Source organism: Leopardus geoffroyi, chromosome B1 (assembly GCF_018350155.1).
Source record: "Leopardus geoffroyi isolate Oge1 chromosome B1, O.geoffroyi_Oge1_pat1.0, whole genome shotgun sequence".
In the NCBI taxonomy this organism is placed as follows: domain Eukaryota; kingdom Metazoa; phylum Chordata; class Mammalia; order Carnivora; family Felidae; genus Leopardus; species Leopardus geoffroyi.
The window spans coordinates 144319974-144608331 of record NC_059327.1 but is presented as its reverse complement, the minus strand read 5'-3'; the positions used below and the strand labels follow the sequence as shown (position 1 = coordinate 144608331).

General features: G+C 39.6%; 4 protein-coding genes and 1 long non-coding RNA gene across 11 annotated transcripts; 2 read left to right on the top strand and 3 right to left on the bottom strand.

Moving 5' to 3' along the window:
• Positions 1-157939: 157939 nt before the first annotated feature.
• On the bottom strand, positions 157940-179530 carry RCHY1 (ring finger and CHY zinc finger domain containing 1). 3 transcript variants are annotated; one of them, XR_006711398.1, is made up of 10 exons: positions 179263-179525; positions 173646-173765; positions 173306-173421; positions 163661-163739; positions 162043-162087; positions 161878-161936; positions 161762-161788; positions 160780-160900; positions 160334-160428; positions 158511-158609 (listed from the first exon to the last, which is right to left on the bottom strand). XR_006711398.1 is itself a non-coding variant. In XM_045473736.1 (9 exons), exons 1-9 carry the CDS (start codon positions 179359-179361, stop codon positions 158481-158483), a joined length of 795 nt encoding a protein of 264 aa, XP_045329692.1. In that variant the 5' UTR covers positions 179362-179522; the 3' UTR covers positions 157940-158480. The 3 variants fall into 3 exon arrangements, 2 of the variants coding, with proteins under 2 accessions (XP_045329692.1, XP_045329693.1); XM_045473736.1 differs by lacking the exon at positions 160334-160428 and having other exon boundaries at positions 157940-158609; positions 179263-179522; XM_045473737.1 differs by lacking the exons at positions 160334-160428; positions 173646-173765 and having other exon boundaries at positions 157940-158609; positions 179263-179530.
• THAP6 (THAP domain containing 6) lies at positions 179476-196058 on the top strand. Of its 4 annotated transcripts, none has more exons than XM_045473738.1 (5): positions 179476-179585; positions 180435-180537; positions 181689-181896; positions 186976-187101; positions 193336-196058. In XM_045473738.1, the coding sequence occupies exons 2-5, from the start codon at positions 180458-180460 to the stop codon at positions 193588-193590; spliced, it is 669 nt and encodes a 222-aa protein (XP_045329694.1). In that variant the 5' UTR covers positions 179476-179585; positions 180435-180457; the 3' UTR covers positions 193591-196058. The 4 variants fall into 4 exon arrangements, with proteins under 4 accessions (XP_045329694.1, XP_045329697.1, XP_045329696.1 ...); XM_045473740.1 differs by lacking the exon at positions 179476-179585 and adding an exon at positions 179769-179917; XM_045473739.1 differs by lacking the exon at positions 179476-179585 and adding an exon at positions 179769-179966.
• Positions 196059-210770: 14712 nt separating this feature from the next.
• Positions 210771-225381, bottom strand: LOC123595842. The gene is made up of 5 exons (XR_006711397.1): positions 224998-225381; positions 222528-222624; positions 220899-221018; positions 214013-214107; positions 210771-211882 (listed from the first exon to the last, which is right to left on the bottom strand). It is a non-coding gene; the product is annotated as an uncharacterized LOC123595842 (long non-coding RNA).
• Positions 212890-222104, top strand: ODAPH (odontogenesis associated phosphoprotein). The gene is made up of 2 exons (XM_045473735.1): positions 212890-212977; positions 220701-222104. The coding sequence occupies exons 1-2, from the start codon at positions 212911-212913 to the stop codon at positions 221093-221095; spliced, it is 462 nt and encodes a 153-aa protein (XP_045329691.1). The 5' UTR covers positions 212890-212910; the 3' UTR covers positions 221096-222104.
• Positions 225382-234580: 9199 nt separating the features above from the next.
• CDKL2 (cyclin dependent kinase like 2) lies at positions 234581-287826 on the bottom strand. 2 transcript variants are annotated; one of them, XM_045473734.1, is made up of 15 exons: positions 287337-287826; positions 286903-286975; positions 284701-284900; positions 268048-268242; positions 265931-266109; positions 263896-264008; positions 262498-262637; positions 252879-252967; positions 250062-250197; positions 248894-249192; positions 248200-248293; positions 245671-245794; positions 244951-245057; positions 238787-238875; positions 234581-236724 (listed from the first exon to the last, which is right to left on the bottom strand). In XM_045473734.1, the coding sequence occupies exons 3-14, from the start codon at positions 284866-284868 to the stop codon at positions 238810-238812; spliced, it is 1710 nt and encodes a 569-aa protein (XP_045329690.1). In that variant the 5' UTR covers positions 284869-284900; positions 286903-286975; positions 287337-287826; the 3' UTR covers positions 234581-236724; positions 238787-238809. The 2 variants fall into 2 exon arrangements, with proteins under 2 accessions (XP_045329690.1, XP_045329689.1); XM_045473733.1 differs by lacking the exon at positions 286903-286975.
• Positions 287827-288358: the final 532 nt, after the last annotated feature.

The window sequence follows — 288358 nt, the reverse complement described above, 5'->3', positions numbered from 1 at the left end:
TTACAACCAGCATACATGCGGTGACAGGAACGTATGTGGTTGCTTTAAAAGATTCCTCAGAAGCAAGTGGCAATTTCTACCTGTCCAAGATAAAATTTGCTACTGTAGCATTTCTCTGTAAGGAAGAAATTAGAGTAGAAAGAGTTTGGTGTTGAGTTCTGCTAGGAAACTTTCCCAAGGCTATGGCTCCCATCTCCACTCAACAGTCATTGCTTAAAAAGAACAGAGAAGAAAAAGCCATGTGGTTCTATGAATTAGACACAAGGAAAATTAGGTACAGTTTTTGCTGAGAGAGTAAAAAGAAAACAATTCACTTAAGAGGTGGGGATTTCTTAATTTCAAATGATATTTACAGTTTAAGAAAGAAGACATAACTACGAATTACTTCTCCATGAAAGGAAACGTAGAAGAAGCTAGTAATTCAGATCTATTGATTGAATTTAAAGTTACTTTTGTACAGAATTCTCAATAAAGGGTCACAATGACCACAGATCATCTGCAGTGTGGTTTATCTGTCATGTGAGTCCCGGCATACTCATGATCATGCATATGCATATGGGTACAAAATTTTTAGGCAGCAGCTGATGGAAAAACAGTTGTCAGTAGTGTTTTTGAAATATACAATTCTATCTCGGATGACAAGCTCGATGTGCATTTGACAGTGCTGTCTATAAATGTAGGTCTGGAAGGCTTAGTGGCAAGGGTATGGGTGAAAATTTGATTTTGGCTCAGTGAAACCATTTAAGCATATGTCCATTTGTCTCTTGCTGTACTGGTGTCATATCCTAGTCAACAGATGGGACAGGGTGTGGGGCTGAGAACCAAAGAACGAGCATAGCTCCTGTTGTCTGTGCTACAAACACCTCTCCAAAAACGTGTTAGCACTCATTTCTCAGAGCATGAGCATGGCTCCTGTTGTCTGTCCTACAAACACCTCTCTGAAAAAGTTTTAGCACTCATTTCTCAGAGCACTTTAATGTTTTGCATTTGGTTTAAGGTTACTTTTGTTTTTGAAACAGGCTGTAAAAGGTTCAATTCTTCGGAACACAGGACTATGTAAGGAAGAGAATTCCGAGCTTTGATGTTCTTGTCTGAAACCATCAGGTTGCATAATATTAAATTTGGATTAGTACATTTACAAATTTCAGCCTTATACAAGTTTCAGAACTTATACAGTAATTTAAAAGTTTCTCAAATCAAGGTTGAGTTGGGGAGCTTTTCAATCACTAAGTCTGGTAAATACTCACATGCACACACACACACAGTCACTCAATATCAACCATGGACTAATAAGTTCTCTCCAGGCCAGGTTCCCTGTCAGAAAGAAAGAGAAAAATAATGGGCAGAAGGGAAGGAAGAAGGGAGGGAGGATGGGATAGAAAAAGGGAGGGAAGGGGCGTCTGGGTGGTTCGGTCGGTTAAGCTTCCAACTTCAGCTCAGGTCATGATCTCACGGCCCGTGAGTTCGAGCCCCGCGTCAGGCTCTGTGCTGACTGCTCAGAGCCTGGAGCCTGTTTCAGATTCTGTGTCTCCCTCTCTCTCTGCCCCTCCCCTGTTCATGCTCTGTCTCTCTCTGTCTCAAAAATAAATAAATGTTAAAAAATTAAAAAAAAAAAGAAAGAAAGAAAAAGGGAGGGAAGGAGAGAGGGATGGAGAAAAAAAGTATGCAAATAAGAGGTTTACACATGAAAACCTAAACTTCCAAGCAGATAGAATTCTTGAAAAATTAAATACAAATCAAATTTTAGGAAATCACTTCATATTTTTCCATAGATTTACATCATTATTTCAGGAATGCTTTATCCAGTTTCTGATTAGATGTCAATGTCTCAAAGCTCTTATTGCATTAACTCTTAATTTTTTGTAAATGTTCTACAGCAACTATATTTCAAAGACAGTGCAGCATAGTGGTTAAGACAGGTCCCTGTTAGAATCCTGGCTCTCTTACATACTCAGTGTGCCTTAAAAAAGTCATCTAACCACTCATACAGTTGGCGTTGTAGTATCTGCTCCTTCCAGACTCAAGCGAGGATAAAGCAAGTCCCTGCATGTTCAGTGCCTAGTACAGTGCCTTGTCCAGAGTAAGAAATGTTAACTACATGCTAAACCCCAGCTCTCAACCTTGGCTACATATCTGAACCTGGGTAGCTTTTTAAAATACTGATAACTAGGGGCACCTGAGTGGCTCAATCAGGTAAGCATCCAACTTCAGCTCAGGTCATGATCTCACGGTTCATGAGTTTGAGCCTCACATCAGGCTCTGCACTGCTGGTACAGAGCCTGCTTGGGATTCTCTCTCTGCCCACCCCCCACCCCCGCCCCTTCCCATTTGCACACTCTCTCTCAAAATAAATAAGTAAACTTTCATTTAAAAATGTAAAAAATAAAATAGTGATACCTAGGTCCTCTCCCATTCTGATGGAACCAAAATCTCTTGGGTAGGCCCAAGCACCTACATTTTTTTAATGCTCTCTTGGTTATTTTAATATGCAATCTGAGTTAAAAGCCACGTAAAGCATTTTGTGGGCAAAGGTTATGCCTATTTTTTTCACCACTGCATACCTAGGACCTAGTCCAGTACTCATTATAGGGAAGGCACTCAATGTACGTGCTGAATGAATGAATAAAACAAGGTCTATATGTTTAACATATTCCAAGGTAAATTAACAGTAAATACCAATATTTGAGTGTTTATAAGCCAGGAAAAATCCAGTGTCTCAACAGAAATTTGAGAATCCCAACGCTTCCATATTTAACTTCCAAGCAAAGAAGCAAGAGCCTTTGCAGGCACCTTTGTACTATTTTGGGTAAAACAGAAGTAGATCATTCTCTTTATCAGTAAAGCAACTAAGAACAGCTTATTGCAACAACTTATAAACACTTTACACATGAGGAATAATGCTCAACTTTATGTCCTTGCAGCACACTTATGAGTACAAAATTTTCTATCCACATGCAAGAAGGAATTAAAAGCCTCAAAACAACACCAAACAAGTCAGAAACAATTACAACACAATCATTACTATGACTGAAAAATATCTCACAAGATTTATAAAAACTCACTCACTTATCCATTTACTCTGTCTTATAGCAGAGCATCTTTCCTCTAGAAGTATTCTTTGTTGCCTTTAATTTGCTTCCCTATAAACCATGGTACAAAGTTCTCACACATTCCAGGAAGCATTCAATGTCTTTCCAAAGCCATTTTACCTCTTGCTAACAGCAAACCGCACTCCCTTCTTTACGTACCCTACAACCCTCTCAGTTCAAGGTTACATCTGATGGATATCTTTAAGATGGTAAGTTGCAGAAAAAAAAATTACCACTTGTACTAGTCAGCTGCTTCTAGCTAGTCACCCCAAAATTCAGCAGTTTACAATAACAAGCATTTATTCTCTTCCTCTTGTAGCTGTGAACTAGTTTGGCTAATATAGGCTGGATTCAGCTGAGCAGCCCTGTTTCATGTTCCAGGGCAACTGGGCATGGCTCCAGGCTATGAGCTACAGAACTTTTCTACGTGTCATATTTCAGAGCCCGGGCAAAAGGGGCATTTCTTCTTTTTTAAGAAAATTTTTTATGTTTATTTTATTTTTGAAACAGAGAGACAGAGAAAGAGCGTGAGTAGGGGAGGGGCAGAGAGAGAGGGAGACACAGGATTCAAAGCAGGCTCCAGGCTCCGAGCAGTCAGCCCAGAGCCCGATCCGGGGCTTGAACTCACAGACTCCAAGATCATGACCTGAGCCAAAGTCAGTGCTCAACGTACTGAGCCACCCAGGCGCCCTGTAGGGCATTTCTTCTAGTGGGGTACTCACCACAATGCACAAAGAACAAGCCAACAACAGAGGCACATTTCAAGTATCTGTTCATGTCACATCTGACTACAACTCAATGACCAAAATGAGGCATATGGTCAATCCCGACGCTCAAGGTAAGGGAGAAGAAAGAAGTATACTCCACCTAGTATGAAGCCATGGCAATATACAGTTGTATAATTCTGCTAGCGAGAAGTACAGAATTTAATCTACCACACAGCAAAATATGGTGGCATCTAAATTGAGAATCCCTGCCCGAGGAGGCCAGAGAATATGATCACTTTATTCACCATACTCAGACCAGGTAGGTAGATACCTTTCCAATTGTTTTCCCAACATAAAAACAAATTTCTGCCTGCTGGAATTTAAATTTTTATTCTTAGAATCTTGCATTAGCTAAACAATTAAGACCAGAGAATCAGTCCTGGAAGACTCCAATAAAACAGAATTTTCACTGGCAAAAATGGAATGAACCCGGCATGCGTAGGCTTGAATCCTGGCTTCTACACTCACTAGCAGCATCACTTTAAATATACTGTTTAAATCTCTGCATCCTCCTGGGTTTTGTTTGCTAGATTGTTTTTTGGTTCTTGTCACTTTGTTTCATTTATAGCTATAAATTAGAAACAGTACTGATCTCATAGAATGGCAGAAAGGATTAAATAAGCAAATGTCAGCAAAGCACCTGACACATGATTGGTGCTCAATTTATGTTAGTTCCCTTTCACCACTGGCAGTAAGGCCCACTCGTGAGATTGGCTGTTTATTTTCTTAATAGCAGGGGAAAGGGAAGAGGGATGGTGACCATACATCCTGGATTTCCTGGCACAGTCCTTATCTTGCTAAGTATATTTATACCTATTACACAATGCACCCTTATTTCTTATTTAGAAAACACCATCATTCTTAGATGGTTTGACCTGGCAGTTTCATGTGAGAAAGAAAATATTCGCCACCTCTCCCCTCTACCCCCTTCCATAACTCCCTCTTGTCTAACTCTAGCACTTACTTTACAGAAATATCCTTTACTCTGTAAAGGCATCCCCGACCCTACTGTGCTTTCAGCTGGGCTGTATGCCCCTCTTATTAGCATGCTGTAATTTGCCACTTTAACACTCATCATGCCATGTTGCAATTGCACATGTTGTGGAACATCCCCACTACGTCGTAAACTCCTGTTTGTCTTGTTCGTAGTGTTTGTGGGGCATGTAAGAGACACTGATAGGTGTCTATTAACTGGCCAGCACCCAATTCTTCTTCTTGTGATACCTCTCTAGTGACATTGTTTTTATCCTTGGACTTAGCCTTAAGTGAAAATGTACCCATGGGCTTTAACTAAAATAAAACAACAAATTCCCCCTTTTGCCTACAATCTGAGTTAGGTTTGGAACTTCCAACTGAAACAATTCTAACATACAGAGATAACTGGTTCCTAGCAGTGGGGTATTGCCAATTGTGGACCTGAAATATAGAATTTGGTGAGTTAAGGTAGGGTAGACTCTTTCTCTTCTGCCCCCAAGTGGGAGCCAAGATGGAGTTCATTAATGTAAGGATGAGGGACATGGGCAGGGCACTGGCCCTGCTGTTCTTAGAAGCCTGCAACAATAGTCCTGGGGTCCAGGGGCTTGAAGGACACCAACACAGGAAGTGGGAAATGCAGAAGCCACTGGAAGCAAACCTCCTCAGCCTCATCACTTGGTGCGGGAATCACCATGTCCTTCTGACAAAACATAGCCCCCTGATGATGATGGGAGAAGAGGATCAAATGGTTCAGCTTCAGGAAGAAGCTGGCATGTATTTTTAGGAGTGAATGGAACTCATTAGTACCGTGACATTCCCAATGAGGCCTGGTCATGGAACTGCCTGTGTGCCTTTGATGCTGACGTGATACAGCTGCTCCTGCATGTTTGCTCTGAAGTAAAATCAGACACCTAATCCTCTCCCACAAGCCATTACACGTTAGAAATGTCTACATCTCCCCGGGCTGCCTAGAATCTTCAGGCCTGTCATTTTTTTTCCACTCACATCAGTGGGGATTTTCTTTCTTCCTTACATTTCCATAGCATCATAAAACTACATTATTAAGGGATTTCCAACAGCAGTGATGTATTGCATGACTTATTAAGTAATTTGATAGTCTAAACCTCATTTTACATTCAAAGAAATGGGGTGAGCAGAAAGCAAATGGACCCTCCTGGATCCCCTTATGGCCACTGTGGTTGCTGACAGCTTTCCAAGGGAACACCTGTGCCAAAGTCACTGATGCACATTGATTATAGCCAGAATGTGACAGAAACAAGCATCTGAGCCCTTGGGCTTTGCACATATAAAACACGGTCTTGCCGAATATAAAAATACAATCCTTTCCAATTGCTTTCTGTGTATAGGCAGAGGGGTGAGCAAAGCAGGGGCAAAATTAAGTCCCTGAAATCAAGGGCTGCCAATTTCTTTTATTTTTATTTTTATTTTTAACGTTTATTCACCTTTGAGAGACAGAGCATGAGTGGGGAAGGGGCAGAGAGAGAGGGAGACACAGAATCTGAAGCAGGCTCCAGGCTCTGAGCTGTCAGCACAGAGCCCGATGCGGGGCTCGAACTCATGAACTGTGAGATCATGACCTGAGCCGAAGTCGGACGCTCAACTGACTGAACCACCCAGGCGCCCCAAGAGCTGCCAATTTCTGACCAGGACCAAATCCAGGAGTGCTATGATTTTCAAATCATGTTCTTCAATCTTTCTTCCCTCCAGTACAGGTCTGGCAGGAGTCTACTGGGGGCTCCATTGTGGTTAACTGGTTATCCTTACCACCACCAATATTTTTCCTGAGGATGATAATTTCTTCTTGCTCATTTCTCATTTTTCATGAGAACTAAGATTTTTAGGGGAGTATACTGGACAAAAGTTTCAGTGAATTATTATTTTTAACATGAGTTATGTATGATTCGACATTATCTCAAAGAGTTCTACGGTTTTAAGAAGTCTGGTGGTGGCTCCAAAGTATTTCTCAGTCCTATAACTTCTGGCTTCAAGGGGATCCCTAAGAGCTAGAACAAATTCTACCTAAATGGTGTGGGCTTCCTTTTCATTTCATTGTTTCATCCCGTTACCTCCTACATGGGTACTAAACCCACAAAAACTATACTAACTGAAACTCAAAATACGTCCATGATATAAATTAAAAAGTATGTACTCCTCTGTTCTAACCCAAGTTTTATGATGGCCAATGACAGAAACTAGTCAAACCAGGTTAGGCAAAAGCAGAATAGATCAGCAAACTTGGGCACTCAAAAGCTGGGCAGCCAGGAAGCCAGGCTGAGGGCTGAGCAGAAAATGGACAACCTGGCAGTGGGATCACAGGGATACATCTAAGGCCGTTCCTTTCTCTGTCTCTCTGTCCCTCTCTCTTTCAGTCAGCTCAGATTTCTATAACAAAAAAAACATAGACTGGATGTCTCATCCAATGGGCATTTATTTTCTCACAGTTTTTGAGGCCAGAAGTTCAAGTTCAGAGTGCCAGAATGATTGGGTTCTAGTGAGAGCTCTCTTCCTGGCCTGCAGGTGGCCATGGCCACGTTCTCACTGTGTGTGCTCACATGGTCTTTCCTCAGTGTATGTATGTGGAAAGAAAGACCATTCTCTCTTGATTTTTCTTCTTATAAGGACTCTAATCCCATAATGAGGGCCCTCATCTAAATCTAAGTATCTCCCAAAGGCCCTATATCCAATACTATCACTTAGTGGCTTAGGAGTTCATAAAGAACTTGAGCAGATACAAATATTCCATCTGCAACTCATTCTCTCTCTCTCTCTCTCTCTCTCTCTCTCTCTCTCTCTCTCCCCACACACACACACATACACACACACACACACACACACACACACACACACACACACACACACACTCCTGTCAATGCCTATCTTTCAGCCTCCTTTTCTCCTCCCCCAGCTTGGTAAGAGCTGACCCCTTGGTAACTGCTGACCCCTGCCTACCCCCCAAAGTCTCCTCCTACTTCTATTCCCAGACTGCAAATTCTAGCTCATCTCACTGGTCCCACATTCAAAAACTCTGGAAAAAAGCATTTTGTTTCAGCTTGGCTCTGATGTTCATCCCTAGAAAAATCAGCAGTGGCCAATAAGTGGACGTACAAAAAGATGGAATGAGTCATTCAGCGAAAAGGTTAGACAGAGGAAGGAGTGCCTACAAGAAACCATATGCAGTTGTTACAACCGATGTTACAAAGACTATAAGCACCTTGGTGATGAATATCAAGTTAAAATGGCAGGATATTAAATCTATCTATAGTATGATAACAATGTTATAAAAACGTAAACTTGATATACACTTGAATAGAGCAGAAACCCCTCCACCTTATTCACTGCTGTATCTGAGCATAGTGCTTGGTACATCACAGATGCTCAATGAATACTTGTTAAATGAATGAATGCAATAGAGTGGGCAGAGAACTATGACAGAAACTGTATACACCAAATATTAAAAGCAATGATCTCTCAATGTGAGATGACAGAAAATTTTAATTTTTTTCCTTAAGACACTTTCTCGAATTTTAGAACATTCTATAGATAGTTTGTGTTCTCATGACTTGGAGCCCCACATCGGGCTCTGCACTGGTACTGGAGGTGCCAGTGCAGAGCCCGCTTGAGATTCTCTGTCTCCCTCTCTCTCTTCCTCTCCCCTGCTCGCGCTCTCTCTCTCTCAAAATAAATAAATAAACATTTTTAAAAATCTGAAAAGCAATGTTACTTTTAAATTGTTTTTTAATGTTTATTATTTTTGAGAAAGAGACAGAGTATGAATGGGGGAGGGGCAGAGAGAGGGAGACACAGAATCCGAAGCAGGCTCCAGGCTCTGAGCTGTCAGCACAGAGCCCGATGTGGGGCTCGAACTCATGAGCTGTGAGACCATGACCTGAGACAATGTCTGACACTTAACCGACTGAGCCACCAGGCACCCAAAGCAACATTACGTTTAAAGAAGCTTTATGAGAAAATGAGTATTCTAGGTTTTCATGGAAAGAAAAGTCAGGATGTTGTCAAGTCCCCTGACAGCGATCAGCAGTTTTCCATGAGAGGTCCTGGAGAGGGTAACAAGCAGGGTCTGCCTCCTCCAGCCCCTATCAAGTCAGCTGGGGGGTGCAGGACCTCCTAGGAAGAAAGAGCTTGTTCAGACCTGTTCTCCCCCTGACACTGGGACAACAGAGGCGGGGCTCTGGCTCCCAGGCCTGCTGTGATGGAACACCTCTCTAACTCAAAGCCTCAGGATTCTTTTCAGCACCTCCCATGGCAGCCACCGGTGAGCACTGGACTGAAAATCACCCAGGCCCAACCGATGCAAAGCTGCTGTCCTAACCAGTATGAAAAGAAGTCAGCTTGTTCTCCCCTGAAGACCTGAGAGCATGAAGAAATCATGGAGATTGCCTGGTCCATCTCTCATGTTACAGGGAAAGAAACTGAAAGGCAGAGGGATGAAGTGACTTTCGGAACCCTACTTACACCATCGGAACCTTGGTTTCCTATCTGTCCAAAACCCAAATGAGACAGGCCTCCATGTGCCCATTTTCATGCTCATTCATCTCAGCATCTCAAAGAGACACAAATCCAAAGGTCTTAAAGAAGAATGTCGATCTTAACGTGACAGAGGGCAAGGGGAAAGGGGTGTGCCACAGGCAGAGAGCATCCAGACAGATTTCCTCGAACTCTCTCTTGTACCTCTCTCCTTGAAGCCCTCTGCCTCCCTGAATTTGTTACAGTTCACCTTTTGCCCACCTCAAAATCCCCACCCCATCTGGCTTTCCTCCACCCTGGCCAGCTTCTCTTCCCCACTAGGCTGTTTCCCCAGGAAAGTTCTGTCCTGCAACTCACCGAGGCCTCTTCAGATTCTCCCTCCACATCCCAACGCATCCGCAAAACCAAGGGCCAGTTGCCGACCAAGCAACCAAATCAAACCAAACGATTTTAAACATGTATAATTTATAGGTTTTTTTCTTCTCTCTTATCCTTCACATATGTAATAGGTGCTAAGGATACCTACTTCACAGAGTTGTCTGTGAGGAGTAAGGTAACTTGTGCCAAGTGCAGGGCTTAGCACATCGGGGGTGCTCAATAATGGCAGCCTGCTTCCCTCTTCCCTAGAGACACAAGAGGCTTGGCCAGCATGTCCAACTATAGAAAAAGTAACTGAATGCTGGCAACACTAAAGGCAGTTGTATTTCCCTTAAGGAGGGGTCCTAAGCAAAAGTGCAATGTAATTTGAGCATTCTTACAACCAAACACCTCACCAGCCTGTCTTTATCCATTTACTTCCTCCCTGGCCCTTCCCCATTTTCCCAATCTTTTATCCTATTTTCTTAAGGCCTCTGCAGAATAGTCAGCAAGTAGGACTGATGAGGTGTTCACAGAGACCACCTCAGTGCTCAACCCCTGACTTTAACCCAGCTTCCCTGTCTATAAACTCTCATACACCCATATACTTCTTCACAGCACTCACCATAACCATAACCCACTTTTTCTATAATCACTTGTCTCTTTTGACAGAGTATTAACTCCAGGAAGACAAGAACCATGGTGTCTTACTGTTTGCTATATTCCATGATTATGTGCTATCACAGCATCTGGTGAAGGAAGGAAGAAAGGAAGGGAAGAAAGGAAGAAAGGAGGAAAGAAGAGAGGGAGGGAGAATGCACAGTAATCTCACAAAGAGACCATTCCATCCCCCAAAATATTCAAACCCACTTTGCCTTATGTCCTGCTCTTGACCTTCTAAGACACGTCCTGGACAATCAAAGGCCCATTGATACCAGCCTACTATATCTATTCCACCGTCCCACCTTGATATCCTCCAACTGCTTCCACCATTTTTTTCCCTTGGTGATGCCCTGCTATCTTTCCAGATACATGAGTGCAGGAGGCAGGGGGGCATTATAGCAAACAGATTTAGAATCAATTTGAGGCATCCTGTATTTGAGTCCTTTGGCTGCACTGCCTTGGTGCTTAGGCAAATGTTCTAATGGCTCTGCCTTCCTCTATGAACTTCCCTTTTAGAATTTCTTACCCACCTCCCACTCTCCCCCCAAATCCATCTCTTTATCTTCTTTTAAGTTTATTTATTTATTTTGAGGGAGAGCAAGCACGAGTGGGGGTTGAGGCAGAGAGAGGGAGAGAGAGAATCCCAAGCAGGCTCCATGCCCCGTGCTGAGCCCATCATGGGGCTCCATTCTCATCACTGTCAAATCATGATCTGAGCTGAAATCGAGAGCCAGACGCTTAACTGACTGAGCTACCCAGGCACCCCCTCCCCATCTCTTTCTTTACACAAAAGAATTCATCTCTCCTCAGTCTCTGGGGCCTAAACTTTTATTGAGGGAGAATGGAGAGGTCACACATCCAAGAATATGCCAAAGCTTTGAAATCACAGCTTGAAAGGGCTTAAAGCAATGAGGAGGCCAAGAGAGCATCGATGTTTCCAGTCTTGGTTATTCATCTCTTCTTTCAAGAACACCTATTATGTGAGTATCCTTCCCTCTAATGAGATTCAGAACCATTTTTAAAAATTATCCTTTTACCTATACACAAATGTTGTCCATAGTGCATAGATGTGAGCATACTAGGGTTGTATCTCTAGTGCAGTGTTTTAAATTTTTCTTCTCCTATTTTGCTTGATTTTCTTTCTCCCTCCCTCCCTCATTGTTATTCATCTTAACTGCCTAGGATATTTATCTTTCTACATTTGCCTTCATGCCTATATAATTGTATTGAACAACTGTATATACACATATAGCAGGGAACACATTTTTGTTTTATGAAAATGAGATCGTATTTCACAGACTTTTGTGTGTCTTGCTCTCCTCATGCAATAATAACTCATGGAAATTCCTTCTAATCACCTGGCTTGGGTCCAATTTTTTTTTTGATGAGAGGAATGTTCTGTCATTTATTCACCATTCCCCTGGTGGAGAACGGTGCATCCATTTTCTCCCAGTTCTTCCCCAGTTGATGCTGTAATAAACATCCTTGAACATTTACTAACTTCCTGCTGCTTTTCCTTCAAACAGTTTCTCAGAAATAAGATTTGGTAGGTCAAGGAATATTTGTATTTTTACTTTTGATACATATTTCCAGCTTATTTTCAAAAAAGGAAACAGCCTATAACAATACACATTTCCCTCAAAGGAATATGTAAATACTTTTTTTCCCACGTGCCCATGGGCAATGGATGGAACTCAAAGTTCCTGCATTCTGTGAGGTGTAAGGCCAGCCCCCTGTTACCTCAGCCAGCATTTCCTTGGACTCGAGTCAGTTTGAGCATCTTTATTTTTCATGAATTGCCTCTGAATATCTTTTTCCCATTTTCCCATTGAGCCTTTATCTCCTTGTCAATTGGTAAGAGTTCTTTTCACAGTAGCGGTCTATTCACCCTCTACATTACAAATATTTTTCCAAATCTACTTTTTATCTATTTGTTTATAGTATCTTTTTCCATGCAAAACCTTTTCCTTTTGCAATTTTCTATAGTCTTTTTTTCCTTTTTTATAAAACTTCTGAATGTTCGGTCTTGTTTAAAATCTCCTCACCTCTGGAATATACATGTAGTTATCTCTTGGATTTTTTCACAGGTACTTTTTTAAATTGCTTTATTATTTAAATTTAAAACTTTAATCTATATGATATTAAGATATGTACCAGTTTTGATTTGCTATTTACTATTGATGGACCCAGACTCTATGACTTTTCATGTTGACTTATAGTTTTTTTTTTTTTCCTGAGATGCAAATTTTTTCTGTCCAATAGAAAAAATAAGGCACAGTTTTATTTCCCTATAGGACCTGAACCAGTTTTGTCTCTAACTTAGTAAGCTTGTTCCAGCCTGCCTCTCCTGACTAACCATATAAATCTCTGTTCTCCATATGTTCTTTGAACTGGTTTTACCATCCTACCAGTTCCCTCATTAATGAGTTAAATAAATTGTTGACTTGTGTTCAATCTATATTTGCATGAGAGTCATGTTTTTAACTTTTTAAAAATTATACTTTGACACTAGAATACATTTTTGTATATAATGTGAGAGAGGTTTCATTTTGTTTTCCTCTACATGAAAGATCAAGTTTTGCCATCTCTAAAAAAAAACAAAACAAACTATCCTTTTCCTCCTCTAAATAGCAATATGTTCTTAATTTTCCCATGCCTAGAATAAAACTTAGTATGTGTATAAGGTTCTACTTCTTGATTTTCCATTCAGATCTTCTGGGCTATTAGCCTATTCTTTTGTCAATAACTTTGATTTACTTTCTATGGTGTGATAGTATGTTCTGATACTTGAGAAGACAGCCGCTTGGCATTTTCTTTTTCAAAATTCCTACTCTATTCATGAGTATTTATCCTTCCATATAAACAACAAAATCATTTTATCCAACTCTAAAAAGAAAAACCTTTTTGGAATTTTACTGAGAATTGTAGATTTATCTATTAATTTTGATAAAATTGGTACTTTGTTATTTTAAGCCCTTCTATCCTAGAACATGGTTTATCCCTCTATTTATTCAGCTCTTGCTTTGTCTTCCAATTACAATTTTATGATTTTCTTTAGATAGGTCCTGTATCTTGTTATCTTTATTGCTAAGTACTTTTTTAGATACTGTTGCTCTGTCAAACATGGGACCATTCTTTCCCATTTCCATGTTTAGGCAGTTTTTGCTAGAACAGAGAAAAACTACTGATTTTTACATTTTTATCTTGTGTACAAATGCCTTGCTAAATTCTCATTATTTTTAATAGTTCATCTGATTTCACATTGATTTGATCTTTCTCTGGCCCCAAAGGGCTTTCAGAGTAAAAACAAAGAGCCCACATGATTTCTATCTATAAGCATATACTTCACCTGTCAACTTTCAACAGACTCTTTATTTTTTTCGCGGTGCTCTAAAACATGCTGTGAACATGCTGTATGCATATCTCTTGTCTCTGTTTAAATTCTGCTCAATAGAAAAAGAAGAGTCCTACAGGAATGTCATTCATGAGGAAACTAAACACAAAGACTCTCTAAAGATACACTAGGTTTAGAAAAAATAAAATCCAAAGAGACATGAGGCAGTGAAAAAATACAGTTAGAATCAGGTAAGGGGAAATGCTAGTCATCAGGACTAAGGGATAATATAGAATTGAAAAAAAAAAAGTAGTAACAAAATAAGAGGAGGTCTGGGAGCAAATCAGGATGGAAAATAAGAAATACATCAGGAAAAGATTTCTAGGACTAAGCTGTGACCCTGGCAAGGATACCTATGGGCGCAGTTTAACTAGTATTGGTTATGATGTTGGAAATCTGTACAAAACCAAGGATCCAAGCACTCTCTGAGACATTGCACACATTATTTTTTTTAAAGAAAAGTGGCTCTATGTATAGACACTTTCCGAGGAGCATACTCAAATTAGTAAATGCCTTTTTTTTTTAGCATTCCTTGCTTAATCTAGACACCTCATTTGTAATATTCCTGGCTGTTAATTCTAGAGGTTTTTTGGGTAGTTTTTTTTTATCCCTCTGGCTTTTAAAATAAAATGAAAAGGGAAATCTGGTTATCATCTTTTTCATGAATAATATATCAGTACTTGGTTTATTTAATTTATTCACAGCATTTTTTAGTCTATAAAATCAATCACCTTCTGAATTCAAAATAAATGTCTTTTATGTAGGAAAAAGATCCACCAAGGGCACATATGTTTTTCAAATCCATTTGTTCTTCATGTTAAAATGTTAAAAGAGGTATTTCCAGCTAGCCCATACTTGTCCTAAATCTCATGAGTGACAGGCTTTTACCTTAGAGGAAATATCTTCATTTGCCATCATCTGAGTCAATATTGTTGCAAGGTACATTTGATCAGACTAATGTAACACCAGACTCCTTCAGTCTGGATAAATAGAAGACCAGTGAAAAATACGCTGATATCATTTTTCATTGGGCCAAGAAAAGAAATTCTGCAGACAGAACGGCTGTATTCTTTATGCTTTAAAAAAAAAAAAAAAAAAAGAACACACAAAGGGAACAGTCACTACTTTCCAGACTTAAACCCATGGTTATCTGACTTCACTTCCCATCGCCCCTCACCACTTCACTCCAAAAGACTGCCATGCCTCCTTGTGTTGTCATAGGTGCAGACATCTCCCCCCAAAGCCACTGTCTCCTTGGTATTGCTCTACACTCTTCTTTTCATTCTCTTACCCTTCATTTATCAAACCAGCTATTGGGACACAGTGTTTTCTGCTCTCCACATCCTGGGCTGCTCCACAGGCAAGTACCTTTCAAATTATTCTGAGAGGGGCCCACAGAAAAAAACATTTTTTTCATTTACAAACCAGGATCTAGATAAACACAAAATAACTAAAATAAAAATGCTAAGGAACAATATTCACCTTGACAAGGTGTGATGCACTCTAATATTTTCTCTTCTATTTTATACTATTTCTGTTTTTTTAAAGTTTATTTATTTTTGGGAGAGAGAGAGAGAGTTGGGGAGGGGCAGAGAGAAAGGGAAACAGTGGATCTGAAGCCGGGCTTTCCAGTGACAGCACAGAGTCCAACGCAGGGCTCAAACTCACAAACCATGAGATCATGACCTGAACCAAAGCTGGACACTTAACCAACTGAGCCCCCTATTTCCATTTTTTAAAATGCTGGTCAAGACCCACCAAATCAAAATTTCAGAATCCAACAGTGAGCCAAAGACTTCCATTTGAAGATAACTGCCTTCATCTGTGCATGAGGAGTAACTTGGCCATGGCACCCACATGTTTCTAAAGAGAGCAGGAAGGTGACACCCCAACTTGAAGAATCATTAATGATAGTAATACCCAGCTTAGATCTACCTTCCTCTCAAGGTCTAAAGTCCTAGGTGGGAAGTCATGCTTTCATTTGTTTATCATGTAGTCATTAAAAAAATATATTAATTGAGCACTTACTGTAAGCCAGGAAATAGAAACTAACAGGTCACTATCATATTCTGTCCTCTTTATAGTAACACCTATAGAACCGCTGAACCCTATCATGTACCAGGAACTATTCTAGATAGTGGAGGTGAAGTGGTAAATAAGAAATGTCCCCTGGTATGTTGTTTCTGCAGGAAGACATGTTCCATACAAACATACATATTTTCTTAGCCCAACATTTGTTGACTGGGGTTTGATTTTGCCCTCCACAGGACACTTGGCAATATCTGGAGATAATCTTGGTTGATATAACTGGGGGTTTTTACTGGCATGTAGTAGATAGAGGCTTGAGATGCTGGTAAACATTCTACAGTACACAGAAAACACACACACACACACACACACACACACACACACACACACCAAAGAACTATTCAGCCCAAAATGTCAGTAGTGGTAAGGCTGAAAATTTGTTTAGCCTTTTCTTCATGATCAATGCATACATTATGAGATCTTGAGATAAGAATCAGGTCAGTCAGTGGCCATAAACAACATTTTCCTCCTTGTGATGCTAAGTGGCTTAGTACAAGTACAGATTACAGACAAATCAAAAATTTTGAAGTGATGGGAAGTGATGAGGAGTAAAGCAAAAATGACCTGAGCATTGCCTGTATGCTAAGGACTGCACTGGAAGATGGGTGTTCAAGCATGTAGGTGTAGACCAGGGGCTGGAGGAAGGGCAGTAACACACAGAGATAAGCCAGACAAGCCAGCATGTTTCTTACTCTGACCTTCTTAAACTATCTGCGATCTAATCCACAATCAGATCTCATTAAACAAAAGATTTAACTAGTACTACATAGTGGAAGTCTAGCTACATTTACATTTTTCAGGAAGGAACTGAATTCTTAAATAAACACATTAAACTTTAAAAACAAATCAAAGAAAATGAGTTCATGCACACTTAAAGTAGCATTTCAAGCCAATAAAAGCAAGACACCAATGTTTGTAATGTCCAACACGCTGTAGGAGGGAAAAAATTACCATAAGTAATAATAAACAGCAGTAGGTCTAGACCAGGACCATATAAATGGCTAGACTTTACTTTTCTCAAGGTATTCAGATTCTGGGGGAAAAAATACAAAAATTCAATTATTTAGAACTGCTGAAATGTGTGCAGAAAAAGACGTTCTGTTCAAGAGTTACACACAAAATCTATCTGGAATAACTCTCCTGATCAGTCTTCCCAGGAAACCAGATTTTCAGTTTCATTTTTAAAAATCGTGTCTCTGACTTTTAGGTATGGCATTTTTTCTCTCTGTTTTTTAATCCTTTGGTTCTAAGGAGGTAAAAATAGGGGGTTAAAGCATGTGAGGCTAGAGGTGTCTCCGAAAGTGCCCTGTCAACCCTCAGATTCTACTATTCTTGAATAAAAAATAAAAAACTTTTTAATACAGAAAAATTTCAACAGCTCTCTCTTCCTCTGCATTTCCTCCTATTTGAGCAACACTAGTTATACCTCTGAAAAATGACCCAACTTTTGGAATGCCTCTGTGCTTGTAAAGTATATCAAACTCTCCCTTAATTCCCACCATTTAGAAAGGCATGCATTACATTTAAACCTGAAGTACATCACTTGGCACCAGAAATACACAATGAAGTATTCTGAATATGAGACTGGTCTATGGCATTTCTTCTCTGAGAACAAGTCGTGAAATTAGTGACAATTACTATTCCTCTTCTGGCTTCAGGGTCTCTGACAAAGGAGCACAGAGCAGGAAGCAATTACAAAAAGCAGGCAGAGTGTCAGCAAAGAGGCATAATGTGGCACCTTGCAGATCACCAAGAGAAGGATTAAGGAAAATCATCCAAAGTAATTATCCCAAAGACCAGTAGGGACAAGGCAAATCTCCTACAACTTCTCAAGATGCATCATAATGTCACTGAACCCAGGAGGACTAAAGGAATGTTTGCCTGAATGATTTGACAGAATAAAGATTACAGCTCAGAAAATAAGCAATTAGATGTGCACCTGTAAATTCACTCTACCTGCAGTGCTGTCTTACTTCCTTGCTAATCTGCATGATTTCCCCCTCTCCCTCTCTTTTCCCCTCCCCCTTCGCTCTCTCTGCATATATCCACATGTATGTTTGTGTACGCACATAAAAAGCTATAATTTTTTAATAAGAAGCATTTTAATCTTTTTTAACCCAATCTCATTTCTAAGACATTCATTTGACATTTGAAGCCAAAATTGTGTGAATAAGCTTCCTACTGAATTAACCTTCCTTAAGATTGTATTTTTTATTTAGCTCAATATATAGTAGATAGATCTTATTTGTCATCCAATTTTAAGACAAATTTCAAAGTTAGCCAAACTACATAGTGGTGATATCATTTGATTTTTATTAGTTTCCCAAAACTACACTGTTAGGAGCATCAAATAATTTCCTAGCATCAGAAACTATAGTTTAGAGTTCGGATAGCTGCTTAACCTGAAAGTTGGCGTTATTTTCATGTCCATTAGGATTCTGATGAGATTTTTCATCTGAAGGCATTTGACAAACTTATAGAAATTCCATTTCTTAAAAGTTTGGCTTTATATAAAAAAGAATGAAATCTTGCCATCTGCAACAACATGGATGGAGCTAGAGCGTATAATGCTAAGTGAGATAAATCAGTCATAGAAAGACAAATACCATAGGGTTTTACTCATGTGGAATTTAAGAAACAAAACAAATGAGCAAAGGGGTGGAAAGAGGGAGAGAAACCAAGAAACAGACTCTTTAACTACAGGGGACAAACTAATGCTTACCAGAGGGGAGGTGTGAGGGGGGATGGGAGAAACAGGTGATGGGGATTAAGGAGTGCACTTGTTGTGATGAGTACCAATTGATTAAAAGAAAAACTTTTTAAAAAAGGTCAGTACTAGAAATGTAATGTACAACATAATGACTGTAGCTAAATACCGCTGTGTAATACATAGGAAATTTGTTAAAAGATTTAAGTCCTAAGAGTTCTCATCACAAGGAAATTTTTTTTCTTTTTTTATTTATTTTCTTTGTATTTTATCTATATGAGAAGACAGGTGTTAGCTAAATTTATTGTGGTGATCATTTCACGGTGTGTGTAAATAAAACCATGCTGTATACCTTAAACTTGTACAGTGATGTATGTCAATTATTTCTCAATAAAACTGGAATAAAAATGTTATTCCAGACCTTGAAAAAAAAAAGTTTAACTTTAAAGGAGAGATTGTGAAGAAACAGTGTTAAAAGCCACAGTACGACTTAGTATATAGCTCAGGCTGCTAAACATATTCCTATTTTAAATCTAGAACTCATTTTTAACTTTGTGTTCTGAAACTAATTCCATCAAGGAAGCTCCTTTAAGCACAGCAGAATGTCTGGGCTCAAGAAAGTTCTAAAAGAGATAATCAAAAAAAAATTATTTAAGAAGATGGCATTTTAGAATAAAATCAGGAGTTTTTCACTTAAAAAACTCAGGACTGGCCACTCACTTTTAAGAAAATGTACCCCGTGTTCACTCCTATCTGTCAATTCCAAGCTATACAACATTTTAGAGACATTTAGGAAGTTGGTCCTTGTCCTCACAGCTAAGACTGCCAATAATCAGGGCCTGAAGGCTCAGGGCCCCCATCCAATTGTTTAACCAATCCCAACAGACTCTTTGTTTTGCATATCTGGTGGGTCTCGGAGTTCATTCAATTCATATTCCCAGATGCTAAAATAATTTCTGGGCTTCCATGAAGACACTCACTTAAAGCAACCACCCATGGCACTGATCCTACAGAACCGGTTTAGGAATTTCAAAACTAAATTACTCACCTGTCATCATTATTGATAATAAGATACTCAAAATGATCGATTTGGCTGGACCATAGTCTGGGCACACTGTGTACCCTAGCTATCAGCTCAGTTCCTGGTTCTTGAGATCTATGTGACCTCCCCTTACACACTCTGTAGCCACACTTGGATGATCCCACCCATGATCAGGTTTCAGATCATCTGCCTATGGATTTTCCATGTTGTGGAATCTCTACAGCAAAATTAAAACATTAGCCCCAGTTGGCTTCTCATCATTACCCAGAGAGCTGCACTACCTTTTTCTCAATCCACATAGGTGTGCTTAGACAAAGCAAGTTTATTTTAATAGCAGGCTGAGGGAAACCTAATTAGAAATATAAATATACAAGGAAAAAATGGCGCATATCAAAGTCAAGAAAAACATCTGACGTATATATCTGTCGTGTGCGTGTGTATGTAATATATATATATGTGTATATATATATATAGTATATATATACTACATATACACGCTCCCAGGTCAGCAATTCCCATTGTTCAGACAAGACAGGGTCACAACTCTGATGCAGAGCCCCCACAGTACTCCTCCCAGCAATTTTTTAAGAACAGACTAGCCTGTCCGAAGAATAACTCTCAATAAAAAGCCAGAAGCTTCTCATGAGTGTTAAGGTCATTTTTTCCAATAGCCCCACTATATATCCTGAGTGAGTTTCTCACTTCACAGACCATTTTTATCCTCATATTTCTGTGGCTAGGTGAATGGCAGCCTCCCAGGAAGGCATTAATATACTGTTAGTCTGTTGCACTGTGCACAGCTTGAAACACAACTAATAAATTTCCTGTAAGTTTTTCTCATCCCCTTTAAGCCTTAACTTTCTCAGGGTGTGTGTAGTGCTGCTGAGCTGTCAAAGAAGCTGTCCCTGGAAAGCCTCTCATTTTTCTTTTAGTGCTAGTTCTTAAAAAGTCACAAAGCAAAACAAATTACCCCCATAAAATTATAATGGCCAACAGGAAAATTCATGACAGCCCTCCTCCAGGACCGCAGCTGCCACAACTCAGGCTCACCAGCGCTCATTAACTACCCATCTCCCCCACACCTAGTGGGGTGCAGGCCGTGGGGAATGGGCTCTCCCACACCTAGTGGGGTGCCAGCGTGTCCACCCTACCAGTTACTCAACTCTCTCCCCCAAACTGCTTCTGTCTCACCACCACCAAAACTGCTCTTGCCCAGGTCACTGTTGCCCTAGAGGCTGTATAATCCAATGGGCAACTTTCAACCATTGGTTTTTTCTCACCTCTCCGGGGGATGTAACACTTGATTTTTCCTTTCTGTGAGAAAAGTACTCTCATCAGGTGGATTCCAGAATATCTCCCCCCACAACTAGTTTTCACTGCAGTCTCTTTTGCTGTTCCACTCCTCTGCCTTCTTAACCTATCAGCCCTTCTTCCTCCCAAACCATTTATACACCTTATTCAACACCCTCTTACCAGGCTGACACACCCTGCTTCAGATTCAGTTACTATCAATAGAGCAATAACTCCTATATATTTTTCTTCATCTATAGATCCAATAAGCTCCTAGACATTCCACTGGCATGTTGGTAATAAAATTTAGAGTCCAGAACTGTATTCTTAACCATCCTTCCAAACTCTCTCTTCTTCCCCATCTCAGTAGATGACCCCAGGTCTGCTCAATTGCAAGAGTCAGGGATGAACCCTCTCCCCCCATATTTCTCTCTCCAGGCGTCACTCAATCCAGTCTAGCACAGATCCCATCTTAACGCATCCAATCTCACCTCCCCACACTGCTCTGCCCCAGGTCTGCAGCACACCTCTGCTGGGCTACTACAACATCCGCTCACCGTGTCCCTTCCGATCAATTCATCACAGTGCAGCACAGCAAACTGTCTCCACACATCTGACCACATCATACTCCTCTTCACATCCTCCTGTGGATTCCCATCACCTCTCAGGAGGACGAAAAAAAACACTAGCATGGCCTTCTAGGCTCTGCATTACCTGGCCACAGTTACTCCCACACTCTTTTTGTTTCACTCCTGTCACCCTGTCACCCTGTCCCACACCCTTGTCTCTGCTCCAGTCAACTGGACTTCCTTCTCTCCCTCAGTCTGTCTGCCCTGCTCCTCTCTGGTTCCAGCCTTCCCTCAAATGTGCTCCCACCACTGTGACCCCTCTCCTTTTCCATCTGGCTAACTCCTACTTAATCTCCAAATTTCAACTAAAATAACATTGCTTCCAGGAGACCCTCCCTGACCCCTGAGACAAGGTTTATTATTCTTGCTCCACACTCTTACAGTGCACTGAGCATGCCCTGCTTTAATAGCTTCTGCTTTTGTATTCATGGATTTAATGCCAGTGGATTTGTATTCTTGGCACCAGTCTATCTCATTCACAGCAGTGCCCCGAGTGCCCACTACAGTGCCTGGAACATAAATCATGGCCACTAAACTTTGCACAATTGAAGTGAATTGGATTTTTTTAACCTCTTGGGAAACCAGGAGTTAAGTTTTCCTTTCCTGTTTCTGGTATACACCTTGTATCTTTGTCTACATCCAGAAGGCTGTTTAAGCCTGTTCTTCTACCATTCCCTCTCTTGTGCCCACACATTGCCTCACACATTATAGGTGCTTGGTAAATGTTTCGTGATTGAACAACAGGAGCTAGCCTCTGAGGCAGCATAGAAGAATCACGAAGCACAGGCTCGGTGTCAACAGACCGAGGATCGGGTTCAGTTATGCCACTTATTATCTTCAGAGTTTTAGTTAAGTTACTAAACCTCTCCTAGCTTCATTTTCCTCAGCTGTAAAATGGGGATAATAATAACACATATCAAACTGGGATGTTGGGAAGATAAAATAAAATAATGTGTATAAAGCACAGCAATGAATGCTTATAACAGCAAGCATTCAATAAACAACGGTCATCACGACTATGATTAACATCATTAGACCATTATAAAAGCTTCACTGTGCCTCTAATGAGCAAGGAATTATTGTTTTTTTATTTGTTTTTGTGTTTTCTTAATTTTTTAATTTTTTAATTTTCTTAATAGGATTTATTGTTAAATTGGCTAACATACAGTGTGTACAGTGTGCTCTTGGTTTTGCGAATAGATTCCCATGGTTCATCACTTACATACAACACCCAGTACTCATCCCAACAAGTGCCCTCCTCAATGCCCATCACCCATTTTCCCCTTCCCCAACAAGGAATTATTAAATAAATGGCAGTATACATATGCCAAAAAACACTATGAAGTCATTAAAATACCTTTAAATAATATTAATGACATGGGAGAAACGCTCACCCTATAATGTTAGCAAAAACATACTATTTTAATAAATATAGTTGAAGTATTTAATATGTGCAAGTCACAGTGTTAATGCTCAGGATTTAACAGTCAATAAGAGCATGATCACTGGCCTCATGGAACTCTATTCTGGTGTGCACAAAGTAACAAGAAACACATTAACCGAAGAAGGTAATATCCCATACAAGATATTTACATATAGCTTCACACACAGCAGCCTCTAAGTTGTATTAAAAGTGTATGAATAAATAAATTATTGTAAGGCAATCCAACAAAATACATTAATGTAACAATAATACAATAATGTATTATGGGACTGTCATTTTTATATACTGCGTTTGTATGATATTTACAAAAACAGACTAATTTTTTTTCATTAGTTATTTCAAGTGGTTTATTTTATGACTCTATGCTTTCAGAATGACTACAAATAGGCTCCTCAATAATAATTTAGATTGGGATCTTTCAAAGGATCTTGTAAAACATTTTCTTTTTGTCCTATATTCTTTTTTCTTTAATTTACATCCAAATTAGTTAGCATATAGTGCAACAATGATTTCACGAGTAGATTCCTTAGTGCCCTTATCCATTTAGCCCATCCCCCCTTCCACAACCCCTCCAGTAACGCTCAGTTTGTTCTCTATATTTATGAGTCTCTTCTGTTTTGCCCCCCTCCCTGTTTTTATATTATTTTTGTTTCCCTTCCCTTATGTTCATCTATTTTCTCTCTTAAAGTCCTCATATGAGTGAAGTCATATGATTTTTGTCTTTCTCTGACTAATTTCACTTAGCATAATACCCTCCAGTTCCATCCACGTTGTTGCAAATGGCAAGATTTCATTCTTTTTGATTGCTGAGTAATACTCCATTGTATATATATATACATATATACCACATCTTCTTTAGCCATTCATCCATTGATGGACATTTGGGCTCTTTCCATACTTTGGCTATTGTTGATAGTGCTGCTATAAACATGGGGGCTCATGTGTCCCTTCGAAACAGCACACCTGTATCCCTTGGATAAATGCCTAGTAGTGCAATTGCTGGGTCATAGGGTAGTTCTATTTTTAGTTTTTTGAGGAACGTCCATACTGTTTTCCAGAGTGGCTACACCAGCTTGCATTCCCAAGAACAGACTACTTTTTTAAGTGTAAATCTATTGTACAGTTCTTTGAATCTGCCTTTTTTAGGGATGCTTAGACAGAAGTTCTAAATTCCCCACCTGGAATCCACTTTCTATTTTGTCTTCCTTGGTTATCATAAGGAAGTAGTAAATAGGTCAGACATGACTACCTCGGCTTCCCACAGTCTCCACACCTGCCTCCCTTCCCTGTAAGGCCAAGCAGGAGATGCCAGACAACCAGGTCAAAGGCTGCCCTTATTTCCTCCCACTCTCCCCCAGGCTAATCCCCTGCTTTACCATCTCCCTAGTCTGCATCTATACCCTCTTCCTGTCTAGCCCAGTATCCTGCTCAGGTCTCTCCACCCTTCACAAGTCTCCTAGACCTTGTGGACCACCTCTATCTCCTGTCCTCTCTCCTTCCACTCACACCTAACATTTCTTAGAATGGTCTACACACATCTCTCTTCTTCCTCTCATCCCATTCATTCTTTCAACATCAATAAATTTGCTTCTACCCATAGCACTCCACTAAAACTGCTCTTACAAATATTACCCAGAGCAGGGAGAGGGAGAGAGAGAGAGAGAGAGAGAGAGAGAGAGAGAGAGAGAGAGAGAATCTTAAGCAGGCTCCACGTTCACACTCCATGACCCTCGGATCATGACCTGAACTGAAATCAAGAGTCAGACACTCAACGAACTGCACCACACAGGCGCCCCTGCATCCTTATTTTTAGAAGCCTCTTGGGCTGACTTTTGCACATGCTTATCCTAGAATGCTCCCAACATAGCCTGTTTGCCTGACTAACTCCTCCTCTCTAACAAGTTTTAGCTTAAATAGCTCTAGGCCAAAAATGTCTTCCCTACTTCTCTTTGCACCTTCTTTAAAGATTAGCTCCCTTCATTATGCAGTGGGGTCCTCATACATTGCTGGTGGAAACAAGAAGTTTCTTATAAACATATATTTATTATATGGCCCAGCAAGCTCATTTCTAGGTATTTATCCAAGAGAAATGAAAACATATGTCTACACAAAGACCTGGTCACAACTGTTATAAACACCTGTTATAAGCACCTTTATTTATAATTGCAAAAAAACTGGAAATAACACAAATTTCCTTCAACTGCTGAATATAATGATAATGGTATATGCACGCAATGGAACACTACTCAGCAATAAAAAGGAACAAACTACTGACATGTGCAACAACACAGGATGAATCTCAAAAGCATTATGGTGAATAAAAGAGGCCAGACACAAAAAACTACACACTCTATGATTCCCTTTATAGGACACTTTACAAAAGGTAAAACTACATGGCTAGAAATCAGATCAGGGGTTGCCAGGGGCTGAGTATGGAGGAAAAGGGAGTGACCACAACGACGCTTAAAAGAACATTTTAGGCAGATGGAGATATTCTGTATCTTGAATGGGACAGTGGTTATTTAACATTATGCTTTTGCTAAAATTCCTACAACTGTACACATAAGAAGGATAAATCTTACTCTATGTAAATTCCACCTCAATAAACCTCACTTTTGAGAAAAAAGAAACTAAAACTCAGGTCAGGCTCATCTCTACAGGAAGCCTTCTGTGACTCCATCCAACTCACAGACTGGGTTGAATGACCTGCCAGTTCCCATAGCACCTGGTACCTCTGTGTTCCCTTGTTGTAACTATATGGAAATTATCTGCTTATGATAAGATATATAGCGAGGTTGTTAAAATCAGAAACGATATCGTATTTGTCTCACACCCACACATCTCATCCTCCCACCCCCATGACTAGCAACTTGTTCAACCAGTGATCAATGAAATCTTTCCTCCAATTCAATTAGCAGGAAATCTATTGAGGCATCCTGCTAAGTTCAGAAACTTCCCTCATAACTCTGCCTCACCAAAATTCTCAGGCTTTTTGTTTTCCTTCCAAGCCAATGTAAATAAATACTTCTTAATAAGGTATTAATGACTGCTGATAAGTTGCCTTCTTAAAAAATATATTAAACTTGAGTATAGATGTTCAATATCTTGTTTTCAAGATAGGATCCCAATGATAGAAATATTTGAGGTAAACTAACAAATTTGTAGAGAAGTCATTTCAGATGGAAGCTGATCATTGTCTCTTGAATCTATTTAAGAATTACTAACAATTATATACTAACAAATATAAAGTAGGGAACTGTTCTATTATAATATAATAAGAAATATATATTTGATCTTTACCCTCAATTCCTGGCACAGAGCTCCTAAAACCCTTGTAATCTCCTGATTGATAAGGATGAGAGGAGCATCTGTTGTTATTTATAATAAGCCCTTTTCAACCACACTTGAGGTTATGCTCCTGAAGTGACTCTTGGTGGGCCCCTAGATAGCTTCAGAATGGAGGCTGGTTTCCAGAGGAATCAGGCTTGTAATTAGAGGGTTGGAACTTTCAGTCTGAACCCCAGTGGGAGGGAGAAGGGCTGGAGACTGAGTTAATCTCCAAGGCTAATGATTTAATCATCTGCATCTACATCATGAAACCTCCATAAAAATGCAACCAACAGGATTCAGAGAGCTTCTGAACTGGAGAACACAACCACATGCCATGTGGGTGGTGCACCTCAAACTCTACCAGGACAGAAGCTCCAAGGACCCTTCTGGACTTCACTCTGTGTACCTCTTCATCTTACTGTTCATTTGTATCCTTTATAATAAACCAACAACAAGGGTAAAATGTTTCCTTCAGTTCTGAGCCATTATACCAAAATTCCAAATCTGAGGAGGGGGTCATGAAAACCCCCAGTTCATACCCAAATGGAACAGAAGTCTGGGTAACCTAGAAACCCATACGTGTGATTGGAGTCTGAAGGGGGGGGGGGGGGCACTCTCATACAACTGAGCCCTTAACCTGTGGGGTCTGTGCTAACTCCAGGTAGTTAGCGTCAGAACTGAATTAAACCGTAGGACATCCAGTCAGTGTCTGCAGCAAACTGGAAAATTGCATGGTGTGGAAAACCCGCACATTTGGTGCCAGAAGTTTTGTGAATAAAAAACAGACCCATAATAGGAGCTGTGATGTATTTGAAGCTTTTTGGTTCCTAATGATCAATTTCCAGGAAACCCATTATTCTATAGGGAAGAATAGATAAGTTTGGAAGGGCAGGCATGACAGTTACTTATATGGCTCCTCTGGTATCACTAGGATCTCTTTTGCACTTGAACTATAGATCAAAACCAAACCCTTTATCTTAACTGCTTTCTACTGAGAATCCTTCAATTAAAGAAAGAGTAGGGAAATATTTCAAGGGAGGCGTCATGAAAGAATGACATGCTGCTATTATTTTATCCATTCAGCCCATTAAGAAAGTCCTCTTTCCATATAAGTAGTCTTTTCCAGTTAACAACCAAAGAATTCAAGGCTGTATGATTTATTATGTGGTTCCCACCTAGCAGTCAGGCCTTTCACAAGTAGCCTAGGAGGGAAGCAGGAATTTCACATCAATTACTAAGAATTCACTTGTCTTCCATTTTATTCCCCTCCTGTAAGGGCAGTATGCTGGATCCAACCAAACCCTCTCTACCCCAAATTATTCACTCCTTGGCCTGCCCACTGTATACCATACTTACAGTGGCCAGATAGAAGTGTACCCAGAAGGATTCTGCAAAGGAAGCTATTTGCTTAGTTTTGCCCAACCGAAGCATCAGTGACAGTAAAGTAGGGATAACCCTGCCCAGGTATTTTTCTGGGAAAAGGGCCAACAGTTTTTATCCCATTCTGAAGTCCTTATCCTTGAAGTTATTTTTAAAAACTTTATAATGGGATATTATGAAGAAAAATTAATATGAATAAGCAAAAATGCAAATATTAGAAGGTATCCTATTTTGGAACTTCAGAGTAGCCAGCCAATAAGCCCCTTTCAGGATCTACCATAGTGTAGTAGGGAGTGGGGAGTGGGGAGTGGGGAGTCCTTCCTCTAGCCATCAAAATATGTGGTTCACCAAAGGAATGTTCACCTACACCCTGTGTATTAGTCCTGTGAGAGAATATCACCAAGTTCCATTATAACCATCTTTTCTTTTTTTTTTTTTTAAGTTTATTTTTGAGAGAGAGAGAGACAGAGTAGGGGAGGAGCATTGAGAGAAAAAGAGACAGAATCTGAAGCAGGCTCCAGACTCAGCTATCAGCACAGAGTCCGACGCAGGGCTCGAACTCATGAGCCACAAGATCATGACCTAAGCCAAATTCTGGTGCCCCAATAACCATCTTTTTTATTGTTTACAAAATGCTTTCACCTTATGATTCCACTTAAATTTCATTCCCAATATAAGATGTAGGAAGAATTTGTATCTCTGTTTCACAAATAAGGAACTGAGGCTTGAAGAAGAAAAGAATTTGGACCAAGAACACAAGGCTACATTCCACTTCCCTGCCATGAAAATTGACTCACTCTCTTTTGTCTGTAATTTGACCTTAAACTGACTCTCTGTCTTTTCCTGCTAAGGCTTTCCTTTGCCTTCTTTCAGTCAGTACTCCCAGATTCCTCAGATCTTGATTGGTTTTTACTCCACTTTCTGACTCTCTCATCTGAAATCTAACTGCCATGTACATGGCAGGACCAGGCTAGGCCATCCCAGGCCCTGCCTCAATAACTTCAAAGCTCCTGAATCTTCAACATTTAGTACCTAGATCCTTTTTACATGCTTCCACTTGAACCCCTCTTGAGCCTCCTCAATACTTTGCCAGTCACCCTACAACACCCCACTATCTGTATCTTTCTCCACTCTGACATAGTGATCCACCTAATTCCTTTTTTTTTAATGTTTTTTTTTTTTTTTATTTTTGAGAGAGAGACAGAGCACAAGTGGGGGAGGAGCAGAGACAGAGGGAGACACAGAATCTGAAGCAGGCTCCAGGCTCTGAGCTGTCAGCACAGAGCCCAACGCGGGGCTCGAACTCACAAACTATGAGATCTTGACGTGAGCCAGAGTCTGATGCTTAACTGACTAAGCTACCCAGGCACCCCCCAACCTTATTTCTTTAAGCTCAGCCCTAGAACTTGATCACAGAAGTCTCAGGATACCCATAAGGGATACAATTAGTTGAAGAGAGACCCATTAGATTACAGAAACCCTGGAGTGTGGACCCCATTCTTCAAATTCCAACACTTTCCATACAAAGGTCCCTTTCCTACAAATGACCACCTTCCCCTTTCCACCCCACTTGAGTCTTTAAGGCAACAATCTGAGTAGATCAAAATTAGTTATGATCTCCCTGAAATACAGGTTGATTATTTGACCAACAGTAGTCCCTTCTACCCCCTAGTGCTTGTGATAAAAATGATATTCTGCAGTAAGAGACAAGCCACATGACCTCTGAATATTCTTCCATTAGCAACCAGTTTAAAATTCATTTACTACTATGAAAGCCAGGAAAGAAAAGAAAACAGGCTAAGAATGAGACTTGCCTAGAATTAATGTGTGCAGATTTGATGCTATTTTCGTCACAGAATTAGCATATATTCTGACTTGTCCAAATAGCTTTCTCTTTCTCCTCTCTGTCCTCTTCCAGAACTCCCAGCGTTGGCTGGAATATAGGACAGAATTTCCCACAACACACAGACATCACGCATATGTCTCTAATTTCACAAAATGACAAACTGGAATGGCCCTAAGAGCCAAAAACTCTATTTTATTCTTCTCTCTGATATACAAGTTAGGCCAGTGGATTTTCTTTTCCCTTTAGTACAAATCAGGCACTTAAGGTAGACTTCAGAAAGGAGAGAGCAGACCCCACATATCTCACTGCTATGCTACTGATGGGAATTTACAAGAAGCTGGATAACGCACACCCAGTCAAATTGCAATCAGCCCAGGAGTTTAGCATGTTTTCAACAGTGGGGAAACTACTGCATTTCTCCTGCAAAATATAAATGGAAAGACGCCATTTGAAACCTAGAGCATCTCTCTAAACTGGAGAAGGATGTGTTAAAAATGTGTCACTACACTGCTGAGTCTTATTCTGAAATGGCAGGCAATGACCTTGAGTCTCAGTACATGGACTTTGTGGTGAAAGCCAGCACATCTGAAACAAGATGATTTCCGGATTCTCTTGTTTAGAGTTCTCCAAAACATAGTGCTGTGTTTCATGTATAGATAACTCCAAAACATTAGGAATGGGGACCAGATAGTGTTTTCAAATGCTTCATGTTTGACTGGATTATTCCTATACGGAAATGACATTTGATAAAAGATGCTGAATAAAACTCAGGGAATGGTATGCAGAATTAGTCACTCCCTTGAGGAGAAGTATGATATCCCAAAATAGAGCAGTACAGAAGGTATTTAATTTGAAATCAGAAATCCTGAGCTTTTATCATGGGCTTTTTTTTTTTTAGTGTTTTATTTATTGTTGAAAGAGCAGAAGATGGGGAGGCGCAGAAAGAGATGGGGACAGAGGATCTGAAGCAGGCTCCATGCTGACAAGCAGTGAGCCTGATTCGGGTTTGAACTCACGAACCACAAGACCATGATCTGAGCCAAAGTCAGACACTCAACTGACTGAGCCATCCAGGTGCCCCCTGGACTTCTCTTGAGGTGAGCTCAGCCTTAGCTTCACCTACCTACAAAAATGGGAGGGCTCAGTGGAGCATTCCTTAGAGAAAGTGGCCTTACAGTTACTTGAGGAACACAGCTATGATACAGCACTTGATAAAGAGAAGACCCAATCAAAAGTTGAGGAAAGTTTCACTTAACTTTATTTAGGTGGCCGACTGTCTTAAGTTGGGGCTGCCTCAAAGGAAAGATGAGACCTTGGCCACAGGTGTCTTACCTGGCCTATGATCGCAGGAAGCAGGCGACAGAGACTGGGGATAGTCATAAAAGGAGAGAGAGCCAACACAATGGTTCATTATCAAGGTCACCGATGTAAGCAACCTGGGCTCAGTTGGACCAGGATTCCTAAGAAGGGTAAAGAATGCCTTCTGGAAAGGGTCAGCTGGATTGTGGCACACATTCCAGTCCCCAGTGGCTGAGGCCTGGCCCCAGGGACACCAACTCTAGCAAGCTCCTGCTGCACCTGGACCCAGAGATGGACCTCGGGTAGAAAAAGGAGAAACCCAAGTTGAGAGCAGGGAGTCCAGCAGTCCACAGTGCATGTGCATTCCCATGGAGCAGCTACCACAGCTGAGGCTAAAATCAGTGGGGTCTGGTGAACATGGATGTGGGCGTCTGAGTGTTTCCTGTACCAACCTAAGACTCTCTCACAGTACACCCTCGCTTACTGCATCCTCAAAGGTGTTAAACAACACCTGAGCGTCACTTTCCTTATAAACTATAATGCCAGGGATGATTTTTCCCTGAAGAATCAAGTCCTTTCACAGAACTCCAGGCCTTGGCACATGTTACTTCTGATGTTTAAAATACTCTCCCTCCCTGCTCTTCCCCCCTCCTACTTTGCTGTCTGGACACAGCGTAGTAATTTTGCGCTCCAAGAAGCTTGCCCTCACCTCTAGGGGAGGTCATCTGCCCAAGATATGTGTACCTAAGGAACACTGTATGGCTTATTTTTGCTATTTATTACATTTTTTAAAACATCTGTTCCTCTAATCACACTCATACATATATATGCAAACACACACATGCACATATGCACATGTGCACGCACGATTCACTCTATCAGCACTGAGAGGTCAAGAAATTTGCTTTTTTGCTAGGAAATATATTCCCCAAACCTACCATAGTGCCTGGCATAAAAGTTAACGAATACATTTTTGTTAAATGAACTAATGAGTGAACGAATGAATAAATGAATCAAGGGAAGTAAAAACATATGCTGTTGCTAAAATCTGCCTGAAAGCCTACTTTTTCTCAGAGGTCCTAGTCCCTTCTCCCTGCTGTGTTTCCTTCAGGGTGATTATTCCAAAGCTTGCTCTCCAGCATCTCCTGCCTGGGCTTTTCTGGGAAGAAAAATGTACAAGTCAAATGCACAGAGTGTCCTCGGGATTTCTGTCCTCTGTATCTGTGCGCTAGTTCCAGCGGGCTGTGCCCAGTGTCATTTTGTTTGTTTTGTAGGGAGTACACACAGGAGGAGGCAGCACTGGTAGTTTAATTGTGGCCTTTCAGTTTCCTTCTTTAGCTTCTGACAATAACCCTTTTTTTTTGCTGTGAAAGGTAGAGATGCTCTCTGTCACCTACATGTCCTCCTTGCCTCTCGCTCCTCTTGACCTCATCACTCTCCAAGGAAGATGACCCTGCCCAAGAGCAGAGATGAGAGGAGGCCAATGGAAACCAGCTCTTAACAAGCTGTGTTCTTCCCACAGCAAGGAGCCAAGGAAAACGTCCTCTGGGGTGCAATCAGAGCCAGAGCCCCTCTGACTCAGCCCCCAGATGACCTAATAATAGCAAGAAGAGGACAGAACACCCCAGGAGTCAGAAAACCTCCCCCTAAGTGTATGGAGGAAGAGCAATGTAGGGTCTGGAGACCACAGCAGAAGACAGGCCACTGTGCTCCAGTAAGTGGGCAGAACACTTTGCTGGGGACACCAGAGCAGGTTCCCAGGGGCGCGGAGTCTGTGCTAGAAACATCTGCAGGGATAAGAGGACCCGAGTTCAGGGGTACAACTGCTGCCTAAGAAGAACAACAGAAGTCCAAATCCTGCATGACAGACATGTGGCAAGGATCTGGTCATGCTAAGATTTCTTCACACACACCATTGCTACTTCTTATCTCCTCGGTTCCTGCCATCATTTCTGCCTGAATGCTCTTACCCAAGTCGCTACCCAGTACCTCTCACCTTGTCCCCTGTGCTTCTCTTCTAGCAAGGCTTCCTTGAACCCTAAAGACTATTCTCCCTGTCACCGCACTTACCATAATGCCTGCCTCCCTGCTACTCTGAAAGGACCCAGAGGAGGGACCCATGGAGGAACCCATCTTATTTCTCTTTATATACTTCCAGGCCCTAAGACAGTGCCTTGCTTGAGGAAGTCCCTCAATAAAAAACAAATCAATGAAGTGAATGAATGAATGAATGCACTTACAAGAGTTGTTTGGAACCAGATCTTCAAGAGAAGGCAGAAGATATTTATCAGAGTAGGCATAAAACTAGAGCTGAACTATCAATGGATAGTTATGTCAAAGTCCTGGGCAATTGTTCCTTAAGACTCTGCTACCAGAAGTCAACACTGGTCTAAGGTTTTGAGAGGAAATTGAGTTTATAGATCGAAGTCCCACAGCCTCGACCCTGGGTGGCAGAGACAGAAGCCAAGCAGGCTGACAGCATTTGCAGTGGGCTGATTCTTTTGTTTCCCTGGGTTGGCAGGGGTCGGGGAAAATTTGGAAGTGGCAGATGGACAGAAGAAGAGCAAAGTGGCATTTGTTACTGGGGGTGGAATTAGTGCAAGTACCATTGATCTAATGAAATCCTGTCAACCTAATTTTTTTTCCTTCCTCAGTGCATTCCAGACCCCTCGGCCTTTTCTCAGTTTTGTTGAATATGCCAAGATCTCTCCTGCCTCTGGGCCTCAGGATATGCTATTTTTTCTACCCTGAATATACTTCTACCCATACATTAAAAGATATACCCTTTTCTTCGAGTTTTAGTTTAAATATTAATCTTCATGAAGCTTTTTTTGGCCACTGTATTACAAGTAGGTGCCCCCCCCCCCCCCCCCCCCCCGCCCATCACACACTGTTTTAGTCTGTTTGGGCTACTATAAGAAAGTACCACAGACTAGATAGCTTAGAAACAACAGAAATTTATTTCTCACAATTGAGGCTAGAAGTCCAAGATCAAGGTGCTGGCAGACTCAGTGTCCAGTGAAGGCTTGCTTCCTGGTTCATAGATGGGCATCTTCTGGCTGTGTCCTCACATGGTGGAAGGGGCAAGGGAAGTTGCTGGGTCTCTTTTATAAGGGTGCTAATCCCATTCATGAGGGCTCCACCCTTTCAACCTAATCACCTCCAAATAGCATCACACTGGAGATTAGGCTTCAACATTTGAATCTGAGGGGGACCCAAACAGTCTATAGCACAGCCAATTAATCTCAACCTTTTTTCCTTTTTTGCTTTCATCATAGTATGTATACAATTTGCAATTACTTCAATTGTTTATCAATTTACTAGTGTGTATGTCGGGGGTGGGGGGCGGTGATCTCTCATACTGAAACATAATTTCCTGAGGTCAGGGACCTTGCCTAGTATGTTCACTGTTTTGTCATAGCACCTAACACATTACCTGGCACCTAGTAGGAGGTAACTGTCCATCCCATTGTCGAATTCACTGCTATTGTCAGAAGGATTTCTTTAGCATATATAAAACTGAATTGATAGGTCAGATTATGATCTCAGGCATAAGTGTCTCCATTTTTCCACATACTTTGTGTATCTTGTATCAGAAAGCATTTCTTAATGCTTGAAGAACCGTGTCAGCATTCAGTAATGTGTATTAAAGGATGCTGTGTAGGTCTGAGTTAGCCTTGTGAATAAATCCCTCCTAATAAAAGAAAATGAGATTTCATGATTAAGGGGTTTAGAAATAATCATGAGAGGGTTAAAAATAAAACTTGCGGAGGCAGAGCAGCCCAAAGAATAGCTACTGGCATGCCTTCCAAAATGATGTCCCAGATTATGATTTTATGAGAAAAAAAATAAAATAATTGCTTGCCAAGCCATCTAAAAAGGATGATTTTTTGGAGAGCTCAAAAACAAAACACTGACAGGCCTACAGGGTCTAGCTTCTCTCAACAACCTAGAACTTTCCCAGAACTCATTTCCCTGCCATTCTGAGTGTTCCCTAGTCTGATTTCCCATCATTCTGGTGATGTGGTCTTCATTTCATAAACCAGACCTGCTAAATTTAAAAACAACAACAACAACAAACAAATAAACAAAACTTGCCTTAAGGAAATGGAAAATGAACTCTTCCTCCGGGCACCTGAGTGGCTCAGTTGGTTGATTATCAGACTTCAGCTCAGGTCACGCTCTCTTGGTTCGTGGGTTCAAGCCCCGCGTGGGGCTCTGTGCTGACAGCTTGGAGTCTGGAGCCTGCTTCGGATTCTGTGTCTCCCTCTCTCTCTCTGCCCCTCCCCCCCCATGCTCTGTCTCTCCCAAAAATAAATAAATAAACATATTAAAAAAAGAAAAGGAACTCTTCCTCATTTGCGTATGTTTGAGATAGTCTTGGTTCAGGCCCTAGGCAATTTAAGCCTTAGCCTCTTTTTCTTCGGTTTTGTTTGTCTCATCACAGCACGTAAACCATGCCCTACCTTTTTTCAGCCAGATTTCAAAACTAATGAGTTATAAACAAAACATTCCTTCCTACGGGAATGCTCAGGGCTTTGTCTTCATCTATGAGAAAGCTCAAAAATGAACATACCTTTCAAAGTCAGAGAACACACTTCCCCAGTCAGCCCCGCCCAATCTGCAAGGTTCCATCTGGTTTCTGCGCCCCTCCCCCCGGAAGTCAGCCATTGCTCCAGCTCACAATAATCATCCTGAACTCTCTTGGATGAACCTATGCAGTTCAATTTTGTACTGTTTTATGACTGTGTAAGGTAAAAGGAGGAACAAAGTAGAAGGGAGCCTCAGAAGCAGGAGATAAAGTGAGTAAATTATGCCCAGGGACTAGGGCATACGTGTAGATTACATAAGCAATCTCATTTAATCCTCGCCACAGCACTGTAAGAATTATTCTTCACCTTTTTCCAGATGAGGAAACTGAGGTTCATGAGAGACTAAGAAACTTACCAACAGTTCAGAGCCAGGAAAACATAAAATCAATTCGGACCCAGGTCTCTGACTACACAACTCTTGCTCTTTCCTGTACATTGCCGAATCAGTTTTATCTCCTCTCTTGCACAGGTCATGCAAGAAATGAGATCAGGAAGATGAAAGATATGAAAACCATGGCATGTTTCAAGAATAAACATCATATCAGGCATCTATTAGTTATAGAACAGAGCACTCAGAGCTTTGGAGACACCAAAGGGGGGATTACAGTATGGTGAGAGAAAGAGCCATTTATACACCTCTGGGCATGTGGTAGAGATGCTCCTGACAAAGCACATGCAACATAGAGGTTTGAGATCCAGAACAAAGGAGATAATTAGGCCTCCACAGACTCTCTGATCAAACCACACCTGTAGTGTTTGTTGCAGTTTTAGTCAACAGAGGTTGTGTACTGTGGGATCCACAAGAACAGCATGAGGGTATTTTGTCCAAAAAAGAGAACCCTTTAAGGATCATAGTTAAATCTTCAAAGACGTAAAGGGCTATCTTTTATGAACAAGATAATTAGATGATCTCTGTACAATTCTAGAAAACAAAATCAAAATAAAGAAGTTATGCTATAAGAAAGCTCATTTATGCTTTTGCTGTACAGAAGAACTTTGACAGTTCAAACCATCCAAAATTGGAACAAACCATTTCTGGAAATTGCCAATTCTCATTGTTGACAGGTTCACACAGCCTGGAAGACCATTTATCAAATATATGGTAGAGGAAATTCACATGTGGGGAATTAGGTATGGGCTAAAGTCCTCCGAAGTCCCATTTAACCCTGATCTTCAATTCCAACTGCATGTAAGAGAGTTTTCTCTCATTGCAAGGAAATCTGTACTCATTACCTGTCACTGCCCTAACAAATTACCACAAACTTAGTGGCTTAAAACAATACAAATTTATCATCTCACCATTCTGCAGGTTAGAAGTCTGACAGAGGACTCCTTGGGCTAAAACCAAGGTCTCAGCAGGACTGCCTTCCTTTATGTAGGCTCTAGGGAAGAATCTATTTCCTTGCTTTTTCCAGCTTCTTGGTTCATGGCCCCCTTCCTCCATCTTCAAAGCCACAATGGTAGGCTGAGTCCCTCTCATACCACATCATCCCAACCCCTTCATTTGCTCCTTCTCCATTTTAAGATCCCTTGAGATCACATTGGGCCCACCCAGATAACCCAAAGTAGTCTATGTTAATTATTAACAATCTTAATTCCATGTGCACTCTTAATTCCCCTTTGCAATGTAACATAACATATCCACAGGTCCCAGGGATTAGAACATGGATGTCTTGGGGAGATGAGGGAAACTTATTCTTACTGCTCCAGTGAGCTTCTAACAAAAGCTGCCAGTACATTCCACCAGTTCAAGCTGGCATGTGACTCTTTGCCTCCCCCAAAGATCAGAGTGGAGAAGAAAAGGATTTGGCAAGTAACCAGGCCACCACTGGTCACTTGAGACTCAGTCTATATCAAATTCAAGCCAACCAAATAAAATGACAGAAAATATTTTGCTGGCAGGGAGCCTGAGTGGCTCAGTCGGTTAAGGTTCAGCTCTTGATCTCGGCTCAGATCATGATCTCATCTCTTCGTGGGATCAAACCCCATGTTGGGCTCTGTGCTGACAGCATACAGCCTGCTTCAGATTCTCCTTCTCTCCCTCTTCTCTCTCTGCCCCGCCTGTGTGCTCAATCTCACTCTTTCTCTCTCTCTCAAAATAAATAAATCAACTTTTTTTCAACGTTTTTTTTTTTTTTTTTTTTTTTTTTTTTGGGACAGAGAGAGACAGAGCATGAACGGGGGAGGGGCAGAGAGAGAGGGAGACACAGAATCGGAAACAGGCTCCAGGCTCTGAGCCATCAGCCCAGAGCCTGACGCGGGGCTCGAACTCACGGACCGCGAGATCGTGACCTGACTGAAGTCGGACGCTTAACCGACTGCGCCACCCAGGCGCCCCAATAAATCAACTTTTAAAGAACATATTTCTGTTTGGTATATTTTACCTCTTGATATGGGATACCAAATCACCCAAGTGACCTCCAAATATTCACCTTGGGACTTCAGGCTTAGGTAAGTTAGCAAAGAAATTAACTATAATTAACAAGGAAGCCTCCAAAATTGGTAGGGTAGAAGTAAGAAAGGAAAAATAAAAAGGCAGCTCTCCTCTATCTTCTTTTGTCATCACCACATATATGAGAGACCCAGGGCCGCTTCCATGCACCCTCCCCTCACCCACAGCAGACCCTACCATTCCTTCCTCCTTTCCCACAGCCTATGAGAGGCTTCACGAGGTTTCTTCAGTCTGTGCCCCAAGCAGGCACTAGCAATTATCAGAGCTGGAACATGAGAAAAACCCTATTTGCCTTCTCTTCAGGAAAGACTCCGTTCAGTGACTTCGGTGTTCCGGTTGTTGTTATTGCTTTAGTAATTACTATGTATAGGGCAATGAACCAGAAATCTTGCATTCAGAAATAAAGTGTACAATTCATAATCTCAGCTGGCTAAGGAATATGATCTAGCAGCACTTATTGCTATTTTGTTTCTAATTGATAGAATTCCTGATCTCACATCACACTTGTCTATACAGTTGATAACACAAGAGTTAGGGGTGCCACCCCCCCACACACACAGTCAAAAATCCACACATAACTTTTGACTCCCCCAAAGTTGAATAATAATAGCTTACTGATGACCAGAAGCCTTACTGATAATATAAAGTTGATTAACATAAATTTTACATATTATATATATTACATGCTATAACCCTTACAACAAAGCATGCCAGGGGAAAGGAAATGTTATCAAGAAAATCATAGAGAAAAGAATACATTTACAGTACCATACTGTATTTATTGAAAAAAAATCTGCAAGTAAATGGACCTGTACAGTTCAAACCCCTATTGTTCAAGGGTCAACCCTACATACCTGAAGTTTTATCATTACACAACCTTAGGATCTCCATTGTTTGAATCACAGTGGAATTGTGAATTATTGTAATTTCTTTTCATAGGCTTATTTATGTGAGGTGTCTTTCTGAGAGTCCTTTTGGTCACCATAAATGGTCTATCAGTCAGGATTCTTTCCATTGCAGTTGATAGAAAAGTCTATTAGAACTAGTTAAAAAAAAAAAAAAAAAAAAAGGAATTTATTGACTAACATCCTGAAAAATCCAGGGGCAGATCTGGCATTGGCCCTTTCCAGAGTCCCAAATGATGCTATGGGACCACTTCGCCCCCAGCACCACTTCCCCTCTGTTTCCCCTTCTTGACCTTATTCTCCTGCATGCTCTTGCCTTACACAGACAAGACGGCTCCCAATTGTGCCAGGCTTACCTCACATCTTCTCAGAAACTCCTAGACTGAGGGTGCCTGGGTGGCTCAGTGGGTTAAGTGTCTGACTCCTGATTTCGGCTCAGGTCATGACCTCAGAGTCATGAGATCAAGCCCCACATCAGGCTCTGTGCTGACAGCCTGGAGCCTGCTTGAGATTCTCTCTCTCCCTCTCTCTCTGCCCCTCCCCTACTCACACTCTCTCTCAAAATAAAATAAATATTTTATTCTTTTTTAAAGAAAAAAGTCCCAGACTGAAATTTAGAGGTTTATCATTGACTTAGCTCAGATCACGTGCCCATCTGTGAACCAATCACCATAACAAGAGAAATACCAACCTCTGATTACCCAGCCCTCAACACCTGCCAAATCCTCAAGTAGGGATTGCATTCAGCACCATTTGAAATAAAAGAAATGGATTCCCCAAAGAAAATTGGGATTCTGATACCAGATGTGAAAATGGATGCTAGGTAGGCAGAAATATCAGGCAATCACTATACTTGGATGAACGTGAGTTATGTTATTAGCTGCTCTCTGGTTCAGTATTAGCTGAGAGCAGGACAGGGAAAAGAATGTCATCATTTGAATAGGAGAAGGGAGGCACCTGGGTGGCTCAGTCTGTTAAGCATCCTCCTTCAGTTTGGGTCATGATCTCGCAGTCCATGGGTTCGAGCCCATCATCAGGCTCTGTGCTGACAGCTCAAAGCCTGGAGTCTGGTTTGGATTCTGTCTCCCTCTCTCTCTGCCCCTCCCCCACTCACATTCTGTCTCTGTCTCTCAAAAATGAATAAACGTTTAAAAAAATTGAATAGGAGGGAGAAGATGGCGGCGTAGGAGGACACCAGGCCCACCTCGTCCTGCTGATCACTTACATTCCACCCACATCTGCCTAAATAACCCAGAAAACCGCCAGAAGACTAGCAGAACGGACTCTCCGGAACCAAGCATAGACAAGAGGCCCACAGAAGAGGGTAGGAAGGGCAGAGAGGCAGTGCATGCTACATGGACTGGCGGGAGGGAGCCAGGGCGGTGGAGAGGCGGCCCGCCCGGCAAGGCAGAGCCTCTGAATCTGGCTTGCAAAAGCAGAGGGGCTAGACTCCATGAGTTTGGACAGCCAGTGGGACTTAACATCTGCAATCTTAAAAGTCAACAGCTCTGCTCTCATAGAGCAGGGAGGGCGAGAGGACTCTGGGAGGGAGAGGTGTTGAGCCCCGAAAGACAGAGCTGAGCTCAGCAGGGAACAAAGGCACTGGCCAGAACCATCTCCGTCTCCCATCCCCCAGCCGAAATCCCAAAGGGAACCAGTTCCCATCACCGAACTTGCTTGTACTGTACAAACACCCAACCCAACGCTGTGCTTCTGTGGATCCATCCCTCCGCCGGGTCTGCCTGCCTCCCTCCCGGGGCTGCAGGTCCCCTCCTGCAGGGGACCACCGACGGCAAAGCAAGCTAAGCCTGCCCTTCCCACCCCTGTGCACCTTGTGGATCCACCCTGGCTAATACTCCAGATCCCACAGAAGCAACACCACAAGCCTGGCAGTGTGCAAGTAGCCCAGACAGGGGCCACACCACTCCACAGTGAGTCCTGCCTCTGGGAGAGGGGAAGAGAAGGTACACACCAGTCTGACTGTGGCCCCAGCGGTGGGCTGGGGGCAGACATCAGGTCTGACTGTGGCCCCACCCACCAACGCAAGTTACTTCAGACAGCACAGAGGAAGAGCCCTGAAGTTCTGCGCCACTCCAGAAACTATCCAAAATGATGAAACGCAAGAATTCTCCTCAAAAGAAACTCCAGGAAGTAGCGACAGCTAATGAACTGATCAAAAACGATTTAATCAATGTAACAGAAAATGAATTTAAAATAATAGTCATAAAATTAATCGCTGGGCTTGAAAAAAGTATAGAGGACAGCAGAGAATCTATTGCTACAGAGATCAAGGGACTAAGAAAGAGTCATGAAGAGCTAAAAAATGCTATAAATGAGGTGCAAAATAAAATGGAGGTGACCACAGCTTGGATTGAAGAGGCAGAGGAGAGAATAGGTGAATTAGAAGATAAAACTATGGAAAAGAGGAAGCTGAGAAAAAGATAAAAAAAATCCAGGAGTATGAGGGGAGAATTAGAGAACTAAGTGATGCAACGAAATGGAACAATAACTGTATAATAGGAATTCCAGTAGAGGAAGAGAGAGAAAGGACTGAGGGTGTACTTGAACAAATCATAGCTGACAACTTCCCTGATCTGGGCAAGAAAAAAGGCATTGAAAGCCAAAAGGCACAGAGAACTCCCTTCAGATGTAACTTAATCTTCTGCACAACATATCATAGTGAAACTGACAAAATACAAGGATAAAGACAAAATTCTGAAAGCAGCTAGGGATAAACACGCTCTAACATATAAAGGGAGACCGATAATACTAGTGGCACCTATCTAATGAAACTTCGCAGGCCAGAAAGGACTGGCAGGAAATCTTCAATGTGATGAACAGAAAAAATATGCAGCCGAGAATCCTTTATCCAGCAATCTGTCATTTAGAATAGAAGGAGAGATAAAGGTCTTCCCAAACAAACAAAAACTGAAGGAATTCATCACCACTAAACCAGCCCTACAAGAGATACTAATGAGGATTCTGTGAGTAAAATGTTGCAAGGACCACAAAGTACCAGAGACATCACTACAAGCATGAAACCTACAGACATAACAATGACTCTAAACCCGTATCTTTCTATAATAACACTGAATGTAAATGGGCTAAATGCTCCAACCAAAAGACATAGGGTATCAGAATGGATAAAAAACAAGACCCATCTATTTTCTGTCTACAAGAGACTCATTTTAGATCTGAGGACACCTTCAGATTGAAAGTGAGGGGATGGAGAACTATCATGCTACTGGAAGTCAAAAGAAAGCTGGAGTAGCCATACTTCCATCAGGCAAACTAGACTTTATTTTATTTATTTTTTTTTTAATTTTTTTTTTCAACGTTTATTTATTTTTGGGACAGAGAGAGACAGAGCATGAACGGGGGAGGGGCAAAGAGAGAGTGAGACACAGAATCGGAAACAGGCTCCAGGCTCTGAGCCATCAGCCCAGAGCCCGACGCGGGGCTCGAACTCACGGACCGCGAGATCGTGACCTGGCTGAAGTCGGATGCTTAACCGACTGCGCCACCCAGGCGCCCCAGACAAACTAGGCTTTAAATTAAAGGCTGTAACAAGAGATGAAGAAGGGCATTATATAATAATTACAGGGTCTATCCATCAAGAAGAGCTAACAATTATAAATGTCTATGCACCGAATACGGGAACCCCCAAGTATATAAAACAATCACAAACATAAGCAACCTTATTGATAATACTGTGGTAAGTGCAGGGGACTTTAATACTCCACTTACAACAATGGTTACATCATCTAGACACAGGATCAATAAAGAAACAAGGACCCTGAATGATATATTGGATCAGATGGACTTGACAGATATATTTGGAACTCTGCATCCCAAAGCAACAGAATATACTTTCTTCTCAAGTGCACATGGAACATTCTCCAAGAGACACCACATACTGGGTCACAAAACAGCCCTTCATAAGTATGCAAGAATTGAGATCATACCACGCATACTTTCAGACCACAATGCTATGAAGCTTGAAATCAACCACAGGAAAACGTCTGGAAACCTTCCAAAAGCACGGATGTTAAAGAACACCCTACTAAAGAATGAATGGGTCAACCAGTCAATTAGAGAAGAAATTTAAAATATATGGAAACAAATGAAAATGAAAATACAATAATCCAAATGCTCTGGGATGCAGCGAAGGCAGTCCTGAGAAGAAAATACATTGCAATCCAGGCCTATCTCAAGAAACAAGAAAAATCCCAAACACAAACTCTAACAGCACACCTAAAGGAACTAGAAGCAGAATAGCAACCTCAAACCCAGCAGAAGAAGAGAAATAATAAAGATCAGAGCAGAAATAAACAATACAGAATCTAAAAAAAACTGTAGAGCAGATCAACGAAACCAAGAGTTGGTTTCTTGAAAAAATAAACAAAATTGACAAACCTCTAGCCAGGCTTCTCAAAAAGAAAAGGGAGATGACCCAAATAGATAAAATCATGAATGAAAATGGAATTATTACAACCAATCCCTCAGACATACAAGCAATTATCAGGGAATACTATGAAAAATTATATGCCAACAAACTGGACAACCTGGAAGAAATGGACAAATTCCGAAGCACCCACATACTTTCAAAACTCAAACAAGAAGAAATAGAAAACTTGAACAGACCCATAACCAGTGAAGAAATTGAATCAGTTATCAAAAATCTCCCAACAAATAAAAGTCCAGGACCAGATGGCTTCCCAGGGGAATTCTACCAGACATTAAAGCAGAGATAATACCTATCCTTCTCAAGCTATTCCAAAAATAGAAAGGGAAGGAAAACTTCCAGACTCATTCTATGAAGCCAGCATTACTCTGATTCCTAAACCAGACAGAGACCCAGCATAAAAAGAGAACTACAGGCCAATATCCCTGATGAATATGGATGCAAAAATTCTCAAGAAGACACTAGCAAATCGAATTCAACAGCATATAAAAAGAATTATACACCATGATCAAGTGGGATTCATTCCTGGCATGCAGGGCTGGTTCAACATTCACAAATCAATCAACATTATACATCACATTAATAAAAGAAAAGATAAGAACCATATGATCCTGTCAATCGATGCAGAAAAGGCCTGTGACAAAATTCAGCATCCTTTCTTAATAAAAACCCTCGAGAAAGTCGGGATAGTAGGAACATACTTAAACATCATAAAAGCCATTTATGAAAAGCCCACAGCTAATATCATCCTCAATGGGGAAAAACTGAGAGCTTTTTCCCTGAGATCAGGAACACGACAGGGATGTCCACTCTCACCGCTGTTGTTTAACATACTGTTGGAAGTGCTAGCATCAGCAATAGGGAAACAAAAGGAAATCAAAGGCATCAAAATTGTCAAAGATGAAGTCAAGCTTTCACTTTTTGCAGATGACATGATATTATACATAGAAACCCGATAGACTCCACCAAAAGTTTGCTACAACTGATACATGAATTCAGCAAAGTTGCAGGATACAAAATCAATGTACAGAAATCAGTTGCATTCTTATACACTAATAATGAAGCAACAGAAAGACAAATAAAGAAACTGATCCCATTCACAATTGCACCAAGAAGCATAAAATACCTAGGGATAAATCTAACCAAAGATGTAAAAGATCTGTATGCTGAAAACTAGAGAAAGCTTAGGAAGGAAATTGAAGATATAAAGAAATGGAAAAACATTCCGTGCTCATGGATTGGAAGAATAAATATTGTTAAAATGTCAATACTACCCAAAGCTATCTACACATTCAATGCAATCCCAATCAAAATTGCACCAGCATTTTTCTTGAAGCTAGAACAAGCAATCCTAAAATTTGTATGGAACCACAAAACCCTGAATAGCCAAAGTAATTTTGAATAAGAAGACCAAAGCAGGAGGCATCACAATCCCAGACTTTAGCCTCTACTACAAAGCTGTAATCATCAAGACAGCATAGTACTGGCACAAAAACAGACACATAGACCAATGGAATAGAATAGAAACCCCAGAACTAGACCCACAAACGTATGGCCAACTAATCTTTGACAAAGCAGGAAAGAGTATCCAATGGAAAAAAGACAGTCTCTTTAACAAATGGTGCTGGGAGAAGTGGACAACAGCATGCAGAAAGATGAAACTAGACCACTTTCTTATACCATTCACAAGAATAAACTCAAAATGGATAAAGGACCTGAATGTGAGACAGGAAACCATCAAAACCCTAGAGGAGAAAGCAGGAAAAGACCTCTCTGACCTCAGCCGCAGCAATTTCTTACTTGACACATTCCCAAAGGTGAGGGAATTAAAAGCAAAAATGAACTATTGGGACCTCATGAAGATAAAAAGCTTCTGTACTGCAAAGGAAACAATCAACAAAACTAAAAGGCAACCAATGGAATGGGAAAAGATATTTGCAAATGACATATCAGACAAAGGGCTAGTATCCAAAATCTATAAAGAGCTCACCAAACTCCACACCCGAAAAACAAGTAATCCAGTGAAGAAATGGGCAGAAAACATGAACAGACACGTCTCTAAAGAAGACATCCAGATGGCCAACAGGCACATGAAAAGATGCTCAACATCACTCCTCATCAAGGAAATACAAATCAAAACCACACTCAGATACCACCTCACGCCAGTCAGAGTGGCTAAAATGAACAAATTAGGAGACTATAGATGCTGGAGAGGATGTGGAGAAACAGGAACCCTCTTGCACTGTTGGTGAGAATGCAAACTGGTGCAGCCACTCTGGAAAACAGTGTGGAGGTTGCTCAAAAATTAAAAACAGGGGCGCCTGGGTGGCGCAGTCGGTTAAGCGTCCGACTTCAGCCAGGTCACGATCTCGCGGTCCGTGAGTTTGAGCCCCGCGTCGGGCTCTGGGCTGATAGCTCAGAGCCTGGAGCCTGTTTCCGATTCTGTGTCTCCCTCTCTCTCTGCCCCTCCCCCGTTCATGCTCTGTCTCTCTCTGTCCCCAAAATAAATAAACGTTGAAAAAAAAAAAAAATTAAAAAAAAAAAAAAAAATTAAAAACAGATCTACCCTATGACCCAGCAATAGCACTGCTAGGAATTTACCCAAGGGATACAGGAGTGCTGATGCATAGGGGCACTTGTACCCCAATGTTTATAGCAGCACTCTCAACAATAGCCAAATTATGGAAAGAGCCTAAATGTCCATCAACTGATGAATGGATAAAGAAATTGTGGTTTATATACACAATGGAGTACTACGTGGCAATGAGAAAGAATGAAATGGCCTTTTGTAGCAACGTATATGGAACTGGAGAGTGTGATGCTAAGTGAAATAAGCCATACAGAGAAAGACAGATACCATACGTTTTCACTCTTATGTGGATCCTGAGAAACTTAACAGAAACCCATGGGGGAGGGGAAGGAAAAAAAAAAAACAAAAGAGGTTAGAGAGGGAGGGAGCCAAAATATAAGAGACTCTTAAAAACTGAGAACAAACTGAGAGTTGATGGGGGGTGGGAGGGAGGGGAGGGTGGGTAATGGGTATTGAGGAGGGCACCTTTTGGGATGAGCACTGGATGTTGTATGGAAACCAATTTGACAATAAATTTCATATTTTAAAAAAAAGAAAAGAAAAGAAAGAAAAAGAAATTAGCAATTTGAAAGTTAAATAAATAAATAAATAAATAAATTGAATAGAAGAAGGTATTGAGGAATATTCAAAGCTTAAACTACAGTCTGAGGAAATGAGACTTAGATGAGATACTACAGTACAGGGACCATGGGCAATCTGCATGACCTTTGAAAGTCCAGAAGACATTCAACAATCACCAAAAGGAGAAGACTTACCAAATTCACAAGCCTCATTCATTTTGCCTAACACTGAAATAACTTCTAAGTTAAGAAAATAAAAAATAAGACAAAAGGATTAAAAAAATAAAATAAAATAAAATAAAATAAAATAAAATAAAATAAAATAAAACGGGGCACCTGGGTGGCTCAGTCGGTTAAGCATCCAACTTCGGCTCAGGCCATGATCTCGCAGTTTGTGAGTTCGGGCCCCTCATCGGGCTCTGTGCTGACAGCTCGGAGCCTGGAGCCTGCTTCGGATTCTGTGTCTCCCTATTTCTCTGCTCCTCCCCTGTTCACTCTCTCTCTCTCTCAAAAATAAACACACAAAAATTTTTTTTTAATTTAAAAAAAAAGAAGACAAAAGGATTTAGGATCAGGCAAGCTGGCTTTGAGCTCCATCACTTAACAGTGGCCTGATCTTAGGCATGTCACTTAACCCCACAAAACCTCAGTTCCATCTTCTATAAAATGGGATTAATAATAATTCCTACCTCACACGGAATTAAATGTAATCATTTGCATAAGGATCATTTCTTAATATGCTGCAACAAACCCTCCCATCCAGGTAGCTGTTGCAATGAGACTTTGCTTCTCCTCTTCTCTATTTACCCTTCCCTTTTGAATCCCGGCTGGCCCTGGGAGTTGCTTTGTCCAACAGAATGAGGCAGAAGTGATGGGTGATTTCCAAGGTTAGACTGTAAGAAGTCTTGTAGCTTCCATTTTTGCACTTTTGGAAAACTCCCTCTTGAAAGCCAGCCACCGTGCCATAAAGAAGCTCTGGCTAGACTACAGAAAAAGAAGCCACATACCGACAGACCCTGGAGAATGGAAGCCATCTTGAATGTTCTAAGACTGACTGTGCCCTCAGCTGAAGACAGCTCCACAAATGTCCTCAGCTGCACCACATGAAGCAGAGGAACACCCCAGCTGAGCCCAGTCAACCCACAGAATCATGAGAAATAACAACCATTTTTGTTTTAATCCTCTAAGTTTCAGGGCAGTTTATAACACAGCATTAGTAACTGAGACAACGTGTACCCAGAGAGTTCCGGTGGCCCTTACATTTTTCCTGCGGTGTTTCTCAAAAAGGAGTGTTATTTGCACTTAGGCAGCACAGTTCCTCACTTGTGGGACTGTCTCATGTCGTGCAGGACTTTCAGAATCCCTGGCCCTTACGAGTCATTGAGAGACCTCCAGTCCCAAACACCCCACTGCTATGAACCAACTCCAAGAGGAACACTTACTTCTGGGAGCATGAGGACTTCAGAGGTTAGCTTCACTAATCATAAGGCAGAAAATTCTTCCTGTGTTTCCTGATCCTCATTATAAGTTGAAACACCTTCTTCCCTGGCATTTCATGCTATCTTCAAAGAAATGGACTGCATCAGGCCATGCCAAAACTGAGTTTATAATGCCTATAAAATTGTATGATACTATTTGATGTAAATAATGCAACCAGATGTGATAAATCTGCATAGTTTGGCCTTAAAGGGGCTCCAAAGAAAACTGTCATCTACCCTCAAGTGCAGTTAATGTGTAAATCATCAACATTCTTTCACCAATTTATCCCATTTATTAGCATTTTGGGATCTGGAGAAAATAAGTAAATGAACATTATTCTTGGCTGCATGATTATCCTTGTCATTTTTTCTTGATGGATCTTTGTAACAAAAACTCCTAATTTAACAGATGGACAACACAAGACAGGATATTGTGGAGATTAAACTTGTCTAAGATAAATATTACTTTCTTGGAGGCAGACAAGTGACTTCCTAAAAAAGAACTGTCATTAACCATGAATATCTGTTCTTTGTAAACACCAAGGAGGACCAAAACTTTATCTGTTAATTTCAACACAGTGAGATTCCAGGGTTTATATTTTCTTTTCTGGAGAGCTTCAAATTTCCAAGGCCAGTTTCAAGGGCAAGCTTTTCATTCAGGCACTGAATCATCCATACTCCTATCTTAATAAGATATAAAATATTCCTTCTACCCCATCCTTCTATCCACACCCATTTCCCCTTTCATATTTCCATTAATTTATCATTTCATTTTCCTACTAACACATTAGTTGAAACAGGGATGGTAATTTATTTGAGCACATCTCTTGTCAACTTGGCTCTGAATGAAACTTGCTAGTATGGCACAAAAACAGACACATAGACCAATGGAATAGAATAGAAACCCCAGAACTAGACCCACAAACGTATGGCCAACTCATCTTTGACAAAGCAGGAAAGAACATCCAATGGAAAAAAGACAGCCTCTTTAACAAATGGTGCTGGGAGAACTGGACAGCAACATGCAGAAGGTTGAAACTAGACCACTTCCTCACACCATTCACAAAAATAAACTCGAAATGGACAAAGGACCTGAATGTGAGACAGGAAACCATCAAAACCTTAGAGGAGAAAGCAGGAAAAGACCTCTCTGACCTCAGCCGTAGCAATCTCTTACTCGACACATCCCCAAAGGCAAGGGAATTAAAAGCAAAAGTGAATTACTGGGACCTTATGAAGATAAAAAGCTTCTGCACAGCAAAGGAAACAACCAACAAAACTAAAAGGCAACCAACGGAATGGGAAAAGATATTTGCAAATGACATATCGGACAAAGGGCTAGTATCCAAAATCTATAAAGAGCTCACCAAACTCCACACCCGAAAAACAAATAACCCAGTGAAGAAATGGGCAGAAAACATGAATAGACACTTCTCTAAAGAAGACATCCGGATGGCCAACAGGCACATGAAAAGATGTTCAGCGTCGCTCCTTATCAGGGAAATACAAATCAAAACCACACTCAGGTATCACCTCACGCCAGTCAGAGTGGCCAAAATGAACAAATCAGGAGACTATAGATGCTGGAGAGGATGTGGAGAAACGGGAACCCTCTTGCACTGTTGGTGGGAATGCAAATTGGTGCAGCCGCTCTGGAAAGCAGTGTGGAGGTTCCTCAGAAAATTAAAAATAGACCTACCCTATGACCCAGCAATAGCACTGCTAGGAATTTATCCAAGGGATACAGGAGTACTGATGCATAGGGGCACTTGTACCCCAATGTTCATAGCAGCACTCTCAACAATAGCCAAATTATGGAAAGAGCCTAAATGTCCATCAACTGATGAATGGATAAAGAAATTGTGGTTTATATACACAATGGAATACTACGTGGCAATGAGAAAAAATGAAATATGGCCTTTTGTAGCAACGTGGATGGAACTGGAGAGTGTGATGCTAAGTGAAATAAGCCGTACAGAGAAAGACAGATACCATATGGTTTCACTCTTATGTGGATCCTGAGAAACTTGGCAGGAACCCATGGGGGAGGGGGAGGAAAAAAGAAAAAAAAGAGGTTAGAGTGGGAGAGAGCCAAAGCTTAAGAGACTGTTAAAAACTGAGAACAAACTGAGGGTTGATGGGGGGTGGGAGGGAGGAGAGGGTGGGTGATGGGTATTGAGGAGGGCACCTTTTGGGATGAGCACTGGGTGTTGTATGGAAACCAATTTGACAATAAACTTCATATAATAAAAAAAATAAAATAAAATAAAATAAAATAAAAATTAAAAAAAAAAAAAAAAAAAAAGAAACTTGATAGTATTGTGGACTGGGACACATCACCCAAAGGAGATACTGGATACTGAGTGAGAATTTGGAATTAAGCTTCCCAAAATAACAAAATTATACTTTAAATCCTTGTATATTACTGACTCTAGATTGTACAAATTCTCCAGTGATCTTAGGGGAGTAGAAGGGAGAAATAATTAGATTATTAGGAAAAAAATAAGATATTACGTAAGAATATAATGACATCTGTGTTTCTTGTACAGCTCTCTGAACATGGTACTACATGTACAGGTTGTACAAGTGAAAGAAGCAAAATGTAGAAGTTCTCAGCTTTGAAAACTAACTGCTATATTAAGGAAAAACCAAGAGAGAGAGAGACAGAGAGAGAGAGAGAAACCTAAATACTCAATCTGCTAAAATTTAAACCTAAAATATATTCCTTAGAGAAATACGTATGTTAGGATTCAAGTAGGTGAAAATATGCTACTTTTTACTCTGGTCTATTTTAGAAAAACCTGCTCCTTCATAAGTGAATAAGACGTTTATACTTCAAGGATATTTTTAATAGTTAACATTTCAAAGCCCAGGTAATATTTATTTTAATATAATTTGATATTTTAAAAAAAGGAAAAGAACACATTTCATTTTACAAAAGGTTTCACAACCAGGTTTCATTATGTGCTAATACCCTTTGGGAAATTCTAATGTGATTACACTTATTAAAAGTTAATGCATATACAAATTTTCATAAATTGATCTTTTGTGTAAATTGAGATACACATCTCTGGCAAGGGCTATATTCATTTCCAACTCCTGAAACGTTAATCTCTCAAAAGCCCTCTCCTCCTCCCTGCCCTAAATCCTTTGTTATTAATCTTCAGTGACCTCTCCCCAAAGTCTCCTACATCAAAACCATACTCTTTTTCTTAGTGTCAACCAAAGAAATACCAAAGAATAGACATTTACTTAATTAGGTAATGTGGTGCTATCAGCTAATCCAGAGAATTGGACAATTCAAATTTCAAAATGATTCAAAGTACCTGAAACATTTGACAGCCCATAATATTTACCTATTGGGACTTCAGATAAAGGATCTACAGTGATCTTTTCTTTTAATGAAAAAATGAACTCTTCCGTCTACTGTGGAATATAAAGAGCATCAGGGCAACTGTGCAGCTTAGACAAAATATAGATCTACTGACTAACCAAAAGGAAAAAAAGAGGTCAGCTTACATTAATTAATCACAGTCCCTCAACGTGCCCGTTTCCACAGTTATCAAGTGGTAGAGAGAGACTAAAGTGCAAGTCTATATTAATCTGAAGCCAAGTTCTCTCAACACTGCCACACTGCCTCCTGATTTGCCTCTATGAGCTTTCTGAATCCTGTACATGATAAGTAAATGTGCTTTATGGCTGAATCCTGGCAGGACTGTTGTGTTGTTTTGTTTTGAGGGATGTGCTAATAATGCTTGTGGTTTCCACCAAGCTCATTTCTGTTTGTCTTGATCATGAAACATGCTATAATTTTAATTGAAATACAAAGACAGGGGGAAAGGAGGGGCCATCAGAGAAGCTGAAAGAAATGAAGCCAACAGGAAGAAAGAAGCAAAGAGTAAAGTGAAGCTTGGTGCAGAAGAGATATGAGAGAAGGGAAAAGGAAGAGGAGATAAATTGGAAAGATCTAGAGGATGCAAGTAAAAGAAGATCTGGGGACTTCCTCCCAGGGGTGGTACACTAAGTAATTTGGGCCAACTCTCCTGCTGAAGAAAACTAAAATACCCAGAGAGAATATAAAAAATCATGTTATTTAAAGTATCAAGCTAAAAAGACAGTATGAAATTACTGGGCCAGGATCTATAAGAAAATAGAAAGCCAAAGATGAGAGTCTGGAATTTTGCCAAAAGCACAATGGCCAATCAACAAGAGGCAGCTCAGAGGCTGAGCAGTGCTTCTGACATCTTCAAAGGGCCACAGGGAAAAAATGTGTGGTACCTCTGATAGGAAAGTTATAAAGCTTTACTAAAAGACAGTAGAAGTGACCTAAATGGAGAGAAATGTCACTGTTCATGGCTTGGAAGACTCAATACCGTATCAATACCCCAAAAAACAAAGAAGCCTATGGAACGGAATAGAGTGACTAGACATAGGCTAAGTCACAAATGGCACTTGATATAGAGGTGACACCCACGGGATTGGGGGGAAAATGGTTGAGACAACTGGACATCTGCATGAAGAAAATGAAACTTGACTTCCAACCTCACACTCCATCATTACCCATGCCCACCCCCCTCCATTTACACACACACACACACACACACACACACACACACACACACACACATATCAGAAAAACCCTTGCATTTATGCATTGGCACACATGACGTAAGCATATTCATGAAATACTGTGTGAAAGAGTAAAATTTTAAAAAATCAAAACAACACATATACATAAAGAGTAGAATGAATGAATAAACATGTAGAACATTCACATCATGAAATACAATAGTGCCATGAATATTACAACATGGACATACATTACAACATTACAATAGTGCCAAAATGAATATTACAACATGGACATAATGTTTAAAAACATTAAAAATTTTGTTATAGAAAAACTACAAATATATTAAAAATATAGTATTCAACAATGCAAGCGTGCAGGCCATGAATCTGTAAATAAAAGTAAGGAACTGATAGATGCAAAATTCAGAAGAGTGGGATACTTCTAGGGAAAAAGGATGGACTTGGGGAAGGCACACAAGGTACTTAACAATAACAGTGTGTTGTTCTTTTTCTTAAATCAAGGAGTAGGTAAGTGATGCTTTGTATTTTGTTATTTTGTATCTACTTAAAATTTAATAGAAATGTAACAAATATATGAATTGGCCCAATAGTGAAGGGTCAAGTTTGAACTCAACATTCAAATGAGGCCAAAACCAATGCTGAAGCTCACTACCATTGGATGAAATTCTTGAGACAGGATAAATCTGAAAATTTTCCCAGAAAATAAACTGAATCATCAGTTTGATCTGATTATTTAATATATTATTTCTCAAATATTAAAGTTGACATTATAGTGCAGGAATAATCATTTCTCAGCTTCATTAACCGCCAGTGATTCACCTTCCATGCATGGTCAATGTACCACGTATTTACAAAATCCAATAGACCCTTCCTTTCAACTGAAGTTAGCAAAAGGAACTTTTTTTTTTTTTTTGCCAAATCTAGTCAAAAGAGACTACTGCTGATAGTAATGCTGCCCTTCCACTCTAGCAGCAACTGGCTTAAAGGAATTTTGCCTACTCTTCTCTTTCAGGACTTAAGCTCTAGTCAATAGTGATTGTGCAATTTCACTGAAGCAACCTAACAAATGGAATCTCTGTGCATTGCTGGAAGAAGCTGTTTTCAGAATATTTTCAGGAGCAAATGCAGTTTTTTGCCCTCATTTATATATTTTTTTAATATTATGCAAAAACGTACTATTTTAACTTGTCCTTAATCCTTAGATCTACAAACATGACAATAGGGCACCTAAATGACTTCCAAGAGAGAAAAACAGTCTGAATTTCTATTTGCATCTTAGCTTTCATTAGATGCACAATGATTTCACTATCTTTCCTGGAGCAGTGTAAGAAATGAATCCTTCTAGGAGATATCATGCACCTTCAAGTTCATCAGTTAAGGTACTTTTTCAGCAAGTTCCAGCAAATGAACTATTTTATCTTCAAGAGGCCCACAGATTCTCAGTCCTGGCTTGTAGGTATTACTAAGTATTCAGGAAGACTTTAAACATGTAGTAGCTACTCCTTCATCCTATTTGAATATTTTGTATGACTATTTGACAAGGCAATTTTAAAACCTCTTGGATATTATGGTGCTTGTCTTTGGCTGAGGAACAATAATAAGTGGTCTGATACCTTACAGCCAGTAATCTTACCATGGTACCTCAGGCTGCAATTCCTTTCTGAACCTACAAGTAAAGGGTGTGAACATAATATCATATCTTTCAAGCCTGAAGTTATTGATACCCTTCACAATGTTGGGGTGTTGTTGTTGTTGTTGTTGTTGTTGTTGTTGTTGTTGTTTTGCAATGGCAATGATAATACATGATATTGCACTGATTTTCCTTTTTAAGTTTAAAATATTTCTTTAAATCGATTTACTGTTATTGGCTGTTTTGAGATCCAGACATCTCTCAGAAAGAGGAGTTCAGATAGAGAGGAGTAGGGGGGACTCTAAGCTTACCTCATCCCTTGAACACAGATGTATATATATCAATTCATTCTGAACACGCAAGAAATCAATCTGAGTACTGAGAGAACAAAACTGCACATCTACAAATAGAAAACGACCACCTCTTAGAAGCTAGAGCTGCAGAGTTGATTTGGGGGAGAAAAGAGGTACAGACACTTGGAGGGGAGAGACCCCTGATCATGGAGATAGGAGCGAGAGAGAGAGAAAGAGTGCAAATATGTGCAGGGGATTCCACAAGAAAATCTGTTCCCCAAAACCACTGGGAAAAGGAGAGGGGCTGAATACCACAAGTTTTTATAAGCAATGGAGCACAAAGTCTGGAGTTTTAGAGGTCTGTGCCATGACTAGGGTCATGCCTGGTGCACTTCATGGTGCTCCATTGGGGAAGGAGCATGGCGACCCAGGAGCAGGCAACATGGTTTGAGGCTACCCTAGGTTGCACAAGGAGAAACAGTTCCCCTTCTTGGAATGCATTTGGGAATGCCAGCATGACCTCTCCAGGGACAAAAGACCCGGTGGGCACTACTGAGCTGCCTTGTTCACTGGCATAGGAACAAAGACACCGACTGAGGGCAGCAAGCCTTGGTGCCGGCTACTGCTGCACTCTACCATAAACTCCAAGCTGCTGCACGGTCCTGTGACTGTTTTCTGGGACAAACCGGCTCCAGGCCACAGCACAGTGAGACCCTCCCCCAGAGGATCAGCACAGGTCTGCGCCCCAGGTATGTCTTAAGTTTGGAGTCTCAAAACCCAGGTGCACCTGAGATAAAACACAAGAGTGCTGTGCTGCCTGGCAGGCGACAGCTCAAACACTGAGTGAAGGCCAGGATCTAATGGAACAGGAAGGGTGACTGCTCTTCTGCAAGGGTTTCCTGAGGAGTCGCAGGCATAAACTCCCTGCTCTGGAGAGAGCTGGGCAATGCTATTTCCTTTCCCACCCCCCACCCCCTGCTCCTCAACACTTACTGACTTTAGTGAGCATAACAGCGCCACCAAGTGGAGGCCAGAGCCACTCACACCAAACCCCACCCGTCTGTGACTTGCAGGTACATCTCCACTGGGGCAAGTCTGCAGGAGAATCAGTGCAGCAGGCCCCACCCCCAGAAGGCCAGCACAGACCTGTCATATGCGCCAAGTCTACTGATCACAGAGTGTTGCAAATCTTCAGCTTTAAGGAAAATAGGATCTAGCTTCCTTTGTTTTCTGTAGGGGGAGGGGTGGGGTGGATACAGAAAAAGCTACTATTTACTTATTTCTTTATTTAGTTTGGCTCCTGCCTTTATTATTATTATTATTTTTGAGAAGAGACAGAGCATGAGCAGGGGAGGGGCAGAGAGAGAGGGAGACACAGAATCTCAAGGAGGCTCCATGCTGTGAGCTGTTGGTACAGAGCCCAACACAGGCCTGCAACCCATGATCCATGAGATCATGACCTGAACTGAAGTCAGACACCCAACTAACTGAGCCACCCAGGCACCCCGGCTCTAGCTTCTTTTAACAAGCAGACCAAAACACATCTAAGATCTAGCTTCCTTTTATTTCTTTTTGGACCTCTTCTTAATATAGCCATTACTCTCAGGAATAGCAATATAACAGCTTTTCCTAACAATCACACACAAAAAACAGTTACCTTGACAAAATGACAAGACAGAGGAATTCATTCCAAAACAAAGAACAGGAAGAAGTAATGGCCAGGGATTTAGTCAATACAGATATAAGTAACATGTCTGAACTAGAATTTAAAACAATTATAAGGATACTAGCTGGGCTTGAAACAAAAAGCACAGAAGACACTAGAGAATCCCTTACTGCAGAGATAAAAGAACTAAGAACTAGTCAGGCCGAAATTTAAAATGCTACAACCAAGATGAAACCCAAATGGATGCCATGACAATGAAGATGGACAAAGCAGAGAAACGAATCAGTGATACAGAAGATAAAATCATGGAAAGTAATGAAGCTGAAAAGAAAAGGGAAAGAAAGGCAATGGATCACAAATGTAGACTTAGAGAACTCTGCAACTCCTTAAAGCATAATCACAGGAGTCCCAGAAGATGAAGAGAGAGAAAAAGGGGCAAGTTTATTTGAGCAAGTTATAGCTGAAAACTTCCCCAATCTGGGAAATCCAAGAAGCACAGAGAATTCTCATTATATTCAACAAAAGATGACCATCACCAAGACATACCATAGTCACATTCACAAAATACACAGACAAGGAAGGAATCCTGAAAGCAGCAAAGGAAAAAAATTCCTTAACCCACAAGGGAAGAGAGATCAGGTTTGCAGCAGATCTATCCACAGAAACTTGGCAGGCTAGAAAGGAGTGGCAGGATATATTGAAAGTGCTGAATGGGAAAAACCTGCAGCCAAGAATATTCTATGAAGCAAGGCTGTCATTCAGAATAGTAGAAAAGATAAAGAGTTTCTCAGACAAACAAAAACTAAAGTAGTTTGTGACCACTGAACCAGCCCTGCAAGAAATATTAAAGGGGACTCCTTGAGTGGGAAAGAAAGACCAAAAGCAACAAAGACTAGAAAGGAACAGAGAACATCACCAGAAACACCAATTTTACAGGCAACACAAAAGCACTAAATTCATATCTATCAATAATCACTCAGATATCTCTCAACAGGCTAGGAAACCAGAAGCAGTCAGTTTAGGGACTCCAGAAATGACACTAGAGTAGGCATTTGGTGATTTGGTCTTCTAAAACTTGAAAACAAAGCCACAGCTTGAATGGCACATTTTTAGGTAAAGAGTGAGGCCAAAGCTAAACTTTGGAGCATCAGTCAACTTTAATAAAATAATCAAAAAAATAAAGAGACAAAGTTTAAACTAAAGGGATTAATATATCCATTTAACAAATTCGTATTGAGTATTTACTACATGCCATACATTATGTCAGGAACTGAGGATAAAGTAATGAACCAAACAGATACAAGTTCCTGTCCTCACAGAATTTACATTTTAGTTTAGAGAGGTGGGAAGGAACAAACAATAATAATAAATATACAAACAAGTATCAGGTGGTGATAAATGCCCTATGGAGAAATAAAGCTAGGAAGAAGAATCAGGAAGAGTAGGTGAAGTGGAGGAGGAAAGTACTATTTTTTAAAGCATGCTTAGGGAATTCCTCATGGTTAAGGAAACATTTGGACAGAAAACTTTTAAAAAAAACATACTTTCAAAAGCACTATTTTTCAAATGAATGGGCAAAGGTATATCAGGTTCATGAAAAATAAAGAACAGAATTTCACAAAACTGTATCAGATAAAAAGAGAATTCAAGACCTAAAACTGCATATAAGAGCAAAAACCACTAATTCAAAGACTTATTAAAAAGAAGAATTGTTAAATAAATTATGGTAAATTTATACAATTAAGTAATGGGTAGCCATTAAAAGATGACACAGCTATCCATATCATATTATTGAATTTCAAGAGTAGATTACATATCTAAAATTACATACACACACACACACACACACACACACACACACACACACACATACAGAGAGAGAGAGAGATTTTTTTTAAGTCTGGAAGACTATACACCAAACTTTTAATAATGGTACAGAGTGGGAATGAAATTCTTGGAAGAGACCAAGAAGACCTTGGCTTTTACTTATGCAAGTTTATATTATTTTAGAATTTTACAACAAATACTTATTATAATAAAAAATCTGCACAAGTGTTTTTAAATAATTCAAGGGAAAGTAGAATTATTTCACATTGATGAAGAATATAATTCAAATTAGGGATATTATTTCCATGAACTTCTTTATATACAGCAAAAACATCTAATAAGGCAAGAATAAAGTCATATAAGTATAATAGTAGTGGAAGGATTTCACTCACCATTCTAATCTTCAACAGATTAACTGGTCAAAAACAATGGTAAGGAGACTCTGAATCCTGTCATTAGTAAGTCTGATTTAAGTGCTAGTAGCTAACTCTCAACTCTACAGAAAACAGAACTTATCTTCCAAAACCTATAAAAAATATAAACATTTGTCACATATTATGCTACAAAGAGAGTCTATAAATTCCAAAAAGCAGAAATTGTGTAAGTTACCCTCTCTGTTCGCAAAGCAATAAACTGATAAAGATTTGAAATTAAAAGAAACAAAAGTTAAACACTTAGAAATTAAAGGCCAGTCTAAGTAATTCTTAGATCAAAGAGAAAAATTAACTCTTATATAATGTTTAATACTAAATAATAATAATACCATTATATCCTAAAATGTACAAAAACAGTCAAAGCTGTTATCTAAAAGAAATTTATACCACTAAAGTTTCATACTGATAAAGGAAAACTGCTTATAATAAATTAAGTATTAAAGCAAAGAAAAACCAAAATCAATGTAAAATAAAGAAAGTAATTCATAAGAGTAGAAATTAATGAATTGAATTAGTAAAACAGTGGAAACAATCAAGAGCTACTTCTTTGAAAATACAAATAACATAGAAAATAAAACGATATGCTCCAGTACTACATGAGATGTTTCTAGGTTTTAAACTAGTTTAGTAATTTTCTTAAAAATAACAAACAACTTATGAAGAGTTCTGAAAATGCTAGATTATTTTTAACCATCAGGTTCTAAGTGAAAAATATTCCTTGCCCCCTGCATCAATACTATTACCCATCCACCCAAACATAAGTGAAATCTATTATTAACTGCTCCATTAAAAAGTGCTTTATGCTTTCCAAAGAGTTTTGAGTGTGAGTCTTGTCCCTGACTTGAATCCACTATTGACTTAGAAATGGACAGAAGTAGTAAGCTATTCAGTTTAATCTGTGCATGGAGGGGTGACTGGGTGGCTCAGTCGGTTAAGCATCCGACTTCAGCTCAGGTCACGATCTCACGGTCCGTGAGTTCGAGCCCCGCGTAGGGCTCTGGGCTGATGGCTCAGAGCCTGGAGCCTGCTTCCGGTTCTGTGTCTCCCTCTCTCTCTGCCCCTCCCCCATTCGTGCTCTGTCTCTCTCTGTCTCAAAAATAAATAAACGTTAAAAAAAAAAAAATTTAATCTGTGCATGGAGAGTCCCAGCCATTGCTTCCAACCCTGTGGGATGGATGCCCCCTTTCTGGTGCCTAATGACATCTTGGTCAGATTCCACATGCTTCCAAATATTTTCATTTGTTAACTCAGTCCAGTCCCAACTGAAAGTGTCAATTTCATCTATAACTTAAAGTTTTCTCTTTCCCCAAAACATGTTGTACTGTGGCTCCAGGCACTTGGAACAGGGAAGGGACATGGTCTGTTCTTTACACATCTCCTGTCTACCCTTTTAAACCTTCTACCTCCTCCAGGGCTGAGGCAAGAAAGAACACCAGGGGGAACAAAGAATGTCTCCTGACCTGATTGGAAGAGGTTACTATTCTTTCTTGTTACAACTCCTCTGACCCACTATGCCCTCAGAAAGCAAACATTTAAATGCTAACCAAGGCCTCCCCACCCTACTATTGTTCCCTGCTGTGGGAAATCAAGCTCAGCCTCAAAATCTGTCACAAGACCCTTTCCTTGGCTCTAAACACCAGCAACCCACCCCATGACCTCTGCTGCTGGGATTCTGGAAGGTCTAGCTTGTAGCCTCTTGGGTGACTAAAAACCAGCAAATAGCTCAAGGACCCTCCTCAGAAGTCCAGATGACCCACAGGTACCTCACTAGCCTGCCGTGCAGCCACTCCCCACCCCACCTGGTCCTGTCATGTCTTTATAATTCTCTTCTCCTCCACTGGACTAAGAATATGGGCAGGTCATCAGTTCCACTGCCCAAGCAGGTGTCCAAACAGGAAATGAAAAGCTAGCCTCCTCCACTAACAGGCACCTTCCAATCTTCAAGAAAGACTGTCTTATTACTGTCCCTACCCCTGGGCTTCTAGAAGATGCTAAACTTTTTACCACAAATACTACATCCTCCAAAAGACCCAATTCTCAGATGACTCCCTCCCTCTCCCAGTCCTCTTCTTACACAGGCTGAGACAGGACAGTGGGGTGGCAGTTGGTAATTGTGCAAGATATGCCATGTTTAGGACACCCTACAGAGGTGGCCCTTTTTCTAATGTTCTCCATTTTGTGCTTTGGCTAAAATTCTAACCCAAGGGGAAAAGTCCCATTTAACATCCTGTTACAAATATATAATGGTTTCTCCATTAAGTTCTGCATCATCTCCCTAAACAATGGAGTTCACTCTGATTCTCTCCCTAAATTCAAAGCTCATTAAACCTTGAACAAAGAAATAGACCTGAGATCCAGTTTCCCTGTTTCTCCAGAATTTTAAGTCTTACTAATCCTTGTCTATGGTCAACCCTCACAGTCGGCGCATTCCTTGCGTCTGCCTGGCAGTGTCCCTGAGAGAGAAGAGAGGGAAGCACGAATACTCTTGCTAAAACAGGTTCTTTAGTCAGGAATGGTTTCATCTTCCTGTCCCATAGCATGGTTACCACCACACTAGCCACACTGTTAGGTCAGAAATGCCGGTTCCATCTACTAAGGGATCTAAACCTCCTGGGGCTAGGGGTTAAAAATAACTCAATAAGTATTTAGGGTCTGGAAAGGAAATCAGACCCTGCCAAGTGGTCTGAACACACCAAACCAAATCTCCAGTTCCCTGAGGGGGCTTCACATGTCCCTAAGGTTTTCTGTCACACCTTATCCCCATCATCTCACTCCTTCTACCTGCAAGTTACCCCAGAGAAAAAAAGCACCTCGCGAAATGGTATATGAGGAAAGCCGATAATCCAGGCCACTTAAAAGAAATGTTCACGGGAGGATTCTGACTGCCTCTTACAAAAGAAAGAAATGGGGGTGCCTGGGTGGCTCAGTCAGTTAAGTGTCCCACTTTGGCTCACGTCAAGATCTCACAGTTCATGGGTTCAAGCCCCACATTGGGCTCTATGTTGACAGCTCAGAACCTGGAGCCTGCTTTGGATTCTGTCTCCCTGTCTCTCTCTGCCCCTCCCCTACTTGTATTCTGTCTCTCTCAAAATTGAATAAATGTTAAAAATTTTTTTACAAAGAAAGAAATGACCCCCAAGCAGAGTTAAGCCAAAGCCTCAGAGAACCTAATGCCTAGAGAATCAACTGCTGGGAAAAGAATGGCAGCTTGGCATTATCCACTGTGATTTTACCTCAAGAATTTGAAATGCTTTACTTGTAACTGAGTCACCTGCATTGCAAAGGTCCAACTCGGGTTCACTATTATTTAATTTATTTTATGGATTTCACCCTAGCCTCACAAAAGAAAACCATGTGTGAGATTATGGAGTGAATACTGGTGCAGGACTTAGGAAAAGAATAGGTGGTTTGATTACTATTATCTATTCTTCTCAGGACATAAGGGTACAGCAAATACTGGCAGTTAAAGACTTCTGGTGAGTACACTTTTCTTTTGCTTTTTTGTAAGCCTCCCCTACAGATAAGGTAGCAAAGGGGAAGAAATTGGAGAAAAGTTTAAAAGAATCTGTGGGAGCAGATATGCATTATATAATGTATAACAGTAATGTTTACCTACTCCACAAGATACCAAATGCTGCAATTTATAACACCAGAATATTTCTAAATGTGACTTCCAGATGTTCTGCTTGGTTGAATGGTGGCCCCCAAAAGTTATGTCCACATGCTAACACCCCAACCTTTTAAATATGACATTATTGGGAAAATGGATCTTTGCAGCTAGGTTAAGGATCTTAAGATAAGATCATCCCAGTTAACCAGGTGGGCCCTAAATCCAATGACAAGTGTCCCTATAAGAGACAGGAGAGGGAAACACACAGACACCCAAAGACAAAGAGCAGAAGTCCATGTGAAGATGGATGCAGAGATTGCAGGGATGTGGCCACAAGCCAAGGAATACCTGGAGCCACCAGAAGTTGGAAGAGGCAAAGAAGGATTCTTCCAAAAAGCCTTTGGAGGGAACATAATGTGATTTCAGACCTCTGGACTCCAGAACTGTGAGAAAATAAAGTTCTGCTGTTTCAAGCCACCGAGTTTGAGGCCATTTGTTATATCATCCAAAGGAAATAAATACACCCCACAGGACATCAGCGTTTTATTTAGTCGATTATTACTGACCTATTTATTACTACATAGATTATTTAGTTTATTATATAGTAGAGAATTATATTGGAGGATTGGATTAAGAAGGTGGGCACATATGAAGCTGAGTACATAAGAAGCTGAGTACGTATGCAGGCCTGCCCCCAAATCCCTAGAAATGACAGAAAACTTTTGTGTTTTTTATCAAGCATAGAGATACTCTCAGGAAACCACAAATTACCTATATATTACCTGTGTGTAAAAGTAAAATTAGATTGGATTTAAAATGAAAACTAGGGGCGCCTAGGTGGCTCAGTCAGTTAAGCGTCCGACTTCAGCTCAGGTCATGATTTCACAGTTCATAGGTTCAAGCCCCATGTCGGGCTCTTGTGCTGACAGCTCGGAGCCTGGAGCCTGCTTCAAATTCTGTCTCCCTCTGTCTCTGCCCCTCCCCCACCCTCACTCGGTCTCTCTGTCCCTCAAAAATAAACATTAAAAAAAATTATAGGGGCGCCTGGGTGGCGCAGTCGGTTAAGCGTCCGACTTCAGCCAGGTCATGATCTCGCGGTCTGTGAGTTCGAGCCCCGCATCAGGCTCTGGGCTGATGGCTCAGAGCCTGGAGCCTGTTTCCGATTCTGTGTCTCCCCCTCTCTCTGCCCCTCCCCCGTTCATGCTCTGTCTCTCTCTGTCCCAAAAATAAATAAACGTTAAAAAAAATTATAAAAAAAATAAAATAGAATGAAAACTAAAGCCCCAAGAGGAGTGACATCACCAAAATGACAACCCACATAGGAGATCCTAGCCTCTGTCCCACAAAGCTCAGTAATAGACAGCTATCCATGAACAAAAAGAGCTCTGAGAGAGAGCTTCTGGAGTCCACTTAAGAAACATTAGCAAAACAGTGGAACAAAAATCCTGAGAATAACCACACAAGAAGAGAAGAAAGACACTTTCATTTTGCCTCCTTCATCAATCCCACTGCTCACTGCCAACAGGGAACTTCCCAGCTGGAAAGAGTTCCTTTCACCAGGAAAGAGTAGGGTGAGCCACCGGCTTCTCCATTGTTTGGGGCACTACACAAAGGTCTTGCTTTGATCTCACCCCACCCAGGGGGCAAAGCTGAGACAAACAGAGAGGGTTAGGAACAAGAAGGTGAAGGCAGAGACTACCAAGAACAGCCAGTGGGAGTGACCACAGTTCACAGTGACCTGCTCTGTCAACAACCTGCATATTCCCCCAGCTTTTGCCCCACAGGTATTCATGTTTGTTGATGCCAGCAGCTGCCTGGGTCCTTCCCTTATTCCTACTCCGCCTTCCCCCCAATCCCCAATGAAGCTGGGATCTGGACTGCCCAGGACTCTGTGTCTACGTGAGTACCAGACTCCAGCCTAGACCCCCACAGCTGACACCTACTGCCATGTGCACACTCAGAGCTAGATCCTCTAGCTAAGTACCTGCACACCCCTGGTGCAACCCCCAACACCAGCCTCTCACAGTATGAATGTCCAGGGGGATACCGTACAGCCAAAGGATAGCACACTGACAGCCAGAGCCCCGTAGGCTGCCAGTGAGCCCATAGCTGGCCTTGGCCCTTGCTGCTTGTCCTGGCCCCATCAAAACATGTCTGTCTGCATCTGGCCTCTGTCACTACGTAGGCACCTACAGCTGGTCCCTGCAACTGAATGTGTGCACACCACTGGCTCCAGCCATTACCAATGCCTGATCTGGTCCCTAGCCACCGGACCTGGAGATGCTACCGAGGACCCCAACAGCTCTTGCAGCCACTGCAGCATGCCCATTCCCACAACAGTCACAAAGGACCACACAGTTGTTTAAGTTGTGGATCCCAGCGGCCTGAGCCAAAGAGGTAACACACTCCTCCAGACCCGGTGCCATCACATGCTCCTGCACTTGCTGCTCTGCGCCACGTGACCCAAGTCACAGCAAGCTTCAGCATGTCTGCACCCACAGGTGAAAGTCTCCCCTTACAGAAGTTAGTTCTTAAAGTCTGGAAGAGGTGACTGCTTCTTCAAATGTGCACTTACACAAAGCTACAGGGATCATGACAAATCAAGGAAATATGACTCCACCAAAGGAATACAGTAAAACTCCATTAACTGGCCCCAAAGAAACAAAGATCCAGGAATTACCCAACAAAAAATTCAAAATAATTTTTCCAAAGATGCTCAGAGAGCTACCAGAGAACACAAGTAAACAATTTAAAAATATCAAGTAAACAATACAAGAGCAAAAGGAGTAATTCAACAACGAGATAGTTGCATTTGTACATACTAACAACAAATTATCTGAAAAAGAAACAATAAAACAATGCCATTCACAACAGCATAAAAAAGAATAAAATGCTTAAGAATAAATTTGACCAAGGAGATAAAAGATCTGTACCCTGAAAACCACAGATTTTAACGAAACAATGAGGAAGGCATAAACAAATGGAAAGATAATCTATCTTCATGAATTAGAAGAATATTGTTAAAACATCCATACCACCCAAAGCCATCTATCAATTCAATGCAATTGTTATCAAAATTCCAATGTCACTTTTCGCAGAAATAGAAAATACTATCCTAAAATTTGTATGGAACCCTAAAAGACCCCAAATAGCCGAAGCAATCTTGAGAAAGAGTAAAGCTGGAGACATCATGCTTCCAGATTCAAACTGTACTGTGTAAAGCTATAGTGATCAAAACAGTATTGTAATGTCATAAAAACACTCACATAGACCAATGGAACAGAATCAAGAGACCAGAAATAAACCCTTGCATATATGGTCAACTAATAGCTGAAAAGGGAGCCAAGAGGGGCGCCTGGGTGGCTCAGTCCATTAAGCGTCTGACTTCAGCTCGGGTCATGATCTAGCAGTTGGGGAGTTCGAGCCCTGCATTGGGCTCTGTGCTGACAGCTCGGAGCCTGGAGCCTCTTCAGATTCTGTGTGTGTGTGTGTGTGTGTGTGTGTGTGTGTGTGTGTGTGCCTGCCCCTCCCCTGCTTGCACTCTGTCTCTATCTCTCTCAAAAATAAACATTTAAAAAAAACTTTTCTTAAAGAAAGCAAGAAAAGGGAACCAAGAATACTCAATCAGAAAAGGACAGTCTCTTTAATAAGTGGTGTTGGCAAATCTGGAAAACCACATGCAGAAGACTGAAACTGAACCTCTATTTTATACTATTCACAAAAAATAAATCAAAATGGAATAAAGACTTAAACATAAAACTTAAACCATAAACCTTCAAGAAGAAAGCATAAGGTCTTGACATGGGTCTTGGCAACAATTGTTTGCATATGACACCAAAGTACAAGCAACAAAAGCAAAACATTAATAGTAGGAGTATATCAAATGAAAAAGCTTCTGCATAACAAAGCAAACAATCAACAAAATGAAAAGGCAACCTATGGAATGAGAGAAAACATTTGTAATTGTATCTAAGATAAAGAGTTAATATCTAAAATGCATGAAGAATTCATACAACTCAATAGAGGGGGGAAAATCTGACTTGAAAAATGAGCCGTGGAATCAAAAGACATTTTTCCAAAGAAAACATACATACGGCCAACAAGTATATAAAAGGGTACTCAACTTCACTAATCATCAAGAAACTGCAAATCAAAATCACAATGGGATATCACCTCACACCTGTCAGAATGGGTATTATCCAAAAGACAAGAGATAACAAGTGTTGGAGAGGATGTGGAGACAGGAAATTCTGTGCACCTGATTGGAATGTAAATTGCACAGTCACCATAGAGGTTCCTCAAAAAATTAAAACTAGAGGGGTACCTGTGTGGCTCAGTCAGTTAAGCGTCTGACTCTTGACTTGGGCTCAGGTCATGATCTCATGGTTCATGGGTTCAAGTCCCCAGTCGGGCTCTGCACTGACAGCTCCAAGCCTGGAGCCTGCTTCAGATTCTGTCTCTCTCTCTCTCTCTCTCTCTCTGTCTCTCTCTTTCTCTCTCTGCCCCTCCCCTACTTGTGCTCTTTCTTGCTCTTAAAAATAAACAAACATTTTTTTTAAATAATTAAAACTAGAACATGTGATCCAGCAATTCCACTTCTAGATATATATTCAAATATAATTAAAACAGGATCTTGAAGAGATATCTTCAATCTTCTCACCACAAAAAGGAAATGGTAATTATGGGACATGATGGAAGTGTTAGCCAAACACTGTGATCATAATCATTTTTGCAATTTAAGTGTATCAAATCAACATACTATGTACCTTAAGCTTACACAATGTTATTTGTCAATTGTATTCCAATAAAGGTTAAATAAATACATATAGAGGTGCTTGGGTGGGTCCACAGGTTGAGTGCCATACTCTTAATTTCCGCTCATGTCATGATCCCAGGGTGGTGAGATCAGAGCTGGCACTGAGTTCTACACTGAGCATGGAGCCTGCTTAAGATTCCCTCTCTCCCCCTGCCCCTCTCCCCTACTTGTACTCTCTCTCTAAAAAACAAAAACAAAAATACAAATAAATCCATATGTACATACATACATACATACATACATCCAAAGCCCCAAGTCTGTTCATCAGAAAACTTCTGCAAAAAGCGGCAGGTGCTCCTGGGATGCTCTCAGTTCTCAGTTAGCGAATAAGGAGAACCCTAAAGGGACCGGAAGACGAACTCTTGGGGTAATTTGTCAAGGCCCTCCAAAGGACCATCCAAGAGATCTGTCCTTCCCTCTAAGCAGGTAGTAAAATCGTGAAGTCATTAGCCCCAGGAAGCGCAGTGAGTGTGGGTTCTTGGGCAGGACGCTGGTTAGAAGATGAAGTCTCCACACTCAGAAGACCAGGCTACTCTCTGCCTTACCGGAACCCTCTCAACCTCCTCGCAGTCGCTGGAGGCAGTCTGTGATAAGCAGATGCAACATTCAGGAACAGGAACCCGCACATTTAGAAACCAGCACCCCCTACTGTAAGAGGAGGGGGTCATGTGGGCTCAGGCCGGAATGCCGCAACCACCAGTGGTGCTCCCGGGAAGTGCGGTGGACGTCGGACAAGACGAGGCAGACAAGGTGCCCAATCCCCCCCCCCACCCCCCCCACCCCCCCACACACACATACCCCGCAGCGGGGCAAGCCCGACTGCCCGACGTCCGAGCCCGAGGGATAGAAACTGGAAAGAAAACTGCCCTCGCTTCAACAATGCATAGGTGGCGAGGCAGTTTCTCTGAAGAAAAGAATATGGCGCTTTCTGACCCCATGGCGTCCTCACGCCTCAGCAAGCTGGCCGACGACACGAACCTGAGCCCAGCGGTCATGGAGCACGATGAGGACAACACGAGACGCGAGGCTGAGAGACCGCACATGCGCATCTTCACCGGCGGCTCCCTGTCCCGCCTCCAGCACGTTCTCGCGTGATCTTCTTCTTGCGTGTGACGTGGATTGCGGCGGTTGCTAAAGCCCTGTGTTCCCGTGCTGCGCTTGTGTGAGTGACCGTCACCAGTCCCCCGTTGTGGCCTCTTTGCTTTGAGGCAGCGATGTCAGGGACCTGTCCATGTCAGAGACCTGCAGGCTCTCCGGGGTCTGCCGCACTGAGACCGCAGGGCAGCTGGAGCGGACTCCGACCAACCGCAAGGGCAGCCTCCTCGCGGACCTGGTGTGAGCTCCGTGAAGTCGGACCACGTGAGGCAGGCGGGCGAAGACGATTGCATCTGGCAAGAGGGACTCTCCTGTAACCGCATCTGCGGAAGTACCGGGGGTATGCATCCGGAGGGGCGGCCGAGAGCTTTCGCTGGCGCTCTCACCATTCGCGAGCCTGCTGCCTTTTGCCAAGATCCTCCTACAGCCTGGAAGCACCTGGGCATCTTCACTGAACGAAGGCACCCACGCCAGTGACTTGCTCAGCCCCAGACCCCGGCTTGCCACATACCCCCAGACCAGCCTCTGGGCCTCCAGAGGCCTCCGTCCCACCCATGTTAACCACACAGATCTGCTTTCCACCGCTCTGTTGCGTCTGGTTTAGCCTCTGAATATACCTCAGCGCCTGCTCCACTTGCTTCTTTACTACCTTAGTCTCGATATAATGATGATTATTCAGATGTTATGGTCTGCCAAGTGTCACCTGGAGGCATTCTGTCTGAAAGAATTCAAACAATGCAGATGAGCGAGAGTCCCCTAGACTTGGCCACCCTGCCTGTGTCCTTGCTGTGTCCCCTGGCCACCCTGGGGGCCTTTCCCTGTGCCCCCACATCCAGCCTGTGGCCTTTGCCGGCTGTGGTATGGCCATCTAAACAGTGTCACCTCGTTCTTCCTGTACCGTTCTGTGACATTTCTTTCACCTAAGGAGTCTGGAAGTTATCCTTGGAGTAATTGCCACCACCACCACCACCAAAAACAACAAAAAGATTAAAAAAAAAAAGAGGCGGGATCGTATAACCAGGTATCACTAATAATTTAAGGAAAACAAATACCATGAAAGAAGCATCACCGTTTAAATTGAAAAACTTATACACAAGTGCGACTGACTTGCTAGTTGCCTACCCAAGATCCATTCTCCTTTTCTTCCTTACTACCAGAATTTTGATGAATGATTTAACAAAACTCTACCTCTCAATCATGTAAGAGGAAAAACAGATCTGGCCACTGAGATAGAAGTCTGTTGGGTATTTAAGGGTAAGTTTTGCTTTCCTAATTGTAACAGAGCTGGCCAGTTGTCTCCTAATATTCATTCTTCTTTTCTTTAGTCTTGTTATGAGCTCTGATTTTAGCCCAGTCTATGGCTTCCTAAGGGGTAGGGGGAGACTCCACTGGGAAATTCAGTGGCATCTTCCTAGCAGCTAAGTGTGGTCACATGACTAAGTTCTGGCCAGGAAATGTAAGTTCATGTCCTCCTTGTTCCATTTTCTTGCTAGCTGGAATAAAGAAATGATGGCTGAATCTTGAGCAATCATGTTGGATCACATTAAAGAAGCCGCATATTTTCAATGACAGAACAAAAAGAAAAGCTGCCTAGGTTCCTGACACCGTGTGGTAGAATATCAGCTCTGGACCTCCAGATTTAATTAATATAAGAGATCGATAAACTTCATCTTTAAATCACTATAATTTTGGATTTTGTCAAATGCATCTGTCATACTAACATGGATACCAATCCTTCCTTCCTCTTTACTATGTCTTTCCTCTTCTGGTCTGTAATATATACCCAATGCTTCGTAGTCATCTTACATCCACAAGGGTGAAGCCACATGCTGAAAATGGCAGGATAAAAAGAAGAAAAAAAATAAAATTTAATTAAAAAAAAAAAACATACAGAAGGAGCCTAGTCCCTAGATGACAACTCTGCATGTTCATTTCTGGACTTTTTAATTCATGGGAAAAATAAACTCACTACTTGTGTAAATTATAGTTTGCTATGATTTCTATTACTTGAAATTTAATACAATCCTATCTAGTACATCTCAAAGGAAATAAAGCTGATACAGAAAAACAAAATTTGTTTGTTGTATCCGTGAAAGAAGAACAGGCTGTTAATGAAAATGAACCAATTTTAGATCCTTATAATGAAAATATAAATGGTTTAAAAACAAATCAAATGGACATAGCTACAGAACAAATTAATGATCTATGAGAGGATGTTGAGAAATTCTTCTTGACTATGGAATACAATGTCTGAAATGACAAAACAAATGGAGAGTATGAACAGAGTTGTGTTAGTTTCCTAGGGCTGTAGTAACAAAGTACCACAAACTAGATGTCTGAAAGAACAGGAATTTATTGTTTCAGTTCTGGAAGCTAGAAGTCCAAGATCAAAGTTTTGGCAAAGATTGTTTATTCTGAGGGTTATGGGGAATAATATATTCTATGCTTCTCTCCTAGCTTCTGTTGGTTTATTGGCAACTTTTGGCCTGTTTTTGGCTTACAGATGCATCACCACAATCTCTACCTTCATGTTCACATGGCATTCTCCCTGTGTGTCTGTGTCCAGATCTCCACTTTTTATAAAAACACTAGTAATACTGTTTACAGGTGAGAAGAGACAGAATTGAGGAATGCAGTATTTTTTTTTAATAATGGCAGAAAAATTTCCTGAGCTGAACAATGATATGAGTCTGTATGTAGAAAGACTCCACTGAGTACTGGGAAAGATAAATGAAAAAAAAACCTAGTCCTCAAATCATGATAAAATTTGGCAAGAATAAAGACAAAATTTTTAAGTGTCCAAAATAAAAAGTAAAAATTATACTTCAAAACAACAAAAATTAGATAGACATTGACTTCATATCAATATGACCAGAGGCAAGAAAACACTGGAGCAATATGCTCAAAGTTTTAAGGGAAATTTTTTTTCTTTTCTTTTTTTAGAGTGAGAAAGAGAGAAAGTGTAAGCCAGGAAGAGAGGGAGAGAGAGAGAGAGAGAGAGAACCTTAAGCAGGTTCCCTGCTCAGCACAGAGCCTATCATGAGGCTGGATCCCATGACCCTGGGATCATGACCTGAGCTGAAATCAAGAACTGGACACTCAACCTACTGAGCCACCCAGGTGCCCAAGGGAAAATTATTTTTGAACTGAGAAAAACTATAATTCAAGTGAGAGGGCAAATTAAAAATATCAGCAGCACAGTAACTGTTGATGCAACTGCTGCAGAACCTGATTAGTTCCAGGCCAGTTAGAAAAACCCTATTCTTTTGCTAGGGCTTGGATCAGAAATGAATAGTGACACATTCCAGCTGAGACACCAGAGAAATTTGTTGGGCCTCTGGAGAAGTCCCTTCTTACTCTCCTTGGGCTGGATCTCTTCTTCCTACTAGAGTGAACATGTGAAAATATTGTCCATAGCTATAGCAGTTACCCCACAGCTACAAAAAGAACCAGATTTAAGATGAAACTAACACCTACAGTGCCTTTCTTAACTGGGATTCTGCAGAAGAATTAAGGCCTACTGAGAATAACTTGTGTGACTATTTCTCAGTTCTCCCAAGGACGATTCAGAGCTAGATACCATGCTAGATGCATAGAGTGTAAACTTATTTATTACATTCAATGGATGCCTTATGTCATTAGAGCTTAATTTCTAGAGTGGGGGTCAACACACTATGATCTACAGGCCAAATCCAACTTGCTACCTGTTTTATTGGAACCCCAGGTTTATTTGTTTACATATTGCCTATGGCTACTTTCACACTACAAAGGCAGAGCTCAGTAGCTGTGACAGAGATGGTCCAAAAAAATCTAAAATATTTACTATCTGGACCTTTACAGGAAATGTTAGTCAACACCACTCTAAAGGAACCTCATTAAGAAGAGACTTGGCTTTGTCTATCTTGACCTTTGCCCCATTTTCAGCAAGCAGGGAGAGGAGATCAGGCTGATGAGTTTGGCTGAGATGTTACTTCTGCTTGTCACTTCCTTCACTTATAACCTTATCACAAAGTTGTTATGAGAGTTGAGTCAATAACTGTAAAGCACTTAGAGTGCTGCCTGGCACATAGTAAGCACTTAGTAAATGTTAGCTCTTATTCCAAACCTGATACCAACTACCATTTACTTAGCACACTGTTGTGCAGATAGGCAATTTGGTCTGAGTTCAGCAGGATGTGTCTTCTGATATTGGCCAGAATTTATCTTGCAGCTCCAAATAGCCATAGCTAAATAAATTTAGGCTATTCTACTTCAGGTTTCCTGGTCCAGGATGGTCCCATTCACATGTCTAGCAGTTGGCCAGCTGTCACCAGGACAACTGCCCATGTGGCAGTTAGTCTCTTATTCCCCAGCGAACTAGCCTGGCTTTTCACATAGTGATAAGAGGGTTCCAAAGAGACTAAAGTGAGGAAGGCTTCTTAAGGCTTAAGCCTGGAGCTGGAACAGCACCACCTCCACTATATTTTATTGGTCAGACAAATCACAAGACCAGCTCATATTCAAAGGATGGGGAAATAAATTTCACTTCTGATGGGAGGACTCACAGAGTCACTTTGCAAGGGGGCATGCACACAGGGAAGAAAAATTGCAGTCATTTATGTAAACAATCTACAACATCAGGTTAATATATCTTAGGGGCACTTGGGTGGCTCAGTCACCTAAGAATCGGCTCTTGACTTTGGCTCAGATCATGACCTCATGGTTGGTGAGATAGAGCACCAAGTTGAGCTCTGCACTGAAAATCCTGCTTGGGATTCTCTCTCCCTCTCTCTTTGCCCCTCCCCACCCTTCATGCTCTCTAAATAAACTTAAGATATATATATTTTTTAATATATATATGTATAAGGTATATATATATAAGCTTAAGATATACATGTTTTAATATATATTAATAAATATACACCTTACATACTAATACACATTATATATATTAATATATATTAACTAATATCTAATTCGTTAATTGTTATAATTAACTAACATATGATATATGTACACCTTAACATAAATTCAAATATCAAACAAATATTTAAGTACTTGCTAAATGCCAATACTATATGAAATGGCTTTGCTTTTCTCTTTCCTTTTGAAATTCAAAACTTTATTTGAACAGCAGCCTTTTAGAAAGAAAAAAATAAATTATTTTGCTCTTAGTAATTGTGTGTTTGTGGGAGCACATCTGAATGCATGTAATATAATAAACCATCAAATTTAGTTGATTGACCCTCAGTCTTTTCCAACTACAGCAAAATGCTGGGTTAATTCTTGAATTTTAATTCCTCTTTAAATAAAACTAGAAATAAAATTCTAATTTTGTTTTAAATGCATAAAGTAAAAGGCAATTTGATCTCCTAATTTTTTAACTTTTCATGAACATCTCACAAAGTACTAAACCAAACACTGCAACATACCAATAACATCATCTTTAAAAATAAGAGTAATTTGACTTTTCTCCTCTGCTTGAAAATAGAAACAATAAATAATGATGAGAATTAGAGAAGAATCTATCAGTGTTCTGGGACCTCCCAGCCTTCCTTTCTCCAAATGTGTAAATCATCAAGTATTTAATGACTAATATAGTGATGATCAAGCTTATAAGAATAAATTACTTATATGTCTACCCTTGGCTATCTAGATTCATTAGTGCTCTTAAGCAAATTAATATGTCTTCACATTCCCAGGCCTAACAAAGTGTTATAGTCTCTCCTATTACTTTACATACTGACTTGCCAATGCTTTTTCTTTCTTTTTTTTTGGGGGGGGGGGGTGACCTATATATTTATTAATGTTGTTTTTTGTTTTTTTGTTTTTTTTAAATATATGAAATTTATTGTCAAATTGGTTTCCATACAATACCCAGTGCTCATCTCAAAAGATGCCCTCTTCACACCTTTTGGGATAAGCACTGGGTGTTGTATGGAAACCAATTTGACAATAAATTTCAAAAAAAAAATGCCCTCTTCAATACCCATCACCCACACTCCCCACCCTCCCACCCCCCATCAGCCCTCAGTTTGTTCTCAGTTTTTAGGAGTCTCTTATGCTTTGGCTCTCTCCCACTCTAACCTCTCTTTTTTTTTTTCCTTCCCCTCCCGGATGGGTTCCTGTTAAGTTTCTCAGGATCCACATAAGAGTGAAAACACATGGTATCTGTCTTTCTCTGTATGGCTTATTTCACTTAGCATAACACTCTCTAGTTCCATCCACGTTGCTACAAAGGGCCATATTTCATTCTTTCTCATTGCCACGTAGTATTCCATTGTGTATATAAACCACAATTTCTTTATCCATTCATCAGTTGATGGACATTTAGGCTCTTTCAATAATTTTTGCCAATACTTTTTCTATTAAGTGGATTTGTTTCTCTCCTCCACCCCCAATTTTGAGCAGAGTATATATTCCCCTGCTTTCTTTTTCTTTTTTTAGGTTTATATATTTTGAGAGAGAAAGAGAGCATGCTCAAGCAGAGTAGGGGCAGAGAGAAAGGGAGAGAGAGAATCCATGCTCAGCATGGAGCCCAATGTGGGACTCAATCTCACAACCATGAGATCATGACCTGAGGCAAAATTAAGAGTCTAATGTTCAACCAACTGAGCCACTCATGCGCACCTGCTTTCTAAACACTGACTCCATACCATGTGGGCTGGGAGAAGAGGATCTTCTGAAATGCAACTGGAAAAACAGAAAGGACATATTAGCTATTAGCATAATATAATAAGATATGGGAGCAAATACTTATAAGTCACTTAGGATGTGCCAGGCACTCTTCTGAGTAGTTTACACACATAAATTTATTAATGCTCATACAATTCTATAAATATGGGTGTGTTATTTTCCTCATTTTATAGATGAGAAGACTGAGGAGCAGAGGTTAAAGGCTTACCTCAGGTCACAGAACTAAATGGTGGATCTGGGATTTGGACCCAGGTGATCTGGTTCCAGAACTCATCAATTTCATCACTACATTGTACTGTCTCTCCATAAAACACCCAGGCACCATGTTGAGATTTTGAAAACTCCAATGATAGAATAGATGCTTGATCCTGAGGATGGACCAATGAGTAGCATTTCCAGCCCTCCTTTCTTATTCCAGCTTCATCCTGGAGAATACTAAATGTAGCTCAATGACTAATACTCAGGGCCAAAACAAAAACAAAAACAAAAAAAAAAACTGTAGGGATTAAGAATTGGGATTATGGGACAAGGGCTTTGGGGAAATAGGGTGGATCAAAGTAAGAGGGTGAACCCACAAGACAGATGCTCATGGACTGGATGGGAAGAGGGTGGTAGCATTCAGGATCACACAGTATCTAGTGAAGGAGTACTGTACACATTCAGGATGGGGTGGAATAAGCTGAACAAAGTAAACATACCACTCCTAGTTCTTTCTCATCCTAAGGGGAATCTTAACATGGATGGCCACTGACTTTAGCCTGCTGTAAAGATCAGCCTACACATCACCTGGATCAAAGACTTACCCCCAAGTAATGCTCTCTATCACCATGGCCTTCCAAGGTTAAGAGCAATGTAAAAGATGTTATATCTTAAGCTAGAAAACATCTCTTCCCTTTTTCTCTTTCCCAGTCCCCTCTCCCCTTTTCTGTTTGTGTTGACATGCAAATATATTGTTTCCTCCAAATGAAATGTATATGTTAATTTATTTGATGACCTTAACTAAATTGATCTAAAATAAAGTGCCAGCACCCTATAAATAGTTACCAATAAAAGGCCCTGGACTTTTCCAATAATTACAATAATGTTATACAGGATGATGACATGTTCAAAGGAGCAAGCCAGTTATAAACACAATTAAGATAAATTGAAGAGGGATGAAAAAACCAGGACACTGAAGTACAAATCACTACTGCCTTAGAGCAAGACTATGACCTCTAGCAGAGAATTGCTCTCTGTTTGAAAACCAACTCTTGACATTCTACTGACTAGGGGGAATGTGTGACCCACTGAGTCACAATTCAGCAGTACTTGGGGAATAGGCATAGGCAGGTCCAGAAGGTGTGAGTAACTCACATGAACAGGAAACTCAGATTCCTGTTGGTATTGGATGCCTTTCCCTTCATCCACATATACAGCTTCACAAGGAGGTCTCTATGAACACTGTGAGACCCAGCTCACAGATAAGTCTGCATGATACGTTGGTGCTAGCTGGAAACATACTGCTGCCACATTGCAGCACTACTCAGGGGTATCCCAGAAAACACTGGAGAAGGGAAATCATGCCAGTGGGTGGATTTCCAAGCAGTATGCTTGATTGGAGAATTGGCCTGAGATATGGATATAAACAGTCACTTGAACATTAACAAATGGTTTGGTTAATTGTTCAGAGCCCTGACAGCAATAGGTCTGAAAGATCACATACAGTGAGGTCTGTGAAAAGTTCTACAGATAGACTGATGGGAGTGAACTCAAAATGTGGATGCCTGTGTCTCATATGAATGTTCACTGGAAATTATCTACCTCAGAGAAGGAGCTCAAAGACCAGATGGACAAGATGATGAACCTATGGATGTCAGCCAATCTCTGTTTCTCAATCAGCCTCTGGGGAATACCTCAATGGGCCCATGAACCAAGAGTGGCTTTGGTCTCAGGGATGGAAGCTCTGCATGGGCCCAACAACACAGACTGTCTCCCACCACAGCTAATCTAGCTACTGTCATTTCTGAGTGCTTACCACCCCCCTCCAGATGCACAGACCAATGCTGAATCCTCTGTATGGCACCATTCATCATTAAACACCATCTACCTTAAAAAGACAACAATTCATCTTTATCAGAATGAATATCTACTCCAGATCACCTTCCCTGACTGCATTGTCTCTGCCAGTTCCAGCATCTGGGGGTTTATAGGATGCCTAATCCATCAACATGGTACTTCACACTATATTATCTTGAATGAAAGAATCCATTTTAAGGCAAAGGAGGTGTGACAATGGGCCTATGACCCCAGGATACACTAGTTCTTTTTTTTTATGAAATTTATTGTCAAAATGGTTTCCATACAACACCCAGTGCTCATCCCAACAGGTGCCCTCCTCGATGCACATCACCCACTTTCCCCTTCCTCCCAGCCCCCATCAACCCTCAGTTTCTTCTCAGTTTTTAAGAGTCTCTTATGGTTTGCCTCCCTCCCTCTCTAACTTTTTTTTTCCTTCCCCTCCCCCATGGTCTTCTGTTAAGTTTCTCAGGATCCACATAAGAACGAAAACATACAGTATCTGTCTTTCTCCATATGACTTATTTTACTAAGCATAACACTCTCCAGTTCCATCCATGTTGCTACAAAAGGTCATATTTCATTCTTTCTCATTTCCAAGTAGTATTCCATTGAAGGATACACTAGTTCTATTCCATATCCCTTTACCAGAAGAAAGGGACTTGAAAGAATAATGGCAGAGCCTACTGAAGACTCACTTTAAGAGTCTGCTTGGGGGGCGCCTGGGTGGCTCAGTCGGTTAAGCGTCCGACTTCGGCTCAGGTCACGATCTCACAGTCTGTGAGTTCGAGCCCCGCGTCGGGCTCTGTGCTGACAGCTCAGAGCCTGGAGCCTGCTTCAGATTCTGTGTCTCCCTCTCTCTCTGCCCCTTCCCCGCTCATGCTCTGTCTCTCTCTGTCTCAAAAATAAATAAAAACATTAAAAAAATAAAAAAAATAAAAAAGAGTCTGCTTGGGATGCACTGTTGGGGCACTGTTCTCCAGGATTCAATATGGATGGTGCTGCATCTCCACAGCTAGGCTACATGGATCTAGGAGCCATGTAGAAACAGCGGTAGTTCTTCTAACCCTTACTTTCCCTAGCATGATTTATATTTCCTGTCTTGAAAAGGTAAGCTAAACCAAGTTAGAGTTTCTATATCTCATTGGGGGTGGGAAGTCAGGGGAAGTATAGAAAACTCCCACCAAGTGACACAGTAAGGATCCCACTGAATTGGAGAGCTATGATTGTTACTGCCTGGCCACTCTGGGGTCCTTAGGCTCATGAACCAGCAGGCAAAGAAAAAGTCACTTCCTGCTGAGGTAATCAACAGTGATTATCATGAGGAGTTCTGGTTGCTACTACACAGTAAGACAGTAAAGATTCTTTATAGAATCTTTTTACATTGGTCATCTTTTAACACTGGCATTGCTTAGTTATAACTGTTCATGGACAGTTACAGTAACTTTTACAGACCAGAAAGACAAAGTAACTGGGCACCTGGATGGCTCAGTTGGTTAAGCATCCGACTTCGCCTCAGATCATGATCTCATCAAGCCCCTCATCAGGATCTGTGTTCTCAGCTCAGAGCTTGCTTCAGACCATTGTCTCCCTATCTCTCTGCCCCTCCCTTGCTCTTGCATGCATGCTTTCTCTCTCTCAAAAATAAATAAACATTAAAAAAAAAAAAGACCTGGGTGGCTCAGTTGGTTGAGCGACTGACTTCAGCTCAGGTCATGATCTCATGGCTCATGTTCAAAACCCGTGTTGGGCTCTGTGCTGACAGCTGGGAGCCTGGAGTCTGCTTTGGATTTTGTGTCTCCTTCTCTCTCTGCCCCTCCCCACTCACACTCTGTCTCTCCCCCTCTCTCTCGAAAATAGGTAAACATTAAAAAAAAATAAGCGAAAAAGACAGACAAAGCAACTACATGCTCAGACCACTTAGGGTGGAAGGTCTAGAATTCCTACCAGAGTAGCAACCAAAAGAAGCCAATGCACTTGCCCAGGGAAAAGGAAATCTAAAATTAGTGGTAAAAAAGGCTGGTGGTGAATATCAGTTATGTCCTTGGGATCAGTTATAGCAGTAGGGACTGCACCTTAATTCACTAACCCACTTAAAGGGTTTTTAGCAGATTTCAAGTAAAGTGGATTCTGTGATGCACTGATTTTGTACCTCCCTTCTCAACAAAATGAGGGCATCTTGGTCTTATAAGACCAAAAGCCCACAACCATAGCCTGAGAGCCAGATCTCCAAGGATGGTCTGAGCAATGTGTCAGACACAGCTTATGCAGCTCTCCAGATCTGTTCATCTTTGTCTGCCTCTTGGGTCCATGACCACTTAATCTTCTAGCTCTTCGAGCTACCTTGCCCATCCCCCTTGTACCCCCTTCTGTCAGGTGAAGGCCAGACTCTGGTAGAAGCCACAGCAGCTCAGGCACCCAGACCTAACACAACCAGATCCACAGAAGCTCTGGCTTCTCCAGCAGCTGTCCTCAAAAGCCAGGGGACAAACCCAAAACTGCAAGGGAGTTGATGCCCTATGGAACAAATGTTATATGGCAAGAGACAGAAAACGGGAAAGAGCTATCAGAAAGATTCTTCTCCCTTCCTTTCTCTGAGGTGCTATGGTCCTGTATGGGTTAGCTGGAAGTATGCCACATAAGTGAGCACCTGGGTGTGTTTTTTCATGAAGCCGTGGCTGCTTCACCTCCTGCCACACCTACATCTCTTTTTCCCTCTTAACATCCTTCAACTACACCCCCAATAATGCATTACTAGCACATAAGCTTTGCCTAACTTTCTGTTTTCTAGGAAATATGGGTCGAAAAAGATGGTGTATATCAAATTCACTTAGGGAACTGTTTCAAATGACAAGTATGCCACGATAAATACCCCTTTGATAAGGGGTATTGTGGGCTTCAAGTTTACAAGGATGAGAAAAGTAGAACACTACTTCATTAAACTTAGAAATATTTGGCCTATGTTTGATCCTAACTCTGCTATTTACAGTGTGATCTTGAGTAACTCACTGAACCTTTCTGAGCCTCATTTCCTCATCTGGATCCACCAAGGATCAGCACGATACATACACACGGGCTCTACACACGGGCTGTTGGGAAACTGTCCCAGGTGCCTGTGAACCTTCAGGCAATTGACATAACAACTCCTAAGCTTCAGTCTCCCCTGCATAAAATGAAGATAGTAACCCACTTGATTCATGGGTATAGTTTTAAAAGAGATTATCATTCATGCAAAGCACTTGTAAAGTCTCTTATCAATTATTATCACCTCTGGAAAGAGGTACAAACTCCCTGCCTTGAAAGGTTGGTGTGAAAGTTAGCTGCCTTCTCGAGGCAGCTGTTGGAGTTGATTGGATTAGGTTTGCATGCCTGAGCTGTGGTAAAGCATGACATAAATGTAAAATAATTTCTTTTTCCGGTAAAAAAGATATTGCTTATAATTTTTTCCAGTTTTACTGAGAAATAATTGACATCATCACTGTAAAAGTTAAAGGCCTACAGCACGATGGTTTGACTTACATATATTGTGAAATGATTACAGTAAGTTCAGCAAAGATCCATCTTCTTGTATAGATACAATAAAAAGAAAAGAATAAAGAAAAAAATTCCCCTTGTGATGAGAGCTTTTAGGATTTACCCTCTTAACAACTTTCCTATATCACATACAGCAGCAATAGCTATAGTCATTATGCTATACATTACATCCCTAGGACTTATTTATCTTATAACTAAGTTTGTACTTTTTGACTACCTACCTCTAGTTCGTCCTCCCGCCAACCCCTGCCTCTGGTAAGCACAAGCCTGATCTCTTTCTCTATAATTGTGGTTACATGAGGTTTTGTTTTTTGTTTTTTTTTTAAGATTCCATATACAAGTGAGATCATATAGTGTTTGTCTTTCTCTGTCTGACTTATTTCACTTAGCACAATGCCCTCACATTCCATCCATGTTGTTAAAAATGCCAGGATTTCCTGTTCATGGATGAATAATATTCCATTGTGTGTGTTTATTCCATTGTGTGGTATATATATCACATCTTCTTTATCCATTCATCCACTGATGGACATTAGGTTGTTTCCATGTCTTGCCTATTATAAACAATGTTGCCATGAACATAGGGGTGCAGATATCTTTTCAAGTTAGTGTTTTCATTACTTTCGGGTATATTCCCAGAAATAGAACTGCTGGATCATATAATAGTTCTATTTTTATTTGGGGGGGGGGATACTCCATACTGTTTTCCACGATGGCTGTGCCAATGTACATTCTTACCAACAGGGCACAAGGGTTCCCTTTTCCCCACATCCTCACTAGCATTTGTTATGTCTTATCTTTTTGATGACAGGCATTCTAGCAGCTGTGAAGAGATATCTCATTGCAGTTTTAATTTGCATTTCCCTAACAAGTAATGTTGATATCTTTTCATGTACCTGTTGACCTTTCATATATCTTCTTTGGAGAAAAGTCTATCCAAGTCCTTTGCTCATTTTTAATTGGAATTTTTATTGTTTGTTTTGGTTTGGTTTTGCTTTTGAGTTGTATGAATTCTTCATATGTTTTGGATATTAACCTTGTGTTATGATTTGGGTCTGGTCATTCTTCCCTTTCCTATGGATAGAAGCCTGGACCTTTTTACATTGGCTTCTCAGCTCAGTGAGTTGAGTCCATGCCAACACAAAGTTCAGCACATATCTCTCTGTCCTCCCAAAAAACTGATTATTTCCCACTTCTTCAATCTTTACCCCTCATTTTCTCTAGACATGGCTACCCCCACAGAAGGTAGGTATAGCAAATAATAACAATATTGATAATGATTCACATCTTCATTCAAGTCTTCATTTGAAATAAATACTCCAAAGGCCCACCTCTGAGGAGAGTGGGTTCTTGCCTAAGACTTAGAAAGACAGATTCATATCAAGTGGCTTTGGTTTGCTTGACATATGATTTAAAGTAGACCCCTCTGCTCTGCACTGACAGTTCAGAAATTGCTTGGGATTCTCTCTCTCCCTCTCTCTCTCTCTGCCCCTCCCTCACTTGTGCTTTCTCTGTCTCTCTCAAAATAAACTTTTAAAATAAATAAATACATAAGTAATAAAGTAACGCCCTCTGCAAAGTAGAGTATAAAGAAACCGAGCTTAGCAAAAATGTCATGTCAGGATATATTGTATAAAATTTTATAAATTTGTGAATAAAATCTGAGTCTATTAGGCTTGCCAAATATTATATTACCCTAGCAATCTGAGAAACAAGCAATAAATAATTATTTGAGATGGGAAAAAATGAGCACCAGGTTTTGCAACGGATCCAGGTTCTTGAACAACATTATTACAGTAACTACTCTTCCTTTGCACTTGACTCACAATCCTGGTACAAATTACCCATGGCCTCAAAGTAACTAACAACAACAACAATACATAGAACCACTGGTATCCAAAGCCATCATAATTCTGCAAAGATACAGCTAATGGCTGCTGAGTCAAACACCAAAGTCCACTATGACCCTGTCCAGTTCTCATTACCATGTTGACCTCACCTGAAAATCCTCCAAAAATATTCATCCCATAGGTACCTCTTCAGAGATTTATAATTACCATGAAAAAACTGTAATGCATACAATTAATGGTTTATTCCAGACATCCAGCTACTGCTGATTTCCACTGTTTGCCTGGATTAAAGGCTGCCTGTTACCAAGAGACTTCGCAAGAGACTTCGCAGCAATCCCTCCAGTTAATTAATGTTTTCACGCACTTGTCTAGAAGACAACAACAAAAGTTGCTATGTAATTGCCATTGTTTACCACAAATTTCAAGGTACCATGGTTACTTCATCTTTGTCACTGTGATCACTATTATCATCATCATCATTATCAATATACATTGCAACTGATTTTTACATTTTTTATGTTTATTTATTTTTTGAGAGAAAGAGTGTGAGCAGGGGAGGGGCATAGAGAGAGAGACACACACACACAGAATCTGAAGCAGGCTCCAGGCTCTGAGCTGTCAGCACAGAGCCTGGTGCAGGGCTTGAACCCACGAACTATGAGATCATGACCTGAGCCAAAGTTGGATGCTTTACCAACTGAGCCACCCAGGCACCCTTTTTGCAACTGATTTCAACGTGGCTGGATCTCTCAGCACAGCAGCCAAGAGACCTGGGTTCTGGTCTTAGCTGTATGATCTAAAGCAAGTAATTTCTCTTTATTACATCTCAATTTCTTTATTGTAACATGAGAAGCTTGAATAAGAGTCACACTTCAGTTCTAATTACTCTACTGAGGTCTGGTTGAAAGCCCTCCTCAGATTCTGAGGTTAGGAGCTAAATATGGCAATCCTGGGAAAAGCCAAACAAGACTTAGAGCTTCATATCTCTGAAAACACTTATCTTTCTATTACTTCTTCCAGTAACTGCTCCTACATTGTATAGAAAAGAGAAAACTGGAAACTTCTCAAGCACAAAAGATCTTGCAGTATGCCTGGATTCTATAAGCTAGCTCTTTGGATATTTATTATTTGGCTAATCTTTCTTCTATTGAAGATTCACCTTTTCCCAATCTATAATAACCTTGTTCAGTCTATGCACTTGCAGTTCAAATGCAAGTAACTACACCCCATAATGGACACATGATATAAGCCTTACACTTGCAGGATTCTTAATTCTCACAGCAGTATTGTGAGAGGGACAGGATAGGTATAACTCTTCTTCCCATTATAAATGTAAGAAAACAAAATTGATTAGGCTTCTTGACTTGATTAAAATTATACATATAGGAACTGCTATGACACAAACCCTAGGGTTTTTTTGCATTTCAAATCTGGTCTTCTTTTCATTTCCCCACAAGATTATGAACCTCATGACATTGCCATTATATCCCCTGTACATAAAAAGAGAACCTACCCAAGATTCTGAGAATAAGATTAATATAACCAACCAATGTAAAAGAATAGAGCAGACATTAGCAGAAGTCATTACAAAGATGCAGAATGTCTACCAGGTTAAAGGTAGGACTGTAACCTAATAATAGTGATTTAAGAGACAGAAATGTCACAAAAGAGGGTTTTTACATAAAAATATTTTAAAGGGTTCAAGAGGAAAAATATGATAATGCTTATCCAATAATGTCTATGTGAAAGAAACATGCAATCAGGGGGACAAAAGAATTTTAGTCAGTAGAAAGATAGTCTATGATGAGGGGCAAGGCTGGCTCATCAAAATTCACCCTAGCCTAATAAAAAATATTTCCCAAGATCATCCTTTTCACTTTACTCAGTATCTGTGTACTAATCCATGACATTCAATACCTAATCACACTAATTTTTTTCGTTCGACAAACATGTTTTGAGTGTCTTCTGTGTACCAGACATTGTGCCAGGAACTGGTAATAAAAAGATGAGTAAGAAATAGTCCCTATATTCACGAAGACAGGTGAACAAGAGAAAGGAGTTGAAAAAGATCCCTGAGATTCTGACTTGGGCAACTGGATGGATACCATTAACTTGGGAATATAAGAAGAGGAACAGAATGGGAGAGGAGACGAGACAGAAGGAGTTTGTTTGGTTATTTTTTTTTAAGTTTATTTATTTTGAGAGAGTGCACAGCAGAGGTGGGGGGTGTACAGAGAGAGAGGCAGAGAGAGAATTCCAAGTAGGCTCTGAGCTGTCAGCACAGAGCCCCACACAGGGCTCAAACTCAGGAACCGTAAGATCAAAATCAAGACCAAAATCAAGAACCTGAGCCAAAATCAAGAGTCAGACGCTTGGCCGACTGAGCCATCCAGGTGCCCCAAGGAGTTTGGTTTGAGATAATCAGGTCAGTTAAGAATGACTTCGGCTGTAAGAAACAACCTCAACCAGCAGAATTTAAGTAATAGACATTTAATTACCACAACATGAAATCTGGAAAAATGCAGTCCAGGCCAGTGCAGTGGTTCAACAATACCATCAAGGATGCAGGCTCATTCCATCTCTTATTCCACCATTCTTGGCATGTGAGCATTTTGTTCTTGTGCTTGTTACCTCCTGTTATTCCAGGATATATGTCAGCTATTTTATTAAAATGTCATTTGTCATCCCTCTTTAATCACTGTAATGAGTCTCCAAAATCCCAATCTAACAAAAATCAACAATTCTATGAAATGCGTTAATCCAACGAGGAAAGTAAGTACCAAAAATATATAAGGCCATTCTCCCTCTAATCTCCATCCAGCTATTACAGAGGTTAGGAAAAAGAATAAAAATACAGTGTTGATTGCTAGCTGGATGTAAACCATTTCTTAATTCTAGAAAATCAATCAAACAGTCATTAAACAGGTAAAAAAAATCTAAAAACTAATTTGTAAATGGCATTTTCTTTAGAAGCCATGGGTGGTCCAGGAAGCAGTAAAGGAATGGCATTCTACAGATTATCTCCACTGTATCTTTCACATCCATTAGAGTCATGGTTCACCTGTTGAATGTAAATTGCTTTATGAACAGCTGGTCCTTCCCCCAAAGTAAACAGGCTAGATATTGAAATAGCCATCTAGTCTGGGGCTTGCTGATATCACAGCATCCTGATTTCCCCAGATGAAAGATATTTTATTTATGCGTATTAAATGTAAGAGAGTGGGGTTTTTCCTAGATAACAAGGTTACCCCTTAAATGTTTCCCACCATCCCCTGTAAATCCAGGAATGAGATTTGAATATTTATTATTAATGATTCATTAACATTCAACCCCCTGAGGAAATTACTATATTAATGTACATAAATGTTCATTGGGATGTGTAAACAAGTTGAGAAACCTGACTCCTCTCATTCCAGGAAGTTATTATTCTCGTTATCAAAGTTAAGAATTTCAAGAACAGTATTTCTGTTTGAGGTAGGAAGGCAAGAAGCAATAAAATAAAATACATCTTCCATAGGCCAGAATGTTTAGTCCTCTGAAAAGGACACCATACTCCAGAGACAGTAACATGGTTTTTAAAAAGCCCTGACTGCATCCCACCATCCTTTTTTGGCACCTGCTTACTCAAAAGGCATGCAAACACACACACGTACATGCACACATGTACACACACACACACACACACACACATTCCAACATTCTCTGGGCAGCCTTTTTTGGATAAACCCCTGTTCCCAAGAAATCAACTTACTTTCATTTACCATTTCTTCTAAACTCTTAGTGTCCTCAGAATCTGATCTATCCAGAAGCCAGGAAAAAAAGCTAATTATACTATTTACACCTTCTCCAAGGGGTAGTTGCACTTTAAAATTACGCCAGACATATGGAAATCTATTAGTAGACCTTCAGGCAAAATACGCTGTATCAGAGGGCCTTTCTGGTCTCTAATCATAGCTTTCTCTACTTACTAAAAAAAAAAAAAAAAAAAAGAGCTTTGTCAAATGTTTTTACCGTTCTCTAACTAAGGCACTTGACCAAAACAAAAACATTCCACAATGCATCCCCAAAATGTCATAAGCCCAAAACAAAATAGAGATTTTTTTTTTCCTTAACTGCTGAGCAAAATCAGTTAATGCCTGCATGAACTTTGACAGCTCTCCCTGGTGTGTAACTTTGTAAGGCCTATGCTATGAGAGGATCATAAAACTAAATGGAACTTTCAAATACCCCTAGTAGATCCTCAAAAAGAAAGTGCCTGTGGGTTTGCCCTTTGGAAACAGGACGTACAAAGAAGCTAATCTGGGGAATTCTTGACTAACCCATCCATTAGAGAAGAGCATCAGAGTAGATACATTGAAACTATGAAGCCAGAGGGGTACCTGGGGGACTCAGTCAGTTAAGAGTCTGACTTTGGCTCAGGTAATGATATCAAGGTTCGTGAGTTCAAGCCCCAAGTCAGGCTCTCTGTTGTCAGTGATTCTCTGTCTCCCTCTCTCTCTGCCCCTCCCCCATCACTCTCTCAAAAATAAAGTAAACATTAAAAAGAAAGAAACTGTGAAGCCAGACATCCGGTTGGTTTAGGAACGAGGTCCCTATATAGATCCGGTAAAGCTTTCTAAGAAGAGAAGACAACAGTGAATATGCTTCGCACTGCGTATGAGTTTGACTTCTCATCAAACTCATACAACAAAAAGAAGATTAATGGACAGACAAGGAAAGAGCAAGATGGAAAGTTATGGGTGAGGAAATAAGAGTGCTAGAAAATAGCCAGACAATGCAGACTCTACAAGCTGATCACCTAACATCTAGAGTTCTCAGAACCCAACATACAAAATCATCAGTCAAGATCCTCTTAAGAAATTAGAAACCGCTCTGGATCTTAAAAATACAGGGAACTGAATTTGACTCAAGTTGAAGGAATGAGTAAACAGGTAATCGAAGAGCCCAGAAAGCAAAGAAAATATGGCGAGGCCACAGCAGGAATTCACTGCCACCTGGGGCAGGAGGAATTGTACAAGGAAGTGGCATCATCAGTGTCCAGAAACACAGGGCGTTAGAAGAGTTAGGACCAGGGCAGGGGCCCCCATGCAGAAGCTGGGCATTGTGAAGAAATCTGTCTCATGAGAGAGGAGTCTTACCCTAGACAGAGCAAAAGAAAAAGAAATACAGATTTCTCCTGCTAGAGCATTCTTACCAAATCTTACATAAGTCAAAATGCTATAAAGTAAAGAAGCAATTCCCATCACTTTCTATGGAAAAATTTGTGAGTATTCCCAGACCCGAAAAATAACCTCTCTTGGGCTTTTCTGATATCTTAGGACACATGTTGCTAATGGATGCACAAAACAAATCCAGTTAAAGCCCAGATGCTCATAGACACAGTTCACAGCTATGGTGGCTGGATGCTGAGAGGCTGAGATGCTTCCCAGAGAAGGAGCTTGGCAGGGCCCCTCTCCCTGCTTGGGGTGTTCTGTCTCTATAATAGCTTGCTGCAAAACAAATGTTGAATGCTATTTTCACTTCCTTTTCTTCATAACAGTGAAAATTCTCTTTAGATTTCCTTCAGTTAGCAAAAAAACTTCAGTTAGCTTTCCTTCAGAAAGCAAAAGTTTGCTTTCATAAAAGCAAAGTGGCATAATGCAAAATTTTGAAAAGCAGGGAAATACCTGAACCCGACTTCCCCCCTCTTCCTGTCCTGCAGTCTTCTGCCAGTGCCTTCCACTGGCCAAACCTGCCTAGAATGCAACTGGTCAAACCTACCTAGAAATATAATTCCCTGTGATATAGAGCAGAGCAAGGGAAGGGTGCAAATTACATCTGAGAGAAAACAGGTAAATGGCAGGCATATAGGTCAACTCTAAGAGGAATGGGAAATTCCCCCTGCCTGCATCTAGTCTAACCATTCAATTCTCCGGCAAGTTGTGGTTTGTTTGTTTGTTTGTCTATCTGATTCCATCTGTGTGGACATACGACTCCGGGACACAACCAGAGGGCAGGGTCCCTAACTGTTGTCACTGTGATGGATTTTTCATAGAAGCTACAAGTCTCTTCTAGAACCAGACAACAACCAATTCTTACTGATGGAGATGATAGTGATTGCAGATTTGGAAGGAAGTCAAACTTCAAAACAAGTCTACCCAACACCCAAACAAATGTTGGGAATTTTCTAAATTCATTAAATGCACCAATTGGTTCTTTTAATCTCATAATATCAAACTAATTTCATTGTTCTTCAGTGATAGCATTATCATCCAGTTAATTTAGCCAGAAACTTGGGAGGGTGGGGGGTCATACTTGACTCTTCTTTCTCTTTTCCTCCAACCAATCCCCCTGATGGCCCAGCCCTCAAAAGATATTCCAAATCCACACATCCTTCATCCAAACTCCTCTCCATCTCCACCCCTAGTCTTACTCACTTTCATCTCTTCCCCAAACCACAACAAATGGCCTCTCAACCCCTGACCTGCTCCCATCCTCCCATCTACCCCTCACTCCCAGCCTCCTCTACCCACAAGGCTTATATGGCCACTCTTTTTTTTTTTTTATGTTTGTCTATTTTTTAGGTGAGACAGAAAGAGAGAGAATGAGTGGGGGAGGGGCAGAGAGAGGGAGACAGAATCTGAAGCAGACTCCAGGCTCTGAGCTGTCAGCGCAGAGCCTGACATGGGACTCGAACTCAAGAACTGTGAGATCATGACCTGAGCCGAACTCCGAGGCTTAACCAACTGAGCCACCCAGGTGCCCCATGGCAGCTCTTTCATTATCTATCTCTCAGTGCCAATGGCATGTCCTCAGAGAAGCCTTTCCTGGCCACCATTGAAAACTAGCTCCTGGGGTGCCTGGATGGCTCAGCCAGTTAAGTGTCCACTTTGGCTCAGGTCACGATCTTGCGGTCTGTGAGTTCAAGCCCTGTGTTGGACTCTGTGCTGGCAGCTCAGAGCCTGGAGCCTGTTTCAGATTCTGTGTCTCCCTCTCTCTCTGACCCTCCCCTGTTCATGCTCTGTCTCTCTCTGTCTCAAAAATAAATAACGTTAAAAAAAAAAAAAAAAAAAAAAACTAGCTCCTACCCCTGCCATGTGACCCAGTTTTACTGTTTTCATGGTATTTGCAGTACCTGAAATTCCCTTGTTCTTGTCTTTTTCTTCTTACCTTCTCCATTAGGAAGTAAGCTACATGGGGGCAGTGGCTAGTCTGTCCTAGTCACCACTGAAACTCCAGCACTATAAAAAGTGCCTAGCATTAAACAGGCACTTGATAAATATTTATCAAATAAATGAAAGAATTCATTCTTCTACTCTCTCCATGAGATTGCTTGACTCGGTCAACAATTTAGACAGCAGAGAGGCTCATTACCTAAAATAAATTTATATTTAGAGTTCTGCATCAGTTTTGAGAGGGTTTTGAAAAGTGAAGGTTACCCTAAGAAAGATTTTAAGCCAACTGATCTGTCTTAGTCTGCTTGAGCTACCCTAACAAAATACCATCAGCTATTTGGCTTAAAAAACAGAAGTTTATATTCTCATAATTCTGGAGGCTGGAAGTCTGAAATCAGGGTACCAACATGGTTGGTTTCTGGCGAGAGCTCTCTCTTCCTGACTTTTGGAAGATTGCCTTCTCACTGTATCCTCACATGGAAAAGGACAATGTCCCTCTCTCTCTCTCTTTCTCTCTTCCCTTTATTATAAAGGCACTAATCTCATCATGGCTCCACCTTCATGACCTCATCTAATCCTAATTGCATCCCAAAAATCTGTTTCCAAATACCATTACATTGGGTCGGGGGTTATGGCTTCAATATATAAATTTTTAGGAGAACACAGCATGACCATTACAATAAAATTCACATACATCAACATGATACTAAGAAAGGGTTGTCCCTCAGCCATGTCCATAATTTTCCTGGATTTCAACCAAACCAAACTCTCTAAAAAATGACAGGCTTTTTCCATACCTCTGCCTTTCCAAATTTCTTTCCTTCTGCCTGGAACATCGTTCTCTTTTTGTCTCCCTGATACCCTTCAAGATTCAGCTCAAGAGTCCCCTTCTCCTAGAAGTTCCCCTCCCCTCCCCACCCACTCCATCTTAGATGGAGTTAGGCATTTCTCTCCCTCTCCCTCTCTCTTTGGCATTTCTCTTTTTATACTCTTAAGGTATTTTGCCCAGACCTTTACCCTAGGCTTACCTAAATTTGCATACCTCATCACTATTATTAATGCACGTATCTGTCTCTTCAAGTGGATTGTATGCTCTTTAAGGTCAGAAGTCATATTATATTCACCTCTGCATTCCTGGCACCCAGCTTTTAAATGCTTAACCAGTGTTTGGTGAACAAATAAATGAGCCCTAGATTTGGGGCTCTGAATTCTGGGTTCTAATATCCAGAAAGTGGGGTATATCAAGACTATGGTGTTTAAAACACCTGGAATCATGAGAGAACATTGTCACGTACACCTCTCAACCCTGAATATCAGTTACAAACCTAAGGAAATTCCTTTTTAAGAAAATTCCTTTTCTTCAGTGCTCTTCTGTGATGGGATGTTTTTCATCACCATATCCAGCTATACAGATTTTTATTATATGAGGAAGACACTGCAGAATCTTTTTTTTTTTTTACATAAAACTCTCAAATTGTAGGCCTGTCACCATGCTATGCATTTGCTCTTCTGTTGCCTTTTGTAAGTGGATTCTCTGATGAAATGTCCATGGAGAAATTTTTCTTTGCCTTGGACAGTCAGAGGGAAAGAAAGCAAAAGCAACTTTGTGAGAGTGATGTTTCCCAGGACCCGCATCTCCATCTCCTTCTTAATAAGTCAGTAGCCATGACAACCTCCAGGGAGCCTCAGACAGCTTGGAGGCTACCTGTATGTGCCATCTGCTTTGCTCCATGGGCCTCCACACAGAGGATTCAGGTCTGTATCTGGCTGAGCCACAGGCAAGAATACAAGCGTTTCCTGAAGCCAATCTTTCCTCAACATGGTCACTCTTACTCAGAGACTACCATGGCTGCTACAGATTTGTCTTTGACCCAGGTTTGTCAGGCTTATCGGCTTCTATTTCTTCTTTGGCTTCTGACTATGGCTCCCACTTGCCCTTCATTGTTCTCTGACTTCACACTAAGCCCTTACCCAGAATGCCCTATCCTAGGTTCCCAGGGTCTGCCATGATACTCTTGGTCCTGGCTCCAGCCTACCTCCTCTGACTTATGGCTGCCCAGGCCATTTTGCCCATATCCCTCTCACCCTCAACTCCCTCCAGCCCCCATTCATTCCTTGTCTCTGCCAATTACCTACTTCTGCTAGGGCCATGATAATGGGTAAGTGAAGAAGTTCACACCACCCCATGGATGGAATAAGTATGCTGCTGAGATATTTCCCTCAGCTGAGATTAGATTTGGCCAACCTTATCAAGAGTACCATCTCATATGCAAATACATATGTGCTTGGTTCTAGACTTGATTCTAGACTTTTGGAGATAACCCTTGGTAAATGACAATAAAATGTATGACTAAAAAGATGCTTGATCTCATAATTCCTTCAGTGAAGTTTTCTCTGCTTTATTAATGGATGATTATTTAAAGCTTAAGATTGTAAGAGAGAAAGACTGATTATCACTCATTTTTGTCTTTCTAAAAATGGCATATTTCCAGGCACACATTGAGCACCAAATATTTTAAGGGAGAGGGGAGAGAAGGAGGAAGGGAGGGAGGGAGGAAGGAAGGAAGGAAGGAAGGAAGGAAGGAAAGAGGAATGGGAGAGGAAGGGAAGGAAGGAAGGAGGGAGGGATGGGGGAGGAAGGGAAGGAAGGAAGGAAGGAAGGAAAGAAGAAAGGAAGGAAGGAAGGAAGGAAGGAAGGAAGGAAGGAAGGAAGGAAGGAGGGGGGAGAGAGGAAGGAAGGAAAGGGATGGAGGAAGGGAGATTAGTTCTTACAAAGGCAGATTTTTGGCACATAACAGAATCAGGTGGAGGTAGAGGTAGCACTGTAGAAGTGAAAAATCGGTGAACTAGGAGTCAGGAAGCAGGAACTATAAACCTGACTCCACCACCAACTTGCCACATGACTTTAAGACATTCTGGGACACCTGGGTGGCTCAGTTGGTTAAGTGTCCAACTCTTGATTTCAGCTCAGGTCATGATCTCACAGTTTGTGAATTTGAGCCCCAGGTCGGGCTCCACACTGATGGTGCACAGCCTGCTTGGGCTTCTCTCTCCCTCTCTCTCTGCACTTCCCCTTTGCTCTCTCAAAATAAATAAATAAATAAATAAATAAATAAATAAACAAATGTAAAAAAAAAAAAAAAAAAAAAGACATTCTGCCCCAAGTCTCTTAGTAGATCTCAAGGTCTGAGAAATGGAATCCAGATTTCATCAGGGTCAGCTGTACCCTCTTGTCTTATGAGTTTTCTAGAGCTTAACTGATTTTAGATAATGGTTTTTTTTCTCTCTGGACAGATCTGTGTCGATCAACTCCAGAGTATCCCTGAGATTTGGGGCTTCTACCCAAGCTTTCCTATAGCACCTGGGTCTCAGAAATGTAACCGCAACTTGCCAAAGGCCAGTCAAATCTCCTTGCCAGCTCCTTGCCAAAAGAATCTAGCTCCTTATTCAGATACTCTTCTGTCCCCCTAGTATCCCAGAGGGTTTTGAAAAACAACCCTAGAAACCTCAAAATAGATGGCCTCAGACCTGAATAAAAGGAAATATCAGGTTCTGGGATTTGGGCTCCCATTCTCTAAACTGCCAAAAGATCTATAATTTCCATATATATATATATACATATATATATATATATATATATTAATCTATTTTAGAAAGAGAGAGGAAGAGCAAGTATGAGTAGGGGAGAGGGACAGAGGGAGAGAGAGAATCTCAAGTAGGCTCCACAGCTAACATAAAGCTGGCTACAGGGCTTGATCCCAGAACCCTGGTATCATGACCTGAGCAGAAATCAAGAGTCAGATGCTTCACCACCTGAACCACCCAGGCACCCCTATAATTTCCCTTTAAATTTAAACTTCTATTTAGTGTTTTCTCGTCTTATGTTAAAATGACCTGTTGGTTTTGGGGGTTCTCTCCACAGCTTGATGTAAGTCACAGGCAGCAGGAGGGATAAAAAACTCACTAAGAGTAGCTTGAGCCCATCGCAGTGGCATGAGGTTGTATTTCAGACATTCACGTTTTCACCTATCCCAGAGGTTTTCATGTTGGGCCTCAGTGGAGGATCTGCTTTTTGAACACATTTTCAAAAGGAAATAATTCATAAACCTTAAGTACAAAGAAAACAATAATTCTTAAGCTTTTGTTTCTCCTCATTCAACCATTTTTGCCATCTCTGGCTATCCTAGGCAATGACCCTCCCAGGCACACAACAGGGTGGGCAGTACTAACTTTTTTACTTAGCAGCAAGCATTCCCCTTACCCTCAGCCTTGGAAGAAGTCATTGAGTGTGAATGACTTTAGGCTGTAAGATTCTTGGTTGCTCCACAGCACTAGGGCCCACAGAGTCCTCAGAAAAATATGAAAAAGAAAAAGTGCCAAAAGACTAAAATCCCAATGGCACAGGCATATATGGTATACAATGAGTGGTGCACATGTTTACTTGAACTATTCAGGATTTTTAAATTAAGTTTTAGGAAGATAAATTACTTTGAATCCTTGTCAAAAGTAGTTCTGAAGCCCATCTTTGATAAGATCCCCATCCTCAATGAGATAGAGAAAGAGGGTGCAACAGACCCATGGTATAGGCACCCAAGGCTGCTAACTCACATTGTGTTCAAGATCCCAAGCAAAACTCTAGGGTAAGAAGTTCAACCCCCATCCCTCCAAAGCCATGGCCTTCTCCAGACCCCCTGGGCCCTTGCATCTCCTTCCCTGCCCACAATCAAGACCACAGGATCCCATAAAGCCTTTCTCTTTATATCTCAAAATCTAGCTTCTGCCTCTGTCCCCACTTTCAGACCCTAGTCCAGTCTTGTCTGACTTCAGCTGAAGACCCTTTGCTACAGACTCTGCCCTTGATTCATTGCCAACTCTATTTAGACTTTGAATTCTGGACAGTTCCTGTGGACCTTGGACTGTCCTTCACCCAAGACATGATCTCCATTCCCTTTTGCTCCCCAACTGCTACCATGTATCAGTCCCACTTCACATCCACACCCAGCTCCAGAATACCCATCTGCACCAGAACCCCAGAACTCCCTACCAGCTGCACAGGGATGTTCACACTGGCTATGCCCAGACACCAAATGTGTCATGTTACTTCTCAAGACCTGGAGGCTATTGAACAAATCCAATGGGCTTGGGATTCAAGGAAAACATGCTCTCCAACCCATGGTCAAACTGGAATCCTCAGAACTCCAGGGATGCCACAAAGGTCCCACAGTGGTCACTCCAGACTCAAGGAAGGGTGACAAATAAGATGGGTTCTGGTCCATCTAGCCTCCCTTCACCCAGAGCAGCTCCTATTTGATCTGTCTTGCATGTTTGGTATTCCCATGTGATTTTACTTAAAGGAAAGGTTCCATTTTTTTTATTTCCAATCCACTGCTTAAACTTCTCCATGTAAATAATTACAACCAATTTGAATTCAGTTTTTTTAACTCTATGGTTGCTTTTTATTCTTTTTAATATCTCAAAACTACTACTAAGTGAACTTGGGTGGAATCTTCTTCTACACACCTCGAGTGCAAAACCAGTTGTTTGAAACTATTTCTGAGTGGGATCAGTCACCCCTATTTTCTCCTCATTATGAGAAAAAAAAAGCCCATTTTTCCTCAGCAGGATCTCTTTAGAGTGTCCATATTTATAACAACATAATTATAACCCGTGAGAGAGAAATAAAAATGTTAATGGCTATTTTTCCTGAGAAACTGAAAGTCACTCAATGTTTGTGAATAAAATGCTATGGAAATGATCTAAAAAAAATGCATTTAAATTTGGCATTGACCTTTGTAGCAGCCAGCCCTAGCTTTCTCTCATCTGGGAACAGTATGCATAGATATCTACAGCTTTCAACAGCAAATCTGTAAACCTCCTTCATTATGTGCTGCCCCTCAGCTGCCAGTATAATCCTCATAAAAAGAAGCCACCTCCTCCTCCTCGCTAGTTAACACATCTTCACAGAAGCAAGTGATAGAAATGAATGTTCTTTTTTTCCCCTCTACAAACACAATAGACATGCTTCTCTGAAGGAGATTCAGTGGGAAAAACAGGCCCCGTTTCCCCAGAGTTGACAGCTGGCAGGAAGGAAAAGAAATTCTTCAGTCCTCCAAGGCTACCTTGCCCCTGTCCCGTGTTTCCCAGACCACACACCTCATCAAGGGCCATTGTGAGGTAAAGGATTACAACTCTACACCATTACACGTTGGTTCACTTTATGAAGTTCACAGTACATGATACAGAGTGACCTACTTACAAGAAACTAGGACCCCTTTTCACTACATATAAGTCCACAAAAACAAGCTCAGGCTTAGCTTGGCTTTATTCGCTGCAGCTGGCCACAAAGCCTTCCTCAGCATGGGAAGAGTGGCTTCTCTCCTCTCTGCCCAGTGTCCTGGCTGATCTCCTCCCAGTTCTTTTCCAAATCTACCACCTCTACAAACAGCTGACTCTCTGAGCCCGCTGAGTGTATAGACCCCTTTAGTGGCTGCAGTTCCTTTTGATAAGGCAAAAATAACAAAATTTTCTCATTGTACTTATCTTTACCAAAGCATCAAATGCATATAAGATAATCCTTGCCTTCTAGCCCATGTCCTCCCTCTTCTGGGATTCTTCAAGGGATAGCGTTATAATTCACCTCATCTTCCAGCAACCACAACAAAAGCCCTAATACTTTTTTCTAGAAGTCATCTTTTTTTAATGTCAACTTGGACCATGGGATTATGACTTTATCCTTTAGGTGTTCAAACTATATTTCTCAGAGTCCTAGGATTCTGCAGAGTGGTTGGGTGGGGATATGGCGGTGTCTTCCATTCCCACACCAAAGCAGCCCTACTTTTCTCTGTGTAATGCACTAGGGTTATTTAGCTATGCCCTTATTTCCTGGAAGGCAATGAGGTACAACCACTTCTAAATTCCCAAACAGAATCCGTACTATTAGATAATCACTCACACACTAAGACTCAGCCTGGGCAAAAACAGCTCTTTAGTTATGCCTTGAATCCTAAGCCCACCAAAAGGTGGGTGTCAGAGAACCCAGCCTCTCTGATCTTCCCCCTTAATCTTCTTCTCCCCTCATTGCCCGCCTCCATCTATCTCTTCAACCCTCTACTTAGAATTGTTCAACTTCCCTCTACTTAGAAGTCTACCTCTTCTTCTCCTCACCTCTGGAGAAAGGGGTGGGGGTGTGAAGGGGGCATTGCACATCCAGTCCTTCTGGAGATAGAGCATAGTAAGAGCAAAGCACTCTATGCTTCCAGACTCCAAGTGAAATGTCCACAAGATAAACCTTGTTCTGCAAGAGTTATTCACTTCTATAGCAAAAATAAAGGCAGTATTCTGCCAACAGGAGCTCTAAATCTTTTCACCTTTGGCAAATACCCTTTTCCATTATCCTAACCTGATATAGGCCAATGTTGCAGTATGAAGATCTCAAAAGAAAAGAAGATAAAAGAAGAGAACTGTGCCCTACCACACTTTAGACAAAGAGTTTTATTCCAAAGAGGAAAAAAAAAAGAGTAAGTTTGAGGTTCTTTTCTCTCTGCCAAAAGAAAGGCTATTCCTTCAGCCTGGAAGCCAGAATGAAGACACTTGAACAGAGTCACAGAGCTGCCTTTGACCCAGAGCTGGCATACTGGCACAGCTAGTATGTAGCAAGAACTAGAGATTTGCTGTTGTAACCCAGAAGACATGGGGGTTGTTTCCACTGTAGTATAACTTAGAAAAGGCTGACAAATAGATAGGAATGATGAAAAACTTAAATTATGTGGCATTTTCTTTGAGTGGAAAGAAAATATTTTTGAAGTGATATGTGCCACCTCTAAGTAGAAACTATAAAGTCATTGCATGGATTCATCTATCATTGCTTTTTTTTACTCCACCATAAGACCAAGATTGGAGCAGCTCTTCAGCCTAGATTCCAGAACGAGGAAGACACATGGGACCAACCACAGAGCCATGGCCATGACATGGACTGAGGAATGCACATTTGTTGTTTTAGGTACCCCCAAAAAGTTTGAAATGATACATTTATACATCTTCATATCTGCAGGAGAAAAGGAGGAAGGGAGAGAGAGGAAGAGAGGGCAAGAGGAAAAACATATTCCGAATGTCAAGGACATGAGAAATTTTAAAAAAAGAAGGATGTTTGGCACATTGTCTGTCACCAATCAGACTCAAACAAGACCTAGATGAAGTGAGAAAATGCAAGAATTTCAATAGAAACAAGCAGCTGCTGCCCCAAGCCCAATTGGTTATAGTTCTGAAGGAGACATCCAGTGAACAAGTGAAAAATCATCACACTTACAAGCCTTTTGTCAGCAATACCCCCAAGCAACCTCTTCCCTCCCCTTGCCACACCACCAAAAGCTCACCCTAATAATCTGTATGTCAGCATAAAGACTCTCTAGAAAACTTGATTCTTTTCCCATAGCATAAATGCATTACGAAAACCTTTCTAAATGTGAAATCCTTGGGAACAGTGGCATTAAAAAGTGTCACGGTACACCAGAAAACCAGAATACCTCTTTGTATATAGCCACGATGATAAATGACAAAGATTTGTACACCATCATCACAATAGGTGTCGGGGCTGGGGGGGAGAGGGGAGCAGAACAAAGCCCAATGAAGGGGATGCGTGTAAGATTATTTGTTCAGCCAATAGAGGCCAGTAGCCCTGAGAAACAAGTGGAATTGGACAACCCCAGATGAGAAAAGACAGAAAAGTCATTCTTTTTAAAAAAAAAAATTTTTTTAACGTTTATTTATTTTTGAGACAGAGAGAGACAGAGCATGAACGGGGGAGGGGCAGAGAGAGAGGGAGACACAGAATCGGAAACAGGCTCCAGGCTCTGAGCCATCAGCCCAGAGCCTGACGGGGGGCTCGAACTCACGGACCGTGAGATCGTGACCTGAGCTGAAGTCGGATGCTTAACCGACTGCGCCACCCAGGCGCCCCTGAAAAGTCATTCTTGATTCTTCTTTCCTGTTAAGGCCTTATATTCAGTTACTAATTTCTACTAATTTAACTCCACAGCATTCATTTCTAATGCCTCTTCATTTCCCTGATGCTACTGAGTATAGCAATAGCTCTACCTGGACCATTGCAATATTTACAAGCCATGTCCCTGCTCCCCCACCCTCGCCCATCCACTCTACACAATGCCAATGGATTAACCTTCCTAAAACACTGCTGTGATATCACTCACTTACTCCCTCATGCAATGGACTAAAGTCCCAGATCCCCACCTTAGCGTTGAGACTCCTCCCCAATCTGGCCCACTGTTCCCTTCAGACACTTAGAACTCTGACCAAAATAAAGGATTCATTCTTTTCACAACTACCATTTCTTCCTTTCTGTACCTTGTTTGAGCTGTTGCCTTCTCCCTTTATTTCCAATGTTTCAATCTTACAAATCCTTCGAAGGAGCCTCTTTGCCACGTCCTCCTTGAAGCTCTCCACAACTCTTCCAATGCACATTGTTCCTCACTTCGAACTCACAGGTCCCATTAAGTGAGTCTCTGATACTTATTACTCCCGGTTGGGGTCATTTGTGTGTATGCCTCTCTCCCTCTTACAGCTTACCTCAAGGCAAGATCTGTCTTCTTCCTTACACTATGGAAGGAAGGAAGGAGGTGAGCAAGAGAGGGAAAGAATGAGCTTTGCTAGTAACCTGACCTGACAGCTAAACAGCCCAAATGCCCTGAGTAGTCCTCCCGACAAATTTAGTTCCTGCTTTACTGCCTCCCTAGACTTTCCTCATCTTTCTAAAGTGTGGCGCAGTTATGTCCTCTACTTTCTTCTTCTCCCCTGATTAACTACCTAAAAACCTTCCCAGATTAGGTTGCCAGATCCCTGAGCCTTCAGCAGAGGGCCCACAATTTCTTGGTGGCCAGGAAGGGGAAGCCAGGAACAGGGCAGAACATTTAGGAGGAGTCAAGCCAGTCTGGGGAAGGGAGGGGGAAGTCTCACAACAGAGAGTGCTGTGCAGAACTGTGAAGTAGAGGCATCAAATCAATTCACACGGCTGCCTCTGAGCTACAACCTCAAATGCAAAACAACCAGGTGTCCCAACACCTTCCGGAGACAGTAGCACACGGCTCTGAAGTAAAGAGTCATCCCATAACTCGACAGGCATGCTGTCCTAGGAGCATCCATAGGGAATGAAAACAGTTTGCTATGTTCCAGGCCCTCTGCCAAGTGCTGCACATGAATGATTTAATTTAATCCTCAAAATCCCTGCCATTTTATAGGGGAAGAAGCTGGGGCTCTGCTCTGTGGCCCTCTCACAGAGATCTGGTTAGCTGGAGTTGCCCATTCCACTCCTGCAGCTTTGATGTGATGTGTAAACAGCTCAGATGGCAGGAGGGCCCCCTGCCTCCCACCACCACCACCACCCCCTTCTCATATTTCCCTGGGAGGGTCCTCCTGGGAGGTGACTCTGTTTCAGCACAGCCACTTGCATGCAATCTTTTATTCCATCACCTGTTGTGCTCTGCCAACCAGCGCTTCCAAAGCCCCAGAACTGACTGTAAAGCCCCTGTGTGACTTAATACGTTTGATGAGTTTTGAGTGTGGGGACAATAGATGCTGCCTATCTCCTATCAGATGTCATCTTTTCTTCTGGACCCACAACCTTCCTGAAACAGCAGTGGTAACTTCAGTCAGTGAGAATAGTCAGCGAATTCAGTGCTGGCTTTGGGCAGCTGTCATTCCATGAGGGCTGTCCTTTAAACCAAAGTCTGAGTCCAGCTGGCCACACCATCCCAGAAGAAGTCTTTCTTTCCTCCCAGAGCCAGGGTCTCTCCACTCTCCACTCACTTTTCATCCAGTTCCCAAATGCATCTTACTCGATAACTTTCAGTGGCTCCTCATTGTCTCAATCGTTACGGAAAAGGGTTCTTGTCTCACATTTACAGACCTTCTTATTCTGCTCCAAGCAGTTTTCCAGCCTCATCTCCAGCCCTCAAGACCAGCTGAGTCCACTCCTCCAGACCTGAAATGCTGGCAGTGTTTTCCTTCTCCATTTCCGTCCACAGAAGTTCCACCACCACCTCAAGACTCAGCTCAAAGGCTGAATCTTTTCAGAACTGCCTTCATGAGTTCTCTCCTGATTCCCCATCCTGGACAGGATTTTTCCAATTGCTGTGACTCCATGCACAACAGAGGTTGTGCCTCTGTTACTGCCCTCGTAGCATTCACAGCACTAGAGTCACCTATGCTGTCTTCTGACTTCCTTTATTAACACTCAGTTCAAAGTCAGATTTTCCTGCATGTTCTTCCCCCCTCCCCCATCCCACCCACCACCCACCACCACCACAACAGCAAGCAGGGCTTCTCACATCCTCTATATTGAGTGACATTATAATGTAGGTAACTGCGTTGACAGAGTCATTGGGCTTACTCCTTTATCCTGAGGTTTTATGTTGAGATTTGTCGCCTTCCTTTTCCTCATTGTTCATGCTATCAAGTGGTGATTGTCCATATTAATCTGGTAACAACCCAGAAGTTTTCTAAATATCACTTATGAACAAGTGATCTGAATACACTAGGAAATTCTCCATGTTGTGAGGATAAAATGGGAAGGATACTGAGAAATGTTTTGGGTTTTTTCCCCCTGCCGTGTCCCTTCCCAGCCTGGAAGGCCTATGCCAAGCACCAGCCTGGGATGATTTTTATTCCACAGTTTGTCCTATAGGTTTTACACTTTTCCTGAGTTAAAAAAAAATGATTAAGTATTTTTTGGTTTAAAGGCTTGACTCTAGACTCCAAGGGTAGAAAAATATACTAAAAAAAGATGAAACCAAGGACATTAAGACCTATTCTGCTTAATTATACCATTAAGAACTGGAAAATACAGGACATCATCAAGTGAAAAGTCAACACACAAAATGGGAGAAAATATTTGCAAATCATATATCTGATAAGGAACGTGTATCCAGAATATATAAAGAATCCTTACAACTCAATAATAAAAAATACAAATATCTCAATTTTTAAATGGACAAGTGGTCTGAATAGACATTTCTCTAAGGAAGAGATACAAATATCCAGTAAGCACATGAAAAAATGCTCAACATCCTAGTGATTAAAAAAAATGCAAATCAAAACCACAGTGAAATACCACTTCATACCTACTAGAATAGCTAGAATCAAAAAAAGTCAGATAACAATGAGTATTGGCAAGCATGTGGAGTAATTAAAACTCATACACTGCAGGATAAGAATGTAAAATGATGCAGCCATTTGGAAAACAATTGGGCTAGCATTTACTCAAATGATTAGATTTAGAATTACCACATGAAGCAGTAATTCCTCTCTAAGGTGCAAACCTATGAGAAATGAAAACATATGCCAAGCAAAAACCTTGTAAACAAATATCTATGGCAACATTATTCATAGTAGCCAAAAGGTGGAAACAACCCAAATATCCATCAACACATGAATGGGCAAATAAAATGTGCTATATCCATACCACAGAATATTATTCAGTTATGAAAAGGAATGAAGTACTGATACATGCTACAACATGGATGAACCTTGAAAATATTTTGCTAAGTGAAAGGAGTGAGTCACGAAAGACCACATACTGTATGGTTCCTTTCATATAAAAGTCCAGAATAAGGAAATCTATAGACAAAAAGTAGATTAGTAGGTTGCTTAGGGCTGAGGAGGGGAATAAGAGACATGAGCGATGATATGTAAAGAAGTTTCTTTCTGAGGTGATTAAAATGCTCTAAAATTGATTATAGTGATAGTTGCATGTATCTGTGAATACTAAAAATCATTTATACTTTAATAGGTGAATTGTATGGTATATGAATTATAACTCGATAAAGCTATTTTTAAAAGAGAAAAAGACCTCCTTTGCTTCATTCTGCTAATAAAACTGGAAAAAAATATATACCCTTAAAAAAATATGGATTGTTAATCAGATGGACAAATTAGATAAAAAGAAAAAATTAATTACTAGCTCCCCCCACCTGCTACTTCCTCATCTGAAAGGATCTTGTGCAGCCAAGGACTCAGACAAATCCAGCTACAATGATCAGAGTTCTTTACATTGTGAATTACAGAAACTAAATTCAAATGGCTTAAGACAAAAAGGGAAAACATTGGTCCACAGAATGAGGAAGAATAGGGTTGGCTCTGGGCCTCAGACTCAACTGGGCCCAGGGATTCAAATGAGATTGTCAAAACTCTCTTCCTTTTCCTTCCCTTCCCATCCCTTCCCTTCCTTTCCCTTCATTTCCCTCCTCTCCCCTGTGAGCACCCCCCCACACACACACACACTCTATCCATCAAGAGTAAATGCCACAGAGAGTCTTTATCAGTTTGCCAGGACATTGTTGCCAACACTCTAGACCCTGTGAAGCTCATGGTCCAAGAGCAGAGAGAGAGCATGTGTTCATCAATCCTACTTTCATGGATGAAATTCCTAGTTCCTGGGAAAGACTTTGGTTGGCCTGGCTTAAATACATGTCCATCTTGGGCAAACTTCCATGGCCAGAGAATGAAGTGTTATGTGTGGTTGGCCGGACCCGGGTTACATGCCAAGGGGGTGTGGACGCTAAAGGGACTAAAATAGCAAATGTTCATATACTGGACTTAAGGAATGTTAGGGAAATTTTTTTACTCATCAGAAAATGTCATCTAGGTCTGTTCCGTAAATCAGTCAATGCACTTATTTGAACAGAACAGAATTAAGGAGATTGATTTGAGGGGAAATAATGTTAGAAAACTAACAGCATTCCAGGAAAACCAGAGAATAAGGCTCAGAACCAAAGCTGACGTCATGCAATAAAGCCATTGCCAAATGCTGAATACTACAGCTGGTGTTTCTGCACTGGACCCTGAATGTCGCTACTGTTGCCACTGGCACTCTGTGCCCAGAAACTGGATGGCTCAATTGCCAACCCACTAGAAAGAGTCTTCCTGGTGGCCATGTGTTCAGCTGAAAAGTGAGGACTCTACTCCTAAGAATGAGGAGAGAGTGAACTTGGAATAATCTGACTGGTTGGCCTGGAATTCTCCCAGGCGGTGTCCACTGCCCATTAGTTCTTGTGTTCCTAACACTTTAATATTTGGCCTGGATTTTCATTTTCATGAAATTTAATTATCAAATGTATTAAAATAAGCTGGGAAGGGTTTGGTAGACCTGCACTTTTCATTTCTGTGCTATGGACCTGTCTGGTAATGTGTGAGATACACATGAATTCTCACATAAACACATCGTAAAACCCAGAAGACAACTAGTAATCATAACACTTCTCTCTTTTCTTCACCTTTCCAGATGCAACAGAGCTAACACCTCCCTGTAAGTGTCTAGATACAGGGAACTCAGTGATAACACAAAGTGTGTTCAGACAAAAGCAGCTCTGACAACCAACTCCTCTTGGTCTTGGGTGATGTGGGCAAAGTATTTGGTGATGCTGTCCCTGTCAGGCACTTGGTGGATCAACCAGTTGTGTTGTGACCTGTGCCATAGGCCACCAGTCAGTGGAGTCCATAGGAAATGATAGGATGGATGCACATGAAATAAATGTGCAGAAATGGAGGCTGAGCGGTCTTGATGTGGGGTATACCACTTCCTATAGCCGTTTTGTCATTTAATGTCTGGGGTAAATATGCAACTATTGATTTTATCATCTGGTAATGATTTTTTTATTTTGAATTAATTGTAATTGCACAGGCTAATTGTTTTGAGAATTCCCTTTCACCCTCAGAAGTGTCCCAGCTTAGACTATAAATGATATAGGCCCTGTAACAATGGGAGGAAACTAGCAATATCTGTCAGTCTGCCCTTCACCATCCAAATTTCTAGGAGTACTGAGCACCTCAAAGGAGATAATCACAAAATCTGACTGAGTTATCATCCAGCTCACACTCCAGGATCTCTGAGTGCTATGCAATCTTCTCAATCATATTTAAATGGTCTGGCAACCTCCAAACCAGAAATCAAGTTAGCTACTTCCAACGTGCCCAGTGCACAGTGTTGGAGAATGAGACAGCAATTGTTATCCCTGCCCTGGAGGTGGAGTGATGTCCTTGGTTAGTGGGATGGGTAATTTTACATCAGCTTGACTGGACTAAGGGATCCCTGGATAACTGGGAAAACATTACTTGTGGATGTGTCTATGAGGCTGTTTCTGGAAGAGATTAGTATTTGAATGGGTAGACTGAGTAAAAGAAGATCCTTCTTACCAATGCAAGTGGGCATCACTCTCTCTGATGAGATCCTGAATAGAACAAAAAGATGAAGGAAAGGTGAGTTTACTCTCTGCTTGAGCTGGACATCCATCTTCTCCTGCCCTTAAACAATGGTGCTCCTGATCCTCAAACCTTTGGACTCAGGCTGATTCTTTTTTTTTTTTTTTTTTAATTTTTTTTTCTTTTTTTTTTTTTTTTTTTTTATTAAATTTTTTTTTCAACGTTTATTTATTTTTGGGACAGAGAGAGACAGAGCATGAACGGGGGAGGGGCAGAGAGAGAGGGAGACACAGAATCAGAAACAGGCTCCAGGCTCTGAGCCATCAGCCCAGAGCCCGACGCGGGGCTCGAACTCACGGACTGCAAGATCGTGACCTGGCTGAAGTCGGACGCTTAACCGACTGCGCCACCCAGGCGCCCCTGGGCTGATTCTTTAAATATCCCTGCTACTGGGTTTTTGGACTTGGACTGGAACTTTGGCCATTGGCTTCCCTAGTTCTCAGGTCTTTGAGTTTGGACTGGAACTATACCACCAGCTTTCCTGGGCCTCCAGCTTGTAGATGACAAATTGTGGGACTTCTCAGGATCCATAACTCCATGAGCCAATCCTTCAATAATAAATCTCTTTCTATATATCTATATCTATCCTATAGGTTCTGTTTCTCTGGAGAGCCCTGACACCTGACGGTTCATCTAGTCTAGCAGTCCTCTTGCTCTGCTCTCTGAAAATAATGTTCTTGTCTGCTGTCCTCAATGCTACTGGCTTTATGTTCTCGGAGAGTTTTCTTTGTCCATGATCGTCCACAGAGACATCTAAGATGGGTATTAAAAAGTATAAAATAGAACTGCCCGGGTGGCTCAGTCAGTTAAGCATCTGACGTTGGCTCAGGTCATGATCTCACAGTTTGTGAGCTCAAGCCCTGTGTCGGGCTCTTTGCTGACAGCTCAAAGCCTGGAGCCTGATTCTGTGTCTCCTCTCTCTCTGCCCCTCCCTCACTCATGCTCTGTCTCTCTCTCTCTCAAAAATAAACATTAAAAAAAAAATTTTTAAATAAAAAATAGGCAGTGAAGGGTGATATAGAAAGGGAAGGCCCAATATGGGCAATTTAAAGTCTCCTGTAATTTCCAGGCAGCCTGGAAGATGTACAGACGTTCCCATACGCTCCATGGAGGGTAGCACTGGTGGGTGCCAACTGGCCAGCCTTCCAAGGAGGTTACTATGACAAAGGCAGAGTGATCCTGGCCTGAGGGCTACCGGGCAAATGGTTTGAGCCAGTTACTGGGTAGGACTCATAGCTGGGAGGACCTCTGGTCCCAACAAAGCTGATACCGACAAATGAATGACATCAGAAGCAGAAATTGGCAGGATGCCCAGAGATGGGATCGGGCCCACCAGCCAGAGCACAGCAAGGACCACCCTGAGTCACCAACATGAGGAAATCACCTTAGCTTCCATCTTGGAGAGGAACAGGTGGATGAAGAAAATCTGAAAGCCTGAATCATCCATAGAGACCGAGCTAATTTAAAGAGACTGTTTCCGTTATAGGATAAGCCTGACTGTACCCTATTGACCTAAAATTTTGTTTTCACCCTCTACCCAATAAGGTGGAGAACTGATGAGAGCCATCAGATCAGTTCTATGTTTACTTTACACACATCTGTAGTGTAAACGAATTTCCAACCACATTACAAGCAAAAAGTTTCTATGTTTATAGGCATTTTATCATTATAGTTTCATTTACAGTGAATTTTTAAAAATGCAAACAGCTGTAGCAGTGTTTGCAGGAGTAAAGTTCATCATTATGCCATATCAAAGATACATTCTAGCAGCAGGGAAATGGGAAATTCTGAGAAAGTAAAATCTGGAGTGTCATATAAACTACTTCTACAAAGTGTGTGTGCATGTGCACACACACCATTTGTTGAGAAGAGAACTATTGCCAGAAACTACATCTTGTGAGATAGAGAAGATAGCTGGAAGAGAGATCAGGAGCAGGGCAGGGGGATGGGGGGAGCCTGTGAACTTGTGCTAACCTGTTAGGGCTCCTTGAAGCTGATGCTCCTAGTGCCCACGCATTCCCCGGGGGCCTACCCTGGAGGTCACCTGCACCTTCATGGTGAGTTCCTGAGCACTCTCCTGCTGGCTCCCTTCCTCAAACACCTCCACCTCTCTGCCTGAAGTTTTTCTCTGGAAATGTGCTCAGCATACATGCTGGGCAGGCAAGAAAGTGGAGAGTTAACACCCCCAGACCCAACTCTTAACAGTGACTGATGGGAGCTGGTGGATAAACATCCCATCTTCCTCTCTTTCCGGTAGGACAGTTCTGAGGCATGCTCTACATGGTCTTAGAGCGCCCCTGTGGGATTAAACCCTGGTTGTCTGCTGTAGCAACCCACTCCTTAACTCGGCTTCCCTCTCATGCCCGCCTCGCTTCTCCACCCTCTCACTGCTTCGTGGGGTAACCTCCCAAATAAAATCAAACACAGAGCTATGATGCAGGGTCTGCTTTGGGGGAAACTCAAGACAGCTAGGCAGTGAGTGGATGGCAACAGGACTGATAAGCTCTAGCAACGAGCAAATTATGGAAAAGACAGAAACCTCTATTTATAAGATAACTTATAAAGGTTTGTGTATCTCTAACATATAAACTTGTCAAGTCACTATGCTGTACACTGAAACAAATAAAACACTGCGCCAACTAGACTTCAACTTGTTAAAGAAGGTTTATGTATTTCTTTGCTCTTTTAAACCTTTTAATAAGTTCCAGACTACCTTGGCCATGCTGGGGGAAACCAAGGGAAGGAACTTTTGCTTAGGTCTGAATGAGACCCTAAAAGCTGACCCAGAACTGCTGCAGAGACAGGTCTCGGCTGCATGGTGTGACAGTGGGAGCCTTTCAGAGGCAGAAAGAGGTTTACTTGATCCAGGCGCCTCCTGACAAGCAAATAATCTATTGGGGGCTAAGTCTTAAGAGTTTGCAGGTTTTACCTTTATAACGGAGACATCTCCCAGATGTTGTTTCCCCTAACCCACGACTTTCCTTCTTCTCAGGCTATCGGAGTCATAAAATGTATACACAATAAGGTTGAGTGCAATTCAGTTTTTGAGTTGACAGAAATGCTTAAAATGATGAAATAGAATACAGCTATAGGATGAAAAACGTTTCTTCTGCTGTGAACATATATTTAATCCAGCTGCTTCTGTATTCTTTAGTACTTTGTTCCAACAGCGTTGGGCACCCACTGAGAATGTTGTGCTAATACAATATTCTTCTGAGATGGTTTACTGTGGCATTAATATTTTAGCTCACTTGTTGCAGCTTTCCCGTTGAGCCAAAATGGGCGTACAACTGACAGGTTGTGTTGTTATTGTTCACCTTTCTTCAGATAATTATTCACCTTGAGAATGGCCGGCTCTGCTTTCCTGCTGGGTTCAGTCATGTCTAATGCTTTGATCCACTTCTTCCATTGATGTTGCCCTTTCTTAAAACACTCACTAATTGAATTTAGATCAGTGCCTACAGTATCTCTGAAGAAAAGAGCTCAGGGGAAGACTTAAGAAGATAATCATATTTTTCTCCCCACGTGGCATTCATTATGGTGTTCTCAATGACTTGCCAAATTCACAGAGACATTAGCTTGTAAGGCCTGGGTCTGGGTGTAGGGCCTCAGGAGTGCAGCAAGATTTGGTGAGTTGTTTATCCAGAAAACAATGCCCAAAAACAATGTCATTAAGAATACAAAGTAAAAATTGTGATCAAGAAGAAAACTAGAAACCAGAGCTGGACAGGTAGTTGCAAGCCTTAAGTTTCAGGGGAGATACAACTCTGAGGATGTAAATAACTTAAGAGTCAAAAGTTGAGGCTATCAGAAACAGGTCTAGGGGCTCCTGGGTAGCTCAGTTGGTTAAGTGTCCAAATTCAGCTCAGGTCATGATCTCAGGATTCGTGGGTTCAGGTCCCGCATCAGGCTATGCGCTGACAGTTCAGAACCTGGAGCCTGCTTCGAATTGTGTCTCCCTCTCACTCTGACCCTTCCCTGCCCACACACTGTCTCTCTCTCTCTCTCTCTCTCTCTCAAAAATAAATAAACATTAAAAATTAAAAAAAAAAACAGGTCTAGAAGCAGATTGTTAGGTTGGGTGAGGTCTTTTGGACTAAGGCCACAAACAATACAAAGGTGAAAGGGACTCATTTCATGATAGACTAGATTCATGGCTATCGTTAATAATTATTTCACCAATTATATGCCAATTACTTCTAGGTTTCCTTATTCCTGGGAATAGTGCTGTATTGGACTTTCTGCCTCCCTTATGGTTGGATAGAGCCATTTTACTGGTTCTGAGCCCTGAGTTTTAAGCAAATGCCATAGTTTCCCTTCCAGGTCAAAGCATTTAATTGCCATTGCAAGACTCACCAGAGCCCTCTTTTTCCTCTGGAATGAGGGTTGGCAACCTTCAAGACGGTGATTGCAACATCAGCCTGGTTCCTCAGGTAAGAAACTACGGAGCATGTTGCAATAGTAATGGGATAGATGGCAGCTACACTTGCAGCAAACATAGCATAATGTATAAGCTTTTCTAATCACAAAGTTGTACACCTGAAACTAATGTAACATTGTGTGTCAACAATATTGTAAAAAGAAAAGGAAGGAAAGGAAAGGAAAGGAAAGGAAAGGAAAGGAAAGGAAAGGAAAGGAGGAGCAAAGCACCTAGATGACCTGTAATAGATATGTAATAGCAAGAAATAAACCTTTATTTTGTAAGGCCATTGAGATTTTGGAGTTATTTGTCACCATAGGGGAATCTTACCTAACCTGTCTAATACAGTGACAAAGAGGTAATTCTGCTGGGTTCAAAGAGATGAATTTGCTGAATAGTACCTACATTTACACAAGTATCATGATGTAGTGAAAAGAACACTGGACTAGGACGGTTGGATGTGAGAATAGGTGGATGGATAGATACAAAGGTATACAAGATAGATACTGATGGTCGTAGCACAGAACTAGGGATTCTGGCTTTAATCTGTTCTATTAACTGTGTGCTCTTGAACACCAGTTCATTTAACCTCTCTCATAGAACATCAGTGTCTCCATCTGTACAACAGAGGAAAGAACATCTCCCCAGCCTTCTCAAGGACTATGTTGACAACTGTGGCCAACAGACTCCAGGTATCCCATTATGATCCCTACTTCTGGTGCCAAATCCCCTCCCCTTGAGTGTGGGCAGGACAAGTGACTTACTTCTAACCCATAGAATATGGTGAAAGTTACAACTCATTCTATGATTATGTTATTTTGTGTAAGACTCTATGTTGTTAGTGGACTCTCTCTGGAAACTTTTTGCCAGACTTATTAGAATTCAGTGTGCAAGCTGAGAAAGCCCACATACCAAGAAACAATAGGGAGCCTCCAGGAGCTAATGGTGGCCTCCAAGAGCTGAGTGTCCAGTAGCTGAGGATCCAGCAAGAAACCAGAGTTCTCAGTCGTACAACCACAGGAAATTAATTCTTCCAATAACTTAAGTGATCTTGAAAGCAAATTCCCTTCCAGCTGGTCCTCTAGGTGGGAATGCAGCCTAGCTGATGCCTTAATCACAGCCTTGTGAGACTCTAAGCGGAGGACCCAGCTAAACTGTGCCCAGACTTGTGACCCACAGAAACCATGAGAAAATAAATGTGTGCTGTTTAAGCTGTTACATTTGTAGTAATTCATTATGCAGCAATAGAAAGTGAATACAATATGGTGCTTGAGTGGCTCAGTCTTTAAGCATCTGACTTTGGCTCAGGTCATGATCTCATGGTTTGTCAGTTTGAGTTCCACATCAGATGAGCTGGAGCCTGCTTAGGGTGAGCTGGAGCTCTGCATCAGATGAGCTCATGCCCCACTTCAGGTGAGCCCCGCTTTCTTTCTCTGTCCTTCCTGGGATTCTCTCTCTCCCTGCCCCTCACTCACTTGCACCCTCTTTCTGTCCAAAAAAGAAAGAAAGAAAGAAAGAAAGAAAGAAAGAAAGAAAAGACAAAGAGAAAGGAAAAAGAAAAGAAAGAGAAAAGAAAAGAAAAGAAAAGAAAAGAAAAGAAAAAGAAAATGAATACAATAATCAACAGAGTTATGTCAAAGCATTTATAATAAACTGAAAAGTGCTAACTATCTGTTAGGTAGTAGCCTCAAAGTTCACCAAAAGCTTCATGAACACTCTACATGACACAAAAGTTTAAAAAGTTACTCATATGTTTTAGGGATGAGGGGGTCCATAGGTCATTTTTTAACCAAGTCTTCACATAAATTTTTCCAATTTTCCTTAAAATTACAGCATCTTTTATTCTGACCTTGAAGTTCTGACAACTGTGTCGCTAATCACTTTCGGTCTGAACTTCTATTACTGTCAATAATGACAAAATCTGGGATTTAACTGTTCCTCCTCAGAGAACGATGAAAGCCCAGGCTATTTTAACTACAGATCCCATTTAATAGGTATGCATCAGCCCACATTTCAGTGGAATTGCCACTTTCATCATTTTTACTATGACCCTACTTGTTGCCGTGAGTATTAAGAGCATCAAAAGTGCTTATACTTTGTGTCTAAGTTTTTCTTCCGGAGACTTTTAAAATGGATGTTGGGGGGACATTGTCCATGTCGATATGTCAAATTTCATCACAATTACAGGGGTATAAATGATATGCCATCAATCTCTGTTACCAGTAATAACATTCCTTGCCTTCTGTGGCAAATCTCCTTCCAAGAACCCCTGACCCATGTATAAGCAGCTCTGTGGCTCTGGGAGAGGACAACACAGAGCTTTTCCCCAATCATTCCAAATCTGCAGTACACTGATTATAATAATGCCCAAGAACGAGTATCCACTAAGTGTCAGGCTCTTTGCAAACATCTTACCTAATTCTAAAACGACCCTGCAAAGTAGGTATTTTCATTTCCATTTTATAGATCTGGAAACTCTGACTTAGGAGGAATAATTTCCCAAGCTGAGGTCACAAATCCATAAGTCACTCAACCAAGATTTTAAATCAGGTATGTTAGATTATACCCCACCTCCTTTTCTCCACATCCTAACAATCCCTCTAACACTGAAAATTAAGAACACATCACAGCACTGATTTAAGAGTATTTCCCAGTCTTCTTCCATTCATTCACATTCTTTTAACGTTCTATCCCTTTTTGGTGGTATTTATCTAATCACCAGTTTATAAATAGAATGATGCCTAACTCTGTAAAGGGATCTTATATTAGTTAGGAGTACACTTGGCTGTGAGTGATAAAAAATGTAAAATAACATTTGCTTAAACAAGATATGAGTTTACTTCTCTTTCAGTAGGCCCTGTATGGATTTGGACATGATTAAATCCAGGACCCAGCCCTCAGGAAATTTACAATCTAAAGGAAAAAATAAACAACTGCTGATAATGTGAAATAGAATGCACACTTTGCTATAATAAAAATTGGAGAAAAGGGCTGAGGAGCAAAGAGGAAGTTCGTTCTAATCGGTAAATCCAAAAAGATTCCTTTGAGGAAGTAACATTGAATTAAGCTTTGAAGGTGAGAAAATTTTCAGTAGACAACAAAGGAGTCAGGGAAATATTTAAGATGCAAGAGGGAAAAAAGGACACTCTGTACTGAATAAATAACGTGAATAAAATCAAAGGGTCATAAAAGTGCTAGTCCATTTCCTGTTTATAGAGAGGGGCTTACGTCTGGAAAAGGCTCCTTTTTTTGTTGTTGTTCCCCCAATATCCATCCTTCCTTTCTTCTATAGAAATAGATTCTTTAGAGGCACCTGGGTGGTTCTGTCAGTTAAGTGTCAGACTTTGACTCGGGTTATGATCTTGCAGTTCATGAGTTTGAGCCCCACGTCCGGAGCCTGCTTCAGATTCTGTGTCTCCCTCTCTTTCTGCCCCTCTCCCGCTCACACTATGTCTCTCTCTCTCTCTCTCCCAAAAATAAAATAAACATTACCAAAAAAAATTATTTAACAAAAATAGAATCTTTAGCAAAGGACATGGCCACTCAAAATAAAGACTACATTTCCAGACTCCCATATAGCTAGTCTGACCACCTGACTAAATTCTGAATGATGGGATGTATACACATGTATCATGAAATAGCAACTGAGAGGCACCTGGGTGGTTCAGTCAGTTAAGCAACCAACTCTTGGTTCTGGCTCAGGTCATGATCTCATGGTTTGTGGATTCGAGCCCCATGTCAGGGTCTGTGCTGATAGCATGGAGCCTGCTTGGGATTCTCTCTCTCTCTCTCTCTCTCTCTCTCTCTCTTTCTCTCTGCCCCTCCCCTGCTCACTCTCTCTCTCTCAAAATAAATAAATAAACTTAAAAATTTTTTTAAAAGAAATAGCAACTGAGAATCATCTTCTTTTTACGTTTATGTATTTATTTTTGAAAGAAAGACAGAATGATCAGAGAAGGGGTGGGAGAGGGGAGGGAGACAGAGGATCCAAAGTGGGCTCCTTGCTGACAGCAGAGAGCCCTTGCAGGGCTCAAACTCATGAACCATGAGGTCATGACCTGAGCCTAAGTCAGAAATCCAACTGAATGAGCCACCCAGGTGCCTTGCAACTGAGAATCATCCTTAAGAAACCAGTCAGAAATGTCCCTGGCCTCTTCCACTTTCCTTTGTTTCCTTCTTGCATGTAAGAACGTGAGGTAGTAGGGAACTCTTGAGCAGCCATCTTGAAATTTGAGATGAGCTTAGGCATCATGTTGGAGGTCCCAACATCCTATAATTTCCATGGAAACCTCTCACTGGTCTAGATTGGCTCTTCAATTGGGAATGAGGTCAGTAGAGAGAATACTATGCCTGCTCCTTGAGATCTACAATGAGACTGTGCCATACCGAGCGATGTTCAAGAGAGACATGGGCCACCAAACAGACATCAATTCTAGATGAACACATATTCTTAGCTGTGTTTTTTGAATACCTGAAAGGGATGGGTACCTGCTCACAGCAACACATGTTTAAATCCTCCTTCCCCTCATATCTACTGCCCTCCCTACACTTTTTCTCTCTTTCGATCTCTAAATTTCCCTGAAAGTTTCCTTGAAACAGCTCTTCCAGTAACTTTAGCTATGCCACTTCTCCTTGTATCCCTCTGAAGACCCCAGGCACGCAGCAGTATGGCGGGGACACATGCCATCACATGGGAGCTGAGCTCCAGACAGGAAAACTTCCATTTCATGAAGAACCCAAACAGCAAGACACATAACTTGTCTCACAAAATATTTTCATCCTTCTGCAGAATCTATTAAAAGGTAATGTTTCCAATGCTAGTCTTTGATTCTAACCCCCGAATGTGTCTCTCTTTCAATAAGCAAAACCTCTAAAGAAACAATAGAAAATATGTGCAGATCAGGAAACATTGCTTGCCCTCCCAAAAGCCATTTCCCTTTTGTCCTTACTAATAAACACTTATTTTGTTCAGATTTGAGGAAGCAATGTGCTCAAGGAAGTTTGGACTCTACCCCAGCCCTAGAAGATTAAACATAATTAGCCAAGCCAGCCATGCTGATTCCATTTCCTTTACCAATGATTGGTGTGAGTGCAGGCATATGACCCACTTCTGTTCAAAAGGGCCTGAGAGGAGCTTACTGGGAACTTCTCGGAATGACTTTTCTCCATGATGAAGAAGGAGAAGGGGGGGGATGGGGGATGAGAGGGAGCAGGATGAGAAGGAGAAGGGAGAAGAAGGTGGAGGACGAAGGGGGGAAGAAGGAGAAGAAGCAGCAGCATAAAGGAAGCACTCTCCTTCCTGTTTGAGTTCAGTTATGTGAGGACATGATGCTTGGAGCTATGACAGTCATTTTGTGACCATGAAATGAAAACCAGAAGAATCACAGAGAAGCTGACCCAGAACGCAGATATCAACTGTGCTGCTGAATTAACAAACCTTGGAACCACTTATTTCCAGATTTCTGTTATGCAAACAATAACCTTTTATTTTTAGGCTCTATTCAACATCCCATCTCTTATAGCAAAAAGCATCCTAACTGATAAAATATTCATGAATGACATCCATTTGCTTCCCTTTCATTCAATATTTCAAGGTTATCGAAGTTATTATAAATAAAATTATTGAATATTATTATAAACAGAATCTTCACTTTTAGTTAGGCATAACTATAAATTAGACATAATTCATAATCATATTAATAATATTTGACAGATGTAATCAGACCTTGCAGACACATGAACCTGAATCTTTATGAAGGTCATCACAGCCAGGTCATTTTGCAATGTCTTCACCATCTCATTTTTATTACTTTATCTGACTGGTTGAACCCATTGGCTGCCCACCCAAAGAGGTTGATAGCCATGGGGTATGCTTATTGTGTATGAACCACACTCTTGGGGCTTGACCTGAGAGTGGGGTTAGAGATGCCCCAAAGCCTCTCAGCAGAATGAAAAGCCAAGTGGTCAAACTGGATGATCTGCATGGAGAGCGAAGGTTTTCCTAATACCTTTGTTGAAATGTTTCAACTTGTAGAAGGTTTTCCTAATACCTTTGTTGAAATGTTTCAACTTGTACCTTGGAAAATTTGTGAGACACTAACAACGAGTCTGAACTGCTTTTTCCCAGCTAATGTAGAGTTCTTCTGAGTGCCCTAGGACATAGCATATATTTATATGCAGCCTTCTTCACAGTCATTTTTCATTATCATTGGATCTGGAATATCATGTACCCAGCTGTGTAATGTACCTGCCCTAATGTGCAACACATTTATTTTAAAATGTCATTTGTAGATTCTCTCAAGCCTGCAAAGGACATAATGAGATAATGTGGTGGAAAGCGCTCGGTAATCGGTGAGGTACTATAAAAATGTTGCTATTTTTATTACAACTCTAGATTTTTTTTTAATTTTAAAATGTTAAAGGGAGCAATGGCTTTATAAAAACCCTCTCTTGATCCCAGATTGCTCCTTTTAAGACACTGGGACACATACCTACAGGTAGATCTGTGCTAATGGTTTCTACCATTTTTCCAGGCTAAAATTCTGTCCAAGAGACAGAAATCGTTCAGGAATCCCACCTTCCTTTGTTTCTTAAAACAAATAGATATGTAGTGACAACTTCCAATCCTGAACAATTAAAGCTGGTGGGAAAATGTGTGAAGAAAACCTAACTCAAAATTAGAGTGGAGACGCCATGAAAGGAGGGCTCTCACACACACACCGCTGCTTGTGGCTCTCATGGTCCAGCAGGAAGAAGGAAGATTTCCTCCCCCAGGGGCAGGAGCAAGCTGCCATCACCTGCAGCCACTGAGAAGCCACCACCTCCAACTCCTCATTTTTCTCCTGTCACCAGTGAGACCCCCCTGAACTAGGAAAACTCCTAGAAGCTTCTGACTATTAGTTTTGTCTTTTAGAAACAAACCAAAAGGGGTACCTGGGTTAAGCTTCCAACTTCGGCTCAGGTCACGATCTCCCGGTTTCCGAGTTCGAGCCCCCACATCAGGCTCTGTGCTGACAGCTCAGAGCCTGGAGCCTGTTTCAGATTGTATGTCTCCTCTCTCTGCCCCTCCCCTGCTCGTGCTCTGTCTCTCTCTCGGAAATAAATAAACATTAAAAAAACTTTAGAAATGAACTGATGAATTGCTGGAACAGGAAAAGACACATCGTGAGTATGGCCTGCGCAGATAAATCATAAATTGTCAACAGTCACTTCAGCTTCATTATAATGTTTCATTAGCACAATTTTCATTAGCATAACATACAGTGTGTATCTAGGAATATTTTCTGAGTGCACATGCACAAGTTTATGCATGCCTATTCAGAGGCCTCCCCCTCTGAATATTCATCTCACACCCTAATAAAAGGAGCCTGCTTACCCCTGTTGGGGGAGTCACGGCTTTGAAAATTATTCCCCAAGATCTCCTTATTTGCACAAATAAAGATCACTCTTGTGGGGTAACTCCACCTGGTATAGTCTCTGTCTATAACTCACCAAGGAGCGGACCCACTTTGGTCCAGTATCATTTCAATGAACTAAGTTCAAAACAACAGCCCCCCAACTTCCTCCTGTCTTCTATAAAAGGACGCTGTCCTCTTTTGTTCTCCAGACTTGCCTGTAGCTCAGATCGTTTGTTTGTCCCAAATTGCAATTCCTCCACTATTCTTGAAAAAAAAAAAAAAAAATGGATTTTGCCGGCTGAACTGCCTTGCCTTTTTCTTTTCGAAGGTTGACACAGGACAGACCCTGAGATCATCTGCAAAGTGGACGCAACACCTTTTCCCTACGTTCTCACTATTCCCTATGTTGAGCACAGTGTCCAGCTCAGCAGGTATCCTATAAATACGTGTTGAACTGAGCTGAATGCATGAAACACTGTGGAACTCTTTCTATTCGAAGTCTAGGCCGTGGACTAGCTATGTTGGCATCACAGGGAACAGAAATAAGGAACCTTGGGCCCCACTCCAGACCTACCCACCAAATGAGAATCCTGCTTTGAACAAGACCCTCAGATGTTTGGTGTTCACCTTGAAGTGTGAGAGTTCTGCTATAGTAGACAATATCTCTGTTGCACTCATGTACCGTGAGTCCGCTCAGGAGGTGACTTGAGACATTCTTGCGCACACCTTGCCGCTCATCTCTCTCTGACGGCACTCTCAGACCCAGGAAACCCGTGGTTAGGCTGGCATGTTTCAGATCCGCCAAAAGTGCTATGAACTTAATGCCGACATGGGGACAGTGAGTTGGTATATGAGCATCACAGTTTTCCCAACCTCTGATAGGGAAATTCTGAGGCATATTCCACACAGTTTCTCAGAGGGTCCCCAGGGATGTTGAACTCCAGTCGCCCGCAATGATAACCCATATTGCCTTTCCTATATTCCACTCTCACGCCCTCACACTCTCAGAATTGCTTCCTGGAATCACCTCCCGAGCAAACCATGTTCACACATCCCTGTCTCGGGGTCTGCTTTTGGAAGAACTCAAACTAATACAAGTTGTCTCTTCCACTCCTTATAGCCTTTGTTTCTATTCCAGCTCTTTGTATTAGTCTGCTCAGGCTGCCATAACAAAAATACCATAGACAGGGTGGCTTAAACAACAGACTTTTATTTTCTTGCAGTTTTAGAGGCTGGAATTGCCAAGACCAGGGTGCCAGCCTTTCTGGTGAGAGTTGTCTCCCTGCTTGCAAACAGCTGCCTTCTTGCCATGTCCTCACAAGTTCAGTAAATACCCAACAGGTCAATGAGATCATGTAGATCAGAGCAAAGAGGAAATTCAGCCAGCTGGCTTCTAATTCTGGTTCTACCAGTAAGCTCTGTTTGTTCAACTGAAGAATCAAGGTGTCAGGCAAGGTGATCACCAAGGTACCGCAAGGTTGAGTCTCTGGCTAGAGAGCAGGTGGAAGAACCATGATTTCCGGACTCCAAGTTCAGGGCTTCTTCAAACACACCAAACTCCTTCTCCTAACAATGTTGTGAGGAGCTCAAAGGGCAAGAAGACCCAACAAGTTATCACATTATACTAAAATAATGTACCTCACTCTCTGCTTCTCGAGCCTAAATCACTTTGATTACAACCAATTCATGACAATTCACACCAATGAAAGGAAGCGCTTCCATGAATAATTCAGAAACTCACTAATAATTGGTCCAGCTGTAAGACAATCCTGCCAAGAGCAGCATCCCAGGAGGCCTCCCTGGCTGGGTAGGTGGCAGGCCGGCTCCCCATGCATGCAGATGGTCTGTGGTATAGGAACAGCCTGCTGCCAGCCGCAAGACCCGGTTTAGGAAAGCACTTTCAGACCCTCTAGTGGTGGGGATTGAGGAGACCTTTAGTATATGTGGCCAGGAGGCTAAGAGAGTCGCTGTGGGTTTTCAAGAGCTGATATGACACAGAAGCCTGTACAAGGATTCTGTCGGCTTCTTTATTTATTTGTTTGTTTCAAGTTTTTATTTAAACTCGAGCTAATGAACATATAGGGTGATATTGGTTTCAGGAGTAGAATTTAGTGATTCATCACTTACGTATAACACCCAGTGCTCATCACCACAAGTGCCCTCCTCAAGGCCCATCAACCATTTAGCCCATCCTCCCACCACCTTCCCTCCAGCAACCCTGTTTGTTCTCTATATTTAAGAGCCTCTTATGCTTTGCCTCCCTCTCTCTTTTTCCCCTTCCCATCTGTTTTGTTTCTTATATTCCCCATACAAGTGAAATCATATGGTATTTGTCTTTCTCTGACTTATTTCGTTTCACATAATACACTCTAGCTCCACCCACGTCATTGCAAATGGCAAGAGTTCGTTCTTTTTGATTCTGCTGGCTTCTCCATCAAATTGCATCACTTCTTTGTTCTGGGAGCTCTGTCCACAGCCACCCTCACTCCACATGGCCCCTCCTGGCCTTGGATATTGCTGTAGGAACCTGATGGAGCACAGTGGGAAAGATGCCAACAATCCCATGAAACTCCAATGAACCGCTGAGTAGTGAACTCACTTCAATATTCTCAAAGGAAAATGGGTTGGTAGTGTTAGAGAATCACCTGTTGACCATCTCCAAGCAACATATATTCTCCCTCTCCGTCCCCCTCCCACTCCTCCCTGCCAAGGCCATGATATTGTGGGGAAGTCTTCCCAAGCAGATCTGATTGAATTCACTCCCATCATTGGAGCCATACCTATTTGCTCCCATAACTCATAAATTAAGCCTCTTTCTACTTTCCCTGACCCACAGAAGAGTGCCTGTTATGCTACCACAGTCCTCCGAAAACATCAGCAACTACATGGGTCTTACACCAAAAATATATCCACGTATGTGGCACTAGCCAGAAATGTCATTAAGCATTTGTTTAGAAAAAGCACTGGAGGGATGCCTGGGTGGCTCAGTCGGTTGAGTGGCCAACTTTGGCTCGGGTCATGATCTCATAGTTCACTAGTTCGAGCCCCACGTCGGGACTGACAGCTCAGAGCCTGGAGCCTCCTTTGGAGTCTGCATCTCCCTCTCTCTGTCCCTCCCCTGTCCACAGTTTGTCTGTCTGTCTCTCTCTCTCTCTCTCTCTCAAAAATAAATAAAAACATTATAAAAAAGTCTTAATTTAAAAAAAAAAAAAAGAAAAAGCTCTGGATATTTGTGCTCAGTATGACCTCAAGTCTGTACCCCAACATCTGTGAATGCTTGATGAGAGGGACTGAAGAGGACTGGAGCACCCCAACCAAACAAGGTCAGTAATGCCCCATATATGGTGAAATTTGAGACTGACTAATCCAGACTTTAAGAAATGTCCTATTGTGTGACTATTGTGTGATGATTTGTTGGAGGCACAGAACAAGATCGTATCTGGATTTTACACCTCTAATGCCCCAGTTTACATCCTCTCAGCCCATCTTTTGATTCATCATTACTGATACAATCAACTGTACTCATTTGTAACCTGACCACATATTATGTCAACTGCTGCAAATATAGTGCCCAGGCTTCTCTGTCAAACCATGTGAGATACCTGCAGACCAACCATTCCAATCATACAGACAGCTAAAAGTGGGAGGAAGTTAACACCAGGGAGCAACTGTTGACCAATGGGGGACGAGAAGCAGTAGATATATTCTCTCCTGTCTGACCCTCACATTTTACACAGCCCCTCAAAGCATCCCTGGGAGCATCAAGTTCTGGTGTCCCATACTGGAGACCATAATGCACCTTGGATTGGCTTTCTCCTCTTCCCACTTTTCATGCTTCCCAATATCAACATCTGGAAAGCAAGACCTTGTCTCAGGCACTGCTTTCAGGAGGAACCGAGGCCAAAATAGCTGTCAGCAAAAGTGCCCCTAGAAAACAGACCCTCTGAATGGGGTTCTGGATCTGAGTCCCTTGTGGTCAAAGATAAGGACCACATACATGTTGGTATTTCAGGAGGTAATGACCCCAGGGTGCAGCGACATCACAAACACCAAGATGTTCCTGTGGTGGACTGTAGAAAGGAGCAAAGGAAAGTGAAGCATTGAAGTATGTGGCACTTGAACAGTATGCCCAGTATGAGAACTATAATGACTGTGAAGCTGTCCACTTCTATTTAATGGATTTAGAAACCTTGACAAAAGATAGGCTCAGGTGGGCTAATTAGCAATTGAAGACACACTGTGAAAGTCATAGTCTCCCTGGCAGAGTTTAAAGAGACCCTTAATCCTGTGGTCTGTGCTGAAAACCAGAGCTAGGGTTGAACTGCAAGTGTAACAGAGCTACAAAGAAAACTGAATGCACAAACTCAACAGGTCTCCTCTCCTGAAGTCAGGGCCCTGACCGGGAGGGGGGGGGGGGGGTGGAGGGAGGGGGTGGTCTCCAGGTGTGGTACAGACTCTGCATGGGGACCTGGCAGGACGTGGTGCAGAAGGACCTGTGGGCCCCTTGCTGTTCCTGAGGACACACGAGACAGCCCCAGGGCACTCAGAACTAGCCTGGGGAGACCATGGCCTTGGCCATGAAGCCAGCAGAGACTCCTATCACTGTAATTCGAGTTATATTTTATAAATATATCATTATCTTCATCATATCCAAAGAAAATTACTCAGTCTTTGTTATATACATAAATATATTATATCTCTGTATTTCAATATTTAAAGAATTTACAAAGAAAAGGGGCTGAAGAAGTGGAAAGGGGGCAATTTAGGAGACTAGAAAGAGCAGAGGCTTTCAAACCATATAGATGGGAGTTCAAATACCAGCTATGCTACTTACAAACTGGTAGCCTTGGACATATTGGTCTCCTCATCTGTAAAACGGGATGATCTTGTGAGTTGTTGGATGTTAGACAGTATAAAGTGTATTAAGCTCCTCACTCATAGGAAACATTCAATACATGTTATCTAGATTATTTTTTTTCACCAGGTAAACAACCGAGCCAAGTCTTTCAACATAAAATGAGTGTTGGCAATTATCAATATTGTGTGTTTGGTATAAAGCAGGAAAACAATTCAGTTTACTGGTCTAGAGGGACATTTCCTCATTTTGAGGACAAAATAAGCCAATTTCTCATAATACTATAGCAATCCCCACCTGGTTAATTTATATATAATAAGCGAATCAGTTAAACTCATTCTTTAATAACAAAGCTTAGCACAGAGAAATTATATTAGAAACCCTTGATTGAAGGTTTGGCTTAATTTTTGTGGCATTAAACTGCTAGAGAATTTGGACTGTTAACAGTTTTTAATAATTACTGTCAAGGTTTCAAAGCTCCAAAATTGGCAGGGGTGTTATTTTACTCTTGAGGTTTAGTTCCATAGCATTGTATGGAGCAGAGATTTGGCTACTGTTCAGGGAATCTGACCCTGTAGACGGCTAAAATAAGCCAAAAACACCCACTTCTGTAGCTAACCCTATGGCAGCAGACTTTGAATTGGCCACTTCATTCTGAATTTTTCTGGGCAATTTTCATGCCCAGGAACATGCTGAGAAGGCTTAGAGTAGCCAGGTCAGACAGTGAGAGATGGCTGCATAATTCGGCTCAGAAATCTTCACAAGACAGAGATCTACAGGGGACTGCATCAGTATTCTCTAGTTTGGCGGCTCCCTCCAGAGAAACCATTTGTAAAGCATTTCTGTAGAGGTGATCCCTACTGAGAAAAGTCCTTCCAGAGGAAATGTGCAATTCAACTGCCAAGTCTCATCAGTCACGTGAATGAGTTTTGGGTATTTAAAAATCACCTTAAGTGACTATTTTCCCCTTCTAAGAAAGTCCAAAGCACAACTTATTTAAAAAGCTATACTGGTAGGTTAGAAAGGGTCTCGCAACAAGTGCTAACGGATTATAAAAATACAAAACCTTTCTTTTTGTTTGTTTGTGTGGAAAAGGCAATGTTAGTCATTCTTTCGTTCAACACGTGTTTATGGAAAGTGTATCATGCACCAGCATTAGGAAGGTAGAGACAAGCAAAACATACTCCTTGCCTTTCAGAACCTCAGGGTCCACTCTGTCTCAAGTCAAACTGATAAAATATTATAAAACTATATACGTAAACATAATTTAGGAGTAGTGGGAAAATAGAACGAAACTATGGAGTCTAATCAAGTTTTATACACAAAAGATGGGAATGGGCCCCTGGGTGGCTCAGTCAGTTAAGCCTTCCACTCTTGATTTAGGCTCAGGTCATGATCTCACGTTTCATGGGGATCGAGCCCTGCCTTGGGCTCTGTACTGACAGCATGGAGCCTGCTTGGGACTCTTTCTTTCTCTCTCTCTCTCTCTCTCTGCCCCTGCCCCACTCTCTCTTGCACTCTCTCTCTCTAAACACATAAATAAACATTAAAAATAAAAAAGAGTTGGACACTTAACCAACTGAGCTACCCAGGAGCCCCAACCAGGGTGAGAGATTGGTTACAAATAATCTCTGACTGCAACACATTCCTCCAGCAAGACTGACCTGTAAACTAACCTCAAAATGCCATTGGCGTTTCTAACAAATGTAAATTTCTACTATCCTTTCAGAGTCCCACACTACTCAAGTCTCTTGCACTCAGTAAAGTCTTCTTCCATCACTGTAGCTAACATGCCTCCATACCTTTGAGATGAACTCCTAGGAAATCAAGACTGGAAATGTAGTTTTAAGTTTTACTTCACTCTGCACCATCTCCCAAATGTATCACGGTGTGAAGGGTCTTTGAAATCCAATATGCATTATATAGTAATTCCAACTAGCCATATTTCGAGTGCTCAGTCATGACATTTGGCTTGTAGCCATCCTATCGGCCAGTGTGGCTCTACAGTTTGAATCCAGGCTCTACCATTTCCCTATTGTGTGACACTGGATAGATTATTTAACCTCCCCAGGATCCGTGAAGTTGTTTTTGCATATTCAGTGATAAATTACCTGCAAATCCTTTAGCAGAGTGTCTGGCACATAGAAATCTCTCAAATTTTAACCACTAATATTATCACAAAATACAAGGGTAAACAGAAGGGATAATCAGAGAAAATGTATACTTTGGTGGCACTCAGTAAAATAATTTAGAATGAAGTATCAAATGAACAAAAATTCTATCTTGACTATTAGAATTTCTGTGTGTATTGTAGGGCTTATGAGCTAGCTTGAGATTCCAATCCTAGCCCTGTCACTTACTAGATACATGAAATTGGGAAACTTATTTAACCACTTGATTCTACCTTGCCTTCATCTGGAAAATGTGAAGAGTGATGGCATCTACCGCATATCATTATCATCACCATCATTTTTATCATCATCATCACTATTGCTATTGTCATTCTACCATCCTGGACAGTTAATAAATAGCATTGTAATCACTGGGTCTCTGGTCCTCAGCTTTCACTAAATACATGCTGACTTTTAGTTAACCCCAAATCAAACAATCTGTTGTGCATATAATCACGAATTTTCTCTGTTCAATGTATACAGGCACACAAGGGCAAAAGCATAATTATAACAGACCAGTTAGAAATATCTGGCTTGCAAATATCACAATCCAATTCATAATTACAAGTGGTGTGAAATAAAAGTAAGATGCTGGGGATTGGGCATATAAAATGAATGATAATCTGATATTGTCTACTGGCCCTGCATACTCTTCCATCCCCTTCTCTGTTCTCGTGTATATCACGAGGGCTGAAGGAAGCCTGAGAACTAAATGTTCACCTACCCAATTGCCCGCAGGAAACTGGGTAGGGTTTAATCTAGAACACAGAGATAGACTCATGCAAGACTCTGCTAGCATCAGCAGATAGGTGGGTTTTACAAAAGGGGGATTGATAATAGCTTCCATGTTCCCTTGAAATTCACTTCCTTGGGCTTCAAGGATCTACATAGGCTAGCTGTGGTTTCCTACCAGTTTCTGACTTGTGAGTGGCATCAGAATCTCTCTGCCTCCTTGGATGGACCATGGCTGTTACTGTCCTCTTGACTTTTGCTCCTTCAGTCTTCTCAGTGATTTTTGTAGGTACTTCACTGCCCATATTGAATTTGGTTACCTAGAGTGTTTGAGATACCTAGAGTGATTTCTGTTTTCCTGCTGGAGCCCTGACTGATATTGTGGCTTTTCTCTGAAATTTGATTTTGACTCCCAAATCTAGCTGATGCCCCTCAGAAATGCAGGCATTAAAATGTCAGGAATTAAATTTAGAAATTCTAATTCATTGGCAAATTTTAATTTCAACAATAGTAACAATAATAACAAAAAGCAAAAGCCATTGCCATTTCTAAATGGCAGAATAAATAACTCTTTACAATAAAACAGACTTCTTTTTTATGACTCTTTTCCTGCCTTAAAATTCAACCTAAAACCACCTGGTATAGATTGAATGTTTGTTCCGCCTCCCCCCAAAAATTAATATAGTGAAGCTCTAGTCCTCAATATGATGATATTTGGATGTGGGGCCTTTGGGGGGTAATAAGGCTGAGATGAAGTCATGAGGATGTATTCCTCATGATGGGATTTATAAGAAGAGGAAGAGACCAGAGCTCACTCATTCTCTTCCATGTGAGAATTATGGCAAGAAGGGACCATCTGCAAACCAAGAAGAGAGCCCTCATCAAACACCACATCTGCCAACACGTTGATCTTGGACTTCCTGGCCTCCAGAACTGTGGGAAATAAATGTTTGTTGTTTAAGCAACCCAGTCTGTAGTATTTTGTTATAGATTCCCTCATGAAGATTAAATGTAATACTAAAGCCCATGCTCTTAACCAGGAAATTGTATCTACTAAATTGCATGTAATTGAGAACCATTGTCACCCTCTAGGGAGTTAACCTTGGGCCACATTAATACTTATGCTCACACTGTAGCATCAGTGGCATCACCATGAGAGATACCAATATCCTATAAAAACTCTACTTAAAATCTTGCTTCCCTGACCGCAGAAGACATTAACCATGAGTTAACATAATCATTCCCATTTCTGGAAACAGAGAGGTAAATGCTGAAAGAATCTACAATTTCTTTTTTTTTTTTAATTTTTTAAATTTTTTTTTTTTCAACATTTATTTATTTTTGGGACAGAGAGAGACAGAGCATGAACGGGGGAGGGGCAGAGAGAGAGGGAGACACAGAATCGGAAACAGGCTCCAGGCTCTGAGCCATCAGCCCAGAGCCCGACGCGGGGCTCGAACTCACGGACCGCGAGATCGTGACCTGGCTGAAGTCGGACGCTTAACCGACTGCGCCACCCAGGCGCCCCATAATTTTTTAAATCTTTATTTATTTTTGAGAGAGAGAGAGAGAGCAGGGGAGGGACACAGAGAGAGGAAGTCACAGAATCTGAAGCAGGCTCCAGGTTCTGAGCTACAGAGCCTGACGTGGGGCTCGAACTCACAAGCTGTGAGATCATGACCTGAGCCAAAGTCTGACGCCCAATTGACTGAGCCACCCAGGCGCCCCTGAAAGAATCTATAATTTCAAAATAAGTCTGAAGCTAAGGTAGACCCACCTGATCTTAATTGCAATAAATATGTGGTAAGTGCAATTCCCAGCAGTCGTTTTGAAAACGATGCAGCACAAGATTTTGTTTCCACCTAATTTAGCAAACCTTACCTAAAAATACCCCAAGATTCCCACTCACCCAGGAAAAAGTCCAGAGGTGGGGCCCTTCTCTAGAGAACTGGATTGAACAGAGATGTGGTCAAAGCCTCTTGTCTTGTTAGGCTCCTTCTCTAATGAGACCCAAAGCAGATGGATAAAGCAGCTGGGATTAGAACAGAGTGTTCTTTGAGGTTTCAGACTCTGTGTTTCCACAGCAACATCATACCTGGAGGGAAGCAGCCTTGTGATGAAGCCCAGCACGTCTGTCTCCATAACGACAAGATCATGGCAACATGGCCATGACTCCTCCCTCTTCCTCCTCAGCAGTGACTACAGTAACTATGCTATACACCCTCAGGTTCCAGATAGGCAGGTGTTTACCTCTGAACTTCTTTGATGCATTTCTTAGCCAGCTTCCCCAGATGCAGGCCTTGAGATGAGGATTTGTGTGTAAGTGATTTATTAAAGAAATGCTTGAAAGAAAGAAAGAAAGAAAGAAAGAAAGAAAGAAAGAAAGAAAGAAAGAAAAGAAAGAAAGAAAGAAAGAGAAAGAAAGAAAGAAAGAGAAAGAAAAAGAAAACAGGAAGAAATATCACCATTTTGGAAAACAGTTTGGTGGTTTCTTACAAAACTAAACATACTCTTACCATGTGATCCAGCAATCACATTCCTTGGTATTTATCCAAAGGAATTGAAAACATGACCACAGAACAAGCTGCACACAATTTATGGCAGCATTATTCACTATTGCCAGTATTTGAAAGCAACCAAGATATCCTTCCATAGGTGAATGGATAAACTATGGTACATCCAGACAGTGGAATATTATTTAGTGCTAAAACAGAAATGAGTTATCAAGCCATGAAAAGACATGGAAGAAATGTAAATGTTTATTATAAAGTGAAATAAGCCAATCTGAAAACTCTATATATTATGTGAGTCCCACTATAGGACATTCTGGAAAAAGCAAAACTATGGTAACAGTAAAGAGATCAATGGTTGTCTCGAGTTAAGTGGGGAGGAAGGATGAATAGGTGGAGCACATAATATACTCTTCTGTAATCTAATCATGGGAGGGACCCCACGGAATCATGGAAGGGCAATGACTACTGGCTATTTATCCAAAATAGTCAACTACCAAAAATATTCAGGAACACTAATTCAAAGGGATAATCCTATGATTATAGCAGCATTGTTTACAGTAGCCAAATTACAGAAGCAGCCCAAGTGTCCATTAATGCATAAATGGATAAAGAAGATGTGGTGTGTGTATATATATATATATATATATATATATATATATATATATAATGAAATATTACTCAGCCTTAAAAAGGAATGAAATCTTGCCATTTGCAACAACATGATTAGAGCTAGAGAATATAATACTAAGTGAAATAAGTCAGTCAGAGAAAGACAATATCATATAATTTCACTCATATGTGGAATTTAAGAAACAGAACAAAGGAGCAAGGGAATAAAAAAGAGAGATAAATCAAGAAAGAGACTCTTAACTATAGAGAACAAACAGAGGGTTACCAGAGGGGAGGAGGTTGGAGGGATAGGTGAAATGGGTGATGGGGATTAAGGAGTACACTTATCATGATGAGCACTGAGTAACATATACAATTGTTGAATCAATTTATACACCTGAAACCAATATAATGCTGTATGTTAACTATATTGGAATTTTTTTTAAACTTAACCAAAAATTAATTATAAATACATAAAGAAATGAAATGAGTTTGTAGATTTAAAAAAAGAAAGAAAGAAAAGAAAGAGCCACCAGAGTTAGTTCTGTGACATTATGTGCTGCATAAATGCTGGGAAGAGATGTGACTGTCTCCCAGAGTGGGGAGGGTGTGGAATTTAGGGCAATGAAACTATTCTGTATGATACTACAATTGGAGATACATGTCATTATAAATTTGTCTAAACTCATAGAATGTACAGCACATGAATGAACCCTAGTGTAAACTATGGGTTCTAAATGATGATGTGTCAATGAAGCTTTATCAATTGTAAAAAGCCTCTGGTGGGAGATGTCAATAATGGGGGAGGCTATGCATATGTGAGGTGGGGGTATATGAGAAATCTCTGTACCTTATGTACAATATTTCTATGAACTTAAAACTGCTCTTAAAAATAAAGCCTAATTTTAAATTAATAAAGTCTATTTTTAAAAAAACAAAAAAGATGGGTTCACTAGAGAATTCTACCAAATTTTAAAGAGAAAGTAACACCAACTCCATACAATTTCTTCTGGAATATAGAAGAAAGGGCAATACTTCCCAATTCATTTTGGTATTATGTTAATACCAACACCAGACAAAGACAGAACAAAAAAAGAACACCAGACACTAATTTTTCTCATGAATATAGAGATAAAACTCTTAATAAAATATTAGCATTTAGAATTAAGAAATATGTAAAAAGAATTATATACCATGGTTAAGTGGGTTTTATTCCAGATAATGCAACATTTGTTCAACATTCAAAAATCAATTAATGTAGACCAGCAGACTAATAAGCTAAGGAAGGAAAATCATATGATTAATCATATTGATCCATGCATAAAGGTATTTGACAAAATTCAATACTCATTCATGATTAAAAAAAACTCTCAGAAAAACAGAAATAGAGGGAAACTTCCTTAACTTGATAAAAAAATAATAATAACAAAACAAAAAAACACATAACAAAACCCACACTAACTTTATATTCAATAGTATCAGATTGAATGCTTTTACCTAAGATTAGAAGCAAGGCAAGAACGTCTATGTATACCATTTTTATTCATCATAGTTATGAAAGTTCTAACCACTGCAATAAGGTAAGAAAAGAAAATCAAAGGCACACAGACTGAAAAAGAGGAAATAAAACTGTCCCCTATTTGAACATGACATAATTGTCTATATAGAAAATCTCAAGGAATCTAGAAAGAAAGAGAGAAAGAAAGGAAGAAAAAGAAAGAAAGAAAAATGAAGAAATCTCTCAGAATTAATAAATTATTTCATCAAGGTCACAGAATACAGAATAAACATATAAAAATCAATTTTATTTCTATATTCTAACATGAACACACGTGGCGACTCCAAAATTTAAACATACAATATCACTCACAGTCACTCAAACATTTAGGTATAAATATAGGAAACCATGTCTGGGAATTATATGTTGAAAACTATAAAACACTAATGAAAGAAAGCAGAGTAGACACAAAGAAATGTAGAGACATACTGTGTTCATGGATTGGAAGACTCAACATGGTAAAGATGTCAATTTTCCACAAATAGATAGGCAAATTGAATACTATTCTTATCAAAATCTCAGAAAGATCTAGACACAAGATTATTAAAAAATTATATGTAAAGGTAGAGAAAGTGGAATAGCTGAAGCAATTTGAAAAAGAAGAAGGAAGTGGGAGAAATCAGTCTACCCAATTTCAAGATTTATTATATAGCTACATTAATCAGGACTATGGTATTAGCAAAGGAATAGGCGATCGATGGAACAGAATACAGAATCCAGCAATAGACTCAAACAAATACATCTCATTGAGTTTTTATAAAGGCAAAAAAAGCAATTTAATATGGTAAGATAGCCTTTTGACCAAATGTCACTGGAGAAATTAGACATTCATAGGCAAAACATAAATCATGACCTACTTTTTGCAACTTATACAAAATTAACCTAAATAGATGAGACATGAAACTTATAAGTTATACTTACAGGAAAAATTAGGAGAAATCCTTGGAATCTAGGACTAGGCAACAAATTCTTAGACTTGACACCAAAAGCACAGTCCATAAAAGAAAAAATTGATAAACTATACTTTATCAAAGTCTAAAATTGTTGCTCTATGAAAGGCCCACCTAAGAAGATAAAAAGATAAGCTACAAACTGGGAGAAAATATTTGAAAATCACATATCTGACAAAAGACAAGTACCTAGGATATACAAAGAAGACACAAAACTCAACAATAAAAAAAACTATCTAGTTGGAACATGGGAAAAAAGACATGAAGAGATATTTTACCAAAGAAGATACACAAATGGCAAATAAACAAATGAAAATATGTTTAATATAATTAGCCATTAAGAAAATATAAACTGAGGGGTTCCTGGGTGGCTCAGTCAATTGAGCATCTGACTTTTGGTTTTGGCTCAGGTCATGATCCCAGGGTCATAGGATTGAGCCCCACGTTGGGCTTGCACTGAGTGTGGAGCCTGCTTGAGGTTCTCTCCCTCTCTCCCTTTGCCTTTCTCTCCCACCCCTCTCAATCTCTCTCTTTCTAAAATTAAAAAAAGAAAGAAAATATAAACTAAAAGTGCAATTAGATATCGCTACATACTTACCAAAAAGAGTAAAATTAAAAATAGCAAAAACATGACACAAAATAGCAACAATAAATTGTAAATAACACTAATTATAACAAAGGTAAATCAAACTCTTGGTTTGGATGATGAAAACAAACAAACAAAAAATATCCAACAACTGTTGTTTACAAAAGCCAAACTTAAAATGATGTGGATGATTGAAAATAAAGTGATTATGTATGCAGCAGAGATGATAGATAGATAGATAGATAGATAGATAGATAGATATAAAGAGATAAGAACAAAATAAAATTCTCTCGTCAAGTTGAACATTTGCATAGTCTATGCTTTAGCAATTCCACTCTTATGTGTATTCCCAAAGAAACTCTTGCCCATGAGCACCAGGAAACATACAGGAATGTTCATGGCAGCACTGTTTGTAATAGCAAAAAAGTTAAAATCCTTTGATAGAATGATATATTCAAATGGTGAAATACTTTATAGAGGTAAAAATGAACAAACTGCGATAACACAGAACATGGATGAATACAAGTAGCATAAGGTTAAGTGATAAAAGCAAGTCCCAAAACACTTACGCACAGCATGTACACTCTTTTTAAAGTTTAAAAGCAGCCAATGAAAAACAATATTTTGTTTACATATAGTTAAGACATATATGTGTGTGTGTATAGATACAGATATAGATACACAATACAACAATTTTTTAAAGCAGGGCAATGAAATATACAAAATTTAGGATAGCTATTACCTTTGAGAAAAACAGGCAAATGGTGGGGGAGGGGTGGCAGAAACAGAAGCACATAGGTTGATGTCATTGTTACTGTTTGAGTTCTTGAGTCAGGCTGTGGGTTAAAAAATACTTTTTTTAATCTATTTTTTAAAGGGATGAAAAAAGACAAAACTAATTAGATATAAACCAGAAGAAATCAGTATAGCAATTTTAAGACTAGACAAAAAAAGGATATTTAAAATGAAAAACATCATATGGGATAAAGAGGACTATTTTATACAGGCATTAGGAAGAGGAAATGAAGATTTGATGATCATGAACATATATATTTAATAATGTAAGCTTTAAAATATATGGAATAACTGACAGGACCACGAAATAAATTAATCTTCTACTTGGAAATGTTTAAGTTACCATTTTCAGAAACTGATAACCTAAGTAGAAAAAGAAAGAGCAAAAGTGTCGCACATTTCATTCCCAAACTCAAACTAAAAAGCATGTTACTAAAAATACGTGCAAAATGTATGTGACCCATTCCAGGCAAAACTCTGGGCTTTTCAGAGCTGCCTCTTTTTCGTTTCATATATTTTAACATTTGGCCTTGAAAACCTAGAGACTGTTCTAACTCTGGTGAAAAGTCTTTGCAAGATAAGAAGCAAATATTTCCACTTCCTCCTGGAGCTGCCAGAAAAGTGCAAAATATTCTGCATCATAAAACTGACCTGACAACGTTAATTCTAACAAAGATTTGTAAGACATCCAGATTTCAGAAACTGTTGTTATATCCTGGGGAAAGAATTCCTCATCTCTAAGAGGCTTATAATGCTGATTGGCTGTTTTACAATGTGTTGCCCTGGTGATAATATTTAAAATGGCATCTTAAAGATATACTTGTTGACTTTCTTTGTTAAGCCAGAAAGAGATCATTGGCACTTAAAATGCCTAGAGAAAACAAGTGAAATGGCTTTTAGATTTCCATTTTAGAGTTTGATTGAAAGTCTCATCTTATTGAAATAAATGAATAACGCTTGGGTTAAACAGAAAATCATGAGGGAAATTATAAGCTACTTAGAACTGAATGACAATGAAAGTACTATATATTAAAATCTGTGAGATGTACCTAAATAATACTTAGAGGGAAATTTATATCTTTGAATATATTGAAAGAAGATTAAAACAAGTTAACTATTTCTCTTCTTCCTCTTCCTTTCCCTTCCATTCTTTTTCCTGCCTTCCTCTCCTGAACAATTCAGTCCTAGATGAGCCCACTTCTAAGATATGTAGGCATCTACACCATAGGAAGGGGAGATGGTAAGCCATGGCAGCCAAGAGCTTAGAGGTGTCATCTGAGAAAGGTAATAAAGATGTCCACAAAGGGGAGCGGACCAACATAGCCAAGCCAGGTAAGAGGTCACCTCCACCCAGATGACACAGGGAGTCAGAGCCCGAACAGGGTGAGCACATCATCCCTGTGGGAGGGAGAGCTGGCACGGGAGTTTGAAAGGATGGGCACAGTGAGGAGGGTACCACACAGGGAAGGGTATGGTGGCAGGGATGAGAAACTGATTATACACAGGGGACTAATCGAATAAGTAAATAAAGGGTGTCCCAAAAGTCTTCCTGCAATTTTAAGCTTTAATAACATCATAACCATAAATCCTGCAAGCATAGCAAATTTTTTTAAGCTTATTTATTTATTTTGAGAGAGAGAGAGAGGGAGAGAGAGCATGCGTGTGAGTGGGGGAGGGGCAGAGAGAGAATCCCAAGCAGGCTCCACGCTCTGAGTGCAGAGCCTGTCATGGGGCTGAATCCCACTAACCGTGAGACCATGACCTGAGCCAAAACCAAGAGGGTACTTAATGGACTGAGCCACCCAGGTACCACCAAACATAACAAATTAATTTGAATGCTAGATATTTAAATTTCTTCTATACTTATTTAGATGTGTGATAAATATTTAATATAAAATTTTGTTTCAGTCTCTCTGATTGAAGGTGGCGAGTGTTGACTGAAACAGGATACAATGTAAAACGTATCATTCACCCTTCACAAAAATAAACAAGTGTAAAAGGAATTTAAGTAATTAAACTCTCAAATGATGATGGAAAGGGGGGAGAAAACTAGATTATACCTGGGAGGTGAGATTGGAAATGAAGACATTGATGCAAAATCATGGTTTTTAAGTTCAGATATTAATAGATGTGTGTGTGTGTGTGTGTGTGTGTGTGTGTGTGAGAGAGAGAGAGAGAGAGAGAGAGCAAAAAATACAAATATTCTGAGGCGCCTGAGTGGCTCAGTCGGTTAAGCATCCAACTTTGGCCCAGGTCATGATCTCGCGGTCTGTGGGTTCGAGCCCCGCATCGGGCTCTGTGCTGACAGCTCAGAGCCTGGAGCCTGCTTCACATTCTGTGTCTCCCTCTCTCTCTGCCCCTTCCCTGCTCATGCTGTGTCTCTCTCTGTCTCAACAATAAATAAACATTAAAAAAAATTTTTTTAAATACAAATATTCCCTCTAACAGTGTCCATTAACTAGGCTAGAAGCAGTGGTACCCCAAAATCAATGGGCACACCTAGTACTCAGATGACACCATTCTCCAGTAAAAGAAACCGGGTCTTTTTGGAGAAATGGCTAATTCAGGCTGGGACAAGATAAATATAAAGTTGACCCTAGATCATATCGTTGTACCAGAAAGTAAGTAAGTCCTCAAAAAATGGGAATATGTTGAAAGAACACATGTGCTGTCTTGAGAGGGCTCCCCCGGGCCACTTGGGCACATTTGGAACATTGAACTAAACAATGACGGAGAAAATTCTATCTCAAGAACTAGGCAACATTACTGCATACAGATTTAAGAGCATAAATAAGCTGAAAGTTTGATGGAAAATGGAATGTTTGCGTAGCTTCAGTATCTCCAACAAATATTTATCGAATACAATGGGAGGAAGAATAAATTCACAGTGAACAATTGCGGCAAACACCAGATTAATCTCGCAATCAAAATTCACAAAATGAGTATCGCGACAAATATCAGTCATGTGCCACCTGGTAAGATCCAAAGGAGAACACAACACCAGTGCAGTGGTGTTCCTGCCAAAGGTGCATAACCTGAATGTAATCATGAAGAAACATCATGTAAATCCAAACCGAAGGACGTTCTACAAAAATAACCGAAAACAACAACAACAAAAACCTGGCCTGTAATCTCAAGAAGTGCTGGGAATATGAAAGTCAAGGAGAAACTAAGGAACTGTTCAAGACTATACCTGACCCTTGAATGACGCAAATTTAAACTGTGCTGGTCCATTCATACGTGGATTTATTTTTTAATAAAAACAGTATAGTATTGTAAATGTGTTTTCCTTATGATTTTCTCAACAATATTTCTTTTCTCTAGCTGATCTCATTGTAATAATACAGTACATAATACATATAACATGGAAAATACATGTTGATTGACTGTTTTTGTTACTGGTAAAGCTATTAGGAGTTAAGTTTGGGGGGAGTCCAAAGTTATACATGGATTTTCCACTGCACAGGGGTCAGCATGCCTAACCCCTGTTTTATTTAAGGGTCAACTATAAAGAGACAAGACCATTGAATGCAGCACAGGACCCTTTTATCATAAAAGCACGTTATTGGGACAGTTTGTGAAACTTGAATGGAGTCTGTGGATGGACGGGTAGTCATATGGCAATGTTATTTTCATGAATTGGATAGCTGTGTTGTGGGTACCTTGGAGAATTTCCTTGTTCTTTGAAAATAAATAGTATGTAAAACTGCTGAGTTCCCTGCATCCCTGTCAGTAATAGGTGTTATTGACTTCACTTTTTATATTTGCAGTATGATAGATATTAAGTGATATCTCGCTGTTACTTTAATTTGCATCTCCTGACTCCTTGTGAGTTCACCATCTTTCATAAGATCATGGCCATTTGAGAAAAACACACACACACACACGTACACATATACAATATAACTTTTGGATTCCCAGTCCTACTGGAGATATTTTCCATCCCTAGATTAATTGCCTGCAATTCTCTTGCAGAATTTTCATTGCAGTTTCTTTTCTTCACTTACATTATTAAATGCTCTTAAGGTTATATTTGTATGTGGTATAATATGGGGGCCAAATATTCTAGATCTCTTATAGATTTTGTATTTATTAAATACTTCTACCTTCTCCCAACATAGTAAAGTATCAGTTTCTTGCATTTTAAATTCTTTTAGATGCCAAAATCTATTTCTGTACTCCCCTTTGACCCATTTGTCCATTTCTGTATTCCTATGCCACTGCCATATTTTTTTTTACTTAAATGGCTTTGTAGTATATTCTAATAACTGATAAGAAAGTCCTTCTTTTGCTAGTCTACGTCTTCAAAGTTTTCTTGACTATTTATTAGTCACCTATTCTTACTCTTAAATAATTATACTCAGTCCCAAAGAGATTTTTTTTAAAGGTCCTATTGTTCTAATCTAAATGTCATCAAATTTATATTAATTCAGGGGAAATTGACATTTTTACTATATTGTCTTCTCGCTTGAAAACATTTTCTTACCAGTAAGATTTGTGGTTTTCTTCATATAGTTCTGTGTTTTTGTTTTAAGCTTATTTATTTATTTTGAGAGAGACAGGGATAGTGCGAGTGGGAGAGGGGCAGAGAGAGGAAGAGGGGCAGACAGAGAGGGAGAGAGAGAATCCCAGGTGCCAGGGATCAAACTCACAAAACTGCGAGATCATGACCTGAGCCGAAACCAAGAGTCAAATGCTTAACCAGCTGAGCCATCCAGGCGCCCCTGTGCTTTAATTTCTTTTAAAAATTATTTCTAAGTGCTATACGTTATAGCGTTTGTCACCTATGTAAATGCTACTTTTACACAATGTTTATTATTAAAATAGAGGAAATGACTCATTCTTGTACAAGAATCTTGTAAGCAGTCACCTAACCAAATTTTCTTACTGTAATTTAAAAAAAATGTTTTTAATGTTTATTTATTTTTGAGAGAAAGAGAGAGAGTGTGAGCAGGGAAAGGGCAGAGAGAGATCGGGAGACACAGACTCTGAAGCAGGCTCCAGGGTCCGAGCTGTCAGCACAGAACCCTATGCCGGGCTCGAACTCACAAACCACAAGATCGTGACCTGAAATGAGGTCAGATGCTTAACCAACTGAGCCACCCAGGTGCCCCCCCCCCCCAAATTTTCTTACTAATCTTTGTCCATTTTAATTTATTGGTATCTTGTTTTTTCTAAATATAAAATCATATCATCAGCAAAAAGTGACAGTTTTCATTCTTTTCCAATATTTACATTAATTACTGTGTTTTGTTGGTTTACTACATCACTAATACCTCCTAGTCAGTATTAAATAATAATGGTGATAGTGGACATCCCCGATTAGTCCCCAATTTTAGGATTTTAGGATAATATTTACTGTCAGGGTTTCATACCTAGCCTTTATTTTAATTAATTTTGTAGTAGAACTGGAAATCACCAACCATACTGAGAATTAGTGTGTAAACAAAGACAGGCCTACGGGGAGGAGTCAGTCATCAGGTTAGCCTGCCTTTATCCCTGTGACCTTTACACAGTTTTCTACTGTCAAGTAAACAACGGTGGTCTCATAACTTCTCGTATCTATCGCAGGAATTAGGAGAATGTCATGAGCATTTTGTAACATAAAGGAATTTGGGGATTAATTTAAGGAAAATCTGTCTAGCTAGCTAGTTCTCTGGAAACGTACGAGGTTAGCTGGACAGTTGTTCGCAGTGAGCTGGTTAGAAAGTTCAGAATATTTATATTTTATCACACAGGTAACAAAGTTTACTTTTTAAAATAATGGGACAGGGGTGCCTGGGTGGCTCAGTCAGTTAAGCATCTGACTCCCGATGTCAGCTCAGGTCATGATCTCACGATCCATGAGATTGATCCCCATGTCGGGGGCTCTGTGCTGACAGGGCAGAGTCTGCTTGGGATTCTCTCTCTCCCTCTCTCTCTGCACCCCGCCCCTGCTCACTCATGCACTCTCAAAATAAATAAAAAACATGTAAAACTAATAGGGGCGACTGGGTGGCTCAGTCGGTTGAGCATCCAACTTTGGCTCAGATCATGATCTCAAAGTTCGTGAGTTCAAGCCCCGCGTGGGGCTCTGTGTTGACAGTTCAGAGCCTGGAGCCTGCTTTGGATTCTGTGTCTCCTTCTCTCTCTCTGCCCCTCCCCTGCCCCTGCTTACACACACTCTCTCTTTCTCTCAAAAATAAACATTAAAAATAATAATAATAATAAAATAAAATAAATAAAGGGACAAATAATGGTTGTCACAAAAAATGTACCACCCCAAAGAATTCCCTTCTGCTCCTATTTTATTTAGAATTTAATTGGGAATGGATGTTAACCTTTATCAAATATTCCTTCACGTCTATTGAAATGATCACATGATTTGCTATATAATAAAGTATGTTCCTAGATTTCTTATTATTGATTATCCTTAAATTTCTAAAATAAAAATACTTGATCAAATGTATGATTCTTTTGATTCATTGCCAGATTATTTTTACTGATACTTTATAATTTTTTGCATCTATATTCATAAATGAGATTTGTCTCTATTTTTTCCCTATCTCAGGCTTTAAAGTATTATCATTAGTATGATAATCTCATAAACTCATTTGGAGACATAGCTGTGTTTTTACATGGCCTGGAATCCTTTGAAAAACATTAAAATTATTCATTTTTTAAAGATTAGATGATTGTTCTGAACACATCTGTTCCTGGGTGTTTCTAACAGATCTGGCATCACCTTTCCATATTTGTCAATAGTAGTTTTCCATGTGTTCTCTGTTCAATTGTGATTATTTATACTTTTCTGGGAAATAAACATTCCCTCTAGCCTTTCAAAATTTTTCACATGCAATCATATGATCATGAGTTAAAGCGAGAGTAAGCCTCAGAAATGAGAGACAAATGAAAGGAAATGGGAAACTAAAGGAGAGCCAGCCTCAGATAACCAGTAGTGCCTTCCATTGTAAGCACTGTTCTTCTCCATCATCCGTGTGAGTTCCCGCAGGTTGCTGCCCTGACCTGGTGGGGGAACGGGTCGGGACATAAGCGAGTTTCCACCTACCACTTCCTGGCCATGTGACCCTCTGCTACCACCCCAATTCAAGCCACTTTAATCTCATCCCTGGCCTGCAACAGCCTCTTAACTGGTCTCCCCGTGTCTTGCCCCATTACAGTTTATCCTTCATGCAACAATGAGAACATTCCTTAAAACTATACACTAGAGGAAGTATCTTACCTGAAACGTTCCAAAGTTTCCCAGAAATATCTACACTTCTTACCACTGCACTCAGAGCCCTACATGACGTGGCCACCCTTTAAACCCACAGACACGTGTCACACTACCCATAGCCCAGCCCCCATGCTCCAACCACTCTGCCCTTTTTCTCTCTGAAGATGCCAGACTTGCTTCTGTCTTGGGCCCTTTGCGTCTGCCATTTCTCCTGTTGGCATGCATTTCCTCCTTCCCGTTTTTCAGTTCTTACCTCAAATGTCGCCACCTAAGAAAGAGTCCTTCACCATACTCTGTTTTATCTTCATAACACTTATCACTACATACTTCTGTGTTTATTATTTATCTTCCCCACAGAATATAAGCCTCTTAAAAGTAAGGGCCACCTCTGACTACTATGTTCTTAGTGCCTAGAACGGTGCCTGCCCACAGTAAATACCTGATAAATAGGTGTGACCGATTACCTGTCACTTTCTAGGCAAAATTCAAACTTAAGCCAACCAAGGAAAATCTTTCTTGACGAGAGCAATGTGACACCACAAGTGTACCGATCGAGGTAGAGAAAATACCTGGCCTTCTAACTGTCCTAAGACACTGCTAATTTGCTATGGAAATTTTACACACACATTTTAGTTCTCCAACTAGATCATTGGTTTTCCCCAAAGACAAGAACCACCTGTAGACCTTTGTTTCATCCCTCCTTCCTTCATTTTTCTGGAGTCCCCAAAGCCTTGAGTATAGCATTCTGCATGCAGTGGAAAATCAATAAATGCTTACTGAACAGTTAAAGGAAGAGATGAGTGTCTGGGGTTCATGGGGTTGAAGGGGGTGACAGGTGGGTGGTAGATGGCAAGGAAAGGTTGATGCCTCCTTCTGCAAAATCCAAATATCTCCATAGAGGTAGTCCAAGGACCCATCCAAGGCCAGAGTCAGAATCAAGAATTACGCTTTGACCATAGAGGAAGAGGCATGGAAAATCTTTCTTGACAAGAGCAATGTGACTCCACAAGTGTACCCATCGATGTAGAGAAAATACCTGGCCTTCCAACTGGAGCTATTGCATGCTTTCAGCACAGATAGATAATTTGCAAGCACCAGAGCACAAAACATAATGAGGAGCTGAGACTCACAATTATCTCCCTCTCCTTGCACTCCACTGCAAGCAGGAAAATGGCTGCCAGGGTCAGCGGTAAGCGTGAGGTGGCACTGAACAGCGGCCGGAGGGAACCTGCCAATTTCAATATATTCTATGGGAATGCATTCCCAGAGCATCTGACAGGTGATGCTAAGTGTCTGGGAGCAGCAGGCCGAGGAGGACAGCCTGCCCATCAGTTCCTGGTCTGCTTTAGCGTACGAGCAGCGCTTTCCTTCGGGCCTGTCAAGGGCACTTGTGTCTCCATAAATGAAAGGCGAGTGTTTCAAAAGCAAAAGCCCTTTTTTCTGTTTTTGTTTTTTTGTTTAAAAGCCAAAAGCATATTCTCAATGTAAAAGTGAGGGGAGGAGAGGGAAGAAAAAATTCTTGCTTTAAAAATGGGGAGGAACTCATTCTGTGATCGACTATGTGCGTTCAGCCAAAAGGGTTTCGCTTGAGTGAAATGGTCCTGTGCCCATGCTCCTAACATCTTTCACTTCACGGAGGTCACCCACCCTCCATCCCTGGTGCCAACTCCAGGTGCTAAATCCATCCCTACAGCACAAGATATGAGAAATATGAAGTTGGGTATGAGATGGAATCATCCAAGCTCCAAGACAGCAGTGATGTTACCAAAATGGAATTCCTCGTCAAATAATTAATTCAACGGGTAGCAACTAGCAGTTTTGAAATGAGATAAAGAGAAGAATAGAAGACATCTGAGTAAGGTTGGCCTATGAAGGGTCTTGTGTCATGAAAACATTTTTTTCAATCCTATATGCATACTGGATTGTGATGGAAATTGCATTGCTCACTGAGTGGTTGCAAGTCACAAAACTTTAAACGGGATGGTCAGAAGGACAAAGGTGCTTAAATCACCCCAAAGTGACTGCTAACTCCTGGTCCAAAAAACACTGGGGTTTCATCTGAAAGCTTAGAAACTTTCTTTCTACAAACGTAATTGTTCTTTTTTTTTTTTTTTTTTAATTTTTTTTCAACGTTTATTTTTTTGGGACAGAGAGAGACAGAGCATGAACGGGGGAGGGGCAGAAAGAGAGGGAGACACAGAATCGGAAACAGGCTCCAGGCTCTGAGCCATCAGCCCAGAGCCCGACGCGAGGCTCGAACTCACGGACCGCGAGATCGTGACCTGGCTGAAGTCGGACGCTTAACCGACTGCGCCACCCAGGCGCCCCAAAACGTAATTGTTCTTTACACAGCAAATAAACATTCACTATGGATCCTTTCCATAGTGAATTGTTCAGGCCCAAAACATTTTTAAAACACTTTTACAAAGCATTTTTAAAAATGTGTTAATGTTTATTTATTTTTGAGAGAGAGAGAAACAGAGTGTGAGCTGGGGAAGGGGCAGAGAGAGGGAGACACAGAATGTGAAGCAGGCTCCAGGCTCTGAGCTGTCTGCACAGAGCCCGACGTGGGGCTTGAACTCATGAACCATGAGATCGTGACCCAAGCCGAAGTCAGACACTTAGCCAACTGAGCCACCCAGTCGCCCCATTTACAAAGCATTTAAAATACACGTTTTAAAGTCTCCCGTTCTGTGCCTGGGGGAAATCAAAGCATGTCCACACCTCCCAGAATACCCTTTTTGGGCTGGCTGTGGATGTGTAGGCTATCCATGCATCTCAGTTAATAAGCATTTGCACAGAAAACAGAACTTGAGGAAGTGTGAGAAACTGCATAAACAGCATCAGGGTCTAGAAAGTGTGCTGCTTTGCCCTGGCAGTAATGCCAAGGTAATAAAGACCATGGATTAAAAACATCAAGTGCAAAAATATCTGCATTTATAGCTGAAGATTTCTCTCTCTGCTCACTAATGCAGCAAGAGGTTCACTGCTGAAAAAAAAAAGAGGTTCACTGCTCACTAATGCAGCACAGGTTCACATCTGTGAGGGCAAATAAAGAGTCTCTCGCTCTTTCCCTTCCCCCTGCCTTCTTTTTAAATGAAAAGGTGAACACACATAATGCTTACCAAGTATCAGACAGTGTTCTCACCACTTTATGAATATTAACTCATTTAATCCTTGCAACATGCCTATGAAATAGGTGCTTTATGCCTCCACTTTATAGATGAGAAAGCTGAGGTATGAAGAAGTTACATGGCTTGCCCAGGGTCACCCAGCAAAGCCAGGATTCAAAATACGTAGACTGCTTCCAGAAGCCAGGCTGTTCACCAGGCCATTCTGACTCTCATGGTTATGACTTACTAATAACTGCCAGAACCAAAGTTCTTCAAACAAACTAACAAAAAATGCATTGTTAATGTTTATTATGGAAAATACCAGACATATAAAAAATAAGTACTGTAATGAGCCCCCTTGTACCCATATCTCAGCTTCAACAATTATCAAATCATTTCTAATCTTGTTTCATCTGGAACCTTAGCCCAATAATGGATTATTCTGAGGCAAATTCCAGGCATCACATCATTCCATCTGAGTGGAATAATTTCTTGAGTGCACTGCTAACAGATATTTTTTTAATAACAGCTTTATTGAGATATAACTCACATACCATAAAGTTTACTCACGTTAAGTATACAATTCATGGGGCGCCTGGGTGGCTCAGTCGGTCAAGCATCCAACTTTGGCTCAGGTCACGATCTCACGGTCCGTGAGTTCAAGCCCCGCATCGGGCTCTGTGCTGACAGCTCAGAGCCTGGAACCTGCTTCGGATTCTGAGTCTCCCTCTCTCTCTGACCCTCCCCCGTTCATGCTGTATCTCTCTCTGTCTCAAAAATAAACATTAAAAAAAATAAGTATACAATTCAATGGTTTTTAGAATAATCACACCATTGCACAGTTATTACCACAATCAATTCTAGAGCATTTTTATCACTCCGAAAGAAGCCTCATCACCATTAACAATCATTGCCCATCCTCCCTTCCCTTGCCTCCCCCAGCCATCAATCTCTATGGATTTGCCTGCTCTGGATATTTCATATAAATGGAATCACATGATATGTGGTCCTCTGTGACTGGCTTCTTTCACCAGCATAATGTTTTTAAGGTCCATTCGTGTTGTAGCAGATATTAGTACTCCAGTCCTTTCATGGCTGCATAATATTCCATTATGTTCATCCCTTCACCAGTTGATAGACATTTAAGATGTTTTCACTTTGTGGCTAATCTAATAATGATGCTGTGAACATTCGTGTTCAAGTTTTTATATGGATCTGTTTCCATTTCTCTTGGGTATTTACCCAAGAGTCAGATTTCTGGATAGCATAGTAACTCTATGCTTAGTCTTTTCAGGAATTGCCACACTGTTTTCCAAAGTGACACCATACATATTCCCACCATCGATGTATATGAGTGTTCTAATATCTTCACATGCTCACCAACACTTGCTATTATCTGTCTTTGGATGGCAGCCATCCTACTGAGTGCAAAGCGGTACCACATTGTGCTTTTGATTCTCATTTCCCTGGTAGCTAATGATGCTGACAGTCTTTTTTATGTGGCTAGCAGATATAAATCTGCAGGCTCTGTCACTTGGGGATTCTCTCTGGAACACCTCTTTTAATTCTAAAATGTTTGTTCTCTTTCCTTTTACCAATGAAATGTTCATCCACTTTGGTGCCTTATTTTCTCTTTCACCCCTGTTCCCCATAATTCCAAATTCCAAACTTCGTGTCTAGCCAGAGACCCCCCACAAAGAACTACTTTTTCTACGTAGCTGCTCCACGTTTTACAGTCTTTGTAGTACTTCTCACCATCTCTAATAATCTTGCTTACCTCTTTATTGCCTGTCTTCCCATACACACACTAAAATATAAGCCCCATGGGGATAGAGACCCTGTCTATTTGTTTACCACCATATCCCCAGTGCCTAGAAAAGAGTCATAGAAGAAATTCAATAAATATTTGGTGACTGAGTGAATAGTTCCTAGATTGTAGAGTTCTTACTTAATTTTGTTATGCTACGTTATGTATGCATTGCACACTAACATTTCACAGCTCTTTAAAACAAAGTGCATTTCCTTACAAATCAAAACCGCAATGAGACATCACTTCACGCCAGTCAGAATGGATAACATTAGCAACTCAGGCAATGACAGGTGTTGGTGAAGATGCGGAGAAAGAGGAACCCTTTTGCACTGCTGGTGGGAATGCAAACTGGTGCAGCCACGGTGGAAAACAGTATGGAGGTTCCTCAAAAAATTAAAAACAGAACTACCCTACGACCCAGCAACTGCACTACTAGATACTTATCCAAAGGATACATTTGTTCTGTTTTGAAGGGGCACATGCACCCGCATGTTTATAGCAGCACTATCAACAATAACCAAAGTATGGAAAGAGCCCAAATGTCCATCAATGGATGAATGGCTAAAGAAGATGTGGTATATATATATATATATATATATATATATATATATATACACACACACAATGGAGTATTACTCAGCAATCAAAAAGAATGAAATCTTGCCATTTGCAGCTATGTGGATGGACCTAGAGTGTATTATGCTAAGTGAAATTAGTCAGTCAGAGAAAGACAAATATCATGTGATGTCACTCATATGTGGAATTTAAGATACAAAACAGATGAACATATGGGGAGGGAAGCAAAAATAATATAAAAACAGGGCGGGAGGAAAAACATAAGAGACTCTTAAATGTAGAGGACAAACTGAGGGTTGCTGAAGGGGTTGTGGGTGGGGAGATGGGCTAAATGGGCAAGGGGCATTAAGGAGGACACTCGTTTGTTAGGATGAGCACTGGGTGTTATATGTAAGGGATTAAGCACTGGACTCTACTCCTGAAATCATTATTGCACTAGATGCTAGCTAACTTGGATATGAATTTTAAAAATAAATAAATATAAAAAATTAAATTAAAAAATAAATAGAATAAAATAAGGTGCATTTCCTTCTGAAATACAAAAGAGCCGAATACATCACTCTTCATCAAAGTGCATTTATAAATGAAAAGGTATCAGTAACACTAAACCCTTGACATCGATGATTGAAATGTTATGCAAGACAGTTAAATGGTGTTTACATACAGACCATAGTTTTACAGGGATGTGCTTGCTCTATTATATGAAAAAGAGCAAGACACAATTGTGCGTGTGTCACATCATGGTCACAAATGGGTTTTTATTTTTTTAATATAATTTATTGTCAAGTTAGCTAACATACAGCAAGTGTGCTCTTGGCTTTGGGAGTAGATTCCCATGACTCATCACTTACATACAACACCCAGTGCTCATCCTAACAAGTGTCCTCCTCGATGCCCATCACCCAATTCTCCTCTCCCCTGCCCCCACCCCATCAACTCTTAGTTTGTTCTCCATATTTAAGAGTCTCTTATGGTTTGCCTCCCTCCCTCTCTGTTTGAAACTATTTTTCCCCCTCTCCTTCCCCCATGGTCTTCTGTTAAGTTTCTCAAGTTCCACATATGAGTGAAAACCTATGATATCTGTCTGTCTCTGACTGACTTATTTCACTTAGCATAATACCTTCCAGTTCCATCCACATTGTTGCAAATGGCAAGATTTCATTCTTTCTCATTGTCAAGTAGTATCTCATTATGTATATAAGCCACATCTTCTTTATCCATTCATCAGTTGATGGACACTTAGGCTCTTTCCATAATTTGGCTATTGTTGAAAGCACTGCTATAAACATTGGGGTACATGTGTCCCTATGAATCAGCACTCCTGTATACTTTGGATAAATTCCTAGTAGTGCAATTGCCAGGTCATAGGGTAGATCTATTTTTTAATTTTTTGAGGAACCTCCACGCTGTCTTCCAGAGTGGCTGCACCAGTTTGCATTCCCACCAAAAGTGCAAGAGGATTCCCCTTTCTCCACATCTTCACCAACATCTGTTGTTTCCTGAGTTGTTAATTTTAACAAATCTGACTTGTGTGAGATGGTATCTCACTGTGGTTTTGATTTGTATTTCCTTGATGATGAGCAATGTTGAGCCTCTTTTCATGTATCTGTTGGCCATCTGGATGTCTTCTTTGGAAAACCGTCTATTCATGTCTTCTTCCCATTTCTTCACTGGATTATTTGTTTTTCAGGTGTTGAGTTTGGTAAATTCTTTACAGATTTTGGATACTAATCCTTTATCTGATATGTCAACAAATAGGTTTTTTTTCTTTTTAATGCTTAAAGAAGAGATGGGAGGAAATAAATTAAAATGTTTACAGGGTTGTGTTTTGGTGGTACTATTAAGGGCCACTGTTTTTTCTCTCTCCTTCTTTCTACTTTTCCACATTTTCTAATTTTCTATCATGAACATATGTCACTCTAATGATAAGAAACAAAACTAACTCTATTAAGAAAATCTAACCATAATTAGCATTCTCTGTTATGCTCTCACCATAACATAGACTAGGCATTTTTACTGAATTTTATACAATTCTAAAGCAATACTATACAAAACAAAAACATCATGCCACAATTATTTACATTACCAAGTTGATTAGGGTACTTTTCTCTTTATAGTAATGTTCCTGCCTAAACAAAAGATGAATGAATAAAGTAATGGAGCTAAGACAACGATCATCAGTGACTACCAGTCATTATGTATCCCTTGATGGAAGAGCACAATGTAAGCTACGAGTAGTCTTGACAAGAATTTTCCTTAAAATGGATTAGCCTTATAAATTATCTGCTGACAGGAAATACATAACAAATGATGCTACAGGGGTGCAAGAAGCAAAATCCAGAATGTGCAAAACTCTATATGACAGATAACACATTTCTCTTTAACAACTAAATTACAGAGGAATAAAATGAATAGGGAGGTAGGAGGAAAGATCCTATAGACTAAAAGTAACATAAGAGGCATATCAACCAGTTGCAATAAATAGATCTGCACTGTCCAGTTTGATAGTCACTAGTCATTTGTGGCTCGAACTGAGGTGTGTAACTCCCTGATTTCAAACTATATTAGAAAGCTATAGCAATCAGAGCAGTATGGTACTGGCACAAAAACAGACACATAAATCAATGGAATAGAAAGCCCAGAAATAAACCCACACATATATGGTTGGTTAATCTATGACAAAGGAGGCAAGTATATGCATCAGGGAAAAGATAGTCTCTTCAATAAGTGATGTTGGGAAAACTAGAAAGCTACATGCAAAAGGATGAAACTGGACCACTATTTTACATCATATACAAAAATAAACTCAAAATGGATTAAAGGCTTGAATGCAAGCCCTGAAACTATAAAATGTCTAGAGGCAGTAAGCTCTTTGACATCAGTCAGCAATATTTTTTTGCACAAGTCTCCTCCTTTACATCAAACTAAAAAGGCTTTGCACAGCCCAGAAAGCCATCAACAAAACAAAAGGAGATATTTGAATGCCATATAACCAGTAAGAGATGAACATCCAAAATATTAACTTACATAATATTAAGAAACCCAATTTTAAAATGGGCAGAGCACTTGACTAGACATTTTTCTAAGGAAGACATACAGATTGGCAATAGACACTTGAAAAGGTGCTCAACATCACTCATCGTCAGGAAGTGCAAATCAAAACCACAATGTGATATCACCTCACACTGGTCAGATTGGCTGTTATCAAAAAGACAAAAACATAACAAGTGTTGGTGAGAATGTGGAGGAAAAGGAACCCTTGTGCACTGCTAATGAGACTGTAAATTGGTGCGGCCACTGTGGAAAACAGTCCGGAGGTTTCTCAAAAAATTAAAACTAGAACTACCCTACAATCCAGCAATTCCACTTCTGGGTGTTGATCCAAAGAAAACAAAAGCACCAATTTGCACTCCTATATTTGTTGCAGCATTATTCACAATAGCCAAGATACGGAAGAAACTAAGTGTCCCTCAGTAGATGAATGGATAAAGAAAATGTATATATATATATATATGAAACATGACTCAGCCACAAAAAGAAAAAAAAAAAAAGAATGAAACCTTGTCGTTTGGGACAACACGGATGGACCTAGGGAGTATTACGCTAAGTGAAATAAGTCAGAAAGAGAAAGACAAATACCGTATGATTTCATTTATATGTGGAATCTAAAAAGCAAAACAAACAAACAAAACAAAACAAAACAGGAACAGACTCAGATACAGGGAACAAAATGTTGGTTACCAGAGAAGGGAGGGGTTGAGGGAAGGGGCGAAATAGGTGAAAGGGATTATGAAGTACAAACTTCCAGTTATAAAATAAGTAAGCCATGGGGATATAATTTATAGCATATGGAATATAGTCAATAATATTGTAAGTTATTACAATGTGCACAGTGACACATGGTAACTAGATTTATCATGGGGATCAGCATCTATCATAATATATAAAAATATCAAATTGCTATCATGTACACCTGAAAGGAATAAGATGTTGTAAGTCCATTATACATCAATAAAAGAAAAATTGAGGTGTGTAAAATATATACCAGATTTCAAATAGTTAATATGAAAAGAATGTAAATATTTAAATATTTTACCCTGATAAATGTTGAAATGATAATGGTAATATTTTTGATATATTAGATTAAATAAAACATTAAATCTACTTTTACTTTCACTTTTTAAATTAGCATTAAAAATTCATACATAGGTTGCATTGTATTTCTATGAGAGTCTGGCATTATTGGTATTATTCAGATTCTGATTTAAGCACAAAAGTTATTATATAAATATATAATTGTTCATTGCTCATTGCTTTAGGTGAGATTGTGGCTCTGGTTTTTTTTTTTAATGGTCCTTATTTGTTAGAACTATATCTGAAGTATGTAGGGACAATATGACATTATGACTGGAAATTGCCTAAAGTAATGTGAAGGGGGAAAACGAGTAAGGGTATAGATATATAAGGTTGGCCATGAATTGGTCATGTTGAAACTGGGGAATGAATATGGGGTTCAGTGCCTTAGTGTCTCCACTTCTGCATATGTTTGACATTTTCCATGATACAAAAAGAAGGGGGTAAACTCGGGGTGAGGCTACAACTGTGGGCTTACTTTTAAGAAGAGCAAGATAGTGAGTAGGATGCCATGTCACAGAACCCCAGCTAAGTCATGCTTCCTTAGAGTCTCCCTTAGTGGCTAACCCATCCTTGATCTTGAATCCTTCTTCGGTGCCCCGACTCCTTTCTGCTATTTAGCTTTTACTCTGGAAATATATCCTTGAGACTTAACTCTCTTACCACAGATCCTTTTCTTGGCGGACCTTAATTTTGTATTCCAGTTGCCATTGCTGGGTACAAATCACCCCAAAACTTGGTGGGTTAAAACAACAACAATCACTTTCTTATTATCTCTCAGGGATCAACGAAGTTGAGCTGGGAAGTTCTCAGTCTATCCATCTACTTAGGAGATGATTGAAGCTACAGCCATTTGAAGATTTCCTCACTCTTAGGTCTGGCAATCAAGGATGACTGCTGGTTGGGATGTCAGCTGAGGCTGTCAGCCAGAACACCTACACGTGGGCTCTCCAAGTCATCTGGGTTTCCTCATAGCATGGTGGCAAGGTTCCGAGAGCCGGCATCCCAATAGTATCCCAGGCAGCAAGTCTATAAACTTTATGACTGAGTGTAGTCAGTCATAATGTAGTTTGTGACTACTGTGAAGTCACAGCTATAGTCACCAGCCACCCACACTGAAGGGGAGAAGAGTAGGTCCCACCTCTTGCTGGAAGCAGTGTCAATGTCACATTAGAAGATGAGCATGCGAGATGGAGATCTTGTCACAGCCGTCTTAGAAAACTCAGTCAGCCCTACTTTAGATCCCCCTATGTACATTTTGTTCCTCTGGTGCTGACCAGCTTCCAATTATCAGCAAGCCAAAGAGCATTTTTCTGCTTAGGACTATCACTCACCTGGTCCCACTCGGTTTGCAAATTCCCCATGGCGCCACCAAAACCAGCATCATTCCAGTATGGGTGCTGCCTGCTCCCAGACTTCTGCCTCTACCCCTGAGCCCTCACCGTTCCTCCCTCCACTCAAGCCCATTTCAAAATGTATAAGGACAAAACTGCATATAACACTGCTCACATACTCTAGAAAATACTCCACCTTTACAAACCCCATCCAAGAAATGCAAACAGGCAGATATGAAATATGGTGGTAATAGACATGCTTAATTAAATTTCAAAACTATTCAATGACATGTTTGTCATTATTATATAATGGACAATAAAAGTCCTCAATGTCAGTAATCCTAAAAAAGCTCTTACTTCTAAGTACAAGGTAGGGAAAAAAAAAAAAAAAAAAAAAAAAAAAGCATCCTGCACAGAAGATTCCTATCACCAGAAACATTGTGGCACCCTCTGCTGTCAGGAAACAGAGTTTAAAATTACCCTAGGTTCATTTTCCTTGAAGGATTCTCCAGCATCCTTATACCATAGGCTGTCAACCATCTTATCCAGATGTAAAAGCTTAAATCAGAGACTGGGGGAAAGTTAGGGGACTTAATTCAGGCAAGACAGTAAAGAGTGAAAATCTAATCAGTGTGCAAAACTGAATGGTAATAAGTAGGAAAGGAAAAATGGAGCTTGGAAGAGAATCTCAAGAGGTAGCAGATATCAGAGACACCACAGGATAGCTATCTTTGAACATTTTACATAACTTTATCTCGGCAAATTACCCATGAAACACAGAAAGGTTAAATAAGTTGCCCAAGGTCACACAGCGAGTGAATGGTAGAGCTAAGATACAAACCCCGGCAATCTGTCTCCAGAGCCTGTGACCTTGATCACTCTTTTCTACTGCTTAATAAACAAGTATGGCTATTAATGGGGAGGGACTTTCTTTAAATGTATCAAGAATTATCATTATCATTATTGCTCTTACCTAAAAGAAAACTGATTGCGAGGAAAATTACTTGCCCCTTAATAAGAGAAGTTAGGAAGTAATCCAAGTCTCCCATTCACAATTAAAGCCATTCTAAAGTTTGGAAGATTCTTTTCCCTTCTAAATTTAGGAACAAATTTGTTCTTTTGAGAAAGCAAAATGTATTACAATGACCCCCAAGCTAATGTCCCTCATCACAATCTCACGAAATCTGTCAGCTGGTTTTAGGAAAATGAGGTCCTCCTACAACAAGCTCAAGGCTTATACATCTGGATTGATTCATCCACCAACCAACCAGGCAGCTGAGCAGATCATCACGCAGATACAAAGACTGGTTCACTTGCCAGGTGAAACCTTTGTGGAGGCAGGAGAGAAAAGGCCTTTCCCCATAAAGGACACAACAATCAATTCCTATCCTCCATCATGAAAAAATAAGTCAAGCAGATCTGGGTCAGGATGAAAAGTATGTCCAAGGGGTTGGAGAGCTCTGGGCTGCAGGCTGAATAAAACAGGACTGCACTCCTGGTGTGGCGTTAGAAGAACCTCATAGTTCAGTCAGCCCCCAGATGGTAGAGCCTAGACCCCATTCCAGTGTTGGAGACTTGGGGACACTGGTACAATTCACTGGGAGCACATGCTGTAGATCACCTAAATGCTGCCAACAGGAAGATTATGAGCCTAATGCCTACTGAGGGCTCAGTGTGCACCGGGCACTATCCTTAGTGCTTTATCTTATGTAAACCTCACAACACAAACCTTATGAAACTGCTACTACTATCCTTATTTTACAGAGTAAAAGGTGGTTAAGAGCTGACCCAAGGTCGCACGCCCATATGTGTTAGATTGAAAGAATTTGAACTTCTGTCTCTCCGCTTCCAAAGCCCATGCTATTTCTATTATATCAAGCAGACCATGCAACAAACAATTCATGACATTGAGTAACTCTGAGAATTGTTTATGGCCCTCCCCTGAAATTTTAGACTAGACCAGAAGCCCAAATGTCGGGATCTACAAATACACCTAGATTGTGATACCCAGCTATGACACTGGGCAGTACATCTTGGAGGAGACACCTCTTCTATTTACTCCTCCATGTTTTACCTTCTTCTCCCCTAGTCCTCATGTCTCCCTTCCCCCAACCCAGGTCCTCTCTCTTGACCTTTATGTCATGGATGGGTATTTGTCAAAAGGGACAATCCTATTTATTCCAGCATATATTTAGCCCAACACATATTTAGTGAGCCACAGAGGAGATAATGGTGCAGAAAATCAAGAGAAAGTCTTCCTTTGCAGGCCTCTGTAGAAAGCCTGGGCAAGGAAATTTAAGTTCGCTGGGCTTCAGTTTGTACAAGCAAAACCAGAGTGGGTTGGACTATATAGTCTTCTAGCTCTAAAGTCTGTAATTCCGTTACTTTAAACAAATTTGTTATTCTTCACAAATGAAATGGCCCCGACGAAATACTTTAACTTACAAAGAAAAAGGTCAAAAGAAAGGGATAGATTCATTCTAACAAATTCTGTGCTTTTCCCGGACAACATGATTTGATTTAAAACAAAAACAAAAACAAAAACAAAAACAAAAACAAAAGAAAGTGCACAGACTTACACCAGCCAGTTCTGCTTCCCTCCCAAAATGACAGAGTGGAAGGTGGGTCTTGCCTGGTGCCACGGTTCACCATCCCTGAAGGTCAGGCCAATTTTAGAGTCTGTACCAGAGATTATTTACCTCATCCTCTGCAAATTACATTCAGCCCACAGGGGCTCACCTGATTCAGATTACCTCCCATCCAAATACCAGGAAATAGGGCTGCCTCAGGGTCTTTGAAGGAGGATTTCTCTATATTCTTGCCTCAGCTAATCAATCCTGCCCCTTAGAAGTACTGGGAAGAAAAACTTCCATCCCTCCTTCCATGGGTTCTCCATTCAACCCACGCCACCAGAGGAGAGTTACAGGATGGTGGTGAGATTTGAGAAAAAGCCACTGCACAGGTGTGGTCTAAGCCCTTTCTAGGGCTCTAGCCTCGCCCCAGGGAGCTGCGGTATTTATAATTCACTGCTCCTCTGCCGAGAACAGAGCCTCCCCTGTAAAAGGGAGGCCTGTAGCCTGTGACCTTATGGGTAAACTCAACTGAGAGCAAGGAAGAACAAACTCAATCTGGCCTTAGGTCCAAGCCACAATCCCCTTTCCAGCTTTAGCAGCAATATTTGACTCCCATATTTACTTCCCAATTGATTTAAAACTTGATTCAGAACTCTGGAGAAATATAACCCTTTAAAACTTTAAGAAAGCGCAGATCATATTAAGTTCAAAGTCACACGCTGTAGTAGTTGCTCTAAAGGAAATTAGAATTCAACAAGGGACATTAACATATGCATAATCTAAGCAAGGCAGACTGGAACAAATGCCAACTAGAGATTTCAACCAAATGCTGTCATGATGCCAAGTGGGAGGTGGGGAGAAGGGGATGGTGACAACAGTCCAGGGCATTCAGGGCTGGGTTTCAGAAAATCTTTTGGTGCTGTGACCAGGCCCTGAAAGAAGACCCAGAACCGTCCTTTCCTTTCAGGGTTCTCCAAGCTCCATCAGGCAGGCTTAGTACCTCAGGGTCCCCAAACACATGAGGATGAGGAGCCAATGCCAAGCCCCACCTAAATCCACTCTACTGGCAATGGCTGGATTTCAGGCGCTTCTAGACAGGCTAAGAAGTCTCTTTCCCACACTTAGCTCATTCTGAATTCGGACTCCAGAAAAACAGAATATGTAAGACAAGGAAACGAACAAAGAGTGAAAATGGGACAGAACAGTTCGTTGGAAGCAAGTTGGTGATTAAGAAAAGTTTTGACTCCAGGGCACCTGGGTGACTGTCCATGGGACATCTGACTCTTGATTTTCAGCTCAGGCCATGATCTCATGGTCATGAGATGGAGCCCCATTTTGGGCCCCGGACTCCAGGCTCCTGTGCTCCAGGGCATGGAGCCTGCTTAAGATTCTCTCTCTCCCTCTCTCTCTACCCCTCCCACCTGCCTCCCCCTCCCACCCACCCCCACACACAGGCACTTGCTCTCGATCAAAAAAAAAAAAAAAAAAGTTTTGACTCTAATTTGAATATATGTTGTTTGTGTCTACGGGCAGGAGGAAGTACAATCAGTCTGAAGCTTTGATCTTGATCACAGGTTTACAAGAGTAGATGCTTGGCATTCCTAGGCAACATTATCTGGGCAAAAGCAATCCTTAATGAACTGAGAAATGGCAGGTGCTCCACCAGGGACCCAGTGTATCACATATCACAGACTGGGCCTCTGTTAATTGACATCCATAGGAATCTAAGCTTAAATTCTTATTCTAAAAGAGAGAGCATACAAGTCACAGGCTTACATATCTCCCAAAGACCATATTTTTGTGGTCCCTGTGTGACAGAACTAAGCCAAAAAGTTGTCCTGAAGAGGCTGTTTCTAAGGACATCTTCCTTATTGAGCCACTTAACACTAAGGTTAGAATTTAGCCAAACTCAGCCAAATTCCTTCAGCACTTTCTGTTGGCCACACATCCACCTCTCCCAGCCAGGAACGATTTGAGGTCACTTACTGTCATACTCACTTTTTTATAACCCAGCTCTGCATATTGTGTCTGGCACAAAACCAGTGCAAAGTAAGTATTTGTTAAATGCAATAAATGAATAGATAAACCGAACGACCAGATTCCAGCATGACTTGTCTTCTAGTTTGAGAAAGGTATGATTCCATCATATTTCAATCAATATGTTCTAGTGTTAAACACTTGGGGGGGGGGGGTGTCTTCAACCAATTTTTGTATAGTATGTGTGCACACGCTTCTATCAGATTCTTACATGATAGAAATTCAACAAATTCTTTTTTCTTTTTCATTTATTTGGAGAGATGGAGAGAGAGCAGGGGACGGGCAGAGAGAGAATCCCAAGCAGGCTTCGCACTGACGCAGGGCTTGAACTCACCAACCACGAAATCATGATCTGAGCCAAAATCAAGAGTCACCCAGGAGCCTCTGAATTCAACAAATTCTTATGAGTAAGATAGGAGATGAAAAGCTCCATCACTGTCCTCAAAATGTCTTAGGCTTTCTCTCACCTGGATCCTGATCAGTTAGTTAGTTACCTCCTGTGTTTTGTCTTTCATGAGTCAACTCCTAGAAAGCTTTCAGTAGTTTTAGTCGTACCCCCAACTCAGACACAGCTTTGTCTACAAGAAGCTTTATATACTGTTTGATGTGCAATGTTGAAATGAGGGGAAAAGCAAAAATTGAACTGTAATAAATGAAGTGCTAAATCTTTTAAAACTGGTACAAAGTGTTTATAGTTTAGAAGAGGGAGAGGGGCGCGTGGTGGCTCAGTCAGTTAAGCCTCTGACTCTTGAGGTCATGATCTTGCGGTTTCTGAATTCAAGCCCTGCATCGGGCTCTGCACTGACAGCATGGAGCCTGCTTGGATTTCTGTCTACGTCACTCTCTGCTCCTCCTCCGCTTGCTCTCTCACAAAAAAAAAGGGGGGGGAGGAGAGGGAGAGAGAGAGAGAGAGAGAAATTACAGAATAATTTTGGATATTAATTAGCATCCATGGAAAAGGTAAACTTTAAGCTGGACTATGAGGAAGCAGCATTTTCTAAAAATGATTGTTCCATGAAGGAACCATGTGCACAAAGGAGCAAAAATTCATAGGTAGTGTGTTATAAAAATATATGTGAAAGAAGAACGTAAAATAAAACTGAAAAGATACAATGGGAACAATATTGTAAAGATTTCAAAGTAAGGAATCTGGGCTTAATCGAATAAACATTAGTATACCTGTACATTATTTTGACCAAGACTGCAATGAGTCTAAGCTTAGGAAAAGTAACCTGGCGGGATGGATATAAGGGGAGACAAACTGAAATCGGATGTAAGACCATCAGCTAGGTGTAAGATTATTATGAGAATGAAAAGGGATATGTAAAAACAAACAAACAAAAAAGCAGACCTGCCCAAAGGTGGCATTTAATCCAAAGGATTAACTGGACAAGCACAAGGAAAAGTCCACATGAAGATGACAGTAAGAAACAACTCCACTTAAAATTCAGCGAATATAAGGCAAACAGCAAAACCTTGAAGAGAATTTCAGCAGAGACGATGAAAGAAACGGCATAAAGAATGACATCCCTCACTTCAAATTATGCACTACTGATCACCTATTAAGTGACAAGCACTTATAAAATAGGATCTTGGCTCCATAGTACTCACATTCACTTTGATTCATGACCAAAACTTCAAAAAATTAAAAGAAAATTAAACATGTACACATTATAAAAATGTTTAGTGAGGGAAAAAATGTTGGTTTTAAAATCTACGATGCCACAAACATACTACTACTTCGAACACAAGCTAGTTAGTATCCTACAGAGCTCCATTTACTAGTTAAGAAGGCTCTGAACGCTACATTAAAAAAAAAAAATTTCATGCACACTCTTTGATGATAAAACAATGAGTTTCTGTACACCCCGATATTCATAAACATACTGAATTACTGGCTTTTGAAATAAGAACATAATAGATATGAATTCTGTGGCAAGGCAACCTTATTTTAGGGACAATTCTTTCATGGACAATTCTACCATACTTAAAATCAGACTAAGCATTTAACATTTCTCTAAGCTTTCTTAAAGTCTCTGAGCAGAAAAAGAAAAAAAAAATGTCAAAATGTAAACTATTTACCTCTGGAAGATGAGATTGTGAGTTTTTCACCTTTTCGTACATATTTCCTACAATAGATATTTTTGAACATTGAATTCACATGTCATGGACATATCTTTGAAGAAACCCTGGGTGCTACAGCCTAGACTTCAAGAGCATGAGAAAAATGCTTCTAGCACATGACTGCATGTCAACACGTGGTAATACATTCATTCTGCATTATTTTGGACAAATTTGGATCCTCAAAGATCTAAGTAATCAGGTTTTGAATTAAAACATCTAAAAATGGACAGTCTATCAAATCATGAGCTCCTCCATGATAGAGGACTTAGCTATTATGTAGGTAGTTTAGCAAAATAGAAGTTTGAGTCAAAAGCAGTGTGGTGTGGTGTGTTTGGGGTCATAGACCTAATTGAATTCCCAGCTCCCAACATATAATAGCTATCATTTACTCAAGCATATCATTTAACCTCTGAACCTCAGCTTTCTCATCTGTAAAATGAAGCCACCACCTACCCTACAGAATTACCATGCCAATCAATGCTAATGCATAAGCCTGGCATGCAGTAGATGCTCGAAACACAAAGTTTTGTTACTTTTCTATACTCACTCCTACTCAAGATCCAATGATCCTGTGATTAAAAGCAGTATGCTTTTAATTAGCTTAGGGTGACATAACAGAACCAAAAAGTACTAACAGAGAGGCATCCAACTCTTGATTTCAGCTCAGGTTGTGATCCTAGGGTCATGGGATGGAGCCCCGCATCAGGTTCCACGCTGAGCATGGAGCCTGCTTAAGATTCTCTCTCTCCCCCTCTGTCCCTCTCCTCCACTCGTGCTCTCTGAAACAAATCTGAGGGGTGTCTGGGTGATGCAGTTGATTAAGTGTCCAACTCTTGATTTCAGCTCAGATCATGGTATCACAGTTCTTGAGTTCGAGCCCTAGGTCCAGCTCTGCACTGTCAGCTTGGGATTCTGTCTCCCTCTCTCTCTGCCCCTCCCCTACCTGCTCTCTAATTGTATAAAAAATAAACTTTAAAAAATAAAAAAAAAATTTTAAAAACAGAAGTATTACAACTAGAAAATTAGTCTTTCCTTAATCTGTATATTGATGGGCAACACCTGGGAAGATATCTCATTCCTTCCCCAAATCAAGATCAGCACTACTGCTCTGCCTAAGCCAAGGAAACTAACACAGGAAGGGGAAAAGAGTAGAACACAGAAGACAGGAAGGAGGGAGAGAATAAAGATCTGGGCTCAAAACTAGAAATCAATACTATTGCCTTTATCCAGGTAATGAGATTTCTACAGAATAAATAAATGTACCAGAAATGTTAGGATTTCTAGTTGTAAGCCAACCTTGTTTATTTGCAGGAGATTCAACTAGCTCAAAATTAAAAAAATGGTATTCAATAAATACCCATGAACTAATATGTACACATTTTATTTCCTAACCAAAAGGTTTTTATAAATAGGCTATGTTAGAAACTGGAATACTACTGTATAAGTTGTAGGATCATCAAATAATCTTTTATGTATTTTGTTCCTGAATTAAGAGGTGTGTTTAATTCCATTACATAAGTCAAAAAGGTACTATAAAATCAGATCTTGCCAGGAATATTCCATGCCCCTTCTATTCATTCACACCTACTTTCAAGCACTTCGAGAAGAAACAAACAATCCATTTACAACAAAGACAACCACCTCATGCATTAAAAACAAAAAAACAAAAAAACAAAAAAACAAGGGAAAAGCTAGTCATGAGGCACCACCACAAGGGCAGGGACTTTTGTCTTGCTCACTGTTATCTCCACAACCATCTAGCACCTTACCCAGCGCATAGTAGTTGGTCACTAACTACTTGCTGACTGAATGGATTAATCACTCTTCGAAGAAATAATTCCGGGAAACCAAAACAAAATTATTTTCAATGTTAATGGTTTTTCTTAAGGCTTGGAAGAGTTCTACTGTTTTATATTTTTTCCAACTACTCTAATGGAAGAGTACTTCAAAAGAAAGAAAAGAGGTTTTCTACAGAAATATATAATACATCTATGTGTATGCATATTTGTATTTATAGACAGAATTATATATAAGACTATATTGCCCAAACTAAGCCAAAAATAGATAAACTTGGAAAAAACTTTCTATAAAACACTGTTTCAATATAATTTTATTAGCAGTTATTACATCAAAATTCACATTTATAGGATCCAAAGGACTGTCTTAGAAAATTCTAAAGTATATGTAATAAGATTTCAACAGTAAGATACAACATATTCTCATTATAGCACAGCCCTTAAAAAGTCACGAATAATACTGAGAAGTGCAGTTCTATCAAGAACTAGAAATGAATTCTGCGTGCAGAGTGTCACTTAAAGCGAAGTTCCATGAAAGTATAACATACTTCTATGGATGTGAATTTCAGTGGCAAACATCATTGGCTTCCAAACTGACACTGATTTGTTTCCAATCAAAACACAAGCACAGTGGCTTTCATCCAATATAGAGCTATGACAATTCTACAAAGAGACCCTGAATCCTTAAGTACTTGTAGTATGATTTTTTGCTGTGACACTAGTACAAAACACATCAACTCTAATGCATAGATTCTGACACATTATGACAACAGAATACTAAAGATAGCCTTTTCCTAGATCAGAAAATGCTGAGTTTTCCAGTGTAATAAACGCTGGTCATTGCTGATCTAGTGAAATTCTACATCCTCCAGCTTGTGCAGTATTGTAAGATTCACAAATATTACATTTCATGCCTAATATATGGAACTGGACAGTAGATCTCCCATTGCAATCATTGCAGAGAATCTGAAAAGTGAAGAGAATTCAAATTAAGTATATTAAACCTTATAGATACAAAGTGGCACTGTCTGCCCAAAACAATTCCTCAAAAATCATACTGAAGAACTGAAACACATATAGATAAGTCTAAACATTTCCCCAAATAGAAATGTCTTTTATTTATTTTCTGAAAATTCTAAGAGGGCTACTAAGGTAGCTTTGAATTTAGAAAATGAAAGTGTAAATTTGAGTCAAGAAGTCTTATTTTAAAACTGTTCCCAAACAGTATATAAATAGTACTGAGCATAAAATTTAACATAGGCATTATCAGATTGACACCTATATTTACAGTTCAAAACAACATACATGATTTCATTATTCTTCCTTGACACTTGCAAAATTATCTTAGTTAATAAAATCTTTACACACTTATAATATTTTTTTGCTTATTCTTTAGGTTTAATATACTAAGTTGTCAATCTTCTATGCCTCAAAAATAAAGTCCAAAGAAGCAGTTCTTAAAATTTAGTTAAAAAATAAAAGGTTTTGGCTCATCCCTAAAATGACAGTAAGAGGGGCACCTGGGTGGCTCAGTAGGTTGAGCGGCCAACTTTGGCTCAGGTCAAGATCTCACAGCTCGAAGGCTTGTGAGTTCAAGCCCCACATCAGGCTCTGTGCTGACAGCTCAGCGCTTGGAGCCTGCTTCAGATTCTGTCTCCCTCTCACTCTGCCCTCCCCTGCTCATGCTCTCTCTCTCAAAATAAGTAAATAAAATAAACAATAAATAAATAAATAAATAAATAAATAAATAAATAAATAAAATGACAGTAAGATATCACTTGAGAATTAATCTCTTCTAACACAAAGATCCCAAAAAATAAAAAAGGTGTTAACCTGAAAACAGATCAACGCATTAGTATGTAAGAAAAGCATTAGCTTTAGAATACTCATACCTGTTTTCTTAAATTCCACATGAGTGAAATCATACAGTATTTGTCTTTCTCTGACTGACCTATTTCACTTAGCATAATACATTCTAGCTCCACCCACATCTTTGCAAATGGCAAGATTTCATTCTTTTTGATGACTGAGTAATATACGTGGAATTTAAGAAACAGAACAGAACATACAGGAAGGGGTGGGGGGGATGGAGAAGAAAGGGAAACAAAGCACAAGAGACCCTTAACAACAGAGAACAAACCGAGCATTGATGGAGGGACATGGGTGGGGGGTGGACTAGATGGGTGATAGGTACTAAAAAGGGCACTTGTGGAGAGCATTGGGTGTTGTACTTAAGTGATAAATCACTGAATTCTACTCTTGAAACCATTGCGTGATATGTTTACTAAAATTTAAAAATAAATAAGATTAAAAAAATAGAATAGTCATACCATAGTAAATAGGAAACTTCCAAGTTTGTTCAAAATTATAATTTGGAATACAATCTGAATGTAGAAAGATTAGTGGTTGCCTAGAGCTAGGGGATTGGGGAATGACTGCTAAAGGGTATGAGATTTCTTTGGGGGGCAATATCCTAAAATTGACGGTGGCTGATGTTTGTACAACTCCAAGAATATACTAAAAAGCACTGAATTGCACACTTTAAATGGATGAGTTACACGGCATATAAATTATATCTCAATAAAGCTGTTATTTGAAAAAATGACCTACATGGAACAAAGCACACTGAAGCCTCTAGTAAAACATCACATAATTACCAATTAGTATTCCAAAAGCAATCCTTCATTTACCTTACTAACAATTCAATTATCCACATGAACAAAAAGGGTAACGAACATTAAAAAACAAAAAGTAATCTTCTTCAGAAATCAACAAATATGTATGCCTGAAATAAAATTTAAAATAATTAGAAATAAAGCATCATTAAAAACATCAGACCAGTAATTCACCTCCACACCATTACATGACTGACTGGCTCTGACAAGTAACACGTAAATAATTCAGAATAAAGTTTCTGCCTGCCATCTAGTGTTGGGAAGAATTGCATAAAGGTATTCTTAGAATTTTTTTGGTCTGGTCCTTTGAATTTAAAATTTATATTTTGTCCTTCCCATTAATGATCACATTGGTGTTTCTGCCAAAGCAGTATTTTTTAGACAGATTTGAGCAAAAAGGCAAAAATAAACAAGAACATCAACTAGGAACCTGAAAAGTTTTAAGCATTGATCGTACTCACATCCACAGTCATGTTCTGATATTCTGATGGCATAGGAGTCTGTGCTACCTCATCATCCAGCTGTCTCCAGTACCTAGTCATATCTAAAGCAGAGTGCATACATAATGGACATCTGTAGCCTCTAGAAGAAACAGAGAGGTTATTTTCCAAACATTTAACAAGGAGTATATCAACTCAGGTATACAAGAGGATGCATGCTAATTGGTACATAAACCATCCAAAACAGAGCATTATTCTGAATTTTAAGATGATCGGTAGGTCCATGGTATTTTTTAAACCTACTCTTTTTCCTCAGCTTTCTAAAATTAGAAGGAATCAGCCCGTATTCTTTGTAGAATATATTCAATATATTTTAAAAGCCAATTAAGCTGCTTTCTAACTAAATGACCTCAATTCCTTAATATATTCAGGCAACTTAGATCATATTATTTTCTCTCTAAACGTTCTGAAAAAGTTCCCTTCTATCTGGCTCTTATATTAAATTAAAATTTCTGCTTATGAAAATACATTTACACAGTCTCTTCTATCCTAACTACTCTCATCTCATTGTAACATCCTTTCCCCATAATAAAGTTTCTGCTTTAGATAATCTTGTTACCAGCTTTCTTTGCAGATGATTATCCTGGGCCAATATACTGACCTAACAGGATTCTGAGTGACAATACCTCAGCAATCTTACAATGCTATCGATTGCCTCTGGTAGAGCCCATGCCTCCTGTTAAGCAAGGCCAGAAAATAAGAGTCTCTTGAAATGAGGGATGAGATAAGGCATACTGCAGACATGGGGGAAAAGGTGCAGTCCTACATACACGAGACGCTTTGCCTAGTTTACCACTATGCATTTACCCTGCCCATCTCAACATAAATATGTCACGCCCGACACAGTGTGAGGAACAGAGCTGGCCCACTTCCACATCCCCCAAAAAATAATAAATCAGCATCTTACAATAATTAATTTTTAAAAATTCCATCAAACACTCACTCTTTCAACATTTCTTCATAACACGTTCTGAAAAAAATATATAACATTGTTTCAGTAAAACAAAAACTATCTCCACTATTTTCAATTTTGAGAGAAAAAACACAAAATTCCTTTACCTATGTAAAAGATGTCCACACGGCAAGACATGAGCAACAACACGGGATGTGTGAATGTCCTGTAAAGGAAATAAATGTTAGTGCCTGCATGAAGACAACATAAACATCCACATATCTTAAATTCAACAGGGAATATTTCCAAAGCAAATGATATTTTAAGCTTACCTCCAAACATATTGGACAATTCTGCCGGGAAACATTTTCAATACACTGTTTAAAAGAAAAACTCAAATTACCAAAAACTTAACTAAATGGAAATGACAAACAGATTTACTAATAAAAACAATAAAGGAAACAACACTACTAACTTACTAAAGATAATAATTAACAATACATGTCTCTTATATGTCAGATAAGAACTGAACAGCTAACTCACATAACTATTTCAGGCTTTGCACATTACCTGAAACAATGAAATTGCTCAGTATATCTTAATTGTTCAAATTATCTTCATTTTACACATAAGGAAAATCAGTGAATCAAGATTTACCAAAGATGCAGAGACAGTAACGTTTGGAATCTATTTTATATGTGTTTTGCTCCAAAGTAAACTACTTAATAATATCGATAATGGTAAGAGTTCATATTCTTGAAATTTACTACATGTCATATACTAAGTACATTACCTGTATTAGCTAAGTCCCACAACTCTAAATGAAACAGGTACATTACCCCATTTTACAGATGAGGTATTTGAGGCCTAGAGAAGCTAAATAACTTCCAAAGTCATTTGCCAATAAGAAGTGGAACGGTTTTTGAACTCCAACAGGCAGCCTCCAGTGTCAGAGTTCCTAACTTGACAAGACAGTGTATGATTAAATGGGGGAAGGTAAGGGGAAGCGCCACACCATGGATGATGCCCAGGTTTTTTAAGTAAGCACCTGAGTACATGATAGGACCATTTACTAAAACACAGACAATAAGAAATAACTGAGAAACAAGACAAAGATACCACAAGAGAAAATGTGTATATAGTTTTTGAAAGATAACACAGCTATCACCCCAACTCAAATCTGTAAAACCAAACTCAATCTTTTATCTCCAGCAAATTTACCATCTATTTATCCAGTACCTTAAAAGCAAGGGCTAAAAACCTTGGGAGTCTTTACTCAGCCCCATTCTTTTTCCCTTATTCATTGTCACCATATCCAAATGTTCATTATTCATCTCAATTTATCTTAATACTTGACTATTTTAGGCCAGTTATTATCTAGTACCTATTTTTAAAAAACCCTCATTAATGTTAACTATACTGGAATTAAATTTTTTTAAATTTTAAAAATCATTAGTCTCTCTGTTCTCTGATGTTTATTAGATTTTTTTCTAAATAATGAAAAATAATTTTAAAGGAACTGGTATCATGATATAATTACTATATCCAAATTAAAAATATTTCTAACTATGAAAGAAAACCCAAAAATATTCTCTGAATTTTCTTGGAATGCTGTTACATTGCTATTTCTTCTGTACTGTGCATTTTCACTTATTCTTAAAACCAGTATCAATGAGAAGAATCCATTACTAACTTACTTAGAAGTTGTCAACAGTATGCTAATAACCGATATAAGTATTCTTACACACTATGAAGAAGAAAAAGAACTGTAGATCAGATATTCTGAGGCACAGATCTGAGGACACCTACTTAATACTGCTTAAGAATAAAAAGCAACAGAGTTGTACTTGGTAATATCTGAAATTAGCATGCTTCCAAACATATTAGGATTTAAGCTAGTTTTCAAACACAATACAATATTTTTTAAATTACACAAACTTAGTTATATACCTTGTGCTTTCCTTGGAGATTCATAGCTAGACATAAGTTACATTTCAAACAATGGAAAAAATCTTCCTTTGGACCAATCCTAAAAATACATGTGAAAGTCAAAAGATTAGATTCATTTTTACAGAATGGTATCTATCCAAGTCTTTTTTCCTACAAAAATCTACACACACACACACACACACACACACACACACACACACCCTTTGGGCTTTATTTTTTACATAAATGGATTCTTTCTCTATTTCCTGTTCTGTGACTTTTTCTTCACTTAACAACACATCCTGAAGATTATTCTATGTCTGTCTATATAGAACCACTTCATTCCTCTTCATAATTACATAGTATTACATAGTATGGATAGACCATATTTTTTAAAGTATTCCCTTATATAATTTACTATCTTTAGTTAATACGATGATATAAAATAACTATCTTTATACAAACATCACTTAGCCTATCTGTTGATAATCTTTTATAAGATTTCTAAAAGTTAAACTATGGGTACTGAGGGTACTGCACCACTGGTTTTGATACTGACAAAACGACCTCCAAAAAGACAATACTAAATTATACCCGCACTAACAATGTATGACAGCACCTGCATTCCCTGCACCCTAGTGAACACTGGTTACCTATATGATAGACAAATACAAGATGCCATTTTAATTTGCGTTTCTCAGATTATGAGACAGGAAATATATTTTAATGTTTATGAACCATGTGGATTTCTACTGTAGATTGCCTGTCCATGTGCTCTTTTCATTCTTCTGCTAGGGTATTTGTCTTTTACCATTTTAAAGCAGCTGTTTATATATCCTGAATATTAACCTTTTTCATTTGTATACTTACAATTTTCTGGTGTGTGACCAAGATTATCTTGATTTACATATTTTGTCATACAGCCATTTTAATTCTATGTATTAAAAAGCCATTGATATTTTCTTTTATGGCTTATGCTTCTAATCTCTTATTTAGGAAAGACTTTTGAAACCTCTAGATCATAAATATATATATACCTCTAATACTTATGGCTTTTAATTTTTATATTTTTCTTTTATCCATTTGAAATGTAAAGAGATATGATAAAGAGAAATTGCTAGTTGTCCCCAAATTTTTATTTTCCCCTTCTTACACAACAACAGAACACTCAGGCACAGGGCTGTGCTGAATAAAGACTACTTGCAACTTCTCTGGAGGTTGTGAACAGAAGAGATAAACGAAAATTCTGTGTTACGTCCTTAAAAGGAAAGCTCAACAAACCCTAAACACAAGCAACACGAAAAAAAAACTCTATCATGGATCATCATAATCAAACTGCTCAAAACCAAAGATATAATCTTAAAAGCAGCCGGGGGGGTGGGGGGGGGGGACTTTATAGTGGAACAAAAAGAGGATGACACCAGATCTCTCACTGGGAACAATGCAGAATGTATATCCACAAAATACGGCAGAGCAACATTCGGTCAGCCTAGAATTCTATATCCGACAAAAATATCTTTCAAAAATGAAAGTAAAATTAAGAGGTTTCAAACATACAAAAACCAGGACACTCCGTTTAAACAAAAACAGTCAACTTGGCGTCAGTACATAGTCACAGTTAGAGGTGACCTGGCAGACTCTACAGCAGTGTCTCTCAAACTTCACCTCAACACACAGTAAGTATTTTTACATCTTGACCCAGTTCTCCCTTCATTTACACATATACACACACACTCGAAATGCTAATGAAAGTTCCACATAACAGTACTTATCTTTACCATGTATTTATCTCTTTTTTATGCTTTTTTTTAAAACAGTGGCGGGGACTAACTAGATTTGCTTCCGTTTAAAATAACTACTCTAAATAATATAACCTCTTCACTTCCATCCTCAACTCCAGTCTCTATCTGTCCCACCCCCTCACTCCATCCTTTCACTGCCTTTTCTTAGGCTTGGCTATTTATTTATTTCTACCCAGACCATTCTGATCTATTCAGCCTTGGCCTATCTCTGTTAAAACTTTACTGAAACATTCCTAAAATTAAGACCACTCCAATCCCCATAATCGGACAAACTCTCTAGCAGTGATTGCTTATTAAGCCCATTCTTCCACAAACAGAATAGAAATTTAAGAACAAGAATCGTGCCTTCTATACTCTAGTGCTCTACACATGACAAAGATTGGTCTGATGCTTATTTAATAATTTGCAGAAATGTGAAAACACACATCCTTCTCTTACAGCATCATCTTATTAGATGTTATATTTCCCCAAATGTAGTTACAAACTTGTATCTTCTTAAACTTTAAAAGTAATCCTCATTATTTAAAACATATAAAACCCAGAAGAACATGAACCAACAAATATACCAACAAATACCTAAAATCACTCATGATCACAGCACTCACGGATAACTATTGCTAATATTTTGGTATGTATAATATCCTGACAGATAATTTTTATGAATCATTTTCCCAATCCCTAAATATCATTTAAGAACATTACTTTTGATATGGGCTTGCAAATTAACAATCTCCCAAACATACAGGTTGTTTTTCATTTTTCACTATTATACTTATTGGTACAAGACTTATACTACACAGAAATCTTGGTACATATCTCTATTTCCTTGGGATAATCTCCTAAAAATGAGATTATAGAGTCAAAGGGATGAAACATTTTTTTAGATCAGAAATCAGAACACCAAAACCACATCTGTTATATCATACTCTCATGGTAAGTATCATGGTGCTTATCTAATAACACTAAGAAATTGTATTGCCCCATTTATTAAAAAAAAAAAAAAAAAGCTCATTCTAGTACATTTCAGTAAGGATATATGTACCTTCTGCCAAAAAATTCAGTATTGGATGTCTGCCCCTAATTAAAAAAAAACTGAAATCCTATCTTTTAGGGCACATCACTCTTTAAGAGAATTACCACCACACTCAAAAATTACCTAACTATCATGAAACTATTTTAAAATATAAAATCAGGAATAACATATCACTAACTCTAAGCAGTACTGATTTCCTTACAGTGATTACTGCCTAAAGACAATAATCATCAAGCTCATACCTCCAGACCAGAGCCAAGCCTAGAGGTGCCTTAAGCGCCAAGCACAAGAAATCAGATCACCCTTGCCTTGCAGCTTTGTTTAATAAACTAAAAGCAATAACTAAATTTCATAATATACTGAAGACAAAAAATACTTGTCTTTAATATCCAAAAGAGGAATCACTGTAAAAGATTATCAAAGAAGGTTAGCTACAAAGTGAAAAGATTGATATTTATGCAAATATATAAGAACTCATACATTCAAATGACATGATTTTTTTTAATGTTACCATGAGAGGGTAGAGTTTCCAAAAACACTGCTATTGCAAAAACATTTTTTAACCTGTCTTTTGATATTTTTGTTGTTTAAAAAAATAGTCATTATCTGATGGTCATATGTCATTTCTGACTAAACACAGTATATGGCAATCTTATTTAATAGAGTTTGCTCCCAATATCTTTTAACAATCTGAAAAAAAATGAAGATGAACAGCTCTGAAAATCCCCAAGGGGGGGGGGGGGTTTGAATTTTCAGTGTGCCACTGGCACTCTGAAAGAACTGTACAAAGATGCTTCAAAGACGGGTGGGCGCCTGAGTGGCTCATTCAGTTAAGCCTCAGACTTCAGCTCAGGTCATGATACTGCAGTTTACAAAGTTCAAGCCCTATGTCGGACTCTGTGCTGACAGCTCAGAGACTGGAGCCTGCTTCAGACTCTGTGTCTCCCTCTCTCTCTGCCCCTCCCCAACTCACACACTCTGTTTCTCTCAAAAATAAATATTTTTTGTTTCAAAGATTTTGAAATGTTTCAAAGATTTTTGAGATTTTTGAGATGTTTCAAAGATTTTTGAGCAATGACAACAGACATAATGCCACCTAAAATACCTACCTGAAGTGATAACAATCCTTTAAAACACATACCATAGATGAATGGCCTCACTCAAAAAAAATGAACAATGTATTTCAAATGAAAAAAAAACAACAAACATGGATTCTTCATCTAGTCATTCAATAAGGACTTCAATTCACAGTATTTTGTTACATGAACCTAAACCATCCCATTTTGCTAAAAAGATGTGTGACAGCGTTCTTCCATCTTTTATTATGTTCGTACACCAAAATTTACTCAGTATGGCTGAGTAAAATGGACAAATGTTGAAGTATGTGCATAAAGCATTTGGAAGAGAATAGATGATGTAAAAATTGAAAAAATCCATTATAGTAGGGATTTATAAATCTAAAAATAAAAAATATTTTGTTATATTGGAACTAAAATGATGGCCACCTTTAATTACAAGGTTTCAAAAACACTGAATTTGGCAATGCATAGACACAAGTAAGGATCAGCCAGAATCTTACTAGTGATGTATCTGAGATCTGGAATCAATATTACATTTTGATGGTACAAGTGCAAGAAGAACCAAAAGTAATTACAAGCTAGAACCTATTAGAACTATATCTAAAACCTAGAATCAGTTATTAACAAGATAGACATGTGCCAGATTCATGACAAGTGACCAGTGAATAGTTACAGTCAAGGGATATTGTCAAATTTAGTACATATCTTTTCAAAACTAGAAAAATATGGAATCAAAATTTGGATTTACAATGCTTAAATTCTTATTAAAATTTCCAATGAAGTTGTTTTTCACCGCCTTTATTCTTACTTCTATCATTCATAATAACATATATAACAAAATATTTATTCTGTTATTTTAAAAGGTTTTAAAAACATACTTAGACGATAAATGTTGATGACAAATTTTCCTCACATACAGAAAGGAATCATAACACCAAAAACATTCTGCTTAAGATGCACAGCCTACACATTACGAGCATACACTGTGTACATGGTACTCTCAGGTATAAAAATTTAAACTTTTGAAAATACCTTGATCTCATGAAGCTTAATATTACCAGGTATAGGAATTTAAAATTTGAAAATATCTTAACTTCACAAAGCTTAATGTATACAGGGTAGTATGAGATATGTATCCTGCAGTCTCAACAACTTGAGTCAACAAATTAACTATAAAATGTATTGATTCCTTTATTGTAATAGTGGTAATTAAAAGCTGTGTGCAGATCTGACATACAAAATAACTCTGTACAAAGGTGAAAATCAATTGGAGCTCATGAATCAAATAGGAGAAACCCTAGAAACAAGGCTCTGTTTCCAAAAAAAAAAAAAAAAGCCACAGAAAAATAAACACAGCAGGAGTTAAAAAAAATAAGCAAAACTAAACATATATTGTAAACTTCCACTCCACAATGGATAAAATAGCTTGTACAGGACCAAAGCTCCCACTGAGAACTACAAAGTCTGGATTCAAAGAAAACAAGCAATTTAAAAGCAGTAAAAAAAAAAAAAAAAAAAAAAAATTAAAAAAAAAATCAACAAAGGGCTTAAAGGGTCAGTATTCCAGACAGAAGGGAAATACACTGAGAAAAATCCAACAGTCCCTGCTTCATCCTTCTTGGGGGACTTGCAGATCCTAAACTATACTGTCAGAAGCAAACAAGCTAAGCAGCAAACAGCAGGTAAGAGGATATGAAACCACGCAAACCCTCTGGCAATTTCTCGGCTGGGGAGACAAAAAACTGGGAGCCCAGATCCCATTACAAGAGTTGCCCTGATAAACTTTAAATCAAGACCCCTGAGGAAACATGTGCTAGGAGCCTGTGTTAGGGAAAACAAAAAAGAGCAGGAATATAAATAAAACTTGGCCTCTAATCATCTCAATCTTATTTATTTTTTAATGTTTATTTATTTTTGAGAGAGATAGAGTACAAGCAGGGGAGGGGCAGAGAGAGAGGAAGACACAGAATCCAAAGCAGGTTCCAGGCTCTGAGCTGTCAGCACAGGGCCCAATGCGGGGCTCGAATTCACGAACCATGAGATCATGACCTGAGCAAGTCGGGACACTTAACCAACTGAGCCACCCAGGCATCCCATAATCATCTCAATCTTTAACTGGATTAGTAGGATCTGGCTCTACATGAACTGCTTGCCAAAAGAAAATTCTCTTTGGAGAATAATACATGGCATTCAATTTTGTCAACAACCAACTAAAAACAATATCAAGCATGCCAAAAGGCAGAACTAAAGAACCAAACACCAAAGGAGGAAAAACAGAAAACAGAACTGACCCACAAATAATCAACATATTGGAGTTATCAGACCCTGCCTTTAAATGACCAGTGATTAATATGTTGAAAGAAGAAAAAAAAATTTTTTTCACCTGAAAAAATTAAAACTACAAAGGACGGGGGTGGGGGGGGGCGGGAAATTCAATGTAAATTCTATAATTTTAAGGAAAAAAAAAAACCTAAAATTAAAAACTCAATAGGTTAAATAGCAGATTCAACACAGTATGACAGACACATCAGTAGGAACTAGCCAATTTAAGCATGAAGGGACAAGAGATAAATACAGAAAAAAAGAAAAATGTAAGAGACATATGGGACAGTGAAAAGGTCTACACCTAAAGTCCCAGAAGAGGCCAAGAGCAAGAGGCAGAAACATTATCTGAAGAAACACTGGCCAAGGATATTTCAAAACTAACAGAAGACATCAAGCCATAGATTCAAGAAATTCTACAAACTGCCAGCCAGATAAGTATCTCACACACCTGGACACATCATGGAAAAACTAAAAACCAACAACCTGAAGAGGGCACCTGGGTGGCTCAGTCGGATGAGCGTCCAACTTCGGCTCAGGTCACGATGTCATGGTTCGTGGGTTTGAGCCCCGCATCAGGCTCTGTGGTGACAGCTCAGAGCCTGAAGCCTGTTTACAATTCTGTATACCTCTTTCTCTGTCCCTCCCCTGCTGTTCGCGCAGGCTCTCTCTTTCTCTCAAAAATAAATAAACGTTAAAAAAAAAAAAACCTGAAAACATTAAGAGGGGGATAAAAGATTGCCCTCAAAGAGGCACTAATAATCCTGACAGGCTATTTCTGAAACAGAAACCATGGCACCAGAATATCTTTAAAGTGCAAAAAGAAAGTAATTCTATACTGCAAAGACAAAATTTTAAAATGAAAATAAAGACATTTTCAGAGAGACGAAAAACTGACGGAATCTGTCACCAGCGGAGCCTCACTGGAAGTATTAATAAAAAGAATTCCTGAAGCCAAAGGAAAATAATCCTGAAGATGAAAGAAATGCAGAAAGGCAAGAAGAGCAACAGAAATGGTAAATATGTAGGTAAATGTAAGAGAATACTATTTGAAACAATGTCTTACAGAGTTTAAAATATCGTAGATTAAAAGACATGACAAGTACACGTAAAGCCTCTTTGTTAAGGTTCTTACACTGTCCAGAAATGATAAATGCATTACTCTAGTAAGCCAAGGATGTATAATTTCTAAGATAACTACCAAGCGAATAATGGAAGAATGTATCTCTAATAAGTTTATAGAGAATAAAAATGAAACTTAAAACACGGGGCATCTGGGTGGCTCAGTCGGTTAAGTGGCCAACTCTTGATTTCAGCTCAGGACATGATCTCATGGTTTGAGGGTTCAAGCCCACATCATGCTCTGCACTGTCAGATATTCTCTCTCTCTCTCTCTCTCTCCCTCCCTCCCTCCCTCTTCCTCCCTCCCTCCCTCCCTGCTCCACCCCTGCTCACATTCTCCCTCAAAATAAAACCATAAACTTTAAAAAATATTTAAAAAATAAAGTAAAATAGAAAAATTAACGATTAATCCATAAGAAGGCAAGCGAGGAGACGGAAAAAAAGACAGATAAATACTAAGGGGATAGAAAATACTAAACTTGTCGACTGAACTGTCAAATTGTACATTTAAAATTTATATATACAATTATATTAATAAGACTAAATATGCTAATTAAAAGACAGCTTTCATTAAACTGAATAAAAAATAAAATTCAACTACATTCTGCATACAAGCTACATGCCTTAAATGTAAGCATACAAAATGTTTGGGATAAAAAAATAAAAAGGGGGGCACCTGAGTGGCTCAGTCGGTTAAGTGTCCAACTTCAGCTCGAGTCATGATCTCCTGGTTTGTGACTCTGATCCCCGCATCGGGCTCTCTGTTGTCTGCAAGAGCCCACTTTGGATCCTGTCTCCCTCTTTCTGCCCCTCCCCCACTCTCCCTTGGTCTCTCAAGAATGAATGAATGAATGAAAAGAGACATACATGCAAAACTAATCAAAAGAAAGCTGATATAGATACAGTAGCTCAAGGCAGAAAATATAACTAAAGATAAAAAGAAACTGATAAATCAATCACAAAGGAAAACAGAACAATTTATGTAAATACCTAAAATACATAACGCCTTAAAATATATAAAACAAAACACAAAAGAGCATTTACTATAGGATCCCCAAAGCTCAAGAGAGTAGTTACCTTCAGAGGAGTGTATTTATTGACTTGTAGGGGGCATGAGAGAGGCCACTACAGTGCTATGAACATTCCATTTTTTGATCTGGGTAGTGATTAAAAAAATGTTTTCATAAGTAAATTCGTAAGATTGTTTACGACTTCTACATCTTTTGGTATGTTTGTTAACCTTCCTTAAAAACAAACTACATAAAAGCAAGTGATTTAAAATGTTCTAGACAGTGGTTATGGAAAAAGACTGATATGGAACACCTGGAGCTTCTACAGTATTGGTAACAGTTTTCTTTTGTTAAGTAGGCTTCTTGCCCAGCACAGAACCCCAATGCGGGGCTTGAACTCACCACAAGATCAAGACCTGAGATGAGATAAAGAGTCAAGACGCTTAACCAACTGAGCCACCCAGGTGCCCTGGAAACATTCTATTTCTTAAATTGAGTGGCTGAGTTATTGTATCAGTATAGTTTACAACAGGGGTGCCTGGGAGGCTCAGACGGTTAAGGATCTGACTCTTGAGTTCAGCACAGGTCAAGGTCTTATGGTTTGTGGGATCAAGCCCCACATTGGGCCCTGCACTGACAGTGCTGAGCTTGCTTGGGATTCTCTCCCTTTCTCTTTGCCCCTCCCCTGCATATGCACGCTGTCTCTCAAAATAAACGCTTTTTTTAGAAAGTATAGTTTATAACGTACACAACGTTACATATATGTTTTTGTATGTAATGCTCAAAAATTTTTGGAAAGAAAAAAATTCCTATATGACAACATGTCTGTAGTAGCTTGTTAGTGGGAGACTGGACTGTAGCTTATTTTTATTCTTTCTACTTTCTCATATTTTCCAATTTTTATAAAATCATCCTATACTTTCTGATAATGTTTTTAAAAACTAATTGTAAAAATAAAAAAAGAAAACTCTACCCTAATTTTCTATTTCAGCTGCCCACAAAACACATTATATAAAAGCATATTTTACATCCAAAAGTTACAATTTAAATAGCCACACAATAGTTGATGGGCTAATTAAATGATTACTACAAAAGAGGCATGAAAATATTTTTCAGAATAACGGAAATGTTTTTTATCCTGACTGTATTAGTAACACAGCTATATATATTTGTCAAACTTACTAGACATTTAAATCGAAGGCATTTTATTAGATGCAAGTTATATCCCAATAAAGATTTTAAAAACTATTATTGCCCAGGTACATTAGAATAGGAAAAGAACATTTTACATACAGTACCTACAAATTCCACAGTTTTCACAATGATACTGCTTCTTGTCTTTGTCAAAAAGATGGCATATACTGCAATAATATTCTCCAAACAATGTGCTACATTCTTCACAAGTCTGTTGGGCCTAAAGCAGATACATGTAATTAAAAATTGGACTAAATTTATCAAAACATTTTGTATTATCATTTAAATATCCAGTTTGTTACAGTATATGCAGATTTTTACAAGGTTTTAAACATTTAAATCAAAGATATTGCTTAGAATTAAAGAAGTCACTTGCAATACCAATTTTTTTTAAGCCACCTTAACATTATTTAAAAAGAAAATAGAAATGTGGTAAAATCTTACGTGTTGGATTTTTTCACAGTTTATGCACTGCACTTCCTTTACTTTAAAGCGATCTAGCTGATGATCTTCATTGTTATCATGACACAACCGACAAGTATAAAGTTTGTCACAACAAGGTGCCTAATGCCCAAGGGGGAAAAAAAGTTATAAAAAGAGAAAAACAAGTTTGCAATACAAAAAAAAAAAAAAAATTTCTTCCTCCTCCTCCTGGAACAAGGTCAAAGAATACAACCAATGGATTCGTTTGTAAACTAATCCTAAACATAACTTTTCACTGTTTCTTAGCATATTTTAATTATTCCCTTCAACATCTATGTCTGTATTAAGTTGAACATAATCTGGTCCTTAAAGATAAAGGAATCATGAAGAATGGAAATCCCTAGACTGAAGAACTAATCTCACAATACCCTAAATTCATTCTCAGCCTTAAAAGCAGGCAGGCAATTTCTTCTTAGACATTTCCAGATAAATTCACTTACCTACTTAACTCCTTAAACATTAAATATCATAAAGATTATATATATTTTAATTTGCTTGTGTTTATTAATCATCAACTATATGCTTGATATTTTAGAGGATGCAATAAATGTAAGAGATAGTCGTTGTTTTCAAGAGTGGCATACTAGCAAAATCTATTCTCTCCTTCCCAGACACAATTGCCCAGCTTTATTACAGTTCCCAGCTTTCTTTGATTTCAGCTGTGGCCAAATGACTAAGTTCTTACCAAAAGAATACAAGCAGAAATCAGTGCCACTCTTGGGCCTGAGTATTATGAAACTGGGCATGCCTCCTCCTCCACGCTCCCTTTCTCCTTTCCATCAGATGAAACCTGGACATAGCAGCAATCCACCTGCTGACTGTATGCCCTAAAGCAGGGCAAAATACAGTGGGGAAAACTTGTCCCTGAAGTGATCATGTGGAACAGTCTTATTACCAAACTGGATAATTAACCTTGAAATTGTTAGGTGGGAAGAAATAAATTCTATTCTTTAACCACATTACTGTTGGGCCTTTTTGTTACCATTAGTAACTTAGCTTTATCCTAAATACTATAGTACATCAAAAAAAGTTTCCAAGCCAGTAAGCTCACCCCATAGTTTCCAGTATACTGTGACCTTCCAGATCCACTCATTTCTGAAGATCTTACACCATAATTTACCACAATACAGTTCATTCCTTAAAGATTTTAACACTTAACTGGTACCCTTTCTCTCCCAACACTACTCTTGTCCTACATCTTAGTGATCTGCACATCCACCACTATAATCCTTCCAATACCATGAACTCTCAATTCCTTGACTTTCTTACTTCCAATGACCTTGTCCTCCAACCCTCCTCAGCCACATATTCTCAAGGTCATACCAAAGAACAGTGGTTCTCAAATGTTTTGGTCTCAGGACCTCTTTACACTCTTAAAAATTATTGAGGATCGGGGTGTCTGGGTGGCTCTGTCTGTTAAGCATCTATCTGACTCTTGGTTTCAGCTCAGGTCACAATCTCACCGTTCTGTGAGTTCGAGCACCCTACCACCCCTACTTCGGGTCGCTGATAGTGTGGAGCCTGCTTGGGATTTTCTGTCTCCCTCCCTCTCTGCCACTCCCCCACTGGTGCTGTCTCAGTCTCTCGAAATAAACTTTAAAAAAATGACTGATGATCTCAAAGAGCTTTTGATTATGTGAATTATATCTGACACCATATTATAAAATTGAAAGGTTTTTTAAATATTTATTACTTCTTTTAAAAATAATAGTAATGAAGCCATTACATGTTAACATAAATAACATTATTTTAATGAAATAACTACTTTCTCCCCAAATAACTGAATTCTCATTTCTGCTTCTGTATTCGGTTTAAGTATATGAAGAAACTTTGGCCTTCCACAGATATGTAGTTGGAAAAAGGAGTATTTTAACAGCCTTTGCAAGAATACTCATCTCTGATACGACAACAAAACTCAACAATTCATAAATCATTAGTTGTAACACGGACTCTGAAATTGTATGTGAACTTTTCTCTGTTACATCAAAATCCATTGATCTATCTTGCACTCTGAATGGATCTTTTACCCACGCATTGGTCATTTGGAAAATATCAGTTCACTGAGTTCTATAGCTCTTTCAAATGTTCACAAATTTTCCATGCAAGATAAAAAAAAAAAAAAATCGTGCTTGTTAATATCATTACCGATCTCATCAGAAAAGTCTTTAGGTACTGGGACACTTTCAAGCTTACAGAGAATAATCCAAGTTTTCCAAAATTCTAATTTTGGGGCACCTGGGTGGCTCAGTCTGTTAAGTATCCAACTTAGGCTCAGGTCATGATCTTGCGGTCCATTAGTTTGAGCCCCACGTCGGTCTATGTGCTGACAGCTCAGATCCGGGAGCCTGCTTTGGATTCTGTGTCTCCCTCTCTCTCTGTCCCTCCCCCACTCACACTCTGTGTCTCTCTCTCTCAAAAACAAACATTTAAAAAAAGTTTTAGGGGCACCTGGGTGGCTCTGTTGGTTGAGAGTCCAACTTCAGCTCAGGTCATGATCTCGTGGTTTGTGAGTTCAAGCCCCGCGTAAGGCTCTGTGCTGACAGCTCAGAGCCTGGAGCCTGCTTCAGATTCTGTGTGTGTGTGTGTGTGTGTGTGTGTGTGTCTGCCCCTCCCTCCCCGTCTCTCCTTCAAAAATAAACATTAAAAAAAAATTTTTTTTAATTTTAATTCTAATTTTTACATGACAGCTTGAATTTTATTACTGTCAATGATCTTCCTTGCAACGACAGTTTCACTTCTCTCCTTTTCAAAAAAATGTCCACCAAATACTCAAATTTGAAAAGCCAGATTTCAAGTAAGAAATGTTCCATAAGAAAGCTACTAGTTCAGTGCACAATCCAATTGCATAAGAACTTTCCTCACAATGACCATCTAATTTTAGTTTGCAGAAGTTCTTGATGAAAACATCCCATTTCATCAAACATGTAAAAAACATGTAAAAAGACATGTATTCAAGAGCTGAGATTTTATAGAATTTTATCAATGACATTCTTAAGTGAAACTGGCTTTTTTTTTTTTTAAATTATAGGTGTAGCACAGGTCAGTGCCACTGTCTTCATTTTGCTAGGGTGCCAGCAATTTTAATCACCACTTTTGCATACACTGAAAAAGAATACATCTTAGTATTAGAAAGTAGTTTTGACCTAAAAGGGCCTCAGGAATCACAGGGTGGGGGGTCCATTCACCACACTTTGAGAACCACTGCTCTAAACAACTGAATCTTGTTTCTATCTTAATTTCAAGCATGCAATTCTCTAATCACTACTTCCTCTCTTCCCAACTCACTTCAATTCTTTCCTTGCACATACTCTAGTTCCTTCCTTCTCTCTTCCTCTACATACCTAACCAAAACCCCAAGTCTGGTTAAATCCAATTCTCTCCTGTATAGGAACAGCTAGATACAGCTAAAGAAAAGGGACCACTGGTCTCACTTCTAAGTCAAAATCACTAATAAAATATGAGTTTTTAGTATACTTCCCTAGTTGACTCCCTCATTCTTCTACAATCTGGGACCTAAAATCTGGGTGATTATTTCACATCTCTTTCTTTACAGCTTTTCCTCCACCCTTACACTCTGCTGATACCTTGCTTACTTCACTACGAAAATAGAAATAATCAAAAGAAAACATCCTACCACAAACTCTATCAACCAACCTACTTGCAAATGTACCTAATACTCTGTCCTCTGTTCCATGTTTTTACGTAAGGCCAACTCCTCCACTTGTGCACTGGATCCCATCTTTTCTTTGATTACTCAAGGGCAGTAAGTGCTCCTACAGTTTTCTCTTTCCCTCCTGCATTAAAAATGTTCTCACTTTACTGAGTCATTTCCAAGAGTACAAAAACATGCTGCAATACCTCCCATTTTAAAGATTAAAAAAAAAAAAATCTCATGATCCCAAATCTCACAGCAACCAGAGTTGTTGTTTTGGGGTTTTTTGTTTTTTTTGTTTTGTTTTGTTTTGTTTCGTTTTGTTTTTTGGTGGTTTGTTTTTTTGCACTCTTTCGCAACAAAACTCCAAGAATTGTCTATAAAGACTATTTCCAGGGGCACCTGGGTGGCTCAGTCAGTTGAGCGACCAACTTCGGCTCAGGTCATGATCTCACGGTTTGTGGGTTTGAGCCCGGCATTAGGCTCTGTGCTGACAGCTCGGAGCCTGGAGCCTGCTTCTGATTGTGTCTCCCTCTATCTCTGCTCCTCCCCCACTCATGCTCTGTCTCTGTCTCAGAAATAAATAAACATTAAAAAAAAATTTAAGATTTCCAGTTTACTCTCTCTCTCTCTCTCACCCACTCCAATCAGGCTCTGTCCCAATCTCTCCACTGAAACTTCTCTTGTCAAGATCACCAGGGACCTCCTCATCCAATTTAAAGTTCAATTTTCAGTTATCTTACTCAAACAACAGCATTTGATTTAGTTGATTACTTCCTCCTTAAAACTCTTCACTTGGCTTCTAGTATTTAAGGAAGGAGCAAGAGCGGGCAAAAAGTATTTGATACTCAGGGTCAAGTATCTAAACTCTATGAAACTCAGACATATTTATGTAGTTTCTTGGGGGAAAGGGCCAAAATGTTGAATTCAGTTCTAATCATCAAGTTTCAAACAGTAACAACATATCAGTCAGTGGAAATGGAATCATAAGGACAGCCTTCAATTTGCTTACACAACACTTGGTGAATGACTTTGAAAAAGCTTCATCCAGTGCTGTGGAGGAACTTCACCAAGCCTGGCCTAAAAGAAGGCTTTAAGTGGTCTTTACAGGCCTCATACTTTTTTATGAAACAGTAACTCTATCAGCCCTACTGTACAAATGGAGCACCTGCTCAAAAGCACTGAGCTATCAAGAGGCAGCGCTATGACTTGTGGGTAGGGCTGTGGGACTCCAAAGCTCACGCTTTCTTAAAATCTTCAAACTGCTTCTTGCAACAACAACAAAATCAGGAAACTGAGCGGGTGCCAATTTAAAAAGTTCTAGAGTGACCAGCAATTTTCCTCAAAGTAAACGGCAAAAACAAGAATATATGTAAAGTAGGCACTTTCCTACACATAATCTCCTATTTAGTGGCAATCACACGGCTGGCTTTCCATGTCACAAAAGCATTTTCTCCTCGGCAGCCTTAGGTTCACTCACTGACTCTAAAATGAAGCTGGCGAGCGGTAAAACTGTTACAACAGGAGCTGAAATCGTATTCCGATTCTCCACTCGCTTACTCCTCTTTCATTACTTCATCACACACCTGAAAGTCATCCTGGGGAAAAGCCGGCCCAGGCCCGACGCTGCCTCAGTCTACTTCCAGGAGCAAAAGACTAAACCCATTGATACAGCGACTGATGTGCAAGCCTCGGCTCTTCCCAAGCAAAAAGGACTTTGCTTACAAAGTAAGACAAGAGTACGGGTGCGGCCTGTGGTCGCCCTGCCAAAACGTTCTCTACAGCGGGAACCCAGTTCGAGGTGGAGGAGGGATCCTGACAAACAGCTTAGCCTCTAACTTCAGCCCAAGCCTAATCGCCTGGCCCACTCCGCCCCCGCCCGACCCGGCGGCAGCCTGTATGGGAAGAGCCCATTGAAGTCATCACCTTCAGGAGACATCCTCTGTCATAGTGCTTGCAGCCCCGCCGCCCTTGCTTTTGGCCGCGGGCGCCATCTTCCCGCGCCGAGGCCGCCATCTCCTCCATCTCCCCTCAAACTCCACGGACCCTTCCCCCAGGATGAAAACCACGCCCCGAGAAGTAGCGTCACTAGCGCACCCCGTCTCGGTCACAGCAGCCAGCCGAGCTGATATGGCGGCTCAGCACGTGACCCGGGGCAGCCGGATTTCCGGTTCCCGGGGCGACGGGGCGGAAGTGAAGGGAAACGCAATCTCTGCTGTCGACGTCAGTTGCTGACTTCGCTGCTAACGGTAATAACTTAGGTTGCCTCTTCTTTCCACCCCTCCAGTCCCCATCGCTACTCGCCCAAGCCCTGGGCGTGGTTCGGGGCGAGGTGGACCGCAGCGGCGCGGAGACGCCGGGAGGCCCCTGAGAAAGGGACGCTCTTCGGCCGCATCCGCACCTGTGACAGGGCGGCCCGGTGCGTCGAGAAAGGGGCGGAGCTTCGCCAGGCCTCCGGGCTCAGAGCGGGTACGGGCGCGCTCTGCTTTTGCAGCTGCTGCTTTTAGTCGCTCTTCATTCCTTCAAAATATGCATTGACGTTTCCTGTATGCCAGTCACCAGCTAAGCATGGGGACAAAAAGTGAGAAAAAGTACACGCCCCACCATGCCCTCTTGGATCTCACAGACTGGTAAAGGAGAAAGACATTGATCACAGAATGAATCACTGACATAAATGAAGATTACAGCTTTGAGAAGTGCTAGGAAGAAGTGTGTGTTCTATGAGAGTTAATGCTGGAGGGGATCGGATTAATCTGGGTGCCAAGGAAGGTTTCCCTGGGGAAGCAACACGTGAGCTAAAAAGATGAGTAGGAGTTCGTGTGCAAAGGCCTTGTGGCATGGTGCCTGTAAAAAGGCGGAAGGGAAATGTACAAGCCTGCAAGACTGAGTCAGACGCTTCGGGGTGCGCAGTGAAAAAATGATTGGCCTTCTGAAGAGGCAAGCCCCTGGAAAATTTTTAGAGCTGTTAGTGTTGGAAGAAAATATTTGCCTTTGGCTTTCTAGCATGATTTCACATCACCCAAAACACACTGGGAAAAGTAAACATGTTCCCCTTAGCTTTGAAATTGCTAACTCTTACCGTTTTAATTTTCTTTCAGTTCTGTTATGAGTTGCTAAAATCATGGTGAAATGTTGCTCGGCCATTGGATGTGCTTCCCGCTGTTTGCCAAATTCCAAGTTAAAAGGACTGACGTTTCACGTGTAAGATTTTGCCATAGTTAAGCCAAGTACTTCTGTTAAAAAAGCCAAAGACAGTTATACTTAATTTTTCAGTTTTGACCTTTAGTTCCCAAAGCTTTTTTAAATAAATAGCTTTTTAAGTGAATTTGAAGTGATACATTTACGTTTTTATAACTTAGTTTAAAAGTTTAAGATTCCTGTCAAGGTATCAAAGGCTAGTAAACAAAAATATCAAGCTCATTTTTGTTAATATTGTTACTTTGTGTTTTAACATACCTTCAAAGAAATTGTTTTGTTTATATGGAGTTTACAATCTGAAGGAAGGATCTTTGCCCAAATATATTGTCCTTTCTATTTAGAAATAGATCAAACTTACCTTGTAGAGAAAAAATGTAAATTACAAGTTCAGACCAAGGGTTCTTTAACAGTATTACAGGTAAGTCAAGATGATCTTAATTTTAATAATTATTCATTTGCTAGAAGTTTATTTTGCTGCTTTTGTGCCAGGCACTGTGCTATGTGCTAGAGAAAGATCTGATAAGTACCTTGCTAGGTATGAGGAAATAAAAAATGAGTATGTATACCCCACCTTATTCCAAAAAAAAAGATTTGAATCAGCTTGGAAAATTACAGAAGATATGGTTATTGGTTTCCAGATCTCTCAAAATAGTTCTTTTCTCTAGAACCCCAAACTCTGCAGCTGTTGTCTGCCTTCATTCACTAAGCATTTATAGACCTGTTGTGTGTTAAATGCTATACAAAGCAACTTTCTGATGCTGACAGAAGAATGAAAGTATGAGGTATTCTGTTCATCTGGGATAAATTCTGGGTATGGCTTCACATAGGAAAAGTCCCAAATGGTATTATCATAGATAGATGAAGGAAAATCCCTCAGTTGTGGATCTTAATGTAAGGGTGAAGTATCCCTTGAAACGTTTCTTCTTTATGATATGAGAAAAATTGAAATGAGGGCCATATGTTTGCAGCATGATTGGTGGAAAAATCTATTAAAACTGAAAGTTCTGAAAGCTTGATTCATGATGGCTTCCTGAGTAGTCCATTTCCCAAGAGTAGTAACAAACTTCTCAGTGAACCAATTTAGTCACAACCTTAGTTCAAGTATATATTGACAGTGCTTAATATTAGGATACTGTTTGTATGTTTTTTTCTAGATTCCCCACAGATGAAAACGTCAAAAGAAAATGGGTATTAGCCATGAAAAGACTTGATGTGAATGCTGCAGGCATCTGGGAGCCTAAAAAAGGAGACGTGTTGTGTTCAAGGCACTTTAAGAAGACAGATTTTGACCGAAGTGCTCCAAATATTAAACTGAAACCTGGAGTCATACCTTCTATCTTTGATCCCTCATCTCACTTACAGGTTTGTTTATGAGACACTGCTTAGCATCGTTACTCATTTTTTATGGTACTGCTGAAGAACCATCACCATTCAGGCTAACATTTTGATTGTTTGCTTATTCGTTTGAAGTCCATTTTTTGAGTTTCTAAATTTGGAAGTGACTGCTACAGGTTTTATAATATGTAGTAGGAGTATTTTACCAGTAGCCACTCAGAAATATTGACATGTTACAAATATTTGGTGAAGGGGACTGATTTTAGGAGTTGACATAACTCAGGATTTATATCTAAAAAAGGAGGAAAATAAGAGGGTTGAATTGAAGTTCCAAGTTGCCAGTCCTCTTCACACTGGACCAAAAGTCAAGAGCAGAGCCAAAGTATAGAGCCAAAGTAATAGGACCAAAGTATACTTTTAGAGCCACATACATTCAAGCTTAAAGCCTAGGTAAAACTAAAAGGAAGAAAAGCAAAAGAGAGGAGAACGGGAGAATGAAAGGAGAGAAGAGGTAAGAAAAAGAAAATAAAAAGATCGTATAAGTAAAGTCTAGTTGAATTTTGTGTTTTTTCTCAGTGAAAAACACTGAGTGCCACGGGTTGACTGCCTCACCCTCAGTATCTCTCTTGAGTTAAAATATGGCAGAGTGTTTCTAGACACCATAGAGTAACTGATTCCAGTGTAGAAAATTCAGGGAGAACCTATCAGTTCCCAGAACAATAGTAATGAACCTCCATTGAAAGGTATCTCCTTCCTGACAGTTGGAAACAAGGGAAATACAGATGGCCTTTGACTTCTGATTTTTCAACTTTACAACAGTGCGAAAGCAATACACATTCAATAGAAACCATACTTTGAATTTTTAAGTTTCATCTTTTCCTAGGCTAGCGATACGTAATACAGCGCACATGGGAGTATGCAATACCATATTCCCGTGATGCTGGGCAGTGGGAGTAAGCTGCAGCCACAATGGTCACGAGGGTGAACAGCTGATACACTGACAATCATTCTGTACCCACACAACCAGTCTGTTTTTCGGTTTCAGAACAGTATTTAATAAATTACATGAGATATCAACACTCCGTTATAAAATAGGCTTTGCGTTAAGTGACTTTGCCTAACTATTGGCTAATGTAAGTGTTCTGAGTATGTTTAAGGTAGGGTAGTCTAAACCATTATGTTCAGTAGGTTGGGTATATCAAATGCCTTTTCGACTTACAATATTCTCAATTTATATAACCGTATCATAAGTCAAGGAAGATATGTAATCTGGAAGTGTACCTGCTTCGAGATGGTCTTGGTCATTTTCCAGTGCCTGAGTGACCAAGTAGAGACTGCCTCACTCTCTCCCATGTTAATAAATTTATAATATCTTGTGCAATTTGTTATAAAGGATTTCTTTCCTTATAGCAAGGTCTCATCCAGCATTAATGTTGAGAACCTTAAGAAATGTGGGCATAATAAAATCAAACCATAAGTTACTAACTTTCAGAAACTCTATCCCATAACAAAAGAAATTTTTCATTATAGGAAATTAGATGACACAAGCAAAAAGAAAATAAAAATTATCAATAATCACATGATCCAGAGATAATACTTTTAACACTTCAATGTGTATCTTTCCAGTTATTTGTATGTGTATGTTTGTATATATATTCACCTATATTTATATATTCTTACAAAATTATAATTACACTGTACATTTGATCCTTGAAAACAGAATTTGAATGCATGGGTCTACTTATATACAGATATTTTTTAATAAATATACAGCGCAGTACTTTAAATGTATTTTCTCTTCCTTAGGATTTTAATAATATTTTCTCTAGTTTATTGTAAGAATATGGTATATAATACATGTACAAGATATGTGTTAATCAACTGTGTTAACGGTAAGGCTTCCAATCAACAAACATTAGGCTATTGGCAGTTAAGTTTTGGGAGAGTCAAAAGTTATACACAGATTTTCAACTGTGCAGGGAGGTTGGTGTCCCTAACCCTGCATTGTTCACGGATCACCTGTATATCCTTTTCTTAATTTGCTTCCATCTCATTCCCTTCCACCCTCCCCATTCATTTCATCTCAACATTTATATAGTGTTTACTATGTGTCAGGCACTATTCTGGGCACTTTGCATATAAACTCATTTAATCCTCATAACACCCATGTGAAAAAAATACTATTGTTATTCTCATTTTACTACTTGAGGACACCTAGGTCCAGAGAGCTGGAATATCTTCCTCGTTGTCACACAGCTGTTCAATGGCAGAGGCTGGATTTGAGCCCAGGCATTTTGGCTTCAGAGTCCACTGTTTTTTGTTTTTGTTTTTGTTTTGTTATTTAGAGAGAGAGTGCATGAGCAGGGGGAGGGACAGAGGGAGAGAGAGAGAATCTTAAGTAGGTGCCGTGCCCAGCACAGAGCCCGATGTAGGGCTCAATCCCACGACTAGGAGAAGATCACGACCTGAACCAAAATCAAGAGTCAGACTCTTAACTGACTGAAGCCACCCAGGTGCCCCTAGAGTCCACTGTTAACTACTACTTTCCACGATGCTAAATATTTTTCCACAACAATGGCTCTCAAACTTTAGCCTACGTAAGAATTATCCAGGGAGCTTGTTTAAAATGGAGAATCATGTGGCCCAGAGAATTTGACTCACTGGGTTTGTGCTGGAGTCCAGAAACCTGCACTTTTTTTTTAAGTTTATTTATTTTGAGACACAGAGAAAGCACAAGCGGGGAAAGGGCAGAGAGGGAGAGAGAGAGACAAGAGAATCCCAAGCAGGTTCCACATTGTCAGTGTGGTACCCAATGCGGGGCTCGAACTCACTAACCACATGATCATACACTGAGCCAAAATCAAGAGTTGGACGCTTAAACAACTGAGCCATCCAGGAGCCCCTAAGAAGGCTGCATTTTTTTAACAGGCACCCCACACAATTGTCTTGCAGATCTATGGATCATATTTTTAAGAGAAACCTGTGTAGAACATCAATTTTTTAAACTAAATTTACTGAAATATAGTATCTTTATGGAAAAGCGCACACATCGTAAGCGTACTGAGCAATAAGTTGTCATAAAGTGAATATAGTCATGTAACTCTCTTCATACGAAGATATAAAATAGTATCAGCACCCAGAAACCTCTTCATACTCTTTGGCAGCCCCAAAGGTAACTACTATCCTGACTTCTGTCACCATCAGTTATGTAAATGAACTCAGACAGTATGTACTCTGACTTGTTTAGCTCAGCATTTTGTTTGTGTGATTCATCCATGTTGTAGTATGTGATAATAGTCCATTCATTTCTCTGCAATATAGTATTCTATTGTTTACATAAATTTTCACCATTCTACTATTGACAAACATTTAGGTTGTTTTCACTTTGGAGCTATTATGAATGGTGCAACTATGAATGTTTTTGTCCATGTCTTTTGGTGCACTTAGGTTCACATTTCTGCAGAGTATATGTACAATTCTCTTAAAAGTGGAACTACTGGGTCCTAGGGATGTGTGTGTTCAGCTTGAGCTGATACTGCTGTAGTTTTTCCAAAGTGGTTTTGCCAATTTGTAGTCTCACCATCTGCATGTAAGTGTTCCTCTGGTTCTATATCCTTGTCAATACCTGGTGGTATTGGTTTTATGGAACATTTTAGTGACCATGTAGCAATGGATCTTATGTATGAACAGTGGTTTATATAACCCAATCACTATTGTATATAGGTTATCATCTTTTTACTATTTTAAATTAACACTGTGATGAACATAATTCTAGCCAAATCTTTGTACTTATCCTTATTTCCTCAAACCAAATTCCTGGGAAATAAAATTGTTAGATCAAAGATTATACACATTTTTAAAGCCTTTGCTTTTGAATCAGATCCCCAAAGACCCACCAGAAAGCTTGTACCAATCTTCTTCCCAGTAGCTATGCATGAAAGTGTCCATCCACCCTAATCCTCAGTGTAAGTTGTGTTTTTAAACCTTTGTTAAAATTGATAGGCAAAAGTGGCATTTCATTGTTTTATTTTTGAATATTGGTGAGTCTCCACATTTTTTCATATGTTTGTTAGACGTTTGTATTTTTTGTGAGTTACTTATTTGGGTCCTCTGCTATTTTCATCTTTTTTAAACTACATGTAAAAACACTGTACATTGAAGATACGAATCATTTAACTGCCATCTGTGTTGCAGTTACTTTTTTTTTTTATAATTTTATTTATTTTTTAATGTTTATTTGTTTTTGAGAGAGAAAGTGTGTGTGAGCAGGGGAGGGGCAGAGAGAGGGAGACATGAATCCAAAGCAGGCTCCGGGCTCTGAACCATTAGCACAGAGCCTGATGCGGAGCTTGAACTCACGAACCACAAGATCACGACCTGAGCTGGTCAGACACTTAACCGACTGAGCCACCCAGGTGCCCCATGTGTTATAGTTACTTTTTGTCATTTGTCTTTAGTACTAATTATCACATTGGTTTGGTATTTTTTGTTTTGTTTGAAGTTCAGACTTCTTTTTTAAATAGTATGTTCTATATTTTTTATTGAATTGTCTGACTTTAGCCTTCCCCACCTTAAGATTATATAAATATTCCCTGATTTTTTCTAGTTCCTAAGGGTTTTCATTTGTATATAAATTTTCAGTACTAAAATTTCATCATGATTTATTATATATAAAGGATGTAACTATCTTTCTTAATTCATTTTTACATGATTTATAGCCTTTTTCCACTTATTTAGAATGCCATTTTTTATCCTAACACCTTTTATACACTTGATCATTTTACAGATTTTTCTGTCTCATCTTAGGAGAGTAGCACACTATTTTAACTGTTGTTATTGGGTAATATATCTTTAATAAGTGGTAGAACGTATTCTTTCTCAATACTACTCTCTTTTTTTTTTTTTAGGAAAATTTGTGTTTCTAGATGAACTTTAGAGTTATTTTCAGGAAGTTCCTTTAATCTCAGAGAAATTTAAAATTTACTGAGTTTTTAAAGCAATTTCATGAAAAGAAATATTAATTCCACTACACAAAGTAGAGAAGGAATAAAAATGTAAGAAAGGACAGAAGTATCTACAATGATTTTTATTAACTCTTCTTAACAGGGGAAAAAAGAAAAACTTCATTCTAGAAAAAACTTCACCCTCAAAACCCTTCCAGTCACAAACCACAATCACCAGCTTGTTGGTGCTTCCTCATGTACTGAAGAATTCCAATCTCAGTTCACTTTTGTAAGTAAAATTACTTACTGAACTAATGTTGATATTTTTAAGGTAATACGTCTTCTCCATTATGATTAAACTAGAGGTTTAGGCGTTTGAGGGTTTTTTTAAGTTTACTTATTTTGAGAGAGAGCCTACCCAAGTGTGCACGTACACGTGCATGAATGGGGGAGGGGCAGAGAGAGGGAGGGAGAGAATCCCAAGCAGATGCCATGCTGTCAGTGTGGAGCTAGAGGTGGGGCTGAGCCCCACAAACCATGAGATCATGATCTAAGCTTAACCAACTATGCCACCCAGGTACCCTGACATTAATATATATATGTTATATATATATATTATATATGTATTATGTTATATATTATATATACATAATTATATATCTTATATAATGTTATATATTATGTATACATAATTATATATATGTACATGTATATATGTGTATATGTATTTGTATATATATATAAATGTTATATAAATATATAAAATGCCCAAAAATAGTGTTTCCCAGGGCCATTATAATTTTTATATATGGGATAATAATATACAGGTAGTTAATCCTTTGGTTGCATATTTAGTTCAAAGAGTGCTTTCATACAGCTATTTTTTACCAAGAAAATGCAATAATCCCTTTGAGTACTATATTTTCTACATGGAAACATCTAATAAAAAGTATAGTTACATCTTTAGGTTTTCTTAAAGAACAGTCATACATACAGAGTTTTCAAGCTTGCATTATTTATTCATCTCATTGCATACTCATATTAGAGCCACACCTAGAATCCAGGTCTGTTTTACTTTCTTGATTACCATCGCTTCACAGTAATACTTGAAATAGGGCAGTGTTTGTCTTCCAACTTTGTTAATTTTCAAAGTTGTTTTGAATATTCTAGATCTTTTGCATTTTCATATGAATTTTTAGAATCTTTTTTTTTAATGTTTATTTATTTTTGAGAGAGACAGAGTGCAAGCAGGGGAGGGGCAGAGAGAGAGAGGCAGACACAGAATCTGAAGCAGGCTCCAGGCTCTGAGCTTTCAGCACAGAGCCTGACACAGGGCTTGAACTCACGAACTGCAAGACCATGACCAGTCATGATCAAGATCAGTCAGCCACTTGACTGGTTGAGCCACCCAGGTGCCCCTAGAATCATTTTGTAACAATTTCTACAAAAATGCCTGCTGGAATTTTAGCTGGGTTGTGTTGTATGTACAGATTCATTTGAGAAGAATTGACATCTTAATGAAACTGTTTTAAGTCTTTGAACCTGTGAACTCATTATATCTCTGCATTTATTCAGGTCTTTAACTTCTCTCAACAATGTTTTGTAGTTTTCAGTGTATAGGTCTTTCATTTTGTCAGATTTATCCCTAAGTATTATATGTGTTTGGATGCTTTACAAATGATGTTGTTTTGTTTGGTTTACTGATAGTATACGGAAGTTGATTTTTGTATGCTGATTTTGTACTTGGCAAACTTGTAAACTCATATATTAATTATGCTTTTTTGTAAGCGCTGTTATATTTTCTACATAATCATGTTGTCTGTCATTAAAGATAGTTTTAATTTTTCCTTTCTAATATGGATGCCTCATTTCTTTCCTGCAATATTTATTGGACTACTTTGAACCTCCAGGGCTTTGCTGAATAGAGAACACTGAGAGCTGATCTCCATGCTTTGCTCCTGATTTTAGGAAGAAGACATTCAGTCTTTCACCACTGAATATGATGTTAACTGTAGGTTTTTCATAAATGCTTTTATCAGGTTGAGGAAGTGCCTTTCTGTTCCTAGTTTGCTGAAAGTTTTTTATCAGAAATGAATGTTAGTTTTGTCAAACACTTTTTCTGTGTCTATTGAGGTTTTCTATGGTTTTTCTTTTTTAGTTTGGGAAAAATGATTAGTTATATCAATTGATGTTTGAATATTAAACCAACCTCAGAATAAACTCAACTTCTTCATGGTGTGTTATCCTCTTATATATTGTTGAATTGGATTTATTAAAATTTTGTTTAGAATCTTTTCTTGTATGTTCAGTAGGGATATTGACCTGTAGTTTTCTTTCCTTGTAATATTTTTGTCTGGTTTAGAATCAAAATAATGCTGACCTTAATGAAAAAGTTGGAAAATATTGCCTCCTTTTTTGATTTTCTGAAAGAGTTTGTATAGATTTGATGTTACTTCTTCCATAAGTATTTGGTAGAATACTCCAGTTAAACTATCAGGGTGTGATTTTGTAGGTAAGGTTTTTTTTGGTAGCTTGTATCTTCCAAGGGATTTGTCCCATTTTATCTCAGTTGTCAAGTTTAACAGCTTAAAATTGTTCATAATATTGTCTTACTGTCCTTTTTAATTTATGTAGAATTTGTAGTGATATCATCTCTCCCATTTCTGATATTGGCAATTTGTTTCTGTTCTTTTTTATTGCTGATCAGTCTACCTAGAGATTTGTCGATTTTATTGATCTTGTTAACTAGCTTCCATTGATTTTCTCACTTTTTTTGTTTTTGTTTTCTACTTCAGTGATTTCCATTCATCTTTACTATTTGCTTTTTCTATTTATTCCAGTAAAACTTGCTCATCTTTTTCTAGTTTCTTAAAATGAAAGCTAAGGTCATTGATTTGAGACATTCCTTTATAATGTAGGCATTTAGTGGTATTAATTTCTCCCTAGGTATTGCTTTAGCAACACTCCATAAATGTTCTCATTTTCATTTAGTTCAGAAAACTTTCAAATTCCATTTTTATTTGTTCTTTGACCCATGAGTTATTTAGAAGTGTGTGTGTGCCATGTAGTTTCCAAATACTGGGGAATTTTCCAGATGTCTTTCTATTAATGTGTCTAATTTAATTCTGTGGTAGTCAGAGAATATACATTGTATGGCTTGAAATTGCTTGAGATGTTTTTAAATTTATTGAGATTTATAGTCTCTAATATAGCCTGTCTTGGCAAGTGTTCTGTGTGCATTTGCAAAGAATGTGCATTCTGCTGATGTTACCTAGAATGTTTTAGAAATATCAAGACTGTTGTTCAAGGTTTTATCCTTACTAAATTTCTGTCTACTTGTTCTGTCTGTTATTGAGAGAGGAGTTTAATTTTCTGGTGTAACTATGTATTTGTCTAATCCTCCTTGAAGTTGTCAGTTTTTATTCATTACATTTTGCAGCACTGTGATTGAGTGCTAATATCTAGGATTGTTTTGTCTTGTTAATTTAACCCCTTTATTATTAGGAAATGACCTTCCCTGGTAATGTTCTTTAGTCTGAAATCTATTTTTCTGATAGCAGTATACCCACTCTAGTTTCCTTTTTCTTTAGTGTTATGTGGGTGTACAGATGGTCCCCAACTTATGATGATATAACTCATAATTTTTCAGCTTTACAATAGTGCAAAATGAATAAGGCATTCAGTAGAAGCCATATTTTAAGCTTCTGATTTTCGTCTTTTTCTGGGCCAGCGATATGGAGTACTATACTCTTTTGTGATGCTGGACAGTAGCAGCAAGCCACAGCTCCCAGTCAGCCATGCAGTCACAAGGGTGAACAACCAACACACTTGCAACCATTCTGTGCCCATACAACCATTGTATTTTTCACTTCCAATACAGTATTCAATAAATAACATGAGATATTCAATACTTTATTATAAAATAGGTCTTGTGAAACCCATCATAAGTGAAGGAAGATCTGTATCTTTTTCTGCTCTTTTACTTTAAACCTATTTGGGACTTTTTGAAGTACATGTTTTTTTAGGGAGCTTATGCTGTTGGGTCTTGATTTTTTAATCTTATCTGGTCATTTCAGCCTTTTAATTGGGTTATTTAGACCATTTACACTTAGTGTATTGATCCTGTTTGGTTTCCTACATGTTCCATTTGTTCTTTGTTTTTTAACAATAAATTATCTATTTTTTAACAATTATCTTTTAAAGAGATATAAATAATAAGAAAAAATCTGTATACATTACCTGTGTAGTGGCCATTGCCAGGGCTTTTCATTCCTTTGCATAAGTCCATATTGCCATCTGGCATCATTCTGTCTGAAGCATTTTAACATTTCTTATAAAGCAGCTTTGCTGGGGATGAATTCTTTCAGCTTTTATATTTCTGAAAGAAGTCATTATTTAGTCTTCGTGTTTGAAAGATTTTTTCATTGGGTATCAAATCCTAGATTGATAGTTTTGGAGATTTTTTTATTTGTTTTTAGTTCTTCAGAGATGTTGTTCCACTGTATTCTCATAGGCTTCGTTTCTAATGAAAAATCTGTCATCTATATCCTCTATACATTCTGTATCCTCTAACATGTCTCTTTTTTCTTTTTTTTTTTTTTTTTTGGCTTTTAAGAATTTTTCTTTCCCAGTGGTTTGAATAATTCGATTATGATATATATAGTTCAGTTTTCATATTTCTCATGCTTGGGATTTTTGAGCTTCTTTATCGGTGGGTTTATAGTTTTCATCAAATTTGGAAAAATTTTGAAGACTCATGGAGTCTTCAGATATTTCATTCTACCTCAACTTTTCTTTCCATTGCTTCAGGGATTCTGATTACATGTATATTAGGCTATCTGAGTCATGCTACCACTCAATGATGCTCTGCTAATTTTTTGTTTTTTTCTGGGTTTGTTTTTCAATACTCCCTTTTCTCTCTGTAGTCTGTTCTGGATGGTTCATATTGCTGTATCTTCACTTTCACTAATATGCTGTTCCCCCCAATGTATTTTTCACCTCAACACGTTGTAAATTTTACCTCTAGGTGTTCTGTTTGATTCTTTTTTATATCTTTCATTCTCTCCCTAACTTCTTGAACATATAGAATATTATTTTAATAACCTTAATTCTTTTATCTGGTAATTCCATCTTTTGTATAAATTCTTGATTATTTTCCATTGACTGGTTTATGGTTCATGTTGTCCTACTTCTTTGCATACTTGGTAGATGTTGTGTGCCACACATTGTGAATTTTACTTTGCTGGATGCTAGATATTTCTGTGTCTTGTATTTTTGAGCTTTATTCTGGGATACCACAAAATTATTTGGAAACAGTTTGATCCTTTCAGGTTTTATTAGGCAGGACTAGGAGAATGTTCAGTTTAGGGCTATTTCTTCTCCACTGCTGGAGCAAGACCCTTTTGTATGCTCTCCTCAATGCCCCATGAATCTTGAAATTTTCTGATTTGGAAGGGATGGGAAAAGTGGCCATGCCATCTGAGCACAGGGCACTCCTGGTCTTCTCTGGTCATTCTTTCTTCAGCTTTGAGCAGTTTCCTGCCTGTGTGCACTGAATACTAGAAGGGGAGCCTCTAAGGATCTTCAGAGTTCTCTCTTGGTCTTCCTGGATGCTTCACACAATCTTCTCAATCTACTAAGCTCTGCCTGGGTTTCCCCTCCATGCACTGAGGCATACACACTCTCCCAAGACAGTAAGCTGGGGCAGTTGGTCGTAGGGTTCACCTCTTAGTTTGCATGTCTCCAGGATTGCTGCCTTCCCTGCCTGATCTCTGTTATCTTCATAACGTTTTTTATGTCTTTTGGCCCTATGTCGGTTTTTTTAGATAAGAATCAATTCAGTCTCTGTTATACTGGCTAGAAGCAAAAGTTCTCTTTACTAATTTTAATAGTGAATAACAGCTTTTCAAAATTATTTTATAGTGCCTTTTTAAGATCTGTTAGTGTTACTTTCCCTATTTTCAATTGAAAAAAAGTATACCCAGCAAACTTAAGCATAACCATAATAAATATTGAAAGAGCTTAAATTCTGTCTCTAAAAACCCAAAACCAAGGTCCTCGCTAAATAAAAACACTCAACCTGAGGACCTGCTCCAGTGCTCCTTTTTTGTCATCACCTTTAAAATGAGGTATTTATCAAAATAAAATAAAATTGTTAAAAGTTTAACAACATAAGATTTTTGGGTAGGTAAAACTTAAACTTAGCAGCGCCACACCTAGGGAACAAAAGCCGGATAGTCATTACAAGTGCCATGTTCATAGCAAATACTTACCCCAATAAGCAGTGCTTCCCATCAATAGATATTGTACCCCTCATGTTATTCCTAGCCTTAGATAAAGGGGGAAGTCTCTGGGCACCCAAAATACTGCTTCCACCCCCATCCTCTTCCTGTGTTCTTTAAACCTCTAAGTATCACCAACTTAAAGATACCTAAGCATCATAAGAAACAGCTGAGGCCTAACTAAAAACTTTTATCTAACTACTTGTCTCTCCAGTTTAATAACTTGGTGTTTATGTTTTTAGGAACATAGCTACAGTGTAATGGACAGTCCAAAGAAACTTAAGCATAAATTAGATCAAGTGATCAGCGAGCTAGAGGATACCAAGAAAAGTCTGCGGAATGTTTTAGACCGAGAAAAACGTTTCCAAAAATCATTGAGGAAGACAATCAGGGAATTAAAAGATGAATGTCTCATCAGCCAAGAAACAGCAAATAGACTGGAAGCTTTCTGTTGGGAGTGTTGTCAGGAGAGCATAGAAAGAGACTATATTTCATGAAATAATTCCATGTTATATTCTACCTAAAGTTAACATTGGTACAGGTTTTTAGAAAATAATTCTTGTTTACCATCATTAAATATCCATCATTTAGAGTGCTTCTCTGGGTCTTCTGTAGCATTATACATTTAGTTGTTATTCAAAGACTTTGTTTTAAAGATTTGCAGAAATTTGTGCTAGTTATCATGTTTTTGTGTGATATGTGACAATTACGTTTTTATAGACCTAAACTAGTGCCAGTTCACTATTGTAAGATGTTAAAAGCTTAAAAAGATTCCACAGGACTTAGGAAATGAGGTCAAGTGAGTCTCATTCAACAATGGTAGTAGGAATTGGACACTGCTTCGACAGCATCAGATTTTTGGCTCAAAGGAGTACCTTTACTTGTGTGTACTTTATGGTAAGTACAATGAATTATACTTTAAATGTACTTTACTATAAAGCAGAATTCATTTATAACACATGTCCACCTTGGATCCAATCCAGGGTGCTTTTGTTATCAATAATAACAAAAGATTACACGGCATCCCATAGTACTGACCCTGAAAATAGCATATGGTACAGATCTGTTGGCTTTTAAAGTTGTTCAGAGCCAAGTAGAGAAGACCTCTGATGAGGTCACAGTTTTCAGTACGGTACATCATTCCTCCTCCGTCTTCTTGGCTAGGAGCACTTTCATATAAACCAGCAGAGGTTTAAAAAGCAAACAAAAAGGGGGGGGGGTCATAAATCTGATTTTTAAATGGTTGGTTGCTGACAGTTGTTCTGAACATTTTGTTTCATTATGGAGGAATCCTTTCAAAACCTAAATGCTAGTACTAGCTGAATATTTTTAAAGTTGCTTTGTATTTTACAGAAAGTAATGTTGCCGGCATTTCTAAAATACAAAATGTTGGTGAAATCATTAAACAATTGTGACTCTTCCAGTTGTAATAGGAATTGGAGAAAGGGTTAGAATATTTTCCTGTAATTAGGAGAGTAGATTACTGCCCAAAGGCTTTTATTTAAAGAAATAGCTAAGTAAAGCAGCAGCTTTAGAATAGCTTCTTACTGAATATACACAAGAATGACTCTTAGCTATTTTCTGATCCAAGTGTCAGAAATTTAGCTTTTCTCCTAATTTCTTATTAAAAACAACTGAAATTTAGAGTCATAAATTGTGAATTAGAATAAAAACCAAACTCTCAAAACCAAACTCTACTTTGAAGCACATGTACATATTCAAACCACATTCAGATGTGTATGCTCTAGTAGTTAGAATTTGAGCATCAGTTGTTTCCATGTGTTAACTAGAAATGAATCGCAGTTTGTGCTAAAATTTTCATGGAAATTTTATTTGTGTTATATTGTCCGCAAGGATATGGTCACTTGAATTTCCTTTGTATTCAAGAATATTCTATGTGTTGAGGTATGTTATATTTTTATGTAGGTTTCCAAACCTTCCTCTGAATTGGAATCTTCCCACATTTGAGAGGTCAGCATTATGCTAAGAAGAAACACTGAGGTCATATCTTTTTACTTCCTAAAAAAAAAAATCTCATTAGCTACCCGTTATTTATTTTAGTTATTTAATTTTGAATAATGGACATTCTAATGGAAAGTTTGGGTACGATCTTAGATTTTATGGAGGTACTATGATAGAGATGGAAACTATTTCTGAGTATAAAAATTAAAGTCAGTGGACAATAGAGAAAAGTAGGATAGATCCAAATACAGTATGTCTACATTCAAGCTCTCTACTGGCTGCTTAGAATAATTCAAGCCTGGGAGACCTTTCCAAGAGTCCAATCCCAATCTGTGCCACAATCACAGTTGTCACGGTCACTTTTGCTCACCCTGAACTCAGCCCTTGTCGTCTTTGTCATTGGTCTTAGTATCACTGAGAGATAAGTAACTGAGCAAAATCTTGGTATCATCAAGCACCCGGAGCTACCCATTTGCTCATTATTCTTACAGAGAAATGATTACCAACGGAAATCTGACATAAGAAATAGGGTTCTCCCCACCTGCCACCCAGAACAAATGCCTGGATGCAGCAAATACCTCAGTCCTCTCTTCCAGATATTCCAGCCTAGCTCAGCGAGAAACTGTCCTAGCTCAGTGAGAAAGTGCAGAGCAAACCAGTGACCCCATCCAGAGGTTCCTCAAGCAGCTGAGACCAGCCTGAGGGTTTCGCTTTGCTTTAAAGTTTGGAGTAGCCTCTGGATCCCGGAACAAACCAATACCCCAGTTCAACCTCAGCACCAAATAAGGTACAAAGGACTTAATGTGGCATTTTTCTCCATATCAAGTTTAAATCTCTGGAAATAGACTTTGGTTGCTAAAGATAATCACAATTCTACCACAGCCTTTGAGAAAAGATGAAATGTATTAAAATATGTAGTTTTAATAAAAAGGTAAAATATTACAGACATAATTGAGTGTAGAATACATTATACATTTGAAAAATAAAATATTTTCTCCAGTAATGTGCTGTATGTGGTTTTTATACAGTTATCCAATAAAATGAGCAGAGAAAAATGAAGAGTATATATATACTGTGGTTTTGCTTTAATCTCTCCTGCATTGTTTTCCCTCCATAATAACTCCAAAATCATAGAGTCTGCTAGGTTAAGTGATCCAAGTGACAGGCCTGCTTTTAGCACAATGTGGATGTGCCATGGAGCCCTTTCCTGCTTGTGCCTCACTCAAAACTGGCAGCTTTTCATGTCACCCAAGTATAACAGCTGAGAGCAGTATTTTTAGGTGTGAAATGTGCTCCCTTCGAAATCCAAAACGGCCTGTTAGGCATTGTGCTTCCTTCCTCACAGTGGGTGATGCAAGCCGTAATAATTTGTCTTTTACTTCAGAGGGGATGTCCTAGCATGCCTGTGCTCGCTGGATACTCCTCCCCCGAAATTTTACTGATCTGTCATACACATTGTCAAATTCAGTGCTTCTAGAGGGAAGCTCAAAGGTATACTTGGCTCCTCCATTGGATCAATGGGAAGGCCATGATAGTCAGTGGGTCTGCTGGAGGCAAGCTGGATGGGGCGTGAGCTGTCTGCACCAGTTACTGCCTTCTCCGTGGGCCACATGGTCTTCCTTCCATATCGCTTCCTCATACTTCACTTCTCCGTGCTTCTAACAATTGTCCCCTCTCTTACCGTCCTCCCTGCTGTGCATCTGGTCATAGAATGGGAACTGATGCAAAGCAGGAGCTGGCCGGGATAAAAAAGGAAGAAAAAAAATATTGGATCAGGACCAGGAAATCCAAGAGCAGAAGAAGATGCACTTTGTGATCTAAGAACCGTGTGGGAGTTAACAGCACCAGGAACAGCCGTTTAAGAACAAGTGCTGAGCACATTCATTAATTCTACACGTTTTCAAGTACCAGGAACTGTATGCCAGGGCATGTGCCAGGCACTGGGGAAACAAAAGACTCCGTTCCTGTCCTCAAGGAGGTTACAGAGTAGTAACAGGGGCAGCAAGGAGTGCATCTCAGGAGAATGGGCTGTCCGATGCCTTTCTCCGCACTGCGTTACAGGATTACACGCATGCTCAGATTCATATCACACCTTAAAGCTTAAGTGCCTGAGTCTCGGTCTCATTCATCTAATATTTATCTTAAGCACATGAAGAAGTTTACAGACTAACATTCAGTGTAACAACCCATCCATCACGTGTCCTGCTTTTAAAGCCCCACACCCTCTTGGGAGGGATGCAAAAATGAGATGAAGGCATCCACAACCTACAGGGACACAAAGTATCTAACAAATCTGGAGAAGTGGGCGACGACGTAGCAGAACTTAGGCAATTAAAGAAGGTGCCGAGACTGGGAGAGTAATGGAATCTCAAAGTTCCAAAATGGAACATTAGTGTGTCAGTGTGGGCACTTTCCAAGTCCTGTCCCAGGATCTGGATTTCTCTTAGCACCTCCTCGGGTATGAGAGTAGCAGACCAACCCCCCTGGGAGAGAACCAAACAGACCTAGAGTCAAGGCCCAAGCCGGCCACTTTATCACATGTAGGACCCGGACCAAGTTCCTGAATTTCTCTGAGAATTTACAAAGTAGACAGTAATGCTTTCCTAACCCAGTTGTGGTGAGAGTTGTATTCCATTGTGTGTGAAACATAAAACAATGAGCTTTCAATATTTATTTTCTTTCTTTAAATTCCACGCCAGAAGCATGGAAAAAGGAGATAAGAACAGGAAGGAGGGCAAAAACAAGAGAGGAAAATGCATTTAGTGGGGAAGGGTAGTGGTACAGGCAATGCTGTGCCTTAAATAACTTCCCTCTCTGTGAGAGCTCAAAAGCAGGTAAAGAACACTGCCCCACTGAGAGAGAAAACTTAATTCATCCTTCTCTCCATCCTCCCACCTCAACCCTGAAAAGCCATTTAATCCAGATTAGATATGCTTCATTTATTCATTTGTTCATTCAACTTCATAAAGCATCCTAGTGCTACTTAAAATGAGGTTCACAGACCAGCGGACAGAGTAAGGAGTTTGCAAGGAATGCAAATCAACTATGCCACGAAGCACACTGTAGTTTTAATAAAAAGGTAAAATATTACGGAAATAATTGTGGAGTGTAGAATCCATTATACGTTTGAAAACTAAAATTTTTTCATGGCGTTTTTTTCGCGGCAAGACTTTTTTCTGTGAATGGAATGGTTGTAATGGTTGACGTTCTGGAACAACCAGAACGTTGCCGTATCTCATTCTGGACTAGTAAAAAAAAAAAAAAAAAGAGTTCACAGGCTCACGACTTTGAGTAACACTGTCTCAGATATCAAGTCACTAAACAGTCTTTGAACTAATCTTAGCTCCTTTGTGGTCGTTGGCAGCAAGGGAGCTCCTGACACATTTGTATCGTGTAATAAATTTCCCAAATCCTTGTGGTAGAGCTTGTGCACTTGAAAGATAATATCACATCTGACTCAGCGGATCTGGCCTCATGCTTTTTAAAATAGAAGTGTCTCATTAAACAAAGATAGTGAAGTATACAGGCTGTGCAGGATGCCAACCACAAATACGGATGACGAGCACCTTGTGGAGACGGGCATTCAGCTATAGACTTGCCAGCAAAGCGCACTCAACAGACCAATTAAATTGAACGGTACTGGTGCTTCTGAAAGAGGTCGATTTTCTAATGGTACAAAGTGTTGCCAGGCTACCCACCCGAAGGAAATTACCTGAAATCCTTAGGATTTCAAAAAAGGTTTTGGCTGCCGTTTTCACGATGCCACTTGTAGATGGGTCTTAAGAGTAGAGTGTCTTGGGGCGCCTGGGTGGCGCAGTCGGTTAAGCGTCCGACTTCAGCCAGGTCACGATCTCGCGGTCCGTGAGTTCGAGCCCCGCGTCAGGCTCTGGGCTGATGGCTCGGAGCCTGGATCCTGTTTCCGATTCTGTGTCTCCCTCTCTCTGCCCCTCCCCCGTTCATGCTCTGTCTCTCTCTGTCCCAAAAATAAATAAACGTTGAAAAAAAAAAAAAGAGTAGAGTGTCTTATTGAGATACACCTTTCACCTTTCTGTGGCCATCACCATTATTTGGCCATATTTTGTTGAAAAGATGGGAAATGGTTTTAACCAACAATAAAATAGGGCTACCCAAAGGTTCACACTCACCAAGGCCCCATAGGGACTGGGAAAGATTCGAGGGAAATGAAAATGTATTCCGTAATATAAATCTCCAGTTTCAGCAAGTTATTTTTAAACGTGCCTTACATGGCAAAGAGGTTCTGCGTGTGCCCAAAGAGGGCTATGAGAATTTTTCAAGGGCGAAAAAATGGAAAGGAAATAAAATTCCATCAAGTGGTGACAAACTATGGTGTACCTACGTAATGCAATAAGAAGCAACGATTGAAAAGAAAGAGATCGGTCCATATGTATTGGCATGGAAAGAAAAGGCTCCCTTTCAGTGAAAAGAAATAAATGGCAACCCAAAATATTATCCCACTTACATAAAAATTTTGGAGACCCTCCTACAAAACAGTTTCTAAGTGTGTGTAAACACAGAAAAAGAAATCAAAAGATATATGTCACACTGTTAAAAGTGGTTACTTCTGGAGAGGGGAATATAGACTTCCTGTGAAACACAGAGAGAAAGGAGGAAGAGGAGGGGAAAAAGGAAGGGAAAGAGAATTATAACAACAGCATTCTACAAATGGAAATCAACACCATTTCCTCTCTGAAAACCTAGGGGTTGGTTGTTACCAACCCTCATCGTCTCCTGGAGACATTGGCTAAAGTTGAATCTAAGTCTTCAATTACTACCACTTCCTGTGCCACCTGAGCATTTCAAAGAACTCTATCAAACCCCTACCAGCTTAACTACTGAGATTTACGGAAACCACTGTCTGGGTAGGTGTGGTTACAAGATTTTGGTTAGCCTGCCTATGACTGGTCCCTAGCAGAACCCTAAAACAAACATACAATGCCTTCATCCCCTGTAAGAAACTTCCAGACAAGCTTTCCAACGGACTCGGTATCTCAGAAAACTAAAACACAAGACTTCAGAGTCCGATATCTGAGAAGTATTGCACACTGTCACAGAGCTTTCCACGATTTTCATAAATCCTCGTATTTTTGCCTTTTCTTTGTCTTGTTTCAGATCTCCAGGTTCTAGAGGAAATGTTTGTCCGAGGCAGAAAATTGTTATTTTGCAGTAATAATGATAGCTAACATAAGGTGCCAATTTCTTTTCAAAGTGCTTAAAAGTCATTAACTTATTTAACCTTATAACAAGCCTATGAGGTAGGTACTATTATTTTCATTTTATTTTATTTATTTTTATTTTATTTTAGAGAGAGAGAGAGAGAGAGAGAAGCAGGGGAGAGAGAGGAGGAGAAAGAGGGAGAGGGAGAGGGAGAGAGAGAGAAAGAGAGAGAGAGAGAATCTCAAGCAGGGTCCTCGCTCAGCCTGGAGCCCAACCCAGGCCTCGATCCACAACCCTGGGATCATGACCTAAGTTGAGATCAAGAGTCAGTTGCTCAGCCAAATGAGGCACCCAGGCGCCCCTATTCTCACTTTACAGGTGAGGAAATTAAACAGAAAACTTAGATACCTTGCCCAAGCTCTCACAGCTGGTATGGTACATATTCTCATCACTATACAAAGATACATATTGTCAACCCTGACCTATAACACCAAGCCCAGAGATTCCGATTCACTGAATGTTGAATTACTGTCGAACATTCACAGCACCTTCAGGCTAGGCTTCAATCATTCTGTTCAGAAGCTCCAACTGGGGTATTGAGAGGCTGAAAGATAAAATGTGAACTCATCCTGTGTCTGAAGCTGGGGAAAGCCCAGAGTTACTCATCACCACAATCTGAGTATGTCTGATGCTACAGCCAAGCATAAACAAGGCAGCTGAGCACTTAGGGTGAAGTCACCTCATCACACACCTCGGCAAGACATTCAAGCAGCGTTTCACCTGCTCAGGAGTCTGTCTAGTCCCCTGGTTTCTCTCAGCTCTCAGGAAGAATGCATAGAATGTTTAATACATTGGTCCTGATCTCTGCCAGTGCCTTACCCAACTACTACAACAAAGAAACTTTTCTACTCTGCGTCTGCATCTATAGTTGGTTAATATCTCTTCTTTCCTAGCAACACTAGGCTTATAATAGAATCTTTATTCCATATGTGCTTTGCTACTATGAGATTGTGTTGGTTATATTTCAGGATTTTAGCGAACCACATGCATGGCCTCAGGTACAGCTGGACCCAGGGGTTCAAATGATGTTGTCATAATCTGACATCTCTCCACTCTGCTTTACCAAGCAGGCTCTCCCTTCAGGTAGGCGTATCTGTTCCCAACTTCAGGCTCAAGGATGGTGTGTCTTTTCTAGTCACACTCATACAAAAGTCCCAGGATTAGTTTCGACTGGGCCCGGTTGATTTGGCTTGAGTCAAATGCCCATTCCAAAACAAATGCTGTGGCCGTAGGAATGCTATACGGTGATTGGCAGGCATAGGTTACAGACAATCCTGGAGACAGAAGAGTGATGCCAGTTCCTCAGAGGGAACTCAGAAGAATTGGGATGATTCTGGGCTGAGCACACAAAACAAGGCAATAGAGCTCAGAACAGAGTATGGGCTCTGAGAGGTGTAGTGGTGGGGACATCACTTCAGAGTGAAGATTTTTGTGTTAGTAAATCTCTTTGTGGACAGGTGTCCACCAGGACAAATGGGAATGGTGTATAAGTATTTTGGTCCTTATTATGACTGTGGTAGATAAAGCTCCCCTTAAATATACAATTTGGCGAGGCGCCTGGTTGGCTCAGTCAGTTGAGCATCCGACTTCGGCTCGGGTCATGATCTAAGCCCCACGTCGGGCTCTGTGCTGACAGCTCAGAGCCTGGAGCCTGCTTCGGATTCTGTGTCTTCCTCTCTCTCTGCCCTCTCTCTCTCCCCCTCCTCTCTCAAAAATAAACACTTTTTTAAAATACACAATTTGGCTAAATGGGAAACAAAGAATCATTTTATCATTATATTTGGCCCCAAGATTAGATTCTTTTTTCTGCTCTCGTGACAGAATCATTCTCTTCCTGTACACCAGTCATTTGCATTCATTCATTCATATGCACATGCATTCATGCAGCCCAGAAGAATCTTCTATCTGCCACGTGGAAAGGACCCAGGATCACCCTCAAATAAGTGACCCCTTGGAAGGTGAATCCTCTAAGCAGATCCTAATTGTTCTCTCCCTAGGTACTGTCCTTCTTCCCACTAGTCCTGTGAAGTAGGTCCACGGTGCTTTCAACATTTCTGAGAAATACAACAGAAATTTAAACAGGGTGATTTTCTTTAACTTTTTATAATGGAAAGTGCCAAACAAAAGCAGAGTATCATGAACTCAAATGCATTTGTCATCCAGCTTCCAGGATTATTAAACATGGACAATCTTATTCTATTTCCCCACTCACTTCCCAACCTCTCGATTATTTGGAAGCAAATCTCAGACAGCATCTAATCTGTAACTACATCAGCATCTATCTCTAAAAGGTAAGGATTCTATTTTTTTGGGGGGGGAGGGGGGACAAAGTCATTTATCATTATCACACCTTCAATAATCCCTTAATATCATCAAATACGCAGTCCACATTTCCCCAATTGTCTTTTTTTTCATTTGCATATTTGAAACAGGACCCAAATAAAGTCCCAACATTGTAATTGGTTGGTATGTCTCTTAAATCTTTTAACCTGTAGAGTCCCTTCTACCTCTGTTTATTTATTCATTTTGCCTTGAAAAGCAACTGTTTTAACAAACGAGTCTTTGTCCGACACTACACAGGTGAATTTCAAGGATACTGTTACAAAGCTTTCACATCAATAAGTGGATGGCCAGGGTGTCAGAGCACACTTAGCCCAGGGATTAGGACAAGAGCTCTAGGGGCGCCTGGGTGGCTCCGGCGGTTAGGCGTCTGACTTCAGCTCAGGTCATGATCTTGCGGTCTGTGGTTTTGAGCCCCTTGTCGGGATCTGTGCGGACAGCTCAGAGCCTGGAGCCTGCTTTGGATTCTGTGTCTGCCTCTCTCTGCCCCTCCCCCATTCATGCTCTGTCTCTCTCTGTCTCTCAAAAATAAGTAAACGTTAAAAAAAAATTTTTTTTTAATTAAAAAAAAGAACAAGAGCTCTGGAGCCTGGCTTGCTCTCTTGACTCTGCCCTTATTAGTCACATGACTTAACCTCTCCGTGCCTCGGTTTTCTCATCTTTAAAGTGGGGGTGACGACAGTACCTATCTCACTGGATTGATTTTAGGATTCAATGACTTGAGGTATGTACGATGATTAGAATAGTGATGCTTAGAATACAGTAAATGATAGATGAGGAAATTGAGGGTCACTGAGGCTGAGAGTCCAAGTTCTTGCAACTATATGGTGGCGGGGCAGGGACTAGAATGCAGGTTTATCCCATTGGTTTAATACTGTTTCAAACCGCTAATAAACAGGGTCTCTGTCACGTAGCGGGCGTCACTCTGCCCACTGACCAGGATGTTATTGCCATTCTGTTGTTAAATCACCGGGATGACTTCAGGAAACCTGTCCGGGACTGTCTCCTGCTCTGCAAAACGGAGGAGCTGGAGATATGCCTGAAACCCCTCTCAGGAGCAATCCCAGCAGAAGGCCCCTAGCCAGGTGGGTGGGGGAGCCATGTAGGCCGCCACAGAGGGGCACCTTCACATCAGTGCCAAACACAGAGCCTTGAGATTCCCCACAGAGCAACTGCCCCGCTCCTGACAGAGAAGCCCGAGCCACCCCAGGCCTCTGGGAGAGAACCCTCACAGCTACTCCCGCAGACGACGTAGGAGGCAGGCCCAGTACCCACCATGCCTCATCCTCCCTGACACACGCAATCCTGACTGCACTGCCCTCCTCACGGCTGCCTCCTGGACTACTCACCAGGCTGTGCGAGGGGAAGGCCTCTCCCAGACAGCGTCAGCGGTTTCTGCCGCGGGAGACTAGCCTCCCTGCACATAACAGGAACTTGCCTTTGCTTCTCCAAGTCTGCACGGTAAAACAGGCCCGTTAACACAACAGGACTGCAGAGGCGAGCGAGATCAGGCGCCACCGACCCACTCCTCAGGCAGACGTCCTGCTGGATCCTTGAAAAGGTCCTAAGCACCGCAGATGGTCGACTAGAACAGTCCAGCCTTCTGAACACTGCTGGGTCCAAACTGCTATTGATGGATTTTTTTCCCCTCTCAGACTGCTGGCTTCCACTTCAGTGAATGTAGAAGGATGGAAGGATGGTTTATACTGTCTCAATTTGAGCATCTAAAACTGAAAACTGGGGCACCTAGGTGACTCAGTCGGTTAAGCGTCTGTCTTTGGCGCAGGTCATGATCTCACGGTTCGTGAGTTCGAGCCCCACATCAGGCTCTGTGCTGACAGCTCAGAGCCTGGAGCCCGCTTACGATTCTATCTCCATCTCTCTGCCCCTCCCCTGCTTCCACAATCTCTCTCTCTCTCTCTCTCTCAAATATAAAATAAAGCATAAAAAAAATTTTAAACCAAAAACCACTTGTGTGATATCCAAACCCATATCTTCAGAGTTGGAGCTCCTCGAAATTCTAAACACGTTTTTAAACCACCAAAGGAGGGCAAAGGAGACAGCAGAGAGCAAAGCAGGGTGGTCACCACTTTGGGACTCTCCCCCCAAATAGTTTCAGCCCCAGTTAAAAGAAAGGCTGTCCTGAGCCAGGAAGGGGCTGCTCTCCTCATGGGCATCTCTCTGAAGTACCCGTGTTAGAAGCAGTGCGATGCTCACAGACCAGGCAGAAGTTCCTAAAGTCATGCCACACATCTCTGCTCAAGGAGCACTTGGCTCGGCCTTTCATTATCCACAAACACCAAGGTTCTTCGTAAGAGCATTCGATGTAAGTCTCCTCCTGTGGGCTTGGCCCCTCACCCTGACGGGGCAGCATGTATACACATGACAGTGAAAGAGAGAGAGAATATGAGTGTGTTTGTATAGAGGGGAAGGTTTCTTTTGAGGAGCTGGCACACGTAATCATGGAGGCAAGCCCAAATTCTGCAGGGCGGACTGGCAGGCTGACCTAGGGAAAGAGCCGATGCTGCCGTCTAAGTCCCAAGGCCATCTGCTGCAAGACTCCCTCTTGCTCAGGGGCGGTCAGTCTTTTGCTCAGGCCTCCACCGTTTCCGTGAGGCTCATTCACAGCAACGGGGCAATCTGCTTTACTCAAAATGCATCCGTTTAAATGTCAATGTCATCCACAACCATCGTCACAGAATGGTCGTTATTTGAGCAAACAGCCGGACACCATGTCCTAGCCAGGTTAACACATAAAAGTACCACCACCTCTCAGGGTGCGGGTGGGAGGAAAAAGATTAAATTCCCCTGAGCTCAGATCCAAAAAGCAGGCCATGGCAGACAGCTCGAGACCCTGGACAAAGCCACCCTCCCGCCCTCCTGTCCTCCCCTGACAGGGACTTGCCAGACAACAAGGTGCATGAACCCCGGTACACAAGCAGAGGCCCTTCTCCCCAGACGTCTGTCTGTGGTGTATTCCAAAATAGTTTACTGAGTGCTCACTATACACAGGCACTGTGGCTCCAAATGTAATCAAGTCTCAGTTCTTCTGCATACCTAAAAACGGTTAAAATGCTGGAGCACCTGGGTGGCCCAGTCGGGTAAGCATCCGTCCGACTCTTGATTTCAACTCAGGTCATAATCTCACGGTTCATGAGCTCAAGCCCCGCACCAGTCTCTGCACTGGGGTTACGGAGCCTGCTTGGAACCCTCTCTTTCTGCCCTTCCCCGGCTCGCTCTCTCTCTCTCTCTCAAAATGAATAAAATACACGTTTTGAAAATGGTTAAAATGGTCATTTTTATGTTGTCTATTTTATCACAATTAAAAAAAAAAAAAAAAAAAAAAAGACCAAGTTCTTGCCATCAAGGCTCTCAAAGTCCAGAGAAAGACAGAGAGAGAGAGGACAGATACAAAGCACAATTTCAGTGTGGGGGGTTACCCGTGGTAAGACAGGGCAGCCGGAGAAGCCAGACCCCACACAGGAACAGAAACGGCGGCTCGCTCATCTGCCCACCCTGTCCTTTCTCTCCTCCTTGAGCACGGCTGCTTTGGACACACCGCCAGTCAGGCCACAAGGCAGATCCCTCTTAATACCCAAACCTGAAGATCTCACTTCTCCAGTCCTGCAGCTTCGAGGTGCCACTCCACATGCTATAACTTGTCTTATGTTAGGTACTCACTAAAGTACAAACGTGCTTTTTATTCACCTGATTTTTTTTCATTATGGAGGAAGCAATATTATAATAACTTTATACAATGCAATTACAGTCTCACCACCTGATCACACCCAACCTCAGCTGTCAAACGCTCAGACCAAAACTAGGGTGTTACCTAGGACTCTGGTGTCTCTCACAACCTCCTTCCAACCCTTCCTCTCCCGTCAGGAAATCCTGTCAAGTCCACCTTCAAAATATGTCCAGAATCTCCTTATTTTGTTCGTCTCCACCGCTGCCACCCCAATCTGTGTCACCATCGTCTCCTTCCTACACTTCTGCTAGTTAGTTCTCCGTCGCCCCCCAATAGTCTCTCCTCCACGCAGTGGCCAGAGTTGTCCTTTCAAATTTAAGTAAGGTCATGTCATGCCTCTATGCGCAATCTTCCAGTGACTTCCCATTTCCCTCAGGGAAATGATCTGGCTCCATCACTCCTTGAGCTCATCCCCTAGTCTATCCCAGCTACAACGGCCTCCTTGCGGTTGTATATTACATGCCATGCCTACCTCTGTCTCAGGGCCTTTGCACTGAATTTTGACAGAATTTTGAAGTCAGGAAAGTTCCTGTTCCGAATCTCAACCTTACCACTTGGTATCTTTGAGTCTTTGAGAAAGAAATATAACTCCTCTTGAGTCCTACATCACCTCCTCATAAAGTTATAGGAAACAAACAAACAAACAACAACAAAACCACCTAACACAAACCAGCTACATGGGCCCTTCTCCTTAACTCAGTGTGTTACAGAACCCTGAAATCCGATTCATGTTCCCAAAGCGCAGTGAGTCAATCTCTGAATCACCAGGTTTAATTCACAGAAAGCTTTATTATGAGAAGGGCAGCCCAACCAGCAGTCAGGAATCAGTCCCAAGTCTGCCTTGCCCTGTTAAGCTTAGGAACAGTTTATGTATGATTAGCAAATTAGGTGGGGGTTAGGGCAGGAACTGGATGGGCCTCGAAACTTCTCTAGGAGGCTTGAAACTTCTCCAGGTAACACACTGTCCTCAGCGTCCTGGCACCATCCAGGGGTCCTGGTTCCTTACCTGTTGACCTCACATCTGATACCGGTTCGGCAAGACAGACATTATCAACCTGCATCCCATCCCTGGTCCCTGTAATTAACCTCAGGAAAAAGAACAAAAGGACAAGGTTAATAATTCTTGCAAGGTGGTGAAGGAATGTGCCCACGGGCAGTGTGTGAAGTTACCATGGAGGGAGAAACTAGTAAAGATTTAAGTGAAAAAACACACCTGGGTGCATCAACAAGAGTGACCCAAAGCCATAATAGCTTTCTTGACATTGAGAATGTGGACATCAGAATCTCACTGATTAGCCTTCAACTAAACGAGAAAGTGATCATCTGTGGATTTTTAAAGTATATGACGGCGAAGATTATCACTAAAATTACTGCGTTTGAAATAAGCTTCAGAAATATTTCCTTTTTGGGGGTCCCTGGGTGGCTCAGTCGGCTGAACATCCAACTCTTGATTTCGGCTCAGGTCATGACCTCAGGGTCATGAGATCAAGCCCCAGGTAAGGCTCTGCACTAGACGTGGAGTCTCTTTAAGATTCTCTCTCTCTCTCTCTCTCTCTCTCTCTCTCACCCTCTACCCTTCTCCACTCCCTACCCCCTTTAAAAAAAAAGAAATAAAGAAATATTTCCTTTTTTAAGGTAAATAAAGATTTTTTGCAAATTAATCTAACCTCACAACAGCTTCACTGATTTTATGTGTTGTTGAACACTTGGTTCCCCTCAATATATATATATATACACATATATATATGTATATATATATATGTGTATATATATATGTATATATGTATATACATATATATATATGTATATACATATATATATATATATATATATATATATATATATAACACACAAATAAATAAGATATGGCAAGACAGTAACTCCATACATCACCAATGAAGAGGTAAGGTAGAATTTTCTGTCAAATAAGAATTCAATGAGATTTTTAAAAATTCTGTTCCTTTTGATCTGTCAGCTGTTGGCACTATCAGAGATCTGGTTAGGGCCTTAATGTGGCCTCCTGACCCGGTAGTTTTAGTCTTTAAGCAACAGGACTGGAGGCATGCCCCATCCTCCTAGGTCTCCATTAAAGCATGTCTATTTTAGTATTGGGTGCAGAAAAGCTTGAAAAATTAAACTGGTGAGGAAAGGCAGAGCCCATACCTTTCAACCCTACTTCAGCTACCTGTGTTTTAGGATGACCCATCTTAGTTGTATCAAGCAGAAGGTGTTACCTGGCTTCTTGTGAATATACTCATTTCTAGTTCTCCAATTCGCTTTGACCTAAGGGAGAAAATTCGCTTTGCAGCTTGGCAAGAGTGCGACTGACTTTGCAACTGATTTGATCACCCAGTGGGGACAAAAAAGTCTTCCTCTTAGTACATCTATGTTTCCATTCCAGTGTTCTCTTTATCCTGAAACTTGTTCCTCCTTTCTAGCAAATTCCTAAAGGCTCAAAGAAATGATCAACACACTTCACACGAGGTTGCTCTAAACGTTATTTTTTTTAACAGCAGCACTATTGGCATTTGGGGCCAGAGATGACTTCACTGTGGGGGACTGTGACAACAAAAACGTCTCTAAACATTGCCAAATGTCCTCTGGGAGAGGGGGGGAGCAAAATCCCCTCTGGTTGAGAACCACTGACCCCATACAGATATTTGCATTCCTTCCTTCCTTGGAAGAGCAAGACAAAGTTGAGAGTTAGAAGCAGAGAGCTATGCCTGGGGTTGGGATCTAAGCTAGAGATTGATGGGAGATGGAATAAAACCATTGATCAAAACAGATCAGTAATACAATTTTGAATATTCACCTAAGGAATTTGGGTTTTGTTTTTTAGGCAATGGAGCATCATCAAAGGATCCTTAGAAAGTGATATAATTAGAGTTTCTTTTTAAGAACATTTTCTTGATCTTAGAATGAGAGGGGATTGAAAAGACAATAGCTGTCACAAAACTCGGACATGATGACTATGTGAGATAAAGCCTACAAGGTGGAAAGGAAGTGCCAGCCCTGCGTGCCGAGCCCACTGGCATGGAGGCTCTAAGGACAGATAATGCTCACTTCCCATGTTTGCTTTCAGTTGATCTTCAGTTTCCGTATCAACATCATCATGTGCGGCTTCCCTTGCAGGTTACTGTCTCAGAATATTTTCACCTTATACATCCCGAGGTTTTTTGGTTTTTAGTCGTTTTTGCCACCGGTGCTAGCAGGTACCATTCCCCTTCTTGGCCTGTTTCCTCTACACATGGGTTTACACTTTCAAAGGAACATCAGGGAATCTGATCCGCTACCCCCAGGGCAGACCTATGCGGGGAGCTTAGCCCCGTTTGCATGAGTATTTTTTGAGTCTCCCAGAAAAATAATAAAAGAAATTTGGGGTCTGGTGGTTAGGTTCCGTGCATTCAGAATGAATGTCTTCTCGAAGAGAGAGGGGCAGAGTCGAAAGCTTATGTCAACCTCTCCACAGGGTGTTTCTGGTGGGCAGGAAACCCATCCAAAAGGAAGAGTAATCTATAGTGTAGAGCACTATCTGAGACACCAGTTGATTGTCTGATAGACAAATTTACATTTTGGCTTCTTCTCTCACACCCCGTCTCTTTCATTTTGTTTTATATCATCAACAGAGCAAAGTTTTGTTTGTTACATACTTGAAAAAATCGTTTTCCTCCTTTGGAAGCTTCATTCCTTTATTCTATAAATTTCAGGACAATAGATGCAAACAGAAAAAACAATTACACCATTTGGCTTTTGTTATTTATTTCATCAACATTTAAACTGAAGGCTTGTCAGAAATCCAATAGAGAAAAGAAAGAGGATCAGAAAAAATGATACAAACTTCCATCAACTAAAAGTTTGCTTCAAGAATTTACAGTAAATCCACAAAGAGGAACATTGGGCAGTAGTTAGAGATTACATGCATCGAATTTTATTGGCATGGTGATGTGTTTTCAATGCAGGGGGCAAAGTAGTATATCATGTGGGGCCGCAACTGAATGGTCAAGAAAGATTTCTTGAGCTGTTTTTGGTGTAAAAAGGTACTTTTATTTATTTATTTATGTTTATTATTTATCTAATTGATTTTTAATATGATTTATTGCCAAATTGGCTTCCATACAACACCCAGTGCTCATCCCAGCAGGTGCCCTCCTCAATGCCCATCACCCACTTCCCCTCCCCCACCCCCCATCAACCCTCAGTTTGTTCTCAGTATTTAAGAGTCTCTTATGGTTTGCCTCCCTTCCTCTCTGTAACTCTTTTTCCCCCCTTCCCCTCCCCCATGGTCTACCGTTAAGTTTCTCAGGATCCACATATGAGTGAAAACATATGGTATCTGTCTTTTTCTGACTGACTTATTTCACTTAGCATAATACCTTCCAGTTCCATCCACGTTGCTGCAAATAGCAGGATTTTATTCTTTCTCATCGCTTTCAACAATAGCCAAATTATGGAAAGAGCCAGAAAGGTACTTTTATTACAGCACGGGGATAGGACCCAGGGGCCGAAAGTGCTACACTTTCTGCTGCTTAGTGCTCAAGGGGGAGAGGACGTGCAGGGAGTATTAGATCATAAATGTCTTCTTCAAATTTCTACACGTAAAACTACTTTCACAAGATTTCTCTGGTGCTTATCCTTCAGCTCGATATTAACTATCAGTGAGATTTACAAGCAGTCATGAGACCTTTTAAGACTGTAGCAAAGGGCACGTATTTGATCCTTATCGGAACAATGCAGGCTGTCGGTCAGCCTTCTGGGCTAAAGGTGAACATTTTTCTGCTTCAGTCCCTCATCAGTATATGTAATACCTCACCCAGTGACATAAAATTACAGATTTCTCTGCCTCCAGTACTCCTCTCTCTTGATACTCAAGACCCTTTATTGTTATTCTTAGTATTTAATGTCCTTGCACGACCATAAGCTCCGTGAGAGCAGAACCCTAAGTTTTAGTCCCAGCACCTAGACCAGTGTGTGGCACATGATACATGACCAACAGAGAGCTGCCCAATCAGTGGGTAATGCCTTGTTCTCCATGATCCCTGCTTCCTTTCCAAACTGCTGACAAATTGTCCGTTTAATCATCTGTCCTAGAATTTTGCCTAGGATCCTCATCAGGCCTGTGGAATCTGCCATTTTCTAGTTTGTGAGTATTTGCATTCTTCCTCAGTTTGGTCCTCAGCTTGCATGGTCTCCCCCGATAGATTGTTAGCCCTTGGAAGCCAGGGACTGTGTTTTGTTTTGTTCTTTCTGCAATGCCCAGGAAAATGTTCTCAAAGTGGAGGTCTGTGGAGTGACTGAATGAGTAGACAACTATTAGCTCCTAAGAGAACAAGTTAAGAACTGGAGTCATTATAATTCACTGACAACCCTAACCACTCCCTTTCATGGGCCAGGCCTTGTGGCTGGGGCTTCAGGTCAGTTACCTCTTCTATATCCATCACCACTCCAAGGGAAATACGACAAGGCCCATTTTACACAAGAGATGCCTCCGAGTCTCAGGGATTCACCTAGACAGGAAGAGAAGGTATCAAGATTGAAGCCAGTTTTCCCAATTCAAGATCCATGCTCTTTCTCATGGTGGCCATCCCCTCCCATCTCTCCTAGACAAACCGAATTCTCTCAGGAAACAAACCAGGCACACCATGTCCACCATAGGGACAATATGATGAATCAGAAGGAGCCCTGGAAACACAACTCACTGAGTTCATCTACCAAATGGTCACGTTTGAGGGCACCTGGGTGGCTCGGTCAGTTAAGCGTCCGACTTTGGCTCAGGTCATGATCTCACGGTTTGTGAGTTTGAGCCCGGCATCAGGCTCTGTGCTGACAGCTCAGAGCCTGGAGCCTGCTTCACATTCTGTGTCTCCCTCTCTCTCTGCCCCTCCCCTGCTCACGCTGTTTCTCTCTCTCACACAAAATAAATAAACATTAAATTTGAAAAAAAATAGCCATGTTTGTGTGGACAGCGACCGTGATGGCTACTAGAGAACATAGTTTTGTGACGCTGCTGCCTTTGGCTCCTGGACAAAAGCAGAGAAGAGAAGAAAAAGCCGTAATCTCTGACCCAAGGCCTGTGAACAGCCTCTTCAAACCACCTGGGTCAGGAAGACTTTGGACAACGCCCTCCCCATCCTGCTTGGCTTTTTAAAGTAAGTCAACCACACAGAGGGAAGCACTGTTGAGTATTCCCTAAACAGATTCTTTCTCTTGCCCAGGGAGACCCATAGAACAAGTAAAGAGAGGGCACTACGGGCAGAGAAGATTGGAGGGAATTAAAAGGGTAGTGAGGGTGTGGTTGTCCACAATCTGACTCCAAAGGATAGATGAATGCCGTTTGGGTGTCATTCCAAGAAACTTCTGGTTGATAAACACTGTCTGGTATTTCCTTGCTGATTTCTTACCCTCATACCGCAGGCCCTGATTCCTGTGGTCCACTGAGCAAATGCAAATTACCTGAATCAGGCTGCCGGTGACTCACCGGCTCCCCTTTAAAGCAACCTGGGCTCGGGGCAGTGACTGCTCAGGGTGGAAAGCCATGGCTCACCAACTCTGCTTCACCTGCCGGCTATTGGTCTGCTGGGTGGTGGTAACCGTGGCGGAAGGTAAGGCTTTGGCTCTTATTCTACTGTGGGTCCCTAATTAATAAGTTGTGTGAAAAGACAACTATATGTATCCATGAACCGGACATAATTTTGTCAGCTTCCATCAGCCTGTGTGGTTGAGGAGAAAGAAGCTAAATTTTGTCATCTGAAGACCTTAGTCCTCGTCTCAGCCCTAACTATGTGACTTCAGACATACTTAACCTTTCTCACATCAGTCTCCTCATATGTGGGGTGACAGTATTAATTATTATGGGGGTTATAAGGACAAAATGAGCTATCTTGCAAGAAAAGCTCTTCCAGCTCAAAACACTATCCAATACCAGTTGTTATTATTGTAAAGCTAACAATTTCCATCCTGAATTACGGCAGGGTCCACCTCTTGCCATCCCCAGCAGCACAGTAATTTGCACATGGTGGCTGTTTAATCTCTGTTTGTTAATTGCTTTAATTAATCACATCTAGGCAGCTGCGTCTTGGGGCTACCGAAGTGAACATAGCTTTCTCTAGGATTATATTACATTCTGCTTCTCCACTGCTCCTATTCTCTTTCCTTTCCCCCATCACAAAGTTTCCCGGGCGGCCTGAGCTTTAAAATTGGGTTGCACACCCCTGGAGGAAAGAGAGAAGAGGCTAGGGAAGAGGGGAGGAAGGGAAAGGAGAGAAAGAGATGCTGGGGGATCTGGGTCTAATGTTGTTTCTTTCACAAGTCACCTTCGTTCCAGCACCAGATACTGTTCAGGGAGGTGAGACCCAGGATCAAACCAACTACCCTGGGGTCTCTGCAGGGGCTCAGCCAGACCCTAGTCATCTCCCCTCCCCCAAAGCTCACATACAGAGGAGAGGGGCAGAGACCCGGAGGCTGGGGGTGAGACCACCAGAGGTCACTTTGCCCAACCTCTGCATGAACTCTGGCAATCAGAAGGGGAGGAGATCTTACAAATGACACCTGCCCCGTTCCCAAAACCAGACTCCCAAGCACCACCCGCTGAACGTGACATCTCAAAGAGGCATCGTAAAACACAACCAGCCACCTACCTGACATCTTCTTTCCAGAAAGTGAACCACTCTTCGGGAAACTTTGTAAATACATAGCTGAACAAGTTATAATGAGGTCATAGGTGTATCCACATCTGAAAAAACACCAATTAAAATGTGAGATACGACTTCTGAATTTGGCTCATGCTTCCCCACTGTCCCTCACGCTGGCATCAAAACTCCTTCAAATGTAGCTTCGCTCTGTCCATGCAGCCCTGGTTCCAGCTCGTCACTCGCCTATCTGTGCCACGTCTGGTCGCGTGTGGGTGTCCAAACTCACCCTGCCCTCACCTGTTTATTGCAATTCTGCTTCACCTGATGACATTTAAATGTAGCTATAGGACTGTTCCGCAAAGATTTTTTTAAGGTACATAATTGAAAGGGGCGCCAGGGTGGCTCAATAGGTTAAGTGTCCTACTCTTGGTTTCAGCTCAGGTCATGATCTCATGGTTCATGAGGTCGAGCCCCATGTCGGGTTCTGTGCGGACAGCGCAGAACCTGCTTGGGATTCTGTCTCTCTGTCTTTCTCTCTTTCCCCCTCCCCTGCTGGCATGCATGTGCGTGCGCTCTCTCTCTCTCTCTCAAAAATAAACTTAAAACAAAAGAAACACATAACTGAAAAATTGCTATCTCTCTCTCTGACATCTCGGAATTAGAGCAATTTGTACATCATCCGTGACACGTGCCTCTTTCTGCTCTGTAGTACAGATCCATGTATTTGTAGCACTTCCCAAGTGCAGGCCCGTGTCTTTATTATCTCTGAGTTTGCCATAACACCTAACACAGTAACCTGCACACAGTGGAAATGACTGGCTTTATAGCACAGAATTGAAAGAGGCCTTTGTGACACTTTCTGGGCTCCAAATTCTTTCCCTGTAGGCTTAGAGATTTGACCAAAAGAGCCAGTCATTCTGTGAGTCTACAAAATGAGCTGAGTTGCAGTTATTGTGAGTAAATTCGTCACAGAACTTATATTCCTTTCTGGTTCAACTCTGAAAGCACATGAGAATTTTCTATGACTCCATGGGCCTTATAAGGGGAGAACTGCGTACTTAAACATTACGTATGAGTTTACTTCTCTTAAAAATCAGTACAGTTCATTACAAACCAGCTATCGTCTGCCCAAATAACCACAGACTACAGGTAATTGTTCTGTTGGGTTTTTTTTTTCTTTTTTTTAAAGAAAAGGGACTTCTCATCCTTACTTAAAAAAAAAAAGTACTAGTTGTTGATATGCTATGAATTTCATGTCTAGACTATAATAAACCCGCTCAAAATTGATATCCAAACTTCAAGTGATACTTTGGCTTGATTTTTTATTATAGTCTAATTTTAAATGTAAGTTATTGCAAATTTTCTGGGACTGAAATTAAATACTCATGAGTTTCACAAAATCTACAGAGAAAAACCCTCAACATCTGCCTGACCATTCATTCAATTTATTGACTATGTACTGGACCCCCCTCTAAGCCAGGTGTATTGTAGGTGCTAAGGACAGAGCCATGACCAACAGAATCTCTGTTTTCATCAAGGTCCCGTTCTAATAGCATCTGTACCCTTTAGTCCTATCAGTAGCACACATATTTTATACCTAAAGTGAAACCCGATGGGCCCAAGAAAATGGGCCTTTGTGCTGATAGAATCTTTCTTCCATGACATTCAAGATTAATAATAACAGTAGCTAATGCCTACTAAGTGCATACTGTGTATCAGACATGTTCTGGACACTTTACGTGTCTTAATTCAGACAATGCAACAAGCCAATGAGGTAGGTAGTATTTTTTTTTTTCCATTTTACAAATAAGGAAAAGGAGACTCAGAAAAGTTAAGGAACCTGTCAATGGTCATACAGCTATTAAGTGGCAGAGCTCAGGGATCCTGGTTCTAGAGTCTATGCTTTAAACACTATCATCTTCTGTCTTATGTTTTTAATCTATATTTATTTTTATAAAGTTTATTAATTTATTTTTTAGAGAGAGAGAGAGTGGGGGAGGGACAAAGAGAGAGGGAGACAGAGTATCTCAAGCAGGCTCTGTGCTATCAGCACAGAGCCCCATGCGGGACTCACACCCAAGAACTGTGAGATCATGACCTGAGTCTAAACCTCAGACGCTTAACTGACTGAGCCACCCAGGCACCTCTCAATCTGTATTCAAATATTTGACCTACTTTGGTCTGATTAACGTCACAAAAGTGCTCTCATCTCTGACATTCAGTGCCTTTGGGGGCATGTCTGTGTGTTAAATATTGAAAACCATCTATTTATAATGATCGCATCATCTCCGAGAGGTGGGGAGATGGTAACTTTGGAAATTATAGAAACAGAGATTTCTCTCAATCAATTCAATTCCACTGCAGGCACTGTGGCAGGGCTAAGGAGACATGGTCTACAGGGTGGTCATGTGGATGTTCCAGTGGAGAAATACAACCACTGAATAGTAATCACATGACTGATGAGTACTCTGAAAGTGGACTCCCAGAGTGGTATGGAAGCATAGCGCCAAGGGCTTTAAGCCAGCCTCAGGGTAGGAAAGACCTCACTGAGGAAATGAGGCATGAAATATGCGTAGGAGTAAGCCAGGCAAAGAGGACAGGAAATGGTGCTTGGGTATCTGGAACCAGTTTGTTAAAAGCCCAGGACCGGTAATGATTTTTGCCAAAGTAGGTTTTCTTGAGTAGAGAAAGCACAGTCAGGTTCCAGTAGATTAAATGTGGGGGGCCATAGGGGGCGCATGTAGATGACTGTGTAGATATCTCTCTGAAGTGAGAGAGATAAGAACCAAAGAAGTTCATGGCAGATCACTGAGGTTTTCTTTCTGAAATATGCAGCTAAGTAGTCTACTTACAAAAGTAGAGAGACTTTTGAAGAAAATTCTTCAAATGAATGACAAAGAATGAGAATTTTGAAGGGGCTTTGAGAAGAGTGTCAAAGATCCAGAAGCCAGTGGGAATGGAGCAGAACAAGGAGAAACAAAAGAATTGGTGAGCAGTGTTAACTCAGCCAAAGTTGGAGACCATGAATGGCATCAATGTCCTCACCCAAATGTGTGGCCTTAACATGTACAGTTTCCCAAATCAATCCCTATGGTTCCCACATTTTAGAGCCCTTGTGCTAGTCAACCAGTGCCCTGCAATAGTCATCATGTGTCTAGTTTGCTGGAAGAATATGGTTTTACGTGGTCCTGCCCACATTCTTGGGCTGGTTACTAGGACAAGCTTGTATCTTGATATAGAGCTCTTGGAAATCCCTGGACGAGAGCGGTGAACACTGCTGGACATCCCAGAATCAGAGAAAACCTACCTAGCAGGCTCTAACACCCCAGAGTCAGCAGGAAGATTTGGTTGAATAGACTCAGGTTTGAGAAATGAGATGAGCACAGGGGTAGGTGGTTGATTTGTTGTTAATGGCTGGAATACAGTGTACTGACAGACAGAGCTCAGGCCTAGCTAAGTCTGATCTAATAACAAAATGTCAAGATGGAGTTTAAGAAGAAAGTTAGTTTCTGGTGCCTGGGTGGCTCAGTTGGTTGAGTGTCTGACTCTTGATTTCAGCTCAGGTCATGATCCCAGGGTCATGCTTAAGATTCTGTCTCTCTCTCCCTCTGCCCTTCTCCCTGGCTCACATGCATGCATTCTCCCTCTCTCTCTCTCTCTCTCTCTCTCAAAAATAAGATAAATATTATTTTAAAAAATTTTTTATCTTTATTTTTGAGATAGAGACAGAGCTCAAGCAGAGCAAGGGAAGAGTGAGAGGCAGACACAGAATCTGAAGCAGGCTCCAGGCTCTGAGCTGTCAGCACAGAGCCTGATGCAGGGCTCAAGCCCATGAACTGTGAGATCATGAGCTGAGCTGAAGTCAGGGGCTTAACCAACTGAGCCACCCAGGTGCCCCTAAAATAAATCTTTAAAGAAGAAAGAAGAAAGAAGAAAGAAGAAAGAAGAAAGAAGGAAGAAGAAGGAGGAGGAGGAGGAGGGAGAAGAGGAGGGGAGGAGGAGAGGAGGAGGAGGAGGGGGAGGAGAAGAAGGAGGAGAAGAACAAGAAGGAGAAAGAGATGGAGAAGGAGAAGAAAGAAGAAGAAAGCTAGCTTCTCCACACTGACTGGATTCTCTGCAGAAAGCTTTCATGTTACAACAGTTCAGGAACAGACACCCACGCAAGTCAGCTTAAGAAGAGAATAAAGTAGGGGCACCTCAGTGGCTCAGTCGGTTGAGCATCTGCCTCTTGATTTTTGGCTCAGGTCATGAGCTAACCATCATGAGATCAAGCTCTGCTTAGGAATCTCTCTCTCTCTCTCTCTCTTTCCCTCTCTGCCCCTCCCACAAGCACGCACACACACACACACACACGCTCTGCCTCCCTCTCTCTCAAAATAAATAAATTTTAAAAAGGAGGCACCTGGGTGGCTCAGTCAGTTGACTTCAGCTCAGGTTATGATCTCACACCTGGTGAGTTTGAGTCCCAGGTCGGGCTCTGTGCTGACAGCTCAGAGCCCGGAGCCTGCTTCGGGTTCTGTGTCTCCCTCTTCCTCTGCCCCTCCCCTGCTCATGCTTTGCCTCTCTCTCTCAAAAATAAACATTAAAAAAAATTTTTTTAAAGAGTAGGTGGAGTGATTATTATAAGGATATTTCTAAGACCCTTGTGCACAGCCAGGCTTCAGAGGGATCAGCCCTAAAGAGTCAAGAACCAAGGCTACTCTTGCCACCACTCTGTTACCACATGGTCGCTTGTCTCTCTTTCTCTGAAAGGCCTTACCATTTTATGGCATCTATGGAAAGACTGGCTTCTCTGCTTACTCATCATTCAATTGGCCAAACAAAACCTAACACTCCAGTCCCTGCCCTACACCTTCCACTAACATCTTCCACTGTGTCTCTTTGTTGAAATCCTTAAATGAGAATCTGATTGGTCACTGACCAACCAATGAATGAGGTGAGTGTCTCTCAGCAGGCCAACCAGCCATCGTCAAAGATATGTAGGACTGACCTTTCCAGGGGTTGTGGGTAAAGCAGAATCTCCAGAAGGGGCTATAAACACAAGCAGGAAATAGGTATGTCCTACACAACCAAGAAATCTGAATTCAGTTGTTCTAAAGGGGAGGGGAATCCAGTTCTTTCAAGTGCCTCAGTACTTTCAACTTCCTGTGGGGAATTTGTTTTTCCATCATTTACATATAGCATCCCCTTCCAGGCCTGTGTTGGTAAGTTTGTAAAAACGTGAAAGAATAATTTTCTGAAGGGCTTACTTTTTCATAGCCAATTCCATTGGATGATACAGAGAAGAGTGTTCTCTATAGAGAAGACCTTGACACTTGAGCTTGACCCAAATTTCTTCTCAGAAACTAATTCATCCTGGTTTTTAGTACTTGCTCCCCTCCTGTGTGTAGATGCCCACCCCCCACCCCCCACTTCCCTCTTTAGGGAATGATTTCAGTGCTAGGAGAAGTGAAGCAGACCCCTTGGATGAATAGCCTTCACAGGGAGGGGCAGTTATTCTTATTTTCTTAACATTAATTCTTTTCCTCCACTGAATTTTCTTTTTTTTTAATTTTTTTTAGTGTTTATTTATTTTTGAGACAGAGAGAGACAGAGCATGAATGGGGGAGGATCAGAGAGAGGGAGACACAGAATCTGAAGCAGGCTCTAGGCTCTGAGCTGTCAGCACAGAGCCTGATGTGGGGCTCGAACTCACAGACTGTGAGATCATGACCTGAGCCAAAGTCGGATGCTTAACCAACTGAGCCACCCAGGCGCCCCTGAATTTTCATTATTTGGTTATAACTTATGAACAATAAAATATACAAATCTTAGAGGTACAGACGAATCACATTTTACATATACACATATATGTCTGTATGTATATAAACGTGTGTACGTATATGTATGTGTAAATATAAATGTGTGTGTGTCTCCATAACCACATAACAACCACCTGAAACAAGATCTAAAGAATCCTACCTTAAAAAATAATAAAAATAAATAAAAATAAAGAATTCTTTTTCCACAAAATAACACCTACCCTAACCCTAAATTAATTACTTAAGAATTTTTTGTGACCATAGATGGGTTTTCCTTGTTCTTGAACTTTATATAAGTGGAATCTTACAGGATGCACTCTTTCGTGTCTAACTCCTTTTGCTCAATATAATATCTGTGGGATGCCTCTAGGTTGTCATATTAGTAAGTCTTCCTTTATTTGTTGCCCCCTTTTCATTGTATATACACGGTTTGTTTAACCTTTCTCCTATTGATGGACACGTGTACTGTTTCCAAGCTTAAGAGCTATTATGAATAAGGCTTAAGAAGGGTGGGGGTGGGCAGCCGAATGCCTCAATGGGAAGAGCATCTGACTCTCGATCCCAAAGTCCTGAGTTCAAGCCCCGTGTCGGGCATGGAGCCTACTTAAAAAAATAATAATATGAATATGAACAAGGCTGCTATGAACATTCGTGAAGTAGTCTTTTGAAGACATATGCATTCATTTCTCTTGGATAAATTCCTCGGAGTAGGACTGCTGGGTCATGAGGTGTGTTCATGTTTCATTCTGTTGGACCTTGGCAGTTTTTTCAAACTTGTTTTGAGACTTCTCTATTTCTCTCTCCCAATCTTTCTGCCCTGCTGCCATCTAAAGTATCTCCCTTCTGCTTCTGCTATCAGGCCTTTTTGCTGACTTGCACCTTTCTCCCCGCAGGACAAAAAGCAGTAGCCACCCCTCTTAGAGGTTCACAAGATGACGGAGGCCCTACAGACTGCGAGATCTTTACACTCACCCCTCCACCCACCATAAGGAACCCGGTGACGAGGATTCAGCTCGTCCCAAGGACACCCAAGTGTCCCTTTCATTTTTTTCCACAAGGGCCTAGAGTCCACATTAGGTTTCCAAACAGACCTTTCCTTCCTCGGAAGTGCAACCGTCGTTTTCAGTTTCGTCCGTTCTTTTGGCTACACAGTCGCCTCACTCCTCATTATAGATATTTCCCCAGAAGAAAACTGTGGAGAGGAAGCTCCTCTGAAGAAAGCAGAGAGAAAAGAGAAGCCCCAAACATGCTGATGCAAAAGAGGCCAATACCTCCGAAAAGAGATTAAAAAGATTCCTGCTTTCTTTTTCCAAACTAAAATGATTGGAGTTGAACATGAAGTATCTTAAACACCACAGACTAGAAATCGTTCTTCATGTCTGCAGGGAAGATATCGGCTTACAGGATATTCATGTTTGCCAGATAGGAGCGATAACTACATTACTCTTATCCCCAACTTTTTAAGATCTCAGGATATTCATGCAAATAAAATCCTAAAATGGGTGGTTCCAAGAATTCCTGCACAGACTGCAATGCCAGGAGAATCAGCTCTCTCTTCTAAACTAAAGTGAAAGCATTTAAACAAATCGATATAAACCAAATGAAGACATTAATGACACCCTTTTTACTCACTGGAAAACTTACAGAGCGAAGCGTATTTACAAAGTGAACTGTAAAGGAAATTATAGAAAACTGAAAGTTTAATGTTATTCTTATTTTACTCTCTGTTTGGCCATGGTGTAGATAGTGACTACTTATTTGTTTATCTTTTACCGAGGTGTAATTGACATGACATTATATTAGTTTCAGATGTACAATGTAACGATTCCCTATTTGTATATATTGCAAAAAATCACGATAAGTCCAGTTAACAACCATTACCATACAAGTTATGATTTTTTTTTCTCACAATGAGAACTTTCAGGATCCACTCAGTTTTCTAATGACAACGACAAAAGAATTATAATCATTAAAGCAAAACAAAGTTATGGGGCATCTAAGATAATACCTTGAAGATATCATAAACTAAATCACCTAACTTAAAAAACTATTTTTTAACTGTAATATCTAAAGTTACTTTTATGTTGACTTTTTAAGCAACCAGTGCAAATTAGTTTGATAAGTATCTCACTGTTTCTCACCTTATCATCATATGGATACTAGCTTAGATTGCTTATTATTTATTTCCCCTAGAACTTTCAGTAAGGTTCCAGACTCAAAGTCTGATTAAAAGTTTACATGGATGATTTCACTCATATGTGGAATTTAAGAAACACAGCAGATGAACATAGGGGAAGGGAAGGAAAAATATGATAAAAACAGAGAGGGAGGCAAACTATAAGAGACTCCTAAATACAGAGAACAAACTGAGGGTTGCTGGAGGGGTGTTGGGTGGGGGTATGGGCTACATGAGTGATGGACATTAAGGAGGGCACTTATTGGGATGAACACTGGGTGTTGCATCCAAGAAATGAATCACTAAATTCTACTCCTGAAACCATTATTACACTATATGTTAACTTGGATTTAAATAAAATTTAAAAAAAATTTTTTTTTAAGTTTACATGGATGTTCTTGTAACTCTAGAGCTCCAAAGACATAAGTTGAGTCAACTATAGGAAGCTGAGCGTGCAACAAGAGTTAACAAATCCCACCGATTGCATTCACTGGGCATTGCTGTAGCCATTCTGTAAATACTGCCTCCTGTCTGTGCCACTCACCTTGCCTGTAACATAGGAACTTGACTTTTGCATATGTGGTCAAGGGCTTACACGTGTTCCTCCCAAGAAGTGCATGCAAAAGTTGCTGCTGCCACTGCTTTTACAAAGGAAAAAAAAAAAAGAACATAAAGACATGAGGTCGCTGGGAATGTTGCTTGGGAAAGGAAGAGACAGAGAAATTCATCATACTGTTCTTCTTTGCTATGTGAAAAGATAAAAAGGAAAAAAAAAATTCCTTCACTGACTTCCTAGCAAATTTTCTTATAAGAACAGATATTTGCTTCAAAAGTATGAGCTTAAATAAAAACTGTATTTGAAATCCTAAGAAACTCTGTATTTTGTAATAAACTGGCTGTCTCGTTTGCTTTCTTTTTGATTCGTGGGGCATAATCAGAACAGGGCCAAAGTCGGGCAAACCTGAAGACAGGTAAATGTTTGTGTTTGAATCTCACCTCCCTTTCTGGACCCCCACCTCTATTACAGCACTCTTCCTGCTCCCCACTCCCACTCCAGAGTCTTCCATGGCTCACAGGAATCCCAAACTCAATTGCTCTGAAATCTAGTCCATGGAGACCCTGCTGGGTGACATACAAACCTCAGAAAAATTAAGACAAACTAAAGCATCACCGCTTCAATGCCTCAGTCACTGCATCTATTATAGAAAGCAGGCTGTTTCTACAGTGTTTCATAGTGGGGACCTTTTCCAGAATAACTCTGGGTATAATTGCAACATTCCTCCCCCTTGAACATGCATAGAGTTGCCCATATGAAAAGTAGACTACACCTGTAATTTAAAACGTATGATTTAAATGATTTTTTAAAAATCATGATAAAAAAATTTGTATCCTTTTGTCTAATAATTTTTTCTTTAAAAATACAGTGATGCCTAGCAGGTTTATTGCCTCAGGGAGATAGTTTTCATCACTAACACCTCAAAGTGAATTTATGTATCAAATGCGTTCCTCTTAGCATGTAAGTGGGCTTTGTTGCTTTTAAAGCAATGGAAGGGTGTGATAACTCTTGTGCTTTGTGGCATGAACAACCTATGCATGTCTAAAGTTCCGATTATGCTAGAAAGGCATAACCTGAATCTAATCATCAGACAAACCCAGACTGAGGGACATTTACAAAACACCTGCTGTGTAATCTTCAAAAATGTAGATGTCGTGGTAGGCAAAGGTTAAAGGAGATCAAAGAGACATGATAATCAAATGTAACATGTGGTCCTGGAGGTGGGAAGGAGAGGGAGAGATTACCAGAAAGAATAGTATTGGGATGACTGGCAAAATTTTAATATGGCCATGTGTTACATAATAGCCTTATGTCAGTGTTAATTTTTTTGAATTTGATGATTATGTAAGAGAACATCCTTACATAATAAGATGAAGTATTTGAAGGTAAAGGAGTATGATTTCTTCTCAAAACCATTTCATCTCAAACCATTCAGGGGGCAGCCAAACCAGGAGAGGAGGGACATGCAGCCTGCATGGGGTTGGCTACTAAATGATTGGTTTGTGGCCCATTTAAACCCTGGGGTTTGCTACGCCCCTGATTAGACATGAAAAATTAAGAAAGAGCTGACTTATTTTATAGATGTTACCGTATGGCATTTGGAAAATCATTTGAAACCAATCAAATGTTAGTTTGCTGGGACTGCTATAATGAAAATGCCACAGCCTGGGACGCTTAAACAGTGCAAATTCACTTTCTCACAGTTCTGGAATCTGGAAGTGCAAAGTCAAGGTGTCAAGAGGGTGGGCTTCCTCTGAGGCCTCTCCCCTTGGCTTGCAGATGGCTGCCCTCTTGCTGCCTCTTCACAGGGTCTTTCTTCTGTGCACGTGTGTGCCGGTGTCTTTCCTGTGCGTGCAATTTTTCTCTTCTTAATAAGGATATCTGTCAGATTGGATATCTCCAAATATAGTCACCCTCTGACGTATTGGGGATTAACACTCCAACATACGAATGTCAGGATAAATTCAGCCCATAACACGAGGTATCCAATTTTGAAAGCAATGAACTACAAACTCCTAGAACAGCTGCATAATCTAGAGAAAGCTGGCTTTGATTCTACAGAACACAGTGGGACAATGCTCAGGTGCGTCCATGAAGGAAGGAAGGAAGGAAGGAAGGAAGGGAGGGAGGGAGGGAGGGAGGGAGGGAGGAAGGAAGGAAGGAAGGAAGGAAGGAAGGAAGGAAAGAAGGAAGGAAGGAAGAGGTTCAGCATTTTCCTTTTTTAAGCACAGAGCATATCTGACTTATTTGTATAATAAAATGTAAGTAACTTTCAAGTTCCTACTGGAACCTCCAGGCTTGTTCTGAACAGCAGAGAAACAAAGGCATCAAGGATGGGAGGTGCAAACGAGTAGGCGCAGCTGAAACCATGCACTGGGGCGGTCAGGTCTATATACCTCAGCACCTCCTAGGGTCAGCACCACGTAGAACCACTGAGTCATCATGAAATAGCTCTTACCTGGAAACACAAAGTCCATCAACAGTAGAAAGGATGACTAAATTGTTATTGTGTCATACAGTGGAATACCACACAGTAAGGCAAAACCGTGGATGACGGCTTCACATCACAGCATAAATGAACCTCACCTCATGTTGAGTGAAAGATGTCAAATACAAAAGAATACATACAATAAGATTTCATGTATATTAAATTCGGGGCCAGGCAAAACTAATCCATGGTGACAGAGGTCAGAATAGTGATGACATTTAAGGGGTGGTTGGCTGAGTAAGGGCAAGAGGGAGACTGCTAGGAGCTAGAAATATTCCATAACTGGGGGCACCTGGGTGGCTCAGTTGGTTAAGTATCCGACTTCGGCTCAGGTCATGATCTCACAGTTCGTGAGCTCCGCATTGGGTTGTCTGCTGTCAACGCAGAGCCTGCTTCAGATCCTCTCTCCCCATCTCTCTCTGCACCCCCCCCCCTCAAAAATAGATGAACATTTTTAAAAAACAAAAAGAAAGAATTATTCCATAACTGGATCTGGATGGTAGTCACACAGGTGTGTGCATTTATAAAAATTCATCAAACTGTATACTTAAGATTTACGTATCTTACTATATGTAAGTTATCAGTTAAAAATTTTTAATGCTGTAGGGGCGACTAGGTGGCTCAGTCAGCTAAGCATCCGGCTTCAGCTCAGATCATGATCTTGCGGTTCGTGGGTTTGAGCCCCGCATCTGGCTCTGTACTGACAGCTCAGAGCCTGGAGCCTGCTTCAGATTCTGTGTCTCCCTCTCTCGCCCCTCCTCAACCCATGCTCTGTCTCTCTCTGTCTCTCAAAAACAAATAAACATTAAAAAAATTTTTTAATATGTTTAATGCTGTAGTATAAAAGAAATCAGTAAATATATGCTAATTATAATTATAGATTTGTTTATCAAACAAGCATTCAAATATTCTATTTTCTGGTAGGTACCAAGGTTGTATAAAGTAATACTTCACTGATAATAAATCAGACCAAAAAAGGCAAATACTGTATTATATCACTTATATGTGGAATCTAAAAAAGCCAATCACCGAGACAGGGAGAGCAGAGTGGTGGTCACCAGGGGCTGAGGGGTGGGGAAATGGGGAAATATTGGTCAAAAAGCATAAACTTCCAGTCATAAGATTAACATGTTCTGGGAATCTAACATACAGTGTGGTGATTATAGTTAATAACACTGTATTATAGACTTGAAAATTGCCAAGAGAGTAGACCTTAAATATTCTCACCACAAAAACAGAGATCGTAATCATGTGACAGGATGGAGATGTTAGCTAACCCTGTGGTAATCATACCGCAATATATGTGTGTCAAATCACCACGTTGTACACCTTAAACTTATACAATGATCAATGTCAATTATCTCTCAATAAATGGCAGGGGAGCAATATTTCACTGGAGAAATATTTCACTGAAACATCACCTCCTGACAGTAAGCAGAAGACTGCATATTTTTCAGTATATGGCAATAAGCATTTGTCTTTCCCAGCGAAGGCAAATTTCAACCGGAGTAGTCTGAACAGCCTTAAATATAACCCTATACTTCATACAGTTGGTTAGCCAAAGAACCACAGAAAGAGATTAACACGCATGCCAAACAGAAAATCTCTCCTACAATTTCAACATGGGAAATTTATGATAAGCCTGAATTGGACAGTAGCGGTTCAATGATTTGTATAGAAGGGACCGTGACAAAGTATGACATCTGAAACCTCCTGACACAGATGTCCAAGTCCTTACGGTGGCCTGCATGACCTGGACTCCCACTCCGGGTCCCCAACCTCTTCCTCTCTGACCTTATCTCCTACCTGTCTCTTCCTTTTTCCCTCCACTCGGACACACTACCTGCCTCACTGTTCCTCAGATAAACCAAGCACATACCTGTTAGTGAACTTTTAAACTTCCTGATATTTAACCCCAGATGATTCCAAATCAGCTTCCACATACCAGGGGAAACCTCAGGATTTTAAAACCTTCTCCAGAAAAGGGGCACCTGGGTGGCTCAGTTGGTTAAGCACTCTTGATTTCAGCTCAGGTCATGATCTCATGGTTTGTGAATTGAAGCCCTGACAGGGCAGGGCCTGCTTGAGATTCTCTCTCTTCCTCTCTCTCCGGCCCTCTCCCGCTCATGCATGCACACTCCCTCTCTCTCTCTTTCTCTCAGAAATAAATAAGCATTAAAAAATAAAATAGGGGCACTGGGTGGCTCAGTCCATTGAGCAACTGACTTCAGCTAGGGTCATGATCTCGCAGTTTACAAGTTGGAGCCCGTGCCAAGGTCTGTGCTGACAGCTCAGAGCTTGGAGGCGGCTTCGGATTCTGTGCCGCCTTCTCTCTCTGCCCCTCCCCCACTTACATTCTGTCTCTCTCTCTCTCTCTGTCTCTCTCTCTCTCTCAAAAATAAATATGCACTAACAATTTTTAAAAAATAAAATAAAAAATAACACCTTAAATCAAATTAAATTAAATTTCCCCAGAAAAAATAACTTATTGAGGAGATACATACATCCCTCTCAAAAAATAGTTACTGCCACCTATGCATGCTTTCAACCTTCTTTTAGGAATTTTAACGTGAATATCCCTCCGTTTTAGTGCAGATAAATCTCTCTCTTTTGGGAATTTGTTAGAGAGCTGGTCGTAATAGCAACCAGAGATAGAGAATCCGCCAATAATAATCACTCACTCATTTTGTAATTTCGTCAGGCTTTCATTAGCAACACCTATCACTTAAAAAAAAAAAATCTGAGTCCAGTCCTCTTTGTCAAGTTTTCTTCCAGGCCAAGGGAAGACATACAGGTTTCCTAGGAAGGCTAATCATCTGAGATGCCTCCTCAAACTGTTAGTCTTTAAATATCTGTTCACCAGTCAGGAGAAACTGATTTTCTGACAACAAAATTAATAACACACTTTGGTTCATGTTCTAAACAGAAGGGTTATTACATGTTTAGTACATAGTAAACCCTTTACTTTAGAAATATCTTTCAAAAATAAAAAAATTTTAATTAAAAAAAAGAAATACACTTCAAAATTTTCTTCCCTTGGAGAATTAGATGCCCACCCTTATTCAAAACAGAGGTAGATTTCATACGATCATTATGATCATTTGTGATCATTATACGATCATAAAATTGTGTTTGAAATATGTTTTAAAGTTCTCCATGTTGGCAAAGCATTTCTCGTTTTCTGTAGTCCCTTTTCAGTTTTCCTTGGTGGTGCTTTTCTCAAATCAACATGTTGAGAAGTACATTAAGGACTTACGTTTTAGACACAAAATAGGTCGCTCATTTCCCCTAAACAAGATGTTCTACGGTATTTCAAATTCCGAGTTCTTGTGGACTGACGGCTGACTTACACATACCAGCTGGCTGACATCAAGGTTGGAAGTGTGTCTGGGGCTGTACCAGGCAAACTCCCCATGAGGCATGCCAACAGAACTAGCCAGTGTGGACTCCCCAAATCCCATTCATTGTGAGCATTGGCTTACATTTTGCTGCTTGTACAGAAACCACACTTGAAGACCATGCTTCCAGTGAATCACAAAATGTCCTGAGCCCTCTTTGGATTAGCACTATTGGAAGTGGCCTGGTCGGCCCTCCTTGCCACTCTGCCTTTGCCCTTCTGCTCACATTTCATCGCTGTGAGGCAAATTTACTTTCATAATTCTCCAACTTCTTTTTCTTTTACTCAGGATTTTCAGCAAAGTCCACAGCGCTGCCCTACCACCCCCCAGACTCCCATCAGCCTAGCCCTCCTCCAGCCACTGCTTCTGCCTTCTGACCTCTGAGTCACCAGCCACCTGCTGCCATCAGGGGAGCGCTGACACCGTCCCAAAGACCCCAGGCATATGCATTGGTCTCTTCTCCCACTGTGCTTCATAAACCTGGGACTGGACTACTGGAGTGTTTAACTGTCAGCGTCCACCAGAGGGCGCCACAACACTGGCGGTACCATGTGATGGCCATGGATCACACCTACCGTTCAAATAGATTAAGAACTCGTCAATATTGGGCCCTTAAAAATGGAAAAAGAAGACCTGTTCTTGCATAGACAAAAGGAATGGATAAACACCCCTCAGGTAACGTTCATCACGGATTTAGCATTTTTGCCCTTGTACAGGATAAGACTTACAGTGAGCCTTGAGTACAGTGAGTGGGGCTTTACTGCCACCTCCTGGAACATGGCTTGGCAGCACTGGGCAATCCTGGGCAGAGCCAAAGGAGTAGGGAGGGTGTCATCTTAGCAAAATGGATTTAAGGCCAACTGCAAGCAAACCCTGAGCTCAGAACTTTCATAATTACCCTGAAATAATTCCTGTATGCCCAAACAGAACCGACTGCTTCAGCCTCTACCCTGGAAGGTAGCAGTGCTTATCTCTTACCTCTCTCAGGACCCAACAGAAGAATGGGAACCTGACAACCTTACTTAAAAAGCCAAGTGATTTTAAAGTACATTTTGCTGGCTGGTACTGCGGAAGACAGTATGGAGGTTCCTCAAAAAATTAAAAATTGATCCAGTAATCCATATGATCCATATGATCCAGTAATTCCACTACTGGGTATTTATCCAAAGAAAACGAAAACCCGCATTTGAAGGGATACATGCACCCCTATGTGTATTGCAGCATTATTCCAATAGCCAAATTATGGAAGCGACCTAAGTATCCATTGGAAAATGAATGAAGAAGATATGGTGTACATATATACGATGGAATGTTATTCAGCCACAAAAAAACAAATGAAATCTTGCCATTTGCAACAATATTTTGCTAAGCAAAATATGCCAGTCAGAGAAACACAAATACCATATGATTTCACTCATATGTGGAATTTAAAAAACAAAACAAAGGGGGGAAAAGAGAAAGACAAACCAAAAAACAGACCCTTAAATAGACAACCAACAGAGGGTTACTAGAAGGGAGATGGGTAGGCGAATGGGTGAAATAGATAGATACAGGGGGTTAAGGGTACACTTATCAGGGCGCCTGGGTGGCTTAGTCAGTTAAGCCTCCAACTTCAGCTCAGGTCATGATCGCACCTTTGGTGAGTTTGAGCTCCACATTGGGCTCTGTGCTGACAGCTCAGAGCCTGAAGCCTCCTTCAGATTCTGTGTCTCCCTCTCTCTCTGCCCCTCCCCCGCTCATGCTCTCTCTCAAAAATGAAAAAATGTTTAAAAAAAAATTTTTTTAAAAGAGTACACTTATCTTAATGAGCAATGAGTAATACGTGGAATTAATGAATCACTATATTCTACACCTGAAATGAATGTAACACTGTAGGTTAACTGTACTGGAAAATTTAAAAATAAATAAATACATTCTACTGGCTGGGTTGCATTTCCCAGTACAAAATATTTTTTTTAATTTTTTAATGTTTAATTTATTTTTGAGAGAGAGTGTGAGTGGGGGAGGAGCAGAAAGAGACGGGGACAGGATCCGAAGCGGGCTCTACACTGACAGCAGCAAGCCCGATGCAGGGCTCAAACTCATGAATCACAAGATCATGACCCAAACAGAAGTCAGACCCTCAACAAACTGAACCATTCAGGCACCCCCAGTACAAAATAATTTTGATCTAAAATATACCTTGAGCCAAACTATATGATCTTAGTCTTGAATTTGGCTTTGTTTTCAGGAGGTAGGAAAAACATTTACAAAGGAAAATCTCCAAAACTCAAGCTACAATCTACCTTTTTTTTTTTAAGACTTTTAATATCTTTTTAATTTTTTTTAACATTTTATTTATTTTTGAGACAGGGAGAGACAGAGCATGAACAGGGGAGGGTCAGAGAGAGGGAGACACAGAATCTGAAACAGGCTCCAGGCTCTGAGCTGTCAGCACAGAGCCCGACGCGGGGCTCGAACTCACGGACCGCGAGATCATGACCTGAGCCGAAGTTGGCCGCCTAACCGACTGAGCCACCCAGGCGCCCCATAAGACCTTTAATATCTTTTATTCACAGAAGGAGGAAACCAAATGACTGATAAACATATGAAAAGAATAATTATATAAAAATGTGTGTAACCTCAGTAGTAAACAAGAAAATATAAACTAAAGAGATGAGTTCCACCCATCAGACTGGTCAAAATGGAAATTATTAGTAATATCTAATATGGTCTGGGTGTGAGGAAATACTTTCTCATACACTGTTGGTGGGAAACAGTACAGCATTTTTTGGAGTATAGTTTGGCAGAACCAGTCAAAATCTAAAATGAAGCCTACCTTTTGCAGCTCCAAATATCACCTCTGCTGAGCTGTGTGACTCTTTCTCCAGCATCCATTCTACGTATATTCTCCAAGCTGGGTGGTTCCACAGGTAAACTGACATTGGCCTAAACCAATCAGAAGAATCCTGTTTCCTTTTGCTCCTGTCATTATTAATTCAGATAAAGGAATTTAACAGAGGCTCAAGCCAATAGGTTCATGCCATTCCCCTGGCTACTGTGCTCGATTCACAGTGAGAAATATCCAAATTTGGCTTAGAGTGAAGTGAAGTTTTGTCTGGTGGCTAGAGAAACGCACTTCCTCCTCCATAAGTGAATGACGAAGCATGTGACTCCAGGAGTCTAATCTCCCAAGGTTTATATTATCTAAACAAAAAAGTTTACATTCATTCCAGTTCTAAATAACCATACCCATATATTTATTTCAACAAACACACACTGCTCTACCATTGACTGAGCGGGGCTGAGTAAATTCCTTAAGCCTTTTAAGCCTAGTAACTTGCCTATAAAATACGGCTTATATTCCTTCCTTCATAAGATTATTCCTATTGTCACATGGAAATCACTGTGTGAGATGGTGTGGAACAAAAATATATAAATAGGATGTTCCCTATTCCTATTCTTTAGAATAGTTCCCATCTTTAGAGACACAGAAAATTTAGTGGGGTGATGACACTGGATTATTGTTCTTGCATACGGACCTCAGAATCAGGTCCTGACTCTTCTGGAGAGTCTAGGAACAACTTAATAAACAACTTTTCTACACACACACACACACACACACACACACACACACACAGTATCTTCTATATATCTACTACCTATATATCTACATATCTATATCTATATCTATATATCTATATATATCTCTATATAAATATAGATCTAAATATCTATATATCTATATATAAATATAGATATATAGAGATATGTAGATATAGATATGTAGATATAGACATATATACATATACATATACATATACATATACATATACATATACATATACATATACATATAGTTGGGGGGAAAGACAGTAGGTATACATGTAAGCAAAAGGAATGATGGGGCTAAAAACAAGTTGGAGAGGAAAGTAGCCAGTTGGAACACTGTTGTCATGGGGAGGAGGGATAGTTTTAAATTCTAGCAGCTATGTTAATAGAGATAACTTTCCATATCTAGAAGCAAGGAGATAGCTGAATGGGTATAAACTGACAAAAAAACCCTATTCTCGTGACTGATAGGAGATACTCCCATTGACTAGAGACAGAAATATACTGAATGGAGATATTTTAGTTTCAATTCCCTGATTCTTTCTTATTTTAAATTCATGTTAACCAATGATACATTTTCTAAAATTTTGCTAGAATCTTTCTCACTTCTACAGATGATCCTGCATGCCAAAGTAGAACGAGAAAGGATTGAATAAGGCTATGTAATGGGGAGAAATAAAAGTTCACTGAAAACAAAGGAAAATAACATTTTGTGGGTGGATTTTTTTTAAGAGAAAATTTCTCAGTGTATAATACATCCAACATCAGATATCCACAAACATCTATAAACACAAAGCTCTAAATCACAAGTTACTTACAAGTGATGAGAAGTGATGTCAAGGTTTGTGGTAAGGTACTTCTCAGAAGGCCATGTTAAGAAACAAATACACTGTATGTTAATTACAGTTTCAAATTTTCTCATGTCTGAAGTTAAACAGAAAAAATAAGGCCTTATAAAAGCAGTGAATGGAAAACGTAATTTTTCATTCACATAGAGGTATGTTAAGAGTCCATCACCAATGTAAGAACACATCACAAAACAATAAAGAAAAATTCATTTAGTCCAATTCACAAGAACCAGCCTTAAAGCCTTAGGAGCAGTGACCCTTGCTGTTTCTAATTCCCTGCCAATGGTTCAGTTTTACACAGGAAGGCTTAGAAAACAAGTTAATCACATTTTTCAGTCTAGTCTGACTCAGAGTTTAGTGCAGATCGAAAGTTCTATTGTAGCACAACTCAGATAAAAGAACAAATAATGAGAGAGTCACATAAGGAAACATGACTTCTTTGTTCCCATTTCAATAGGAAGTCAACTATTCTAACTGAGCAAAGGATTCTCAATCAGGAGACCCAAACTCTAAGCCTCGGTCTGTTACAGCTTTGACCAAGCAGTCTTTACAAGACATGTTACTTTATGACTAGGCAGCTTGTATCATGTGCTGTATAAAAAAACTAACTTGCCAACACCCAAAAAATAAAAAGTTAAATAAAATAAAATAAAATAAAAATTAAAAATTAAAAATGGGCAGAAGACATGAACAGACATCTCTCCAAAAAAGATATACACAAGGCCAACAGAAACATGAAAATATTCTCAACCTCACTCACCATCAGGAAAATACAAATCAAAACTACCATGAGATATCACCTCAAGCCTGTCAGAATTACCAAAATCAAAAACATAAGAAACAGCAAGTGTTGGCAAGGATGTGGAAGAAAAGGAACCCTCACGCACTGTTGGTGGGAATGCAAACTGGTGCAGCCACTGTGGAAAACAGTATGGAGGTTCCTCACAAAATTAAAATTAGGGCTACCATATGATTCAGTAATGTCCACTATTAGGTTTTTACCCAAGAATATGAAAATACTAATTCCAAAGGACATATGCACCCCTATGTTTATTGCAGCATTATTTGCGATAGCCAAATTATGGAAGCAGCCCAGTGTCCATCGATCGATGAATGGATAAAAAATATATATATTCTTTATATATATAAAGAATCTTAATATGGGATATATATATATATATATGTGGAATATTATTCGGCCATAAAAAAAGAATGAAATTTTGTCATTCACAACAACATGGATGGATCCAGAGAGTAAAATGTTAAGCAAAATAGGTCAGACTGAGGAAGACAAATATCATATGATTGCACTCATACATGGAATTTAAGAAACAAAACAAAGGAGGGGGGAGAGACAAACCAAAAAACAGACCCTTAGAGAACAAACAGAGGGTTACCAGAGGGGAGGTGGGTGGGGGAATGGGTGAAATCGGTGAAGGGGATTATGGGTACACTTATCTAGATGATCACTGAGTAATGTATAGAATTGCTGAATCACTATATTGTATGCCTGAAACTAATATAACACTATATGTTAACCATACTGGAATTAAAATTTAAAATAATTAAAAAAAGATAACTAACTTGCCACCTCTATATCAAAGTTTCCCCCCCCCAAAAAATTAACAGATAATTTAAAATTTATCTAAGTACCATACAGTGCTATACACATTATTTGTATTCTCTTCATTAAATAAATGCAAATAAAGCCATCTATGGAGCTCAGTAAGGTATAATATTTATTCATTTTAAAACATACATCCACACAGCAAGCCCATTTCTCCCCACCAATACGTATACATATTTCCTATTAGGCTTAATCATATTCTTCTAAGGAGAGCGAAGTAATCTTAAGCTGAAAGAAAGAATTACTTTGTTTCAGTATCTATAGGCCCAGTTTGCAAAATCTTCTTTTTCAAGTTGTTCTGCCAAGGTTCTAACCAGATATGATCTTTGAATCTCAACTTGCACTTACAGTAAATTATTTTTAGTTCCTTAATTCTAAAGTTCACAAAATGTGTTAATAGGCAAAATACACCAAAAGCAAATACAGAGACAAAAAGGTAATTGATCCCAGATCCTCAGTCATTGAGGTGATATGTTTACACTGATCTTTAAATAAAAATAACATCGAAATAAGCTGGAAAGCCACTTGACTTTGAAATATTGTCTTCTTTCCACACTGTACAGTCTATTGGCAATATTTTTTAAGTAAAAATAAAACAATATCTTAATGTGAAGCCTATTAATGTCTATACATTAACTGTCTTTAGCATATTAGCCATACCAATGTAGTCAAACACTTGGTCAGAGGTTAAAAATAGAGTTTCAAAATCAAGACCAAATTTTAATTGAACCACCTATAGACTTCTACATTGGAATCCCTCATTTTGCCTCCTCCTGAATGTCCTGGAGGACAAAGTATATAAGGTCAGAATTTTACTATTAAGCTCCTCAGAGTAATAGAAAAGAGTATTAGTTAAATTCTTGGGCTAAGTTTTAGTCAATGTCTTTTGGAAAAAAACAACACATCGTTAACTGGTTAAGGCAAAAAAAAACCACACAAATTCTGGTCCCCTTAACAGCCATTCTCTAAAATAAATTCAGAGCGTGACCAGCAACCTAGAAGCCAAAAACCTGCAGCCAAATTGGCTTAAACTTCCCACCTGGAAGTCATGGACTGGGGCATGAGAAACCGTGTGTGGACTGTATGTAGGTAGATATTTTTGCATGTTCGTGAAGAGCTTTTGGGAAGGCCTATGTGTTTGAGGAAATGAGAAGACAGGAGCATCTCTGGGTTCTGTCTGATATCACCTTCAAACTATCAGTGGACAGGAGTGAGGTCCATAACAGTGGACACTTCCTCCCCAAAGCCTCTTCAGCTGGGGAGTTCAACAGTAACTGGCCTAGAGAAAAGTAACCAGTCCTAGTCAATCAGTAACACTGCTTCCCATCTCCTGGTTTTGTATGTATATACTTCCCCTTTCAGGGAGAAGCATAGTCCTCAACTCCAAGGTATACCTACAAAATTCTCCTTCACCATTCTCATTCCATAATCATGTTCCCACACGCAGGAACACTGGCTCCAGAATCCCACAATACAGAGGACTACTCGATGTCAGAGTCATACTAAGTCATGAGAAATAAAAGGTTTCTTTGAGAAATTTGCATCAGTGTGGTTCATAGAAGATCAGCAGAGAGGCCAGATTCCCATAGTACAACGATCAAACATCAATCACGATAATCACAGAAACCAAAGATATACATCTATCCATAGAGAGCAGTTACATATCTCCTTAAAGCCTAGAAACAAGCAAGCTTTTTAAATGTATATTAATAGGTACGTTATGGTAAAGGAAACAGTTTCTCTTACTGATCCTAGTCTTTTCATTTCTTCAAATGATCCTAGTTTTTATCACCTACCACCACCAAACCCATTCCTAAGTAAATGTACACATTTATACAGATAACACAGAGTTCAATGCATAAATAACATAACCATTATAATGTCTCTCTCTCTCCCTTTTTAAACTCATTTTTAATCTTGGGTAATTTTAAATCACAATCTACTAACAGTAAATACACATTCGTGGAACAAGAACCATATCACTATTCTTCCATTGGATATATCTTGAAATAGCAACAGTGGACTTGAAAGGTGATGGGATAGCAGTTGGGGAGGGGCACTTGTTCAATCTTCCTTCGAAACACTTGGAAGTCTTTGTCTTTTTTCTTCTACAAGGCCTTTCCCAGAAAATGCAGGCAGTTCAAAAGCAAATGACCAAAACCACAAATCTCTCTTTGTAGGATATCAGCACTTTGGTCACAAGAAGATGTCATCTCAAGGGCTAGAGTAGCATCTAAAAGCACAGGGGGATACAGGCAACCAAACGGTTTACATAAAAATCTTTCCAGAAAGTGATTTATATCTTACTTGCTTTCTCACATTGAATATATTTATAATATTGTAAGTATTACACAGTCTAAGAAAACTTAAGACCGTATATAACAAAAACAAGATTTTAAAGAAAACCTTTAGGATAATTATCAACCAAAACTGTCGTGTGTAGCACACCATCTCCTTTTATGTAAATAATGACTAGTTTTGACAAAATAGATCCAAGTTTTATAGAGGCTACAGTTTATATAGTACGTATAATGAGTGCATTGCAAAGACGTCTCCCAGCGCCTGGAAAGGGCCCTGTACCAATGAGGAATTAAAATTTAAGATTTGTTCACTTCATAGTAAATTCACATTTGATGTCACAGACGTTCAAAATGCTTTGTGGAGAATGAGATACCACCTCACAACTGTCAGAATGACTAACATTAACAACTCAGGCAACAACAGATGTTGGCAAGGATGCGGAGAAAGAGGATCTCTTTTGCATTGCTGGTGGGAATGCAAAGTGGTGCAGCCGCTCTGGAAAGCAGTATGGAGGTTCCTCAAAAAATTAAAAATAGAACTGCCCTACGACCCCGCAATTGCACTACTAGGTATTTATCCAAGGGATACAGGTATGCTGTTTCGAAGGAGCACATGCACCCCAATGTTTATTGCAGCACTATCAACAGTAGCCAAAGTATGGAAAGAGCCCAAATGTCCATCAATGGATGAGTGGATAAAGGAGATATATGTATATATATGTATATATACACACACACACAATAGAGTATTACTCGGCAATCAAAAAGAATGAAATATTGCCATTTGCAATTACATGGATAGAACTAGAGGGTATTATGCTAAGTGAAATTAGTCAGAGAAAGACAAAAATATGACTTCACCCATATGAGGACTTTAAGAGACAAAACAGATGAACATAAGGGAAGGGAAGCAAAAATAATATAAAAACAGAAGAGACTCTTAAATATGGAGAACAAACAGATGGTTACTGGAGGGGATATGGGAGCGGGGATGGGCTAAATGGGTAAGGAGCATTAAGAAATCTACTCCTGAAATCATTGTTGCACTATATGCTAACTTATGTAAATTTAAAAAAATTAAATTAAATTAAATAAATGCTTTGTGGAGGTTAACAGATTAATTCCAACAGTACATTTATGAGAGTGTGGGATTTTATTACCATCATATTTTACAGAGTTAATAAGATATTAAACATTAGGTGACTGGTCTGAAGTCACATATCAAATTGCCACTCAAAAGGTCTGATCTTTGGTTTTCATTTTTTTAGTACTAAACAGTTATATTTAAAAGGAAGGCAATCCTGTTACCATTTAAAATTGACACTTAATTTTTCAAATAACTGTTGGTGCCTAATCAAGTAAGTTCTTAATTTACTCTGTTTTCCTTTTTAGAAACATTTGTAACATATTTCTCCTGGGGGTAGGTCCCCAGTGGGGTGGGAACGTGTGCCAGTGGGTCCTGTTCTTGCTGTGCAGACACATGGCGCAGGCCTGGAGCTTGTAGCTCCCTTTTCACCGTGGTGGGGTAGCAGGACAATAATAAAGTCCATCAGAAACAAATATAAAAAAATACAATATAAAAATAAAAAGGAAGGCAATCATCTAGAATAGTGCTGATCCCTCTTTATTGGGAAAAAGATTACCAAGCAATCATTTCGTCTTTCTTGCTTTACGAGCCCAAAGGGCAAATGACTGATAAGGGAGATAAGTATATATCCTTCCACTGCACTCATCACCCTGAATTCACCTTACTGTATCCAATAAAACACAGGAGATTAGTTTAAGGGCAAGAGCTGTAAGCTCCATGAAAAGGGATTTCATCCCAAAGACAAATACTACTTCTTTTTTTTAAGTGGCACAATTCTTTCTCTACCAGGTGTTCTCACAGAATCAATCACTAGAGAATGCTTAACGGCAGAATTTGGCCTTTAGCAAGCTACAAAATATCTCCCATGGAAGGTTTACTTCGCATTAAGTATGAGAAACCAGACATACCCAGTTCAGAACCAAAATGACTCTCAGTGCTGGTGTTCCATTCGAGGCAAATCAGCCTCCGAATCATCTGACAGGGGAGATCCTGAAACCTAGAAGTTAATAATCAAGCATTAAAGATTCTCAAAAATTGTAAAAGTCTCGCTCCCGCCCCCCCCCCCGAAAATCCCAATTCTTGTTGTTCAAGTATCAGGTGTTTATAATTAACCATTCATAGCGCAAGCTGCTTGCACAGAAGACGATGATGAAGAGGCTGTTATTCTTTGACCTCTTTGGTGATACGTGTGTTAAAAAGATGCTTCTGATGTGCCAAGGTAGTGTAAACCCACTACAACCCATCTCTCCTACTTATTACAAACAAACAAACAAAAAACCCTTTAGGAAAAATATGAAAAACAACTGGAGATTAAGGAGAGGGATCAAAAGTTGGAAATGTGATGCTTCACATGGGGGGTAGGTTTCCAATTTTGTTTATTTTTTGCTCCTGTGACTTTGCCCAAAAGGCAGGCCCTAGTCTCAGAGTAGTGAAGAAGTACAAAAAGCTAAAAGTCTGAAAGAAACTCCCTTGTTATCCCAGAGAAACCCTGCAAGCCACAAAGTATGGGGGTGGGTTGGTCATGGAGCGAACAGAACTAGAGCAAGGGACTCCCTAATTCTGTGTATAGACTGACGGGAGTCTGAGCCCAGCTCCTGACGCATGCATGCATGCAGCAGCTCCAAACCCAGAGCAGCAACAGCTTGGCTAACTGAGCTGAGATTTGAACTACCTGCACAAGTCTCAAGCTAACCCCTGAACCACACAAACACAGGACAGATGCAAACTACGATATCAAAGACTTAGAGAACTGAGATTTGAAACATTTCTCACAAGAGATAAGGCAGAATTTGCAGTGAGAACAAAACTTCAATGACTGCCTGCTAAAATAAAACGTCCACATTCTCCAGAGGGTTATAACAGGACCTGGAGGCTACACAACATAATATTAACAGTTTCCAAGATACAATCAAAGTTATTGGCCATAAAAAGATCCAGGAATGTGTCATCAATTCTCAATGGAAACGGCAATCAACAGATGCAGAAATACATATGCTATACAGGTATATATAACTTAATTAAGTTTATAAAGTCCCAATATTTGGGTCACCTCGGGATCGATATGAATGAAGAAACAGGAATTCTTAGCAGAGAAATATAAGCCCTAAAAAAGAGCCAAGTGGACATTTTAGGACTTAAAAATACAGTATCTGGGGGCTCCTAGGTGGCTCAGTCAGTTAAACATCCAACTCTTGGTTTCAGCTCAGGTCATGATCTCACGGTTTGTGGGATGTAGCCCTGCATTGGGCTCTGTGCTGTCAGGGCAGAGCCTGCTTGGGATTCTCTCTCTCCCCCTCTCTCTGCCCCTCCCCGCTCATATACTTTCTAAATACATACATACATACATACATACATACATAAAACAGCATCTGAAATTTAAATATCTCCCTGGATGGGCTTAATAGCAGAAGGGAAACAACAAGATAAAGAATCAAAGAACTTAAAGATAAATCAATAGGAATTACCCAATGTGAAGAGCCAAGATAAAAAAAGAAAACAAAAAAAGATTAAAGAAAGCAGAGTCTCAGGAACTTGTAGAAAATACCAAAAAGTCTAATATAATATCTATGTCACTGGACTCTCAGAAAAAAAAAGAGAGATTATGGCAGAAAAAAATTTTTGAAGAAATAATGACCAAAAACTTCCAAATTTGGCAAAAGAGGTAGGTTTACAAATCAAGAAGTTCAGCAAATGCCAAACAGGATACAAAGAAAACTATGTTTAGACACATCTTATTAAAACTAATGAACACAAAACGATGAGGATAAAATCTTGAAAACAGCTAGAGAAAAATGAAACATTACATACAGATGAACAATTCAAATGCCTAAGAATGTCCCACATTCTGACAGAAATCAGAGAGATCAGAAGACAGAGGAATGATGTCCTTATAGTCCTGGGAGAAAAAAATTTTTAAAAACCAACCTACCAACTCATATTCTGTATCCATTGGAAATATATTTAAGGGATGAAGGCAAAATAAAGTCATTCTCAAATGAAGGAAAACTAAAAGAGTTTGTCACCCATCAGACTTGCTCTGGAAGAAATGCTAAAGGAAGTTTTTCAAGCTGAAGAAAAATGATACCAGAGAATAAAAGTATAATCTTTAAGAAAGAAGGAAGAACAACAGAAACAGCAGGTAGTTAGGTTAATGTAGAAGACTACTTATTTCCATAAATTGCTTAAAATATCTATGACTATTTAGAGCAAAATATATGACAATGTAGTGGGGTTTTTGGTGTATGTAAATAAGACAAAGAATTCTAACATAAAGTCCAGGTTGAAGTAAAAGGACATATGCTTACCACTACATTTTACAAATGGTACAATATTTACTCTAAGTAGACTGTGGAAGGTTAGTTAATATATATTGCAATCCCTAGAGTAATCACTAAAAAAAATAATACCAAGAAATATACTCAAAAGCCAATCCTAAAAATATTCAAATACAAAAGAAGACTAAAAAGGGAAAACAAAGAAATAAACAAACAACTATATATATATATATATATATATATATATATATATATACACACATACATGTATATAAACATAGAGCTAGATCCAGATATATCAATAATCACATTCAATGTTAATGGCCTAAGTATTTACTAGCAGGCAGAATTCTAAAGATATCACCTGGTTAGTCAGTCAAACTATTGTAGCTACTGCTCTGAAGCAACTTTGCACATGGAATTAACGTTACTAATCAGGTGACTCTAAGATAGAAAGATTATCCTGGCAGGTGCAATGTAGGCCTGCAAGGCCAATCACATGCCTCTTAAAAGCAGAAGAGGAAGTCAGAGATGAGGCAGAAGGGGAGGTAAGGGAGGGTCAAAGAGTAAGAAGGATTTGATCACTATTACTAGCTTTGTAGATGGCAGAACTAGACCATGAACCAAGGAATGTGGTCAGCCTCTAGAAGGTGACAGCATCCCCCAGGTGTCAGCCAGAAAAGAAACAGGGACCTCAGTCCCACAACCTCATGAAACTCAATTCTGCCGACAATCTGAGCAGGCCTGGAAATAGATTCTCCCCTAGAGTCTCCAGAAAGAAATGCAGTCCCGCTGACATCTTGATTTGGGGTCTGTGAGACTCAAGGGGAGAAGAAGCTATTCCTAGGCTTCTGACCCATGGAAACTGTGAGACAGTAAATATTTTAAGTTGGTAGAAGTTTACTTGCTGTAATAGGAAACACATTCCAATTAACAGAATTGGAATTGACAGAATGGATACAAAAGAAAGACCCTACTTCTATGAAATGTTGTACATTAAAACAACAACAACAAGAACAACAAGAAACAGATAGTATAAAAGTAAAAAGATAAACCATGGAGACAAATAAGTAGGCTTGAGTGGCTATTTTAATCTCAGATAAAATTGGTTTCATGGCACAGAGCACCACAAGTGATAAAGAGAGGTATTTTCTAATGATAAAAGTGATAATATATCAGGAAGACAAAAACTATTATAAGTGTGTATGTACCTAATAATAGAGATTTAAAATACAGGAAACAAAAATAAACAGATATAAGAGAAAAATAAATAATTCCACAGTCAGTGAAAGATTTTGACAGCACTCTTTCAAGAACTGATAGAACCAAACAAAAAAATCACTAAGGATATAGAAGATCTGAAGAATACTACCAACCACCTTAATCTAATTTCACATTTGTAGTAGGCTATGTCTAACGACTGAAGAATATACATTATTTTCAAGGAAACAAGGTTCATTCGCCATGTTGGACCATCTGCTGAGCCATAAAACACATCTCAATGAATCTAAAATAATCAAAATCATACACAGTATATTCTCTGACCATATGGAATTAAATTACAAATCAATAATAATAAAATATCTAAGGAAACGCTAAATAACTACTAAACAACATGTTTCTAAATAATTCCTGGGTTAAAGAAGAAATTACAAGGGAACTAAGAAAATGTTTGGACTGAGCAATAATGAAAAACACAACACATCAAAATTTGTGAGATGATGCTTAAATACCACTTAGAGAAAAAATATGTAGATACATACACATAGAAGTATATAATGTGTGCAAGTGTGCAGGAGGTGGACAAGTGGAGACAGAGTCCATGGGTTATGCGATACTTTACTTACAAAAACCTATCTTACGGGTGTTCCAGAAGGTACGTAATAGACTTTTATAAATGTGAAAATGTTTGTGTTATGCACAGAAACAAAGTAAGTTCAACGTATTGATCCATACCATAATGTAAGAGTGCAAGGCAAGTCACAGCTTCTGCCAGAAAGCCTTTTGCTTTCAGTCTCTTGCCGTTCTCTTCCCACTGACATCTTCCACATATAAAATGTTATTTTGGTGTTGATTTGTGTTTTTCACTACACCTACTTTCTCCTTTATTGTATTTTTTTTTTAATTTTTTTTTCAACGTTTATTTATTTTTGGGACACAGAGAGAGCATGAACGGGGGAGGGGCAGAGAGAGAGGGAGACACAGAATCAGAAACAGGCTCCAGGCTCTGAGCCATCAGTCCAGAGCCTGACGCGGGGCTCGAACTCACGGACGGCGAGATCGTGACCTGGCTGAAGTCGGACGCTTAACCGACTGCGCCACCCAGGCGCCCTCCTTTATTGTATTTTAAATACAACTGGGAAATGAACAAATAAACTAAGAGTAAAAATGCAGAAAAAGTTTATAAATATCAAAGGAATAGTTCAAATCAACCAAATAAAAATACTGACGTATGAAGGCTGCCAAAGCCTTTCTTCTATTTCATGAGACAAGATTTGGTTATGTGAACCCTGAAAAGTGGTTTTGAACAATAGTACCCTCACAGACAGCAAGTGAAAAATCCTGCACCTTTAAAATCCACATTAAATTTTAGGCATATACAAGGAATTTATTGAGATACTATAGTTCCTAAAAGTAAAATTTGTGATGGTAATTAATCTTCATGCAACAGGAATTTATTTAGTTTTAATTATATTGCTGCAGAAATTGTTAACAAGAGATAAGGCAAAGTAATAGCAGTCAAAAAACCTTTTTCTCGGGGCGCCTGGGTGGCTCAGTCGGTTAAGCGGCCGACTTCGGCTCAGGTCATGATCTTGTGGTCCGTGAGTTCGAGCCCCGCGTCGGGCTCTGTGCTGACGGCTCAGAGCCTGGAGCCTGTTTCAGATTCTGTGTCTCCCTCTCTCTGACCCTCCCCCATTCATGCTCTGTCTCTCTCTGTCTCAAAAATAAATAAACGTTAAAAAAAATTTAAAAAAAAAACCTTTTTCTCAGGGTCACTGTGTAACTGCCTCTGTAATTTGTTGCCCTCAACAACATAATTTCCCTTGTTGATTGAGCTCTACCAAACTATTTAAGGCGTAGTAGTAGAAAAAAACATCCACATAGATATGGAGGCAATACTTAAATGAGGATGGAGACTTAAATTCCAAAACAAAAGTTGCCTAGCATCAAGGAGAGGTGAGAAATCTGTAAGTACAATGATGCATATCCAAAGTTTATACCCAGTTATGGTTGGCTCAGGGAATTTAAAAGTTTGCGAGTTTTCTTAATGTAAAAATGAGTGATAGGACTGTTATTAAAGCAGCAGAAACATAAATATTCTGTAGAATTAAGAGAAATTATAGAAAAATAATTATATATAGAATAGCAAATCTTTAACATGCACAAAGTAGATAGTCTTGGGGAAACGTGTCAAATAGAGGATACATTTTAAAAGGATACAGGCAATTCAAAGAGTGAAAGATAGGTTATAGCTTTGGGGTTAACTCAGTGAAATACTATGAGTTACCACAAAAGTTATATAAAAGCCATAGCTAGGCTACACACACACACACACACACACACACACACACACACACACATAATTTTAATCTATAAAAAACTGATGACGGTAAGCTGGAAAATGTCTATATAAGTATACATGTAATAAAGGTACTAAGTGCAATGAACAGTAAGAAAAACTTTGACAAACAAAATTGTATGGATCCCACCAATAAACCTGCCCAATCCTTAAGAGCGAGCTTTCTCTAGAAATATAAATATATATATTTCCCCAGAAATATAAAGTATTTCTGTACCTGATGTAATCCAATACTGGGGGCGTGCAAGTCAATAGTGGCCAGAGAAGGAATTCGAGATTCTGAGAGATTTTTGTTCTCTTTCCTTATTAACCTGGAATTTCGAGCTAGATAAAAATAACCACAAACACATTTAAAAATTAGACATTTGGGGGCACCTGGGTGGCTCAGTCGGTTAAGCGGCCGACTTCGGCTCAGGTCATGATCTCGCGGTCCATGAGTTCGAGCCCCACGTCAGGCTCTGTGCTGATAGCTCAGAGCCTGGAGCCTGTTTCAGATTCTGTGTCTCCCTCTCTCTGACCCTCCCTTGTTCATGCTCTGTCTCTCCCTGTCTCAAAAATAAATTTAAAAAAAACGTTAAAAAAAAAATTAAAAAAAAAATTAGACATTTGTATTAGTTTTCCACATTCTATAGCTGTCCCTCAGTATATACTTAGTGTACATATTTACATACATAAGTCTGTAAATATTTACATATGGAAACACATAAAGTTACTACAATTTTTTACTTTTAATATTTTGTTATTTACTTAACATACATTTATTTATTTTTTAAGATTTTATTTTTAAGTAATCTCTACACTTAACATAGGTCTCAAACTTACAACCCTGAGATCAAGAGTCACATGCTCCACTGACTGAGCCAGCAGGTATTCCAATGTAACATAAATTTTAAATAATATAAACAAAAAGGCTGAAAAGTAAAAGCATTATACATACCTATGCCTTCCAAGGCTCTTAGTTCAGGGAGATGATTATAGTTCAGTTCAGGCAAACGGACATCTGTCTTTGAGTATTCCCTTCTTTTCTTATTTGCCTGAAGTAGGTTCTTTTCACTTGGGACCTAAGATCAGAATGATTAACACAAGTGAATTAGCCTTCAGGTAAGCTTGGCTTGCCCCTTTTGTAACTACTATATTGATATCCTAAAATTTAGGAATTCAAGAATAACACAAAACTTCAGAAGTCCTGTAATAAGCTTTTGAGTTTCTTTATTTGGAATTTTCTGCTTGTTCTTTTAATAGAGTAAGTGCTAAGACTCTTGGTTCAAATTAGTTATAAAATAATTAGTTTAAAAAAAACTATCTACATGTCCAAAAAATAGTAAGTTCAGACCTCAGGTTGGTCTTCAACCTAGGTGTTGTAAAAAGTTTAGGCAAAGTTCTGCCTCCAATAATTTTCATTAAGACTCAAGTGTGTCTTCTTCCCATTAATCTCTACCTCTTTTCTTGACTGCCTCTTAAAAATAAGGATAAACAGAAATAAGATCTAAAACTGACAGCCAGTGTTGATTATGCAATGCCTGAAAGAAGGCTGATATCAATTCCAGCAAAGTGCTATTGAGCCAGCTACTCTGAAAGCCTTGCTGATCAAAGTAATCCTTCAAAGCAGATCAAGAATGTAAAACACAAAAATATCTACAAAGAAATCAGTAGGGTATTAAAAAAAGGAAAGTACTGTGGATACAGAAATTGTGGGCCAAGAATAATTAAAAGAAAAACAAATGTAATGCCCAAATCATGAGAGATATGAAAAGAAGGCTGCTCTTGTTCAGCTCTGAGGATAACGAGAAGGGTAGACAAGGGAAATTTGAGAGAAAAATACTCTTTGGGAATACATCCACACCTCCATTCCCTGGCACAAGAGTTCATTCACCACATTCTGTAAGCATTTTCTATGGTGCTAGACATGTTCTAGGTGTGGGGTAGAGCTGTAAGGAAAACAGAGCACATATTCCTACCTTGGAAATGTACATACATTCTAGTTCGGGAGACAGACAATATATAAATAAGCAAATATAGAGGCTGGTAGGTGTATGTAATGGAAAAAAATTAAGCCAGGAGAGAGAAAAGAGAGTAATGCCAGACAAAATGAGTTCTAATACTAGGGAAGACCTCACAATAAGGCTTCATGTAAGCCAAGGAGGAGAAGAAGCAAATTCTTTGGATTATCTGGGGGAAGGAATGTTCTAAAGCACAGGAAATAAGTGCAAAAGCCCAAATATAGGAGCATGTCTGGCCAGGTTCAAGGAATACAAGGAAATCAGTGGGTTGCAATAGATTGACCAAGAGTAAGAGAGGCCAGGGGCACCTGGGTGGTTTAGGCAGTTAAGCATCTGACTCTTGATTTCTGCTTGGGTCATGATCTCACATGATCCCAATGTGAGATGGAGTCCCACATTGGGCTCTGCACGAGAGACTGCTTGGGATTGTGTCTCTCCCCTTCTCTCTCTCTCTGCCCCTCCCCTGCTCACGTTCTTACTCTCTCTCTCTCAAAATAAATAAATAAACATTAAAAACAAGTAAAATTTCAAAAAGAGAGAGAGAGAGAGAGAAGCCAGGGGTGGAATAAGAGGGATGGGGACCTGGGTCAATCAGGGACTTACAAGCCCTGTTAGGATTTTGGTCTTGACTCAGAGATGACCAGTCAATGGAAAAGTGATGATGATTTAAGTTAACTTTAAAAAGAAGCATTCTGGCAGTTACGTTAAGCAAAGTAACACTCCTCTGAACCTTCAGAAAACCTCTGAGCCTTGTACATGCTGCCATTCTTATAATCTGACACTGTTTTAATTTGTTGATCTTCTACTAGACCATGAGCTCCTTGAAGAGAGAGATAGATTGATTCATCTCCAGTGTCTCATAAGTTATCAATAAATATTTATTAAATGAATACATAGAATACTTTTTTTAAAAAAAAATGTTTATTTATATATTTTGAGAAAGAGATAGAGCATGAGCAAGGGAGGGGCAGAGAGAAAGGGAGGAGAGAGAGAATCCCAAGCAGGCTCTGACTGTCAGTGCCCAGTGCAGGGCTTGAACCCACAAACCATGAGACCATAACCTGATCCGAAATCAAGAGTCAGACACTTAACTGACTGAGCCACCCAGGCACCCCTAGAATACTTTCACCAAAAATCTTATGTGAGATACAACAATTTATCTTGTCACCTACTCTAAAAAAGAACTGATCACCAAGTATTAAGAAAATTTACTGTTACTATAAAAATTAAAACATGTCATTTAAATAATATATTTAAACATCTAGACTTACAAAACTTACTTAAACTTTAAGACTTTCACATTTATGATTGTGACAGGTTGGGATGATACACGTATAATTAAGGTTCCACTTTATGATATGTCTCCAAATAAGATTCCCAGTTCTTCACTATTATATTTAACATTAATAGAAGTCTAGAAATGACTAATGCTTGCTCTTCTATCATGGGAGTAATAGTTCACTTACTGATGTGGTCACATTAATATTATAAATGCTTGATGGAGAATGTTTATGTGGTTTAACAAATGGAATGCAATACTTCTTGGTTTTCTCATCCACTCTGCAACAACAACAACAACAAATTTAAGTTAGAACGAGCAGTAACTATTTTTTTCAAGCACAAAACCAAAACCAAATGACACAAAACTAAGTGACATGCAGTTTAATCAGCATTTAATGCCTATTCATAATCATACAATGCACATAATTCTGGTGAAACGTTCTGACCTTTACCACTACCCTCATGCCTCCCACCTCGCTCCCAAGTCCAGCCAAATAAATTACTTTTCTTTCAGCAAAATTTCCCAAATGAGCTTCTTCGTATCACCAAATACCCACAGCCATACCATGTAGCAGCAGACGCCCAAAACCAATTATTTCTTTTATTATGATAACCTCCTTTCACATTTTTAGAATAAATAGTTATAGACCCTCCTCACCTTACAGAGTACAATCCACTTTCTTAAGACTCAGGTGAATTTTTTTTTATCAAATGCTAATAACTTTCATTACATAGGCCAAAAGCATTTTGAAACAGAATGCTTACAAGAATGAAGAGCACCCAGAAGCCCAAAAGTAGAGTGTGGCTGAATTGATTAACACTCGCAATTTGCAGACATACCCTGAAACAACATTTTGTTCTTATTTTCCTCATTCATACCTGTGACTCTGAACTCCTGGGATATTCACCATTCCAGAATTAACACCGGGAGCCACCGTGGAAAGATTGTGCGCAAGTGGGGGAATTGCCACGCCTAGATTTCTGGTGTGATCCACGCTTCCGTTGCTGCAATCTCTGAGGCTTGTAGAAGGCACGGTTGTGATGCGGCTCATCCCACTGTCAGGGAGACAGCTCGCATTTGAAGCTCGACTGACTTTTTCAACTTTTTCTCCGTCCGGTTTTGGCCCTTTTATTTTAAATACTTTAGAATCTTTAATTTTGGGATCAGCATTGGTATCCTGACCATTAATAAAAATGTTAACATTAATGATCTGAGGAGAATGAAAAATTACCTCTTCCTGTAAAGAACTCGTCAACTACTGCAGAATTCCATAAATATCACCTTCTTATGCCCCTGTTTTCTTTATTCTATCTATGGAATTAAAATTACACCCAGGATTCTTGGTCAGACATTTATTTTGAATAGAAATGCAATAGCTCTGCTATATATCAGGTGAATATGATACATACATATATCAAATTTATATATATTTCAGTAGAAAAATGTGAAAGAGAAATTAAGTATCACTACTTTTGTTCTTATATATCTAAAGTCAGGAAATACAAAACTGAGAACTGCCTTCTTCTTTTGGTTCATTTGAAAAAATGTGAGTGGATTGTTGATGGATTGGAATTACCTTACCAAGAACAGATTCTAGGTAACCAACATGCAAATGTAAACTTCAAATAAATTAAATACCCAAATCTCAATTTTAAAGTGCTCTACTTTATACAAAAAAATTTAAATGATATTTTTCTCTCATATCATTTAAGGGAAAAAATGATACATGCATGTGTTTGTGTCCATGTGTTTATATGTGAGTACATGGGTCTAAATGTTCTTAGATAAGTATGACTTCCTGACAAGACCTACTGCACAGTCTGATACACACTCTGGTACACAGTAGGCACTCAAAACACAATATGTTAAGACAGTTTTTCAAAAGGTAATGTCTATAGAGAAGGTACATTTTTACAACTAAGCTAAAAGTTAACAACTTGCTCACTGCTCAGAAAACCTCTTTTTTTATATTCATTTATTTTCCTCCAAAAATAAAAGGATATATTACATTTAAAATTTAATACACATGAAAACATGGACATTTACCTGTACCACAAGCATTTTTCTATCTTCGCCTAAGGAATCACCTTTTTCCTTTTCCTTCTTTCTGCTTTGAGATTTTTTAGATAAAGAAATATTTCTGGCATCTTTCTGTACTTTTAACTGTAGTTCCTGAGAAAACCTACATAAAAATACATTTGTCAATACAAGAAAATTGTAGGGGTGCCTGCAGTGGGTTAAGCCTTCAACTTTGGCTCAGGTCATGATCTCATGGTTCATGAGTTTGAGTCCCTCCCCTGCTTGCACTCACTCTCTCTGTCTCTCTCTCTCTCAAAAATAAATAAACATTAAAAAAATTTTTTTTAAACACAATAAAATTGTATAACACAGATAAACCTAGAAAAAATTCATTTTCAAGATTTTTTTTTGTATTGAGCATTAAACTAGACTATGTTATTTAAAATGAGAAAAATTATTGGGGCACTTGAGTGGCTCAGTCAGTTAAGTGTCTGACTTTGGCTCAGGTCATGATCTCACGGTTCGTGAGTTCGAGCCCCGGGTAAGGCTCTGTGCTGGAGCCTGCTTGGGATTCTGTGTTTCTCTCTGCCCCTCCCCCACTCGCACTCTGTGGCTCTCTCTCTCAAAAATAAACATTAAAAAACATTTTCTTTTAATGAGGAAAAAGTATGGCCTAGATTAGCAGTTCTCAAAAGGTAGTCTGTAGAACCCTGGGAATCCCTGAGAACTTTTCAGGAGGTTCACAAGGTCAAAGCTATTATTTACCTTAATAGGAAGATGACTGCTTTTCCTCTACATTAACACTGGCACTGATGGTGTAAAAAGCAATGGTAGGTGAGACCGCTGGCACCTTACCAAGAATTAAAGCAATGGCACCAAACTGTACTAACAGTTATGGCGTTCTTCATATTCATACGCACATTCTCAGTTTAAAAAAACAAAGGCAGTTTTGCTTAAGAATGTCCCTTATGAAATAATAAAGAAGTATTAATTTTATTAAATCAAAACCTTTGAACACAAGTCTTTTTTCATATTCTGTGTGAAAGAAGGGAATGTGCATGAAGCACCCCGCTACGAACCGAAGTGCAGTGGCTGTCTTAGGGAAAGGAACTGTGTTATTGTTTGAGATACAAACTAAACTAGCCACTTCTTTTGTGCAACATTTTTTACTTGAAAGAAAGGATGACAGAAAACTACAGTTATTCAGACTTGGAGTATTCTGCAAACATTTACTTTTAAAAAATGAGCAAAGGCTGGGGCGCCTGGGTGGCGCAGTCGGTTAAGCGTCCGACTTCAGCCAGGTCACGATCTCGCGGTCCGTGAGTTCGAGCCCCGCGTCGGGCTCTGGGCTGATGGCTCAGAGCCTGGAGCCTGTTTCCGATTCTGTGTCTCCCTCTCTCTCTGACCCTCCCCCGTTCATGCTCTGTCTCTCTCTGTCCCAAAAATAAATAAACGTTGAAAAAAAAAATTTAAAAAAAAATGAGCAAAGGAAAACAACTGACAGCATTTGTGTTGACGATAAAATTCACATTTTTAAAAAAATTTTTTTTAACGTTTATTTATTTTTGAGACAGACAGAGACAGAGCATGAATGGGGGAGGGTCAGAGAGAGAGGGAGACACAGAATCCGAAACAGGCTCCTGGCTCTGAGCTGTCAGCACAGAGCCTGACGCGGGGCTTGAACTCACGGACCGCGAGATCGTGACCTGAGCCGAAGTCAGACGCTTAACCGCCTGAGCCACCCAGGCGCCCCTAAAATTCACATTTTCATGCAAAATTACAATTCTGTTAAACTTGTGTGCACTAGTGTGACTGTAGCCGATTCCCAATACTTAAAAAGACTTTTCTGATGAGAGAGAATGTGACTTTTTGATACTATATAATGAAATGTGTCACCATTTTAAAGATCTGCATTATTTAGCAAAACACTATTTTCCAAATGACTAATAATGATACCACAAAAACACACATGGCTAAAGCTCTATTCAAAGTGCAAGAAGATAGATAAATGGATTTTAATGTAACAGGGTATGGAAAGCTCACTGATATGTTTCAGACTCTGCAATGCAACCAACCCTTAAGAACTACTACTGCCAAGTTTTGGCATAGTATCAAAATTTAGGTTATGGACTCAATAAAGAATACCCACAATTATCTAAAAGGGCTATTAAAATACTCTTCCATTTTCCAACTCCATATATATGTGAGTCCAAGGTTTGTTTGTAGATCTCAATCAAAACAACCTAATACAACTAATTGAACGCAGATGCAATATGAGAACTGAGGTATCTTTCGTTAAGCTAAACACTAAATGGACTGGTAGAAATGTCAAGCATTGTCATTGCCACTCATCTCACTATTCTTGGTTTTGTTAGCTGCACTGATGCCAGCAGCTGAGACAGCACAAGAGACCGCACCAGCAGCTCTGGCACTCACAAGTTTGGCACATCGAGGTCCCAGCACAGCACTGGCAACAGTGTCACATGACCGGGTGTGATGTGGGTACAGTGGCAACAGGAGATGGTACCTTTGGAAATGCATCAGTACCCAAAACGATGGCAACACGAACTCGTAGCAACATACAAATCAGTGACCTGAGTGGTAGATGTCACCACAGGGAGACAGAAAGAAAAGCGGGATGTAACTGCTTCATGTCAACCTAGACCCCTAATTCAGTGAACGCGGGGGACCACTCCTAGGAACTGCAGTATTGCTAAGGCTGAATAGAGCTAGGGTGGTCAATATTTGAGACTGTATACAAGCGGGTGTGTATAGAAATAAGAGAAATACCTTTACTTTAACTCTAGGTTGGGACACCCCGGAAAACATGAGCCAGTACTATACCTCTCAGCAAATCCATCCATATGAAAGAAATCATGGTGCAGGAGCTCAGCACAGAAGGGCCTTTTGTCTGGGTCAATATGTAAGCATTTCTGGAAAACCAAGGAATACATACAGCTCATATCAAACAAAAACTGCCTACATTTAAATTTCTGAATGTAGAAAAATAGAAAATTGCTGTTTATAGTCAATGAACTTTAAAAACATAACAAATGATAAAGAAAAAAATACAAATCTAGACAATGACCACTAGTGGTTGCTAATATCACAAAAAGAAAGACCATCAGACAAGTGGTGTCTCTAGATGGAAACATACAAACCTCTTACGACATGGTCTTGACAAAAATCAACCTGATTCTGATGAGCTCTAGCTCTAGTTTACAAGAAATACAAGACAGAGGAGCATATTAAACTATACTATGTGGATAATTCTAAGGGTCAAACAACCTACTTTCTTTAACAAATAAATGGCAAGGTTTAAACAAAAAAGAACAGAGATAAAGATGAGCTTGTAAATTAAGATATATCCACCAATTGTGATCTATAGAATTCATGTAGATCCTAGTTTGAGCTATAAAAAGAAATTATGAGAAAATCAGTGACACTTTGAGCATTAGTTAGATGTTTCATAGTATTAGGGAAATATTTTTTTCCCTAATTTTTAAAATTTAAAGCCTTGCACAATAGAAGGGAAAGGGCCTATTCTGTGTATATCACTGTGCTGGATACTTCACATAGATTATTTGATTTTAATGCAGGTCTTGTTCTGATTTATTAGAACCACTTAATGCCAGGAAAAAGAGAAAAAGCTCAATAAATAGCTTTAAATGAACAAGAAAAATTCTACAAATGATTAAGGTATTTATAAGTGAAGTAATAGAATATCCGGGATTTGCTTCAAAATGCTACAAAAAACAAAGCTGAGGAGGATGAAGATAGGTAAAAAGAAGACTGTCAAGATGCTGTTAATTGTTGCATCTAGATGATAAATACACAAGGGTTCATTGTACTACTATTTTTTCTACTTCTCTGTTTGGAGTTTTCCAGAATAAAATGTTTAAACGTTATGGGAATTCTATTATAAGGGACATAAACTGGATAATAGTTTTACCTTCATTCCCTTTAAATCTCTATAGACAGATCATAAAGCTGGCCTCCATGAAAAATATTTAAATCTGTTAGAAGATTACATAGAAAAGTAGAAATGTATTCGTCTAAGAACTTGTTACAATTGTTTATAAGCTTAATAAACTTTTATTAATGAGTTATTTTAAAAATTTAAAAAGCAAAAAATATCTTGAGTAAATGTGATATGATCTTGGTGTTTTAGATATACTACACTTATTTTATCAATACTTCAGGAAAGTCCTAATAAGAATTTTTTGATCTAACAACTCCAAAAGGTCTAGTGAGAATTGCCCTAATAGCTTCCTCAACTACAAGGCAAAGGTGATGATCATTTGTAAATTAGCTTCAGCAAATCTAGTGGTTAAGCAAAAGCCTCCTTAACACTACAGTACATGTCATGATCCTATGCCCTGTGCTTTAATAATTTGCTAGTTCTTGGGGCACCTGAGTGGCTCAGTCGGTTAAGCTTCCAACTTCAGCTCAGGTCATGATCTCACAGTCCTTGAGTTCAAGCCCCACACTGGGCTCTGTGCCGATAGCTCAGAGCCTGGAGCCTGCTTTAGATTCTGTGTCTCCCTCTCTCTCTGTTCCTCCTTCTCTCTCTCTGCCTCTCTGTCACTCTCTCTCTCAAAAATAAAAAATATTAAAAAAAAATAATTTGCTAGTTCTTTACCTTTCTTTTTATTTCCATATCCATTTTTCTTCTCTTTTCCACTTATATAGGCTTGCATTTCAAATGTTAAACATTAAAAAGATACTGTTATGAGGATGTTTTTATACTTAAAACATGCTAGATAACACTAAACAATTTCTTAAAACAAATAAAATTTTCAGGCCTTGGGGCACCTGGGTGGCTGAGTAGGTTAGGTGTCCAACTCTTGGTTTCAGCTCAGGTCATGATCTTGTAGTTTGTGGGTTTGGGCCCACATCCGGCTCTGTGCTGACAGTAGAGATCCTGCTTGGGATTCTCTCTCTCTCCCTCTCTCTCTGTTCCTCACAACTTGTGTGCGCTCTCTCTCTCTCTCTCTCAAGATAAATAAATAAGCTTAAAAAAATTCCTTTAAAAAAATTTTTTCAGGCCTTTCCTTCCAAAGATCTCCCTGCCAAATTATTTAATTTTTTAAACTCTTTCTTAATGTACAAAAATTACAGCCACCAGGGCCCAAACGCAGGACATTGGTATTGTGGTGTGGAATACCAGCTTTAATTGTGTCTGTAATTGGCATGACATCCCATGCCAAAATGTCTTATGATAAGAAATAGAGGTGAACTATAAAGTCATAGCCAGTTTCCTCTCTACTCTGCAATCTAGCAGAAAAAACTTTAACCCAAGGGCAAATCAGGGTTACTCCAATGAACAAATCAAAGCAAACCTGGTGGAAGATTCAAACACTCCACCACTACAAGCAAGGAGGAGCTTTGCAGAGGACTGCTCACTGGGATAGAGCAGTCAAAACGCAACAACAGAGTGCATGTAACACACTCCAAAAACACTTCCTGAAGTGTCAGGCCCTGGACAGCATATCACCCTTTTTAATATAGTAGTACTCACAGATGCAGTATGCATAACAAGCTATTAAACACATAAAAGACAGAAACCTAGCCAAATGATGAAATGGAAGAATTCTCCTCAAGAGAAAATCCAGGAAGAAATGACAGATAGATAACTGTTCAAAACAGATATAAACAATATATCTGAACAAGAATTTAGAATAACAGTCATAAAACTAATAGCTGAGCTTGTAAAACACATAGAAGACAGTAGAGAATCTACTGCTGCAGAGATCAAAGACCTAAGAAATAGTCACAATGAATTAAGAAATGCTATAAATGAGATGCAAAATAAACTAGATACAGTGACAACAAGGATGGAAGAAGCAGAAGAGAGAATAGATGAAATAGAAGATAAAATTATGGAAAATGATGAAGCTGGAAAAAAGAGGGAAAGGTAATTACTAGATCACAAGGGTAGAATTAGAGAGGTAAATGATTCCATGAAATGAAATAATAACCGTATCATAGGAGTTCCAGAAGAGGAAGAGCAAGAGAAAGGGGCAGAAGGTTTATTTGAACAAATTATAGCTGAGAACTTCCCTAATCTGGGGAAGGAAACAGGCATCCAAGTCCAAAAGGCACAGAGAATTCCCTTCAAAATCAACAAAAACAGGTCAACTTCATGACATATCACAGTGAAACTGACAAAATACAAAGATAAAGAGAAAATTCTGAAAGCAGCTAGGGACAAAGGGGCCTTAACCTACAAGGGTAGATACATAAGGGCAGTAGCAGACCTGTCCACTGAAACTTGGCAGGCCAGAAGGCAGGGGCAGGAAATATTCAATGTGCTGAATAGGAAAAATACACAGCCAAGAATCCTTTTTCCAGCAAGGCTGTCATTAAGAATAGTAGAGAGAGCAACCAACAGAATGGGAGAAGATATTTGCAAATGACATAACAGATAAAGGGTTAGTATCCAAAATCTATAAAGAACTTATCAAACTCAACACCCAAAAAACAAATCATCCAGTGAAGAAATGGGCAAAAGACATGAATACACACTTCTCCAAGGAAGACATCCAGATGGCCAACAGACACATGAAAAAATGCTCAACATCACTCATCATCAGGGAAATACAAATCAAAACCACAATGAGATATCACCTTACATTGTGATATCTTACACCTGTCAGAATGGCTAACATTAACAACTCAGGCAATAACAGATGTTGGCGAGGATGCGGAGAAAGAGGATGAGGATCTCTTTTGCATTGTTGGTGGGAATGCAAACTGGTGCAGCCACTCTGGAAAACAGTATGGAGGTTCCTCAAAAAACTAAAAATAGAACTACCCTACGACCTAGCAATTGCACTACTAGGCATTTATCCACGGGATACAGATGTGCTGTTTTGAAGGGACACATGCACCCCCATGTTTACAGCAGCACAATAGCAACAATAGCTAAAGTATGGAAAGAACCCAAATGTCCATCAATGGATGAATGGATAAAGAAGATGTGGTATATATATACAATGGAGTATTACTCGGCAATCAAAAAGAATGAAATCTTGCCATTTACAACTGCGTGGATGGAACTGGAGGGTATTATGCTAAGTGAAATTAGTCAGAGAAACACAAAAATCATATGTCTTCACTCATATGAGGACTTTAAGAGACAAAACAGATGAACATAAGGGATGGGAAACAAACATAATATAAAAAGAGGGAGGAGGACAAAACAGAAGAGACTCTTAAATATGGAGGACAAACTGAAGGTTACTGGAGGGGTTGCAGGAGGGGGGATGAGCTAAATGGGTAAGGGGCATTCAGGAATCTACTTCTGAAATCATTGTTTCACTATATGCTAACTAATTTGGATGTAAATTTTAAAAAATAAAAAATTAAATTAAAAAAAAAAAGAATAGTAGAGAGAAAGGTTTTCCCAGACAAACAAAAACTAAAGGAGTTCATGACCACTAAACCAGCCCTGCAGGAGATCCTAAGAGGGACTCTGTGAGTGGAAAACAGCAAAGACTACAAAGGACCAGAGACATCACCACAAACATGAAACCTACAGATAACACAATGGCACTAAATCCATATCTTTCAATAATCACTCTGAATGTAAATGGACTAAATGCCTCAATGAAAAGACACAGGGTATCATAATGAATAATAAAAATAAGATCTATCTATATGCTGCCTACAAGAGACTCATCTTAGACCTAAGGACACCAGCAGATTGAAAGTGAGAGGATGAAGAACCATCTGTCACACTACTGGACATCAAAAGAAAGCCAGAGTAGCCATACTTATATTAGACAAACTAGATTTTAAAACAAAGATCATAACAAGAATTGAAGAAGGGTATTGTTTAAATTAAGGGATCTATCCATCAGGAAGACCTAACAATTGTGGAGGCACTTGGGTGGCTCAGTCAGTTACGCATCCTACTCTTGATTTTGGCTAAGGTCATGATTCCAGGGTCATGGGATCGAGCTCCACATTGGGCTCTGTGCTGACAGTGCAGAGCCTGCTTGGGATTCTCTCTCTCATCCTCTCTCTCTCTCTCTCAAAACAAATAAATAAACTTTGAAAAGAAAAAAAAAGAAGAGATAACAATTGTAAATGTTTATGCCCCCAATGTGGAAGAGAGCACCCAAATATATAAACCAATTAATCACAAACCTAAACAAATGTATGGATAATAATACCGCAATTGTAGGGGACTTTAATACTCCACTTACAACAATGGACAGATCATCTAGGCAGAAAATCAATAAAGAAACAATGGCTCTGAATGACATATTGGACCAGATGGACTTAACAGATATATTCAGAACTTTTCATCCTAAAGCAGTAGAATACACATTCTTCTCAAGCACACAATTGTCCAAAATATATCACATACTGGGTCACAAAACATCCCTCAACAAGTATAAAAAGATTGAGGTCATACCATGCATATTTTCAGATCACAATGCTATGAAACTTGAAACCAACCACAAGAAAAAATCTGGGAATCCCCCAATTACATGGAGGCTAAAGAACATCCTACTAAAGAATGAATGAGTCAAATTAAAGAAGAAATCTAAAAATATATGGAAGCAAATGAAAATGAAAACATGACAGTCCAAATCCTTTGGGATGCAGCAAAGGTAGTCTTAAGGGGAAAATTCATTGCAGTTTAGGCCTATCTCAAGAAGCAAGAAAGGTCCCAAATATACAACCTAACCTTACACCTAAAGGAGCTAGAAAGGCAGCAGCAAAGAAAGCCCAAAGCCAACAGAAGAAGAGAAATAATAAATATTAGGGCAGAAATAAACAATATAGAATCCTAAAGAACAGCAGAACAGATCAATGAATCTAAGAGCTGAGATTTTGAAAGAATAAACAAAATTAATAAACCTCTCGCCGGACTTCTCAAAAAGAAAAGAGAGAGGACCCAAATAGATAAAATCATGAATGAAAGAGGAGAGATCACAACCAACACCACAAAAATACAATTATTAGAGAATACTATGAAAAATTATATGCTAACAAACTAGACAATCTGGAAGAAATGGACAAATTCCTAGACACTCACACACTACCAAAACTCAAACGAGAAGAAATAGAAAATTTGAACAGACCCATAACCAGTGAAGAAATTGAATCAGTTATCAAAAATCTCCCAACAAATAACAGTCCTGGGCCAGGTGGCTTCCCAGGGGAATCTACAGAAATTTAAAGCAGAGTTAATACCTATTCTTCTCAAACTATTCTAAATATAGAAATGGAAGAAAAACTTCCAGACTCATTCTATGAATCCAGCATTACCTTGATTCCAAAACCAGACAAAGACCCTACTAAAAAGGAGAAATCAGGTCAATATCCCTGATGAACATGGATGCAAAAATTCTCAACAAGATACTGGCAAATTGAACTCAACAGTATGTTGAAAGAATTATTCATCACAATCAAATGGGATTCATTCCTGGGCTACAGGGTTGATTCAATATTCACAAATCAATCAGCATGATACATCACATTAATAGAAAAAAGGATAAGAACCATATAATCCTGTCAATAGAAAAAGCATTTGACAAAATACAGCATCCTTTCTTAATAAAAACTCTTAAGAAAGTCAGGATAGAAGGAACATACCTTAATATGATAAAAGCCATATGTGAAAGGCCCACAGCTAAGATCACCCTCAATGGGGAAAAACTTGAGAGTTTTCCTCCTGAGATCAGGAACACAACAGGGATGTCCACTCTCATTACTGTTGGTTAACTAGTGTTGGAAGTCCTAACGTCAGCAATCGACAACAAAATGAAATAAAAGGCATCCAAACTGGCAAAGAAGTAGTCAAACTTTCCCTCTTCACAGATGACATGATACTCTACATGGAAAACCCTAAAGACTCCATCAAAAAACTGCCAGAGCTGATACAGGAGTTCAGCAAAGTCACAGGATATAAAATCAATGTACAGAAATCAGTCATGTTTCTATACACCAATAATGAAGCAAGAGAAGGAGGTATCAGGGTATCAATCCCATTTACAATTGCATCAAAAACCATAAAATACCTAGGAATACACCTAACCAAAGAGGTAAGAGATCTGTATGCTGAAAACTATAGAAAGCTAATGAAAGAAATTGAAGAAGACCCAAAGAAATGGAAAAACATTCCATGCTCACGTTGGAAGAACAAATACTGTTAAAATGTCAATACTACCCAAAGCAATGTACACATTCAATGCAATCCCAATCAAAATTGTACCAGCATTCTTCACAGAGCTAAAACAAACAAACCTAAAATTTGTATGGAACCACAAAACATCCTGAATAGCCAAAATAATGGTGAAAAAGAAAACCAAAGCAGGAGGCATCATAATCCTAGACTTTAGCCTCTACTACAAAGCTATAATCATCAAGACAGTAGCACATAGACCAATGGAATAGAATAGAGAACTCAGAAATGGACCCACAAATATATGGTCAACTAATCTTTGACAAAGCAGGAAAGAATATCCAATGGAAAAAAGACAGTCTCTTTAGCAAATGGTGCTGGGAGAACTGCACAGCAACATGCAGAAGAATGAAACTGGACCACTTTCTTACAGCATACACAAAAATAAATTCAAGATGGATGAAAGACCTAAATGTGAGACAGGAAACCATCAAAATCTATAAAGAATTTATCAAACTCAACACCCAAAAAAACAAATAATCCAGTGAAGAACTGGGCAGGAGATATGAATAGACACTTTTCCAAAGAAGACATCCAGATGGCAAACAGACACATGAAAGATCCTCAACATCACTCCTCATCGGGGGAATACAAATCAAAACCACAATGAGACACCACCTCACACAAGTCAGATTTGTTAAAATTAACAACTCAGGAAACAACAGATGTTGGTGAAGATGTGGAGAAAGGGGAATCCTCTTGCACTTTTGGTGGGAATGAAAACTGGTGCAGCCATTCTGGGGAAACAGTATGGAGGTTCCTCAAATAATTAAAAATGGAATTACCCTATGACCCAGCAACAGCACTACTAGGTATTTATGCAAAGGATACAGAAGTGCTGATTCAAAGGAGCACATGTACCACAACATTTATAGCAGCACTATAAACAATAGTCCAATTATGGAAAGAGTCCAAATGTCCATCAACTGATGCATGAATTAAGAAGATGTGGTATAGGGGCGACTGGGTGGCGCAGTCGGTTAAGTGTCCGACTTCAGCCAGGTCACGATCTCGCGGTCCGTGAGTTCGAGCCCCGCGTCGGGCTCTGGGCTGATGGCTCAGAGCCTGGAGCCTGTTTCCGATTCTGTGTCTCCCTCGCTCTCTGCCCCTCCCCCGTTCATGCTCTGTCTCTCTGTCCCAAAAATAAATAAACTTTAAAAAAAAAAAAAAAAGAAGATGTGGTATATACATACATATATACATATACACATACATACGTATACAGTATGTGTATATAATATATATTAAATGCACATATATGTATATACACATACATGTATATATACATGTATACATACATATGTATACATACATATACAATATACACACACAGTTCCACACAGATGGAACTGAAGAGTATCATGCTAAACGAAATAAGTCGGTCAGAGAAAGACAGATATCACATGACATGATTTCAATCACATGTGTAATTTGAGAAATTTAATAGATGATCATAGACGAAGGGTAGTAAAAATAAGATAAAAACAGAGAGGGAGGCAAACCATAAGAAATGCTTAAATACAGAGAAACTGAGGGTTGATGGGTGGGGAAAATGGGTGATAGACATTAAGGAGGGCACTTGTTGGGATGAGCACTGGGTGTTATATGTAAGTGATGAATCACTGGATTCTACTTCTGAAGGCAACACTACACTGCATGTTAACTAACTTGAGAATAAATTAACTAAAAAAAAACAAACTAAAAGCAATATAGGGGCACCTGGCTGGCTCATTCCGTGGAGCATGCAACTCTTGATCTGGAGGTTGTGAGTTTGAGCTCCATGTTAGGCATAGAGCTTACTGGCAAAGAAAGGGTGGGGACAGGGAGAGAGGCCTGCCTGGCTCAGTCAGTAGAGGATGTGACTCTTGATCTCAGGGTCCCGAGTTTTGAGGCCCATGTTGGGGGTAGAGTTTACTTAAAAAAATAATAACAGGGGCGCCTGGATGGCTCAGTCAGTTAAGCGGCCGACTTTGGCTCAGGTCATGATCTCATGGTCCGTGAGTTCAAGCCCCGCGTCGGGCTCTGTGCTGACAGCTCAGAGCCTGGAGCCTGTTTCAGATTCTGTGTCTCCCTCTTTCTGACCCTCCCCTGTTCATGCTCTGTCTCAAAAATAAATAAAACGTTAAAAAAATTTTTGAAATAATAACAAAATAAAATCAAGAGAGGAAATCGTTGACCTAAAAGATCAACTAGACAAGAAAAAGAGAAAACCATGTCTCCATAATACAAATTCACTGTAAGAAAGTAAAAACATATGATTACCTTTGCTAAATCTATCACAACTTCAGAGAGCTTGGGATAGCGTCTTTCAAGAGGTTCTGTTTCCTTGATTTCAGGCAACCTTACTCCAGCAAACACAGGATTTTTATAAAACAGCTCCTGATGTCTTGGAATTAGATTACCTGGAAGTGAGAACAGCACACATCTCTGTCATTATACCTCATGATAGAAATGGCAAAGAGACAGGTGATGGGGCATGGACAAAAGAGTAGAACACAGCTTATGGACTTGGAGTTAGGGCTGTCTCAGCATGCAAAATCACCCAAAAACAGTGTTCTTATGGTGATGGTACCTGGCAGTCTTCAATAGTGGTTTTGATGTAAGTCAACTCAAGAAAATTAACATTCTTATCTCAACCTACTCATTTAGAAAATTCACAAGCCACTATATATAGAACTGAAGTCATGAGGGTGCATAGGAAAAGGATAGGTAAAGAACATTTCCTAATTTTTTAGATATAAGTACCAACACTTCATTTCTAACAACAAAGCATAAAGTGCTGACCAAAACAATGAAAATATTACTAGTCATATGATCAGAATCTAGATAAATAAGTTCCACCCTTTAAGAATTTAGTTTGAAAATGAAAATAAATTGTTTTAATTATTAAAATTTTAATTTTAAAAAATTAAAATTTTTTTCAAAAATTTAAAAATCTACTGATTTTGTACCTGTGTTTAAAGTCTGATTTGAGCAGTTTTATCTTTTTCTTCAACTTTAGTACCTAATCTAGTATAAAATACATATGAAAATTCTGCTGTAAGAAACTACTGTATTGTTTATTGAATTTCTACCCTGGAAACTTAAAATCCAACAGTTAAATGCCCCTCCCCCAAGTATTTTCCCATTATTTCCATTTTCCAAGATCCATCTCCCAATATGAAGTTCGTATTTCAACAAATGTAAGACTTTGATAATCTAGCTTTAAAATTCTGTCCAAAACACTAACAACAAAAGTCATATCTGCAACAAGATTAAACTACCTAAGAAGTCTCGGTCTCTCAATTTGAAGATGAGGATAAGGGTAACAGTCGGATTCCACCAAACACTTGCTAACCCCGCCCCCCAGAAAAAACCATTTGCATCCTCTACATGTGATTTATTGAATGAAAAGTGCAGAGAAAATGTACAGCCTTTGCTCTTTTCTTTGTGGGGAGTGGGGCAGGAGGATGGATGAGAGCATGAATAAGACCATTTGCCAGACAAACCAAAGCCAGACTGAGAATGAATTAATATAAATAGATGAGATTTTCCTATTGGCTCCCTACCTCCACTTAAAACACATACCATCTTTAATATACTAACAAGTAGTAAAATCAATACAAACAAAAATATAGGAGAAAAACCCCTAAAATTTAAAATGCAGATGTATAATCTTACCTAAACACGTCATAATATGATATAGCTGATCAATATCAGAATCTCCAGGAAAAAGGGGTTCTCCCATGAGCATTTCAGTTACCAGACAGCCAATGGCCCATACATCAACAGCCCTGAAATAAAAGCAATGTGGTATAAAATCTGGCATCCTACTATGTTTATGTGACTGAATCTGTTCTGCATATTACTATTTGGTATTCTTGGTATTGAGAATATTAGTAGCAAGTGTTAAATTACTCATAAAAATACATTTCCCTATAAACTTCAAGTACTAATTCCCAATTTTACCTAAGTCAGATTTCCAGAAACTTCAATCACGTGACAAGAAGGAAAAGGCTTCTCAAAACCGTTATTATGTGTACTTTATTCTGGAAATAAGTTTTTTGGGTTTTCATTCAAAGCCTATTCATTCTTTGTTTATACATTATTCTAACCAGGTTGATCAATCTATCCCACCATACACTGAAAACAGCACAGGAGAAGGTTGTTTGGGACACATACAGTAACAACAAGGGGAACTAGGAGCTAACGGGAAAAATAGAAACATTATCTTAAAAATCAGACCCAAGAACTTAAAGCAGAATATGCTGGTATCATTCACATAGGGACAACTACCTTGAAATTGTTTAAGGTCATAGCTGAATTATAAAATGGTATAAAGGGGTACCTGGGTGGCTCAGTTGATTAAGCATCCAATTTGGCTCAGGTCATGATCTCACAGTTCATGAGTTCGAGCCCCACTTTGGTCTCTGGGCTGACAGCTCAGAGCCTGGCGCCTGCTTTGAAATCGGTGACTCCCCTCTTGTCCCTCCCCTGCTCGTGCTCTGTCTCTCAAAAAATAAACATTAAAAAAATTTTCTAATAAAATAAAAATAAAATTATAGAAAAGTTACAGTATAACGAAATGAGAACTCAGAGTAATCAAGAAAATATTAAATGATGTGTGCACTGAAAACACAGAAAGTGTAGAAAACATTTTTTAATGTTTATTTATTTATTTTGAGAGAGAGAGTGTGTGTGTGCATGAACATGTGAGTGGGAGAGAGGAATGGGCAGAGAGAGAGGGAGAGAGAATCCCAAGCAGGCTCCACACTCTCACTATGGAGCTGGACACAGGGCTGGATCTGATGAACTGTGAAATCATGACCTGAGCTGAAATACAGTGGGGAGGCCTAACTGACAGAGCCACCCAGGCACCCCTAGAAAACATTTGAGAAAGATTTCTACCAAAAGCAGTGAGTTACCATCCCTTCTTCTTTGATGAACTCATTTATGCAGATAATTTATATTTTAAAAACGTTCCACTCAATTATGTTTCTCCCCTCATCCTTGTCAACTCCACCTTGCCTCATTCCAAGTGTCAGACTTACCCAATCAATGTTGTCTTTCTTTACAAGTAATAAATACATCTATTTCCAACCCACTGTAGAGAACAGACCACACACACCAAAAAACCCACTTGCTCATCTTGATTTCTCTACCTTTAAAATAAGTATGCTCACCCCAATTTATTGCAAGCACACAAGTGCGCACGCACACACACACACACACACACACACAAACACACACAAAACATTTAAAGGGGAAGCACCAAAAAGAACAAGTCATAAAGTTCCCTAAATGTAAATTTAAGAAACACAACAGATGAACATAGGGGAAGGGAAGGAAAAATAACATAAAAACAGAGGGAGGCAAACTGTAAGAGACTCTTAAACACAGAGAACAAACTGAGGGGTGCTGGGTGGGGGATTGGGTAAATGGGTGATGGGCATTAAGGAGGGCACTTGTTGGCATGAGCACTGGATGTTACATGGGAGTGATGAATCACTAAATTCTATGCCTGAAATCATTATTACACTGTATGTTAACCAACTTGGATTTAATTTTTTAAATAAATAAAGTTCCCTTAAATGTAAAACTTTCCTTTCAGTGTTAGAGTGATCTTTCATTATATTAGAAACATATTCCATTTTATCAAGAAAAAATGTGTTAAATATGCCCTCTCTGCCCTCCACCCCCTTTGCTGATGTCTTACTTGCCATACTTGACATCGCCGACCAATAGTTCTGGAGCTCTGTACCATCGGGTGGCCACATAATCAGTATAAACTTCCCCAGGGGCTGCCAATGTCCGCGCAAATCCAAAATCACATAACTTGACAACACCAGATTGGGAGACTAATATATTCTCTGGCTTTATATCTCTGTGTATGATCTAAGACAAAAAGTGAAGTATGACATATATTGGCACATCAAGTTAAGTATATTATTTTTTGAGCACCTGACATGTGCAGGGTACTATTTTTTGTCACTATAACAAATACAGATAAAAGCATATAAAATTGTTCCTGGCTTTAAAGAAACTGGGACCTAGCTGAGCAAGAAAGAACATTTATGCTTGAAATTTCACTTAATCAAAGATATTGGATGAAATATATATTAATAAATACCAAATCAATTGTTCTGTTAATGACTACTCTCAAGACAAAGAAAGTTAAGACTATCATTGAAGACTAGACTGGTCACGGAAAAATTTTATGAAAGACAGGTCTCTAATACTATGTGTGACCTCGATAAATGTAGAAATGGAAGGACAATCCAAGTGAAGGTAACAAGAAGAGCAAAAAAGCAAAGACAAAAATAGATCAGGAAACTCTGGGGAAGTGTTTTTCCTAGAGTAGAGGTTATATACTAGGGTGGAAGGCTGCCTCAACCTCCAGCCTGGGAAGTCTGAGTTGGTGTCAAGGCCATGGGAATCCACAGAAGTGACATAAACAATATGGTATTTATAGATGTTGGCCCATAAACAAACTAAATCAGAAGAGGACTAAAGGCCAGGAGAAGAGCATTGGGACAACTACGAGAGGATAAGGGCCCAAACAAGGCTGGTATTCAGAGGAATAGAACGGAAAGAGGTACAAGTTAGAAATATCTTCAGTCAAGAATGAACAGAACTTAGCAAGTAATCTCAGATATTTTACTTAAACCTGGGAATCTAAAATAATGGTTCCATCAAAAAAAGAAACGTCTAGAAAAAGTTTGTTCTGATGGAATAGTAAGTAGTTTAGTTTTAGCCATGTGGGCTTTTAAGTGGATTGTTGAGCACCCAAGTGGAGGCATTCATCAGGCAATCAGAAATGTAAAAAGAGTAAAATAAGGTCAGTTGTTAAGATTTCTAAAGGAGAGACTATGGAAGGAGAAAACAGGACAGTGGGAGAAATACTAAAAACTCTACAGCTAGGCAAAACAAATCATCAGGCTTATTCTCTAATACAAGTAAGCTTCATTTTGAAATTTTAAAAAATATATTTATTTTAAGCTCTTCCAGATGATCAGCATCAATCTGCCATTGCTGAGCATTTTGCAAGGCTACCAACTTCTGTTACATCCTAGACATCAACGGTGAGGTCACAGGGCCAGCCCCACTCTATTAACATTTGTTACTTGTATAATCATACCAAAAAAAAGTCATTTAAAAATATTTTGTAAAACTGGTAGAATCAATGTGCTGAGTTATTCATTTTATAAATGTCATTTCACCTAGAGGTGCTTTTATATGATGTTCAAAGGATATAAAATGATTGTGATAGACAATAGGATAAGAGCAGGGATTTTCATACATCACAACTAGGCAAGAGAATGTGAACTTAAAATTTGTGCATTTCACTCAGCAAATGCTACCTTAAAAAAACAAAAAAGCAAAAAATCACAGCAAACAAATTTTAAACTCTAGTTTAATATGCATAGCTGAAGTATTTAAAGTTGAAATGTACTGATGTCTGTAACTTACTTTCAAATGCATAAATAAATAAGACAGAGTAATGGGTAGATAAATGGATAACTAGATGAATAAATATGTCATAAAGCAAATACAGCAAAATGTTAACAAGTATAGAGTCCACATGGTGGTTATATGGGTATTCATGTACACTCTTTCAACTTTTCAGTATAGCCTAAAATTTTCATAATAAAATGTTGGAAGAAAGAATACATGTTATTATGAATCATGAAAATTAGCAGTATCAAAGTAACACAGTTTATTTCAATTACTTTACTGGTCCAAACTTTAGGTTAGGCAAGTGTCTCATTAATTAAGTGATGGTATCTGGTGAGTTAATCATTGGCAAAATCATTATTTAACCTAAATACTTACATTGTGACTATGACAAAATCCAATTCCATTAATAATCTGAAATAAATACTTCTGAACCAGCTGGTAGTCTAGACCATTTGGAAAGAGCTCCAAGTCATCAAGAATTGTATGGTCAACAAATTCAAAGACTAGGTACCATCGTTTTTTTTTCTTACACACTTCCAACAGATTGACCAGATTTTCATGCCTCAGTTGCTGTTGTAAAAAAAAAAAATGCAAAATCATTTTTCCAAGATGAAATTATGTAGCAATTAGTCACAATCTAAAGTCTTACGATAAGAAAAACAAATACAATTCATAAACAGTATAAATTGTTAAAAGTATGTTCTGGTTTTTAAATTATAGTCAAAAGACCATACTGCCCCATTCTCCTCTCAGATAATACAATAAAGCCAATGAGAAAGAAATGTAGCTCCACCTTTGATAGAACTAAGCAGGATCTAGACCCCTACCCACTACGAATGAGGTGGGACTGCCAAATCTAGTCAAGGTGAAACAGAAGTTTAGGAAGATACCAAGAGATCACCTGTGGCTAAAAAGCTGGTAGAGCCAAGTAATCCAAAATTGGTGACATACCCTGAAAAAGGAAAAAACAAAAACAAAAAACTCCTTCTTTGCTATAATAGGAACAAGATTCATAGGCTGTCTGTGAAAGCAACCCTAGAACTGAATGGCACTGAGAAATACCAGGGAAAGGAGGCCTGAATAATTACACAGAAACTCATTCGCTGGAAGCAATCTCTTGGTGAGGCCAAATGGAAGGCAAAACAACTCATTATGAACAAATCAGCAAATGCCAGGATAACAGAAGTCAATCCCACAGATCAGGCTTGCATTGTAAGGAGCATCATTGTGAATCATGGTGAATTCCTGCTAGCCTGAAACAAGAGCATAGCCTTTCCCCTAAATGAACCTTCTACAGATAGCTAGTCCAGGAAGGGCTCACTTTGTTACAAGATAAGAAACAATCAAAAAGAAACCAATCCAGGATCTATTCAAAGATGCTCTGAGAAAAGAGGAAGAAAGAAGGAAACAGATAAACATTCACCAGAAAATGTTGCCACCATTAAAGGAAAAGAAACCACTAGAATATAGCCCCAAAAACCCTCAAGGAAAGAGTGATCCAGGAACTTTACATCCAACAAAACTGTCGTTCAAGTAAAAGACAACAGTGAAAAATATTGAGAATGGTGAATTCATTAGTGTGGGACTAAGTCTTAATAAAAATGTGCACATCACAATCACAAAACAGAAGGTGAATATTTAAAATTTAACAAGGCACAGACAATATTTCTAACAAATTTAGAAGAAAGAAGAAAAGATGCAAACAAGAGTGTACGTTTGTTGATTTCCTTGTCGATGGGTCAAAATTATATTTTTAACATGAAACTTTAAATTACAAGGCCTAATTATATTTACAGGTTTAATGGTAAACAGTAAGATAAATAAGATGTCTTTGAAAATCAGATGAGTTGGGGGCGCCTGGGTGGCTCAGTTGGTTAATTGACTCTTGATTTCAGCTCAGGTCACGATCTCAAGGGTCATAGGTTCAAGCCCTGTGTTGGGCTCTGAGCTGAAGTGTAGAGCCTGCTTGGGATTTTCTCTCTCTCTCTCTCTTTCTCTCTCTCTTCTCTCTCTTGCTCTCTCCATGCCCCTCCCCAACTTGCTCGCTCTCTCTCTTTCTCAAAATAAATAAATAAATTTAGAAAATCAGTTGAGAGAGTGGGAGAGAAAAGGAAATAGAAACATAATAATTACTTTACAAAGGATTAAGTATATTATATAATGCTATAGTTATAAAGGTAACAAATAGTAAAAAATAAAACCTTTTCAAATTATCAAAGGAAACACATTCAATATTTTAAAAATAATTTAGAAATTATATAGAAAAATATTTTTAAAGGTGTACTAAAACAGCATGATATTACAAATAATAATAACTAATACATACTGTTTACTATTTTCAAAACACTATTCTAAGCACAAAAACCCTATGAAACAGGTACCATTATTATTAGTCTGATTTACAGACAAGGAAACTAAAGCACACAGAAGTTAAGTAACTCATCCAAGGTCACACAGCAATAACTGGTAGACACAGGATTCAAAAGGAAGCATGAGTACCTACAAAACCCAGGCACTGTGGCCTGTCTTTTCCTGACAACATTTCATGTTTGCTTAGTTCCTCCTTCATGTCCAGAACGTCTGCTATGTAAGCACACCCAGACATGTAGCTGATTTGAATGAAAAATATTTAGATTTCTTATTCTTAACCACTAAGCCATACTGACTCTTAAGGGGGAAAAAAAATGACAACTAAGATCACACTTACATCATAACTATAAATGGGCTAAACTCACCTATTAAAATAAAAGATTCCAGATTGAATCACGAAGAACTTTCCAAATATATCACTGGTTAAGTGAATTAAGGTAAATCCATACAATGAAATAAATTTCAGCAATTTTTTTTAAAGGGCAGTTTTATGGGGCGCCTGGGTGGCGCAGTCGGTTAAGCGTCCGACTTCAGCCAGGTCACGATCTTGCGGTCCATGAGTTCGAGCCCCGCGTCAGGCTCTGGGCTGATGGCTCAGAGCCTGGAGCCTGTTTCCAATTCTGTGTCTCCCTCTCTCTCTGCCCCTCCCCCGTTCATGCTCTGTCTCTCTCTGTCCCAAAAATAAATAAACGTTGAAAAAAAAAATTAAAAATAAAATAAAATAAAATAAAATAAAAAAATAAATAAAGGGCAGTTTTATGTCTACCAATATGCAATAATCACCAAGATACATTCAGTAAAAAAAGCAAGATCAGGTCAGTGAGTAGACTATGCTGCCATTTGACATGCACACACACTGCTCCATATACATCCATATTCTTGTATATGAATAAAGTGCTTCTGGTAGATATAGTTGTTTAAAACTAAATAGGCCGGCATACAAAGGTGGCAGGGAAAATCATTCAAATTTTACAATATATTCGGGGCACCTGGGTGGCTCAGTCGGTTAAGCAGCCAACTTCAGATCACAATCTCGTGGTCTGTGAGTTCGAGCCCCACAGCAGGCGCTGTGCTGGCAGCTCAAGAGCCTGGAACCTGCTTCTGATTCTGTGTCTCCCTCTCTCTGCCCCTCCCTTGCTTGCACTCACTCTCTCTCTCTCAAATGGTAAACATAAAAAAAAAATTTATAGCATATTCATGTGCTAAAATAAAATATGCATCAGTGTATTAAAAGATAAACTGAAGCACATTAAAATTTATGTAAGAATTTTTGAGCAAACATCAATTTGCACAGGGCATCATCAAACTGAAAGAGGTTAGGAGCATTCTCGCAGCAGCAGCTAAGGGAAAGGCTTGTATAGAGCAGATGCAGAAGCAGAGTGAGGAAATTATTTGGTTGGTTATCTTGTAAGTGGTTGCTTTATTTAGGAAAGCCTACTTTGCTGTTTGTGAGTGGTTGTTTTTAAGTTACAGTATCTTAACTTTCAGGCATTTACAGAAATTGACTCTGGCTTAGGTTTCGTTCAGTTTGCTCTAGTGGGCGGCCAAGGCATTCCAGCCACCTCAGTCTAAGGGCTCCTTGTTTGCCCTTTAACAAGCAAAAGGTTTTTATTATAAGAATACACAAACGCACACACACACACACACACACACACACACACACACACACACACACACAGACTTCTGGTAAAATTAAATCTAAAAAGGTATGGAGACTTCTGGTTTCTGATTCTGTGTGTAAAGAGCCTGGAAGTTTCTACTTCATCCTAACAAGTAAAAAGCAGAATACACTATGGGCACCTGGGTGGTTCAGTCAGTAAAGCATCTGGCTTCAGCTCAGGTCATGATCTCACAGTTCGTGGGTTCGAGCCGCAAGTTGGGCTCTTGTGCTGACAGCTTAGATCTTGGAGCCTGCTTGGGATTCTTTGTCTCCCTCTCTCTCTGCACCCCACCCCCACTCCTGCTCTCTCTCTTCAAAATAAATAAACATTTTTTAAAAAGCAGAATACACAAAAATCAACAACTCTTGTTAGATCCATAACAGAAGAGAGGATATAGGCAAGCCACTGCCCCCAAGATTGGAGAGATAGGCAGGAAAATATATGGAGTCCTTTTACTGGAGCAGATTTACAGGTGGAAATCTTTGCAGGAACCAGTGCCAAGGCAGGAAAACCTGAACTGTAATTGGCAAATTACTGGAGGCTCACTATGGACAAATCTGAAAGTTAAAAACCCCAGAGGAACCCAGTCACAGAGGGGCCCCCACCATATTGTAAGATTTATCTCCAGGAGCTCAGCCAGATTCCCAGAGTAAATTTTGGAGAAAAGTCTCCTTCTCCTTCCACAGGCAGAGGAGAAAGGAACCATTCTGAAATATGCCAGAGCTCTGTTCTTCTTTTTAAAATTTTTTTAAATGTTTATTTATTTTTGAGAGAGAAAGAGAGAGAGAATGCAAGTGGGGGAGGGGCAGAGAGAGAGAGAGAGGGAGACACAGAATCTGAAGCAGGCTCCAGGTTCTGAGCTGTCAGCACAGAGCCCAATGCAAGACTGGAATTCACGAATCCCAAGATCATGACCTGAGCCAAAGTCAGACACTTAACCAACTGAGACACCCAGGCGCCCCAGAGCTCTGTGCTTCTTAACAAAGCCTGCCCTGGGGGTGCCTGGGTAGCTCAGTTGGTTAAGTATCCGACTCTTGGTTTTGGCTCAGGTCATGGTCTCACGGTTCATGAGTTTAAGCCCCTCATCAGGTTCTGCACTGACAGTGCAGAGACTGCTTGGGATTCTCTCTCTCTGCCCCTACCCGGCTCTCTGTCTTTCTCTAAATAAATAAACAAACAAACAAACAAACATTTTTTAAAAATTAAAAAAACAAGGCCTTCCCTCAGCAAAAACTGGTTAAGCAGAGTCTAAGCAGCTGTGGTATTTTCAGAGCCTAAATGGCCTAAGGAAGGGAATACTCAACTTCAAACTACTCTAGCTATCCTGTCCCACCTAAGGAAGGGAGAAAAAACTGAGAAACACTTGCAAAGTTCACCACCCAGAAGTATAAGAACATTAAAAGACTGAGACCTATAGGTCCTTTTACAGGACTACAAAACTCTTCCCTTCCCCCCTCACCTCCGCATTCCTAAAACCTATTTACAACAGTTCCTTTTACCCAGTTTATCATTTCCAGCTATCAAGAAAATAGTACAAGACATACAAAAAGGCAAAAAAACAATGTGAAGAGACAGAACAAGCATTGAAACCACACATGGCAGGGATGCAAGAATTTGAAGCAACTATGACTAATATGCTAAAGGTAAAGTAGACAGCATGCAGTAACAGATGGGCCATGGAAGCAGAGAGATGAAAATCCCAAGAAAGAACCTAAAAGAAATGCTGCAGATAAAAAACAGTAACAAAATGAAGAATGTCTTTGGTGGGTTTATTGGTAGACTAGACACAGCTGAGGAAAGAATCTCTGAGCTAGAAGATATGTCAACAGAATGGTCAAAAACCAAAAAGAAGAGAACAGAGACAAAAAAAAAAAGAATATCCAAAGACTACAGGACAACTATAAAAGGTATAACATAGATGTAATGGGAATATGAGAAGGAGAAGAAGGAGAAGAAAAAAAGAAACAAAAGAAGTATTTGAAACAATTATGATTGACAATGTCCTCAAAATTAATGTCAGATACTAAATCACAGATTCAGGAAGCTCAGAGAACACCAAGCAGGATAAATGCCATGGGAAAACAAACAAACAAACAAAAAACCTACCAATAGGTCTATCATTTTCAAAACATAGAAAAATCAAAGATGAAGGAAAAAATCCTGAAAGAAGTCAGAGGACAAAAACATCTTATACAGAAACAAAATAAGAACTGCATCCAACTTCTCCTCAGAAACCATGCAAGTGGGCTCCTGGGTGGCTCAGTCAGTTAAGTGTCTGACTTCAGCTCAGGTCATGATGTCACGGTTCGTGAGTTCAAGCCCCACATCAAGCTCTCTGCTGGCAGCACACAGATCCTGCTTCAAAACCTTTGTCCCCATCCCTCTCTGCCCCTCCCCCATTCGTGCATGCTCTCTCAAAAATAAACATTAAAAAAAAAACATGTAAGCAAGAAGAATGGAGTGAAATATTTAATCTCAAGAGAAAAAAACGCCAATCTAGATTTCTGTATCCTGCAAAATAATCCTTCAAAAGTAAAGGAAAAACAGTTTCTCAAACAAACAGAAATTGGGGAAGTGTGTTGGCAGTGGACTTGCATTGCAATAAATGTTAAAAGAAATTATTTTTTAACATTTTTTAATGTTTATTTATTTTTGAGAGAGAGAGACAGAGCACAAGCAGGGGAGGGGCAGAGAAAGAGAGAGAAACACAGAATCCAAAGCAGGCTCCAGGTTCTGAGCTGTCAGCACAGAGTCCGACACAGGTTTTGAACTCACAAACCATGAGATCATGACCTGAGCCAAAGTCTGACACTTAAGTGACTGAGCCACCCATGTGCCCCTAAAATAAATTCTTTAGAGAAAAGGAAAATAATATAGGCCAGAAACTCTGATCTACATAAAGAAAAGAAGAGCACCAAAGAAAGAGTAAGTGAAGGTAAAATAAAAACTTTATTTCTCTTATTCTTAATTGATCTAACAAAACAGTTTGTTCACAATAATAATGCAAAAATGTATTTGATTATATACACTTATGAATATCTTTTATATATATATATGCTTATGTATGCTTATTTATAAGTGAGATGAATGGAAGCAATGATACAAGAGACAGGAGAAAGGAATTAGGATTACTTTATTATTATAAGGTACTTATACACCTGTGAAGTGATATAGTGTTTTCTGAAAGTGGATTTGGATTATTTGTAAATGTATGTTGCAAATTGTAGGGTAATCACTAAAAAAAAAAAAATTAAAAAGAAGTATAACTGGGGTGCCTGGGGGCTCAGTTGGTTAAGCATCAGACTCTTGATTTCAGCTCAGGTCATGATCTCAGTTTGTGAGATTGAACACCACATCAGGCTCTGCACTGACAGCACGGAGTCTGCTTGGGATTCTCTCTCTCTCTCTCTCTCTCTCTCTCTCTGCCCCTCTCCTGCTCATGTGTGTTCCCTCCCTCTCTCTCTCTCAAAATCAATAAACAAACTTAAAATAAAAAGGAGTATAGCTGACAGGTTAAGAAAGGAGAGAAAAATGGAATCATATTAAATGCTCAATTACACCCACAAAAGGCAGAATAAAAGTGGAAGACAAAAATAGAAACAAAGGGGGCGCCTGGGTGGCGCAGTCGGTTAAGCGTCCGACTTCAGCCAGGTCACGATCTCGCGGTCCGTGAGTTCGAGCCCCGCGTCGGGCTCTGGGCTGATGGCTCAGAGCCTGGAGCCTGTTTCCGATTCTGTGTCTCCCTCTCTCTCTGCCCCTCCCCCGTTCATGCTCTGTCTCTCTCTGTCCCAAAAATAAATAAAAACGTTGAAAAAAAAAATTTTTTTTTTAAATAAAAAAATAAAAAAAATAGAAACAAAGAACAAGGGAAACAAGTTGAAAACAGTAACAAATATGGTAGATATTAACTCAGCTCTATTCTCACTTCTAAAGTCAATGATCCAAATGTATCAACTAAAAAATGGAGATTGTCAGAATGGCTCAAAACACACAACCTTACTATACGTTATCTACAAGAAATGCACATTAAGTATAAAAATACATATTAATTAAAAGTAAATGGATGGAGGGCCACTTGGCTGGCTCAGTCAGTAGAGGGTGTGACACTTGATCTCAGGGTTGTGAATTTGAGCCCCACGTTGGGTGTAGAGATTACTTTTAAAAATCTTTTTTTTAGAATTAATTAAAAAATAAAAGTAAATAGATGGAAAAATATACCACACTGATCAAATGGAAGCATGAGTACCTATTATTAATTTCAGATAGACCAAACTATAAAGAAAAATTATCAAGGATAAAGGAGGGCATTATATACTGAAAAGGGGGTCAATCCTCCAAGGAAACATAACAGTTCTTAACTTGTATGTGCCTAACAACAGAGCTTCAAACTATAGGAGGTAAAAATTGATAGAACTTCAGGGAGAAATAAACATATCCACTATCATAATTGGAAATGTCAACCATTCCACTCAGAAACAGATAGATCCAGCAGGCAGAAAATCAGTAAGGACACACACACACAGTTGAACTCAACAATACCATCAATCAACAGATATAACTGATATCTACAGACTATCCAACAACAGAATTCACATTTTTCTCAAGTTCATATGGAACATTCACCATGACAGACCGTACTGTAGGCCACAAAACATACCCTAACAAATTTAAAATAATAGATATCACACAATGTCTGCTCTTGTACCACAGTGGAATTAAACTATAAATTAATAAAAAAAAAAAAAAGATAACGGGAAAATCCCAAAATATGTGGCGATTAAACAACACACATCTAAAATAAAAACATAGATTATCAGTTCCACGTTTCTCTTTTATTCTTTCTCTGTGCTTTTTTTTTTTTTTTTTTTTTTTTTTTAGAGAGAAAGAGAGCACATTAGCAGGGGAGGGGCAGAGGGAGAGGAAGAAAGAATCCTTTTTTTTTTTAACGTTTATTTATTTTTTAGAGAGAGAGAGAAACAGAGCATGGGTGGGGTAATGAGTGGGGGAGAGGCAGACAGAGAGGGAGACACAGAATCCAAAGCAGGCTCCAGGCGCTGAGCTGTCAGCACAGAGCCTGATGTGGGGCTTGAACTCATGAACCATGGGATCATGTCCTGAGCTGAAGTCGGACGCTTAACTGACAACCACCCAAGTGCCCCTGTGCACATTTTTAAAAGCTGATGACTACCCCATTTGATAGGGGCAGACTAGGTAATTCAGAACAACTCTCCTATTGAGAATTCCTAAAAAGTTGGACAAAATATTTTTAAATCTTAAACATATAAAAGACCCAAGAAGATAGTGAGGAATTACTGGGCCAAAATCAAGAACAGGAGAACTCAGAGTTAATTTCAGTACTCAAATCAAAGCTGGTTTTGCCATCAAGTAACAGAGGTAGACCTGAGCTTGGATATTTGTGGCCTTTTGGGGGCTGAAAAGGAAGGAACAGTCAAAGTCCAAATGCATTTCAGAGGTGGGGTCTCTGAGGCCCGGTTTAAGCTGACACCCTAAGAACTACACTGCCCCAGTAAAAATGGACAGAAATGAACCAGTCCCCACTAGACTTCACATCATCTATAACAGTTTAAGAAACCCCAAACCTTGAATTTAGATTAATGTATTGGACTGGGAGCATCCCCATGTACCTGGCAGAAGTAAATGAATATCCTCTCTGGAGGAAGATAATTTTATCTTAGCCTCAAATTATTTCCAAAAAGAAATATCCAAAAACAATATCCAGTACAAAAAGGTAACGAAAAACGCAAGAAAGTAAGACACTATAAAAGCAACAACCTTTAACTTATTAAGGTAGTCCTGAGCTGGCAGTGTGTGTATACCAGACCAGGGAAAATTTTAATGTAAGTAACTACTAACTAGTAAAGGTAGTTAATTATTAACAGGGATAAAAAGACTCTAAGGTATATTTCAAAATAGCAAATACAGACTAGCTACTACTTTCAGGGCTGAGGGAAAGTGCATAGAAAGTAACCAATCATTAGAAGAGCCTCCAGCCACAACCAAGGCTGAGATTCAGACTTCATTAGAGAGAGCATGACTGCCACAGACTGCCAGTGGTGAAAAAAATTGCTACAGGACACAAGCCAGAGGTGATGGAAGGGTGGGCAGCCAGCCAGGTGATAGAGAAACTTGCCAGAAATTGCAGGCAGGCAGAACTGGTCGTGAAAGATACTGATGTGAGCCTCAAAACCTCCCATAGAGTGATCTCATCCCAGTGCCCCCCCCCCCAAAAAAGCAGGCCAGAACCTGGAAGGGAAGCCTCTTCTTAAGGACTATAGTGTCCTTCCATGTCCTCTATTGTCAAAGCTTAATATCAAACTAGCTGGCGAAAGAGAAATGTTTATAGAGTCCAGCTCTACTTCCATGAGGTGGGGCCAAAAGGACTGACTTGAAACTGAAAGGTGGTAAATTGATTACCGGCACAGTGTCCGTGGACACGGAAGAAGAAAAGTAAAATCTTCCCAGGAAGAAAATGTCTTCACATCAGCCTCAAATTATTCCAAAAAAATAATGTTTAAAATGTAATGTCCAGCAAAAAAATCAAAGACAACCAGGCATACAAGGAAATATGATAGCACAAGTAAAAACCATCAGAACATAAAGAAAACCAAAGCAGAAGCAGAGTAAGTTCAGATATTGGAATTATCAGATACAGGCTACTATGCTTTAAAAGAAAAAAAAAAGTCAGGGTGCCTGGGTGGCTCAGTCAGCTAAGTGTCAGACTTTGGCTCATGAGTCTGACTTCAGCTTAGGTCATGATCTCACGGTTCATGGGTTTGAGACCCGCGTCAGGCTCTGTGCTGACAGCTTGGAGCCTGGAGCCTGCTTTCGATTCTGTCTCTCTCTCTCTCTCTCTCTCTCGCTCTCTTTCTGCCTTCCCATGCTCGTTTTCTCTCTCTCTCTCTCTCTCTCTCTCTCTCTCTCTCTCTCTCTCTCAAAAATAAACATGAAAAAAAGAAATTAAAAAAAAGAAAAAAGTCAACCTCAAAAAATTGAGGAAACTTGGGGTGCCTGGCTGGCTTAGTTGATAGAATATGTGGCTCTTGATCTCTGGGTCATGAGTTAGAGCACCACACTGAGGGTAGAGTGTAAGTAAGTTAATTAATTAGTTAAAATTAAAACAAAAAAGCAAAGCTTAAAAACAAACAAACAAACAAACAAACCAGGACACCTGGCTGGCTCAGTGGGCAAAGCATGTTTGATCTCCGGGTTGAGTGTAGAGCTTACTTAAAAAACAACAACAACAAAACTGAAATCATAAAAAATGATATAGCAGATTTAGAACCAAATACAAATTTTAGAACAGAAAAATATAGTAATTTCTGTTTGCAATAACAGTAGACTAGGTAATTTAGAACAAGTAGAAAAGCTGAAAAAAATATATAAAACCACTATTTTAAGGAACAAGAGAGATGAGATAATAAAGAATATCTAAACTAGTATCTTGAAGACAGAGACCCAGGGAAGTGAGCCAAGCAATTAAAGTTGTTTTTTGTTTGTTTGTTTTGTTTTAGACCCTGGAAACATATCATTTCAGAGAGAAAATTAAGAGTCTGAGTGGCACTTTTGACAGTCTTGTGATCTAAGGTAATAGTGATTGGTGTCCAGGGGCCAGCAAGATGGAAAGAAGGGGGATGGCCCTGATGAAATCCTCTCACTTTGGGTTGGTCCAAAAAGTCCACAAACTATGATAAGGGTGAATAATAAATCAGGTCTCTCAGGAACTACAACTCAAATTCAAATTATGTAACTTTCTCAGATTGGATTGAGATGATGGCAGAATGTTAGGTTTCCTGGAGTACCCTCAAGAGTGCCCTCAAGAGCCTCACAGAAGCAAGTGTAACTCCTCTCAGGGAAAAGATAATATCATCCAGAGACTCAAACTATGTATACAATTTTTAAAAATTAATAGAGGCATATCAAAAATAAAAAGATCAAGAGAAAAAAAAAAGCAACCAATAGAAATAAACATATGGGAGATCCAGATAATAGGTATTAGATACAGACTTCAGAAGACTGTAATTTAAACAGTCATGAAAGCACAATAAAGAATTTGGGCAGCAAATTGGAAACTATTTTAAAAATCCAATAGAAATATTCTAATTGAAAACTATATCTCTAATTAAGAAATCAGGAGTGTCTGAGTTGGTTGAGCACCCAACTCTTGATTTCAGCTGAGGTCATGATCCTGTGGTCATGAGATGGAGCCCCACATAGGGCTCTGCACTGACATCAGGAAGCCTGCTTGGGATTCTTTCTCTCTGCCCCTCCCCACTCTCAAAATAAACAGATAAAGATTTTTTAAAAAATCAATGCTTAAGTATAAAAGTAGATTGAAAATAGTTGAAACTGAATTACTCAATTGGAGGATAGGTCAGAAGAAAATATCTAGAATGAAGTAGGGAAAAATGAAAGGATGAAAAACACAGAAAGAGTATAGGAGACATGGGGGAGGCCTAATATATAAACTGAATTCTTAAATGGAGAAGAGAGAGAATAAGATAGTAGCAATACATGAAGCAATAATAGCTAAGAATTTTCTAAAAGTGACAAATGACATTATTTTACAGATGCAAGAGGTATAAAGTCAAAACAAATAAATAAAAAGAAACCCACATCAAGACATATTATTGTAAAATTGCTGGAAATCAAAGAGAAAACCTTAATGCATCCAAAAGAAAAAAGGACATACTAAGAAACATCCAATGATTCAAAAGCAGTGAGAACCAGAGAAACATTGGAATGGTATCTTGAACACACTGAATATAATGAACTGCCAACTTAGAACTCTATATCCTGTGGAAATAATCTTTTCAACAAAAAGTAACATAAAGACTTTTTTTTTCAGACGAACAAAAATGGTCACTGTTTCTTACCAGTGGATCAGCTTTAAAGAAAATAATGTAGTTTTTTAAAACTCTTTTAATGTTTATTTATTATTGAGAGAGAGCATGTGCGTGTGAGCGGGGGAGGGGCAAAGAGAAAGGGAGACACAGAATCCAAAGCAGCCTCCAGGCTGTGAGCCATCAGCACAGAGCCCCACACAGGACTCAGCCCCATGAACCGCGAAATCATGACCTAAGCCGAAGTCGGACACTTAACCAACTGAGTCACCCAGGCTTCCCATTAAAGAATATTTTAAATACAAGGAAAATGACCCTAGATAGGAGCTCAGAAATGTAAGAATGGTTGATGAGTAATGGGAAGGGTAAATATTAGGTATATCCTAATAAATACTGACTGAACACTTTGGGGAAGGATTTAAATATAGGGAGAATTAAAAACACATATCAGGAATATCACATATATCTCTAGTGATTCACTACAGTGAATATGACTATGAGATACTGGCACAAACTTAGACATATAGACCAATGGAACAGAATAAAGAGTAGAAAAGCCATTCCTACATATAAGGCCATATAGCAAATGAGGAATTCAGAGAGTGGAGAAAAGTTGATATTTTCAGTAAATGTTTCTGGGATAACTGGACATCCATAAGGCAAAATAAGACTTGACTGTGCCATACACCATAGTTAAGATCAATTCTAAGTGTACTGAAATATAAATATGAAAACCAAAGCTATTAAGTTTCTTGATGATAGTATAGAAGGCTACCCTAATCTCTAAGTAGTAAAAGACTTCTTAAGCAGATAAAGGAAAGGAAAATATTAAAGGAACCATAAGGAAAATATTAAAATCATAAAGGAAAATATTAAAAATTTGACTACATTGGGGCGCCTGGGTGGCGCAGTCGGTTAAGCGTCCGACTTCAGCCAGGTCACGATCTCGCTGCCCGTGAGTTCGAGCCCCGCGTCAGGCTCTGGGCTGATGGCTCAGAGCCTGGAGCCTGTTTCCGATTCTGTGTCTCCCTCTCTCTCTGCCCCTCCCCCGTTCATACTCTGTCTCTCTCTGTCCCAAAAATAAATAAACGTTGAAAAAAAAAAATTAAAAAAAAAAAAATTTGACTACATTGAAATTAACAACTACTATTGAGTAAAAATAACATTAAGAGAGTGAAAAGAGAGCTTTTTAAGAGAATAATAATTAACATTAAACTATAGTGGTTAGGAATGCATATTTGGTAAATGTGGGGGAAAAAATCATGGCAGTGATGAACATGCACATCAGGATAGTGTTTACCTTAAAGGAGAGGGAGGGGCTAGTGACCAGGATAGTAAAAGAAAAGAGTTGTTGGCAGTGTTTTATTTCTTGACCTAGTGGTGGTTCTGAATGTTTGCTTCCTAACAATTCATTGAGCTATAATTATATTTTTGTATATATCTACATATTGGCTAAATTTCAAAATAAAAAGTCACTTAAAATATAATATCCTAAATAAATGGCTCAGTGATGGAGATTAATCATACTGAGGAGAAAATTAGTGAATCAAACGATGAACCAGAACGATCTATACAGAACAGTGCATAGAAAGACAGATGAAGAAAAAAAAAACAACAGATAATTCAGTGAGAAGATTTATGTTAGCTGAAGTCCTTCAGCTAACAGAGGATAAAGGGAATGAGTTGGAATAATAAGTGAGAATTTTCTGGAATTAATGAAAGAAATCATATCATAGATTCATAAAGACTCCAATCCCCAATGAAGCAAAATAAATTAAAAGATATCCAAACTAAAAAAAAAAAAAAAAAAAAAAAAAAGATACCCAAACTACATAGAATATGGTGAAATTTCAGGAAAACAAGATCAAAGGAAAATTTTTAAGTAGCCAGAAAACAAAACTAACTTATGCGAATTAAAATCAGGATACTTGTGATCTGGATAGAGCAAGAAGGCAGCAGTGTTGGGAGAAGACATAGGGGGGCTTATGGAGTGATTGTAATGTTCTCTTTCTTTATTTACATGGTGGTAATATGGAGTTGTTCAATTTTAAAAAAATAGAGATGATTCTTATGAGATATATACTTTTCTATATTTTATGTCCACTTTATGTTATAAAAGGCTGAAAGGAAAAAAGATCTAGACATAAAAAACCAAACTTATAGGGGCACCTGGTTGGCTCACTTGGAGGAGTGTGTGACTCTTGATCTCAGGGTTGTGAATTCAAACCCCATGTTGAGTATAGGGATTACTTAAAAATAAAATCTAAAAACAAAACAAAACAAAAAACCTTATAAAAGAGCAGCAGTTGGGCAGCAGTTGGACTGACAGCTGACTTCTCAGGAGCCATAATAGAAGCCAGAGGACAAAACAGTGTTATCTTCATTTTATTGAAAGAAAACACTTGCCAACCTAAAATTCCATACACAGCAAAAATATCTTTCAGAGATGACAGCAAAAAAGACACTTGCATGCAAACTAAAATTGAAATATTTTGTCCACAGTAGATCCTCACGAAAGGAAATCCTAAATAATACACTACAAGAAGAAAAGAGATCCCAGATAAATGGCCAGGGATTCAGAAGAAAAGGAAGAACAAAGAAAGTTATAGGTAAACATAAACCTAAATGAACACTAAACAATAATTATGTCTTGTGACGTTTAAAAATATGTGAGAGTTAATATATGACAATATTAGCATGCAAGATGGAAGGGAATAACCAGAGATAAGTATTGTAAGGATTTGTATTACCTGGAAGAAGAATACAAGTATTAGATAATGTTAGACTTCAACAAATATCTAAGATAACCACTAAAAAGTGAGAAACAAGATACAATTTTCAAAACTATTACAGGGAAATAAAGAAATGATGAATGTAATTAATCTAAAGAAAGAAAATAAAAAGAAATGTAAAACCAATAAGACAAATGGCACATATTAAGATGGTAAATTTATACTGAAATATATCAGAAATTACATTACATGTAAATAGACTAAATATTCCAATTAAAAGGCAGGGTTGTCAACAGGATAAAAAGCAAAATGTGACCATATGATGTTTACAAAATACACATCTAAACAAGAATAAAGATGAGATGCCTGGGTGGCCCAGTTGGTTAAGCATTCAACTTCGGCTCAGGTCATGATCTCATGGCTCCTGAGTTTGAGACCCACCGTCAGTCTCTGTGCTGACAGCTCAGAGCCTGGAGCCTGCTATAGGTTCTGTGTCTCCCTCTCTCTCTGCCCCTCCCCCCACTCACACTGTCTCTCTCTCTCTCTCTCTCTCTCTCTCTCTCTCTCTCTGTGATGAAAGTGTTTGCACAAATTATTTTTTCTAGGATTTATGTATAGTGGGAAAACCTGGAGAAAAAAAATTTTTAATGCCATTTACCCCCATCCCCTCCCTTCTGAGATGTCTTACCTGGCCTTGAACTTCATGTTATAGTATCGACCAAAGTGTTGTACTTCCTAGGACATGTCCCATCACCTTTGCTGTTTCTGTTCCCTCCACCTGGGACAGCTCTTGTCAGCCATTGATATTAATATGAGCCAGGCAGAGGGTGCCTATATAAACATCCCCCAGTAAAAACCCTGGACACAGAGTCTACTGAATCTTCTTGGTAGATGGTATTTTACATGTGTTGTCAAAGCTCATTTTTGGAAAAAGTAAGTACATCCTGTGTGACTCCACTGAAAGAGGATTTTTGGAAACCTGTGACAAGTTTCCTCTGGAATTCACCCATGTGCATGTGCCTTTTCCTTTGCTGATTTTCCTTTATATCTTTTCACTGTAATAAATCAGAGCCATGAGATAGCCATGAGCTGCTATCTACTTAGTGCTCTGAGTCCTCCAGTTGAATCATGGAACCTGGAGTGGTCTTATGACCCCAAACACAGATGATAGATAGATAGATAGATACAGAAAGAAGCAGCAAATACTTTAAAAATCATATTTATATTCATGGGATAAATGAATATGCATAAATAACAATTTCATTTGTTTATTGCCAAAAAAGAAGAAACTTATATCTTAAAGTTTAGTATGGAAATGAATATAAAAACTGTAATTTTTTGTAAAAATATAACCTTGATCAAGAGACAACTTTTTTTTTTAACTCAATACACATATTTACTCACCTTAAGTAACTTGATTTCTCGCATAGCAATTTTTTTAACCATTTTGTCATCATCGCTTTCTAAGAACTTCTTTATGGCCACAATTCTTCCAGTATCTTTATTCCGACACTTCATCACCATTCCATAGCTCCCTTCTCCAACCAATCCTAGATTCTCATATTTTTCCATTATTAATTCAAAACCAATAGGAATTCTTCCTGCTATGGAAACCAAAACATGGAGTTAATAATGTTGAGTATATTAATTTCTTCCACCTTCCCAGGAAATTAATTCTTCCCCACTTGTTTTCCATATTAGAGGAGTCACTGTGTAATGGCTGTCCTGTGCTGTCTCACAATTTCTTACTGTTTCCACATCTAAGCTGTTTTCAGAATATTAACATACATTTCATAATAGACAAAGCAAATGGAATTGAAGCCATTAAATTTAAATTATTAGATGCCATGTTAATGAAATTCAATATATTTTTAATTCAGATAAAGCAATACTTGAACCATCATTCAAAACAATTATAGCTTACTTTAGAAAAACAATTCCTTTTCACTCAGAGGTGAAAAAGTACAAGTGAGTTTGGTTTTGTTTTTTTTTTTTTAAGATTTTATTTACTATGTAATCTCCATGCCCAATGTGGGGTTTGAACTCACAACTCTGAGATCAAGAGTCACATGACCTACCAACTGAACAAGCCAGGCACTGCAATGAGTTTGCTTGTAGTGAAGATCAAATTTATTTTTTTTACATTAGGCTTAAAAAAGTGAAGTTGAAAATCTTTATGTATTTTCTACTCAACTGGGAAAAATATTTATTCACAAAATGACCACTTACCAAATTAACACTAAGGAACTTTGATAAACTTTTTTTTTTTTAACTTTTCTTACTGTAGTAATTAAATTCCCATATTGAACTTACAAAATAACAACAATGGCATCACAGTACATAAGCAGATTGTTTAAAAATTAAATTTTGGTAGTACCACATACAATATCTCAAAAATACTTTTAATGATTACTCACTATAAGTATGATCATTTGAATTTTATGTTTAGAATTCTTTTACATCTCATTATATGACATTTTCTGGTTAATAGCAATCCTATTAATGATTGATGAAGGATCAGCAATTATTCCACTACATATTTTGGTATAGAAAAAAACTTTTCAGTTCAAACTCAGATTTTAATTTACAAGGTTTGATTGCCATGAAATATACAAGCTAAGAAAACAAATATAAAGTTAAATTTATTTTTTAAATCTGATTTTGAAATTAAATTCCAGAAGCAAAGAATAAAAAAGTATTGTTCTTAATCCCAATACGGTTCTAAAAGTTTTAGAAGAAAAAATAATCTTTCAGTAACTATATATTCAGGTGATGATTCATAACTGAATTTTTTTAACTTAATAATACAAAAATACTCATTTATAAAATGTGGAAAGAAAAAAAAAACTCTCACTTATTTCATTAATTGTGTCCTCATGGCCATCTAAAAATAATTTACCCAGAGTGTGAATTGTGATGTTTTATTTGCTTCCCTATTAGTACACTGATAACAAAAAACAAAAGAAACACCCTCTTTGTTCTAGCAAACTGTGATAATCCAGTGTATATATTTTCAGCAGTTTACCTTAATAATTTAGGATTATTATAGATAGATAAATAGATAGATATAAAAAGCGTAGATATAAATAGATATAGATATAGATATAGATATAGATATAGATATAGATATAGATATAGATATATCTCTAGATATAGACATAAAAAGGTTTTCATGGAAAACCAGAAGATTGATCTGCTGGGGGAAAAGATGAAAATAAATTTCAGTCAACACCAACTCCAATTATTTCACTATTTTACTACTAGCTTTGATAGTAGATTCTATAACCTGTTTAGAGAGCAGTGTCCCCAATGCTAACTTTTCACATATTTGACATATTAACTTCCATTTAACATCTATTAACTATTTTGAATATATTTTTAAATAAAACGTGTGTTTGGAAAAAACTTGTCAGTGTAATTCTCTCTCTCCTTGCCTGAATTTTTTTTTTCCTTCCATTAAGACAGCATGCTTTATTAAGGACTAGACTTTAGGTTTATCAAGCCAAGGACAAAAATAGCTGGACTCTATAACCTGGATCTTTTTAAACATTTTGCAATTGGTGCCCTCAATATTTGAAAATGCAAAGTGAACAAAATTAAAATTACCTTAGGCATGTCTGAGATCTCCTGAAGCATATCACAAGCTAACATTAAGCGAGTTGACTACTCCAAGTTTATTCTGGAAACCAACCACACATTTAGTCACAGCACATTGAACACACCTGCTTTTCAAGCAGCACTGCCTCCAAATACCTTAAAAGTATCACAGCTTAAAAAGCCTGTTTCCTGAAACAGTTACTCATAAACTATAGCTTTTCATGCCTTCTACGCCTGTGTGTAAGGGTGATACAAACTAAAAGGATGCCTGGCCAATTGGCAATGCGGTATTTCTGGATATGTGCCACATAAGCGTATGGTTTGAATCTCAACAATTTAGATAATAAAAATAGTGCGAATTATTTTGTTAAAGACAACCAGATTGAAATCTATCACAGATCAAAGAATGTGATAATAGAAGCTTTTAAAAGTACTATACTTACTGTTTCTTTAAAATCCTTTCGCATGGAAAGACCCAAAGGTTTTCAACCTGGAAACAAATTTGAGGTGAAATGCATCTCACTCGCAGGTCTGAAAGATGCTGACTAGCAAACCAGCAAGTCCGGAGCTGTTATGATTTCTTCTGTGGACACAGTCACGGGTCCTAGGTGAATCAGGCAGGGAGGCAGATTGGCCTCAGCCTGCCGCAGGCTCACTCTCAGGAGGACCACGGGCCGCATGGTGTCGTCGTCAAGGCAACGACCTCACTCTGCCCCAACCATAGGCTCAGCCTCCAGAAAGAGATACGGCCCAGGTCGGAATGCGTCCACGGCAGGCACCAATACGCCTGTTAAGGCCAGACTTGTAAGAAATTAGCTGGATGCACCGTCTGCCAGCTCGGAAGGTGCCCAGTCCCTGGAGTCTGTGAACCTGCGTGGCTCCAGCAAGCCCTGGGCAAAGGCGTTGGCCACAGAGCTGCAAGGGGGCGGGTTCTCCCCCGCCCGGCCCCGCCCGGAGTGCGCCAAGCCTCCCGTGTTCTGATTGGCTGAGCCCTGTCGTCATGAGCTACGATTGGCTTAGCGCCCACCACTCGGCCCTTCACCTGGGGCTCGGCCCAGGTTCAGTTCACTTAAGCGCAGACGCCAGCATCCACATATGCTTCAATTCTCAAATAGAGAGGGTGCACCTTTCTGCGATCCCGGTGGTCACGGAGAGGATAGAATGGGTGGTGGTTATGTAGAAAACGGAAGGCGGAGACAGGCACAGCTTCGCCGCTGGGGCGGTGAGCGGGCCCCGGGCCCCTGGCGCCCTCACCGGGGAAGGTTCAGGCCTGACCGCGGTTCGATGCTTCCTTTCCGGTCGGGGCAGTGGGACCAGGGGGGGCCAGGTAGGGGGTGAGGGTGACAGCCTAGGAGGTGATGATTAGTAGGTGAGGCAAGGTGACAGCACAACTGACGTTAGGAGGGACCTTGGGAAGGACTCCCTGGGCACTGAAAGTGAGGGGATATACTTTGGAGATAATGGA

Bases quoted from the DNA above. Each gene is read 5' to 3' on its own strand.
- RCHY1 (XM_045473736.1), bottom strand. From the start codon at position 179,361: ATGGAGGAGATGGCGGCCTCGGCGCGGGAAGATGGCGCCCGCGGCCAA. The intron at 173,422-173,645 runs GTAAGATTTTAC...TATCTGCTTTAG, and splicing joins ACTGTGAAAAAATCCAACAC to GCCCAACAGACTTGTGAAGA. The intron at 161,937-162,042 runs GTAAGCTTAAAA...TTTCCTTTACAG, and splicing joins ATTGTCCAATATGTTTGGAG to GACATTCACACATCCCGTGT.
- THAP6 (XM_045473738.1), top strand. From the start codon at position 180,458: ATGGTGAAATGTTGCTCGGCCATTGGATGTGCTTCCCGCTGTTTGCCA. The intron at 180,538-181,688 runs GTAAGATTTTGC...GTTTTTTTCTAG, and splicing joins AAAGGACTGACGTTTCACGT to ATTCCCCACAGATGAAAACG. The intron at 181,897-186,975 runs GTTTGTTTATGA...TCTTCTTAACAG, and splicing joins ATCCCTCATCTCACTTACAG to GGGAAAAAAGAAAAACTTCA.
- ODAPH (XM_045473735.1), top strand. From the start codon at position 212,911: ATGGCTCACCAACTCTGCTTCACCTGCCGGCTATTGGTCTGCTGGGTG. The intron at 212,978-220,700 runs GTAAGGCTTTGG...TTCTCCCCGCAG, and splicing joins GGTGGTAACCGTGGCGGAAG to GACAAAAAGCAGTAGCCACC.
- CDKL2 (XM_045473734.1), bottom strand. From the start codon at position 284,868: ATGGAAAAATATGAGAATCTAGGATTGGTTGGAGAAGGGAGCTATGGA. The intron at 268,243-284,700 runs GTGAGTAAATAT...TTTTTACAACAG, and splicing joins GAGAAATCAAGTTACTTAAG to CAACTGAGGCATGAAAATCT. The intron at 252,968-262,497 runs GTAATCATATGT...TTGGTTTTCCAG, and splicing joins TTGTGATAGATTTAGCAAAG to AAATGCTTACATATTGACCC.